Source organism: Camelus bactrianus, chromosome 23, assembly GCF_048773025.1.
Source record: "Camelus bactrianus isolate YW-2024 breed Bactrian camel chromosome 23, ASM4877302v1, whole genome shotgun sequence".
NCBI classification, from domain to species: domain Eukaryota; kingdom Metazoa; phylum Chordata; class Mammalia; order Artiodactyla; family Camelidae; genus Camelus; species Camelus bactrianus.
Genome location: NC_133561.1, coordinates 32,078,109 through 32,282,580, shown reverse-complemented (window position 1 = coordinate 32,282,580; position 204,472 = coordinate 32,078,109). Strand labels below are relative to the sequence as shown.

General features: G+C 50.3%; 4 protein-coding genes, 1 long non-coding RNA gene and 1 other non-coding gene across 30 annotated transcripts; 1 reads left to right on the top strand and 5 right to left on the bottom strand.

Annotated features, from left to right (window-relative positions):
* Positions 1-1,694: 1,694 nt before the first annotated feature.
* On the bottom strand, positions 1,695-1,767 carry TRNAT-AGU (transfer RNA threonine (anticodon AGU)). Its single transcript has one exon. It is a non-coding gene; the product is annotated as a tRNA-Thr (tRNA).
* A 6,920-nt stretch (positions 1,768-8,687) lies between these two features.
* KISS1 (KiSS-1 metastasis suppressor) lies at positions 8,688-12,304 on the bottom strand. Its single transcript, XM_074352108.1, has 2 exons — positions 11,158-12,304; positions 8,688-9,053 (listed from the first exon to the last, which is right to left on the bottom strand). Exons 1-2 carry the CDS (start codon positions 11,258-11,260, stop codon positions 8,740-8,742), a joined length of 417 nt encoding a protein of 138 aa, XP_074208209.1. The 5' UTR covers positions 11,261-12,304; the 3' UTR covers positions 8,688-8,739.
* Positions 12,305-15,870: 3,566 nt separating this feature from the next.
* Positions 15,871-30,100, bottom strand: GOLT1A (golgi transport 1A). Of its 2 annotated transcripts, none has more exons than XM_010966923.3 (5): positions 29,941-30,100; positions 20,415-20,506; positions 19,195-19,373; positions 16,857-16,920; positions 15,871-16,228 (listed from the first exon to the last, which is right to left on the bottom strand). In XM_010966923.3, exons 1-5 carry the CDS (start codon positions 29,963-29,965, stop codon positions 16,190-16,192), a joined length of 399 nt encoding a protein of 132 aa, XP_010965225.1. In that variant the 5' UTR covers positions 29,966-30,100; the 3' UTR covers positions 15,871-16,189. The 2 variants fall into 2 exon arrangements, with proteins under 2 accessions (XP_010965225.1, XP_045380585.1); XM_045524629.2 differs by having other exon boundaries at positions 19,195-19,307.
* Positions 30,101-34,620: 4,520 nt separating this feature from the next.
* On the bottom strand, positions 34,621-174,226 carry PLEKHA6 (pleckstrin homology domain containing A6). Of its 23 annotated transcripts, none has more exons than XM_045523470.2 (29): positions 173,404-174,226; positions 168,361-168,437; positions 164,996-165,053; positions 77,484-77,564; positions 76,671-76,785; positions 71,395-71,499; positions 70,666-70,738; positions 68,047-68,147; positions 64,480-64,682; positions 62,502-63,053; positions 60,809-61,325; positions 60,243-60,329; positions 59,135-59,188; positions 55,185-55,265; positions 54,243-54,311; positions 52,896-52,976; positions 52,458-52,607; positions 51,616-51,711; positions 49,943-50,054; positions 49,184-49,323; positions 48,119-48,268; positions 46,744-46,873; positions 46,426-46,532; positions 45,546-45,719; positions 44,360-44,539; positions 44,148-44,281; positions 43,501-43,646; positions 39,166-39,289; positions 34,621-38,473 (listed from the first exon to the last, which is right to left on the bottom strand). In XM_045523470.2, exons 1-28 carry the CDS (start codon positions 173,484-173,486, stop codon positions 39,174-39,176), a joined length of 3,972 nt encoding a protein of 1,323 aa, XP_045379426.1. In that variant the 5' UTR covers positions 173,487-174,226; the 3' UTR covers positions 34,621-38,473; positions 39,166-39,173. The 23 variants fall into 23 exon arrangements, with proteins under 23 accessions (XP_045379426.1, XP_045379359.1, XP_045379571.1 ...); XM_045523403.2 differs by having other exon boundaries at positions 45,546-45,722; positions 173,404-174,221; XM_045523615.2 differs by having other exon boundaries at positions 45,546-45,722; positions 64,480-64,622; positions 173,404-174,220.
* On the top strand, positions 90,266-102,747 carry LOC123619765 (uncharacterized). The gene is made up of 3 exons (XR_006728422.2): positions 90,266-91,555; positions 91,863-91,988; positions 102,048-102,747. It is a non-coding gene; the product is annotated as an uncharacterized LOC123619765 (long non-coding RNA).
* Positions 174,227-191,651: 17,425 nt separating the features above from the next.
* PPP1R15B (protein phosphatase 1 regulatory subunit 15B) lies at positions 191,652-199,713 on the bottom strand. Of its 2 annotated transcripts, none has more exons than XM_045523339.2 (2): positions 197,153-199,712; positions 191,652-194,327 (listed from the first exon to the last, which is right to left on the bottom strand). In XM_045523339.2, the coding sequence occupies exons 1-2, from the start codon at positions 199,076-199,078 to the stop codon at positions 194,097-194,099; spliced, it is 2,157 nt and encodes a 718-aa protein (XP_045379295.2). In that variant the 5' UTR covers positions 199,079-199,712; the 3' UTR covers positions 191,652-194,096. The 2 variants fall into 2 exon arrangements, with proteins under 2 accessions (XP_045379295.2, XP_074208104.1); XM_074352003.1 differs by having other exon boundaries at positions 194,163-194,327; positions 197,740-199,713.
* Between the last annotated feature and the right edge of the window lie 4,759 nt (positions 199,714-204,472).

Genomic DNA, 204,472 nt, shown 5'->3' with positions numbered 1-204,472 from the left:
CCTGTATTCCAGGTCAGGACTCAAGACTCTCCTGTGGTGGGGGGAGGGTACAGCTCAGTGGTAAAGTGTGTACTTAGCATGCGCGAGGTCCTGGGTTCCGTCCCCAGTACTTCCATTAAATAAATAAATAAACCAAATTATCTCTCCCCCCCCACCCCCAAAAAAAAGACCCTCCTGTGGCAAAGGCAGAGCCAGGGACCTAGCCAGCCGGTCAGGCCCTCTGCGGCCTCAGGCGCTCTCCAGCCCCAGACGTCCCTCCTGCCCATAGCCCTGCCTCCTGCCACTGTGTGCAGCACACGTGTGTGCTGGCCCTGGGACCAGCAGCGGGGACAAGTGTGAATAAGAGTGAGTCACCTCGCCAGGAGACACACAGCACCATGCGGCCCCTTTCAGACGGTACAAGAGCGTTGCAGGGACCAGAGGAGAGACAAGGAAACCAACTTCTGAGATGGTGATGGGGCCCGGAAATGACAGTCTCCTGTTTCTCCTGGTCGCTCTAGCTCAGAGGCTGGGGGCTGAAGACGTCCTTTGTCCTCAGGGCTCCTCTCAGTCCACTTCCCCCCTCAAGTCCCATGGGCCTGAGATCCTAAGACCAGAAACCGGGTACCACATCTAAGCAAGACTGGGAATGAGTGAGGATCCTGAAAGCAAGACCTGAAGGCCCGTAGAGGATTCGGTGTGTCCTGACTGCCTGCAGGTGGCCTGGCCTGTTCCTGCCCCGTTTCCGCTGTCGGGCGGGAATGATCTGGAAGGTGGTTGGATTGGCCATGAGAGTCTCCCTCTCTGAACTTAGGCCTTCCAATGCCCGGGGCTGTAGGGGGGAAGGAGTGTGGGTAGGGACCCTTCTGGGTTATCTCCCAGGCCCCATCAGCCCGGGGTCCAGTGTTTCTCACAGAAGCCCCCAGGGATCCCACGTCTAGGCCCCAGGCTGCGTCACCTCGGGGTCAGGGAAGCAGAGCTGGCCGAGGCAGAGAGAAGGGTTGGGTCGCACCTGCCCTTTCCCCTGGGGCAGGCCCATGACGTGAGAACCATGAGAACCAGTCCGGAGAGGCATAAATCGCGTCGGAGCCAGGCCCTCTCCTCTGTCTTCAGATCCCACGGCTGGGTGTGCAGAGGGGGCGGGCAGGGGCTTCCAGATGGGGGGGTGGTGCTCTGGGAAGCTCAGGAGATGAGTGGTGCTCAGGGCTTCTTTCTTCTTCTTCTTCTCATTATTATTATCATTATCATTATCATTATTATTTAAATTATAATCCCATTTTTTAATACACATGCATGAAAAAGATCTAGAAGGACATATATAAAAAAGTTAACTGATATCTCTGGGTAAGACTATGCATGTTTTTTATTTTCTGCTCTCCTAAATTTTCCAAAATTTTTATAGTGACTACACAGTATTTTTATTTTCATTGTCTACATCATTCAACAGAAAAAAGTATAAGCCAATTTAGTAAATAAGTAAGATGGTTAAAAAAAAAAAATTACAGTTTATGCCCAGACACAAATATGCAAACACACACACACACACACACACACACACATATATAAACATTTATGTGTGAAACATAAAATGTTATAGCTGTCAGTGGTGATAGCTGTTTATCAAGTGACTACTACTGAATATGTGATTAAGTCTTTTTATCAGTTTTGAGTTAAAATAAGTGTGTTTCAGGAAAGCCATTATCATTATTATTAAATGGAGGTGCTGGGGGTTGAACCCAGGACCTCGTGCATACTAAGCACGCACTCTACCACTGAGCTATACCCTCCTCACCTCAGGGTTTCTTTAAAAATGGCCCCAAACCCACTTTGCTCCATGCTAATGATCTTAAGGAGATTTGGGTATTATGACCAAGGCTGAGAGAGGCCAAAGGAGGTGAAGGGAGAGAAGGCTGATGGCACGAAGGGCCTGATTTTTGCTGCTTTGAAAGGAGCATGGATTTATGCCCGGCCAGCAGTCGCTGAGTGGAAAGCTCTCGCCATGGCCACTGCCCTGGGGAAGAGGGCAAAGGGGGTAGACTTAGAGTTGGGAAGTTAAATATCTTTGGGCCAGTCCTGCTTCTGTTCATAAAAAAATGAACAGGGAAGCAGGAGAAAAGATAGAAAAGCAGACACGTCTTTCCTCTGCCTGTCTTCCTCTCCACGTCACGCTTAGCTCCCTGTCCTTGGAGGGCCCCAGCTTGCATCTAGGAGGAATTTTTTCAATCAGATGGAGGCACTGAGCTTGCAGAGAGGAGCAGCTGGGGCCTTGAGAGAGAAAAAAGACCCAGAATGGAGTTTAATAACCAGCCAGGGCTGCCTTGTGTGGGTGGACCCTCCAGAGGGATTAATTACTTAGAAGGCATCGGGGTTGGGACCAGGAGCCCCTTGGAGTGAGGGGTCGGGGGGACCTGCTGAGAACCAAGCGTCTTTAGCTGTTTGTTCTGGGGACCTTGGAGGAACAGGAATTTAGCTACAGGGTTGGGGTGATCCCAGCCTGAGGCCTGCTCAAGTGGTGACCCAGGAAAATTGAAGGCAGGTGACGCAGGTCTTGGGAGCTGCAGGGGTCTGGAGGGGGGACAGGATTACAAGGGGGCAGAGGTCTTGGTGGGAGAGCTGGTCGAAGGAACGTTCCTGACATGAGATGCACCCATGTAGTGGGTCCAGACACCGTATCCTGAGGCATGAAAGCTTTTCCCCAAATGGCACTGGGGGTCTGTTTCATTATCAAAAGAGGCTTAAACTGGAAGGTCCTTTCTCCAGAGGTGGGGTGATGGTGGAGCAGCTCGGAGGAGGGTGTGTGTTTGTGTGTTGGAGGGGGGAGTGGTGATGCAGGGTCGGTGGTTCTGATGGGAGGGTGCTGGGGGGATGTGTGCTCAAACGTCACCAGCAGAAGGATAGTGGGGGTAGAGGGGGGCTGTTAGGGAGGTGGGTGCATCCCGAGGATGTTTCCAGAAAATGGACCCCTTCTCTCCTTCCCTCCTCCCTTCCCTCCTCCCTTCCCTCCATTCTTCCCTCTCCCCCTCTCTTTTTTTTAAAATGAGAAAAAGAAATGCTCTAGTTTTAAAATCCACCAGAACTAAAAGGCTTTTAAGGAGAACCAGCAGTCTCCAGTCCTGCCCCCAGTCCCCATGCCCAGCCCTGTTCTACAGAGGCGACATCTTCAACCCTCTCCACCATTTCTCTCTCCTTGGTCGTCCATATTCCTAAAGGTTATGCTTAAATTGCCATTTCTTAATATTTCAATTTTATTCATTATTTTCTCTTCTTCTTTTATGGCAGATAAGGATTTTTCTTTCTTATACTCTGGCCCTCCAATCTTGGCAAAATCAAAAGCACCAGTATTTACATCATTATAATTAAATTAACGTTCACTGTGTATTGTGATGACATTTCCTTGTGTAATTTTTTGCTTTTCATTAAGTTCATCATTGCCCCCCTCCTCTTTCCCACTCTTTGTTTTTCTAAGATCCTGTGAATTCTGCTCAGATGCTCCACACCCCCCTCCACCTGGTGTGATGTCCGGGTAAAGCACCGGTGGGATTTCTCCTGGGAGCTCCTGGATCTGCTGTACATCACTGTCTGGGGGCTCTCTTTGCCGTTCTCCTCTGTGGCTTTCTGTGCCCGGGCTGTGGGGGTGTTCCTCTTTCTCACTTGACACTGGTGTTTAAGTGGAACGTGTATTTTAAAGCTTACTGAGAAAGGATGCAGGAAAAGTAAGCACTTTCAGGCCTGGCATGTCTAGAAATGCTTCCGTTCAACCCTTCCTCTTTATAGCTTGGGTGTGAATAGAATTCTAGGTTGGAATTTATTTTCCCTGTGAAATTGGAAATTGTTTTTTCCAATAGCTTCTGAGTTTAACAAATCTGGTGCCACTCTGCTTCCAGACTCTTCTACAGTTTGATCTCTAGGGGATTTCACCACCTTTCCTTACCCCTGGTGTGGCTTTTTTCCCATGTGTGTACCGAGCACTCAGTGGATGCCCTCAACCTGGAAATCTGTGTCCTTCTGTTCCTGGAAACCGTCCTACATTAATTCTTTGGTAATTGCTTCCCTCCCATTTTCTCCTTTCTCTCTTCTGGAACTCAGTAGGATATTGCAACTTCTTTTTTGTTTTCTAAGTTTCTTATATTTTATCTCCTGATTTCTTTTTGTTCCACCTTCTACGAGATTTCCTTAACTTGATGTCCCAACTCTTTTATTTCTTAAAAATATTTTTCTCCTATACTTTTAACTTCCAAAACTTCCCTTTCTCATTCCGTGACTATTCCTATGTTTATCGCATCCACTACTTGTTTTATAGGCGCAAAGTTTTCTCTTATGGCCTCTGAGAATATTAATGAAGACTAATTTTTTTCGTGGTGTCTCTAATTTCTGTTGTTTGTTTGCTTTAGTCTCCTCTTTCAAGCTGGTGGTTCTTTTCAAGTTCCTGGGACTCCTTGGCTCCCCATTCATGATTAAGAGGGACAGGTGGAGGGGCCTAGAAGCTCAGTGTGCAGGGGCAAGTCTCACTCTAGATGGAGGCTATAAGCAGGCTTTTCCCTGGGGCACTGCCATAGACTGAATGTGTCCCCCAAAATCATTTGTTGAAATCCTAACCCCTCAGTGTGATGGTATTAGGAGGTGGGGCCTTCGGTGAGGTGTTTCGGTCATGAGGGTGGAGCCTTCATGAATGAGGTTCGTGCCCGTATAAAGGAGACCCTGAGCGCTCCCTCCTCCTCTCTGCCGTGTGAGGGCACAGCACAAGCACAGCCATTTCTGAACCAGGAAGCATGCACTGGATCTGGGGCCCCTTGATCTTGGACTTCTCCAGCCTCCAGAACTGTGAGGAATAAATTGCTGTTGTTTACAAACCACTCAGTCTGTGGTACTTAGTTAAAGCAGCCACGTGGATTAAGGCAGTTACCCTCCATTGTCAGTATCAGCCTGCTACGTGACCTTGGGCATACCACTTAACCTCTCCATTGTCATTTTCTGGGGCTTTCTGTCTCCCATTTGGGGAGGTGGTCCTTGTTGTCTGCATTCTGGGAGGAGTCTGGGACAGGGCTAGGGGCTCACCCAGCCAGGCTCTCACACTGTCTCTCCCTTTTCAGCCACTCTCTTTATCCCCATCCTCACTGGGCTTGTGACCCCAAGACTGGAGGTCTCTACTGAGCCTTCAAGAGAGGAAGGCCCTAGCTTCTTCCCAGTGGGGTGGCGGGATAGCCTGGCTGTGTTGGATGGAGAGAAGGGACTCGGGAAATATTTCTTCTGCACATAAAGATTTCCAGCCAGTCCCCTGCTCTCAGTCTAGAATTTGTCCCAGACACCTCCAAGTACAGAGACTTGATCCTGGGGGTAAATCATTTATGCCCTTCGGTAACCCTCTTTTGCTGGCTTTGATGTTGTAGCTTCCTTCATTCTGCCAAGTCCTCCATAGAATTTCCATCTTTAACATCTGGTTGTCATTTCTCATCTGCTGTGGTTTCCTCTCCCTTCTCTTTGTCCTTGGGAGTTTATTCTTCCCTTGTTCCTGTGCTGTCTTTTAAGGGGCTTAGGGAGGCACGTTGAAGAGACAGTTGGTCAGATAATAGAGAAAACATAGGCGAGCAAAACCTGAGAAGGGGATGAAACTGGGGGCTCTTTGTTATTCCTGGGTCTCCCAACAACCCAAACCAGCCCTGCCTCCAGGCTCCCTCCTGGGCTGAGCACAGAAGCCCACTGGGCTCTGATGTCTTTAAAAGGGAAGAAGGCACTGAAGGCAAGGAAGGGCGTGCTGGCTCCCCTCAGATGGGACGTGATGTCCTTCACCTCCCTGTGAGCGAGTCTGGACCTAGGGAAGCTGCTTCTAGAGAAAGAAGGAGCCAGACAGGGGCAAAATTCAGACGCCTGGCCCTGGTAGGAGGTTTGAGGCGGGGAGGCCTGCTCTGGGGACTGGTGACCTCACCTCTGTTGTCACTGAAGAAGTCTAGCGAGGGATCACGATAGAGTTGCACTGGCTGCCAGAGACCTGCTCCCAAGACAGATCGTTCGAGGAAAAGTTTAGCTCTGCCACACAGCGGGGACCAAGAGAAAGGAAAGGCTTCAGTGAGGAGGAAGATTGTGTCATTTGGAATCAGAATATGAGAGTCTGACCCTGGGCTCCATAACTGGCCAGCTCTGTGACCTTGGCTACACCACTTAACCTCTCCAATAATGCTGCCGACCTCATGCAGCTGCTGTGAGGCTGAAATGGGGTAGCCCCGGGCTTGGTATGCATAGGTACTGAAAAACTGCTTATTAACAGGTTGAGTGACACTGAAGGCAGAAATACCCCTGCATCCCCCCACCCCCACTCCCCACATTCCTTTGCTTAGGGGCAGGAGACCGGCTCCCTAGTAGTGAAACAGACTTACCAAAAGGGGTGGAGCATGGAAAGAGGCCTCCCACTTCCCCTTCCCCCAGGGAAGGGTGCCCAGGTCCTCCTGGTCCCTTGCCCCTTGGGGATTGTCCAAAGATCCCAGGAAAGAGTGGCTTTGAGAGCCCCTAAAGCAGCCCTACCTCCAAGTCTTTGGGCTCTGGTGCCCCATCTGTCTGAGGCCACCCAGAAAGTCTCAGGAGGTGGAAGGGTGTCCCTGGGGCCCCTCATAGCCTCCGATGTGCCCTGTACCTTCCCTCCAACCCATTCAGAGTCAGGCTGGGGGCCTCATGAAGTCAAAGATGCATTCATCTCATGGAGATGCCCATCACTTCACGAGACATGGGGCCAAGAACTCCGAAGCCCAGAATCTCACAGGCACAGCCCTGGGCAAGAAGCACAGGACAGGCGGACCCAGCTCTCCCCCCCCACCTGCTGACACAGCTAGAACAGAGATCCTGGAGGGCACTCGGGTTGCAGTGGGAGCCGATAAGGCCTGAAATGTAGTTAGAGGGGCCACACCACACACAGGCTCACACAGACACATGTATGTTTCTCACGTTTACCCCCTTACACATACCTGCTCCGACACAGGCTTGCTTTTTATACCAGAGGAACACATTTCACTCTCCTACTTCTGAAGCAACACGCACACACTCTCACACACACACACCCCGCCCTGCCTCCTATCTGCCTAAACTTAAGGCCATGAGGAAGGGTTACAAGGGATCACAGAGAATTTTGTAAGATTAGGCTGGCTAAGAGCAGATTTTAGAGACCCACTGGTCTTTTCCTACCCACAGACTTCATCAGAGAAAGAACTGGTCCAGGGACTCGGAGAAGAACTCACTTAACAGGATAGGTATTTAGTTTATGATTCTCTCCCAGTGGTACAGAGACACACCTGAAAGTGTTTAGGGATGAAATACCAACAGCATCACCCTGGCATCCCATGCTGGGACACGAGCTCACAGCAGTAAAAATAATTTGAGAGATCCTGGAGGACAGTTTCGGGGGGAGGGTTGGGCAAGTTGTCATAGCAGCCTATCTCATTGCCATAGCAACACTGTTCTGCCTCCATTCTATGACGTCCTGGTTTCTGTAATGGGTGGAACACTGGTGTTTCACAGAATGGTGGTGGACTCCGCAATCTTTCTGGGAAAAACATTTCTGTTCTAGATCAAGCAGGGAAGGGGTCACCCAAGGCTGTCAAATAGGGCTGGGTTTTCTTGGGGGCAGAAGCGTAGGTTTCCTGGAGTTTCCCTAATGACAAACTCTACTCTGTCCTACAGCAATTCAAACTCCCCAGCTATTGCGGCCCCTCAGGAATGTCCCCACAAGGCAGACTAACCTTTCCTGGTGTCCGTCACAGCTGACTGGCATGGTCACCCTGTCATGTCGGAGAGGCATAACAGTGCAATGGGGAAGCCAGAGTCTAGCGTCAGGAGCCTGAAAGCGCTTGCCACTCATTGTTTGCGTGCCTTGAGCAAGTTATTGAAATTTCTGAACCTCGGGTTTCTCACTTGTGAAAATGGGGCTAATACATGCTCAGCCCCCTCAAATGGTTCTGAGGATGCAGAGAGTGATGCATGTAAACCACTGGACCCATTCAGGGTTTCCTGGGGTCGAGAGAGAGTGGCAGATGCATGGCCCAGTCCGCTGCTGACACTCTTCCCACGTGGAGTGGGGCTTCAGAGCCTTGTGGCCAAGCACCCCAGCAGAGGTCTGACTGTGGGGCTGGGGTGATATTTAAGCCTACGTATGATGGGACAGTGGCTGGCACCCTCTTCCAGATCAAGCTGTCCAACTGGCTAAAAACTTTCCTGGGAAAAGGGAAGGTACTTAAGCCATCCTCCTTCCCCTGGCCTAGAAATTTTTATAGAAATTTGATATTGCTGGAACATCCAAGGAGCATCCAATTTGGGCTTCTTTTTAGTTATTCTTATTTTTTTCAGTCCGAGCCGCGGATGCAGTGTGTGTGTGTGTGTGTGTGTTTAAAAGTACTGAGAGAGTGTGTGTGTGTGTGGTGTGTGTTTAAAAGTACTGATCTGCCCCGGAATGGGGAAAAAAAATCAACCCGGTCCCTCACCACCTCTAGTTTGAGAAGTACTGACCTTGGTAACACTAAAGCCATCTTAAAACCGGCTAAAGAGCCAATGGAGAGAGAGAAGGCAAACGATCCCATCGGCGCCGCTGGCAAAAATTAGGCACAAATCTGGCGGATGAGTGGGCAGCATTTCCTTTACTGCTTCAGGACAGAAACCCCTGGCCCAGGCCCGGCCCCGCCCGCAGCCCCACCCCCAGCCCCGCCCCAGCCCCGCCCCCAGCCCCGCCAGCACTCTCGGACTACGTCCCGGGTTGGAAGGTCAAGGCCGGCATCTCAGCGCTCAGCCCCGCCCAGCGCCTCGGCCGCGGCTCCCGGGCGGCGCCGCCTGCCTCTTGCCGTAGCGCAGGCCGAAGGAGTTCCAGTTGTAGGCGGACGGGTCCTTCTCCCGCTGCACCAGCACCGCGCCCCGCGGGGCGGGGATCAGGCGGCTGCCGGGAGCGCACGGGCCCGGCCCCTGGGGCCCCGCGGAGCTTTCGGGAGGCGGGCACAGCGACGCCCCCCGACGGCCCGGCCCGGCCTCGGCGGGCTTGGTCTCCTCACACCGCCGGCTCTGCTCCCAGGGGGCCCGGAGCGCTGGGGGTCCGGGCCGCGGGCCTAGGACAGAGTCACAGGGAGAGGCTGCCGGGAGGCCGGAGCCCAGGAAAGAGGGCTTTGGAACACTTACTCGCATCCCCATCCTCGCCTTCTCTTTTATCCCTCGACCCCTGGGAAGCTCAGAGCTCCGTTCCGGGCACCACCAGCATCTTAGCATGGGTGGTTAGGCCATTTGCTCCTCCCGCCTTCAACACAAGTTCAATTTCAAATGTTTTCTGGAATTATCTTAAATGGCTTTTATATTTAATTACATTCTTTTAGGAAGCAAATAGGGTAGAGCTTGGAAATAAAGAAAACTAAGCATTTGCTGGACACTCAGCCTTTCTCCTCTCCTTGGATCGCTGGCTGGCCCTTTGCTCCGGCTTTGCATCGGGCTCCCACTAGACTGTGAGTTCCTTGAGGCGACTGGGGCCGTGTTTAGTCATCTCAGAGTCCCTCAGAGTCTTGTAAACAGTGCCTCACACATAGTAGGGCCTCAAGAATGCTTGTTAAGGGGGTGGAGGGTATAGAGCAGTGGTAGAGTGCATGCCTAGACTATACAAGGTCCTGGGTTCAATCCCCAGTACCTCCATTTAAAATAAATAAACCTCCCCACCAACAAAAGCTAAATAAATACTGAAATTTTTTAAAATGCTTGTTAAATATATAAAAACTAATGAAAGGCTTGTAGTTACAGAAATCAAGAAAGTGCAGCTAAGACCATTGTGCCCTGACACCCCCAACAAGTGTGACCTCTAATAAGCTATATGAAAAATGGGAAATTATCTGGGTCACCTTAACCAGCTCACCGCCCCTACTCTGGGTATAATCTCTCCCCTTCATCCTGAGGGTTAATGAGGCTAATTTGGAAGGCACTTCACATGCAAGGCTCATTAAGTTCACTATAATTTTTAGCAGGAAAATAATGCCAACTAGCTCTGAGTAGACAATGACCCCAGCCAATTGTGGCAAAAGATGAGTGGAAATGAGGTTTGGAGTGTGAGTGGGTGTGTGTTGTGGGGGCAGTTGGCTTTGAGCCCTGCTCTTCAGTGCCCTGGCACACTTTGAAGAAGAGGAGCTGGGGCATGGTCCAGAGTTAGTGATAATCTTCCTAGCAGGGCCCTCCTGCCTTGCCTAGGGCCTGGCTGAGGTGGGAGGGACCGCAGCTCCCTTTCCAGCTACAGCCACCATCTCATCAGCAGGATGCGTAGACTTTTGCTTTCAGTCTCACCTAAAACCTTTTGCCAAAAAGAGCCAAGAGCTCAATGTGCCCAGGGCAGTGGTGAGGGTCTCTTCTGGGGGAGCCTCCTTCCCCCAGAAAGAACACCCGATCTGAGCAGAGAAGAGACTCTTGTCAAAGGAGGGCTGGGTTCCCAGGGCTGTGTTCTTTCTGCTTTGGAATAATATCTTCTGGGCACAGTGATGTGGCGTGTGTAGAGGGAATGCTCCAAGTCCCACAGCTGGAGGAACTGAGGTCCCAAGAGGCTAAGCTCCAGTTCTAGTTTGCCCAGAAAGCTGACCACCCAGCAGTATTAAACCCGGACTCCTGACTTGGGGACGAGCGCCATCCCAGCTCATGCCCCACGGAGGGCACTCTTGGGAAGATCAGTTCCTGCTGAGTTCCTGCAGCATTGGATCGAGTGACTTTGGGGGAGGTTTCTTTACCTCTTTGGGCCTCAGTTTCTCCAGGACATCTGTTCCACAATGAACACATAAGGTTGACAGGTATTAAAGATCTGTCCTTTTTGTGTAGACTTTTACCCCCCCAAATGCGCCATAAAGGAACTAAGGTCACTGATAAAAGAAACTTGCAGAGTAAATTTCCTTCCCAGCAGATCTGCACAGAGAGGTGGTTGGCGTAGAGCAGAAAAAAGCACGAAGGAGCTTGGTGGTTAACAAGCACCTGAACCTGGGTGAGCCTCCTGACGTCCACAACAGCGGCAAGCTGGCCCTTGCTTGCAAGGTTAGTGGGGCCCCTAAATGTGTTGCGTGTGCTAGTCTTAGGTTTCCATTAAATACAGAGTTAAATTCCCATTAACAGACTAGCCAGAGCTGAAAAATATGGTAACTCATTTTGCGACAGCTCACTTGCCCCCACCCGCCCTCCCTCCCAGTCAGCACATACCTGTGGTTCTAGGGTGCTCCATGGGTGCCACCTTTTCAAATGTCTCCCTGAAGGAGGTGGCACAAAGGAAAAGCATTAGTTGCCAGGAAACCAGTGAGTTCATCCTGGTGAGAAGATGCAGGTCCTGGAACTACCCTGATGTCAAGACAGAAAGACGGAGAAGGGACTAGGTCAGGTGCGACATCGGGGCTGGGTGCTGGGGCAGATCCCAGTGCAAAGAGGGGAGCCCTGGAAGGGAGGAGACAGCCCTGCCCTGGGAGGCCCCCAGTGGAGGAATGAGTCTGAACAGACACAGCATGGAAAATGGGACTGAGGCCACTTGCACAGTAGAGTCCAAGCTGAACTCATGCTGTGTAGGGATCATCAGGGAGGGCTTCCTGCAAGAGGGGAGGCCAGTAAGGTTATCAAGGAAGGAGGGAAGGGAAGACGGAATGGAGGGAGGAAGGATCCATATGGGTGGAAGGGGCAGGACTGCTCAGGTTGGAAAATGGCCAGGATTCTGAATCTCAGGTTTGCTTGGGAGGAATGCTGGAGAGACGAAGAGATACAGTGTGGCACTGAGCAGGGAGGGGTGACCTGAAGTAGGTCCAGGAGTTCCACTGAGTGGCAAACGCTGAGGTCCAAACGTTGTCTCTGGAGCCTGGGAGCAGGCACTTCTCTCTGTGCTGGGCTCTGCATTAATCCACAACTTTCTGTGTTCCACTCTCCCCATTAGAATGTGCCTTCCTGAACCTGGCTCAGTTCCCTCTTGCTTTAATAGGAACTTTTTTGTTTGTTTTGGGGGGGAGGTAATTAGGTTTATCTATTTTGTATTATTATTATTTTTAATGGAGGTGCTAAGGATTGAACCCAGGACCTCATGCTAAGCACACCCTTTACTACTGAGCTATACCTTCCCCTACCTTTGTAATAGGAACTTAATGGTTTTCCTTTTTCAAGAAAAAAGAAAGAGAGTCAATCATCTGGCTTGCTCTCATAACCCTTCATGGCCTTGAAGACCATCATTAAATGGTCTTATTGCCTGTAATTCAGGAAAGAGAAAAACCTTTCCCCGGTGTATCAGGTCAATTGTCTCCATGTTCTAGTCTCCGTGAGCCCTGGGAAGATAGCAATTTAATTGATTGCATTATTTTGGCTTTTGAGGTGGGAGCTGTTGTACCTGACCCCCCCTACACCCCCTTCCCATTTCATCCCGCACTCCACCGCCACCTGCCTGCCCCTGCAAGCTCTTCCAGCTTCCAAGTCTGATTGCTCTTTGAAAAAGTCATCAGGCACTTTGAGATTGTCCAACAAACATGATTAAAGACAGACTGATGGGGAGCCAGGCAGCCCTGCAGGCTAAGCAGAAAGTGTGTGGGTGCCAGATCTAAAGGCTGAAGCCTCTCTGTGGTCGAGGGGCAAGTGTGTGTGCGTGTGTGTGTGCGTGGGTGTGTGTGTGTGTGTTGGGAGAGATTATCATTTGTGCCCATTAGCTCCTAATGGTTGCTCAGCCCCGTCCATCCTCTGTCTTGCCCCCACTCCCCATTCGTCTCCCTGTTCTCCCTCCAGAACCCAGGCATAGGGCAGAGTAAGAGTGGGACCCAATCTGGCCCCAGCTCTGCCTGCCCTCCCTGTGAGATGTGAGATGTGAGACCAAAGCAAGTCGCCCCCAATCTCTGGGCCTTATTGCTCCACATGTAAAATAAGATCATTGGCTCAGACTGGCCACCGACTGTCCCCTCAGATGGTCACTTATCCTTGCAGACTTGATTCTATGACACCCTGAAATGCAGACCACGGCTTTCTGCACTAGCCTTAAGGCCTGGGGTGGGGAGTGGAAGCAGGATCAATCCATTCGAGAGAACAGTGTAAAACCATTTCTTTTGTGGCTTCAGACCAGGAGGCACAGGGTCCAGGTTAGTTCAGACATCATTCCTCATCACAGCATCCACTTGTGCTGCGCAGGGCGCTACCGGTGCTCAGACACAGGGTTGCTTCCCCCAGGCCCTCCCCTGAGATCTAGCACAAGAAACTGAGTCTTAAGCAGACCATCTCAAAATAACATGGTAAACGGTACGCTGGAGGCATGTGGGTACCTGGTGGGGGCAGTGGGGGACAGGTGGGAGCCTGTGGGAGCCTGATCTGGGGGTACACGCAGGTTTTCTGCAAGGGGTGGCCCCTGAGCTGAGTTTTTGAGCAGGAGTCAGCAAGATGAACAAAGATCTGCCCAAGGCAGTCCCAGCAGGGAAGCTGGAGCTGGGTGTGGAGGGAGGGGAGTGCACCCTCCTGCCTGCCCTGGAGGGTGGAGATTCGCTGGAGAGCGAGAGAGCCCTGAGGCTGGGGAAGAGGCCACGCAGGAGCGGTGTGAGCCAGAGAGGAATGTGTGTAGACTGCTTTTCAGACGGAGCATTCAGGCTGCTCTCCAGAAGCAGGATGGTGAGTGAGGAAAGGGGGAGTAGGCAGGCTGTGTGGTTAGAGGGTAGTGTTCCTTCCTCCAGTGCCTCTCACCCGTATTGCATCCTCCCCAACCCATTATAGGTAGCATTTACCATGGGTGCCATGTGAGAATTTTGGTTTTCCCCACTACTTGTCCCCAGTACACACACACACACACACACACACACACACACACACACACACACACACACACATTCACTCCCTCTCTCTCCTCCAAGTCTTGATTCACTGCCCAGCACAGGAATGTTTAACACATGTGGCAGAACTGAATTTGGAAGAGAACCACCAGCTTCCAAGGGACCATGAGTGGCTGCCCTGCTGTGGGCATTTTTGTGGTCCCCCTGCTGCAGGGTTTTGGACCTAGTGAGTAACAAATTCCAGGCTTAGTCAGAAAGCGTTTGCAGTGGGGCAGCTCCCTTCCTGGGTGACCCCCATCTCTTGGCAGTCAGGGGGCTGGCAGGGCACACAGGGGCTCTTTGGTTAGGTCTGTGTTTCCCATCCACACGTCGGGGGGGGGGGCGGTGCAGGGAAACTGCTCAGAGAAGTCCCGTTGAGCACGTGAGCCCCAGGAGTTCCCCAGCTCCCTCCAAAAGCTTCTGCAGTCTCTCATCGCAGCCACAGAGTTCATTTGCTGCTCTTACTCCTTCCACAGAAAGGAATCCCCAAGGTCCTGATTTCATAAAGTGCAGGTCAGTGTGTTTACCCAGACCCCCCAGAATAATCTGGCCAACCCAGTAAAAAGAACAGTGCCTCCTCTGCCTGCCTGGGACACACCTGTCAGTCTTGGAGCTGAACTTCTGCTCCCACCTCTGGAGCCTCCCCGGGTCCGGCCAGACCCCTCCCCAGGTGTGCACTGCACAGCGCACCTACCTTGCCTTGGCTCTGTCCTGGTGCAGTGGGAGATCCGCGGGGTCTCTGAGGCGGTGATGTTAATGCTTGGGAGGGTGAACACCCGGAGGGAGGGGGAGCTGGGCTCCTGCACTCACTCTTACCAGCCCCCTGATCACGTCTCTTTTATAAAGCCTGAGTGACGTGGCCAGGGACAGGCCCACCTCTGCCTCCCGCTCCCTCCTCCTCAGACCCCCTCAGAGGGCACAGTGCTCCCCAGGGCTGCCTCCCGCCTCCTGGTTCTCATGACTGAAATTAGCCTCTTCTTCCCACCCCAGCAGCCTTCCAGGTCTGGCTTTCTTAGCCCCACAAGTGCTTTTCATCCCCCTCACTCCCTATTCCCCAGACCCACACAGAGACCTGTCCTGCCCCCCAAAACATGGAAATGGACTGAGAGGAGGGGGTGAGCATGTGATGATCCCCCTCCAGACAAGAGCCACGACACAGCCAGTGTGACGTGAGCAGGACGCGGGGGCGGGAGGGAGAGGACACGGCACAGTCTGCCCAGGGGCTGTTTGATCCCCGTGTGCTCCCAGCTCTGGCAGCTCAGCCTGGGACTCAGACCAGGGGGCAGCTCCGGGGCTGGGATCTGGGACTGGGTGGGGGACTGTCTCTTTTTCTTCCTTCCCTCATCCCTTCTTTCCCCAAACAATTAGTGAGCACGTGTTCAGCACAGGGTTTGGAGATGAATATGCCATGGTCAGATGGCGGCCACAGGTATGTGAGCAGCCGGCCAAGAAAGCAGCAAAAAACGGTAGTTCTAGAAGGTGGACGTACCTGGGGGATGCTCAGGGAACGCGGAGGAGTGACCTCCATGTGCGGTGTGTCCAGATGCTGTTCCTGGGGTCCCACCGCCACGTCTGGGGTTGGGATCACACTGTTTTGTAATTGCTGTGACCCTCACTTTGAAGGCAGGGCAGGTTTGCTTCCCTTTGCACCTCCAACCCCTGCTCCTTGCTCGGTACACACAGAGGGGGCCCTCACAGAGATTTACTAAATGTACCCACAGCAGGGGCCTCCTGTCTCTTTCTTGAGCCTGTAAAGAATGCACTTCACCCTCGGACGGAGACTGGGGCCCTCGGAAGGTTGGGGCTACGTCTCTACCCTCAGGGGCTGGGTCTCTACCCCAGCGCAGGATCTACCTGGATATATTTTAAATATATCCACCTAATTAATGGTTGAGAAGCACTTCCTGCCACTATGCGGGATTAATACCCATCACTTGTTTAATACCTACTGCTAACAGGGGCTTGCAAATATATCATCTCATTCATTAGGACTAGTTAACCCCAGGATAAAAATCACAGGGCATGAGAACAGTCGAATGTGTGTGTGTGGGTCGGCCTGCCCCGAGTCCGGAAATGAACTTACTGGGCTGGAGACACTGACTGTGAGTCTCAGGGACGCCCCCAGCTTGAGGATTTAATCCGTGCTTTTCCTCTGATAAATACAAGACAGGATGTGATACCCGCCCCAGTGCAGCTTCCATGGGGCCCTGGATCTCTGCTCCCAGCAGTGCTGACAGCCTCTTGAGTTCACTCTGGAATTAGAGGTCAGTCATTCGGCTCCGTCCTTCCTTCTGGACTTGGAGAAGTCCAGGTATGATGGGGAGATGAGTCAGTGCAGGGCGGGGGCCTGGGGGTGGCCCCCCTTTCCTTTCCAGCCCCCTCAACCAAAGATCCAAGTTCAAGGAGCTCATCTCTGCTGTTCAGACCATTGAGCTGGTGCCTTCAAGCCTCCGGAACAGCTGTGGGAGCCAAGAATCATTACTCCAGACAAAGCGTGGAGAGCAGACTCAATATCTAGGTTATTACGAAGCTGGCCTTGAGAGCCAGGAGCAGTGCGGAGCGTAGATGCGGAGACGGGGCTACGGGGATGTGCCCAGCTGGCTGGCATGTCAAGGTGCTGGCTTAGGGACCATCCCCCCCCCCCGGCTTCTCAGAGAGCTCGTATTTTGTCAGGTGCTTCAGAGAAAGGGAGGGGACCACTGCCCCATGCCTGCCCCAAGGAGAGGACAGTCTGCCATCTGCTTTTCCTGCTGTCACACGTCCTCTCCATGCCTGGCCCAGACTCAGCCAGCTCCCCAGAAACCTAGCACCTTCTGGCTGGGTCACCTGGAGTCCCCGAGCCTCTGTCTCTTTGGCTCTAATAAAGAGCTAGCGTCAGTTCTCTATGTCCATGCCTCAGGTTCAGCTGCTCACCCCTCATCTCATCTGCTCTTGTCAAATGGAGAACGTACAGGATGGGGAGGATGAGCTGAGGCTGGCCAACCTGGGGCGATGAGGAAGGGTCCACAGCACATCCAGTTTTACCAACGCCGTGTGCCCCACCCACCCCAGGGCAGCACCACCAAGCCACAGGAATAACCCACTTACCGCACTCAGGAAGGGGATGTTGGCGGAATTGCCCAGGAAGCCAAAGACGACAGGGAAAAAGCCCCTAAGAGCAGAGAGGTGGGGAGAGGGGTCAGTGATGGCCTGGGAGGGCAGGATGAGGGCAGTGAGGCTGAGGTCCCCCCAAAGGCTCCAGCTTTGTCTCCCAAGAGAGCGGGCCCCAGGGCACTGGGAGTGGGCGTGGTGCCGCAGCCCTGTTTTTTGAGAGGCAGCCAAGTGGAGTAGTTAAGAATAAGGCCCCGGGGATGTGAGGGCGATCTGGCTGCGACATCTGTCACCCTGTCCTTGTCATCTGTCATTGATCTCCAGGGTTGATTCGGCTGATCTGGCTGCCTAGGCGGGTGTCATCTTCCTGCCTCACAGCTTCATGTGCGTCCCTCCCTAAGCCGTATGCTTGGATGAAGAGGACCACCATCCCGATAGAGGAGGATTGTTCTGCTCGGCCAAGGGTGTAGGAGTAGCTGCGCTCCCCGCCAGCCCCTCCTGACAAGCTCTCAAGAATAGAGGCCCCGGGGGCAGGCTCCTTGGGTTCAGGTCCTGGCTCTGCCCATCACTGGCACTGGTCAACTTGGGCAAATCCCTTAACTTCTGAATCTCAGTTTCTCGCTGTAAAATGGGGTTAGTAATACTATTAATAATGGTATCTACATCATAAGGCCTTCCATGCTTGGGAAATATTTATTTTTACTAATGTTCCTGTCTTCCCCTCCCTGCACTGGTGTGTACCACCTGCCGCAGGTTTCCTGGCCTCCAGGCGGGACCGCTGTGCTGTTTATTCTCTCCCACGCCTCGGGCTCATCACACACACCCCGCGAGGATGGGTGACCCTCCAAACGGCTGGGAGGCACGGAGGCTGGCGTTGGAAGGGGCCCCTGCGTGCAGCAAAGGTGAGGGGAGTGGGAATCTGAATTCTGGCTGAGTTACTTACTTCCTCTCCTTGGGCCTGAAGTTCCCCTGCATCTCTGAGGGCTCTTACAGCTCTGAGCTACTGAATCTGCAGTGGCTCTACTTACACTTCTAAGCCCTCAACAAATGGTAACTATTTTCAGAGTTAGTTTGCCTTCCTTACGAAATTATAAGCTCCGCTGGAAGTTCCTCCTTGTTTAGCACTGTATCCCCACACCCAGCCCTGTATTTGGCACATAGTAGGTATTTTAAATATAACTGACTGTTTGAATCAATGACTATTTGTAAGTTGGGGTTTAAAATTTTTTTTCTTATTTTATTTTAATTTTAATGGAGGTAATAAGGACTGAACCCTAGGGCCTCGTGCCTGCTAAGCACGTGCTTTACCACTGAGCTATTCTCCACCCCCCAATAAATGACTGTTTGAATAATGATATATCTGAATGTTAAATAATGGACGGCAGGACACCTGTGAGAAAATTTCGTTCCTGAAGCCACACTACAGGGTGTCTCTGAGGTGTCGGGCATCTGGGTGGATCAGGGTGTTTTCAAGGCTGCACTGAGCAAGCTGAGGGCTCTGATGAGAATCCAGGGTTCCCGATCCCAGCTCCTTCCCATGAGTCCATAAGCCACAATTCTTCCAGCCCACATCATCCCCGTCCCACCCCTGTTCTCTCCTCAGTGCCCCAGAGATGGTCTTCCCCAATATCATCCTTTTCTTTCTTCTCCTTAAGCACCCTCCAGTCTTCTCGGAGACCCTACCCATCCAAGGCCTGTCTCTAGTCCTGCTTCCGCTGGGACACCTCCCTGGCCCTGATGGAGCCCACACATCTTCACTGAGCTCCCTGCCTTTCATCGGGCCCAGGCTGACACAGGACATGCCGAGGGATGTGGGAACATGAGCCAAAGACACCTGGGTCAAGTTCAGATCCTTTGCATACTGCTTGTGAGAACTTGGGCAGGGGCAGTCTCTCTAAGCATTGGTTTCCTTATCTGTAAAGCAGAGGACAGTCTTACCATGGGTTGTGGAGAGGGCAAAACGAGGGGATGATTGTGAGTGTGCTTGGTGCATTAGGGGACTAGCAAATGTCAGCTCACTGCCCCTCCTCTCTATCTAGATTGCTAGACTTGAGGGCAGGCCCTGTGTCTCTTCCCTGGTGACAAGCCCAGTAATGGGAACACAGCAGGTGCTCAATGTTTGCTGGTGGACTGGCCGATCCCTCCAACTTATCCTTCAACCTACGGTTGTAGTGTCTACCTGATACCCCTCCCCAATTTCAACTCTTCCGTGGCTCCCCTCTCCTGCAGGATAAAGTCCAGCTTCTGGATGCACTGCTGGTCACGCTGCCCAGACCTGATCTCAGCTGCTCAGAGGCCCTGGTGGCCCCTCCAGGGGAAAGGGACCCGCACTCACTTGAAGAGGTTAAAGAAGCCATAGGTTTCGAGGAGCATGCCCAGGAGGGGCCAGCGCAGGAGCACGATGGCCACACCCCCCAGGAAGAAGCTTGTTCCCTTCAGCTTGTGTCTCTGGAAGAAGAAGGAAGATGTCTTCCTCAGACCAATGATGAGGGAGAGGCCGGTCAGGAACAGCAGCTGCCAGGGAGGGAGAGCAGGGTGAGAACAAAGACACTGGCCCCCGCGGGAGTCAGGGCCAGGCCCGGAGTCACGCAGCAGGCACGGGGCAGGTCTTGCTAAATCTTCGAGGAGGGACCATATGGGAGAGGGTGACCCAGAAATGTGGAAAAATCCCAGAGCCCTGAGTAATTTGAACTGGTAGAAACAGGAGTTTCCAGGGGCAGGGTGGACAAGGAGAACTTGGAAAGTCTCTGGCTTCACACCCAGTTCAGCCCAATTTCTTGGATCCCAAGTATTTCATATATGACATCAGTTCTCATCACACCTTCCAAGTAAGAAGGGATAGTGAGATTCTGTCCATTTTACAGAGGTGAAGACTGAGGCCTAAATAGGTTTGGCAGCCATACCCAAAGGCACAGGGAACTGTCAGGGCTCCACTGCCTATGGAGTTAATAGTCCAGGCCTCTGCTCTGTGGCCTTGTCACCCTCTTCAGCTTGGCTAATGATCCCTTACAAATGCCCGGGCTCCTGTCAGACTTAACCCTTTGGCTGTCTTCCAGCATGTTCTGTGCTCTTCCTCTCCATCTCCCTACCTTTTCTCTTGCTGTTCCAGCTACCTGGAAGTGCTTTATCCACTCCCACACCCCTTTTTTCCCCAGATTCCTTTTCATCCTTCTCCCACAGGGCATGCTCTCTTTCCTCCAAGCACCTTGTTTCAGATTAGATGTGTTTATCTTCCAGTGACTTTATCACTGCCCCTGCCCTCCTCCCAGTCATCTACATTGATGTCACATTCCTGTCTCAAGGTGTGGGATTCCGCTGGTAGGGACAGTGTCTTATTCATCTTGGCACCCCCAGGGCCTCGCCCAGAGCTTGGCATGAGAATCCAGGTCCTCAGACTCTCCGTGCCCAGTAGACCTCACCGTCCATCCCCAGCCACCCTTGCCTGCCTGGGCTTGATAGAGCCTGACTCCTGGATGGGCAGGATCTGAACAAACTCAGGGCCGACCCACCCAGCAACGGAGACCTCGGGTAGGTTCACAGGGCTGGGGGACTCACGTTTCCGAAGGCCAGGAGCACCGAATCAAAGTACAGGAGCACTCCGAAGAGGATGAAGAAGATGCCGAAGCCAGTGACGCCCACGCCAATCTCTGCAGTGGGCAAGGAGGTAGTGGTGGGATGGGCTTCGGGGAGCAGGTGGGGGTGCTGGAACTTCCCCTCACTGCCCCTAGGCAGGTGTCCTCTGGGGGGGGGGGCGGCTCCATTTCCACCCAGGAATCTTGGCTTCCGTGCCCTCAGGGGATGACGAGATGCGAAGGGAAGGGCGGGATGGGCACGGATCTGCGTTTAGCACCTGGAAACTGCTGGTCATTTCTACAGATTCTGACCTCCTGGCCTCCCAACAGCTCTATGAAGCAGCTAGTGCTACCCTCATCTCTTGCTGTTTTCAGTTTCCTCTGTCTTCAAATGCTGCAGCATCTCGATCATCATCGGAGTTGGGTCCCTGGCTGAACACAACCCCCACCTACTCTGGTCCTGTCCTCTTGCAGAGGGGTACCACTGAAAACGCACAGCCGCCAGCCCCAGAGGGTCTCAGAACTGCCCAGCGGGTCTGCCCTAGTCAATGCTCAGGAGGCTTCACTGTCTCCTTTCTCCACGAAGCCACTCCTCTTCCCAGCCTCCCGATGATGACCTCTCATGATTGGGGAAGGGAAAGCATCAATCAGGAATGTGCTCATCACCTGGGAGTCTACACCCCAGCCAGCACCTTGGCCGCCCCCGCCACACGCCCCTCGGTGCCCTAGCTCCAGCCACAGTGGCCGGGCTGTTCTCTGCCAGGTGGGCCCCATCAGCAGCATGTCTTTTGTTCTATGCCAACTCATTCTCTGAACTGCAGGACCTGGCTCAGAGCCAGGGGGCACAGCACAGACGTGCAGACTGTTTAGGATATGAAGCTCCTTTTCTCCTCAACCCTCTCCATCACACAGAATCATTAATTTTACTTTACCTTTGCCACTCTGATAGTCTACAAATGACAATTCACCGTGTTGCTTCATTTTAAAATTCACATTGAAAATTTTAAATTATGATAAAATACACATAAAAGTGACCATCTTAACCATTTTGAGGAACATAGTTCAGTGGGGTTAGGCACCTTCACCATCTTGTGCTGTGGCCACCACCCACCTCCAGACTCATCTTGCAAAACTGAAACTCTCTACCCACTAAACAGCTCCCCGTTCCTCCCTCCCTCGGTAGCCACCATATCCTACTTTGGATTTCTGTGATTCTAACCACTCTAGGTACCTCGTATGATTGGAATCATACAGTGCTTGTCTTTGTGTGACTGGATTATTTCACTCAGCATAATGTCTTCAAGGCTTATCCACATTGTACCATGTGTTAGAATTTCCTTTTTTAAAGCTGAATAATATTCCATTGTATGTATACACCACATTTTGATTATCTATTCATCTTTGGATGGACACTTGGGTTGCTTCCACCTTTGGCTATTGTAAACAGGTGAGCAAATGTGTCTCTGAGACCCTGCTTTCACGTCTTTCGGGTATATACTCAGAGATGGAATTGTTGGCTCATTCAGTACTTCTATTTTTAGTTTTTTTGAGGAAACACCAGTTTCCCGCAGAAGTCGCACCATTTTACATTCCCACCAGCAGTGCACAAGGGCTCCAATTTCTCTACATCCTCACCAATGCTAGTTAGTTTTTGGGTTTTGCTTTGTTTTGGGTTTTTTTGCATCCGTCCTAATGGGTGTGAAGTGGTACCTCCTGAGGTTTTGATTTGCGTTTCCTTGATGATTAGTGACGTTGAGCGTCTTTTCATGTGCCTGTTGATCGTTTGTGTACTTTTGTTCTGAGAAGTGTCTATTCAAGTCTTCTGCCCATTTTAAAAAGCAGGCTGTTTGGGTTTTGTCGTTGTTGCTGTTGAGCTGTAGGAGTCCTTTGTGTACTCTGGATAGCAACCCCACAGCAGGTAAATGATTTGCAGGTATTTTCTCCTATTCTGTAGGTTGCCTTTTCACTCTGCTGACTGTGCCCTTTGATACACAGAAGGCTTAAATTTTGATATAAGCCAATTTATCAATTTTTTCATTAGTTGCCTGGGCTTTTGGTATCATACCCAAGAAATAACTGGGTTATTTCAAATCCAGCTTCATGAAGCTTTTCTCCTATGTTTTCGTCTAAGAGTTTGTTTTAGCTCTTACTTAGAGATAAAATGAACTGTGAGTTAATTTTTACATATGATGGAAGAGTCCAACTTCACTCGTTTGCCCACGGATATCCAGTTTCGCCAACAACATTTGTTGAAAAGGCTGTCCTTTCTCCATTGAGTGGTCTTGGCATCCTTGTTGAAAACCATGTGGCTATAGATGCCAGGGTTTATTTCTGGGCTCTCCATTCCATTGGCCTATATGTCTGTCTTCACACCAGTCCCACACTGTTTTGATTACTGTAGCTTTGTAATAAGCTTTTAAATCAGGAAGTGTGAAACCTCCAACTTTCTTCTTTTTCAAGATTGCTTTGGCTATTCAAGATCCCTTGTGATTCTATATGAATTTTTTCTGTGCTTTTTTAAAGAAAAATTTTTTGGGGGGTAATTTTGTTTGTTTGTTTAATTTTTTAAACAGAAGTGCTGGGGATTGAACCCAGGACCTCACGCATGCTAAGCATGTGCTCTACCATTTGAGCTATACACTGCCCCTCCATATGAATTTTAGGATGGCTTTTTCTATTCCTGAAAAAAAAAATGCTATTGGGATTTTGACAGGTATTGCATTAAATCTGTAGATTGCTTTGGGTAGTACTGACACTTTAACAATATAATTCTTCCAATCCATGAACATGGGATGTCTTTTTACCTATTTGCATCTTAAAATTTCCTTCAGCAACATTCTGTAGTTTTCAGGGTGCAAGCCTTCGGCCTCCTTGGTTGAGCTTATTCCTAAGTATCTTATTCTTTTTGATATTATTGTAAATGAAATTGTGTTGCTTCCTTTTAAAAAATTACTGATGAGGTGCAACTTTAAGTTTATACTGTACATAGTTTTGCAACTTGCTTTATTTACTTAATACAGCTAAAATGTCTTCTTTGGTAAATTATAGGGTGAATAGGGATACAGCAAGAGTGTCTTTTAAAGTTACAACGTGTATAACATTATTTAAAATGGCTTAATTTTAAAAAAGAAAATATATACGTAATTTTTAAAGAGAAAAATTTTTACTGGACTTGTTAACTAACTTCTTAGATTTGATCCTTACGATATCTATGACATTGACATTATTGCCAGGTTTCTACTGTGGCAAAAAGTTGTTAAAAGTCTGATTGTTAAGAGACAGAACTGTAAAAAACAAAACAAAACAAAAACAAAAATATTAAGACTAGGCTTACCAGCTAAATTATATTTACAACGGAAAGAAAATGAAACACAATTGTCTTTCAGGTAGCTAATCTTTCATAATCTGTGACCATACAGATCTTAAGAGGATTAGAATCAGTTCCAGTATAGAAATCAGGCCAAAGGGCTTCTTTAAAAGAATTACTAATAAGAGATGAGATTTATCCTTCAAGTTATGGGCTGAAAGTTTGCTCAACTCATACTTCAGAAAAATGCCAGTCCCAATAAGGGTCTCCCTTTCGGCACAGCTGGGTTTGTTACAACCAGTACAACATCATTTCTCTCAACACATCGCCCAGCTGCCCAGAATCCATCTTCTACTAATCCTCCTGTTTCTGACAAACTTCCTTGATCTATTCAGGCTCATTTCCTATTTCTGCCTCCTAGTAATGCCTGCCTGAATTAAATCTCTTAGAACCCAGGGCCCTGGGAAGAGCATAGCTCCCCTGATCATGATTGAAGTTGTAGTCTGCCTTTCCACGTTGCATGATTTTTCTATCCTCAGAGACAACAAGCTGTGCATTTAGAAGTACAGCTACTATGTCAGGATAATTCTATATGGACCAGGATGCTGTGGGGAAGACCACATCCATATTTCTTTCATTTGAATGACAAAGGTATTTTAAGATTTTACGTCTGTTATGAAAGTATCTCTTAGTAGCTTACACCCACCATGAAAATATGTCATTGATTTCAGCTCTGACAGTACACCCGTCCCCTCCAGCTCCCTTAGTAGGTGTATTTGGGTAGAAACATACCATGGACATTTTGTGGGGGATTCATTTTGTTTTGTTAATATACCCGTGTGCCCAGCCCGTGAGCACTTAAGTACAGCCTCTTTCTCATTTGGTAGGAAGAGTATATGGTTCTCAAATTCACACTTCACGCCTTCTCTCCTATGTTATACCTTTTTCTGCAGCAATGATTTGCAGGCTTACATAGCGATTACTTTTCCAACTTGTCCCACACTGCCCTTCAAGGACTGGCGTGTTTCCAGAATTTTCCTGTGATCGGGGACAGCCTTCTTTATGGGCCACACTTAGTGCTTCCAGCATTCAGTGGAGAAACTGCACCCCTGAACACAGCACCCCACAGAGAAGGGTCAGAGATGGTGTTTCTCACACACAAGCCGCAGACCATCCTCTGCCTCTCGCTGGTGGAGTAGCTAAGAGATTTCAGTCAAATGACGAGGCGAGCCGGGGGTTGTTCCTGAAGTTTTTTGGGGGCAGCCAGCATGGCAGAGAGGGTGGGGGATGGGGCACATCACCAGGAGGGACCGAAGTGCCCGCAGCCCACGGTCTCTGGGACCCAGACAGCTGGGGCAGTGCAACCCCTGCTGGAGGTCAGCCAGGGCTCCAGGCTACGGAGCGGAGCGGAGAACAGCTGGGAGGCTCAGGGAACTCTCCAGGGATGCCTGGCTCTCCAGGGTGCCACCTGGTGAGAAGGTGGGGTGCTCCCTAGACCTCAAGAATGACCATAGATGGCTGCCTGGATGCCCTGTTCGCCCCGGCCCTGCAGATCTGGAGCAGCTGCCAAGGAAAGCCCAGGGTCTGCAGCCAGCCTGCCCCGATGCCCCACTCTGTAGCTCACACTAACTGAAGCCAGGTTCATATTTCTTGCTCCAGAAAGCAGCCACGGCTCCAAGGAAAGCAGTATCCCCTGGAGCAGGCAGAGGGACGGGGCCTCCTGGCTTGAGGCTCTGCAAGGGAGCCTCAGACACCATTCATTTTCCCTCTCCTTTCCTCTTTGTAAAAATCAGTATTTGATTTTATAAGGTAGAGCTCAGTGGTAGAGCATGTGCTTAGCATGCACGAGGTCCTGGGCGTGATCCCCTGGCACCTCCACTGAGGTTAATAAAGTAAATAAAATAAATTAAATAAAATAAATAAATTAAATCAATAAATTAAATAAAAACTAAATACAATAAATAAATCAAATAAAAATAAAATAAATTACATTAAATAAAATTCAACAAAAGCCTAATTACTTCCCCCACCACCCCAAAAAAAGACTGACAGAAAAATAAATAAATAAAATTTTGAAAGAATGAAAAATAAAATAAAATCAATATCAAATGGACAGAACAGTTGCAAGTATGTACAAAGAATTTTGTTCCTGAACCATTTGGAAGCAGTTGCCACCAGCAATCTCATTACCCCTGAATCCTTGGCAGTGGCTTCCTTTATTCTCCAATACAACTGGGACCCAACCGTCAAAGTCAGGAGATTAACACGGATGATACATCACTACCATCCAAAGCTCAGACCCCACTCAGGTTTCATCCGTTGTCCCAGCGAAGAGATCCAGTTCAGAACCACATGTGGCATTTGGTTGCCCTGTCTCTGCAATCTGTTGTGTCTGGAACAGTTCCTCAGTCTTTCCCTGACATGACCTTGACACTTCTGAAGATTTGGGCGGTTATCCTGTAGCTGTCCGTCTATTTGGATTTGTGTGATGTTTCCTCAGGACTAGATTCAGATTTTGCAGAAATATCAACAAGATGTGATGCCGTGTTCTTCTCAGGTGATGCACAATTTCAGTTTGACCTGTAACTGGTGGTGTTTCTTTAAGCACTTCATCAAGATCGTGTCTGCAGGCCCCTCCATCATAAAGTTGCCCCTACCCTGTCCCTGCCAGGATGCCCTCCTGCCTCTGCCCTGGCACCAGGCCAACCCCACTGTGAACACCCTCCACCCGGCTGGGGCTCTGACACCTGCCTTGGGTACCGCCCTCGCCCCATCTCATGGCTTTAGGTCTGAATTGTTCAGGAAGAGGAAGGAGGGACATGAGAAGAGAAAGATCCTCGTCTGTCTTTTAAAAATTAACAGTAGTGATTAATATCAGTAACTGCTGACACTAAGAACACGTGGTGCCAGGCAGCCTGAGCAATTCTGTTATATTTTCATAACTGCCTATGAGGAAAGTATGCTGTTAGTCCCATTTCACAAGCAGAGCTGAAACGCTGAGAAGTTAGGTCAAGCGGCTTAACTTGTGCCCAGGCGTGCACAGCCAGCAGCCAGCAGAACCAGGGTTTGAACCTAGCAGTTTGGCTCTAGAAAAAGTGCCTTTCATCAACCCTGTCTGGTCCACTTCTGCCCTCACCCCCTCCACAGGCTTTGACCATCTGTGACGCCCATGCTCCCAAATCCGGAGGACAGATGTTGGTCCTCATCTGTTGGGGTGGCCACTCCCTTCTTGAAATATCCTCTCTCGGATTCCAGGACAACACATTCTTGACTTCTTCTTGCTGTGCTGACCGCTCTTCCCTAGTCTTCTTCGCCAGGTCCTACTTCCCTCTCTTCCCCTAGGGGTTTGGATTCCTCAGGGCTTCAGCCCCAGCTCACCTCTCATTCTCATTTCACATCTGTTTCTAGGTCTTCAAATGTCCCTTGTGTGCTGACAATGTCAATATCGACCTTTCCAGCCCACGCCTCTCTCGGAGCTTCCAGACTCATATACAGCTGCTGATGTGGCATATCTGCTTGGTGTTCTCTCTCCAAGGCATCTTGAGCTGAACAAGTCCAAACAGAGCTATTGAGCCTCCTTCCTCAAAGCTGTACCTTGCTCAGTTTTCCCCCGATGAAATAAAATGTCACCACCCCGCCACCAGCAGTTCAAGGCAGGAGCCCAAGAGCCATCACTGAGTCTCCCTCACTGCTCCTCCATCCCACCTCCCCTGTCCCATTCAACCAACTGCTGGGTTTTATTGCTTCCTCTTCCCAAATGTATGTTGAAAGCTGTCCACTTCTCTCCAAGCTCACCACTTAATTCCAAGCCGCCAGGAGCTCTTTCCTGGACTCTTGCAACATTTCCCAGTTAGTCTCCTGCTTCGTTCCTGCCACCCTCTTATCACTTCTCCACACAGAGTCAGGGATCTTAGAAAACATGTAATCCACTCATGTGCACTGCAGAGAATCTGTCATGGCTTAGAATGAAAGAGTCCTCCCGTTCACTCCCTGGCTTACAGGCCCTGCATGTTAGGGCTTACGCCTGCTTGACCAGCTTCATCTCCTGCCACTATTGCCCTTGCCTGTCACACTCCAACCACATCATTGTTTCCAGGATGAGCCTTCCTGCCTCAGGGCCTTTGCACATGCAGTCTCTTCCCATCTGTTACCTGCCTTCAGGTCTCCATGACAATGTCAGTTTCTCAGGGAAACTTGGTCCACTCTCTATTCCCCAACTTAGTCTGGTCCCCTCATTTCTCTCTCTCTCGCAGGACTTAGCACACTCTTCATAGGACTCAGCACATTTTGGCTTAATAAAATGTTAGTTTGCCACTGGCTTAGGCTTCAGCCATCTTTTCTCTATTTTCCTCCCCCTAGGTCAGTGGTTCTCAACTTAGAGGGGGCGTCCGGGGGAGAAGGGGATGGTGATTTTGTTCCTCAGGGGATATTGTGTTAGGTCTAGAGACGCTCTGATTGTTACAACTGGGAGTGAGAGTGTGCTACTGCCACCTAGTGGGTAGAGGCCAAGGATGCTGCTAAAATCCTACAATGAACAGGACAGACCCCACAACAAAGCATTACCCTGCCCCCAAATGTCAGCAGTGCGGAGGCTGAGAAACTGTGCCCCAGGTTATCTCCTGGTTTTAAATACCATCTATATGCTGGCGACTCCCAGCTTTCCCTCTCCATTCCAGAGTCATACACCTGACTATCTACTTTACGTCAAACTCAACACGTCTAAAACCCAACTCCTGCTTCCTCTGCGACTCAACCCTCCTAACTGCTCAGGTTAAGAATAGTGGGGGCATTCTTGACTTCTTTCTCTCACACCCCACATCCAGTCCATCAGCCAATCCCTTCAGCAATTTCCTCAGCGCAGACTCAGCATTGACCAGTTCCTACCAGTTTGTTGCTGCCACCTTGGTCTCCTCCACCACCTCTCACCTCAGAACTGGTCTCCCATGCACCATCTCTTGCCTCAGAACTCATCTCCATGTTGCTGACCCCACTTCTCTCTAGTCTATTCTCAATCCAGGATCCAGAGTGATCTTTTAAAAATATAAGCAGGTCACATTGCCCCTCTGCACAAAATTCTCCAATGGTTTCCCATCTTAAGGAGATAAAACCAAAATTCTTAATGCAGTCTGGCCTCTCAGTGACCTCCCTGATGAGCCTCCTGCTATTCTCCCCTTTTCTCACTTTGCTCCAGCCACACAAGCCTCCTGGGTCTTCAAACAACACATCAAGTATGCTAATGCCCCAGGGCCTTTGCACTGGCTGTCTCCGCTTCCTAGGATTTCCCCCTCCTGATAGCTGCATGGTTTTGTTTCCTCACTGCCTATGGGTCTCTGTACAAAAAGCACCTTCCCAGGGAAGCTTTTCCTGATCACTCTACATACAAAGCAGCAGCCCCTCTTACCCGGCACTCCTGGGCCTCCTTATACTGTTTTATTTTTGTCCAGAGGATGTATCACCATCTGACATACTGACTTCTTTATCTGTTAATTACCTGTATCCTCGTTCTGGAACGTAGGCAGGGAATATGTCTGTTCCATTCACTGTTGTATACTCTGTGCCCAACACAGAGCTTGGCACACAGAGGAGACAAATTTTCCAGTGAATGAATGAACAGTATCTTCAAGTTCACAGAGGAGACACTGGCTTTAAGTAATTCACCCAAATGAAACTCACAGAGCCACCATTCTCACCACTTCTCCCACATCTGGGGACTCCCTGCCCTCTCCCCTGAAGGGGAAAGGTATTTAAAAGGAGTGAAGACATGGTGATTGGGGAGGGGAGCTGAGTTGAATTTCTGCTAAGAAAGGACCCAAGAGACCCTCAGAGTTTGTGGGGGAAAGATGTGTGAACAGGCAGAGGCCTTTTGGGTCCGCCTTTGCAGTATCCCAGATCAAAGAGCCCTGTATGGGAAAGGGACCAGCTTGAGTGGTAAACTTACCAGTTCCCCCAGGCACCAGCCTCTGGCTACCTGGGGGTCCTGAGCAGCCCCCCACCCCCTGAAGGGCAGGGAGCCACACCCGGCCCTGCCTCCGCTGCCTGGAGGGTGCCAACACAGCAGCTCCCAGCCAACTGGCTCCAGAGGTCGCCTTGCCGGTTCCCCAGAGAAAGGTCCCGGCTGGGCGGGGCTGCATCTCCACCCACTCTCGCCTGGATACCCCGTTCCAGCCCAGCTCCCTCCACAGCACCGGTCCCTCACACTCACTCTGCCATTCTGTGATGGAGATCATGCTTCAGGCTGCCTGGGGGACCTTCCGGGTGGAAGCTGGCAAGGGGTGAGGAGCAAAGAGGACCGAACTTGTACATGCTCGAGGGAAGCTGACCCTTGGTAAGTTGTGAAACGAGCCTCTGGCAAATCATTAACTCCCCTACACACTCATACACACACATACTCACAGGGCTGCTTAAAGTCACGGGTTCTCTTCTCCGGGTTCTTCCCAGAGGGCACTGCTCCCGCCCACGTCCTCCGCCCACCGGGAGAAGGCCACGCCCATCCGAATCTTCTATTGCTCCGCCACCCCCATTCCCTGACGCCCTGAGGCTGAGTTCGGCTGTTTCCATCTCTTTCGCAAAACTTGGACTGCTTATGGGAAAACAGGGATTTGTGGGATACCTGGGTTCCTCACGTGGCTTGGTGAAAGGTGTGAAAGAAGTTGGGACCTGCTTCTCTTTGGAAGAGTACTTAAATGCATCTTGTAAGTAAGAGTTTGCCATTTTTGTGCTAGTACCCATGCTAGCCGCTAGGGGGCGACAAGGAACTGCGTGAAACCTGTTGCTGACAGCCTTACGCGAGAGCCGGATTCTGCTGAATCTAGGGCAAAAACGTCCCAAGGGAGTTAGACACGAAGGGCTTCGACCTCCTTTCTCCCAGCGGTGTCCCGCTTTGGGCTGTGAAGTTGAGCTCTGGAAAACGATAGGTGAATTTAGGCTTAGGGCTGGGTTGGGACAACGATTCAGAAAGCCTGGCTTTTGTCTACCCGCCAGCAGTGTAGACGTGACTGCATCCTTTCCTCCCTCTGTGGGCCTGAAAAAAGAGGGGCTGGACAGTGTCTAACATCCTTTCTCTCCTTGTAGAGCAGTGATTCCCATCCCCATGAGAGCCAGCACCTGCTTTGTAATGTCCCCTCTGTCCTTCAGTGCAACTCATATACATATATCATTTTTTAAAACCTCAAAGTTAATCATAATAAAGAAGAAAAAATATAATAAAACACAGTGTCTCTCAATATACAAATGTTCAGGCAAGACTTACCAGAAGACATAAATAAAGTAGGCAGATTTCTTGCATCTACCTGTAATAAGCTTGAATTTAACATAAATAGATGACTAGGCCATTATACACACCCACACATACACACCCCCAAAATCCAAATAACCCATCTCTCTATACATGAAAATGAAAGAGCGGTAGGGCGCTCCCTCACACTAGGATAAAAACTAATGTTAGGTGAGTCATAACAGACCAGCTGTACCTGCCTATAAAAACAGAAAGAGGGAAATAAGCTCCATTGAAGTACAGACTACACAGCAAAGCTGGTTAGCGATGGCAAGGTGGAGACAAGGAAGAAACACGATGTGAATGCAAACGCACTGGGCTTTCTGTGTGTTATTGAAATAACTCCCCGTGTCACTGCACAGAACGGGGTAGTGGTAACTCATCACAGACACACAGATCTGTGTTTTGAAACACCATCCTGGGTTGAGGTAAAATTCAGTCTGTGGGATCTTAAAAGTCTTTGGAGATCATACATTTCCAATAAGCAAAGGGTAATGGAGGCTGGACTGGAGAGAGAAGTGGTTATATAAAGCTGTTTAGAGCAATTGAATGTGGAGCCCGGGGACTGTCAGAGAAAAATAGAAAAACAACAGGCAAATCCCCCAAACATTTCCATGTATAATTATTACAACACAGGTGTTCATCCTTGGGCTGTAAAAACTTAAAAAAAAAAAACCATAAAGGAGGAAATAATATGAAAGAATTTCGAAAGAATTTTCTTAAGGAGATCCAAGAAGATCCCTTGCATTTTAAATATCTTTGCTTTAATGATGTCTGCCTCGCTCAGATCTCCTCTGTCAACTCTTTGCAGTCGGTCTTTTTGCTTATTCAGCGAGACAGACTCTGCTGCCCTGGGACCAAATACACAGTAGTTGAAATGTTGCAATACATTGTGTAGACAATGCATGGAGTGGGTTATTCCACAATTTTGAGACATTGTCTTTATTCCATTTAAGTGCTTTCTCCATAATAACCACCTCCTAACTTGCTGTTATTCATAAAACCTATTTTTAAAAAATTAAGACGCTTATAAAAATTTTCTAGGACTATTATGAATTGCAGTATGAATGACTTATACTGGTAATCGGTTTAGTCCAGTTGTATATTTTAAAGTCATGCAGAACAAAGGACAATGATTTATTTTGGAAACCTGCCCTGTGCCTTGCAGCCACTAAATGCCAGTATAAGAGTTTTGCCCCCTTAGCATTGAGACAACTTAAGCTCCCTTGAAATTTTCCAAATTTACCCTTAGGGGGCAGTATCATCCCCATTGAAACCTTCGGTAGATTAAGAACTCAGACTCTGAAGTCAGAGTGCCCAGGACTTTATCCTAGCTCCATGAGACCTTAAATATTTTGTTTACCCTTTCTGTGCCTCAATTTCTTGGATAATAATAGTACCTCTCATATAGAAATATAATGAGAATTAGTGAGTCAATACACGTGAAATGCATAGAACCAGGTACCTGGCACAATAAATACTTAGTGAACCAATGTTTTCACTATTCCAGTGGAGTTATGATAATTTCTATTTATACTATTAATACTATTAATAGTTATTAATATTACTGGCATAATCTACTGTTAAATGCTGTTATATGAAAGGCTTCTGATCTCATCTTAATCGCGGTTTTAGACTGCGCCCACGGGTGTATACAATGGCTGCTGGGAATGCCTGTTCCCCCATCCCCCGCTCCTGGTCCCGGCCCCGGAGCCCACCTGTGAGCTCAGAACTGAACTCTCCTGAAACTGGGCCCTCTTGGCCTGATTCTCAGGTGACAGCACCGGGTCCCAGAGTTTGGCCCTGAGGGGCTTGTCTCTAGCCCGTTGTCCTGGAGAGGGGCCCCCTCAGGGAGAAAGACATAGACCCTGGAAAGCCTGTCCTGGCCACCACGGGGGGTGCTGAGACAGTGCAGCTACTCCTGGGCTGGAGGAATGGACGCGGGTGGGGGAAGGACACCTCAGAGGGCTGAATGGCAGGGGCCCTGGGGATGTCCTCCAGTAAAGCCTGTGGGGCCAGCAAGGGGGACCTTGGCAAACAGTCTCCCTCTCCCCTTATCACGCCCCTAAAGGCAGCCATGGGGCCTACACAGTGTCATCACCACCTCTTCACATCTGTAAGTGAATTTGAGTTTTCAAAGTGTTTCTCATCCATTTTTCCACTTGACTTTCTTTAGAGCTCCATAAGACGGTAGATATTACCCCCATTTTGCAGATGAGGAAACTGAGACTCAAGAGTTTTAGTGTCTTGTCCAAATCTTCACTCAGCTAGCGATGAGCGGGGCCGGGGGTTGAGCCCAACACACTGCCTTCTCTCCCATCAGCCTCAGCAACACGGTGAGCCAGTTCCACACTGGAGGCCTGGGGCAGAGGGGGCGGCGTGGCCCCAGGTTCCTGGCAGCAGCAGGGTCTGAAGCCTGGCTGCCTGCCTGACCCCTCAAAGGGCATTCTGCTGCTTGCTTTTCACTTACCGTTCCTGACTACCGCCCACTTCTGCAAGCCCAGCCGGGCTTGATCAAAGAGCTGATCTGGGCCCGAGGGCGGGGCAGGCCGGCACCTGCAGTATCATCCTTGGAGAGCAGCCTGCCTTTGTTCGTGGGCACAGCGACACCCAGCGGTGCCCTGTGTCCTCACATTGCACTTCCTTTCCAAGCCTCTGGCTATACACATATACATGTGTTGTGTGTATGTGTGTGTGTGTGTGTGTGTGTGTAATAATATACACTCTGCTAGCCCTTTAGGGGTGAGAACAGGTGTCCAGCATTCAAAATCAGCCATTAGAACCAGACTGAGGCTAATCAGGAATTATAAGAACTTGCCTTTCTCTCTCCTTTCTCAATTTTCTTCTCTTCCTTGAGTCCTTATTGCCTCCGTCTCTCCGTAGACATCCTGCAGAAGCCCAGTGAAGCCTGCCGCTGTCCTGGGCTCTCTTTCCTCTCCCTACTCCCTGCCCCATAGAATTCATGAGGCTTCCTGACTCTGACTCCTCACAGACAGATGTCAAATTGAGCAGCTCCAGTAAAGGCCTTCACACTGAGTGTCCATAAGGGATAACCACTGAGTACCTGCCAAGAGAAACAAGCCACGAGCACTGAGGCTGGATGGAAAGAATTCTGGCGGCCTTCCTGATCCAGCCCCTGCCCCGACCCCGGCCCGGGTCATACACCTTCCTAAACCCTAAAGCAGAAATACAGGGCAGTGTGTATCAACAAGAAAGGCCAAGACTTCATTTTCTTCTTCTGTGCTCTTCCCCTCAGTCTCAGAGATGATTCAGTGGAAGATTCCAGGGCCTGAAGCATCTGATACTTCCACTGTACAGGACCTTGGGACAAGCTTTAATCTAGGGGCACCTGGACCAAAATGATGAGTGTGGTGCTGGCAACAAACCGTCATTCTGAGAACCCTGGGGTTCCTTCCGGGGAGGGAGGCCACGATGTGCAGCCCGAGGCAGGGAGCAAGCAGTGCATATGCTTTGAACCCAGTGCTCTTAGTCAGGGAAGGCCTGGCCCCAGACCGCCCCCCTCCCCTTTTCCACCAAGCCCATACATTGCCACGGACCCTGAGGCCAGCCACAGGCAGACACGGACACAGAGTGCCGGAGACACACCACTTGTACAAACCATTTATTTCCTGTATTGGGTTTTTACAAACTTGCAAGATAAGAACGCAGAGCGCACTGGGTGCTTCAGTGCCTGTATCTAAAAAGAATGCTGCTGAGAGGGAAGCAAGCTCTCACCTGTCAGTCCAGTCGCCTCCTCCCTGCGGGGGGGGGGGGGCTCGTCGGCTAGAAGGATGCTAAGGGGCTGCTACGCTGTTTGGTCCCCTGACAGAGATGCCTTCTATTTATCTAAACTTAACTCTTCTTCTAAGGTCACTTTTATACTAAATAAAGACACTGAGATCATAAAGTTCCTTGGATGGTTTATTGTCTAATACTAGCAAATCAAATTGGCCCCATATGTGCATAAATAGATACATGTATATATATGTATATTTCATATTTTCCTTAGTTTTAAGAGCTGCCAGGTTGGGTGGTGCGTAAAGGGGACAGGAATTCATTCTGTCTTGCTATAGTCAGCCCTGCTTCAAGAACGTGCCTCTCTCCAAGACAGGAGAGCACGTGTGTACAGCTTGCGACCTCAGAAAAATCTTTTAAAGTGACAGTATTCGTGTTTGATGACAGATGAATGATCAGGGAGGTAATGGGCTAATTGGGAAGGCCCTAGATTAATAATCAGGGCCATCCCCAGGTGGGTTACTCAGCCCTGGGCCTCCATCTAGGCTCCCTTCATTCATAGCAAGATGGTCTAGGCTGGGAATAGGGTGCCGGTGTCAAAGCTGGGAAGCCAGGCTTCAAATGCTGCCCCGGAGCTCTGTGCTAGATTCCAAAACCCTTGATTCCAGATCCGGACAAAAGACTTGCATTCTGCCCAAATCCCTGCAAGGCAAGAGCCCCCTGCCCACCTCGACAGTCGACACGCAGTTTGGAAGGCTGAGCTGGCTTTGTTCAGGGGCCCAGCAGCAGGGAAGTCCTTGGCAAGGCTGAGATGCACCTTGTCCGTGGGACCCTCTGGGCTGAAACCTCACAGTCTGGATGCCAGACTGGGGTATCATCCCGTTAACAATGGCCCCCCAGAAGAAAGGTCACAGGGGTAACAGAGATGCCATAGATGTGACCCAGACCAGAGAGGGGTCAAGTGTAAAGGAGTGTGCGGAGTCCCAGGAACTTGAATGAGTCTGCACCGGAAGACCAGTGATCCCAAACCATTTCCTTTGGCCATTGCAATGTATCCTGGGTCCATCAAATAATGGGCTGACATTCTCAGTGCTGTCTGGCATAGGCTGCCATTTAACTGTCTGCCCCTTCAGGCAGAGTGATGAAGGAGGGGGTCCAGGAGCACATCTTGGGGGGCTGTGTGCCTGCCAGGGTGCACTTTTGTGCACACATCTGTAAACATTTTCTTCCACAGGGTTCACATCCAATAACCCTAGAGGGTCACCAAGAGTTGACAGTGTAATCAAATCCTTAGACCAGGACTTGCAAGAGAATGTCCTGCCCTGGTGAGCCACTCTCCGGGTGAACTCTGGGGACCAGCCCTTTGCAGACTGGGGGAGGGGAGGAAGGAACGGCTGGGCAGGAGGCAAGGGCGGAGGGTTGGACCTACAGGCAGCCACCCCAGTCTCTTTCTATCATTTGCCAATACCATTCGGACATTGCACGTTCTGAAAATAGATTTGCTTTTATAACAAAAGCGTAAAATAGATCTGTCTTAAAATAAGTCTTTCCTCTCCCCTTCTTTGGATCAAAAGGCATGGGGTATGGCCACAATATGCGAGGAATGGTGTGGTAAGTAAAGGAGAGAAAAGGGGGTGGGGCTGGGCAGGAGTTCAGGGAAAGGATCCGACCTCCAAACAAATATATATATATATTACATATACATCTGTAATATGTATAATCTTCACAAAACATATATTAAGGCATGTAAAGCAACATAAAGAGCCAGCTTTATGAAATAAGAGGTGAGAGAGAGGTGGCAGAGGAGTGGACATTAATCCTTGGTATTTCACATGTATTTCAAAAAATAATCACTTTAAAAAAAAAAAAAAAGAGACAGACCAAAAAGGGGAAGGCATGGGAAGCCCCAAAACATCTGTTTCTTATGGATGGAGAAGATGCGAGAGATGGAGAAGGGAGAGAGGGTTACCTGGGAGCCAACCCCACCTTCCGGTCTGTGGGGGAGAAAGGGCAAGTTTGGGGGGCTTGAACTGTGCTAAAGATGGGAGATGCAGCCAAGGGTCATGTTCAAAAAACCTGCCAGAAATGAAGGTAAGTGGAATCCCCTCCATCTGGAATCCCTCAGAAGCATGAGACTATCCTCAGCACCTAGAACAGCGCCTGGTACATAAAAGGTGCTCAATAAATACTTGTTGAATGACGTGTCATCTTTACTTGCATATGAACCAGTAACTGTCCCAGTCATGGAGGAGTGGAGGGGAACTGGTGGAAGATAAAGTAGTCGTTCTTGGGGCCGCTGGAGGTCGAGCTGAAGTCTCTGGGCAGCAACTCTGGCAAAGAGAAGGCCTAGGAGCCGAGGCTGTTCAGCTTCATTCTCATCCATCCTCTCTGGCTACATTCCTCTCGAGGTGGGCGGGGCCAAGAAGAATGGGCTTTGCTTCTGTCTCTCCACCACTGGCCCTCTGGTGGGGGTGGGCTGTGAGAGCGCCACGCTAGAAGGGACACCTGCCTTACAGCCTCAGTTTGTCCTCATCTGGGATTCCTGGGATGCAGGGGAGGGCCCCAGAAACTGGCCACATTCCCTTTCCCCGGGACCCACTCCCAGCTGGCCCACAGCACATTCCAGGGGGAAGGAGACAAGATAATGTCACAGAAATGGTTAGGAAAGGCCCCAAGGCTGACCACATCCTCCTTAAGACAGGTCCTTCGCTCTGCTCCTGACCCTGGGATGGGGAGGCCGGCATCAGGCCCAGACCTAGAAAGAGCCGTCTCCCAGGCTGCTGCCCCCAGCCCCTCAGCTCACACCTCCATCCCCGCGGCACTGTGGGGTCCTCCTGCTGGCAGCCCCGCTGATCCTGGGGACGAGGTGGGAGGAGCAGAGCTGACAGCCTAGCACTGTACTCGGTACCAGCCTAAGGCTCCATCCTGGGAAAACCAGTCCCATGCCCCTTCTCATCTCCATCCTTATCCTCCTCCTCCTCCTCCTCCTCCTTCTCCTCCTCCTCCTCGTGCATGCGTCCTGCTGCCTCCCTTTCCTCCCACTTTCCTGAGATCTCGCCCTCTCGCTCTGCTCCCTCTTCTCAACCTGCCCTCAGACACTGCACAGACCTGCCGCTCTCTCTCCACAGCCAGCACTGTCCTCTGGGAGCCCAGGAGCCTCTCCCCATCTCTCATCATCTTGTCTTTGGCTCAGGCAAGGTGGTCAGTCTCCACTGGACCCCAAAGGAGCACCCGTCAGCAGAGATGCGCCAAGACCCTGGGGACAGCTGGGGCAGCAGGGCGGGTTGACGGGGGCGGGGATGATGGCAGGTGCTGTCCTCAGCGTCGGGAGGAGTCCTAACCTAAGAGAGCCCAGGGTCTGTTCCCCATCAGAGCATCTCCTCCATCAGGGAATGTTCCAGCAGGGCCATCACAACCACAGCCAGAGGCAGGCCTGGGCTCCCTGTGCCGTGGGCATCAGACAGGATGGCGCTGCTCACCCCGCCATCTCACGCCCTGGCCGAGGACCACCGTCTGAGTAGCGAGGGCTTCGGGCCGGGCACCGTGGGTGTGTGGGCACTGAGGTGCCCGTGCTCCTAGCCTGGCTCCCTGCGGCACTCCCATGGGAGCGCAGGGGCAGGGAGGCCGGGGGGCCAGGGTGCGGAGCCAGGACCTCAGGTGGGCAGAGGTGGGCTTCAGAACGTGGCTCTGTGGAGCTTCATGGCGTTGGCCTCAGCCAGGGCTTGCACTGGAGAAGAAAGATACTGGTGAGAGGCGCTGCACAGAGTAGGGGAGAGGCTCCGGCCCATCCTCCCTGAGAGAAGCTTCGTCCTGCCAACACCTTGTGGAAACCGCCCACCCCCTCGACCCTGAGAGAGGGGCGCAAACAAATAGGAGTCAATTCTTGGTCACTTGCCTGAGGGCGAGAGGCTGCTTGCTACGGGTGAAGGGACACAGCCTCGGCCTAGAGCTGTCCAACGCTATTTTAACTTATGCTAAAAGCTGGGCGTGATCTGGGAGAAATCAGATCTGGGAGAAGCTGCTTCTGGGGGCTTCTGAGGCAGGACTGCTGTGTGTCTCAACAGACAGAAGGCTTGTTGGCCGACAGGAGGTGCAGGGGCGGGGTGTTGGGAGACCCTCCGGCAGCAGGCAGGAGAGGCCTCAGCTCTGCTCCCTGTCTGCTTCTGGAGAAGCAAAGCCCACGGGCATTGCAGCATCCAAGAAGCGGCCCTGCCAGCGGGCTCTAGCCCAGCACTGCATGGGGATGCTGGCGGGCTCAAGCAGACGGATGGAAGGGGAAGAGCAGCAAGGGGCGCTGGGGGAGAAGCAATGCCGGACAGAATGAGAGGGTGCACGTGGCTCGACGGGGGTGAGTGAGGGAAGGGGTCCCGTTCCCTAGGGTTCCCTGGGGTGGATGAAGTACAGTAGAAGAGTGCTTACGTCAGAGCTCAGACCCGCATGGCATGGCTGCTGTCGGCGCCCCGTGGGGATTCAGACGATAGGGGGTTGGCTGGTGGAGCCGGGGAGGCAGGGGAGGTGGGAGGGCTTGGGGTGGCACATTGCACTGGAAACAGAAATGAACAGGGAAGTGAATAGGGGCGGTGGGGGCGGGAGGAGGGAGGAGGCTGGGCGCCCAGAGCAAGCGAGGCCCTCCTCCGTGTGCGCGGGGAGCCAGGCGGGAGGCAAGCAGAGAGGAGAGCTGAGCTTGGGAACTTGCTCAAGCTGAAGCTGGTTTCGGGGGCGCCATGGAGGAGAGCATGGGCCCCAGGGGAGACCTGGCCGAATCCAGGCTCTGCTGAGAACCAGTGTGACTGTGGGCGAGGCCGGGCCCCTCTGAGCCTAGGGCTCCCCTTCCAACCGTGTGACGGGGAGGGGCACATCCCTCTCCGCTACTGTGGGAGAGGGTGAGGGATGGCGCTACAGACAGTGATACTGCCAATGGTAATGATGAATAGTGCAGTAAAATCACACACATCCAAGTCATTGGGCCCCCCCTTCAGTGACTCATTCCAAGTGAAGTGATCACCGTGTTGATCAATTCCATGGCAAAGGAGGCTTCTGACAGGCTTGCAGCCAGTCGGTTAACTTAGGCTGGAGAGTTCAGAAACAGTTCCCCACTGCCACTTGAGACCTCTTTTCATCAATCCAGGAAAGGCAAACTTCAGTCTGCCCCGAAACATCGTTATAAGCCTTAAGGTGGTGACATTCGAATGAATGAGATTTTACTCTGTCATCATTATTATTCCATGTTGAGAACAGCAAAGTGAAGGGCGATGAAAGGGGGAGGGGTGTCTCCAGGGGCAGCTCTGCACAGTTCTCCGGACGCTCGTGCGCCCGTGGGGCAGCTGAGAGAGAACGTCCTCACGCGGGCTCAGAGCAGAACCAGGCCTCAGCCAGCGTCACACTGCGTTTCCTCCAAGACAGGAGTCCTGGCATTGACCTTCCCAGTCCCTTGCTTCCCACCTTACCCCGGACCTCATCCTCATCACCTTCCCTGGCCTCTGCGCAAGAGAAAGGGCAGGTGCAGCTCCTGTTGCATGTCTAAGCACATCCGCAGACGTACATAAGACACGCAGCGCTCTCCCCGACAGGACAAGACCCATGGTCTGTGCGCGGGACCTGGCAACACCGCACCTTTACGCTGCACACGACTCGGATCCGTGTGCATATGGGCACTTCTGAACCTGTGCCCTGGCACACGACTCAACGCATTTGTCACTACCCATACAAGCACATCCACAAATGCTTTCAGAACACACATTCATGTGCCTGTCCGTCTGACAGATTCAATGGTTAATTGTCTGGCAATTTCAGCTTCTAAAACAGCCCCCAAATCAAAACCTAAGGAAGGAATAGCTCAAGGAAGCTAAGTAGGTGTTACAACGTAGATGAGTAATTCCAATTACTCTTCCAGTTCATTCATAGAAGAGCTCCATGGAGTCCAGTTACTCTTATTTATACACAATTCTAATAGGTGCCAACTTGTCGGGTTTCTAGCCCAGAAGAGCTGAGAAACAGGAAAATGAGGAGAGAGAGAGAGGAATTGAGAGACCCACTGACATTTGAAAGAGGCACAACTGAAGAGAGAAAATCTTTTGTGAAGAGTAGACACAATAATTTTAAACGTTTGAGAGCATTTAGAAGGGCCACAAACAGACCAGGTGCCGATTACAGCCCCCGAGGGCGTCCCTTCCACAGAGGTCAGCAAAATAAGGAAGTTTATTACGATACTATGTGAGCGAGAGCCAGAAAGATTATGCTAAATACAGCCTCTTTAGGAAGGTAGAAAAATACTAAATCCACACGAGGAACATATCCATCAAAATATGCACTCACACGTGCAGCAGACAGGTATGGACAGGTGTGGCATTACAGCTGTGTGTTCACAAGCATCAGCGCATCTGCATGCGTACATAGTCGGTCACAACAAACGTGCAATACGTACATTCCACACAGCATACACACAAATATGTCAAATCATTCCCCACACTACAAAGAAACCCAATCACACGTATGTCCGTGCATTCATAAGCACTGCCTCCACCCACACACACACAGATCTACACCCCAGCAGCTCCCTAGACACCACCTGCACTCACGAATGGGTCTCCACACAACACCCGTAGACATTTTGCACACGCTTATGTTTATACATACTTGCTTCCAAATTTGTACTCAGACATTCCCTCCACTCACACACCACACACATGAACACACACACACGCGCGCGTACCTATAACCAGTATCACTGCACATGACGTCACACCACACAAACTTAAAGCGGCCGCATTTTCCCACATACCACACACACCAGGTATACAACCCTGTCCCCGACCGCAGCATCCGGGCCACACCCCCACACCTGGGCACCACAGGGTGTCCGTGCCCGCGGCACCCGCACACGCGCGCACACACACAGGGCCCAGGCCCACCTGCGTGAGCCCGGGAACAATGCTTGCTGTGCCTGGCGGAGCTGTGGCTCTGGGAATCTGGGCCACAGGCCAGGGGCGGTCAGGACAGTGGGCGAAGTCCGAGGTCTAGCCCTGCCACAGTCATTTTTTAAATAGTTGGGGTTTTGGCAAAAGCAAGGTGACCGTTTGCTTTCAGCACACAGACCCTGAAATGTAAGCCCGTGTATATCGAGGCGGGGAACTCTGATAAGCTGGGGGGGGTTTTGTTTTCGCGGCACCTTTGGTGGGGGAGCTGCAGCAGAGAGCCAGGGGCTAGGGCAAGGGCAGAGGGGAGTTCTAACAGTGCTGTAAGCTCTAACTCTTAAAACAGGAAGTTGCCTTTTGCCCAGGGCATGTGGAATTTGATCTTTGGACGGTTCATTTTGCAGCCAAACTACAGGATGGTTGACAGAGGCCTCCTTGCAGCCAAACTGGTTCTGCTGCCTTTTGGCTGCAGGATGGGGCTCCCTGAAGCCCATCCCTTCTCGTGCCCTCAACTCCAGCTCAACTGACAGCCTGTTTCTGATCCATCTCCAAGGGATTTCCCTGGCCACCCGTTCCAACATCCACGCCACCTTAACTGCTACGAGTTTCTTCCTTAAGGCTTACTTAACTCCCCTTTGTTGTAGCCTGAAACCCTCTGGTTTCTGGAAATATCCATATTTCAAATAGCTAGAAAATCCACCAAAGGTTCCTGTTTCTCCTTCAGCTGTTGCTGTTTCAACTAGTTCTACCACCAGCACCAGCATCACTGCCACTCCTTCTACAGGACTAGCAGTTCCTGAGCAGTTCCTGGCGCCCGGTACGGTGCTAGGTGCTTAGCACGCGCTGTTTCTGATGCTCGCACCACCAGACAGATATTTTGATTCAAATTTGACAGGTGAGGGAATAGAACCTCAGAGAGCCAGAATTCAACAACTCCCCCCCTACCCCAAGTCACCAGCGTGAAACGCCATTCCCTGCACCGTGCGCCCAGCCACCACCCTAATCTGCTCGCTGCCTGATCTGGGTCCAGGCTACCATCACTGTGACCAGCACAACCGACCTCTGCCCCGCTCGACCCTCAGCGCCTTCCAGGCTGAGGAGGAGGGAGTGTTCTGTCTCCCAGGCTTCAGACTTAATCGCTGTCCTTCCTCCACCTCGACCCTCCCGTTTACTCAGTCTCTTCCATTCTCCCCCGTCACACATTCTCCTCTACTCCGGGGTGCTTCCCCTCAGGCTGGGGGGGGGGTAAGTTAATCCGCTTGACTGCAGCCCCGTAGTGTCTACTCAGATCCACTAGCCTTGGTATCAGTGTGAAGTCGGTTCCTCATACTCATCCTGCTTAGCAGAAAAGTGGGTGTGGGTCAGTAGCCAAGGTGGTGACTGGCTGCCCGTTTCATTTTCCCTTTTTAGTATCTCTTATTTGCATTCCCAAGAATGGGAAGTGGAAGAAAACCCTGGCATAGCTGGCCCTCACCCCCCACGGGCAAATACTTCTGTCTTTCCCAGTCGAGTTCGGTTATCACCTTTTCTCTGGGCCCCTCCTGGACCTGCCCGGGTAGGATGGCTCCCTGAGCTCCCCACATGGCCTCTGGCCACTCCTCCATAAAACAGTTAGACGGGTCATCACGGCTCTGAGCTCCTGGGTGCCAGCAACTCTGGCCCCTTTGCACCCCCCTGAGCCTCGCACAGTGCCTGGTGCTCAGTAAATGCTCAGCCTGCCCTGGAGGAACATCTCTCTGGCCCTGCACCTCTCTGGTCCCGGCCCCCTTGCCACGCTGGGCCTCCTCCCTACACCTGGCCAGCCGGTCTCCCTGGCGGAGCGAGGCCCAGCCCCTCTCACCAGACAGCATGCGGCCCCGGCGGGAGGCCTCGGTCGCCAGGGCACAGGAGATTTCAATCCGCTTCTCCTGCTCCTGCAGCTGGCTCTCTGAGTCCTGGGGCACGTCCACAAGGTCCCCCTCGCCGATGGGCACCACGTTCTGCATACTGAAGAGGCACAGACACACAGACATGGAGTGGCGACAGGATGGTCCGACAGGCTCGGGGGGCCTGCAGACTGAGGTTGGCGGAGGGGCCAGGGCCCTGTGAATGTGTAGACTCCAGGTCCCAGCAAGGCTGTCCCCAGGGGTGAGTGGGACCCTGGCAGAACACATGTTGGGACCCTACCTGCAACATTTTAAAATGAATTAGAAAGTTCAAGTGAACATTTAGGGCAGCCTTGCAGGGGGAAAGAAGGCCCCAGAGAGCAGCCCGTCGGTGTGTGCTGGTGACAGCTGTGCTCCAGCCAGTAGGTCTTTTTAGCACCGACGGCTGGGTCCCTGGCCCTGCCGTGTGCCTGGGCCCAGTCCGCTGCCTGGAGCCGCTGTTTCCTGTTGCTCTCTGCTGGGGAGGCTCAGGGCCCCCAAGCACACGGGTCCGGGTGCTGGACTCAGTGGCACTGGGTGCCAAGGTGGGCAGAGGAAGTGGAGGTTCACCAAGGAATGTTACCTGGACTTGGCAATGAGCGTCTTGATCCTCTCCACCTTCTTCTGCTTCTCCTTCAGCTCCTCTGGGCTCAGGGGAGTGTCAGGCTCCAGGTCGATGTACCGTTCAGGGATGAGGACTTTGTCGGGGGTGGAGAGCTGCGGAGGGACCAGGGTCACCGCCTGCATCCCCTCCCAGGGTCTCTCCCCCCCCTGCCCCTCCTGGACCCCACTCACCTCCTTACTGATGTCCACATCATAGTGCTGGGGCTCCAGCTCCATTTTGCGAAGCCGGGCAATTTCCTCCCGCGGTGTCTCGTAGGCCTGCCCGCCAGGCTCCTCTGCCCGCAGAGCTGCCTCCAGGTTGGAGATGTCCACCTCATGGATGCTGCGGTGACGGCGCACCTGGGGGCGGGCCTGTCATGACCACGCAGGGCCTTTGTCCCACTGCCAGCAGCACCTCCACTGTTCCCCATGCCTCCAGGCAACCCTTACCACACCTGGGTCCTCCATGTCCCTGCCCAGCACGCCTGACCTGGACAGCATCCACTGTCCCCACTGCCCCCGCCGCAGACCTATTCCTTCCACGCTGCTTGTCCAAAGCCTGCTCACCTACTGGGGCCCGGGGGTGAGCTCCCCTCAATCTCCCACTCGGCACTCCCCTCCCTGCTGTGCCCGTGTTCACACTCGGTGCCACAGATTTTGGGCAGTTGAACCAGTATGTCTTACACTGATGTCTAATCTTTCCATATGATAGAAATTCCAGTCCACCAACTAGAACGTAACCTGCTTGAAGGCAGGACTTACGGGTTGTAACTTTTCTGTATTGCTGAAATTTAGTGGAAAGAAAAACTAGGCAGATGCCTTGGGTATCTGCATTCAATAGCTTTGTGGCCCAGAATGCGCTTAATTTCTCATGACTTTGTTTCCCTATCTCTAAAATAGGGAGAATACTTCCTAACCCAGCATCCTTGAAAGACCAAACGGGAGAATGTGACAGGGACTGTGAATGGTACTGCGCCACGTGATGGTGAGATTACGGTCACCTTCGGTAACCCAGCCCAGCGCTAGGCACATAGAAAATGCTCTAGAAACATGTACAAGTGAAGGCTACTTCTGGTGGTAGACTTTGCACTGTCTTCTATTAACTGAATTTTGTATAACTCATTTCAACCAAAATAATCAAGGCATTCCTTTTAGCGAGTTATTATTCTTGAAACACAAAAAAGGAAACACTTGTTGCAGGTGTCTCTTCCCGTCAGCGGGGAGAAGCCTCCCCCAGGTCTCCCAGGTTCCCAGCTTGGGTCCTCCCCAGCCCCTCCCTCCCAAAGACCTCTTCCCTCCCCGCCACCCCTCCCAGGCTGGCCACACCCCGGGAGCCTGCAGAAGCCGGGCATGCCTGTGGGGGCTGGGAGGACGTTACCACTTTGTAGGCGGGCCGGGTGCTGGGGTCGGGGGCCGGGCTGGCTGGGAGCTGCAGGCTCCTCCGTTTATCCTTCATGGAGCCGCTCTGGTGCCTCCGCATGCGGTCGATCTGCTCCTCCACACTCATCTTGACCTTGCCCTCGCCAGGAAACACAGCACTCTTGGGGCGCTCCTGCTGCAGCGGGAGAACGGGGCTCTACTGGGTGCCTCAGCCCCCACACCCAGCTTTTCATCAGCCCTCATCCCTTAACATTGCCCTTCTCTGGGAAGCCTGCCTGTGATGGGCTGAAGAGTGGACCCCAAAAGGTACGCCCAAGTCCTAACCGCAGTACCTGTGAATGTGACCTTTGGAAATAGGGTCTTTGCAGACGGAGTTAAGTTAAGGATCCCAAGATAAGATCATCCTGAATTAGGGTGAGCCCTAAAGTGAATGATGGGGGTCCTTATACGAAACAGAAAAAAAAGAAGACACGTAAGAGTAGAAGGTGATGTCTGGATCTGGACTTTGGCCTCCACACCGGTGAGCCAATAACCTTCTGTTGTTTTAAGTCACCAAGTCTGCGATGTTTCGTTAACTTCCTAGCAACCCCAGGAAACCACCCCAGTGCCTCGGGTCAGCACGTTTGACTCCGACCACTGACTTTTGCGTTTGTATTTCATCACCAGCACATTATCATCATTTTGTTAAATATTCTCGAACCTTTATTATGTGTATCTTCCTTGTCCCTGGACATGTCTCCTTGAAGGAGAACTCCTTCACTTGTCCCACCTGCCTCCACCAGCCCTGGGATTCTTGAACAGTGACAGATGGGTGGACACACAGAGGCCCCCGGGCTCCCAGCCCAGCTGGGGCTCTCGGGCCCGCGGGCTGCACTCACCCGGGAGGAGAGTCCATTGGTGAGCATGTTGGTGGTCCTCCTCACCACCCTTGACGGGGTCACCTCTTCATCCGAGGGTGACTTTGTCCGGGGGGGCACAATGCCAACTGCAGGGAGACACAGTAGCCAGCGGGCCTCACAAAGAGCAGGAAGTCAGGGACACGGGGGCGCCTGCTTCTCGGAGAGGCTCAGTCCCACCCAGCGTGGAGGTGGAAGACCTCAGGTGGGGAAGCCCCTCTTCGGACGTGAATGAGCACCTCTCTGGGCTCCTCTCTGAGCCTTAGCCTCATGTCTAGGGGAGGACGGGATGGGAGGTACCTTTGTTGAGAGCTGCCTGCTTCTCTGCCTCCACCTCTTGCCTGGTGGGCACAAGGCTGATGTCTTTAGTGGTGTCCAGGGGTGATGTCTGGTGGGGGTCTTTCTTGCTTGGCTCATAGCTTGCCTTGGGCTGGGAAGAAAGAATGAGAGGATGAGTGACGCTAGCACGACCACTGAGAATTTGGCCCCCGTGGTGTTTCTTTTGCAGTGGCTGGAGAGCAAACCCTTATAAAAACACGGGGCGGGGAAACTGCATGCCAGTTGGGGAGTGGGCACTGGAGCCTCCCGCCATGCCACCTGAAGACTGGTGGAAGTGGGGCCATCTGGAGGAATGAGGACTTGGGGGCCCCAGGGAGCCCCTCAGCTGAGGCCCATTGGAGACATCCCTCAGCTTGACCAGCCCTCCTGGCAAACACCAGAAGCACAGATTGTGAGCCAGAGGAGGAATGGCCAGAGGAGGGGGCTACAAGGATCTCTGAAAATTCTGTTGGGACCTCACTTAAGACTGGAGCAAAGGAACCAGATGAGCTTTGGGGGAAGGAAAGGGGCATTTAGGTTGTAGGTTCACAGGATCATGTGACCAGAAAGGGACCTCAGACATCATCTGAACCATCCTCTCCTGCAGCTGAAGAATCTGAGTCTCAGTGAGGGGAACACAGAGAGAAGACAAGGCCAGAGGTCAGAATCTTCAGCTCCAGCCCAACTACAGATCATCGGTAAGTCCTACCACCTTTCTCTGTCTGTACAACTGAGGTGACGGTACCTGCCTGCTCTGCGCACCTCAGTGGGCAGGCCCTCAAGGGTTGTGCATGTTACCAGTGGCTGAGCTTGGATGACAGTACGGGTTTTCCAATTTTAGCCCTCTTTCTACTCACCATGCAACCTCTTCCAAGCCTAACTGCGCATTTCTCCTGGATCTTACCCAGGGATCCAGGTGAGAGAAGGAGACAGAAGTGGGGAGCAAAGGGTCTCTATCCTTACACTCAGAGGATGTAGACAAGGCAGAGACATAGACAAGGGGAGAGAGAGAGCAGGAGGTCTGGGGTCTGAGGTGGACAAGAGCAGGAAGGGACTGGATGTCACGGGAGGGGCTTGGGGGAGTGGTCACTGGATTTTCCATCATCAGGTAGGGGGTGGGGCGCAACCCACCACCCACAGCCGTGGGCTGCCACGTGGCCACTGTCCACAGGAAGCCAAAAAGGGGGAAAAGGGGACAGTATGAGGGTCTTAATCATCCCTTTCCTCATCCCAGAGTCCAACTGGACAGAGGGCCAGTAGAAGCTGTGGGGACAGTGGAATGGGGACAGTGATTCGGTCCCCTGCCTGGCCCTGTTCCCTCCGTCCCTGCCCTCCAGGACCCAAGGGTGCTGGGTACCTGACCCCTGGCTGTCTCGCCACCGCGGTGCCAGGAAGGGGAGGTGGGGTATGGCCAGAGGCGGCTCTCGCTAGGGAGTGGAGGCACGGTGGGAGGAGACTCCAAGGGGACGTAGGCTTTGGGGAGGGGAGGCCGCGGTGGGCCGGGCTCCTGAGGCAGAGAGAAGCCAGAGCGTTAGGAGAGCAAGAGCAGCCGCTGTGAGAGCAGAAGAAAAGAGCATTAGCAGGAGGCAGACGACGACGTGGCTGGAGACAGGGGTGGCCCCCACACCACCGGACCCCCACCCCTGGGCCTGGATGGAGCACCAGCTCCAGAGCCAACCCTGCCTGGCCTCCAAGGCCCTCCCCTGCTGAGCCCCCACCTGTGCACCGGTCCCCAGTTTTTCTCCAGAGCTCTCTCCTCATCGCCTCCCTGTGACCAGTGGGCACATCCCAGCCCCGCACCTTCGCTCTGCCATTTCTCCTGCCTGTAATGCCCTTTCCCTGGTTCCTCCACCCGTCCCAATGCTTAAGGAACATCAGAGCATTTACAATCTGAACCACATGGCTCAATATTGAGAAATTAGGCCACCATGTTCCAGAGGAGGGCTATTCACTGTGAATCGGTCTTGGTCCCCATTGGACGCTGGGTGGGGTCAAGGCCCTCGGGCATCTTTCTAAGAGGGCCTTACACCATGCCTTGCCCAGAGTATAGCCTTGGAAAACACTTGCTGACTGACTAGGAAAATGCTCCCCACACTGACCCGCAACCTTCCCCCAACTCTGAACAAATCTAGGCTTAAATTCCTGTTAAGTGTTTGGTCTCTTTGCTAACCAGCCTGGTACCCAGGAGATTTCCCTGAAAGGCAACCAAAGATGACGGCTGGAGACGAGAGCAGGTAAAGGAGAAAGCTGGAGGGAAGGCCACCAGACTGGGAGTGAGAATGGCCACCTTAGGCTGGGAGACAAAGCCCTAGGAGTGGAGGCCTCCGGGGAAGAGATGGGCACAGAATTTGCGTAGTTTCAGGCAAATGAGGACCTGGTCCTCCCTCCCCCACCTACCTTCTACTCCATCATCTCCGCTTACCTCACTGGATCCAGGCTTGGTGGGGGACCCCTGAGAGCCAGACACCAGCGAAAAGGGGCTCAAGGGGCTGGTGAGGCTGGCAGAGCTGAGAGGGCTGGCGGGGCTGTTGGAGCTGTAGGTGGCTGAGGGGCCAAGTCCTCCTTGGGGGAAGCAGAAGAGGAGACAGGTGAGGCAAAGGGAAGTGGTGTGGCCTGGAGTGTGGCTGGGCTCTGCAGGTGGGGGAGGCTGGGGAGGACTTCGTGTCTCAGGGCCACCTGGGTCTGCTGAAGGAACTTAAGACAGGGGCTGGGTGGCAGGCTGGCTGTTGAGAGGTGAGCTGGGCAGGGGAAGATGACAGATGTAAATGACCCTACTGCCTCCAGGTGTCACCGAAAGCCAGCCCAGGGTCCCAGGGCTGAAGGAAGATACTCAGGTAGTGGTCTCACATCACCAATGGGCCCCCGGGCTCAGGGCCTGGTGAGCTGCAGATGCTCTTTGACCTGTTCTGGGAAGGAGTCTAGACTCAGGATGACAGCATCTCTGATCGGTATATTCTGGGACGGGGCGGGGGGGTTGTAGACCAGGGAGCCCTACCTGCCTACCATCCCAGGGCCCTGGGGAGAATTCTGGAGCCCCGAGAAGGCCCCGACTGGCTCTGAGTACAGTGCGAGGGCCTGGAGGGAGAGGTGTGAGTTGGCAGGTGTGGGATGAAGGCCGGAGATGCCTGGAGTTTTTCTGGTGAGGAGAGAAGCCCAGGAGGCTGGTGGAGGGAGCACTCACCTCTGTGCTTGGCCGTGTCTGTGCCCCGGGAGGGGTTGTTCTTCCTCAGCCCCTCCATCACATCCTGGATCCTCCAGATCTCCTTCTGGATTTGGCGGCTGAGCACCTCATTCTGAAACAGCCACAGAGCAGGTCAAAGGAAGTGACTGCTAAGGAGCGCCCCAGCCTTCTCCCCCATCTGTTTGGACCAGCGGTAGGTAGGAGCCTGCGCGCACACACACACCCTGCCCCACTGGTTCCTCCAACACATTTATCTTTCTCGGGGGCAGCCTCTGCCTCTTCAGCGTCTACGAAGCAGAGCTCTGGAATTGCCCGAGAACAGGGCTTTGTCATCACAGTAAAAAGCCCGTCTGGGTAAACATGCGGTTTCAGAATCAAGAGCGTGAGGACCTGCCCCTCTGATTCCGTGCCCCACCCCTCAAGGGGGGCTCAGGGTGGTCTTGGAGTGAGTGCCCCTCTGGGTTGACACTTGATGGTGACCTATTTTCCAGGGGCGAGAGCTTCTAGTTATTGTCTTTTTTTTCCATCCAAATAGCCCTTTTGTAATACCTACACTCAACCTACGCACATGAATTCTATTCAGTTACAGTGTCCACTCTTTGAAAAATTACAGCTACGTTTTATGTAGCATCTCCCCACCGCACACCTGTGCTGAGTGCCCTGCAGACACGAGCTCACTGCGGCTGCCACACTGCACACGTCTCCGAGGCAAGGGCAGCGGCTGGCCCCCCTTCAGAGGTGCAGAGGCTCACACCCTGGGCTGTCTGTTAGTAAGCAGTGCGACCACCATCTGATTCGGGGTCTGTTTGGCTCAAGAGCTGGTGCTCTTCACCACAACACTATCCTGCCTCCTAAAATGTGCATGTTGACAGTGAGGCTTGCCCATGGACGTAGGTGGCATTTGGGGTCCCTGGATCAGAGGCCCTTCTCCCCACCCACCTAACCAGATGCCAGGTTGGTGGTGGGTTTTGTTACCAGGACGGAAACAGGAAGAAAATGGGGGAAACCAGGGTGTTAACTGCATCAGAGAGACAGAGCTTGCCAAGGGAGCTGGAGAAAGGGCAGAGCCCAGGGAGAGAAGACAGAGGGAGGAAAAGATGAAGAATGCCCCCAGAATGTCCATCTTCCTGCCTCCAAGCAGAGTGTTTCTGACCCACCTCCGAAAGGAGGGCCTCTGTCCCATCTAAAACCCCCCCAGTGGATCGTCCCCACACTGTGATCTCTTCTGATGTCACCAGGGAGATTTGTATTTATATTTCTACCTGGGGTCTGGCAGGTCTGGGGAGGAGGACACAGAGGGAAGGGAGAGGAGGGCACGGGGCGGAAACACTCTGATGACAGCACAGGCCTCCTAGGAGGCACAGCAGCCCATCCCGCTGTTAAATCCTTTCAGTCATAAAGCACCTTACTTCTAGTCTCCCATGCCATGACTTTCCCTCTTCCCCCGTGATCTGACGGAACCAAAGGGGAATCCCACACTATCTTCACCCTGGAACTCAAAGAGTCTATTTTAAGAGGCCCTAGCCTTGTCTTTTGTCTTGGGACCAACTCCTTGTCTCAAGTCTCTGAAAGCTCTAAAGCAAGAAAGCAAGCCCCTTTGGTCCCTTTGGGCCAAAAGGACAAAGGAGGGCCCGCGGCCCCCAGCAGCCCCCCTGCCTGGGGGCCCTCTTCACCTGGAGGTCCAAGCTGAGCTGCTCCCAGAGCTCGTCATGCAGGGCGGAGACCTCCGACTCCAGGCCCTCGTATTCCACGGTGCTGTTCGCCAGGGCCTGCGGGGTGTGGGGGTGTGGGGGATGCTCACTGAGAAGCTGCAAGTGCCAAACCAGCTCCTCGTCCTGCCTCGGGGCCTGGGGCCCGGGTACCTGGGGTCTGGCCGGTCTGGGGAGGAGGACACAGAGGTACGGGAGAGGGCACGGGGCGGAGACAGTCTGATGACAGCAAAACACTGGCCTTCTAGGAGACACAACAGCCCATCCCCCTGCACGCTAAAGAGAGGAAACAGAAGACTCTCCATGCTGCAGGCAGGAAAGAGCCAGATGTGGCTGCTCTTGGGAGGTTAGAGACCTTCCTCCTCTCTGCGCCACGTTTTCCTGCGGCCTTTGCTGCTGCCCCCAGAGCTATTCCCCAGGTAGTCTGTGCTGGGGGCTCTGCCCTGCGCGCGCTGGGAGGTAACCGGGCAGCATGTTGCCGGTGCCCTGGTTCCCCAGGAGAGAAGAGGAGGTGGGCAGCAGAGCTGTCAGAGCAGCCAAGGAAGTAGGTGCCCCTCAACTTTGCACTGTGCTGAACGAGTCCCGTTGCAGGGACGGCTTTTGGGAAACGAGCTAGTCTCCCAGGGACAAGTAGGCCAGCGTGTTTGCTGCCCCTTTGCAAGGCAGCGTTAAGTGTCACACCGCTCCCAGAGAGGCACCCTGCCCGTGCCCTCCGAGGAGAATCGGGGTTAGGAGAGCACAGCCTGGGAGGGGTGGCTGCCCGCCAGCGCCGACCGGGGCTGGGGGCACAGAGCCGGCCCCGGTACCGTAGTGGCCTGCGACAGCTCCACCCGGATGTTGATCAGCTGGTTCTGCAGAGACTCCTTCTTGTGCAGCAGCTTCTCCGGGTAGGCGGGCTGGCTTCCAAACATCTCCAGCTCCTGGTGGGTCCCCATCAAGGCACTTTCCAGGCTCTCCTGAAGAACAGCAGGGAGATGGCTGTGAGCAGCCCTGATATCTCCTCTCGGGGACTTGGAGCACCTGAGGCCTGAGCCTTAGGGGTTCCGCCAGGCAGCTTAGTGGAGGTGGTCCTCACACTAGCTCAGGTCCCCAGAGGACCTTCAGCACTTCCAACTAAGGGCAGGACAGAAGCTTAAGAAAGGACAAAGCTTCGTCAGCTTAGTCAGGATGGAGACAGCAACCCGCACGTTCTCCGGGCCAGTCCCCTTACGTGCCCCCATTCACGGCCACCTCACAGATCTCACCTTCTCAGCTCGGAGCTGCTGCACCAGCCGGTCCTGCTCCCTCACCACCTTGTTCTGCTCACACAACTTGCCCAGCAGCTTCTGGGGTCCCAAGGGGGTGGGGGGAAGGGAGGGAGAGAGAAGGGGTGAAGGACATGGTTTGATGGGGACCCGGGAACTGGGTCAGCAGGGCCGTGCCTCTGGATACCACCTCCTCACCCGTGCCGAGTGAGGAACCCCGGGCCTCCACCTTGACCTTGGAGGCTCCTGGAAACAGGAAGATGGTCTTCACCTTGAGAGACTCCCCAAAGACCCACTGGGAGAGAAGACATGCTTATGCTCTGAGGAAGTGAGTCAGCTTGAGAGAGGAGAGGCCTAAGAGCCAGGTATTAAGATCCTACACTCCCATCCTCCAGAGGTTCCAGCTCACAAGGGGCTGAGAAGACAACATGGCCTTGCTTCCTAGGCCTCTAGGTGGGTGTGGATGGGAGAGGTAGGCTGGGTTTCTGAACAGCAGTCTTAGAAAACCTAGTGAATGATGTAAACTGGCCCCCCAGTCCCACAGGCCCCTGTGCTCCCCTCCCACCTCCAGAGTCTCAGGATGGCTGATGCTGGGGTCCCTCTGAGGTGTGGACCTTGCCTGGATGGAGCCTCCCCCATGCCTGTTGGACAGATCTGCTACCCAGGCCAGGCCAGTGGGAAGAGGCAGGTTAGGCCAAACTTCTGGGAAGACCTGTGCTTTCCTGAGTCCACATCTTTATTCAGGCCACTCCTCAAATACCCACTTAGCTCCTTTCTATTGAGCCAAGTCTTGTCCTCTGGAGCTTTTACTTCAAGGCCCAGCTCACATACCACCTGCTTTGTCCTGGCCCACCAGCCCACAGGTCGCACTGCCCTGCACTCCTGCAGACCCTATTGCTGTTTGCTCAGCATACGAACCACCTGATGCTGCCGGCCTCTCCGGCTACCCAGCAACTCCCTGAGGGCCGGGCAGGGCCCTACTCTGCTTTCCAGGGCCCCAGAGACCACACCAGGCTGGGCACCGAGCAGACTGCTCTACCTCCTGACAAAGCTTTGCATTCCGGTTACCAGCAGACACCAGGGCTGTGGCTAAGAGGGCCTCGAGGTCAGTGGAGACACACACGGCCATCGTGGGAGGCAGGGGTGAGTGGTGAGGAGAAGAGGGGCATGAGGAGGGACACGCAGAATGTTGTCTTTGCGGCGAGAGAGGACATGAATCAAATGTACGAAGGGCCACAGGAGGAAGAGAGATGGACAGAGGAAAGGCTCCCCCAGCAGAGCGTGAGGAGGCGGCGGCAGCGGGAGGGGCTGGAGTGGGCAGAGGGGGAGCAGGAGAGCTGCTCTTACATCTGTGTCTTGCTCGTTTAACTTGTAGGTGTGGAGGCTGTCCCGGAACACTTCTGGGTACGGAGGGACCTGCAGGAACAGGAGGCGGGTTACTGCAGCCGGGGACGGACAGGGGCGTGTGGTGAGGGAGAGTTCACCACCCTGGCTCCACTCCTGCCGCAGACCACCGTTCATCCCTTCAGGCAGCGTATGTTCGGGGACCTGAGCTGAGCTAGTTCTCTGTCCCCTGGCTGGAAAGTGGGACCACCGAGCCTAAGCTCCATCCCAACCATCCTGGGCTGATTCTGACGGTAGAGACGCCGTGTAAATCGTGTTTTGTATCTTCTCCCGACTGAGCCCTAGGGTCTCCTGCCGGGAGGGACGCCCGGGCTGTGGCTCCCAGATGGCTTACTGGTAACAAGCGTGAGAACACCAGTTAAGTCCCTGCGTTCCTGAGGGGAGGACCTGGGAAGACGCAACGCGCATTGGAAGCGTTTGAGAACTGCCCTGGTGCACCGAGCGCCAGTCACAGGGCTGGTGCCTAAACCAGGAGGGCCTCTCGGTCCAGCCAAGGCGGCCTGCCCTTGGTGACACATGCAGCAACCACAGCACATTCTACACACCCTTGCCACAGGATGGTTCCACACACACCCCTCATGCCCTGAACCAAACACGAGACAGGAGTCCTGGACATTAAAGCAGACTGGCAGTCCCCGGCGCGGCATGAGATGTCAGTGCTGGCTGTTTGGATGGTTTGGGAAATGGGCCTTGGGTTCACTCATGAACGTGAAGAATGGAGGAGACACAGTGGAATTAAAGGAGGGCGACCAGGCTGAGGCTGGGAGATGAGGCCTGGCGGGTGAGCAGGCGGGCGGAGCAAGCCCCGTCCCCGAGGGATGACCCGACCATGCAGGAGCAGCTGAAATGGTGTGGACGGGACCGCGCTGCCGGCGGAGGTCTTACTTGCATGAAGAGCTGGGCCCTGGGGGAGGAGTTTTCCACCATGTGGTTCACCATACTGATGAGAGTCTCACTCTCACTCATCTGCGGCAGAGGAAGGAACGGACGACTCAAACTCAGCCTCAAACTCAGCCCCACAGAGAGCCGGCTCCCCCACGCGCGCCTCTGCTCTGCTTTCCAGGAGACAGGAAAGGGCCGCTCCTGCTGAGGCCTCCAGCACCCTCTGCCTGGCCCCGCCCGCCACTCACCGCGTGTGAACTCCATCTCGGAAGCTGCCCTTGAGGAAAGGCCACAGAAGGGAGCTGCAAGGTTACTGTGTTCTGGCTCTCTGCTCCGAAGAGGCCCCCGGCTCAGTGACACTTCCCCAGGGTGCCTGAGTGTGGTGGGCCTCAGCCCCTTGGCCCAGCTCTAATTTCTCACACTGATTTGGTCAAAGACCACACAAGGCAGTTGAAAAGGCTGATTGCCCCAAATCTGAACTAAATGAAACGGCTTAAAAAGGAAACCTGGGGCCTGCGCTTTGGACGGGCTTTCACAATGGGTGGTGGCAGGTCTCTGTCCCTGCCCCCTGCCCCTCCTCTGCTCTAGAGTAGAAAGGATCGCTAAACACGGTTTCCAGAGCTGGGCTGGTAGCATCCAGGCTGATCTTGGATGGCGCCGGGTAGCAAATAAGGAAGCCAAAACAAGCAAGCCGTGTTAAAGGGACACCAGATACTGGGACACTGCTCTCCCAACCGGTTATCTTTGTGCTTCAAGGATCATTAGGAACATGGAGGGGGAAACACTATTTGCCAAATGAAAAAAGAGTGAGAAGGAAGAGGGAGGGAGGGGGAGGGGGAGGGAGGGAGGACGACCCAACCCAGCCAACCAGAAATGCCATCGTTCCCCCCCCTCCCCGGGTTCCAGTGAGACAGCCTCAGACATAAATGTAGTACGGAGTGTCCTTGGCTATGTCCCTTTAACTCAGTTGATCTCCAGGAGAAGGCAGCAGAAGACAGAAGGGAGCCGTGCAGGAGAAGCTTCTTGGGGAGGGGAAGTGAGTAAGGGAAGGGAGGGGGCCACCTTAGGGCAGATCTTCTGGGGTCACAGTTCAGTGGTCTCCATGTTTTCTGCCCTTGTCTTCCCAGTCCTTCTTGGACCCACATACATTTTCCTCTTACCCCGTTTGGTCGGCAGCTCCCAGGCAGCCTGGCCTCTGCGTGCCGTGGACAGGGTCGGGCGGTCACCACCCACCCCCATTCACAGGGCTACAGCATATTAAAACGTTTTCCTCGGATCTGCTTTTTCTACTTCTTTAGCCCAGTTGGAAGTGTTTTTCCAAGATGTAAAGTGTGATTTAAAAGGCTTTCAAAAGAGCAACAATACTACGAGGTTGAGTCTTCGTAAAAATGGCTAAAAGTCAGCAGGCCGTCGACATTTTCTTGTAAGGGTCTGAAGTCAAGTCAGTCTCTGTCTTCTCAGAGCCCATACATGTGTGTGTGTGTGACTGAGATTGTGTTTATTGTATGTGGGGTGTGCCTGTGTGGTGTAGGTGTGATTGCATGTGGTATGTGTGTCTGTGTGTGTCCACGTCTGCTGCCTGTGTGTCACGCCCGTGTCCTGTGTGTGGCGTGTGCATGCGTGTGTGTGTGCATGTGTGTGCATGTGTGTGTGTGTGTGTGTGTGTGTGTGTGTGTAGGAAAAGGCAGATCTACCAACAATCAGGATTTGAGAGGGCAAGGGATGCCCAGGGGCTCCCTGGTCACGCACAGAGCCCATTCCTTCCCCAGCCAATGGCTCTAAAGCAATGAAGGAAGCCGGAACATTCTCCCCCGGCCCGCTGCCTCCCATGCTGGGGACCTGTCAGCCCACGGAGGCCTTGTCTCTGGGAGGGTTCCTGTGTGCCACCTTCTGTCTCTCCAAAACGTTAGAGAAATTTTGTGAAAAAGCACTGAACCCGGAGCCTGATACATAGCAAGGGTGGTCTACTAATATTTTTGAGTTTTTCGGAAAAAAGAACAATAAAATAATCACCTCAGCCATTGCCCCCCCCCCCCCCGCCTGGGTGCGTGACAAAGGGCACTCACAGAAAGCCTCACTCAGCCTCCCAGTAACTCTGTGAGGCAGAAAGGGCAGGTTCTCCAATGTCCGTTTCATGACTGAGAAAACAAAGACCCGGAGAGACCAAGTGACATTTCCAAGGTTAAAAAAAAAAAATCGCTGTAAATGGCACAGCTGGAATTAGAGCACAGTGTCTGACCGCGTTCCGGACTCTTCTTATCATACAAAAATGCCTTTTAAAAGATATTATCCTTTGCCTAGGAGGAGGTCCCCTGAAAGGTTACTTCTGAAGCCCCCAGGCTAAGGGCAGAGGCCCCCAGGAAGGGGCCCTGCTGTCTACACTGAATGCTGGGACAGCCAGCAGTGTGGACGGGCCGCAGGGAGGCAGGCCCGCCCGGGAGCCCTGCTCCTCCCCACCCAGCCACTGTGTACCCTGCGTCCTGCCCATGCTTCCCAGCCCCGCTCAGCTCGGCACCCGGGGACTCACCCCCACGTGGACTGGAGCGTTCACGGTGGGGACACCACGCACTCCTCATGGGACCAAGATGCAACGCCGCTGAGGGCCGGGAGCCATCACTGCTGATTAAAGTGTGGATACCCGTGTTTCCCGACGCCCAGGGTCTTCTATGAGGGTGACCTCCCCGAGACACGAAGACCCCGTGGGAGGAGGGCCACATGGCTTGTGACTAGAGTCACCAGCAGTAGCAGCCATGTTCTCGGATATCAAGTGACGGCTCTCTCTGCGCCGCTAAGAGGCACAGAACCGTCCTGATGGCCTTGCACCCCAGCCTCTTCCTATGGCAGCTGTAAACTGGGTCAAAAGCTCAGAGTCATGCCCAAGCGCTGCATCCACAGGTGTGTGCAGACACACTTGGCGTATTACTTGATCTCTCTGGGCTTTAGTTTCATCAGCTGTAAGATGAAAATAATACCAACGCCTACTTTGCAGAGTTATAAAGAGTAAATGAATTAGGGCCTGTGAAGTGCTTAGAATGGTGTGTGGCACAGAGGAAGCACCCAATTATGGTATCTGCTGCTGCTATTATTATTATTATTTCTACTGTCATGAGCATTTCCACCACCCCAGGCTGCCTCCACAGGACAACGGTGTGCACGTCCAAGTCCCCCATGCTTCGTAGCCCAGATCCGAGCATGAGCGTGTGCTCATATAAATGCCCGGCGTAGTGACCCTTGGCATGTCTAAACCCAGTGGGCATCACGGCCTCCTTATCCTCAAAAGGCCAGGCAGCCAAAGGCGGGAGCCCAGGAGCCCACTGCTTCTATCACACAGGGACACTCACTGCCTCTTCAGGATGCTCGCCTGTAAAGCGGGGCTGATAACACTCCCTCTGTCTGCAGCACTGAATTCTCAGGAAAACATGAGCCGTGCATCCCCAAAAACTTTGCGGAGCACTAACAAATACTGAATTCACATGATTTAAAAAAAATCACCCGAGGGCAGGCCTGCCGTCCTTAGTTTACAAATTATGGAGTTTAACCACAACCTGTGGAACAGGAAAGGATAATTTCCCAGATTCAGGCTAAACTAAACCCCTAGCCTCTTAGGCCTGAGCCCAGAGTCCCTCCCTGTCTCTGCAACTCTCTCCGGCAAATATGCAAATTCCCACCTGCCCCCTGGGGGCAGTTCCATCTGGGCTAAACAAACAGGAGTTGGCATTAATTATTCATGTGGTCATTTATTATTCTCCTGTCCCCAGGAAACTCCCAGCTGCCCTAAAGGGCTTTGAGGAGAAGGGGGTGTGAAGGTGCAAACCAAAATATAAGCCACTTTGTTGTGTCCTGGTTGTCCCAACAAAGGTTGTCAAATGGATGGAGGATGAGGAGGTGGGGCGGAGCAGGGAGAGGTGATGGGAAGGCAGGGGGATGGCGAAGGGGGCACCAGCTCTGCCTACCTGCTGATCCAAATACTCTAGGTTTCTTTGCAATTGAAGGTCTAAAAGTTCATCCTACCCGGGAGCCCGAGGCCCAACGGGAACACAAACAAACAGGAACACGACAGAAGAAAACAATAAAAAGGAAGCAAAGCGGTTAAGAGTTAGCTGGGCAGCGACAAAGGCCTCTCTGACCTTGAGGAGCTCTGGGGAAGGGAAGGGATGAGGATGCGGGCAGCCACAGAGGCCGCCTGCTGGACGCACCCAGCGAGAGGAGGGACATACCCTCGTGGCTCCCGGGTGGGCCTGGCCCTCCTGGGAAAGGAAAGCACCATTGCGTCCATCTAGCCAGCACTTCCTAGCAGCTCTCTCTGACTTCTCTGGAAAATTCCATTGTTTTGGGAAGGGTGCATTTGCCGGGTGTCAAGGCTACAGAGTTTGGACACTGGCAGGGGAGAGTCAGAGGGAGCGGGGTCGGTCAGCCACAGGTCTCTGGGGACAGGGATGTGCCGGGTGGCTCACTGGTTCTCCCCAACCGTTCAAGTGGAACATCTGTGTCTAGTTCTCCGAGTGGACAGAAAATTTCTCAGGAGAACAAATTCCAGGAAGAAACATAAGTAGAAAGGGGAGAGAAAGTAGGAGGAGACACAATATGGGAAATTTTTTTCCTCAGTCCCATCTCTCGTCTCCTTCCCCAAAAGTGGCATTCAAGGCAAGGACAAGCTGGAAGCAAGTAGGCTTCGTGGGGAGACTAGAAGATTGTGCCTGTTTTGGGAGCTCTAGCCTGGCTTTTCTTCCCAGCCCATAACCTAAGCTCCCTTAGGAGAGGAGGTCCAAGCCCCCTGCATGCTGGAGAGGGGGACTGTTCTGAGGTCGAGATGATGGGGACATTTCACATTTCCAGATCTCGTCCCTGCTCCTCTACCGTGTCACAGAGGAGGAGGGGTAACAGGCAGCAAACTCCAAATCAGAGTCAGAGCCCAGGCCAGGTGGGAGGCGGTATCCAGAGGCTGCCCAAAACCAGAGGAGCCAGGAATTGGGCATGGAGCGTCCCTGCGTCTGCCCTAGCTTGGCCCCGCCCTGGGAGGAGAGGTCTTGAGGGGAGGTGGGCTGGGAGGAGAGGACATACCATCTTATCGTGGACCGTGGGGGACGGTGGGTAGTTGTAGGGGAACAGCCCTGCAGGGACTGGCCGCCTGTCTCCCAGGTAATCATACTGGAAGAGAAAGGGGAGTGGAGAGGTGAGGGGGTCTGGCTGGGACAAGGACTTCCCCACCAACTGAAGTTCAAGGTTAGGGATGTTTGTATCTTGTCCCAGAGCAGATTTCAAACTAAAATGGACAGCATTTATGCACTGCAATATCTTTGCAATGATCTGTCCAGGTCCTCGAGATTTGACAAGATAGAACCTCTCTGCCCTCTTATATAGATTTAGGGTTCCTGGCAGAGCCTGGGGACAGGCACAGAGAGCAGTGTTCCTACTCAGGGGCAAAGCAAAAACCCCAAGGCAGCTCTCCTATGGACAGAACCACAGGGCTAATGGCTCCCCGGGGGCCGCATTGCTGGTCCTGCTGACACGGCCCGGTGACTCCACATCCCCAGATGCCCTTGCATCTCCACTTCTTCTCAGCAAATGGACTTAGGCCTCTGGGGGACCTCAGGGGATGAGGAAGGAAGGGAAGGCTGGTGGCTCACCTTGGGGGAGCTGATGGATCGCCTCATCACATAGGCAGCAGGGTCAGCATAGATGTCCTCACTGCGAGGTGGCAGCCGCTCAAAACGGGCACTGGGTGAGCGGACGGGGGAGTAAATGCGGGCGCGGCTGTAGGAGCCCTGGCTGGGCGAGCGGGGCACGGAGTGGGATCGGGGCTGCAAGGACAGGCGGCGCAGGGAGCCGGAGGCAGCATCCAGTTCATCATAATAGACGGGCTGCCGGGAGGGGCTGGGGATCCAGACGGTGCCGTCCTGCCGCCCATAGCCAGCAGGCTCCTTCCACTCACGCAGCTGGAAGGCGGGGCCGCCTCCGTTCCGGAAGGAGTGACGCTTGTCCTCCAGCGCCCAGGGCGGGCTGATCCGATCGTAGGCCGGCATCGAGCAGATGCTGTCGGGCCGCACGCCTGGCGGGTAGTGCTGGTAGTCATCAGGGTACTGGGAGGAGTAGGGGTTGTAATACTCAGGGACCCTACGGGACACGGGGTAGAACCTGGAGGGACTGAGAGACAGAGAACACTGTAAGTAAGCCAGACAACATGGGCACGTCCCCAGCCACCTGCCTGTGCCCCGGCCCCACCTCCATGTCATCCAGCCTAGAGCAGATCTGACTAGGTGGTGGAGACCCGGGCTGACCCTCAGAGCCCAGGCACTGAGTCCTGTTTGCAAAGGTGCAAGGGAAGGCCCACCCCCAAAGCCCCCTCCCTTAACCAGCTCCTTGAGGACAGAAATTTCACCATTTAAAGCTTCCATCTTTGTCTCTTTAAAATGAAATACCCCTGGGGAGAAACTTGAAGCCTTGTTAGCCATCTCTATCTCAGCGTGAACCAACTTATCAGATCCTTTCCAGAGAGGCAAATAGCAGAAGGAGTACAAAAGCACCAGACACCCGGAGCTGAGCAGCAGACCAGCACAAAAGGGAGGCTTCCCTGATTTTATGATCTTGTCAAGGACGGAACCAGTAGGTTCTTGGGACTTAACCCAAGTGAGGCGCTCTCCTCAGGGCAGGCCAGCCCAGCAGCCGTGAGCTGCCCTCCTGAGGCTGCTACCTGCAGCCCCTGGAGCTGCCCAGACCCCCAGGGAAGGCGTGGCAGCCCCGCTTGCCCTGATGATGAATGCAATCAGATCCAATAAATGTCTTCAAATCTCTGAAAGCCAGTCACTAGATAAAGAAGATCTAGAGGGCAGAACTAGGACCAATGAGTGGCAACATTTTGTTTCTGTTTTTAAAACTGCATATAAATAATGGTTTTCAAACAATTAGAGCCATTCAAAAACGGAGCGAGTTGGCTTGGCGGTTAGTTAAGTCTTGTGCTGGTAGAAACTCAGGAACAGAGGATGTGGTACAAGGGATGGAAGTAGGGACGGTGTCTGCCTGGAACAGCTTTAAAGCCTGATGCTATGACTGCCTGCATGTTTCAGGCCACCCAGCGTCCTGGCAGAGGCCCTGGGTGCCCTGTCCCTTCCTCTGAAGGAGGTAGGCAGAGAGATCAAGAATCAGGGGCAGAGGCAAACCCTACAGATAGACCATGGGGCAGGAAAGAACTCGGGCAAGCGAGAAATCCTGGGGTTTTCTTAGTTTCTTCCCAACTCAGCCTGGCTCCCAGCAGGTTTCCAATGGAGGGTACCTCCATGTCACTCCCCTAGCCCGGGCTCCCTGCCGGAACACCAGCCTCACCTCCGAAGGTCTTCAGGAGGGGGCACCCCTCGGCGCAGGTTCACCCACTGCTGAAGCTGGTTCATGGAGCTCTTGCGCTGGGCGATTTTGTCGGGGTTGACTCGTGGCGGGAAGCTCTGCCGGTGCCCCCCACTCTCTGAGTCCTGAGGCGGGAAGGCTGTGCTCCCTGGCCGGCTGGGGGAGCTGTACTGCCAGCCGTTGGGCTGGGTGGGCCGCTCCCCACCCCCGGGGACCCTTGGGCCCTCGGGGTAAGGGCTGCCGGGCTCCGAGCCTGGTCCTGGGCCGGTGTGGACGCCATTGGCTTTCACCAGGGGCTCGCTCTTGACTTCAGGCCTCTCGGGCCTCCGCTCCGCCTTCTCGCAGCCTCGGCCATCACCCTCCCCTCGAGTCTTGGCCTCCGGTTCAGACTTGGGGAGGCTGTTGTGAGGCGGCTGGTGGTGGTGTTTGCTGGGTGGGATGTTCTCCGAATCTGGCTTCTCGTGGCTGCGGGATGCCAAGGGAGATGTTGTCAGGGACTCCAGCCCAGCATGGAGTTGGGTGGTGGTGGGGAGACTGGGAAGGAGAAATGGAGTAGAGACAGATGGGAAGGGAGACAGCAATGGAAACAGGATTCAATGAATTATAATTCTGTTTCCTAAATCCTACCATTTTATCTTCTTGCTCCAGCCTGGACAACTGTAAAACACAATTCCAGCTTGCCTGTGCATATGTGCCTGCCCTGGTCCTCTTGGTCCACTCCACCGGCCACTCTCCACTCCCTTCTGCTGACCCACCTGGAGTCCAGCCTTCAAGCTGTGGTCAAGACTAACCTCACCCATACCAGGTCTCCCCTGCAGTCTGTCCCTGAGCCAGGCCCCAGACTTGATATGCACTGCACACTACACATGACAGGAACCTCTCTGATGTCTCAGCCGCAGAGGCTGGTCACAGGTCAGAAAGTTCCTTAACCTCCACGAGTCTCGGGCCCCTCACTGGCAGGATGGATAAGATGGTACCTCCCCTCATAGGACTGTGAGATCAAACAAAGCAGGCACGTCAGGGGCTGAAGCTGTTGCCCCAAACGTCACAGGCATAGAGACATGCGAGTTCCCTGCCTCCAGAACAAACTTCCTCCAGGCCTGACGTTCCGTTAGAGTTTAAGCTCCGTGAGGTAGGACCACATCAGACTCTCCTCCCTTGCTTTCCTAGCACCCTACATGGTGCCTTACACATTTCTACTTCCAATAAACATTTATGAAACGAATGAGTACGCCCCTTGGTTGAAGCGAAGATAGCAGCTCATGACAACGTCCTCCCTACACCCTCCCAAATTCAACATATGCCAGCATCCTTGTTGAGACACCGCTTGGTAAACATTTCCAAGTCATGTAGGTAGACTTGAAGTCTACACTGTCAAACCTCCTTCTGCTGGATCCTTGATCACATCTCACTCAAGACTCCACACCCAGTTCAAGCAGAGACAGGCGCTGAGGCTCCGGGTGACGGTGGGATGAGGTGACGACGGGAGCACTCAGATGCTGAGTGCTTACTTTACATACACTACCCAGTCCTCACAGCAACCCCCGAGGTCGGGTTATCATTCTTGTCTTTGAGGTTCAAAGGTCAAGAAGCTTACACCGAGGTCACACAGTGGGAAAGCAACCAAGTTGGGATTCGAACCCGATTCCCCCTTCCCACAGAGGCTGTGTGCTTATCAAAACAAGCAAATGACCCTGGCCTTTGGCTCCTGGCCAGGCCCTGATGGAACCTGGCTTCTCTCTTGGCCTCCACCAGCTCAGAGAGAACAGGAGAAGCGGGTCAGGGGAAGGAGGCTGCAGGCTCTGAAATCACCTAGCCAGGTACCCTGCTGGGAGGCAAGGAGCCAGTTCACACGTTCCCAGGGGTTCAAGCCCATACGCTGGGTTCAGCCGTGGCATAGAGGTGATGCTCCTTCACTCCTCCTCTCTCTAGCACTCCCCACGCCCCCTGCCGCACTCACTTGTGGCGCGCAGCTTGGGGCACCGACTTCTGGGCTGGAGGGATCTGTACCCGGGCAGCCTCCCCCATGGCCTGGATCCAGGCCTCCTGCTCCTCGGGGCTCTCGGCACTGAAGAAGTAGGTACGGACCCCAGCATGCTCAGCCTGTGGGGAGAGGCAGTGCGTGGAACTGGCCCCGGCCTCGTCCAGCCAGCACACAGTCACCTGCGGGGAGAAGACACCCCCACCCACAGAATGGGTGGTCAGGCAGGCCGTTCCCATGACCTGTAGCTCTCTGCCCCGCGTGGAGCTCAGGGCAAGGCGAGGGGGCCCACAGGTGTCCCAGGTGCTCCAGCTGGCGCCCAGGTATCTGCCTTGATTAGCTCTCTGGACACCACTAGGCAGCCCAGTAGACAGGTAAGCTGACCTGCCCCAATGGAGATGATTATAAGCAGGGGGGACAATTACCACACCCGCTCTCCCATCAGGTTCCGTCTGAGATTTGATGGACAATGACCTCACATGTGGGAGAGATGCCCCCAACCCCAAGCACACGCCCGTCTTGGCCCCCGTTTGGCCTCTGAGGAGTCAGCACTGTCCCTTCTGTGCAGAGGGACAGCCGTGGGCACACGGGGGGACACACACAGACAGTCGGAGCACGCTACCTAGTTGGCGGCCACAAGCGGGCGCGGCAGGCGGGAACCCAGGAGAGAGCTCCTGTCCAGAGGAGGGGTCCTCACGCGGCCAGAAGGAGGAGAAGCAGAGAACAGGTCAACCGAACACCAGAGGGAGAGACAGGAGATGACGGGACAGGGATGTTGAGGAGCAGAGGGAAGTGGGGAGCTATTCAGACCAGCCCCTTCTACTCAATGGCACCGTTGGGACCACAGCACCCAGCAAGGCCCAGTTCAGCCCACCAGGAGCAGGGGTGGAGAGCTGGCACCGGGCAATCTGGGCTGGTGGTGGAGAGAAGGCAGGGCACCCCGGTACTAACTCTAGCTCTGCAATTGCAGACCACTCGTGGTTTCGCTCTGGCCTTCACTGATACATCTGTTTGATGCGGGGGGGGGGGGGGCACCCAGTGAAATTTCAGGCTCTGAGGCCTCAGGGAAAAGATGCTCCAGGGCGAGATTCCTTCTGGGAACTCCAAATACTCCCCAGGTGAGACCCTCAATCTCCCAAAAGCAGCAGCTGGCTTTGTGCATCCCACTCAACACAAGAGATCCCGATGTGACTATGCGTCTCAGACGTGAACCTCACTTTGGCCCTGACCCTCCGGAGGCTAAGTCCTGGGGGTAGGAAGGAGAGAAGGGCTCCTCTGACCAAGGACCAGGCTCTCCTAAGTAGCAACGTCAAGTCCACACCCTCCAAGAGCTTTCCCAGCCAGACTTCATCTACCTCGGTGCCTTCCCCAACACACTTCCTTCCCCAGGAGCCATGGCCCAGTGAGGGAGCATCTAACTCCTCTAGGTCCTGCCAGTCCCCACCCTCCAGCGGCAGGGCCCACCGTGTGGGCAGAGGCAGGGAGATGCTGACAAAAAGCCAGTGAAGTTGTAAGGAGGCATCTGGGGTTGAAACTGCACAGGGACATGGAGAGCAGGGGTGCAGACAAGCCCTCCAAAGTGGAGAACACAGGGTTATTGTGGAGGAGAGAGACACACAGAGGGGACTAGCGGGTGTGTCCTGGGCTGGCAGGAGTGGGCTGCAAAAAACTAATTTGCCAAGTGTCTAGCGACTGTCCTGTGTGTGCAGAGCTCTGCTCTGGGCACCGGTCACCAGGAAAGCAAAGACATGCTCTCTGCACTTGAAGAGCTCATGATCAAGCCGGAGGACAAAGCATGCCCATGGAAAAACAAGAAGCGAGCAAAGCATGGGAACAACAGCTTGTGACAGGGGAAGGCAGAGGGCCTGGGAAAAGACAGGACAATCGATGGGGCGCCAGGAGGGGACACCAGCCTGGAAGTGCGAAAGGGGACCAGAGAATTGAGGGAGGTGCCCCCATGGGGCGAGGCCACAGAGCCTCCATGGAGCTGTGTTAGGGAGAGGTTAAGGCATTGAGCAGCCAGCTGGGTGGGAACCGTGATGGCTCGTTACTGGCCAGCCGAGGGCTTCTCTTGGTGGCCGCAGCAGGACAAGCCTCCCATCTGTCTCATCTCCCCTCCCTTCCCTGGGGAAAGGCCACTGAATGGCCACAATTGGAACCCTTTGTGGGTCACAGAGCACAGCCCTGAGAGTTGGGTTTTAAAGAGGCAGCGCACTCCTCAGGGAAACGGGAGGGAGGGGAGGAGCTGATGGGCGCAGAGGCCCGGGGCTTGTGGAGGTGGAGTGTGCCAGTCACTCCAGACGGTGATCTGCCGTGGGCTGCCGGCAGAGCTCCGGGCGCCAGCGTGCGCGTGTCTGTGCACAGGTCTGGAGGGGAGGGTGAGACAGCCCGTCTGACTGTGTGGGTGTGTGTGTGTGTCTGTGGATGGCAGGACTGTTTGTTGTTGGTTAAACAGCCTGTTTCTACTTCCCCAGCTACAACCCAGCTCCCGGGAGCCAGAGTGTTCATCTGCAGACAGGACCCTGGGAGGCTGGAAACTAACTATGTGCCAAAGTCTCTCCCGGTTCCCCCGAGCGGCACCTGTGCTTCTGTCCACCTGTATTCTGCGGCCAGGGGACCAGAGCTGAAGGACAGAAAGGGGCAGCATCTCTGGGACCCCAGGAGCTCAGACACTGCCCTGGAGTGACCTGCGGGTTTTCAGGGTCTTAGGCAGCAATTCCCAACTAGGGGAGAGAGGGCTTTGTGCTAAGAAAATGCACAATGGTTGATGTCATAACTTTATATTTGGAAAATGAGAAAGAACCTATGATCTTTCGCATCATAAAATACAGAAAAGGGCATGGAATATTTTTTATCGTTTTTAGTGGGCCGTGAATTTTTAAATGTGGAAAAATACTGGTCTAGGATGAGCTGCAGCAGCTCAGTTTTGATGGGTAGATCCCTGCACCCAGGGGTCCCAAGAGTTGTGCTCAACAGGCAGGTGAGGGCCATCTCCCTGGGCCCTTATTCCCCCCAAACTGTGCCTCAGTGAAGCTTGTAGCTCTTGATTATAATAAAACTCAATTCCTAATTTTCTCTGAAGATTGAAAATTGAGTAAGTTTGACTAGGCGTCTAGTTCCCTAGGCACATGGTGGAGTGGAAGACTTTCCAGAATGAATCTCAGAACTATGCCAGCCCACAGCTCCTGCCTCCGCTGGATTTCCCAGGTGCCACTGGGCAGAGGGTCCATGGGCTCAGGACGTAGCCATTTCTCTCCCAGGAAAGACTGTGGGACCAGCGAAGCACACCTCTACAGGCTCCCGCTGGGGAGGATTACCCGCCCGATCCCTGAGAGAGGAGGAGGGTGGCCCGTCCCGGCTCCCGTAAGCCTCACAACAGCCAGCACTGAGTTCAGGGACCACTGCCTGCTCCCTCCCCCACCGCCGCCACCGCCACCACTCGGGGTTTCCTAAAGGAGGTGGTTCTTGATCCTGCTCCAGGCCCTCAGGCTCTAGAGGGGCGGGCCTCCCTGCGCCCCCTGGCCTGGGAGAGGAAGGCCAACTGACCTTAAAGGTGTGTTTCCGGCTGATGTTGTCCGAGGGCTGCACCGCGGCCACCCGGAAGCTCAGGAGGGGGATGCTGCCCAGAACGCTCTCCTCCTTCTCGTCTGTTGCAAAAAGAGGCTCAGTGAGGCGCGTGTGTGCACGCGCGCAGCGGGGAGGGGAGCGGAGGCGCGAACCAGCCCTGCTGCGACATCCCCAAATACTCGCTGCTCATTTACTGTGTGTCAGGCACTCGGGGCCACCACACGACCACACAGGGCATGGTCTGCACAGCACCAAAGGGCACGCTCCCTGCAGCTGGGGAACCGGGGAGCGTGGCCACTGTGCAGACACTGTTCTGGACACGAGGACTTAGAGGTGAATGCGAGAGGGGTGGCGCCCACACTCAGGGAGCTTACATTCCAGCACACGAGCGCACACGCACGTAATGGCCGACACTGTGGAGCGCTTGCTGTGTGTCAGGCGCCGCCCCACGTTAAAGCCTTAGCGGATTTAAGCCGCTCAACAACCCTACGAATGGGTACTGTTGTGACCTCCACTTTCTAGGTAAGGAGGCTGTGACACAGAAAGGTTATGTAATTCGTCCAAGGTTACTTAAGTGGAAAGTGGTGGATGGGTCTTTAGCCCATGAAGTCTGATTTCTGAGCTAGCATGCTCCCTTCCGCAGTACCTCTCCCCATAAGATAATCCCAGCAGCGCTGCCGGACAGGACAGCGATGGGAGGGCACAGTAGAGTGGACACTTGCTTCTTTGGCTCTGGCTCCTCTGGGTAGCTGTCTCTGAGGTTCTCCCAGCAGCTGGCTTTGTCCTCTCCTGACAAAGTCCCTTTACAGTCCCCAAGTCTGCTCGGGAAGACATGCCCCTGCATGGCCTCCCGGGCCTGCTGGTCCCCGGGATCAGGCTAACAATTCAGGCTGTTGCATAATTCATCCTGGATCTCTGAAGGAGCCTGATGGATTAGCTAGCCGGGCCCCAGCTGTCAGGAGGAGACCAGAAAGAGCAGGGGGTAGGGGGGTGCTGTGTGGGAACTCTGAGCTAGGGGCCAACTGGAAGGCCATGGCAAGACCCTCCCCACTTCCCTGGGATGGCTCTTTATTCCCAGGGGCTGGAGACCCTCTAAAACCCTCAACTAGGGTTCAGGAGAAATCTCTTAGGGGTACAGACTCCACTGGCCCCCTCTTCGCTCTTATTCATCACCTGTACAAGCTTCTCTGCCGGCGGTCCAGATTCCTGTGCAGACCCCAGCTTGGGACCCAGAGGAAGGGCTAAGCTGAAGGAAGAGGAGGAGCTCAAGGCTGGGAACCCAGAGCTTCTTCAGGAAAGCAGAGGCTGTCATTCCCAGGAGGAGATGGGCCCCCTGCCTGCGTGAGTCCAGTGTTTAGGGGGTGTCCTGAGAGCTCTCAGTGGATAGTGACCCTCCCATCGCCATGCCCCATGATATCAGAGCTTTTTAAGGTTCTGTCCTCACGCCAGGCCCGGAGTGTCTCCTCTGCAGAGGACCCCCCACCCCTCCTCCAGCTTCGGTCACACTCTGGCTCCAGAGTGGCCCCATGTCCTGGGGCCTAGCCTGAGCAGATTCTTCTCCCTCAATCTCAGGGTTCCCTCTGGGTAGAACCTGCACATGCAGCCCCCACCTGATCTCTCTCCCCAGGGTTCAGGTGGCAGTGACTCAGGGCACAGGGACAGCAGCGCTGTGGGGGGTCACCGGGTACAAGCTTTGTTTGCCAAAGTTAATGATTCACTGAATTGCACCCAGGAGGCTGAAGAAATCGGGGCTCTGCCTTTCCCAGGGCATGGAGGAAAAGGACACAGCCACTCCTGCTGCAAAATCATTTCACCCTCTCTCCTCCTGGTACCCAAGTCGGTCTCCTCGTGCTGCATCAGTGTGATGGGACCATCGCTGTCATCAGCCCTCACTAGTTCCCTCTCTGCCCTCCTTTACACATTGTTGCTGTTCGTATTTTAAAAATAACTTCCTAGAGGCTGCTGCACCAGTTATTAGATCTTTGCCCTCCTTTTTTTTTTTTTTTTTTTTTCAGACTGGGGAGGGTAGGCAGTGAGCACTGGGGCAGCACAGAGGGCAGAAGCTGGGGGATATTCATTGATTCCACATTGCCTGAGCACCTACTATGTGCCATGTGCTGTTCTGGGTGCTGTGGATACAGCAGTGAACTAAAGTGACCAGGACCTCCTGCCCGCACAGATAGGATCCTACATTCCAGTGGGACAGGAGGCTGATCAACATACAAGCTCCAATTAGCAGGTTATCTACTAGTGGTGTCTAGACTAAACCTTCCTCTTCTTCGTCCTCTTCCTCTCCTTCCCATCCCCTCCCCTGGACTTTACCATCTGTCATAAGAATGTCTTGTTCATCCACTGCATCACCAATCAGAACCTAGAGCTCTGCGTGAATCCTAGTAAGTACTTGGTAAATATCGCTGAATGTGAAAAGGGCAAGGGAGCTTTGTCTCTATCCCACTGTCACGCCCGCTGGTGCTGGAGACCACAGTGGGGATACCTGCCCCGGCGCCTCCCAGAAGTGTGCATCCGAAACAGAGCCCAGTGACAGGGCGGGATGAGAAAGGCTCTCCGCAGCCCCGGCCCGACCAGGGGCCAGCTCACCTTTGTAGTAGAAGAGGCAGCGGTCCACCAGGACGAACCAGCGCTTGTTCCACTGCTTAACCCCGGAGCTGGCCTGCAGGACACATGGAGACAGACAGGAGGGTCTGTGAGCTGGGCGTGCAGTGGAAGGACAGCGGCCCTGTTGTAAGGACAGCCTGCCTCGGGTTGCAGCTCTGCCACTGACAAGTGGCAGCAACCCCCTAGAGCCCTCAGAGGCGGGGACGATGTGACATTACTGCCTGTGACCTTCCAGCCCTGTCATTCCAGGCCTCAGTGCCTCCCCCAGGGAAGACAAACAGGGCAGTGATGAGCCAGAAGGAGTGAGCAGAAGGGCGGGCAGGGGTAGCGGCAAGGTCAACGGGCAGAACTGCAGGGCCCCTAGACTTACAGGGGACACCCTCGTCCCTTTAGAGCAAGACTGACTGAGCCAGCACTGCTCCGACAAGGCTGGTGTCCTCACACGTTTTAAAGTCATTGCGTCTGCCTGTCAGGAAACCTGGCTGGACTCCCAACTATGACATTAATTTCTCTGTGTGATAAGGGGAAGATACTCAACTTCTCTGAGCCTTTATAAAATCAGGAGATTTGTTCACAGGGATACACCACTATAGGTTCATGGGAGGACAACACGGGAAAATATACTCGGATCATTGTAACTACAGAGGAATTACGGCGCTCTGAGGACAAAGCTGGAGGTCACGGTGGGCAGAGTGGCAGAGGAGGCCTCACCTGCTTGGAGAGCCAGCCTGCCTTGGTGACAGGAGCATTGGGGTTCCGCTTCATGGAGTGGGAGCGCTTGCCGAAGGCGATGGCCTTGCGGGATGTCCGGGTCGCCTGGGGCAGCAGAGAGAGAAGCCACCTTAACTTACTCGCCTCCTTCCTGCTCCGACTGTGACTGCGAGGCGACCACCCTTGGTGGGAGCTGCATCGCTGCAGATGGGGGCCGTCACGGGAAGAGGCCCAGGTGAGAATCTTCGATCTGTTACTGATTCAAGGGCACGGACTTTCAATCCTTTGGCTCTTTTCTTACTGCTAAGATGGGGCTCAAAATAATAGTCCCACCTGTCTCACAGCGGTGAGGGTTTTGTTTTTTGGGTTTTGTTGGTTTTTCTTGAGGAGAAAACAAGATTTTTTCATGTCGCTCCTGTCCTGTCCTGCTAACCTCACCCCTCACACGCTCACAGCGCTTTCTCAGAGCCGCTCAAGTGCAAGTGCACACCGACATCGTCCTCCTTCAGTCCTGTTCATTCTATTTTTAAGGGGGAATTTTTTTTTCTTTTTTACTTTTTTTTTTCTGTTTTGGGGTTTTTTTCCTTTCTGAGTTACAGTCAGTTTACAATGTTGTGTCAGTTTCTGCTGTACAGCACGATTTTTCAGTCACACATGAATATACATATATTCATTTTCATACTCTTTTTCACCATGATTACTTTTTCTAAAATAAGGGTTTTTTTTAATTAGTTTAGTTTTTCTTTTTCTTTTTCTTTTTCTTTTTTTTTTTTTGCGGGAAAGGGGTTGGAGGTGATTAGGTTCATTTAATTATTTTTTTAATGGAGGCACTGGGGATTGAATCCAGGGCCTCGCGCGTGCTAAGCGTGCCCTCTACCACTGAGCTCTACTCTCCCCCGTCCTGTTCACTCCTGAAGGTCCAACACACCACAGAGTAGGGAGGATGCACGGGCCTTCTTGTAGCTCTTTATTGCCACAGGGACACCACCATTCCTCCCCACCTTCTGGCAACAATCTCTCTCTCTCGAAGCACCGCTGATCTTTCTCTGTTTAGCCCTTCTCCCCACGATCAGCTTCTGGATCGTTCTTTCAGTGTCTAAGGATCTGGATATCCATCATCCCCTTCATTCTAACTCTTGCCATCACTGTCGACAATTTTATTGTTCCACAACGAAAGAAGAGGATGACCCACCCAGTGGTCTAACTTTCAACTACCCTGATGTCCTCAACAACCAAATCCTCCACCTCCACCCCAGCAGCTCCCCCTACAGCTACACCCTAGACCTGGCCAGCCCTCAAGCCCCTTCCCCACTCACATCATCGGTTTTCGTACCCCATCTTCGGCTGTCTCGTTCCATCACTCAACCACAGCAGCTTTTCTACTCCACTGCTACTCCCAGCTCCTCAATCCTTCCCCTTTTTTCCGGGACTCATCAGCTACCTCCTGGTGTTAGTTATTTCCCTACAAAGCCTAGACCCCCTGACGGACTAGATTGACTGCACCCTCAAACACCCCATCCACTGACTTTCTGCCTGATCCTCTCTGAAACCCCAAATCCCAGATTAGCCAAATTATCCCCCGTCCCTGCACTCACAGCCAGACTATGGTGCTGCTGAAGAAAAATCACACCATGGTGCAGGGGAGGCCACCGTGGCCCACCCCAATCCCAGCCAGGCTCAGCCCCACACAGCAGCTCCAATGTACACCCTCTCCATTCTCCCAAGCCTTGTGACACCCCACCTCTGCCTCCCCGACAGTGGCCTGGATCCTCCCCCTCAAAAAAATTGAGATAATCAGACACGTACTTCCTCAATTTCACACCCGTTTACCTAGAAAATTACTGCCCTTAGCACTACCCTTGTCTCTTTCCATTCAATGTCAAAAGAAGAGGCGTCCTTCGCCTTCCCAAGGCTAACGTGTCCCGCCCGCTGTCTCCTCTGGGGCTCTGCTTCACTGATAATCTCTCTAGCCTGTCTTCATTTATTCCTCCTCCACTGGCTTCTTCTCCTCAGCAAACGCGCCCAGGTCTCTCCATCTTAAAGCACCTCTCTGCCTCTCTCTCCCTCTCCTCGCGCTCTCTGTCACACACTCACAAACACCTGGTGGCCCCTTCGCCCTACACCCACTGTCCACCGTCAGGTAACACCTCCCTCCCTTCTCTCTCTTTCTCTCCAGAGACAGGCTACAGAGAAAAGCCCTGACTTCCTCTCCTCCCTTTATTCCTAACCCCGCCCCCCCCACCACCTCTCTTCTGAAATGGTTCCTGCAACGTCACTGAACTCAGGTCACTCGGTCCCTGATCATGAACCTTTCCGTCCTTCCTGAAACCCTTCTAGTGGCTTCCATGACAGTACTCTTTCCTGTCCATCTGTAGCCCGTCCTCCTCAGTCTCCACCTCTCCTCAAAGCGCTGGTGGTCCTCAAGCTTATTCTTTTATTCCCACCATGCACCACACCTGTATAATCTCACGCATACCCCTTGCCTCAGATATTAGCCATGGGCTGCAAACTCCTAATCTATAGCTAAGACCACTCTCCCAATCCCAGTCCATTGGATAACCAGTTGTCCAACCAGGGTTGAATAAACTCCAAAACCAAACTCATCCTCTTTCTAACCAAATGTGTTCTTCTGTATTTCTCATCTGGGTGAGTGGCCCAAACCAGAACTCTGACCCACTGCCGCCGTCCCCTCCTCCCCGCAACTCCTTTACACAAACAGGTCTATGGGGCCGATGAGTCCACCTTCTTCAGGCTTCTCAAGCCTGTTCTTTCCCCCCAAATGCCACCGCCGTTGCCTTGCAGGTCCCCTCTTCTTGCTGTCTACCCTCTGTAACAAAGTAAGGTTTTCTTTCTGAGACACAATATTAATCACATTACTCTCCTGCTTAAAATGTCTCACTACCTCTCATCATTAAGAAAAGAACTCAGATCCTCAGCACAGCACACAAGGTCAGTTCGGTAAGATCTGGCTGGGCTGTCACCCACCTTTGGCCACTGCACCTGACAAGGCCCCACCTCTGGTCACACCAAACTCCACTGGTTCTCCCCCATCCCCCTAGGGTTCTGCTCACCTTGCTCCCACGTCCACTATCAAATCCCAATTCATCCTATAAAGCCCAGTGCAGGTCCCCCTGCTCCACAAAACCTCCCTGTTCCCCAGAGTACTCAGAGGCTCCCTCTTCTCAGTACATTGTCGGAGTCTGAAGCTTGGCGCACCGCAACGGAGCTGTGAGTCTTCCATCTCCCTCCCTAGTCTGCATTCCTTGTAGAATCTTTGTTTTGCTCATCACTTTGTCACCAAAGCCTAGCAAGGTGTCCAGCTAAAAATAAGCACTTAGTAAATACTTGTAGAAGGAAGGAAAGAAGAAATTGGGGTTTATTGCAAAATACCTCCAAAACGGGGGAATGAAATGACTTTCTGCAGTTTACTAGTTAGAAAAGTCAACATATAATGGTGGAGATCAACTATCTGAAGAAGTCATCACCACACAGAGAACAGGCGAGCCCCTCAACCTTCCCGTTCTCTCAGTCCATCATCTGGCATGGTGTCACCTGCTCTCGGCAGCCTGCACGCTGCTCCCAGGAGTTCACTGCTTCAGCCAGTCTCCTGCCAACCTCTCAGCACCCTCACCTCCTCATCTTTCTGCCACAGCTTCCCAGCAACCCTCAACCTTAGGTCAAGCCAACCACCTGCCGGGCAAAGCACACTGCTGGAGGCAAACCACACACACCTGTGGACGGGAGCCGCCAATTCGGTCCAGGACCTCAGATGATTCTTCAATACTATCAGGCAACATTCCAAACATCCCTTGTTGATCGCTGATCCCTGGACATATTCTCCACCCACCCTACTCTTCTCGGCAGAAAACCCTACCTCCTGCTTCCCTGCGCAAGTTGGAAACATCAGGTCGGAATGTCTTTAACTTCCTAGAACCCCACCCCCAGCTGCGTGTAACTTCTACACGCAGCCTCAGGAAGAGGGTGCCTCCCCGCTCTGGGCTGACAGCACCTCTGGGTCTGACTCCTCTCTCCAGAGATACATGACTCATTGGCTGTGCCCTTTCTCCTGAAACTATCTACTGGGTCATTCCCCTCCTGCCCTGAACATCTTACAACAAAACGAACAAAGAACACCTCCCTCCATCTCAAGGATCTCCAAGCTCCCGCTCTCCACCCCATTTCCCTTGGCAGCTGAGTTTCTTTAAAAATATCTTTTTGGAAATATTTCAAACATTTCAGAAAAGCTGGGACTGAATCACCATTTGTGCTGTTGTTTTTTTCCCTCTAATAAAATATGACAAACAGAGCTGAACCGCCCTTGGGGCCCCTCCCCGATCTCATTACCTTTTCTTCCTCCCTAGAGGCAAGCACTGACCCAAAATCCACATGCCTGCCCAGGGAGATGCGCTCGTCCTGCAAGTTCATCTATAAAAATGTAGTCTTGCTTTTCCTGTTTGTACATTTTACATAAATGGTATCATACTTTTCATAGGCTACAACTTGCTTTTTACTCAACAATATGTTCTCAAGATTCATCTTCATTGCACACCTAGCTCCAGTCCATTTTTGCTTTTGGAAGAGCCCTCCATCTGATGACTATACCACCATTTATTGTCCAGTTTCTTAGAAGAGCAGTTTCTACTCTTCAGCGTTCCTGCATCTGCCCTCCCATTTGCCCTCTCCAGTTTGTCTTTGTCTTCTGCCCTCCTTGCACCGCTGGAACTGCTCTTGTCAGGGTCTCCCGTTACCACGATGTTGCTAAACTCCAGGGATGCTGTCAGCCCCTATCTTCCTGGACCTCTTTGCAACATTCTTCTCTGCTTACTTCTTCCTCCCTCCTCCCTTTCTGAACTTCAAGTTGACGGGTCCTCCTTTTGCTCTTCTCCAAGATCAGAGGTTCTCGGTGCGGGTGGGGCAATTTTGTCCCACAGGGGACATCTGACAATGTCCAGAGGGACATTTTTGGTTTCACAGGACAGGTGTCACTGGCGTCTAGTGGGTAGAGGCCAGGGATGCTGCTCAACGTCCTGCAGTGAAAGGCTAGTCCCACAGCACAAAGAATTATCCAGCCCAACATGCTAACAGTGCTGAGGACCCCGGTTCAGACGTCGGTCTTCTCTAAGGTTCTGGTGTGAGCCCTCCTCCCCTCCCGCTCTCCACAACCCCTGCCTCACCTCCACCTGCTCTTCGGAGCCTGCAGAAACAGAGAGGTAGGCCAATACCCAGCCGCTTCCTAGGGTTCCTGCCCCACGGCCTGCCTTGGGGGCCAGACTCACCCGGACACTGGGCCGCTCCGGAGGGACCTCGGACACCATGTTGTGGTTGGACAGGTCACTGTTGTTGGTAGCCGGGCGCTTCCCACCTGCTTTATTGGACATGTCCAAGGCCGATCTGATTCCAAGTTGACCAGATAAGAAAGAGACTAGTGAGAACCAAGAAACAATGGAAGCCACCCAGCCCTTTCGCCAACCCTGCCACTCACTGCCCCCGCATCAGCACAAAATTAGGTCCCCTATGTGCTTCTCGGGGCTCATCTCAGCTTCTGCCACTGCTCCTCTGAGATTATATGCCAGTAACCCTGGATAATCTCCTTTTTCTTTCCCACAAATTTATTTAAAAAACCTAGAGTCTAGGACTCTGGAACTCTGTTTCTTTTTAATTTAAAAGACCCAGTGGCCCAGTGGACTATGAGAAACATTTAATTATTTTTTTCCCTCTCATTTACTGAGGTCCACAGTGAGGAGAATTAGCATTGGGTCCTTGATTATATCCCATCCTCACACTACTGCCCTCAGAGGCCCCTGGGTGACGGATATGCCAACCTTAGGTCTGCCCCACTTGTTTAACTCAGCCCATGGGATGCACTGACCTGAGCTCTGCAAGATTCCAGGAAAAGTGAATGAGAGTTCAAGGCAGATGGGTCTCAGAAGTTTCTAGTACTCAGAACTGCGGTGAGCGATCCTAAATCCCTCCCGCTCTCCTTTCTGTCCCCACTTCCCCGTCCCTCCCTCTTCCCAGCTGCACAACAGCAGCAGGGTGATGGTGGTTAAGGAGGAAAAGGCGAAGCAGCAAGTCGGGGGCAAACGTACGTTTTCAAGTCAAATTTTTTGTTTTCTTCTGGGACCTGGCCAGTCAGTGGGTGTAGAAATGTGTTCCGTCTTTCATTATGGCTGTAGAGGCAAAAAAAGAGAGCGAGAAGTTGTGGTCAAGACGAAGAAGTCAGAGACACAGGCCAGAGGGTGGACAGTCCCTGGGCAGTGGCAGGGAAGATGACCCCACAGGAGATTGTCTTTCTGTCCTCCAGCAGGACCGTGAGTGGCAAGAGGGAGGGCTGACCTATGGAAGCAGCAGCTGCAGGGGGTCTGGCTGGGGAGGACACCTTTTCCCGACAGGCAGCATCAGTTACTTACTGGAGATCCCCAGCCTGGAAAGAAGCCCCACTTAACCCTTTCAGTGGCCATCCTGGGCATGTCTGGGCGGAGGGGGGAGGGGCTCCAATAATCAAGACTGCGCATGGCTGGTTCCCTCCCAGGGGCTCCACACAAAAACTGCTCACTCATTACTTGCTGAAAGAATTCTCTTGTGACCTTGGACTCCTTCCTCTCCTGCTTTATGTCCCATCTCTTTCTTTCAGTGAAATGAGAGATTCAGAAATTCCACCCTTGAGCTTAGGCTGGGCCCCACGCCCACTCCAAATCCTGGGCCTCCCCGTTGAGGGGCTGAGCCATGTAGCTGAGACCTCAGGAGCTATCTGGTATGGAGGTTAGGGCTGGCTCAACAGTCAGATCTAATTAAGGGACACTATGGCCAGGGAGTGGGGTGCTATGGGGACAGTCTGCTGGACGGCAGCGGGGGACACGGACCAGGGGCGGGGTCTGTGCAGAGGCAGATGGGAGCAGTACTGTGGAGGACCTCCTCTGGGAGGTCCTGCTGTGGCTCTTCTGGCCATCAGGCTAGTTCCCTGGCGGCTCTGCAGGGAGACCGTGGAGGAAGGGCAACAGACAGAGCTTAGAGAGGGGCTGGTGCAGAGGGTCTAAGTCGTAAATGGCAGCCATTTGAGATGGATTCTGCAAGCAGAGGACCACCTGGCAGGAAAGCTGTAGGAGATTCAAGCACGCAGCCAGTGGGGGGCTGGAAGAGTTTTAAGGTCTCCGTCACCCACCCACTCCCCTTGAGAGATACTGTGAGAGCCCAGAGCATGCTCAGTCCACCCCCAGAAGCAGGCGCTTGGATGGAGCCTGCCGAGGCTGCACCGAGGCTCCTAACACGGGGCCACCAGGCACTTCCACAGCGAAGGGCCAGCACTCTGCTTGGCAAGTGGCAGGTCAGCTAGCACCAGGGGAAAGAGACCTCTGTGTGGTCCCTTCAGCTGCATCAGAGGTAAAATAACCTCTGGAGAGCCCGTTTCCTTAGCCCAGGACACGTCCCAGCCCTTAGGCTATCTGCTGAAATTAAAGATAATATCAAAGGGTTTTTTTTTTTTCAGCGTCCAAACCAGTCATATTCAGATTGAATCCAAAGACACGTACTAGACAGAGAAGAACAGTGGGCAGTGGCTACAGCCTATGTGGAAATCCCGGTTTTGCATCCTGGACTTGCCGGCCAGGACCCTAAACCTGGCCAGTATCCACTCGGCCTGGGTTCTAACTCTAGCACATTGATAACCTGCTCCCTGCTTCTCAAACTCTACTCCTCCCTCCTCCCCAGGTCCAATAAGGATGCTCTTCTCAACTCAGCCACAGGGAACCTTTGCAAGGAAGAATAGTTACTTTCAGTCACCCTCATCCCTGGCTCTGCCCCATCTAGGGGTAGTGGGGCAGGCAGGCAGTCTGTGACCAGTAAGACCCTTGAGGCACCAAGGTCTCTTGTTTTCCAATGGCACAGATCATCTGCCCCCCTGACACCACCAGTCCCCTTTGGCCCATTCTGCTCTGCATGTTCCCCATGCTAACTCTGCTGGAAACTTTCCTGCAGGCACTGGTACAGACAGACAGACGAACAGACAAACAGACACACACACAGAGGCACACACACAGTCTGCTGTCAGCCGGCACAAGTCTTACAGGGGACACTAAATTGCTCCCTGCCCCAGACTTTCCAACCCAGCAACCCCTACCAATGACATCCTCACTCCATCCCAGCGCTACCAATTTCAAAATAGCTTCCCCTTCACAAGCACTGCAATGCAGCATCCATTGACCTAACTACTGTTCCTTCTCCAGGTCACGTCAGGCCAGCCCCTCACTCTGAAGCCCCCGGATCCGATGAGCTGCCAGCTCAGTTCTCACTTAACTTGACTCACGGTTCACTGAAGAAATCCCTACCTGACCCGTCGATCAGCTCGAAACTTCAACATCTTTTTGGCAGCTTTGTCCCCTGTTTGGCAGCCTCAGAGGACCCGCCAGCCACCCTGCTCGGAACCATCCCTCTGAGAAGTAAGTCCTCGGTCCCGCTCCTAGTTCCGTGGCCGAGCTCCAGGCGCGCAGCAGCTGGCACTGCTGGTTCCCCTCCTCCTGGCTCCGGTGCTGGGGAGGGGGAGGGCCTCTCCCTGGGTGGTGGTAGGGGTGCCCAGGTGCCCTAGGGGGCCTGTGGCTTCCCAGCACTCAGCCGGAGTGCTGCCCGGCAGAGTCCTGGAGGCAGAATAAGCGAGCAGGGCACAGCATCCTCTCAGCTCAGGTCCCCGAGGAGCAAACGCAAACACGGAGAAACAGATGCTCGCGGAGCAGGTGTACAACTTCCAGGTAGTCCGACCTCGCTGAGCTAAGGACACGGAGTAGCTGGGCGGGCGGAGGCATCTGAAGCTGCCTCCCTGTCTGCACGGCGCAAACCCATGCCAGCCCCACCTGCAGGAAGACAGCCCCCCCTGCCTCCCCAACTCCTAGCCCAGAACACAGGCCCCGGGGCTGAAATCCACCTGCTTCAGAGAGACCCTTCCCATCCCGTGGGCACAAGGGTTAAAGGAAGCTCCAGATTCACGGGCTGCTACTGCCTGTTGTCGCCGACGCCGAGCAGCTGAGACTGACCGACCGAGTCTCCTCTCTCTCCTCTCAGCCTGCCCAGCCTTCTGTACAGACGGGAGCAGAATGAATGAGGCTTCTCTGCAGCGTCCCCCTGCACGCTCCCTTTACACATGGCCCCAGGTTGCCTGTCCTCTGCGTGGGGCAGCCCAGTGGGTGAGGAGCAGGCGGGCGTGGGTGTCGTGGAGCTGGGGCTGGTGGCGAGAACTAGCTTCTTTGCTAGCTTGAAATGGAAGGAAAGCTTCTTCCCAGAGCTTATGAGGAAAAGGGTAGCAAATGGGGCTCAGAGGGGGTCACCATGTGTTTATTTCTGAAAATCTTCCCAGATGCCATATGATAAATTCCAGCTGGAGACTGTCAGATCTGCTCAGGCAAGGAGGTTTGCATTGTCACTAGCCACTCTGAACTCTCCAGAGACTGAAGATGGCCACATCTCCCCTTTCACAATGTCCTCCGTGTCCTAGGGTGCAAGGGCCCTCCATGCAGGGGCCTTCTGAAGCTCATCTCTTCCATGCCCCTGCCTCCAGGCAGGTCCGCTCTCCAATCAGTCTCACTGAGTGCCTTGGTTGTCTGAGAAGGGTTCCAGCAAAGGAGGCTCCAGACCCACAGTCACCTTATACTGCCAAGATTTTTGTTTTTGATATCAAATTTCAGTTCCTCTGACTTTTGATATTTTTCCAGTTTTGTCTTCGGATGACAGAATCCTGTCTGACCAGCGTGGTTCTTGTCAGCAGCACCAGGCACTCTGTTGACGTCATAGTCTGTTGTTATAGCAATTCTGTGATGTCAACAGACACTGAAAAGGAGGAGCTAATCTGATTTTTGAGGTTGAGGACAGAACTCAGTCAGAGAAAAATGCAATGAGTGACTCGTAAAGGACAACATTTTTATTTAACCCATGATGAGACAAACTGGTCAAATATAGCTGGGGGTCAACAGCTGCTGATTTTTAAGCAACGGATCCTAAATCCAAAAGGTCAATATGTTCAGCTATTTAGTGGTACTTCTGCAGATGCTTTATCCTGGTGACAAGAGGCTTGAACCTTCCAGATCCTACCTCTCCCTGTCCCTAATCCAGCTACTAGAGCCCTGCTATGGTTATGGAGAGCTGGGCCCTCTCCTGATGCCTGCTTAGGACCTCTGCCTGTGCACAGTAGGCGCCCAATAGATATTTGGTGAATGAATGAATGAATGAATGAATGAACGAACAAAAGAAAGTCCCTGTGATCTGATTTAGTTTCTAGCCACCTACCTTTGGAGCTTGACATTCTATTACCAAGGGCTTCCCTATCTCTGCTCTCTCTTAAAAGTAATTACTTCCTCTCCATGAAAGCAGCTCTGTTTCTGCCCCCTCACCCCTTCACTCAGCTCCCCTGCCTGGCTCCCCCTTGAATATATAGCTTGGCTTTGATCCATCTTCATTAGGAGGGGAAGAAAATTAAGCTCATCTGCACAGGAGGAAGGGGCAGAGGTGCACTGGGAAATGAGTTTTCTTCCTGTAGATGGCAAAAATATCCTCTTTCCCTTCAAGTTGAGCTCAGGGGCCTCCCACAGCCTTTGCTTAACTTGCAAGTTAAATTACATCTCCCATGCCTGGTGAAGATAGCGTGAGGGAGGAGGGGTTGAAGGCTCAAGGGTTTCCCATGCTTGCTGAGAGCTCTGAAATCCTCAGGATTAAGTGAGCACACAGAATGCCTGGCTGGAGTGCTTTTCCTTTGCTACTAAACTGCACAGATGACGGGTTTTCATTAGGTTAGACATCGAGAAGAACTTACCAGGTGTGGAACATTAAAAAAAAAAGGGAAATAGGGACAGGTGATCAATTTTTTCTCTCCTCTTCCCTTTCTTTTGGGATGTCAAAGGCCTCCGTTTCTCAAGGGCAAATGATTATGAATCCACGTCCAAATGGACCTCTCAGATTCCACCCAAGGGAGGGGAGAACCTCAAGCAGTAACGGAGATTTTGCAATGGAGGCAGGAGCATCTATAAACTCCCAGGCTGCCCACTAGGTAGTCACCTCATCCACTGTACCTACGAAGGTGGTCCCAATGGCAGTGCCATCCATGGAAAGAGAATTTGGCAGGACCAGGTTTTCAGTCCAAGGTCCAATGTGACCTGAATTCTTTGGCCCTTAGTTTTCTCATGTGCAAATGAGGTACCTTCTAATTCTATGCAATAATAGATGTAAACTTTCAAACGCGAAATGTTTTATGCACAAGAGATAATGGCTATGATCATCCTGATCATTTTGCTTAAAAACAAACCAAGAAATATGCCAGGTGTCAAAGCTAGAAAAAGCACAAAATCTCAGGCGTAACGTGGCTATGGATGGCACAGGGGCTGGGCATGCGGGGACTGGCGTTCCAGAGGTGCCCAAAACAATAAATTATAAAGAAAACAGCTAGATGCGCTCCATTTTCTAAGCATTTGTCCCTCCATCTAGTTAGGGATTTTCTACAGTTCAAGAGACATTGTAGCCTCTAAGGACAGGCACTAGGGACAGCCTCACTACAGAGCGAACTGTGTCCTGATTCATCTCCAAACATCCTCGCAACAAAATCAACCTGGGTCTTCCTGACCCTTTGCAGGCATGAATGTTTGCACACGCGTGCACACACGTGCACATACACACACCCAGGCTGGATGCCCAGAGCTTCCACGGAGATAAATATTGAACAACGAGAGAGATACATTCATCTCCATCCACCCTGGGCCCCTGTTGGTTATCTACAGTACACCAAGCTGCTTCATCCCCATAGCTCCCAAGAATCAGCCAACAGAGAATGAGCCTAGCCAGACAACGCTTTGGCTTGTGGCATCACAGCTCATTAGGTAGAGAGAAGACTGAGTGGGATGGAGGGCTGCCTATGGTCCATCCCTCCCACTTCCATCCCCGCAACCTGCCTCCCGCTTGCAAATTCCAAGCTGAGACTGTCTACACTACAGGGAGGATTCCTGCTGCCAACAAAGGAGGGGAAGGTGGGGAAAGTTTTGGCTCCCGCTCTCCACCTCCCCTCTGGATCCCATCATTATTTTCAAGGAGCTTTATGTGCTCCACCTTTCTGTCCCAATTAAAACCAACTCAGTTTACATTTCCAACCATCCTGATAGGACTGATTCCTGAGGCTCCTCCCATCACTCAAGGGAAAAGATACACTTCCCTAACTGGGTTCTTCCCACCAGAATCCTTCTGTTCTCCTGCCTGTTGCAACCACACAAAGAGGCCGGAGGGGGTCAGGCTTAGAGGCACCTCTAGGTATTTGTAAGGGGGAAGAGCCCCTCGACAGGACACGGTCTCCTTCCCGTGTGCTGGCGGCAGATGGAGGTACCAGTGCTGCAGGCTCTGCGGACACAGCTGTCAGCCTTGCCCTCACACGTGCTCTCTTCTCTCCTCCCTGCCCTTGCTGCATCCCTCCTCCTACACAGCATTTTCCAAAATGGCAATGAGAGAGCGTATTTCCCCAAGCAGTTTAGAACATCTGAAAATGCTGGCTACCGGGCTGAGTGTCTAGGAGATAAGACCTGGGCTGCCCCCTTTCCAGCTTACCTCTGCCTACCCTCACAACCCCCTCCCTGCCCCAGAGGGTCAGAGCGCCTCTATGAGGACCAGTCAAGGAACACTGCGGGGAATTTCACCCTGAGCTCGGCCCCCACCTCGGGGAGAAAGCAGAAAAGCTGGCTCAGCAGCCAAGGAATGGAAATTACAAATCAGGGGTCCAGACCCAGGTTTCCTCCCTTCCATCATATGTGGGTGCCCACCCCCAGTCTCTCACTGTATAATCACCTAGCCCTGCCCTGGGCCTGGACATTCCTTTTATTCCAAAAATAGGAAAAAGTAAAGCCTCTGACTGCAGGACAAGGGTAGGAGGGCCTTGTACACTATTTATGAGGGCAAAGCTACATTGTGTGTGTGTGTGTCTGTGTGTGTCTGTGTGTGCACATGTATATGTGTCTATGGGTGTGTATGCATGTGTCTACATGTGTACATTTGTGTGTATGTCTGTGGGTGTGTGTGTATGGGGTGGAGGGGAACATACATACCCCTCCGGGGAAATTCGTGGGGAATCCTCATGCTGATCTTCTACCCTAACTTGGATTCTCTTATCTTCAAAGTGATTGCTTTACTTTATAGAATTCCATTTGTCAGTCCACCAACACTGAATCAAGAAGAAATAGATAATGTGTATGTGCAGTTGAACTGTAATGATTCTATTTAATAAAACTGAAAAAGGAGGGAAAAGAAAAGAAATAGATAACTTGAACAGACTGGTTACTAGAAGTGAAATAGAATCTGTAACAATAACAAAAAAAAAAAAAAACCCAAAAAACTCCCTACAAACAAAAGTCCAGAACCAAACGGCTTTACTGGGGAAGTCTACCCAACATACAAAGAAGCAGTTATACTGATCCCTCTCAAACTCTTCCAAAAGACTGACGAGGAGGGAACCCTCCCAAGCTCATTCTGTGAAGCCACCATCACCCTGATGCCAAAACCAGACAAAGAAATTACCAAAAAAGAAAAGTACAAGCCAGTATCTTTGATGAACATAGATGCAAAAATTCTCAACAAAATATTAGCAAACCGAATCCAACAACACATAAAACAGATTATACACTATGATCAAGTCAGATTCATCCCAGGATAACAAAGATGGCTCAGCATAAGTGAATCAATCATTATGACGCATCACATCAACAAAGGAAAGGACAAAAATCACATGATCATCTCAATACATGCAGAAAAAGCACTTGATAAAATTCAACATCCATTCATGATTAAATATTCTTACCAAACTGGGTATAGAAGGAACATATCTCAACACAATAAAAGCTATTTATGACAAACCCATAGCCAACATAATACTCAATGGTAAAAATTTGAATGCTTTCCCACCAAAATGTGGAATAAGACAAGGATGCCCACTCCCACCACTTCTACTCAACATAGTATTGGAAGTCCAAGCCATAACAATCAGACAAGAAAAAGAAATAAAAGGGATCCAAACTGGAAGAGAAGAGATAAAAGTGTCACTCTATGCAAACGACATGAAACTATATATAGAAAACCCTAAAGACTCCATACAAAAACTACTAGAGTTGACAAACAAATTCAGCAAGGTAGCAGGATGCAAGATTAACATACAGAAATCAGTTGCATTTCTTTACACTGAAAATGAAATATCAGAAAAGGAAATTTTTTTAAAAATCCCTTTTAAAATCGCATCAAAAAATAAAATACTTAGGAATAAACCTGACCAAGGAGGTGAAAGACTTACACACAGAGAACTACAAAACAATGATTAAGGAAATTAAAAATGATTTAAAGAAATGTAAAGATATCTCATGCTCTTGGATTGGAAGAATTAATATTGTTAAAATGGCCATACTACCCAAAGCAATCTATGGATTCAATGAGATCTCTATCAAATTACCCAGGACATTTTTCACAGAGCTATAACAAATAATCCTAAAATTTATATGGAATCACAAAAGACCCAGAATTGCCAAAGCAATACTGAAGAAAAAGAACAAAGCTAGAGGAATAACCCTCCCAGATTTCATACAATACTACAGAGCTATGTCATCAAAACAGCATGGTATTGGAACAAAAACAGACATATGGATCAATGGAACAGAATAGGCAGCCCAGAAATAAACCCACACACTTACAGTCAGCTAATCTTCAACAAGATTATACAAGAATGCAAGAATAGACAATGGGGAAAAGACAGTCTCTTTGACAAGCGATGTTGGGAAAGCTGGACAGCCACATGTAAATCAGTGAAGTTAGAACACTCCCTCACACCACACACAAAAATAAACTCAAAATGACTTAAAGATTTAAACATAAGACAAGACACCATAAATCTCCTAGAAGAGAATATAGGCAAAACATTCTCTGACATAAATCATAGCAATGTTCTCCTAGAGCAGTCTACCCAGGCAATAGAAATAAAAGCAAAAATAAACAAATGGGACCTAATTAAACTTATAAGCTTTTGCACAGCAAAGGAAATTATAAACAAAAACAAAAAGACAACCTACAGAATGGGAGAAAATATTTGCAAATGATGCAGCTGATGAGGGCTTAATTTCCAGAATATATAAACAGCTCATACAACTGTTTAGCAAAATAAACAATTCAATTTAAAAAAATGGGCAGAAGACCTAAACAAACATTTCTCCAATGAAGATGTAAAAATGACCAATAGGCACGTGAAAAAATGCTCCATATCACTAATTATGATAGAAATACAAATCAAAACTACAATGAGGTATCACCTCACACCAGTCAGAATGGCCATCATTAAATAGTCCACAAACGGTAAATGCTGGAGAGGGTGTAGAGAAAAGGGGACCCTCCTACACTGTTGGTGGGAGTGTAGTTTGGTGCAGCCATTATGGAAAACAGTATGGAGATTCCTCAAAAGACTAAAAGTAAACTTACCATATGATCCAGCAATCCCACTCCTGGGCATATATCCTAAGGAAATTCTAATTTGAAAAGATACATGCACCCCAATGTTCATAGCAGCACTATTTACAATAGCCAAGATATGGAAGCAACCTAAATGTCCATCAACAGAGCACTGGATAAAGAAGAAGTGGTATATATATATATATATATATATATATATATATATATATATATATATATACACATACACACATATACATACATACATACATACACACACACACACACACAATGGAATACTACTCAGCTATAAAAAAGAATAAAATAATGCCATTTGCAGCAATATGGATGGACCTAGTGATTATCATACTAAGTGAAGTAAGTCAGAGAAAGATAAGTATCATATGATATCATTTATATGTGGAATCTGAAAAAAAATGGCACAAATGAACTTGTTTATAAAACAGAAACAGACTCAGACAGAGAAAAAACTTATGGTTACTAGGGGAGAAAGGAAAGGGGGTGAGGAGGGATAATTCGGGCATTCTGGATTTGCAGATACTAACTACTACATATAAAAAAGATAAACAACAAGGTCCTACTGTACAGCATGGGGAACTATATTCAATGCCTTGTAATAACCTATACTGAAAAAGAATTTGAGAAGGAATATATATATATACACACATACATATGTACTGAATCGCTTTGCTGTGCACCAGAAATGAACACATTGTAAATCGACTATACTTCAATTAAAAAAAGAATGAAATAATGTCATATGCAGCAAAATGAATGGACCTAGAGATTATCACACTAAGTGAAGTAAGTCAGACAAGGAAAGACAATGATATCACTTATATGTGGAATCTAAAAAAAAAACGACACAAAAATCTTGTTTACAAAACAGAAACAGACTCACAGACATAGAAAGCTAACTTATAGTTACCAGAGGGGACGCGAGGGGAAGGGATAAATTAGGAGTTTGAGATTAGCAGATACACACTACTACATAGAGAACAGATAAACAACAAGGTCCTACTGTACAGCCCAGGGAACTATATTTAACAGCTTGTAATAACTTATAAGGAGAAAAAATATATATATACGTATATATGTGAGTGTGTGTGTACAACTGAATCACTATGCTGTTCCCCAGAAACCAACACAACATTTTAAATCAATTATACTTCAGTTTTAAAAAAGTCCATTTGTCTTCTGAAAACGAAGATAAGCAGGGTGGGTATTCACATAAACCACGCCAGTTATTAAAACACTGAAATCCTTCCCTATTGGTAGGTAGAGAGCTACTCCGCCAGCCCCCCGAGTGCCCCACCCCGCCTCCCGCCTGCGCAGGGCCCTCCCTGCTCTCTGTGACCCGGAGACACCACAGAGCCGCCCAGGACTCCAGGCCAGCGTCCCTTGGTTGATAAAGGACTGAATGTCATTGCCGGGATGGCCCTTCCTTAACTGTCTGAACACCGATGGCCCTTCCAGGTGTTCAGAACTGTGACTCTGGGGGCAGAGCCGTCATAGGCAGGATGGGAGGCCTCTTCCCCATCACACCCTGACCCGACTTGGAGAATGGGGGCATCTCGGCCCCCCAGGGCTCCTCATGTTCCCTGTCCGCGTGTGTTTGTGCGCGGTTCCTTGCAAAGGGGGAAAGGAAGTGAGAGGAGGAAAAAAGGAGCTGCCTGGGCTCCAGCTCCACATTTTCCTCACTCGACCTTCCCCTGAGTGGGCTCCAGCTAAGCCAGACAGAAGCAGAGGAAGAAGGGCTCCTGTCCCCTCCCCTCAGCCTCCAAGATTCCTTCTCCGGACAGTCAGCAGCCTGGAAAAAGTCCCAAGGGGTAACGGGCAGGGCAAACATTAATTACCCCTCCTCCCTGCAGCTTTGAGCCGGACCCTTCAGAGACTGAGGCAGCCCAGCTGGCTGCTTCTGGGCCTATGGACGGTCATGGAACCAGCCCTCCTCATCCTAGCTCAGCAGATTTGGTCCTGGCGTCCCACAGAGAGCAGTCACCCCCCCACCCACCCAGGGGGAGGAACTTTACAAAGTATTTGGAAAATACTGCAGCTGGGCCAACGCCCCTCCTTCCACACCCTCAAAAGCTACCAATGCCTTCTTGGTGCCCCATCCAGCAATCGGTGAGGGTCAAGCTGTTTCGTGCCTCAGTTTCCTTGTTTTAAGAATGAAACAATGGTAATAAGAGATGACCTGGTTAGGAGACAACACAAATTTCCCACCAGACTAGACAGCAGAGGAAGAGGGGACGATGCTTGAAGAGGGTAGAATACAGAGAAATCGTTAAACTCATGCGGTGTCTGGTCCTCACACCGGGAGGAAGGTAAGGCCCATTCCAGAGCCGGAGGCCTGAGGTCCATCGCCCCAGCTATGGTGACAGGAGAGACAAGACAAAGTTCCCATCTCCCTGGTTGTCCCCAGTCCCTGCTACCTCTCCAACCTGAGCGCCTCGTCTCCAGGAGAGAAGAGGGAGAGCCCCCCGATTCAGGAGGGAGCCCCCAGCTCCACAAGGCCTATTGCAAGAACACAGGGATGAAAGCCACAAAGCCCTTCACTGCTAACCCTTGTGGGTTATAGGTCTGGGGACTGCGTGTGATGTTGAGTGAAGGGCACCCAAAAATGTTAGTCTGGCAGCACCTGCCTAGGTGCAGAGGTGTGGAGGGACAGCCACATACAAACTGCCTACAGCCTAGGCTTTCTTTGTCTCTGTGCCCTGGCCACGCACAGGAACCGAGTGGCTGTCTGACGGAGTGGGAGGAGGGGACGTGTGCTACTCTGCTCTGGGATGTTGAATTGTGAGCGAAAGGCAGCAGAGCTCAGGCTCAAATCCTCTCGCCAGGGGATCTGAAGAGTGGGTTCCATCTGCTCTGGCCCCTCCTCTCCCTCCCCCTCCCTACTGGCCAGCCGGACTCTGATAAGATTCTACTGAGCAGAGGCTTTGTCTGGGGGAGCAGAGGGCAACAAATCAATGGCAGGGGGAGGGCAAGAGCCTAGGGACTGCTTCGGGAGGATGGAGGCCCCCACCTCGCAGGGCTGCACGGGGTGAGGGTGCCAAGCCACGTGGGATGGCAGCAAAGCTCTAGCATGAGCACTGCCCTTCACCCGACCCCCAGATGGGTCAGCTGCTCACCTCTCCTAGACTGGCAGTAACGGGCAAGTGGGGACACGGGTGGGTTGTGGGTTGTGGGGAATTTTGAATACCTCCTCCTGCCAGGAGTGAGGAATCTGGAACTTCCCATGTATTCTGGGCTCTTGCTAAAGGCCCAGAGGGTGGAAGACTCTCCCTGGATTGCTGTCTGCTATCGGGAAGATCCAAAAAGATCCTAGGGACGAGGGCCACCAGTGGAACCAGCCAGAAAAAAGCTGTGCCTATGGAGAGTCACTGCTGCCTCCCCTTCTGTGGGCTGAGGGCAATCATCGTGAGCCCCCTGACATCCCGGAGAGGAACAGTGAGATCTGGAAGGGAAAGGACTTGGAGAACTTTTGAAAAGAGCTGTCACATGAAAACAAAGAATGGCTGGTGCATGGCGGCGGCTGACCAGTACTGAGCTCTTTACTTTTCTGGGCCTCAGTTTCCTCATTTGTACCATGGAGTAATACCAGAATTGCTGGGAAGATTAAAGAAGATCACATATTTAAAGCACCTAGAAGCATGCTTGGCACATAATAGTTGCTCAGTTAGTGGCTGTTATAATTATTAATAAGATAAAGGAATAAAATAAAACAAGGAGCCCAGTATCCCATATCTGTACCATCCAATTTAGTAGCCACTAGACCTATATGGCCATTTACATTTTAATTAATTAAAATTAAATAAGATGAACATTTCAGCTCCTCAGTCATGCTAGGCACATTTGCTGTGGCTCAACAGCCACCCTGGCTAGTGGATACCGTACTGGACAAGACAGCTGAAGCTCGTTCCACCGCGGTTCCGTCAGGCAGCGCTGGGCAAGATGCCCCCTCAGCCACCTTCTAGTTCTAGTATTTTTGGATTCTGTGAAACACTTAACTCCAAGCCAGTTTCTTCTTCCACCAGCTAATATGTGCTCAGTGTCCTCAGGGAATGCAAGTTCTCCTATAGTCCTCAGCTAAACCGAAAAAAAAAGAAGAAGAGAGAGAGAGGAAATCTGCTACCAACAACAATAACAAAAAGTTAAAAATCTAAAATCAGGGAGGGAATAGCTCAGTGGTAGAGTGTGTGCTTAGCATGCCAGAGGTCCTGGGTTCAATCCCTAGTGCTTCTATTTAAATAAATAAATGAACAAGCAAACAAATAAACCTAATTACTTCTGCCCCCCCCCAAGAAATTAATTAAAAAATAAATACAATCAAACAATACATTCCAAAGTCCAATCAAAATTAATTTGGATAAGCCATCATTTTAAAGTATATGCATTAAGACTCCCCTCCAGGATTTGAAAATATTGTTACTAACAACCCTACTGGGGTCAGACCCTGGGGGAGGCACTTGGGAGAAGTTACAGAGTGATTTGAAGGAGGCTGGAAAGGGGGAAAGACCAGGGAAACTGTTCCTCCCTCCTGCCTCCTTTTCCTTCTCAGATCGGCCAACTTCCGGTGAGGTTGGAGGAGGAAGGGGAGAGAAGTCATCTGCCTGGTCTGCAGGGTCCTTTGGTCCAGAGCCGGAGGAGCCAGCACAGAGAGGGAAGAGACGGAGGAGCTGCCACTGAGGACCGCAGGCTCGTGAGTCTTCCTTCCCTTGCACCTCTCCTGTCCCCACCCAGCCTGGAGTCTGTGGTAATCACAGAGATACAGTCTCGTCCTAAACAAAAAGCATATGAAGCAGGTGCCGGAGTGTGCCCACCGATAACCGTGGCTTAGAGAGGGGCGGGAAGGAGACCTCAGAGGAACAGAAGAGGCGATCCCAGCCCTAGACCCCGCCTGGGGCTCAGATAAGAGAAGGAGGGGCCTGGGACGAAGGGGCAAGGGGGAGGAGGGGGTGAGCGGGTAAGGGACACCACTGCCCCCTCTCCCTCCCCCTGCCACGCAGTAGCCATGAAGGAAGACTAGGCAGGGCCGCTGTGACAAGGAGGAACAGAAGCTTTGGGAGGAGAGCTGAGAGGAAGAAAGGGAGAGGGATGCCACGCTGGTTCCAGCCAGGACAGAGCCAGTCATGGTAAGTGACACCTGAGTAACAGGTGAGTCTGCCTGCGCCTCCTGGAGCCCATGAACACCATCCTGCTGCTGCAGCTTGTGGCTGGCCTGGGAACAGCGCTGGCTGTAAAATTTGCAGGGGCCGGTGCAAAATAAAAACGCAGGGCCCCTTGTTCAAAAATTAAGAAGTTCAGTATGGCGACGGGAGAGCATTAAACCGAGCCCTCCTGAGGATGCAGGGCGGCTGCGCGGGCTTCCCTCCCAGTTCCCCTGTGCTGCTTCCCCCAGGAGCGTGAGGACGGAGGCCAGTCACTTCTGTGCTGTCTCCTCATACAAGGTGGAACATGAAAAGCGGCCCTGCGCCTCTCCCAGGCTCACTTCCCCCTCTCCCTTGGCTCATGTGCCCAGAAATGTGGCTGCTTCTGCTCCTGCCCTGCTGGGGCCAGTGGCTGGCACCTCCCCCTTATCGTGCCTGGTTTCCGTTGGCCTGTGGGCAGCTTAGCGGGAGGAAGAACCACAGCCCAAAGCCACGGGGGTGGGTCTGCCTTATCTCCCAAACCTGCCTTCAAGACTGGCACGGGAAGCACTGGGTTCCTACCCGACGGGCCCCTCCAGGGCCGCCTAACATTACCATTATGTCATCGAACTTTTCCTCCCAAGAAGGAGGCAGGGGGACAAAAGGGCTCCCAGCTAGGAGGGGGTAAAGTCAACATTTCTGCTTTGGAAGACAAATCAGGCTTTCATTTTTTTGTGCACCCATGAGTACACACACACACACGCACACACACACGCACACACGCACACACTCAGCTGAGAAAAGTCCGTCTTATTCACCTCCTCTAACAAAGCCAAGAAACTCTTGTCCACACGCCCTGTGCGAGTCTGATCTGTCATGAGAAAGTGCCCGGGTCCAAGAGCACAGATGCTCAGAGGGAATGAGGGTCCTGAACGGGCAGTTGAAGGAAAGGGGACAACAGACATCTAACTGGTTCTCTCTCTTCCTGGATTTGTTTTGCTCCCAAATGACAAACTTTGTCTTCTAAAGAGTTGAGTCCCCTGCCAACTGTCTGCTCCACCCCCACCCCTTGCCCCCCAGCCTCTCCACACCTGACTTTAAGTAAAGAGGATGAAAGGCAGGACACAGCCCTCCGGTCCCCTGTGGCTGTGCGCTCTCTGCCTTCCTCGGGCCGTCCCAGGAAATCGCTATGAAGAGGCCGATGGCGCTTCTGCCCAGAGCGCCCGAGCCCTCTCCGGAGACAATGGCTCTGGGAGGGACAGGAGCAGGGCTCCAGCTTTGTGTGCGGGGTGGCCTCACAGAACCATTGTCTCCGCATCAGGACAAACAATGGTTTGTATTTCCGGCTTCTGTGCCAAATAGTTCACCCCTTTGGACTAAGACGATCCTGAAGATGCCCTTCTAATAAATAGGAGTGGTACGGAAATCTGGCCCCAAGCTGAGAATCTGTGCCCTGCTGTAACAAAAGCCCACCCCAGCTGATGAGCAGGAGTGTCTGTGTCCCCTTACCTGTTCCAGAGCCCCCCCAGACACACACACAGCCGACAGGGAACCACTCACTCACCGCTCTTCTCTGCGGTCTCCTCTGCTCTTGCCTTCACTCCCTTCACACTCAGCAACAGGGAAAAGGTTTTCCTTTAACACTCACCAGGTCCCTGGTGGGTAGCAATCATTAACAGCCACACGTGCTGACTGGCCTTAACCCCCTCGTGCTGGCTGCCTCCAGCTGGCTGGCTGGCTGCTGGACAGCCCTGTTGCCTCTTCCCAGCCCTGGGAAAGCAGCAGCTCCCACCTTGATGCCATCCACCTGAGTAATGCCGCTGCTGCCCATGTGGGAACAGGAGCCCGCTAGTCCCACCCAGGCCGCCCCGCCTGATTGGAGCACACTGGCAACCTGAGGCGCCCGGCTCTGGCACAGGGCCCAATTGGATGAGCCCACATTATGAAATATTTGCCTAGCAGGCCAATAGAGGAGCTGGGATCTGGGGGAGGGGAAGATATTTTTATTTATTCCTGGAGGAGGGAGAACAGACAAAGGTAGTCGTAGCATCCCTAGCCCTGGGCCGGGAGCAGCGGGAAGGCGGGTCTTCAGGTCAGTGGAAGCGCCTCGAGCCTCTCTGTCCAGGTACAGAGCGCAATCCTGGAAGGCTTCTATGCAACTTCAGCTCCCGGCTGTTTAGCTAGAGGGTTTCTTTGCCTCAATAATTCCCTGACTCACCCAGGAGTTTGGAGCTAGGACTTGTAATAGAAACGAAGAAGGAAAACCCCTTGACAGGCAAAGGATCGCTCGTGTCTGCACAAACTGTGGCACTGGGGGTCTTCCTTCTATTTCAAAGTGGCACAACTCATTTTTGCATCTTTGGAGGATGCAGACACCAAGGTGGGCAGGAACCAGTAGAGACAAATCACCTCTTTATCAGTTTAAAAATAGGCAGCCGATTCTGGGAAATCTAAATCCATCATAAAAGTATCTCCATGTAGGACACATGCAAATCTATGCAGATATGTGCAAATGAGCAACTCCAGGCTTCTCAGAGTAAATCCCTGCCAGGAATTTTCTAGTTTGAGCAAGAAATCAGGTAGCCTCCAAACCCTCTCACAGAGCATCTCTGTGTCTCACTAGAGCATACAGATGTCAGGAGAGGGAACATACAGAGCCAATAAACATATTTATGGTACATTTACTATACATAAAGCCTTGAAGTGCAGTCTAGCAGGGTTTAAAAACCACGATCGTAAACATGATGGGATACACAGGAGAACGCAAGTGCCCTCTCTCTCCACACCCACAGTTAATGCCCTCTTCTCCTTTTAGGCTCCAGTGGGTGGTCTGGCTGCTCCATTCTCGCCAGCCTGGGTCCAGTAGCTGCACCTTCTCTCATCACCCCTGGTTCCTGTTTGTCTGTCAGTGGTCCAGTTACTGTGGCTCAAGACCCTGGCTTAAAACAGCCCGGGGTGGGGGGAGGGCTGCTTATCTTATCTCCTGGGCTGCCTTCCCAGCGGCCCCGGATGGCTGGTTGGCCCTGGTCTCTTAAAGGGGCTGCACTGCATTCCCACCTGCTCCATTCATCCTCAAGAGTACCCCAGAAATCTAGGGGTGCGCTGCCTATGGAGGGTCAGGTTCACCATACCACTTCCTCCTCTCATGCCCTTTACAGCCACAGCCGGCTGCAGGGCTGCTACAGAATGATTTATTATAAACAATTAAAGCGAGGAACCTGCTGTTTTAAATGCTCATCGTATCGTGCAAACGCCTGCACCTTAGTATTTCCAGGTTCCTGCTCTGTGAGCTTTAGAAGTTGTGGGAGGGGCTTAGGATACAAAGCCAACATAGAAAAATCAGTTGTATATATACTAACAGCAAACAATGAAAGATTGAAATTTTAAAACCCCTGCTTACAATAGGCTAAGAAAATATGAAATATTTAGGAATAAATCTGACAAAAGATGTGCCAGACCTATACACTGAAAACTATAAAACATTGCTGAGAGAAAATAAATAAAATCTAAATAAAAGGAGATACACTGTTAGCATGGCAAAGAAAACTCAGTATTGTTAAGATATCAATTCTCCCCTATTTTTCTATAGATTTAACACAATCCCAATAGTTTCTTTGTAAAAGCTGACAAACTGATTCTGAAATTCATATAGAAATTAAAAGAACCTATAATAGCACAAAAAATTAAAAAAGAAGAATAAAATTAGAAGCCTTAGACTATCTGACTTCAGGACTATAAATCTACAATAATCAAGGCAATGTGGTGTTGGAATTAAGATATATGTATAGAAAAATGGTGCAGAAGTCAGAGTCTACGAATAATAAACCCTTGCAGATATGGTTAGCTGCTTTTCCACAAAGGTATAAAGGCAATTCAGCCTTTTCAGTACATGGTACGAGAAAAACTATAGATCCACATACCAAAAGCAAAACAGAACCCTTGACCCTACCGTTAAAACGTTACCTAAAATGTAAGAGCTAAAACTGTAAGATTTCTAGAAGAAAACATAGGGGAAAAATGTTAGTGATTTCTGCTTTGGCAAATTTCTTAAATAAGACACAAAACCCACCAACTTTAAACAAAATATCAATAAACTGAACTTCACTGAAATTTAAAAAAAAATGTTGCTCTTCAAAAGATGTTGTTATAAAAATGAAAAGATCCGCCATAAACTGAGGGAAAATATTTGCAAAACAGGTAGGTGACATCGTTTGTCTGGAATATAGAAAGAACTCTTAAAACTAAATATTAAGATGGTAAACAATACAAATTTTAAAAAACGTGAGGAAAAGATTTAAACAGACACTCCACCAAAGAGGATATATGATGTCAAATAAAGTACATGAAAACATGCTCAGCATTAGTCACTAGGGAAATGCAAATTGAATCCAGAATGGATAACACAATACACACCCACCAGAATTGCTAAAATTAAGACTAATCATACCAAATGTTGACCAAAATGTAGATGAACTGGAATTCATACCCCACCGATGAGACTGTAAATGGTATGTCCCGTTTGTTTAACTTTTTAAGGAACTGCCAAACTTTTCCATACAGTTTAACGTACAACCCATTGATTCTTAGGTATTTACTTGAAAGAAATGAAAGAACATGTCCACTCAAAGACAGGTACACAAATGTTTGTAGCAGCTTGTTTATAAGAGCTGCAAACTGCAACAAACCCAAATGTCCATGAGCAGGTGAATACCATTCGTGTTGCATTCACGCAATGCAATATGACTCAGCAATAAAAAGAAATGAATCATTGATATACATTATGACTTGGATGCATCTCAAAATAATTGTGTTGAGTGAAAGAAGACAGACTCACTCCCACACAAATAAAAAATGTAGACTGTATGATTCCATTACACAAAACCCTAACAAATGTAAACTAATTTACAGTGACAGAAAGCAGATCAGAAGTTGTATGGGGATGGGGTAGATGGAAGGATTTCAAAGAGGCAGGAAGAAACTTTGGAGGGTGATGGATATGTGTGCGTTATCTTAACTGTAGTTATGGTTTCGAAAACACATCAGATTTTACCTTTTAAATATATGCAGTTTATCATAAATCAGTTATACCTCTATAAAGCTATAAAAAAGAAAAGTCTTCAGTTGAGACATTTATAAAAAAACAGACCAACACCCAGTCCTGGGCCTCACCCATTATGTTTTATACTGTGAAGGAATGTAGGCAAATGGGGGTGGGGGTGGGGGAGTAGGTGGGGATTCCAGCTTTTTCTAGTGACCTGCTGGTTAAAAATAGGGATCGACTTGGGCCCTGAATCAGCCCGGACTCCTTTCCCAGATTTAGGTCAAATAATGTGGCAGACTTGAATATGGTCTTTATAAACATAATTATTTGTTTTACGACAGAAGGAAAAATATCAAGTAAACACCTCTATGGTTCACAAAGCCATCATTCTCACTTGATTCTTTTATGGTCCTATGAGGTAGGCAGAAAAATATTAACTCTCATCTTACCAAAGAAAAATCCCTGAGGCTCAAAGAGGTAAAGGCTGACTAGATAACCCACCTCCTACATGGGCGGCAAGGCTAAACCCAGAGTTTTAACCTCACTCAGCCCGGGCTCTTTCCTGTTAACACGCGAGTTGCTCACAGCCTGGCTGCCGCCCCCGCCTGCCCCTGGCCCTGGCGCCACTCCCAGAGCAGTGGAACACGGACCAGCATCGCGGTGCTCACCCTGCACTGAGCAGATGTTCTTGTACAGCGCAAGTGACAGACCCCGAAGGGGTCCCAGGATGGATGAAAACAGGGGCAGATCCAGGGCCAGAATAGGATCAACTAAGGGAAACCATGCTGTGTCCGGACAGGGGAGACTGGGAGAGATGAGGGGATCTAAGGATCTAATCAGATCATACAACTGATGAGAAAAGACGAGGGAAACCAACCAAACGCCACTCCCAAGGCAGGAAGTCTGGTGGGTGTGGAAGCAGCTGGAAGCTGTTAGAGGGCTCCAGGCTTCTGTCCCCCTCCCCTCCCTCCTCTTCTGTCCCCCACCCTCCCTCCTCCCCCGCTCTGGCCAGGGCACAGGAACAGTGGCTGGCTGGGCGCCCCACCTCCCTCTCCCCTTGTTCTGAGGGCGAGATGACAGGAGGGAGGAAACCTGCAGGGGAGGGGACCACAAAACGTAAGAGGCATCTAAAGACTCAGTGATCAAGATGGGTAATATTTTAATGTAACATATTTTGAAATAAAAATTAATGCAAAAAATCTACAATGAATGAAATACCATTTTTAAAAAAGACTGGATCAGCATTATTCAATTTCCCTTTTGCCTGAGGCTCCAGCATGGCTTGGGGTGGCACTGTTACTGATCCTGTTTTTATTAAAAATGTTAATATTTTGTTCTTCATGAAATTTTTGCACTGATTTTGATTTTTTAAAATACTGCATTAAATGCTATTTATCTTGATTACTGTGGGGTTTTTTTTGGCGCCTTCTTATATTTTATGTCTAAGGAGAGTGCCACACCCACCTCCCCCTCGTCAGCCCTCCTCAGGGATGAGGCTTTGGGTACTGGGAGGAAGATGGTGAGACTGGACATGGCCCTGCTGGGGGGCCAGAAAACATCAGAAAGCATGAGAAACAAAGAAAGGCTGAGGGATTATTCCAGATTAAAGAGTAGAGACACCATCCTGGATTAGATTCCAACGATGTTATATTAGGGCAACTGGTGAAATTGCACGTGGAGCATATATTAGATAATAGCATCGTGTTTATGTTAAGTTTCCTGAATTTGTTAATTGTACTGTGTTTATGCAAGAGAATATCCTTGTCTTTAAAAAGGAAAAAAAATTAATGAAGTTATAAGGGCCAGAGGGTGACAGCTGCCTGAGAGCTATGTCAAACCAAACGCCCGTCTCTCTCCAGCCTTTCTTGCCTACAACTTCTCACAGTCCCAAGAGGGACCAGCAGGACATGGTGATGGCAGGAAGTCTTGTCTGGAAGACTGAGTATTGGAGGACTGGTTGGACATTTTCTTCCCAAAACAAGAATTAACTTTGAATTCCCTCACCCTCCCTAGGAAGACTTGACAATTGGCACAGGAAAGAAAGGAAATTAACATCTCTACTCAAGCCATGACCCTAGCAAACGCTCTGCTTAACCTCCTGAGCTAGGTGTTGCTGTTCTGCACCCATGGAGGGGGAACCTGAGAGGTCAGGTAGGCAGCCCAAAGCTACACAGTTAGGAGGCAGGAAAACTGGGATCAGAGCCCAGGACACAGCACAAAGCCAGCTCTCTTCCCACTTCATGTTCGTTGTGCAACTTGAAATTCCCTTCTCATACATCATCCTACAAGCTAATCCTTTAGTTTGTTTTTTGCTGGGTTGAATCTGCATTGGCCTTGAGATTTTTTGGCTCTAGAGTCAGACCGCCCCAGTTCCAATCCTGACTCCACCAGTTACTACGTAAGGGGCTTTCAGTGAGCAACTCAGCCTCTTGGCGGTTTCATTCACCCATCTGCAAACAGGGGTAATATAAACACCGACCTCATGGGTTTGTCAAAGGATTAAATGAAATTATACAAGCAGAGAATTTAAGAGAGATCCTGGCACCTAGCAACATTCAGTAAATGCCGGTAATCATTATCTGTCTGCCTCTGCCTCAGACTGGACGGCTCACTCCCAGGAAGCAATGGCCTAATTTTGACCATAAAACCCCTCAGCACTTTGACACATGAAGATGGATGCTTAATAATTGGTCCTCAAGAAGTTATCCATCAAGACGGCACTTAGATGTTCCCAAGTCCAGCCTGTAACGCCTTTAGGCCACCACCCACCTCAACTCAAGTGATCATCTGAGGCAGACCCCTACCCTTAGGAGCCAGATCAATCAACACCTGAGAATCTCGGATAAGAGGGTGGTCCGCCCCACCATACTCTGAAAAAGGAGGGGGATTTTTTTTTTTCTGTGTCACACCACACTTTGGAAGTTAAAAAGCAAGTCGATTCCAGGGGCTACATCCCTGGGCAAAAGGAGTTGGCTGAGAAGACCCCAGTTCTAGTGCTGGCCCTGGACCAGTCCAGCTGTGTAACGCGGACAAGGGCTCGCGCCTGGGGGCCCACTCGACGTGAGACAGAGGATCACCTTGCTCATAGAGTCAATGAGAGTCCTGAGCGTTTCAGTTTCTTCGAGAAAGCCCCTCTCTAAGGCTAATTTCCCCTCTGGAGGCCTCTCCCTATTTTAGGATTTTGGTCCAGCTGGGCAGGACTCACAGCATAAGAAGGAAAACAAACCAACAGATGATCCATCTAGGGGGCTGAGGAGGGACAGGTCAAGGGCAGGGTGCCCGAAAGGCATGCAGCGGTCAGATTTCGCCAAGATGGTCCTTCTGTGACAAAGCCAGAGCTGGAGCAGGGCAATTTTCTAACTATAAACAGAAACTCAAGAAGCCCCAAACCACACACAGGCATGTGTGAGGATGAGGGTGAAGCACGGAGGACACCGGCGGAGCGTGTGTAGAAGGAAGGGCTGGTGAAGTGGCAGCAAGGGAAGGAAGCGGGGAGCAGACGCTGGTGCGTGAGGATGCTGGTAGGGGAGACTGAAGCTAAGCTGCATCGCCTCCGAGTAAACTTGCCCCCACGGCTGTCCGTCTGTCTGGACGATGGCACAGCTCACCAAGCTATGTTTGTCTGAGCCTCCTGGCCCCTGCCTCGGCACTGTTTCTCTTTCCCTTCACACAGCGCTTTGCCTGACCTGATTTTTTTTTTTTTTCCTTTCATGGCAGAGAGCACTAGAACAGAGCCCCCACACCCTGGAATTAAATTCCACCCCACCTCAGTGCAATGGGTATTTGGAATTTGTGCCACTCCCCAAACCCCCTCCAATGCACTACACCATCACCATTGTCAGTGTCCCTCCCCACCCCATGTGCTTCGCTATGGGTAGCCCCACCTTCCCCAAAGGGCAAGGCAGGGGCCCTCCAGGCTGCCAAGAGGGGTGAAACCGCAGCTCCCCCCGCCGCCTGGCCCCTGCATTCCAGCCCTGCGCCCAGAGTTTGACCTTCTCTGCGGCTGCTGCAGACGTATTCTGTGTTACAGAAATAGCTCAGCTCCTGGGCCCCTGTGGGCCCTCCCTCTCCTTCAGCCAGAGACACCCCCACCTCACAGGCTCCAGGGGAGTCAGGCAAGAGCAGAGGGGAGGGCTCAGTTCTCCCCTGCCCTCCCACAAACCCCTCCCGGAGCATAGCCAAGTGTGGCTGCCTCCTCTCCCCTCCTCCGTCCAGCCCCAGCACTTCTGGCCGCATCTGCCAGTACAGTGGCTGGAGGTGAGAGGTTTGGCAGATCCAGGCATGAAGGCGGGATCGCACCAAGAAAAGCTTAGACAGCTTGACCCCTCAATGTGTTTCTCTTCTCTTCTCTTGAGTTCACTTGGATGGAGGGCAGCAGCCAGGTAGAAAGGGTTCCAAATTCCATATACCCTGGCCCAGAGCCCTGTGTTCTCATGCAAGGGGATGATCTCATAGTCACTGCTCCACCTAACCTAACCAAGATGGCGGGCATTGGTCCTCCTCACAAGCCCAAGACAGAACGAGGGACAATGGACTCAGTGACATTATGAAAGACTGAATTTAGAAACAGTGACAAAAGCTTTTAGATGTGAAGCTTTTAGATCTTGACTCCCTACTGTCCAAATGGAACAGTACAATCTTTCATGAAGGACTTTACCAAAAGGATAGGGTGTTACCTCTGGGCAGGGTGGGGGCCCGGATGGCCTTCAAGATTCAGGTTCCAAGCCTTTTCCGCCCATGGGGAATGGCGGCCACTCCACAGCCATGCCCTGGCTCCTTCAGGCCTACTGCTGTTCTACCTACAAGGCCCGGCCAGCCCCATGGTCAGGCGGGAACAGGGAAGTCAGGGGTGTGTAAACTCTCCCAGCCAAACTCCTCTAGGCTGGGAGGTGCCAGGAAGACGGTTAATGGTGATATAAAGTACACATCCCTTTCTAGGAACTGCCCCCCTCCCCTGACTCTGATACTCACATAGTTGCAGTGGTCATAGCCATGTTCCTAAAACCTGACTCTCTTTGTAACAGGTGGCCACCTGATCCCAGCTCAGCCAAAACCCCTTTCAAAGGATAGGGATGGGAATCAAGAGAAAAAAGATCAGCCCTTCGCCGGGTGATGTGCACACGAGGGAGCTGCTGGAGGCCGTCTTTTCTACCCTGTAGACTGACCACAAAGCCAAGAGGCCTCTGCAGCAAGAGAAGACTGAAGCCAGTGCACAGAGAGGGGAAAAGCACAAGAACACACTTGCAGCCTTCAGCTCCTTGGTTCTAGTTTGTTCCTGTGGTCTAGCCATTTCTCTGGCCCTTACAATAAAATCCCCTTTGGGGCTTAAGCTGCTTTGAGTGGTTCCAGTAACATGCACTCAGAAGTCCTAACTAATACCAGGGAGAGGGACAAGATGACTTCTGGAGGACCCAACATCTCGACTCTCCGTACGTGGCTGGCAAGAGGAGAGAGCAGACACCAGAGCCTTCCTGGCACCGACTGCATGAGCTAATGGTCCCTTTAAGAATATCTTCCCCTCTCTGTTCTCCAGTTGACTGGAGCAGATGCTCCTTGTTCCTATGGCAACAAGCCTACCACCCTTCCTAATGGGTAGCTTCCCCGTGAAGGACACACAGCACAGGCCGCTCCCCCACCTAGAGTGCTTCTTAGGGCTCACTGATGGCTGGCTCCTCACAGCACAGGACTCCATGGACTCCTGCGAGCCTGGACATTAAGAGTTCAAACCTTACCCGACCCAGAGATGATCCAGAAATGGCAGTTGCCATCTAACAGCACGCAGAAGGCAGGGGGAGGGAGGTTATCTACGTCGTTGCCCAGACAGCAGACCAATGTCCATCCTTCCCATGAAGTGTTAAAAAGGCACGTGGTGGATCTTCAGCAGATTGAATTAGCTCTTCCTTTGACCCTTTTTTCCTCATCACTGATGAAGACCAGTGAGACCCCCTAATTGAATTCTCCTTATTTTAAGCTGCACACCACTCTCACCCTCATCTGGGGTTCAGGATCCTTCTCTCAAGACCCATCCCTCCTCAAGGCAGGCCTTCTTCAGCCAGGCGGTGGGTGGGAAAGCAGGAAGCACTGCGCATTCCACTGGTTCTGCACGGGGTTGTTTCCACAGCAGATGACGCTTCTCTCACTAAACCCAACTTGACCCCATTTGTTCTTGGCGCTCACAGCCTCCACGAAGCCAGCTGGATTCTTCTTGCAAGCCACAAAGTTGACTGAACGTTAGCTTCCTCTCTTCTGAGCCTTTAGCTTACTGGGATCCCAGAAGTCCATGTATAAATAAGAACAAGCCAATAAATGGTTCCTATCAGATGTGCAGGGAGTGCCTCCCTCATCAGGGAAGATGCCAAAACCAGAGCTCCCCACCCCCGCCCTCAACTCCTGGTCTTCTTAAAGGTAAAGACACTTCTAAAGGTAAGGCTTGCGATACCTGGGAGGAAAAGGCCTGGCTCTGGAGGCGGGGCTGGACAGGCCCGGGTCGTAATCACAGCTCAGCTCTGTGACTGGAATCTTAGTGGCTGAATGCCATTAGGCAAATCACTGATGCTGATCTCTAGCTTCCCCATCTGTAAAATGGGAGCGCTAATTCCACCTCATAGGATTACACGAGGCAGTACAGAACTGCAGTGCCTTAAACACATACCCAAATCCAGAAAGATCCAAAAATTGAAAGTTTTTTTTTCCCTGACTTGACTGGTGGCAGAGCCCAACCTGACTTGAACCTAGTTAGCTGCAAAGCATGACCTGAACTGGCATGAGCCTCTTTATAGCCTTTATTTCTCCCACTTGTGTGACTCTTTAGATAAATCTTGTGGCAGAAATATTAGTATGTTTGATTTTGGAGCTGCTCCAGACCCTGCGGGAGGTTTTTATGTACTACGCAGTGTGTGCATCATGTTACCATTCTGAAATCCACAGGCGCCAGGCACTTCAGAGGATGAGCTATGGAGCCATCCGTGCTGCTCCTCCAGTCCCTGAAGGCAGCGGTTTCAGGAGCGCAACCAGAGTTATTTAGACTAAGTATGTTGACAGCCATTTCAGGCATTTGCCTCATCACTAGGTGGATCTCTCCTGGGTCCCTGGGTACCTGCAGCCTGAAGCCAGTTCCATGAAACACGGGTTGGCATGGGGCAGGGGAGGGGATCCAAAGACCAGCCCATCAGCCCATAGGAATCTGCTGCTTTTCCACCTGAACAGAGCTGGCAGAGGCAGTGTGTTGTTATTTGACTGGACTTCAGGTACAGACATGCCTGAACATCCCAAACATGCTTCCAACTCTGTGCCTTACCGGGCTTGCAGCCCTCTCTCCACCCTACCAGCACCCACAGCTTCATCTCTGCTCCCTACGAGTATTCCCAGAGGAATAAACGATGGGGCCTTAGGGAATGCAAGGGAGAGAGGAGCCAAAGTGTGTGGGGAGATGGGCTAGAGGAAGGGAGAGATGCTGAGTACGAGGGAGGCGATGAAGATGGACGTTCCAGGTGAGAAAAAAATATTTGACACACAGCGGAACAGGTTTGGCATGTTTCTCCTGGTGCTGTTTCATGGCCCCAGGAGGCTTTAAAAATGGGAAACCAACCCTGGCCAATAGCTGTGAGCAATATTGAGCAATTGCTAGTCTCAGCCCCCTTGGCTCTCCCCCGCCATTCCAGGGACTTACTGATCACTGGGAGGGACGTGACCTGTCCCAAGGCACAAGTGGGCATCTCAGTTCTGACCCTGGATCTGCTGTCTCATCCTGCCACCTGGAGCTGCTTTCCAATGGACATGCAACTGCTGGACAGCAGACCTGCAGCTCGGAGAGCGGCAGGAGACTCTCCTCTTGGAGTGATACAGATTGCCTGTCTATCAAGTGGAGAGCTGAGGGATCTGAGTTAAAGAGGAGGGTCACAGTCAAATGTAGCCCCCTCATGTCACAGATGAGCAATCTGAGGCCCAGAGAGGGCCTGAACTGCCCAAGACCACGTAGCCCATTGAAGACAAAGGTGGCCCCGGAGTCCAAAAACTGCTTCCATCACGTCACCGTGACAAGGGTGGGGACATCCTTGAGGTCCCAGTCACATTCTTGTTAACCTTCACAGTCGGAAAAAGGCACACTGAATGATTCATATCCTCTGCCCTTTGGGCTTGAACATTTCAGAAGAGATCTTAATCTCCAAGAACTTGGCTATGCTCCTTGACTCTGAGTCCCAAACTACCCAAAGTCAGGACAAAATGCTCATTAAAGCCCCCTTGGGGAAAGCCATCATTGCTGGTGACCAGAGATGGGCCAAGAGCACCACTGTCTTGCCACCATCATTCACCTGCCCCGAAGCTACGTGGAGCCATCAAGGAACTGCGGAGCGGTGGCCTGTGCACGAGCTCCTTAGGTGGCAGGGGTCTTTAACCTGCACTTCTTGGGTCCTTTTTCATTTTGTCTTTTCCCCTCTGCTGAGATCTGTGGTGTCTGCCACCAGTCACAAGTTCAGGCCTTTCCAGAGCACCGTTCTGAGGAGCCATGCTGCTCTACTGACCCACCACCACCCAGAACCTTCTACAGGGACAATTTCCTGCACCCAGGCTTGGTCTTCCTGCTCAGAGCCGAATGCTCCCTGTTTCCTTTAGCATTTGGTCCTACTTCTCTCTCTGCCCCAGGAAAGCTTGAGATGAGAACCTGCTACCCACTTCCCAGACTTAACACCCTCAGTCGGACCTCCACTGCTTTCCGAGGGTAGGAGAGCTCTTGTTTCAGAATATAAAAATGGGGGAGAAAAATCAGAAAAGTCTCTCTTATGAAGAAGTCCTGTGCTTTCAGAAAAAAATGGGTCCTAGAACAAATCTCTAAAAGAGCATCTAGCTCCGATTTCCAGGGTGATTTCAAACTGATCTTCTCCTAAACGCTTTCTCGCCGACAAGTCTGCACACATGTGCACACCCAACCACGTGTCCCCGTCTGGCAGCTGGGGCTGCCTGGGGATTCCCACATATTTGCTGCTATTCTAGGCCTCCAGAAGGTAGAAGACTCAGACACTCTGATGCCTCCAGGAGCCTCCAGATTTAGAAAAGTTCCAGCTGATAGTCTTGAGTGCCCAAGAAGATCCACCATTTCAAAAAGTGATAGCAAGATTTTTTTTAAATACCCTTGACCATATAGTTAAAAAGGTGTTTCCAAATGATTAACACTGGACACCAAGGCCTCAAGTTGTAAAATATACCTCATGCTGCTCCCATCATCCAATCTAGAAATCCTCTTTTCCTAAAGCATCAGAGATGACTTCCATCATTTCCAAGAGATGACTATAGGAATAGGACCCAGCAAGGCCTGATCCCAGAACCCGTCAGAGAAGGGAGGGTCTTGGACTCTCTGACAAAGGGAAAGAGGAAGTTAGAACACATGCCTCTCCCAGAGACCTTGTCCTGGAGGTAGGAACCTCCCACAATATTAAAAGGAGGAAACCAAGACTTCAAGGGAGTTCCTCATGGTCCAAGGACCCACAGGGAACGAACAGTGGTGATAAGATCAGCATCCAAGTTTTGGGAAACTTACCCCAAAGAGCCCTTATCAGGGAGACAGGTTCTCATTTGTTTGAAGAAGATCTTGCCCAGAGGCAAGATTCTTTGATTTCATGGACCGGTTAAATTTCAAAAAATGAAATTTAAGGAACCACTATAAGATTGCCAACTTTTTATTTTGCCAAATAAGGAATTTTTTAAAGCCCAACTACCATCTACTCTCACCATCAGCTCAGGAAAAGAATAAGCAAGCCATAACCTCAGAATAAATATCTGAGTACATCTCCTGCCCCCAAAAGAAATCCTTTAAACTGAATATATTTTGCTTTCCGGAAAAAAATTCAGTGTGCTTCCCGTTTTTCTTATTTCACCTCAGACTAACGAAAGCTCTGTCACAGACAAAAATTTGATAATCACCGGGACAGATGACCTCTCTATGTCCCTTTTAGCTTAAGCCTAAAAGTGAAGAGAACAATCCTAAGCTTTGGCAGTTTGGACTTTCCCAGGAAACCTGAGCTGGACGAACGTGGATGGAGGAGGAAATCAACAAGCATACTGGACTTTGCTCAAGTGAACGCGCTGTCAACTCGAAGAACTAAACAAATGTTGACTATTTTGTAAATCCAGCGTTCAGTGAGCGTCTACCTCCGTGTGGAGCCTCCTAGTTTTCCATGAGCCCCTGAATGTTATGCTCCCCTTGCCTGTTCAGATTACCTAGGGAGAAGAGGGAGGAAGACAACCTGCCCCAAGTCAAGAGATAAAGGCGGCCTCTGGTGAGTGGCAGAGAGCAGAGTACCAGATCAGAAAAGTAAAGTACATGCGAACTCACTGATGCCATTTCAGTTGCACAAGTGGGATGGCATAGAGGACTGACTCCATTCCAGGGAGCAGTCTTCCACGCTGCCTTCCACAGATTATTGCTTCTTGCTCATGCCCCTGATGGAGATGAGACAGGAGGGAAGGGGGCAGGGCACAGCCATTCAAGGAGCAACAGCAATTAACACCAAAATGGTGGACGATTCAACTCCCAGTAGGATTTAAGGATTAAGATGGCAGGAGGTTTGACTTCTAGTAGACCTTGAGCTTCATTATATGCTCATTGTAACAGCGTGATAAATAACATGCCCACAGGCGCCATGACAGTCCCAAGGCTGACCACAAAAGGTCAAAGAGTGGGGTGGTGGCCCAATTTCTGGGAATCCCAGCCCCCTCCCCAGGGTAGTTGGAATAGTCCTCCTGCTTGTAGGCGTGGGAAGCTACCAAGCCCATAAAAACTGGCAACACCACGCCTCATGGCCTCCTCTTCGGAGATGGCCCGCACTCTGTCTGTGGAGTGTGTACCTGCTTTTACTTTAACCTGAGCACCCACCTTCCACACCTTGTGGCCTTTCTCTTGCCTTGTGAAACAGCCTGCACTCTATGGAGTATGTATCTCTCGAAATAAATCTACCTTTACTCAACTGTGGCTCGCTGTTGAATTCTTTCCTGCGTGAAGCCAAGGACCCATACTGGCGGGGCACATCCCAGGGGCTCCACCGAGACCTGGGACATGGCCCTTCTCATGCCCCACACCTGTTTTTCCTGCATCAGAGACAGTACAAGAGAGAAGAGGTAGAGGGAAGTAGACGCAGCTCTGTGGTGTACAGGGACAACAGGTAAAAAAAAAAAGTGCTGGATTAGGAGCTGACTCTTGATCCTAATCCTTGTCCTGCTGACTGACCATGCATCGCATCCTTCAGCATCTTTCAGCTCCAGTTTCCTCATCTCTACTGTAGGAACAATATTCCCTCTGTCTTCCTTATAGGACCACAGTTAGACTGTGTGATCCTTGAGGACAGAACCAGGTCTTTTCCGCGTCTATCTACCCGGTCTCTAACCCAGTACCTAGGGGATGACAGGAGTAGGTAAACGTCTACTGAACTGAGCCAGAATGCGTGTCTCTGAAAGCACACTCCAAGCTGGAAAGTACCACACGACTGAATAAGAGGAAGGGTTATTATTATCTGTTGGCCAAAATGATGCATCACTCCAAGTACCAAACATACGAAGACACTGGAATTCTACTTGGAAGTAGCTGGTGACATAAGTAAAAAAATAACTTTTTAAAATGCCCATAGTTTCAAAAATAACCAGACTATACAAACTATTAATTATATTGCCTACTAAACAGCAATAGTGTTATTGCCTCCCAGATTCAACACTGCCATCTAATTTCCTGGGCTGAAAACACGGTTTTACTGTACTTGGTCCAGCCCACGTCACTTCCCACCCCTCTATCTCATTATATTCAGAAATCAGTAGGCAAACCCTGCTTCTCTCACTGACTTTGGGTTACATCTATGTTGAGAGCCAAGGTCCCTGGCTGGCAGCGGCCTTGGAATGTACCACAGCCTAAGACTCGATGGTTCCCTCTCCTTGGTCCTTTCTGTCCACTCCATGCTCTGCCTCCAGCTGACTCCATCTCCTTTTCCAATGCTCATCTCACTACCCCCAATCTGCTTTTCAAAAGCCACCTCTAGCAGGGAGGGTATAGATCAGTGGTAGACAGCCTGCTTAGCATGCATGAGGTCCTGGGTTCAAACCCCAGTACCTTCATTAAAAATAATTTTTAAATAAATAAATAAATAAACCTAATTGCCCCCCCAAAACCCCAAAAAACAAAAAAACAAATAAGAAAACCAAAAGCCACCTCTAGCGGGGAGGGTATAGCTCAATGCTAGACAGCCTGCTTAGCATGCACAAGGTCCTGGGTTCAATCCCCAGTACCTTCATTAAAAATAATTTTTAAATAAATAAATCGATAAACCTAATTGCCTCCTTCCCCCCCACAAAAAAAAAACAAACAAAAACAAATAGACAGCAACAAAAACTAAAGCCACGTCCAGCCTCTTGCCAGTCACATTTGGCCTGGCCCACCCACCATTCCCGCCGGACCTTGCCCCAGAGCAAGCGCTGCTCACTGGGCATGACTGAACAAACAGGTCTTGGCAGCCAGGACAGGCTGCCCGCCCACCAGCCCCTGTACCAGGTAGGTCTCTGATCTTTGCTCCTGGCCACTGAGAAACACCACACAAACCCTGGGAAGACAGAGCTGCATTTAGCTAGCCTGACTCACCAATCACCTCCCCTTCCGAATTTGTGTTTTCAGGAAGAGTGCCAAGCCCCCACCCCAGGCATTGGCCTCTGTCCTGCCCAGTTCTGAGGCTGTGAGAGGAAAGTGCTTCTGCCACTTGTCTCTCATAGCTTTGATCTCGTTCAGTTGGTTCAAGTCAATTCCACGTGGAGACGGTGCTGAAATCCACGCTGGTTGCAGCTTCCCGCCACACAGACTTACAGTGAGCTTTATCAGGAGTGTTTCCAAGTGCCTGCAAAGGCCAGGGCTGGCTCTAGGGACGTTAGTCCTCTGGACACATATCTCCATGTCCTTAAGTTCCCTCTGCAGCCCCCTACCTCCAAGAGAGGAAATATTCACATTCGAGAAGTCAGAAATCTTCTCTGACTTTTTGATGAGACACCCTCAAGGAAGATGAACATTCATGGGACATTCTTATTTGTTAGGAGAGAAAGAGAGGATAAATAAAGAGAAAGTAAAAGGAGATTTGCTTTCCAAATACAATAGAAGTGCCCTCAGCACACGGACGTACACACACTCTCTCTCCCTCCCTCCCCCTCTCCCTCTCACCTCTCTCCTCTCTCTCCCCCCTCCCTCTCACAGTGAATTACTCCTCTTTGTCCAACATGTGCATCCCCCCCCATCTTCTCCACTAAAACTTTGGGTAGCCACAGCCCTTCCTACCACAGGTCCCTGGGACCCCAGATATTACCTTCCATGCTGAAAGTCAGGACCCAGCTGGAAGACGCAGACTGCTGATGGGGAAGAAATTCTAACAATACTCCAGACCGAGACAGTTACCAAGGGTGGCTGATGCAGACCCCATGAGAAGGAATAAGACAGGCTGAGGGCCCAGGAACCCAGAATTTCCCCCAGCCTTCCAGGAAGGCTCTGGTGTCAGCTCTCTCCCGGCTCCAGCCTTGACTGAAAACCAGGGGAAATTCTCCCGATAAAACGGAGCCTGAAATCTGAGACTGCAGGTTGGCTGAGCCCTATATAAATACACTCACACCCCCAGCTCCTCGGGTCTGATGGCTCACCCGCCCGCGCGTTCTCCTCCCTCCCCACCCAGGCTGCAACTTGGTAACATCAGACAGCCCTCTAGCTGCAGCTCCTCCAGAAATATCCAGCAGAGAGAAGAGCGGGGCCGGAGCTGAGCAGGCTCAGGGAGACCTGTCAGGCGCTGTCCACCGTCTCTCCCAGCCCCAACCACCCCCAGCAGTTCAAGTCCGGGTGCTTAAGCGGCACTCAGGGTCATGGCAGTGAGGGTGATGGGTAAATTCCCAGTTTAGGAGCAAAGATTTCTAGACTCTTCCTCCCTATCAAGGAATAATATTCTCCTAAGGATCAGCTTCCAGATAACTGGTCTGGCTGAGCAATATACTAATTGCTAAACTCACCTTCCTCTCCTCTCCCAAGTTCCTGCATCTGGCTCTTACAGAGCCACGCCTTCCCTTATGTTTCACCTGTAATAGGATCAGGCCAGGTGAGAGCAGGAAGGGAAATCTGGTGACAACTGCCTCATTTTGCAGATGAAATGGCTTGTCAAAGCTAGGCAGTGTCTCCCAGCCAGATTTGGCATCTTGGGTAGTAGAGCAGAGAGAAGGCTTTAAAAGTCAGATGAAATCATACTTTAATACAACTGGAAGTTCACTTGAACCACTGACTGTGAGGAAAATCACTTAACCTCTCTAAGCCTCAGTTTCCTTACTTGTAAAATGAGGCAAAATATTCTCCCTGAGAGAGTAACTATTACTTGAGTTAACAGGTATAAAGCAGCTGGCACACAGTAGGCATGCCATGCCGTTAAGACCCACTGAGCACTCCTCAGTCCATGACCGCACGCTAGCTTTTATTAGCTTACTTCTAACTCAAGGTTAACTCTAAATTGCCTTTAATGCCTACTGTTCCTCCAGGTGTTGGTTTAATGTTTCTAGTTCATTGTCTTTATGTCAATCCAGCTATGAACATTCAGAGTTTACTTTGAACAGTGCTCAGAATGCAAGGCTTCACTTCTGTAAAAGGAAATCTTTGATCTACAGGCCAAGGTCATAGATTCGCGTGGAAGACCCCCCTGAAGATCTCTCTCACATCTCTACTTCCAGGCTCCAAACTTCAGTCCCACTAACCCAACCGCCCATTGAGCATTTCCCCAAGGGTAACTGTTCTTTGCCTTAAACTCACATATCTAACATCAAATTAAGATTCACCACCCACTGACTATATTATAGTATTGATATGGAACCGTCTCCAAGATATAGTAAATGAAGATACAGAGGGACAGAGGGAGTAACTTAGCATGCTGCCATTCGGGTTAAGAAATGTTTTTTAACTATCTGTATGATTATATTTGCCTAGAGCAGAGGTCAGCAATTTTTTACGTCAAGAGTTAGAGAGTGAGACTCTTAGGTCAGACATAGAACACAAACTTGTGGTGGCCAGGGGGAGAGGGGTGGGAAGGGACAGACTGGGAGTTCAAGATTTGTAGATACTGACAGGTACATACAGAATAGATAAACAAGTTTATACTGTGTAGCACAGGAAAATATAGTCAAGATCTTGTATTAGCTCATGGTGAAAAAGAATATGAAAATGAATATATGTATATTCAGGTACGACTAAAAAAATGTGCTCTACACCAGAAATTGACACAACATTGTAAACTGACTATAACTCAATAAAATAAAATAAAATAGAATAAGGCCCAAAGAGGGGGAAAAAAAGTTAGGGAATAAATCTTTTCAGCTTCATGTGTCACATAATCTCTTGCAAATTCTCAGTTCTGCCTCTGTAGTATAAAAGCAGGCACGGACAACACATAAACAAACTTGCATAAATGAATGAGCAGGGCTGTGTTTCAAGAAAACTATACTTGTGGCCACGAAAACTGAGATTTCATAAAACTTTCATGTATCACAAACCACTATTCTTCCTTTTGGTTTTTTTTTTCAACCATTTAAAATATAAACAGCATTGTTGGCTGGCAGTCATACAAAATTAGGTGGGGGGACCAGATTTGGCCCTCGGGTCACAGCTTTGAGTGGCTTAGAGAATTTCAGGACACACTAGATACTGGTAACAGTGATGACCTCCAAGGAGGGAGCTGGGGCTAAATCTGAGAGGGGGCAAGAGAGATATATTTCACTGAATGGTGCAATATTCTGTACCGCTTGAATATTGTAACCTATGCATATTAAAAACAGTCAACTATGGGGGAGGGAGGGGACAACTCAGTGGCAGAGTGGATGCCTAGCATGCACGAGGTCCTGGGTTCAATCCCTTGGACCTCCACTGAAAAAAAAAAAAACCAGTCAATTACTAATGGGTTCCCCATCCAAGTTCTCTTACTTCTGTCAATGTCAACATTAACTGTCCCAGTCAAACAGGTTTATTACTACAAGCTTTGACTCTCTCCCACCCCAGTAATCAGTGTCCAAAATCCACTGGCCCAGTTCACCAAGCGCCTCAGCTGACTACTAGTTATTTATTTATTTATTCATTGATTTATTTTTGATTAATAGACTTTATTTCTTAGAGCGGTTTCAGGTTCACCACAGAATTGAGCAAAAAATATATCCGAGTTCGCACACAGCCCTCTCCATCGACACGTATATGCTCCCCCACCCTCAGCATCCCTCATCAGTGTGGCGTATTTGGTACAATCAATGAACCAGCGTGGGCACATTATCATCAACCAAAGTCCGTAGTTTACACTAGGGTTCACTCTTGATGTTGGACATTCTGTGAGCTTTGACAAATGCATAATGACGTGTAGCCACCACTATGGTATCACACAGAATAACTTCATTGCCCTAAAAGTCCTTTGTGCTCCATCTATTCATCCCTCCCTCCCTCCTTCTCCCCAAACCCCTGGAAACCACGACCTTTTTATTGTTTCTGCAGCTGTGCCTTTTCCAGAATATCGACTGCTAGTAATTTATCACTCTTCCACGCACTCCTGCTGTCATTACAGACAGCCCTGTAACCTTAACTGGCTTTTTACTTGTGTAAAACTTATTTCCAAGAGAAAGGCTGAAGCTTTTCAAGGACTAGGACTGTTCATTACAATCCCTTGCCTCTCCCCATAGCTCCTACAGCAGCACCTCGCACCTAGTAGGAAGGAACCATAAATGGTTGCCTGATTGTCCATCTCCCATCCCACAAGAGTTGGTTTGGAACACAGGGAAAAGACCCACCCAGAACAGAAGCTGGTTCTCAGACATGCAGCAGGGCAAGCATGCACACAAGCGCAAAGCCTTTGATGGTAGTAAACAACATTTAGGGAGGGGAAAGATGTTAGAGTCAAGGCTTGGTCCAAGTGAAAGGAGCTGTGCTTTGGAGAAGGCAGCCAGGGAGCCCCAGGGGAATTTTGCCCCAATTGCAATCTCTCCTGCATTCGCCTAGTGGGCTAGGGAAACCATGCTCAGCTGGGGAATTTTGGTGATCTAAGAATCAGCGCTTCCCACGTAGAGGAGCTATCTCAGCACTAAGCTGTCTGCCCTCCCCTCACCCCCCAACTCGCCGGCCCCCCACCCCCGCCTCCCCAATGCAGGAAAAGCTCTCTCCGCACCTGGGGAAGACACACACGCCACCTGAACTCCTGCAGAGATGAGGTGCTCACTACCTTTGAAGGTGGCCTCTTCTACTGACAAATGCTATCAGCATGCTTTCTGCTTCCACCCACTAAACAGTTCTGAACTAAACAGTTAAAGACTTCCTGAGTAGGTTAAAAAAAAAAAAGGGGGTATAGATCGGTGGTAGAGTGCCATGCATCAAGGTCCTGGGTTCAATCCCCAGTACCTCCACTAAAAAATAAACAGACCTAATTACCCGCCCCCAGAAATCATTTTTAAAAAAAGAAGAAGGCAAACAGAAAACTACCGATAACTGCCAAATATAACAGGGTTTTCAAATATTTCTTCCTTCCAACATGTTCAAAGGGTTTTGAATGACACAAAATCATTGACTCTTTGGAACTGTGGAACTGGAAATACCTTTGCTCGAAAATGTTTATTGAATGAAATTGAATATTGTTCCTGCTTCCCAATGCAAAAGCATACAGATTATGCTGTAAAAGGGATTCTTTTATTTCTTTATGAAAGAAAATGACACAATCACCCATGGTTATGTGGGTCCTAAAATCCCATTTTAGGCCACAAGGGTTTCATGGTTATAGGAATCAGCTAACTTGCCCCAAGACACACAGCTAGTAAGTGGTAAAGTCAAAATTCAAAGCTAGGTCTGCTTGGCTTCAAAATTCAGTCTTTTCTCTACAGTCCAGGGTTTCCATGACAGTAGATCCTCTTTGCCAACCTCACTCTGTGTCTGAAATGGGTAAGATTTCCATCATCACCAGCAGAAGCATACAGCAGTCCTGCAGCCTCTCGTCCAATTCCATCCTCCTGAAGGCCGTCCTGGGATGGAGGAACCCAAAGCCAGGATGCCAGTGTCCCAGAGACACCCAGAGGCAGAGTGACATCTCCCTGGCTCACACACGGTGCACAGCCACCGTGTAGGCACTCCTGTGAGGCAAACTGGACTTTGATTACAGCGAGAAAGATTTGAGTTAGACACCAAGAAGCACTTGGGATGAGTGATAAGAGGAAGTTTAGGACTCTGTCTTTGTGCTTTAAGTATACAGCCAATTTCCCCTCTGTTGGGTATGGTTCAGTGCCTGTAGGCTGGCTTCCCTACAGCCAGCCTTCGCAGGGACCTGCCTCAGGACTCCCAACAGGGCTGTGGCATTCGGGAGCCCATGAAGCATGGCATTGTTTGGGCAGCACAAACACAACATTTACCTGGATCCTGGCACCTTTCCTCTGCAGCCTGGCTTTTCGTAAATATCTGGCTGACTCATCCAGAAGAGGGCTGGGGCCTCTTTGCCCTACATCCCAACAACCACAGTTCTAGGAAGATGAGCTGGAGAGGACTGGGGACATTGAAGAAAGATCACAAACACTTAGGTCCAGCCAGTCCCCCAGTCATCAGAGAAAAGAAAAGCACCAGGAACAGCTTGCCTCCAGCACACCCTCTGAGCAGCTCTGAAACATTTGCAGCGAGGCTCTTAGCCCATAATCGAAACTCAACTCCAACCCCAGAATGGTTCTGATTGTCTGGCTGGAGTTCACAAGGCTCAGTGATGCCCTTCTCCATGCAGTCATCTGAGCTCCCCACCTGGCTCTCCTTCCAGCCTGAGGATGCCTGGAAAAAACACCTGGTGGCTCTCCAGCTCAGAGCACCTACCTCCAAAAACACACACATGCCTGGGCTCATCTGGCCTCAGTGACTACCTGAGGACACTGGAGAAGACCCTCCCCATTTCTCAGGAGGGCGAACCACAGCCAGGAAGGAGTCTGGAGTCCACACAGGATGTTAATATTGGAGACAGAAACAGGCCCTGAGTCCTCTTCTCGGTCCCTGAAGAGAAAACACCCACTCTCTTTGATATTTTCTAGTCTGTCCTGGCCCAAGGAACTGCCAGGATGCTCTACCTCCTTGGCCCCCATCCTCAGCTGGCTATCCTCGAGACTGTCACCTGGCCTCTGAAGCCACCCACCCTTTTATCTGTCATCTCCCTGGGAGACACGGCCATTAGCAGAGAGCACTATGTAGGTGTCTAATTAAGCAATCAGCGGCAAGCGCGGAAACCTGTTTAAGCGTCCACCCGGGGATCCTCTTACAGGCAGCTCCCTCCCCCGAGCTTCCTGGAAGGGCCCTATTGTTTGCCCAGAACACAGAAAAGTGTCCAATTTTGCCCTCCTCCTTATCTGCTGGCACTGACTGCCTGGCCTTGGCACACCCCCGGCGGGTGCCATTCACATGAAGCACAGTGTGAGTGGTGCCCCCAGAACTGTGGGACACAATGTCCCCAGATGGGAGGCACAGGGTCTTCTGGGAGGATGTCTGCCTACCTGGCCTCTTTAGGTGTCCCAGAGCCATATTCTGCCATGCTGACATTTTTGGGGTCAGGGCTCAGGAAGCAAAGGGCCCTCAGGCAGTGTGGCGGGAAGGTGGCTGAGGGGGAGGTGGGCGGCGTGAGTGGCTCAGCGGCACTCCCCCACCTGTGTCTCTGAGTCCGCTCTTCTGCACTGTACATACACTCACCTGTTCCTGTCTCACCCTTTAAATGGAACGTTCCACTTGCCCTAGAGCCTGGGGGTGGGAGTGGGGGATACTCTGCTCAAGAAGAGCTTTCTCTTTTAGAGACTGGAGTCTCTGGGATGCCATCAGATACTTTTGGACAGGACAGATGGAGGAAGGGGACCAAGGACAAGAGCAGAGGAGGACCCTTGGAGGGACAAGACAGACTCAAACTCGTGCCCACTCCCCCGAGCCTGGGCTTGGTCTGAGCTGGAGACTAGAAGGGACCGGACACCACTGCCCTCCTGGCTCCTGGAAGATCCTCCTCTCAGGTGGCACTGGGCACCCCAACAAGCTGGGGTGAAAACAGTGAGAGCCCCCCCGCCAGCCTCTTCTCCTGGGCCCCTCTCTGAATCATGCCTTGTTCTTTTTCTACGCCCTTATCTCCAGCTCAGAGGCCTTTATCAGCTTCATCTCTTTGGAACAGGAGAGTAGAGAGGCCTGTCTTGATACCAAGCTTTTCCAAGGGACAGTGTATATGCCAGGACTCGGGGTGGGGAGGGGAAGCAGCACCAAAAGACAAATCCAGGGCTTCTAATCCCATGGGGGTTTCGATGACCCCCCCCCAAACCCACACCCTGGAGGTGGGCACCTGTATCAGTGCAAGCCAAGCGCCCGCGGGTGCCCCAGGGCCCTGCCGACTTGGCCCGGAACTCGGGCACACACAACTGTTCCACCAAGATATGTGGGTTCTCTCTGACCGAAATGGGAGAATGACTTTCCTTTCTGTCCAGGTGTTTTCCAACTCCCATGAGACAAATCAGACTTTGATTACAGCATGAAAGATTTAGGTTAGACACCAAGAAGCACTTGGAATGAGTGATAAAAGGAAGTTTAGGGCTCTGTGCTTAAAAAATACAACCATTTCCCCTCTGTAGAGTACGCTTTAGTGCCTGTTTTCATCATGTTACTTTCTTGCTCAGAAATTTCCAGTGGTTGGCCCCTCCCCTGCCTGTTAGATAAAGGTCTAGCTCCTTGTCCCAGCATCCAAGGCCCACCGCAATGCATCCCCATTCATCTTTCAAACATCTTATTCTACTGCTCAGTGTATAAATTTTCTCAATATTTCCCCAAAAGGCCTTTGGCATCTCTGCTTTTGGCTATCACCCCCGCCCGCAACCGTCTCCACCGAGATGCCCCGCTCCTCTCCAGCCACCAGACCAAGCCAACCTTTAAGGTCACAGATCTCAGCCAAACTGATGATCTGATAACCCAAGGAACTTCTCAAAAAAACCGATTCCCAGATTCCACCCCAGAAGCCTCTTGAATCCAAATCTCTTGGGAAAGGCAGGTGGACACCGCTTTAAGGCTGAACTCAAATGCCACCGTCTCCAGAATGCCTCTGTCAAATACCCCCAGCGCCCAGCAGGCCCCCTCCCCCATGCAGGCACGGGCAAGTACTGGCCATTCATCCCATGGACATCCTGTGCATCCACAGAGCTGGGGACTGAGATGAGATGCTGTCCCTATGCAATCCAGGAACCCCAGTCTAGTCCTGGACACAAGAAAAACCAAGCCCACAAAACTGCCCTCCTCTCAGAGGCAGTCCCTGAGAAGGATGGCACGAGGCAGAGGTGGGGATGGGCAGGGAGGCAGCTGCGTGGACACAGCAGCCCCTGAGAGACCGAGGGCGGGCATCCCAGAGAGCGAGCTGCAGAAAGAAAGAGGTGGGAGAAACCGGCCCCGTGGCCAGGTCCGGGTCATGCTGGGAGCTAAGATAATCACAGGAACACTTACTGTGTTCACTATTGGAACCGCTCCACATTTACGGCCTTGTTTATCCCTCATAACTAATCGGAGCCGGAGGAGTGCTGCGGCTGGGCTGCGGGGCCCGCCAGGCACCGAGTGGCCAGGCTGCTCGATAAATACGTTCTCACTGATCAATGGGTAAAACTATCTTTGAGGGCTGGCTCCCCGCGGCAGGAAGCCGGGCTCCTTCGGGAGCAACTACAACCCTCAAAAATGTTGTCCTTACTTTTTAAACTACTAAAAGCAACACCAGGACTGCTGAGGGGCAGGGAGGCCCTGGCTGGGTGACACCCTGGCTTTCCTGACACAGGATGCAGACGTGGGCGTGAGAGCACTCCTTGTCCCCGGGCCTGGGGAGACAGCTGCCCTGAAAGACAGCTGTGGGTGCCTCAGTACAGGGACCCAGGAGAAGTGTTCCCAGAGGGCTGGCCGAGTGGCCCCGAGCTGCCCCCGCTGTCCCTTGTCCCAGTGCCAGTGCAGGACCTGCGGGGCAGGGCTGCCTCAGCACACCGCAGAGCTGGCAGGACATCCTGAGCTGGTCTCATCCTTCCTCCTGCTCCAGAAGGCAGAGCCTCTGCACACCCACTCCAGAGAGATGGAGGTCATGGCTGAAAGGTCACAGCTTCCCCCAGCTTCCACCTTCTCTAGCCTTCTAGTCTTTGGGTAACCTTTGTCTGCCTGGCTGGAATTTAAACCATTCCACAACTGGGGGAGTCAATGCAGATCTCAAACTCAGCCCTAATAAGAACAACCCCACAAGGCAGACAGGAGCCACGCATGGCCCGTTCCTCATGCCTCTGGCCTGTGCCCTAGGATGTCCCAGGGCGGGGGTCCCTCTGCGATACTGAACCAGGGGGCAACCGGGGCTGAAGCACAGAGGAGCCAGATAGAGAACCCCAGACAGGTGAAGTGGCCTCTGTGTATCCCACTTCCTAAACATCTCCATGGCTAATACACAGTCACACGATGGACTGTGTAATAGGCAGCTGAGATCACTGGAACTGACAGCCAGGAGCCTCAGCTTCCCCGAGCCCGGGCGGAACCATTAACCTCTCTGCGCTTCTTTTCCTTCATCTATGCACTGGAGTGGAACCCACACTCCCCTCATTCAGCTCGTGTCAGTGTAAAATAACCTGATAAATATGAGTGTTTCAAAAGCTAAACCCATTTGAAAAGATACATGCACCCCAATGTTCGTAACGGCACTATTTACAACAGCCAAGACTTGGAAGCAACCTACGTGCCCATCAACAGAGGACTGGATAAAGATGTGGGGTATATACACACAGTGGAATGCTACTCAGCCACAAAGAAGGATGAAATAATGCCATTTACTGCAACATGGATGGACCTAGCGATTGTCATACTAAGTGAAGGAAGCCAGGAGACAAAGACAAATATCATGATATCACTTATATATGTGGAATCTAAAAAAGTGATACAAATGAACTTATTTACAAAACAGAAACAGACTCATAGACATAGAAAACAAACTTATGGTTACCAAAGGGGACAGGGGACAGGGGAGGGATAAATTAGGAGTTTGGGATTAACAGATACACACTACTGTACATAAAATAAACAACAAGGACCTACTGTACAGCACAAGAAGCTATATTTAGTATCTTATAATAATAATGGAAAAGAATCTGAAAAAGAATATATTATGTATATATACATAAAATGGAATTGCTTTGCTGTACGCATGACACTAACACAGCATTGTAAATCAACTACGCGGCGATGAAAAAAATTTTAATTAAAAAAACAAACAGCTTTTTCAATTTGAGGGGGAAAAGTTAGATCTAAAAGCAAAACATAGGGTACTGCTGATAGAGCACCAGTCAGCTCATGAAGAGGCCTGGGTGCCTCCAGCCCTCAGCCATCAGGCCCCCATCTCGGGCTTGCGCGGGGGCTCCGGGTCAGGACGCCTTGCCGTGGTCTGAGTCTGGGAGCGGGAAAGACAACAAGCAGCGATACCCCGGCAGCCAGGTCTCCGGAACTGGAGCCTGAGCCCAGCCACAGCCACAGCCACAGCCACAGCCACGCACGGTGACTTTCACGCTGTAAGTTTTGACTTACTAGTGGGCTGTGAAATCAATTTAGTAAATCAAGTTCAGCCTTTTAAAATTTTAACGGAACAGAATATCAGTGTGCACTTTACTCGGTGAGAGTAAACACTATTTTTCGATACTTTTCAAACTCATAAAACACACCCGCCGTGTTAGGATCTTGACTCACTTGTCTCAAGGTCACTTGTCTTTCTACATTTCAGCGTCTTCATTTTGAAAATAGGGACCCTGACAGCGTCCACCTCACAGGGCTGTTGTGAGCATTATATTGGTTAATATACATAAAGCATTTGGAAAGGTGCTTGGCACAAGTGCTATATAAAAGTGTCATTTCTGTATTTACACACACGTAAGTATGTGTGTGTGTGCACGCGCGTTTACATGGTAAATATCTTTCTGTCGTGTGGAGGAAAAAACTGAAATCCACTGCTGTGGGAGAAGCTAAGAAGTGCTTCTCCAAAGACAACATACGCTCAGAATCAGATTCCCAAGTCTCAGAAGTTCGTGAGTGTTTGTTCACATAGCTTCAGGGAAAGAGGCTCAGGTAACTGGAGGAACACGGGGCTGGGCAGAGCGAGCATGAGCATCTGAGAGCCTGTGCTAAGTGCCTTCTGAATTAACTCATTTAATTCAATACAAGCCTATGCGGTAGATACTATTACTCCCATTTCACAAGTGAGGAAACTGAGCACAGAGAGGTTAACCTGCCACACAGCTCAGCAGTACTGGAGCCAGGATTTGAACTCTGCCTCCCAGGTGTGGACTTTTTACCCATTACACTACACTGTCTGCTCCACTTTGATGCCACCTTCTCCCATGTGAGAGGAAAGCCAAATCCAAGACGGTTCTGCCACCAAGGAGGTGGCCCTGTTCGTGAGAAGGGTGCTTCCTTTGCGCTCTCCTCAAAGCCGAGCATTTCATTCTCCAATGGCTTGAATTCAGGAAACGGCACCCCCAGGGTCCCATCAGAGTCCAGAGAGTTCTGTCTACTACAATAGTTGGGGGCAATGAACTTGGTTAACAGGGTTCGTAACCATGTAATGGGTTCAGGACTCAATCCGAGCAGTATAAATTTGGCTGGAAGATACTAAATTCTCCACATCCTTTACTCTAGAAGACCCAGAGTCTTTCTAATCATGTCTTACTTCATCTTCTCTGAGACCCAGAGATGCCAGGAGGGGCGAGTCTCCCAATTTCCAGCCTTGTCCAAGGTCGCTCTGAGTGAGCGCCCAGTGAAGAATGGGAAGGTTTCTGGTAGACGGGAAAAGGGGGAGTCGGGTCCCCTCTGTCACAAAGTGCCTTGTGGCACACGGCTGTCCCAGTCTGCGTCTGTCTGCCTCCTACCTTGACAGCTACGCAAATTCCCCCTGACACGAGGTACTCAGTTCATCTCTGGCCCCAACCATGGGCTTCGTCAAACCCAGCTGATACTTCTGTGGGTAGAAAAGAGGACAGAAGGAAGGACCACGGCCTTAATTGTGGACGAAGCCTCCTCTCCCCCAGGGCCACCCACGGTCCTCCGTTTGCTGAAGGAAGAGCACAGAGCAAGAGGAGGGGCAGCCCTTTCTCTCCCACCAGCTTTACGGACCATTTTTTTCAGAATCCCCAGCATCCTTACTCACTGTCCTCTCCAATTCGAGTTGGCTAAGATTGTCTCATACTAGGCAAAGCCCATGATTTTCTTCGTATCTTTTCATTCTTAGTAAGTCTCAAACACTCAAAAAAAAAAAAAAAAAAGTAGGGGAGCTGAGCTCCAGAGAGATTGAGGGCTTGCTCCTGGTCACAAACTCTGTGAATATGCGTACAAGTGAGGGCAGTTCCCAGCAAGGCCAGGCTCCTTTTGGAGCCGGTAGGAACTTCTCCTCCATCGAAGCCCCATCCGCGCCGACAGAAGTGACCGCTCCCTCCCCTGCACAGGTATTTCTGAGCCACGCCACCATCCCGAATTGCAACGACGTGTTTATACATCTGCCTCCTCCTCCCCACGTAGTACTCTGAGTTCCTCAAGGGCAGTGACCATGACTTACTCATCTTTGCCTTCGTGGTATCTGGCAAACAGTGATTTCTCAGGGAACGTTTGGGGAAGAAAGGGCAGGACGGCAGGGAAAGTGGGATGGATCAAGAGGCAGAAGAGAGGAGAGAAATGCGAGGGGAGGGAGGGCTGAGGGGGAGAGAGGGAAAGGGAGGGGTGAGCAGGACGGCAGGCAGGCGCGAGGGGGGAAAGGTGGGTTAGCAGGTACCAGGAGACAATGGTCATCTCAAGGCAATGGGACTGGACCGCGGCGCGAGGCCCCGTGCTGATCTCAGTCCCACTGGGACGCGTGGACACAGGCTGCGCCCCGAGCCCGTCCAGGACACGATTCAGAAACACTGGTAAGGGGGTGGCCTTTCAGCCACCAGGGAGGCCTGCCAGTTTCCCAGCACCCCACTGTCCTTCGTTCGGTCCTTCCCCGCCTCTGGGAAGTGAGCAGAGCCCCCCACCCCTCCTGCTGCCTCTTCTCAGGTCCTACCAGGCGGCACTGCAGCCCCCACCCAGGGCCTTGTTGTTCCCACCTATCAAATGGAGGCACATCTCTGTCCTGGCTGACGGGGATGGATTTAGGGGGATGGGGAGCCCCCCCTCCCCTGGATGCCCAGCTCCAGAGGTGGGGTGCATTTCTTAGGGGGTGCTTCTCAGGTGAGGAGCTCAGGAAGCCATGTCCTCCAGCTGGATTCCCCACAAACCCCCGGCCGGCCTCCCTGAGGCTGGAGGGAGAAGTGGCTTCTACAGGAGGGGACTCCTGAGCAGGCTAGGCCCCTGCATGACTCTGACTCAGGAAACAACTGGAAACCACAGCTTAAGAAGCTGGCCTCGCCCTGAAATTCCCCTGAGGTGAGGAGATAAGGAGACTTTCCTTTCCGTTCAGCCTGAACCCCGGTGAGGACTCCGCTGCACCTCCACTTCTTCTGGAAAGCACTTCCCAGGTGGCCCACTGCTCACTCTCAGGTGTTTGTGGAGACCCTCATCTGCACAGCATGCAGGCCCTGGGGGCCAACTCCGGGGACCAGCTCTCTGGCCTGATGAGGTGAGGGATGAGAGAACAGAGGGGGTTCTTGGCCTTCTCAAAAAACTCCAGAATAACAACACCATTACGCTCTGCAAATCCTGCCCTACCTCTTTTGCAAAACAAGTCCTCAAGCCAGATCTGGCACATGCCAGGCAGCCAGGCACCTGGAAATGAAGCAGGAAACTACTCCAGGGTGTCTTGTGGCTTCTTCTTTGTGCCAAAGAACTGGGGGGGGGGGGGTGTCCAGGCTCAATTTTACTGGGCGCTCTGAATGGATAAGGTGGTTATTGCGGGCAGAGTGAGGGATAGAGTTAGCCAGGCCACAGGTACCCCGATGACCCTGGAGACGATCCACAAGGACAGTCCACTGCCTAAAGCATCAGTTAGTGGAAGCCAAGGGCACTGAGCTCTCGTTCTGACCCTGCAGCTAATGTGCTGTGTGCTCTCAGGCAGGCCACAAGCCTCTCTGATCCTCAGATGACTGATCTGCTCAGGGCCATAAGGACGGGGACAAGGAGAAAAGAGGAAGCAAACTGTGTCCCACGCCTGCATAAACCCTTAAAAGATTAAATCCACTCTCCTGTGTAGAGCTGTCAAATCTCTTCACAAGCCAGTCCACCTTCCAGCTTCCCCACTGAGACCCCTGACGTGTTCTCTGAGCTTCAGCCCCTGGCCAGGCGGGTGTATTTCCAGTTTCCACGCTGCCTCATGCATCTCAGCCTCTGGGCGTGCTGTTCCTTCTGCTTGAGCTGCAGCCCTTCCACCCCCTCACCCATACTTTTGAGATCGAGCCCAAACCTGTCCCCTACAGCTGCACCTGACGTCCACCCAGGTCGCCTTCCTCCCTCTGTTTGCAAAGCACGCTGTGCATTTCATCTTATTTTTCTTAATTCTTTGTTTACAAGTCTATCTCCCCTGCTAGACTGTGAACTTTGCAAGATCATGTCAGAAGGTAGGGGTATATATAGCTCAGTGGTAGAGGGTGTGCTTAACATGCATGAAGTCCTGGGTTCAATAACCAGTACCTCCATTAAATAGGTAGGTAGGTAGATAGATAGATAGATAGATAAAACCATGTGAAATTCATCTTCTATTCAACAAACATTTAGTAAGTGTCTGCTCCATGCCAGGCACTGTGAGGTCCCAGGATACAGAGGAGAGAAAGGCAGGCTCACGTCGGGTGTCCCCAGTGCATAGGACAGTGTGGGCACAGAGCCCAGCCTACGACAGTCAGGAAAAGCAGGTGCCAAGGGCTGCCCTAGGGCTCTGCTGCGCATGCTTTGCCCCCTCTCCCTTAGCAGGAGATGAAAGGATATTGGGAAGAAGAAACTGAAAACATAAACCATGACCACTTCCTGAGAACTTTACTTCATACTATGTCGGCACCGTTGTCAGTGCTTTAGACACGCAACTTTTTTTTTTTCATTCTCAAATTAACTCTTTGACAAAGGCCTTTGTGGATAAGTGGTGCCCAGAGAGGTTAAGAAACCTGCTCAAGGTCACACAGCAGGACAGCAGGCAGCAGAGCTCAGACCGGACCTCAGGTCTGTCTGACCGTCCCATGCCCTTAGTCTCATGCCGCCCTGGTTAAATATGAGAGCAAATGAGCACCTGTGTGTGCCCAGACTTCTTTTTTTAAAAGAGGAAATAATGATGCATTAAAACTCAAGGCTCCAAACTGTAGGACTTTAGTCCTTTCTGCCCAGGTGGCCTTCTGGAAATTCTCTGTTCCCTTCCTCTCCCATTGCAACAACAGTTCCCGAAATTCTAATGAGCCAGGCCAGCTCTCCACCCTGCCTGGGGAAGCCAGGGATGCCATCCAGCTTTTGTCATCTTCGAAGTGTCATTAGTAGCTGCTTGGCAGGTGGTCCCAGGCCCCTGCAGGCTAAACCACTGCCCCTATTATCCAGAGCTAGCAACCACTGGGATTCTGCCCTTAATGGGGAAACAGCAGATAACGGGCCTCCTGTGGTCTGCTCCTGCACCAGCCACAATCAGCTTCTCAACATGCTCCTCCACATTCCCCTGCCAAGCATTTTTCTCTCTCAAAACCCAGCTGTGGCCACTGCCCACGTAAACTCCCCTGCCTGGGCTTCAAGGCTCTTTCCCAACATCCGTTATTCCCTTCACTCCTTTCCTCTGTGACCCCTTCCCCCACGACTCCAACCAAGCTAACTAGCCCTGAGGATTTTACAAATGCCCTTCCTATCCCATGGAATGTCGTTTTACTGATGCAAGTTCCCCTTCTTTCCATCCTAAATCTGTCACCTCTTCCAGGAAGTCCTCCCTGATAGACCATGCCCAACACTGATCTTGCCTTCGCTTTGCCTTTTCTCAGAACTTAATACCCTCTCCGCAGCTACGTTGGTTGGAGCCACTTGTTATAGTCATTCATCTGACAAACATTTACTAAGGATCTACAACTATGTGCCAGATATTTATTGTGTGTCTCCTATGTGCCAAGCACTCTGCTAGGTACTGGACATTCAGTGTCCCCAAGGAGCTTCTTGCTCTCATGTTAGTCACCTTCAGGCCCTTTCCTGGGGGAGGCCCACCTCTGCACTTCGGTAGGGAGCTCTCTGGGGTCTGTCGCCTCTTTGTCATCCTTGTGCCTGTCATTTACAAAGGACTATGACTTTTGCAAGGTGCTTTTGCATCCATTAGCTCATTTTATCTGCTCAGCACTGGTACAAGGCAGAATGCAAGAAGTTATTAGTCCATTTGAAAGATGGGGACACTGAGGCCCAAAATGATGAAGTGACCCGTCCAAGGACACTTGGATGATATGACCTGGTTACCAGTCAAGCCGCCAACAGAAGCCAGGTCCTTTGACTCCCAAGGTGAATGGGCTTTGCCTGAACGCTGCCCCACATCACGCAGACTCGGGTCATTGGGAGCTAAGTGGGACCTGAGTGATAGCCCATTTCTCAACCTCTGCTCCTGCCAACGGATCTTGAGGAAGAAAGATTAGGGGGCCTTAAAACATGCTCATGGAATGGGAAACTTTGGACAAGTTTATCCTTGCATTCCTGGTACATACATAACAGGCACTCGATCCATATTTGTCAAATGAATGAACAACTTACTAGAGAGGCAAATGGCAGGAGGTCTGAGCTAGCAGATAAGAAGAGCTATTCGAGTACATGCTCTGTGTCAGGCATAATTTGAAACACAACGCATTTCATCGTCACACCAATCTTTTGAGATGGCGATTATCATCTCCCTTTTACAGATGAGACAAAATGAGGTCAAACACCCAGAGCCGCAGGACTCGGTGGAACCTGGGCAGACTGACTCCGGAGCTGTGCTCTTGACCACGTAAGCCCAGCACGGGCCATACGCTCCTGCCATCCGTGAGAAGCACTCAGCTCCCACGACAAGCACACTGAATGAGCATTCTGATGAGTACTGAGTGACGACTGAAGTCACACTTCTGCCCTGGGCCCTGGGTTCTGCGTGAATCTGCATGAGCCACCCCCGGCCGTAATGAAACACAAGAAAAATCCAGCCAGGGGCAGCCGGGGTGGGGTGGGCGCTGCGGTTCAGCTGCACAAGGACTTCCTGCGTCCTCTCCAGTGTCTGCATTCCAAAGTCCTGCCGTGACCCACGGGCCTGTCCCCCAAAGAGCAGGTCACCTCTCTGACTTGATTACCACACAGGCCTGGTAAGAGTCAGGGTTATGAATCGCAAAGAGCAGAGGATAGAAGGAAATTTCTAGCATCTCAACCAAGGCTGAAGTAGGGGGCAGGGTTAAGGAGGGTAAAGTAGTGTTTGTCACTGGGACAAAGAGAAGCTGAAAAGACTTATAAATAGGCTAAAGAGAGTGACCTCGGTGAATAGCCCCTTTATGGGAAGGGACGGGAAGGACGAGGCTGGGCCACTCCAGCTCTGGCTATTTGGGGCCCCCATCAGAAAGGAGGCTGACACCTAGGAAAAGTCTCACCACCAACAAGACAGGGATGGGGACCAAAGAAAGAGAATGTAGAAATAATCTTCCCCAAGGTCAGGTTTCTCTGACAAAATCTTAACTAGGAGGATGTGGAAGAAGTGAGTTGAAGCAGGAGCGAGGATCCCAGAAATCACCAGAGCTGAAGGTTTGTGCCTAAAGGTTCCAGATTAGAAGTTGATTCTGATCTTAGTGTCTCTGTATGATCTTGGGCCAAAAGCTTAACTAAACCTTCCACAGACATCAGCTTCTCCATAGCCATCTGCACATGTCTTCATCCTCTGGCACAGGGACCATGTTAGGGTCCAGGAGACCAGAGACCAGATAATGCTTGGAGTTACTGAGAGGAGAGAAGATGCAGAAATGTGAGATCTGGTCAGAACTCTCGGCGACAGACAGGCAGGAGCCACCTCCAGGCTGGGCTTCGGTTGCCCCAATTGCAGGCAGAGAGGAGCAACTATTTTGATTGTCTCGAAGCTCCTGAGAGATGGGGAAGACATGCCTCACGCACCTTGGGCAGGTGACACCTCTGCCCAGTTATCTGTGCGTTCAGATCTCTAGGGTCAGCCCCTAGAAGCCGAATGGCGGGAAGAAGCGTTCCGCGTGGTTTAAGCACCACAGAGAAACGCACGCCGGGGTTGCGGTGCTGGCAGAGGGAACCCCCAGGCCAGAGGTTCCAGCTTGCCCAGCAATGAGGGAGTCCTCGGAAGGCGGGACTTTCGGTGCTAAACCAGGGAGAGTCCCAGGAAAAGTGGGACAAGTGAGTCACCCCACTGAAGGACTCGCATGTTTAAAAAGCCTCTGGTTTGGCAGAGAACCCCTGGCACCACCTGGAATCCTCATGCCCAGAAATACTGAGAGTTCAGATCCCAGGACCGAGGGGCCAGGTGCCCAGATGCCTGTCCTGGTGAGCCTCTGGACTCATCCCAGCCTCACTGGGACTTGATTCCTCCAGGAGGTCTGACTAAGTCTGCCTTCCCAGTTGGAGGCCAAAATACCATTAGAGGATGACTGAGGTTGCTCGGAACCCTGAGCCCTGAAAAAGTTCCTTCTTGTGGATTTCTTGGAGTGGCCTGTAAGCAAACCCAGGAGGAGGCCTTAGGGCAGGACTCTGCTTCCTGGCTTTCCCCAGAGGTCACCTCATCCTGCAGAGGTCTCAGTGGCCAAGGCAAACAAGGGGTTGAAGGATGGCCATGGCAAGAGGCAATAAAAGCCATTTCCAGGCTGCCAATGTTGAGGGCGTCTGAGCTGCCATTAACTTACAGGCTGGACAGAGCACAAAGTGGCCAGAGCCCCCTCTCCTCACCCTGCCCAGCGCCCTCCCCACTGAGTCCAGTGCACTGAGCTGAGCGTCCCCTGGCTTGAATCCATTTAATTTTCTCCTAAGCTGCTTTGCGGGGCCAGCTGCTGGGTGCTTGACGTGTCCAGTCCTGCTGTGGCAGACTTTCTCCGTGGCCCAGGGCAGGCTCCGGTTCCGTGCCCCTCCTGCCCAGCCGAAACAGAGGCCAGGCTCAAACTTGGCCCCTGAGTTCACAGAGATCAGAGGGCGGGATTGGAGAGTCAGCTCCTCTGGCCCTTGAAGGCAGTCTGCCCCATTCTTTAGGGCCAGGAAGAAGGAACCTCCTAAGAAGTCAGGATGGAGAAAGCGTCTCCCTCCTGCCTCTGCCAAGCTTCATCATTTCTTAATTCAGCAAATGGTCTATCAGTGCCACCTATGTGCAAAGCCCTGAGAAAGTAGCAGGCGATTAAGATCCAGGCTCAGATCCCAAGGAGGGACAGAGGGAGCTGGAAGCTACAGATTCTCCCCAACTCTCTAAGGTTCTATGTACAGCTGCCCCACTCGGTGTCCCCACATACCCTACCCAAGTGAGCACATGCAGAAATGTGGAGATAAGAGGGAAAGAAGAGAAGCCGAAATCCTGGTTAATTCACAAAGCAAACAACCTAAATGTCCATCAACAGATGGATGGATAAAGAAGATGTGGTGCGTGTGTATATATATATGTGTGTATATATATATATATATTCAGCCATAAAAAAGAATGAAATAATGCCATTTGCAGCAACATGAATGGACCTAGAGATTATCCCACTGAGTGAAGTAAGTCAGACAGAGAGAGACAAATATATGCTATCACTTACATGTGGAATCTAAAAAAAAAATCTAAAAAAAAAAAAAAGATACAAATTCTATTTACAAACCTGAAACAGACTCACAGACATAGAAAACAAACGATGGTTACCAAAGGGGAAAGGGCAGGCAGGGATGAACTGGGGGCTGGGGAATGAACAGACATACATTACTATATATAAAATAGATAAACAGCAAGGACCTACTGCATGGCACAGGAAACTATACGCAATTTCTTATAATAACATATAATGGAAAAGCATCTGAAAAGAAAAAATATATATGTATGTATGTATGTATATGTGTAACTGAATCACTTTGCTGTACACCTGAAACTAACATTGTAAATCAACTATACTTCAATAAAAAAAGATTTTTTTTAATTCACGAAGTAGTGCTCTGTGGGATAGATAATCAAGTTTTACCTCAATTTACAACACATTCTTAACAAAGTCCAAACCCTAAGGATCAAGCTAAAGAATTTTTAAAGGGTCTAAGGAGAAATGTGGTCAAATCCTTTATCCTTCTCCTTGTCTGGTTCATTCATCCATCCATCCATCCATCCATCCATCCATTCAATTCATATTTCATGAGTGCCTTCTGTGTGCCAGCTCAGAGAAAGGCATGAGGGCTCAGGGAAAGTTGAATCCGCCCTCAGTGCAGTGTCCACTGGCCCCCATCACCCCCACTCCGGCTATATGATCCAAATGTTCATGGTTCTGCGCCCTTTAACTCTGCTTACTGCCCAAATCCTGGGGCCCTCTGCTTGGAATTAGTCCCGGCAGAAGCCTGCTCCAAAAAGCAGCTTCTGTGTCTGAAATTATGGACAAAGCAGCTCCTCGGGTTTCTGCCTTGCCCCAGTCTCTCCCCTTCCCCCTTTCTCCTCAGCCTGGGGTGGAAACTCTGCCACTCTCTGCTCACATGCTCAAGTCACAAGGCTGAGCTCCCGGCAGAAGGAATAGCTCAAGGATGTAACAGGTGGGAGCCACTGAAACAGAAATACAACGTTTAATTTTGCTCATTAAGTACCAGTCTTCCTTTCTGGATGCCAAAGAAAGCAATGTAGTGCTGACTGTGTGCCTGGCCCTCGCACCTCCCCTTCCCACCTGGAACTGAGGCTTCACTCCGCATTCATCCTCAGCTCCGTTCCTTTCTTTGTCTCCCTCAAGGCCCACAAATGGCGTCCTGCTGTCTACGCTGCCCAGCGCTTGAAGAGTTATGGGACCCGGCAGTGATAAGGAGCTCACACAGAGCAGAGGAGCCTGGTGCCTGCCAGTCTCCCTCCTCCCTCCCTCCCCCACCCCCAGCCCCATCACCAGAGCCCTTCTCGGCCTGGAGTCTCTGGCCCACTTCGGCCAAGGAGAGCGCTGGGAGTCCCGTGCTTGACTGGCACCTCAGAAACAGGCTTCCTCCTCTGCCCAGGCAGGTTGTGGTGTCTAATTGTCTAACTTCAGATTTCCATCTCTGATCTGCATGGGCAGATGGGCAAGCAGCTGTGCCAGGCCCCAGGGGACCACAGGCTCCCGGGGAGGAGGAGCGTCCACCTGGCTCTCTAGGCCCAAGGCCTCAGGGGACCTCCTCAAGGGCAAGAAACAGCCAGGCCTCCAACAGGGAAAAATACAGGAGTAAGTCTAAGCCAAACCCTGAGGACTTAGTCCTCCACTCCCTCACTGCTTGCTCCCGCTCCTGAGGAAGGGACAGAGCAGGTATCGGGGAGCCAGGGTGGCCAGATTTCCTTTCCCACTTTAGGCACGTCTTCTGACTTGCTGAGTTTCTGAGAGCGAGTTCTCTGACTTCTCTGGACACAACCCCATCATCCTTCACATTTGGGCTGAATTGGCCTGGCTGCTTTCTGATGACTCTGGTTAAGGTGCAAAGAAACGAAACTGCTGTCAGATGCTGCCTGCGTCCATATTAATGGGTCCTGGAAGAGCCAGCATACAACCCTACGTCTGTGACACATGGTCAGCTTCCAACTGTCTGCTGTCACCCTGCCCTTGGGCAGTACCTGCAGGTTCTCCCAGCTAGACACTGGATTGCTGTGAGCAGATCATTCAAAATAACAACAGCTAACACTCACTGAGCACCCACTGTGTGTCAGGCACTGTGCCAAGCTTTTTGTTTACATTATCACATTTACTATCCATAACTACCCTGTAAGGTAGGTGGAGACACTGATGCAGAGAGAAGTTAGCCCAAGGCCAAGCAACTAAAAAGTTGGATCAAAATCCACCCTCAAGCAAGCTGACCTCGACGCTTCCTCTTAACATCTCAAGCGTACGTGTGCTGTACAAACTATAAACTATTATACAAACGGAAAGAGTTATTATCATGTCACTGATAGTGCGAGCCAGGGCGTGGGTACAGAGGATAGTCAGGGAAGGTTTGTGCCTGAGCATTACTCTGACTAAATATGGCTGAACTATATTTCAGAGTGAATTAGAAAAGTTATTTGGACCTCTGACTCCATCAGCACAAAGGCTTGAAATTTGACTGAACCGTGCAGAGTGTTCAGGACTCTTTACAAGACTCCCAACCTGGCATTTTTAAGATACCTGCCTTACTGATCCACAGAGACACCAGAGGGGGTGGGGGTGAGCCACCCCGTTGCCATGTGGTCTCAGCCTCCACAGCAACACCTCCCGGAGAAGGAGGCTTCTCTCCAAAGTAAGAGATCACTTACTGTGCGATGAGAAAGGCAGCATCCAAACAGAGAGTCATTAATGGGCAATTAGCCTGTAATGACTGGATGGATCCAGGCAATGACCATCGAGGCTGCTAACATCACAAAAGGAGACACAACCAGACATTGTGTGCCTCCTGATAGATGTACACACCACGACCAAGGGGTTCCTACCCCTCCAGTAAATAAATTAAAGGAACCTGAGTTTGAGCGAGCCCTAAATCTAACTACATGAGCAGGAAATACATGGGCAGTGGAACATGGTGAATGACCTGGTGAGGATGCAGTCGGCCAAGCCCAGAATGGGAAAAACCCTACAAGGCAAACGACCCCGTGTCTTCAGCAAAACATCGCAAGGGAAAGAAAGAGGAAGAACGCCTCTAAGTTAAGAGCGACGTGAGCGCTGTAACAACCCACCACAAGGCGCGGACTTACTTGGATCCAAATTACAAAGAAAACTAGAAAATAAATTTTATAATAATCAGAGAAGGATAAGTACGAACTGGAATTTGATTATATTGAGGAATTGTTCATTCTGCCTAAGTGTGACAATGACTTTTTTTAAAGAGCTCCTATCTTTATTTTGGGTTGGGGTGGGGGGGTCGTTTATTTATATATTCATTTTAATGGCAGGACTGGGGATTGAACCCAGGACCTCGTGCATGCTAAGCACACGCTCTACCACTGAGCTACACCCTACCCCTTGAGTCCCTGTCTTTAGAGATGAAATGATAAGCCGTCTAGAATTGCTTCAAAATAATCAGAAGATAGAAAGGACTGGGAGTTCACCTACAAGACTGGCCATGACTTGACTTCAAAAGTCCTGACATTTGGGTGCAGGAGGACTACTACACCCTTCTCTCTACTTTCGTCTATGGCTGCAGTTTCCTACAATGAAGAAGTTTTTTTTAAGTAAAACTCAGACTCCGTGATCATCCCTGCGGTGACATAAGCGCAGGGCAATGAACGCCTCCCAGCTGGCCGGGCCATGGGCTCCGGCCTCTGCTCTCCTGCCCGTGAGAACGTGCTGGGAGAGGACCCCCCCACCCCAGGCTGCCTTTCCCTGTCTGGTAGTCGCGCTCCAACAACTTCCACCTCACTTTCTACGGCTAGATCCCCTTGGGGCCTTTGGCAGAGGTAGGCCCAGGACTGCGGAAGAGAAGGCAACATCCCAGGTCCCACCACGAGACAGAGGTGGAGCCTCACTAAATCTCTGGAGGCGCAATGCCACACTCGGGCTTTTCCTCGGACTAACCTGGCTCAGAGCTGAAAACTAAGAGCTTTCGCAGCCCCATGTTGAAGGTAGCCTTTCACTACCCTGTTGTCTGGGAAAGAATTAGCATCCCCGCGAAGCAGCGTCTGCGGTGACTGGATCAGAGGCTGCGTTGCCTTTCCAGCTCCACTAGGTACCATGGCGGGGAAGCCGAGGAGGGAGGAGGAGGAGGAAGGTGTTGGGGACAGGCTGCAGAAGAGCCGAGCGCCCAAGCCTACGCTCAGCCCAGCCCAGGGGCCCAGGCCTGGCCAACCCCACCCTGGGCAAACAGCTGACACCACCCAGGTTGGTCTATCCCCAGCACTTCCTGGAGCTGCGCCTCACAGAGCCCTGGGAGACGAGACAAGACTGACGGAGAAGGGGACGACGGAGAATTCAGAGGGGAAGGGGACAGGATGGGGTACGGGAGGAAGTAGAGGGGTGAGTACCAGACTTAGCACATTCCAGAGCTCAAATCTGTGGAGGAAATAACTGAGTCAAAGGGAAGGAAGAAAAAGAGAGAAGAAGGGAGAAAGAGAGCCACAGTGAGGAGTGAGGGGAGAGGGACGGGGAGGGGAAGGTTCCAGAGGCCCCCAGAAACACATAATCAGAGCCACAGGTCAGCCGATTGCCCACCCCACTCCCGCAGCCCCCGGCTCCGGGGCGCCAGCGGCCCCTCACAGCCCAGTTTGCTCAGAGAGAGCTCCCTGCCCTCACTGGCCCAGGCCGGGTGTGCAGGAGCAACTCCCAGACACACCTCAGGGCCCAGCGGCCTCTCTCCTACCTCCTAGCAGGCTGCTCCTGGAAGGGAGACAAGTGGACTGATCCACCTGCCTCCTGAGGGAAGGCGTGTCGGGAAGGAGGCTCCGCCCAGACCAAGCAGCCAATCAAGGACGCCTGCCCAGAGCCCGCCCTTTTGGGGCACCTTGCTGAAGGGGACACAGGATTAACTTAGCATTCATCCAAGGTGCCTGTTCCATATTCATGCCCATGCTGGGCTGTCACAAGGTGACCGCCTCCCACCTCCTCACTCTCACTGACCTGGAACCACAGGACGCAAGGTTACCCTGGAGTCAACCCCCACCAGGCCGGGGAGCAGGCACCCCTCCTCACCCTTTAGGCACTGAGGAAGTGGGCCACCAGGCCCCCGTGAGAGTCGAGGGACCTCAAGATTAACTCCAGAGGAACGGCTGACTCTGAAACTCAGATCCCGGCTCTGCCACTTGCTGGCGGCCACCTAAGGCAGGTCACTGAACAGCTGCAGGGTGATGGGAGCGGGCATGGAAGGAAAAGGGCTCGGGGCTTGCAGAAGAAGCTACGCTCTGCAAATGCGAGGTATCATTACCATAAACAAAGTTCTGGCCCCACCTAGGAAGGAGAAGTCAGGTTTCTGTCAGGCTCTGCAGGGCCATCCTCAATAAGGATAAGGGGAACCCAAGACAAACCAAACCAGAGACCACCAACACCCCCGGCCTCAGTGCCCCGCGCAGGAGAACCAGAGCCCCGCCCCCGCCCCCCAGCTCCATCAGAGGGAAAATGCAGGCACAGAAGATTCAGGAAGGAGGGCAAGCCAGGGACTGGGCAGGAAAGCATGATCTGGCCTTGGGTCTGTATTTGTGGGTTGACCTGGATTTCTCTAACCATCAGGCTTGGGCCAAAGCCGGGAGGCTTGGAAGAGCAGACAGTTCACACCCGAGGGGCTGCCTCTCCTTTACTCCCCCAGGGAAGAAGCTGTGGGCTGCAGGAACTTCACAGGGAGTTAGGGCTTAAACCCAGGACTCCAAGAGTTCCCTGACTCTCCTAAGAATAATGCTATAAATAATCTCTGACGTTTGCACACCGCTCTTTATACACGAAGACTGTTTTCCATTGCAGCTTCGCAGAACCCAAAGGAGGGAAGCCTTATGTTGCTACCCCTATCCCGCATCTGGTTTAACAGCTGGGGCTCAGAGGGGACAGTGAGTGATCAGAAGTCACACATCTTAGGCATGTGCCACAGCCAGGATGGGAACCCATCTCTGATGCTCAAAACCTGTTTCTCTCTCCTCCAGCCCAGGGCCTGGCCCTCAAGGGGCAGGATAAACACCAAACACGGAGGCCAGGTCCTGCTCCTCAGCTGCTCTGGGAAGAGCCCCCTCGCAGGGCTACCTTGACCAATTGTTAGCAACCTAATTCCAGATCAGGTAGGTTCAGGGGCCTCAGGAATTAAAGGCAGGTGGCTTGATGCAAGCGCAAGGATTTCGCCATCAATAAATTCTCCCCAAAACTTAAGAAGTGTCCACTCATCTTGCTCCTGGTTGACAACAAATTCATACTCAGGCTATTCGAAATTGCAATGTCCCTCTGAGGTTGTGAGTTTTGAGAGGTCCAGACTTGGGCTATTTCTCTCCAGGACTTGAACACAAATGGCCAGGAGTAATATGATGCTAATCGTGGCTGGGGTGGAGGGGGAAGAGACTCTCCTGTCTCTAGGACCTTCCCTGGGAGCAGGCCTGGGATGGAGTGGAGCAGGCAGTGTGGACTGACATGCTTCAGCCCAGGTGCGAGGAATAGTGCCCGGGAGGCAACCACGCTTCTGGGCAGGGGAACAAGGCAAGCAGCAGGGCTGATACAGCCCCCACCTCAGAGGGAGGAGCCAAGTGGGGGAGGCGGCAAGGTGGGTTGGAAGCAAAGTCCTCTTGGCATCTTGTTCAATGAAACCTTAAATCTTGGTTCCAAAAGGAGTCAAAGATCCCGACCAGCCAAACCACCATCCTAATTATCCGTGAAATAAACCTGCCCTCCCACAAGAGCGCCATCGGAGGAGGGCTCTGGGTCTGCCGCTCTAGACTTGGTCTGACGAGGCCACGTAACTAGGAAACGGACAGAGACACTTTCCTACTGGACTCCTTCATTCCCCTTGGCCTCCCAAGGGTTAACCAACAGACAACCCCCCAGGTCCCACCTCCTTCCCAGCCAGGCCAGGAAAGTGGGATGGCTGGGGGCCGCTGGGGGAGGGGGCTGTTTAGCTTGGCCTCAGCCCAGCACTGCAGACAGCTCCACTCAATGTATAGAAACCCAGGCCAGGCCCCTTGGACCAAGTTCCTCCCTTCCTTCCCCACCAGAGAAAGGCTCTAGAGAAGGCCCCTCTTGGGGGAAGAAGTGGGGAGAGGGAGGCTGCTTTTGAGGATCAGAGTCCGAAGGAGGATTCCATCTTTCAAATGCATCTTTGCACCCTTCTCTGCTTTCTGCTGGGGCAACTGGATTAAGGCAAGAAAATGTTCAGGAGACACCGGGCAGCTCCAGCCCTGGGGAAAGCAGTGCCAGAGAGATGGCGCCAGTTTTGATGAGAAGAAACAAAAGTGATCTTGGAAGAGAGCACAGACAAGGAGCCATGTCATTCCCCACTTCTCCTTTTCTGTACGGGTAGGAAGGGCTAAGCCCCTGGGGGGATGGAAAAGCCAGCTGTTCTGGGCCATGCAAGGCGTATCTGCAACTTCTTTTCCACCTCCCACACCCCCAAGCCACTGCTCTGCCATAGTCCCCCGTCACCTTGCCTCAACTATTTTGATGACCAGCAAACAACTCTGTTGGGTCACTTTAAGAGCTGCCTCTAAGGTGCTCCGGGGGACACCCGAGCCCTCCTCTGAGAGCTCACCTTCCCTGATCCCTGCTGCTTTACCAAGCCACTAGTGCCTGGAGCACAGGGCAAAAGCCTCCACGTGTGGGCTTACCTCTCTGGTGTCAGAGAAGCTTTCCAAGAGGTTCTAATCCCCTATCTGGTCCCCTACACCCTAACCCTGACCTTAACCCTAACCTTCCTGCCTCCAGTCACCAATTCAACTTTACCCTAAGGCTTGGATTTCCAACTTCACCCACCTAAGCCCCTAAAATACCTCTGTGTGTTATTAGAAACCCCCATCGCGACCAGTCTCCCCCGTCCACGATGTGGTCTTCAGCGTACAGACTAAACGTGACCCAGGAACCCACCGGAACCACGTAATCCCCAGCCCCACTGCCCTGGAGATGAGAGGGTGTCCCTGAATCTGGTCCCTTCTGCTCTCTTCAAATGACAATTCGGTCATGCCCTGGCTCATAAGCCTTCAATGTATCTCTACTGCCTACTGGGTAGAGGCTAAACTTTTTAGTTTGAAACACGAGGCTTTCTATAATTTAGCACAAATGTGTCCAATATGGTTTTCTACTACCAGCCTACAACTAAAAGCATGGATTTCCTGTAAGAAATTAATAATCAGTGCTGGACCAGCCTGTAACCTGTTTTGCCCTCCTCCTCTTCCCTTCACCCCACCATGGGTTTGTAAGCATAAAGGACACATATTTGCAAATCCGTGTGGGTGCAGGGAATGCTTTTTCTGCACTTGAAGATTTGTCAAACTCCAGGCATCCAGGAACAGAATCGGACTGGAACAGAATCACAAAAGCTAGCAACTGCCTGTGACGGGCCTCCGGCTAATGCTGGACCAGAGTGGTAAAGAGAGCAGGGTCCGGGACACCTCCTCCCTCTCTCCTGCAGGGCGGTTTGTTAGCGGGGATTCCGTTTCACTTCCCCTGAGCCCCGCGGCTCTACCAAATGACCAGCACCAGGAGGAAAGAAGAAACTGAGGCAGGAAGGGAAGAATTTTAAGAAACTCCCATCATTCTGGACTCCCGGGCTTTTCAGTTTGAGCCTTTGGAGGGAAAGGTGTGAGAAGAGTTAAGGGGAAAAAAAATCCAAACTCCTTTGCTTTCTGTGATTCTGGCAACTCCATGCTACATATCGGTGGCCAGGCAGAGGAGTGGGAGGTGAAACTCAGCTTGGAATGAAAGGACAGAGGACCAGAGCAGACTGGTGGGCGCCTAGACTAGCCAGCTCCTCCCTTCCCAGGCAGCGTCTCAAGCCAGAGAATGATGAGGCCTGAGCCAAAGCAATACGAGGGAAGGGCATCAGGGAAGGAAGGACATAAATTATCGCTGTCCCCAGCTCTACTAAGGAAACCCTGTAATGGTCCTGCAGTCTCCTTTCAAGTCCAGATCATCACTCACCCAGTGAAACATCACCACTGATCATTTAGCATCATCCTAAATGGGGTACTTGGACCTGACAAGACAGAGACCAAAAGCTGGAATCAAGGCCGAGAGGTGAAGAGGACACGTGAGCATGAGGACGAGGACAAAGAAAGAGAACTAATGAGCTCTTGTTGGAATTAACTCTCAAAGAGCAAACAAAAGCAACTAACGTGGGGGAGTGGAACCCCCGGGCTCAGCTGCTCGAGGGGAAGCCGCCTGGGTGACTGGAGCCCTGGCTGTCGGCACTGTGTTTACAGAGAAGGTGGGAGATGGCTCTGCAGAGGAAAATCCAGGGCAAATGACTCCTGAGTGCTGGGAGGGGAGGGAAGGAGGCACTGGGAAGCATGTTGCAGAGCAGTTGCGTGGGTGCTGGTGAACAGTGCTCACACCCAAAGTTGTTAACGGGGCAGTTCCATCAACCACACCACGAGCCGCAAAAGCATCCCAAATGTGCAGGGTGCCCGTCAAACCCTCGCAAACAAAAAGTCATGTCATGATAGGCAGTAAGAAAGCCTTCTCCACGCCAGCGCTGGGTGTTTTGCGTGTCTTATTTCCTTCCATCCAAACATGAAGTAAGTGTTATACTCCCCATTTGAGAGGGAAAGAAGTTGAGAGGTTAGGTGTACGGGAGAGAACGTTTGCCCTAAGTTCCCAAAGATCTAGGCTCTACAGTTTTCTAACCACATAACCCAGTGATGTCCCCTTGGACATGCTATTTAACATTTCTGAACCTCAGCTTTATCATCTGTAAAATAGGGGTAGAACTGCACACGTGCCAGTTGTAAAAATTAAATAAGATAACTTACGTAAAGCTCCACATACTAAGTGTTCAGTGAATGTTTGTTCTCTTCCCCCATCCCCCTTTTATTAAGATAATTTACTCATTCATTCAACAGACAGTGGAGTGTCCGATGAGGAGGGGGAAGGGAATGACATTTTGGATGCTTTCTTTCATGCCAGGGACTTGACTTTGTCTGTACGGTAGGGCGTGGGGGGTGAAGAAGAGTGGGGCAGAGTCCCTGCCTTCAAGCAGGAGTTTACAACCTAACAAGCCAAGCCCATAAATAACCGACTGCTGTGATGTGTGATAAGAGCTGTTTACGACAAGGGTGGACAAACATATAGGGCCATGGGAGTCTGGAAAGGGAAGAGAGGAGGATGCGGGAAGAGAGTTAAGACTCCTTTGGGGCCACCAGGGAAGGTGCTGAGAAGAGATCACGTGACTTCCAAGCTGCAAGAATGGGCAGAGTGTGGAAATGAAGGCGTGGACTCTCTCCCACGGCATCTCGGAAGGCAGAAGCTAACAGGAGTCACAGGATACCAATCAGTACCTGCTTTCCTCCTTCCAGGGTAGAGATCAAAGATGGTTGCATGGGAGGCGGGGAGGGTATAGCTCAAGTGGCAGAGCGCATGCTTAGCATGCATGAGGTCCTGGGTTCAATCCCCAGCACCTCCTCTAAGAATAAATAAATGAATAAACCTAAGTACCTTCCCCTGCAAAAAAAGAACAATTAAAAAATCTTAAACTTCATAGTGCAGGGAACTATATCCAATATCTTGTAGTAACTTGTGGTGAAAAAGAATATGAAAATGAATGTATGTATGTTCCTATATGACTGAAGCATCGTGCTGTACCCCAGAAATTGACACAACATTGTAAACTGACTCTACTTCAATAGAAATACATAAAACATACACACACACACAAAGATGGCTGCAAATTCTTGGCTACTCCTGCTGTTGAGAGGTAGTTTCCCCTTGCATCTAGGGGGGCCTATGACTCAGTTTGACCAGCGGAATGTTAACCAAAGTGACACTAGAGAATGAGAAGCCTTAAACTCTCCACTTGGGTCCCCCAGAATACTCTGTCTTGAGACATTCCTCTGGGAACCAACTGCCACACCGAGGGAAGCCCAGGCCACATGGAGAGACCACAGGTAGGCACTCAGGTTGATGGCCCCAGCTGAGCCCCCGGATGACAGCCATGTGAGGCGTCACTTTGGCTGCCTGGCTCGGTCCCGCCTTCAGATGACTGCCAGGACAGAAGACAAGCCGAGCAAGCTGAGCCCAGGGAACCCAGAGAACCCCGAGAGGGAGCAGCACATGGGCGGGCTGAGCCACCCCACTTTGGGGCGGTCTAGCCTGCAGCAGTGGACAGCCAGCACACCGAGTGTCTACGTCACGAACTTGGGTTGTCACTAGACACGACGGAGCGGGCATCCTCCTAGCAAGGGACGGGAAGGGAGGTGAGAAGGGAAGGAACCACGCATTGGGAGACGGAGGGGAGGGAATTGGTTAAAGTCTCCCAGTAGCCTCCAGCTCCCCACGCCCCTCAGCTCTTCCCAACATGATGCCAGATCAATATAACTCATAATTCAATTCACCCCGTGGGAAATAACTGGGAGAAAAACCAGTAACACAGAAAGATGTTTATAGCAGAGCTATTCATGATAGCAACGAATTGGAAACAGCCCAGATTCCCAGTAATAAGAGAAAAGCAATACAGTAATGGAGCAACAAGACAGAATTATTTATGGCTATTAAAAATGAAAAATTTATGGACCACTGGCATACCTGGAAGTGTTTGTATAAATTTTTTTAAGTGCATGGCACAGGACAACAGCCACACACTTACTACAACTACGTAAAAATATTAACAAAGAGCAGAAGGACCCACGGAAGAAAGCACACAGTTTAGTATTTACTTACCCAGGTTTTAAGCAAAGGTGATTAAGTACTACTTTCTAAAAAGCACCGATTCAACTTACAAATCCTAAAAATGGGGTCATGACTGCGTGATGATGGGAGATGATATGTTGGAAGATGTCACCCAGGGGGTGTGGTAAACCCTGGGGAGGGGCATGCAGATGACAGGAATGGAGCCTGTGGGATGGGCTGTGGCATCTCCTCGGCAGGGGGACTGAATGTTAGGAAACAAACCCTCGGTGTTTGCTGACACAGTGCAAGGAGAAGGACTCACACAAAAGCCACCCATTATCCCATAATTATTGTCTCTCTTGTGCCTGCAATTAACGGCTGTCTGAGAGGCGGCTGCCGTGGTAAATAAACGTTCGCCTGCATTAGAGTCAATCAGCCAGCTGAAGCGCCAATTAACAAGCCCACTGCAGAGACACTCGGGTACCCAGCAGCTACTGCGGGGAGGAAGGGGATGGGACAAGATAGCACGGACCTTGGGCACACTCCTGCCCCAGAAGCAGGGAAAGGATGCTCAAAGGATGAGCAGGGTAGAGGTGAGTCTTGCCCCAGGTGAGCCAAGCTGGGCAGGTAGGTGCTTTGAGCCCTCAGAGCCAAGTCAGAGGACACGGCATGTATTCACGTGTCACCAGCAAGGGTCCTGGCAGCTGCCACAGCTCCAGCATAGGGCACCCCTTGGCCTGTGGGAGGCCAGGAAGGGAAAGACATGCAAGAGAAGGCCTCAGAGGTGCTGTCACCTCCTGAGCGACGTGGGGACAGACACAGAGGGTAAAGAGGGGAACCAGACAGGGAGCCATCTTGTCCGATGCTGAAACTGACTTACACTGGCTTTTGGCTGTTTTTCTTAAACGGCAAGCTCGGAAACACGGAAAAGCAGCCCATTTCAGAGAAGTCGAAGGTGCTCCTTTTGTCCAGAGGAGAAAGGCGGGAGAGCACACGGCTGAGAGGGCGGCATCCCGAGTCCTCTCCCAGAGGCTTGGAGAAGGAAGGGGTGCCCTGCGGCTCTGCGTGGACTGCCCGGTGCCTGGCCACCGCGCCGCCCCGGCCAGCCGGGCCCTCTCCCCTCCCACAGACCCCGCCAGTGTCGCTCAGGCTGCGGGACCAGAGGCCCCAGAAGATGCCTATCGGGCTGCCAGGGAGCCTCTGAGGCCAGAGCAGCAGATAGTGCGTCTTAGAGATGATCTGGTCCAGGGGTTCTCGATCCTGGCTTCACACAAGAATCACCTAGAGAGCTTCTGAGCAATACTAATACCTGGGTACCACCGCAGACCAGCTGAATCAGGATCTCTGGGGGAGTGGGAGGGACGCCCAGCACACACACTTCTTTGGTGCATCCCAGGGGATCCTGACAACTACCCCCATTTCCTCAATTACAGATGAAGAAGCAGGAGTCTGGGGTGATAATACCTTGTCAAAGGTGACAAAGGCCGCAGGGAGCAGGCGCAGAGCTGGAGCCAGCTCATCGGGCTGCAGGGACGCAGCTCGGTGCTCAGCATGGCTGGCTGGAAGAACGAATGAGCACCACGGGGGGCCGGGCAGGATCCTGCTGTGCTCCTCGGCTTCATCCATGATTTGCATAAAGACTCAGAAAACAAGGCTACCAGATTTGCTCCTGAGAAGGCCAGGAGGGATGGCTCACACACTTTTGACAGAATCAGGATTCCATGTACTAAAATAATGGCCTAATTTTGAGAAAATGAAATGTATCATAAAGATAACACCCTGCATTTAACATTTAAGAGATTCCAGTTGTACGTCTAGTTCAAAGCTTTGAAATACGCTCAAGAGCTTATTACTAATAACATGGGAAATCTCAAGCACAATCTAGATTTTTTGAAAAAATGCATGGAGGTTTATAAAAACCCTATTATTGGCAGTTCAAGAAGCAAACAAGGCTGTGGGCAGTTAGTGATCAAGTATCCTGGAAATAGTTCTTTCTGTCCCTAGGAGACTCATCAATTGGACTGATTTCAGAGCTTGGAAAATAGAATTCTCCCCGTCTCAGCCTCATTCCTACCCCAAGTTGAATAAAGCAGAGCGGTACCTCTCAAATTTTAACATGCATATGAGTCTCCTAGGGGATCCTGTTAAATTCAGATTTCTGATTCTTTAGGTCAGGAGTGAGGCCTGAGATTCTGAATTTCTAACAAGCTCCCAGGCCAGTGAAGAGCAAGGATTTAGAGAGTCTCAGAGGATTACCTGGGGTGGCGGGGGTGTAGCTCTGCCTCAGTGGCAGAGCACATGCTTAGCACGCATGAGGTCCTGGGTTCAATCCCCAGCACCTCCACAGACAAAAATTTTAAAAAAAAGAGAAAGAAGATTTACTTGTGAAACCAAGCCCTCTGAATATGCTTGGGGCATCCGTGTTTCTTCCGCGATAGCCTGGGAACTCTGCGAATTGGAGGAGCTGAATTTGGAGGCTAGGAAAGTCCCCACAGCACTGGCTCAGCTCACTCGATGAGCAAGTGCAGCGGATGCACAGAGAAGGACGAAAGAGACCCGCACGTGGGGCGAGGGCAGGGTTTTATTTCAGGCCAGTGTGAGTCAAGGGGTTTTCCAAATAGAACACAGATGCAGAGTAGCATTATTTATAAAAACGACCAGACTGCATCAGTGAGGGATCACGTGTGTTTGGAACTAACGTGAAGGGACGCTCTGGGCTCCCCTTGACACTGACCTTCCCTCTAAAGCAGATCACACCCTCCATGTCAGAGAGGGGAGGATCTAAACCTAACAGCTGTCCGGGGGGAATAACCAGAGGATTTCAGCACAATGAGCACAATGTTTAGACGGCAGTGACTTGCAAACCGATTCTGACATAATAGAAAGAGATGGTCACACAGAGGGCATCAGAGTCCCGCTGAATGGACCACATCTGGAATACTGTGTTCAATTCTAGACAGCTTATGTTAAGAGAAGCTAAAACACTACCATGCATGGAGTGGCTTGTAGTTGCCCGGCCCTGTTCTAAGCCTTTTACACATGCTAACTGATTTAGCCCTCTCAGCAACCTGTGAGGTTTGTACGACATTTTACAGATGGATGAACTGAGGCTCAGAGGGGTTAAGGATTATAACCAGGGTCACACAGCTGACGAGTGTGAAGCCAGGTACAAACATGGGCAGATGAAACCTGGAGCTTCAATTTTTCCCACTGTGTCATATTGTCTCTTAACCTGGTCTGACTCTCAAAATGTGACAAACAAGTGAGCTCAGAAAAGAATGTCAGGATGGCCACGATGCTGAACTCAAACGAAAGGGTGGATGGTAGAAGAAAAGTCTGAGTTCGACATCAAGGAACACTATGAGCTGAAGGTGTCCAACAATGCAGAAAGCTGCTGCACAGAGCAGCGCTCCTGGTCACCGGGGGTTCAAGGGGTCCCGGCTGATCACGTGTCTGGGGCGCTGGAAAAGGGACTGCTATTTGGGAGGAAGGCTGGACCATCTGAAAGGTGGCTTCCAAGGGTAAGAGTCTAGGTCTTTCCATCTGGGAAAACAGGCTCTGACACCTGAGCACAGTGTTTATAACGAGCTACCTTTAGCCAGGACTGCCAACAGATTCTGGTGTATGTGATGGAGAGAAAGTGACAGCTGTGCCCAGACTACAACTTGCCCAGGACGCCTGGAAAATGAGCCGAAGGAAGGACTGTGGGAAATATGCAAATAAACTTCTGCCGATACCTCCCTCCCCTGACCTGCTATCTCATGAGGTTCTTGTGGGAGCGATAAACTCCTTTAAACTGGCTAAAAGCAGACTGCTCCCTCTCAAAGAGATATTAAAAATATGGGGTCATCATAAAAAAAGTATGAAAGAGGTTCAGAGCTTCCTCACCCAAATGATACTATGGGCCAGCACCTTATCTACATAATCTGTGTACCCTAGAAGTCAGTGACAAAGCCACATCTCCAAGGAGAAAGGCAGAGAAGGATGGACAACATATGATCAACAATCCACCCTGCAAATCCTTTGGCCAATAACTGGCTCTGAACCAGAAGGTTGGGAAATCAACTGCAACCTCGACCCGCGACAGGACTTGGACTGAGAGCAGGTTCACATCTTACTCTCTTGCGTGTTGCCCCACCCCAAGCACGACGCCCAGGGAAGGTGGGGGGAGGGACGTGTCAAGCACCAACTATTTCAAGGCACTATGCTAATTACTATGAGGAGATACCAACTTTTCAGAAAGACATATGTGAAAGAAAATGCTTCAGAGCAACTTCTATTTCCAGCGGGCTGTTTCAGCCAATGAAAGGACGCTTTAAAAAATATAACTGAATAAGTCTAAGTGTCGATGGCGGCTTGGCCGTGGTTCCGACATCAGCAGATCTGGAAGATGCTGCATCTGATTGGGACACTTTCCGTTTAGACTCAAGAAAGTCCTTTCTGGGGTCTAGACACTCTCGAAGTCTCTGAGCCCTTCCACTCTGCCCTCAGAACAGCTGACCAGAGGCAGCCCATCAAAAGGCATCCAAGGGGAGGGTGTAGCTCAAGTGGCAGAGCACATGCTTAGCATGCACGAGGTCCTGGGTTCGATCCCCAGTACCTCCTCTTAACAATAACTAAGTAAATAAATAAATAAACCTAATTACCTTCCATCTCAAAAAATATATATATTAAAAAAGAAAAAGGCATCTGCGTCTGGCCCTGTCCATGCTGACCCCAGCTTCCATTTTCAGAGCCTCAGCCCCCTTCCCTTTACGGCTTCCCTCCATGGAGAACCCTCGCCACACTCCCCATCTCCACCGTGCTGCTCCTCCAGAGGCCTCGGTTTCTTTTCTCCCTCATCTTCTTGCTTTCTTCACATAGGGGATCTGTGGGATCTCCATCTTTCTCCCCCTCAGAGCCCATGTGCACGCTGCCTTGGGTACAACGCTACCCACAGCACAAGTCCGAGACAGCTGGTGGCTGTGGCTGGTTTGACAAGCATCACCCCGAACGGGATGGCAGGATCAACCATCACACCTCCTGTTCCCTCTCCTCCCACCCTATGCTCTGCTCCCTGCACCTGTGGCAGGCGCCCCACTCCCACAAAAGCCCCTGGAGCAAACCCTCCTTTCTCTGCTGAGTCACTTGACCTTAATAGTGGGATCAGAGACACTGGGGAATGTTAGCTCACCCGACGTCCCTTGTCTCTCTCCACACTCACATCCACACACACACACACACACACACACACACACACACACACACACGCAGGGGAAGTGACTACAGTGATGGGGATGCTGGGAGAAGAGCAGCGGCAAATGGGAGCGGAGCACAGGGGAAAGAGGAAAATCAGTTAAGCCTGCCCCACCGGCTGCCACAAGAGGGTTAAGCTGGTTTCAATGAGGACATTGGTTTCTGGATTCAGAGGAGGCCTGAGCTGCAAAAGGAGGCTATGGCTCCTGGAGGAGCTGCTGCCTGGCTAAACACCCAACTCCTCCAGCGCGATGTGGGCCCAGGGAGCCGTAAGGACCGGCAGGCACTGCATATGCTCCCTGATTCCTCCTGCAGTTCAGCTCTGCCTCCAAGCCTTCGCCCTAGCGTCTCTGTGACTTTTTTCTACAGGTCTGAGGGACCCCTTGATTAAACCAAGCGCAGCTGACGGCCCCTGCCTACAGGCACGTGAACCTGCCCGTAACACACGCACACACCCTCACATTTGCCACCTGCCTCTCCCAGGACACAGGGTCTGGGCACCTGGGGAGAGGCCAGTGGGTCAGCCCTCAGAGGTGGAAAATGAGGCGCGACTGTTGGGGGTATCGTGACAAAGAGGAGGTAAATAAATAATCACATCCTCCCCTATCTCCCGCCACCCCCATTATCTCACTGGCTAATATGCAAACATTCAAACTTGGGTCACACGAGGGGCAGAAAACATGGGAACATCCATAAATCTCAATCCTGATCCCTCCCCACCTCTCAATGTGGGCCTGGGGGAGCGGCCTGCCATCTCAGAAACAGATTCTTCATGAGTAAAAGCAGGTAATCAAGTCACCCTGGACAAGCCGGAGGGAAGACAGCACAGAGCAGACCGGGCACACGCAGAATGCATGGATGCAGAGATAAGGGGTTCCCACGAGACAGATGTTCATCCAATTCCCGTGTGAATCGGTTCATCCTCCTATGATCTTAAGACATCGATTCTCCTCATTGGAAACTGACCATCTCCCAGCCTCTAGTCACCCAGCCTCAGACAGAAACGCCACCCCGACTCGAGTCCCAGCAGAATTCCTAGTCCTACACCCACCGCCCAGGCCCGATGTGTTTCAAAGGCAGCAGCCTGGCGGAGGGGGGTTGGGTTGGTTGATGCTCATGTGGGTGGGGGCCGAGTCAGTTAGCAAGAGGCCTAGAGAGACCAGGACCCAGGCTTGAAGCTGGCCCTCCCCTCCCACGGCCTCAGTGCCCCCACTGCTCCCCGGGCCTCCCCTCAGTCTGGGCAGCAAGGGCCGCATAGATGGTGGGTGCAGAGAACACACCCAAACAACGGAAAGGGGCCGCCTCAGCTCTGAGCGCCCTGCTCACAATCTTCTGTTTGCAAAGGGCAAAGTCCACGCGGGGAGGGAAGGACTGGCGGCCCCAGGCCTGGAGAACCGGGTGCTGAGAGACTGAAAAACAGGCACATTCTCACAGCACGGCTCAAAGTGGAACTGAGCACTGTGATCACCTCCGTGTTCTCTGCTTCTTGCTTCCGGCCTGACCTGGAATCTGTCACAAGTCTTCACAGGGGCAGCGCTCTGCCTGGGCCCAGCCCACCTCCCCCTGCGGAACCTACTCCTCACAGTCAAGGCCACACCTGCCCCGCCTCCTGCTATCACTTCCGTCATTGTCATCGCCCTGGAGATAGACAATTAAAAACTGGCTTCTCCCAGGACGGGTTCAGGCTTCCCTGTCAGAAAACTCCCAAGACCCCGCCACAGGCTCATCGCATCTGGGAAAGCGGGCAGGGCGAAGGCTTCAGCACAGACAGGACCACCCCTCTGCTCCCTCACAGACCCGGAGGGAGCAGCCAGGCCGCTCAGGCCCAGCCCAGCGCTTCACAGCATCCTCTGCACCCAGCCTCCCAGGCCCTGCCACAGCAGACAAGAGGGGCCCTGGCCTGGGCCCCACTCCAGGACCTGATTCTCAGAGGCCCAGAACACATCCACTGGGATCTTTAGAGCCTGGTTTCTCTGTCTGTAAGAAGAATCCCCCACTTCCTCTTGTAGCAAGAATGAAAATGAGTGAGAGATTCCGTACACTCAGCACACCATGAACTTGAGCAAGACAGACCCCCTCCCCAACCAAGCCCTGGCTCCGCGACCCTGGGCCAGTCATGACCTCCAAGCCCCAGCTACCTTCCAGACTGTAGTTGTGAGGACCCACCCAGATGACCTCACACGTGGAAGGCTTCAGAGGAGCCCAAGGCCCTGTACACCCCTGAGGAGCTTGGGTAGAATTCTCTCTCAGTGTGTCTCAGACTGAAGACAGCGACCCACAGGTGGGTATGAAGTCACGCCGAAGGGTCAAGATATCTGTTTTTTTTTTCTTTTAAAAGACCAGAGTAGATTCCAATATAACGTGAACCGTGCACCACACACACTAAGGGTATCGCACACGCATTTGCTGGATTGTGATAAAAAAATGTCCTTCTACTGGTTGCAAAGATTTCAATTAGGTCCTACTTTGAAAACTTTCTTGCAGGTGGTCCCACCTGTATAAACTTGCTTCCTGCCCTCAGCAGATTGGGATGGTAAACTCCTTGAGGCTGAGAGCCACGTCTCTGGGTTCCCAAGAATTCCAACCCTCCCGCCCCCTTCCCGCACCACTGAGCTGGGCTTGGACCAGGGTAGGCCTCCAAGACAAACTGTTCACTGGCTGGAAAGCATCCACTGAATAGAAAATCAGCGTGGAAGGTGAGGAGGAGACGCAGGCACTGTCCCAACAATGTCCCTGGAGGGCCGTGTTAGTACCTCCGTTTTACAGATGAGGAAACTAGAGTTCAAAGAGGTTAAGTCGTCTGGGGGTAGGGCGACCAGGGTGGGCACCCAGGTTGGAACAGTCCATGGCTCCCTCTCCGGACCTCCCTGCCTTTGTCACTGCCGGAGAGAGCCCCTGCACCGCCCTATCAAATCTTCCAAACAGTGCATTGTCCAAGACGACTCACGCCACAGAACACACACACACACACACACACACACACACACACACACACACACACACACACATAGGCGAGGAAACAACACAACATCCTTTCCTACCTGCCTTTCTCTGGTTTTACCAGTCCCTTGAGGGAGAGAGGACAGAGCTATGCTGGGGGCATCTGGGATTTGTCTTCCTCTTGCTTCCATCCTTGTCCTCCTCTGCCTCTTTTAAGGCTGATTCCCCCCCAGCTCACCATCCCCCTCCCCCACTACCAGCTAACTGGTTACCCGGGCAACCCAGCTGGGAGGCTGCCAGTTACCACGGCAACCCAGCATGGCCGCCAGGCTGCCTTGCTTAGGAAGGTCAGGGGACCAGCCGGGCGACAGAGCCACGAGGATGTTGCCGGCAGCACTGGCCCAGGCCGGGGCCTACATGCCTCAGGGAATTAAGTTCCTGCTGTCAGAGGGCTACCTCTGAGTTTCCCATGAGGCAGGCTTCCCCAGCTTGGGGCAGGAGCCACAGCCAGCCTCCTCAGTTCTGTCACTCAAGCCTGGTCTCTCCAACCTTCCCAACAGAATCCTGGTCACCTCACCTCGAGGAAGGTTTCTGAGAATGGGCAGCAACTGGCTGTCACCCAGCCCAACCCTGGGCCCTCCCCACCCTCCCCCCCTTCTGAGCACATCTGGGAGTCAGCATGCACACATGTGTGTGTCTGCGTGGAGATACAGCCTCTCCATGAAATCTGTTGGTAGCGATCACAAGCAGCTATGCTTTTATAGTACTTACTATGTGCCACGTGTGTTCTAGGTACCTTGCCTGAAGTGTCTCCGCTGATCCGCACAACAAACTCTGTAGACATAGCAGCTGAGACTCAGAGAAGTTAAGGAACCTGTTCTAGGTCACACAGGCATTCACTCGCAGAGCTAAGATGACGTGCGCAGCAACTTCTGAAGTTCCGTGAGCTCCTGGCTAGCATGCCCCTCCTTGACCAACCAAGCACTGGTTTGGCTTCAAGAAAACATTTTTAACATTTATTAAAAGATTATCATGGGGTCAGGGGGTGGATATAGCTCATTTGTAGAGCGAATGCTTAGCATGCACGGTCCTGGGTTCAATCCCCAGTACCTGCATTTAAAAACAAGGATTATTGGGCACCAGATGTTTTATTTATATTATTCTATTTCATTTCATCCTTACCTCCGTGAAACAGGCTTTAGTCTCCTCACACGATAGCTTAGGAAACTGAGACCCAAGAAAGTTATGCAATTTTCCCAGATGAGACCCAGTTTCAGGTCCTTCCTTGGGAATCCTTCCCTGACTCTCCCGGGAGAGTCTGTCACGCTGTCTTGGCCACCACCAAATGCAACATATGTCTCTATCATACATAGGACAATCGTTTGCTCACACATCTGCTCCCTCACCAGACTGTGAATTTAAAAATTCATTTTTGCAACCCTGTACCTGGTACATACTGCACCTACAGTAAACGTTTGCCAAAAGAAAGCAGAGGGGCCAGGATTCCAAGTCCTATTCACCTGACTCTCAATTCCAGGCTCTCTCTACCACACTGCCCTGTGTCACTCACTCACTCAGTCAGTTGAAAAGCAGTCATCAAACAGCCGCTATGTGCCTGGCCCTGTGTGGAACATCACAAAGACAAAAATGAATATGACTCTCTCCTGCCTTGAAGCAGCCCAGTCCAGTGGAGTGGGACACAAGGCTGAGGAGGACAGGAAATAAATGTCCCCTACCACTGCCATCAAAGCCTTTCTCATGACTGTTCCTCCACACCTGTTCCTTGGGCCAAACATTCCAGTGCAAGTCTTCGTATGTGCAACCAGCACTCACTGAGCACAGCTATGTGCTAACGCCTTCCTCTCACCACGGTCTAGGGGACAGTGAACGGGACAGGAAGACAGTGGAACCAGGAATTACCGGACAGCGTGAGAAGTGGCTGATAGGTACAGGGGCCCAGGAACTAGTGTCCAGGGACACTGGGACCACCTGTCTAATTCTCAAGAACTTTCCCATTTGACACGAGAGAGCAATTTCATGTTGCATTGCTTTACATTCACACCCACTTCCAACATTAACTCATTTGAACCTCAGTGATGCAGGCAGCGCAGAAATTATTGCTCCCATTTTAGAGATGAGGAAACAGGCTCAGAAGGGGAAGGGCATTGAATTAGAAGGAAGGAACCTGTGTTCTAGATCTCACTTGTGGTTGCAAAAAGTCTACCTATGCCTCCATCGGCACACTCCCACCTCCATCCCCCCTCACCAAAAGCAGCTTTTCCTTCCCTTCTATGACCTCTTCAAGTCTCCAGCTAGGCAGCCGTACTTTCAGGCAAGGCAAGCAGGCTGACCTGCAGTGTCTGGACAGCCCACTGACACTAATGAGGACCCAGGAACCAAGCAAAATCAGAAAAATGACCTCACCACCAGGGGCCAAGTTGAATTTAACAAGCTAATTGCCAGCATTTGGCTAATTAAAAGCAAATTGGCACCGGCAATTATAGACTCTGGTTCTCAGGTAATAACAAGCCAGACTGGGAGGACGTGATGATGTCAGAGCTAAGGAGGGAACTCGCCTCCCCGAAGAAGGGGGTCCACGGCCCTGCGGAAGTAATCCATACATGTTTATCAGATCAGCGCTGACTTGCCCAGCCCCATTTCCTGAATTCACACAATAGGAACCAACCCTTTACAGACACTAAGTGACCTGGGAGGATTTGACGGTCGCCCTGGACACCATCTGCCCCAACCATATTTCCTACGGACCCCCTTGGCACCTGTCTGGCCTTTCAGTTAAAGCGTTGCCTTCAGATATACATTGTTCAAATATCCATGTCTATTATAACCGACATTTGTGTAATTACTTGCAGTTTACAAATTACTTTCATAAATATTACTCATCTAGCTATCAGCTAGCTAAGCGGGCAGTGACGCTAACCCCATTTTTCAGACCAGGAAACAACAGCTCAGAGAGATTAAGCAACTTGCTACAAATCACACAGCTGCTCATTTGGACCAGGATTTGAATCCTCATCTTCAAACTCCAGATGGGTATTCTTTCTACATCCCGGCAGACTGGGCACCAACTCTCTCTTATTAACCCATGGACCAGAATTAGTTTATCAGATTAGTTGGTGCTACTTTGGAAAATGCAAAGAGGGCTCAAAAGAATGGGGAACACTCTGGTAGGTCTGACAAAGAGGGGTCAAGAAAGGATGCACGCGTGGCAGTGTGTGTGGGTTGGGCAGGGGGACTGGGTGGTGGGAGGAAGGGACTCCAGGGGAGAGTCCTGTTAGCCAGAAGACACTAGAGGATCCGAATTCTCTTGTCCAGCCGCCAGAAGTGTGACCTTCCAGGGAACTATTCTGGGAATAGGGAGTGGCTACCTCACCAAGAGACCAAACCCAGTGTGAGGCACCAGGAGAGCATGAGGAGGGAGCAGGGAGCGGGGGCCACTGGAGGAACAGGGGCCTCAAACAAGGAGACTTGGGGGATTTGGAGAAAGGGAAATCTTGTTACCGGCTTCAGATATCTGTGTTTCTCATGCAAATCAACAACAGTAAGATAATAATACCAAACACATTTATCACTCTGCTTAGCATGATTCTACATGCTTCATGTATACATACGTGATCTCATTTACCTTCACAGGAAGTCTATGAGATAAAGTCACATTATTATCTTCATTTTAAGGATGGAGAAACTAAGGCACAGAGAGATTAAGTCACGGTCTAGTTCATATACTTGGTGAGTGGTAGAGCCCAGATTCAACCTGAGTTTGGTCCTATAACTGCAATCTTGACAATTGCACTAAACTGTCTTTTAAGAAAAGTCAGAGACTCAGGGGTGAGGGCGCTTAGCTCACTGGTTAGAGCCCGTGCTTGGCGTGGACGAGGTCCTGGGTTCAACCTCCAGTATCTCCACTAAAGAAAAAACAATTTTTTTTTAAACCGGAGACTCAAACAAATGACAACAGTTTCGTACTCTAAAACCTCTTTTTAAAATTTTAAATCTCGATGCTCCTGGAGAATGTCATTCTAAGTGAAGTAAGCCAGAAAGAGAAAAAAAAAATACCATATGAGATCGCTCATATGTGGAATCTAAAAAACAAACAAACAAACAAACAAAGCATAAATACAGAACAGAAATAGACTCATAGACACAGAATACAGACTTGTGGTTGCCAAGGGGGTGGGGAGTGGAAAGAGATAGACTGGGATTTCAAAATTGTAGAACAGATAAACAAGATTATACTATATAGCACAGGGAAATATATACAAGATCTTATGGTAGCTCACAGAAAAAGGAATGTGACAATGAATATATATATATGTTCATGTATAATTGAAAAATTGTGCTGTACACTGGAATTTGACACAACATTGTAAAATGATTATAAATCAATAAAAAATGTTACAAAATAAAATAAAATTTTAAATCTCACTACTAATCAAACGGATTAAAACAATGAAGAAACAATGAATTAAAACAATGAGAAAAGTTATAGTACTCATTGCCGATGCTCATGCAACGAAATGCATTCTTATACACAGCTGCTGGGAATGTAAATTAGTACTTCTTACTTCTAACAAGGAATTTGGCAAAATATATCAAAATACTTAAAAACAGAGGAATTCCACTTCTAGAAATATAACCTAAGGAAAAGCATCATTGACATGTGTAAAGGTTCAGATGTTTATATGTTCACTGTAGCATTGTTTATAAAAGTGAAAAATTGAAACACACAGTTTAACATAGGGGCCAGTTAAAGAAACAGAATAGGTATATAATGAAATACTAGGCAGTTGCTTTAAAATAATGTTGTAAAAGAATAGTTAATGACATGGAAAATGTTATTTAAGTAACGAAACTATATACTTGATCCAAAATTTTAACAGTATATATGTGTATTTTGATAATAAATATAGTCATATGCCTGTGCATGAATTCATAAAGACATATATACACCAAAATGTTAAAATTATATACTAAATCTCTGAGAGAGTTACACGTAATTTTAATCTTTTCTTCATGGGTTTTTCTACATTTTTAATGACTATGTATTACTTTGACCCTCACAGAATAGTAATTTTTTAAATGTGTGCCCTCCACCACATTAATTCTATGCTTTAGGATTTATCCTAAGAAAATAATCCAAAATATAGGAAAAGCCTCATGCACAAAAATGATCATGCTGTGTTATTTGTAAAAGGAAAATTAGGGTACCCACCTAAATGTCCAGTACAAAGACGGCTACATAAAATACCGTATGTCCAAACACTGACTATTACACACTATTTTAATGTGAAGAAAAACGTCTATCACTGTGGGAAAGAGAGCTGACTTGCTCTGTGCTGCTTCAAAGAATCAAAACCAAAACTTGTAAGTGGACAGATTTTGATTTCATATAACAGAATGTTCTAACCTTGGAGCAGGCTGCCTGGTGAGGTAATGAGCTCCCCGTTGCTGGAATTATCCAGGCGAGGAGGGTGCTCCCCTCAGGGAGGCTGCAGAGGGCTGGTCTGGGCTTGGAGGGAGGCTGGACTAGACCGTCTCTGGGGGCATCTGGAGCTGTGGGTGGGAGCAGCAGCCCACCTTGGCTGAGCGATCGCCAAAGAAAGGGTCCCACTCAGCCTACCCTCAAAGCCGCTTCCTCTCTGCTCACCATTTATTCTAAATGTTTCCCAAAGTGTGTTCCTTCCTCTCTAAATTTTTTTTTTTAACTGGTTGGAGGCTAGCCTGCCAAAGTCATCTCACTAATGCACTGACATCCAGGAAGCCTCAGCCCAGAGCCAGCCCACCGTGCAAAACCTCTCAAACCCGGGACCCATTGCTACAGCTGCAGTCCCTGCACTCAGAAAGCTCTCCCGGGCTTCACCGGGCTTCAACCTTCCTCCTGCCCCTCCTCTGGGGTGCCCACAGGCTCAGTGCCAAGGGCCCCAGGGAACCCACAAGGGGCAAGGGAGAAAGAAGAAACAGGCTCAGAGAGAATGGCTGACACCCCACTTTTCCACCCAGGCTGGGCCTGCTCTCAGCTTCTCCATGAGCCCCCTCCCCTGAGCCCCAGGCCCCGGGCAAGTGGGGGTGACTCGGGCCCTTCAGGCGCATGTCAGCCCCAGCCAGGCGGCTGCCTGCTCACTGACTTCCTCGGTAATTACTTCATTTACATGGAGCAGGAAGAATCCAACTCAATCATCTAGGCAGGCACGTTAAAAGTAATTATCTGTGTAATGCGTCCTGCACCATCACCTTCCTGTGAAAAACCCAGGGAAAAAAAAAAAAAAAGCCCTCGTTGTCTCCAGCCTGTGTGGCAGCCCCACGATTAATTATACAGCCGTGCTCACACGTTTAGCACCTCGCCGCTGATTGGAAAAGTGAGGGCTTTTAATAATTCATATCTGCAGCCCAGCACCCTGCGCCGGGTGAGGACACAGAGGGCCCTTGTTCTCTGCAAGGCGAGCCCCGCGGCAGTGCCAGGCTCGCCCCGTGGCCGCCCCACCTGGAGATGGCTCCAGCCCCGGGCCACTGTCTGGCTCCTCCAAGGAGCCAGCGCCACTGTGCTGTGCGGGAGAGGGGCCATGCCTCTGTGGGGCTTCCCTCCCACCTCCTCTTCACCAGCGGGATCTGCTCATCTCCTGCCAGAGCTCAGATGCAGCTCACAGAAGCGCCCCCCCGCCTCCTCCAGCACTGGGCTCCTCCAGAGGGGCCTGGAAGCCAAGATTTGGGGGATTTGGAAGACAGGTGCCTGTGATGTCCCTGCAGCCATCTGGACAGCAGGCTCAGGCAGAGATATGCCCACCGCGTCTCCCACCCCCTGGTGCAGGAGGCCCTAAGGGGAGCCAAACTGCGGGTGAGGGGTCTATAGGGATCGGAGAAGAACAGGCAAGCCCCGAAGCCCGGGACCCCCTTTGACTCTGAGCCCATCCACTCCCACCACCTTGCCCCCTGCAGCTCGGCCTCCCCAGCCCTGCACCCCACAGCTGGCTCCCTCCATCCTGGCTCTCCCGTCTCTGGCCTCCCAGGCTCCAGCCCCCTCTCTCTTCCTTTTCCCTGCTTGCCTGTGGTCACAAGGAGCATCTCTCGCAGCCTCTCCTCCCTTCTCCTCCTCCTTCCTTTCCTGTCTGACTCTCCCCCTCACCCCCCACCCTAGCTATCATCACATCACCCTCCCTGCAGCTTCCCCAACCTTTGCCCAGAACCTCACACAATAAGCCTGAAGCTCTGCTAGCTGCAGCCTGGCCCCACCATCACAAACCCATCCCCCCGCCCTCCATGGCCGCGTATCAGGCTCCAGCTCCTTCAGGTGCTCCCCACTAAATCTGCGACCCACAGGTCAGATGCCTCCCAGAAATTCAAGAGCCTCAGCAGCTCTGGGCCCCAAACTGTGACCTATAAAAGACACACCCTGACCCCTCCCACACTGAGGAAGGTGGGTCCCCGGGGCTGACCTGAGCCTGACGCCCCAGGCCTCCCCTCCATCTCTCCTTCCTGCTGGCCTGAAACTCACTCCTCTGGCAAGATTAGAGACAGGGTGGGGCTGGCCTCTTTGCTCTAGCCAGGCTGGGGGCTCCAACTGGACCCTAGGAAGCTGGCAGCCCCAAAGCTGGCCTGACTCAGGAGATGCAATTCAAATGTAATAAATTCAGACAACATCAGCCCAGAATCGGGGATTCTGGAGGTGGGGGTGGGGGCACCGAGAAGGCTATAATTAGCATTCTCAGCATCCATGATCCCCAAGTATCGCTGCCAAGAATGAGGGATGGAGAAGGCAGTGGCACCGCAGTGCCAACAGCCCAGACTCACACGGCGGCAGGCGGCTGCCAGCCCTGACCAGAGCCCAGCCTTCCTCCTCCCACCTCATCTATATGATGCATCAAAACAGACTCACCGGCTTCTGAGGTGTGAGCCCCGCGCTGAAAAGCTATCGCTGAGCCCCCAGGCACCCCTCCCCCCAGCTCGGGCCAGCTGGGGTCCTCCCGCCCCTGGGGCCCCCTCCTGAAGAGCAGGCTCAGGATCTGCTCTGGTCTAATCAGTCATCTCTCCGGCTGGCAGGTCCCTGGCGCGGGGAGAGGATGCTGTTGTGGTGACTGCAGGATCCAGCATGTTTCCCAGGCAGAAGCAGCTGGGCATGCTCCATAGGCTCCGAGGGGATTTCAGGGCCACGTGATGCTCCCTCCCCAAGCTGTCACTTAAGATCAGGAGTAAATAGTCCCTGGAAAGGTTTAACTCCATCCACACCAGTGACAAGCTGCTAACCACCCATGCTGCCTGCCTCTGCGAGAACGGAGAACCCCAGCACAGCCTTCCTGGCTTCCACCACCGGAATGGGGCTGCTCCCCAAAGGGGATCCGGGCCACCATCTGCGAGGCTGCACTTTGCAGTCCTCACACCAGAGTGCAGGGAGCCAGAAGGTGTCTGGGGTCTGTATCTGGAGTCTCATCAGGCCTGCCTGTGGTGGCCTTTCGCCTCCATGGCTGTCCACCCAAGAGATGGGCATGTCTCTGGGTGTCAGGAGGGCTTGGCTGGAGCCCCAGTGCCTTGACATCCCCCCACCCCAGCACAGTGAATTTAAAGAAATAACATTTGGAGCTGCTTGGAGCCCATTACGAGATGCCAGGACATTGTGGGTCCTCAGCCCAAACCGGTCTTCAGTGACCCTGGGCAAGGACACTAGCTGAGCCACGGGTTGCATACCTGTGAGTTGCATAATTGAGGGTCAGAGGCAAGAGGGAGGGCTTCAGACAATAGGATTTCTGCCCTGATTCTGCTGTAGAAAAGCCCCATTCAGATCTCTCTCTCTCTCTCTTTCTCTCTCTCTCACTGCCTCAGCTTCCTTCTCTTCACATTTCTGTGGATGCTGGGAAAAGGTTCTCTGTGACAGTAAGTTAAGTGTAATAGAAACACTGAGTTTCATAACCAGGATCAGAAGGACAGAAAGAAAATGGAGTATTCCCCCCTGAACTTCCAGGCAGGCTCGCTGGGTTTCAATCCCACCTGTGCCTGAGACCCAGAAGCTGGAGCCCCCAGATGAGTTCCGGGGGTCGCTCCTGAATATAGAAGTATTTCAGTTAGCAGAGGCCGATGAAGGGTAGCTGCCAGCACCCGCCCACATGCTTATTACATCTTTTCTGAATGTTCATTTCAATGAACTTGATTTACAACAATAAGCCCCTCTTCACTTAAACACAACTATTTACCTTCTCTGTGGGTCTCTTAGTGTGATCTGAGTATAAGCATTCTTTTTACCAGCTGAAGCCTTTATCTTTAAAAAGAATCTACCATGGAAGGTGCAGGTGCAAGACTTCCTCCGAGGGTCCGGGAGGAGCTCCTTTCATGGCAGGGGGTGGGGGGGATGTTAAGGGGTCTGATCCACAGCCAGCTCCCACACACCCCAGAGAGAGCGATGGGAAGGGCGGTCCTTCCCACCCCAGAGCAGGCCAGGCTGGGGCTAGGGAATCCCAGCCGAGAGTAGCAGGCATCTGCCTGCAGCTGCAGTACTGAGGGGGATCACTGGATCACCCCCCACCACAGCTGGGATGCTGAGTTCATCGGCTACAGGGGAGCCACTCAGCTGAAGGGGCAGAGAAGTCCTGGATGCAGGCCCAGTGCCAGGCAGTACCGACTAAGCCCATCCCACCTGCCCTGGATCTCCAGGACTTGGCAAGGCTGCCCAGCACAGGCAGGGGAAGAGCCGGCTTCCAGCCAGACAAAGATGAGGGGCTCTGTGGGGGTCTCTGGCCTCGAGGAGCTACGGGAGCAAAGTAGGGTTTAGGCCAGAGATTACAGCATCCGGGAGGGCCTGAGAAGGTGGGAAAGGGGACAGAGCCCCCAGCCTCCATTCCACAAAACCCCCCGACAGCTGGAAAGGACAGGAGACAGACAGACGGGCCTGCTGGGAGGGTTTCTCTCTGGCAGACGGAGAGCAAGGGCTGCAGACAAGCCCGTGGATCCTCCAAGAGACCTGAGCCAGAAGTGGTGATGCTTCTGGGAGATCTGGGTGGCTTTGCGGGCCTGGGAGGCCAAAGGCAGGATTGCTGCAGGGAGCGGGGCCTTTGCTTTGGGGAGCAAGGAGAGGGAGATATTGCAGCAGGACCGTCCCTGAGGTGAGGAGGGGGTGAGGGGGAGGTGTGCCTCTGTGATTCCGTCCATCCTCTGCTCTGGAATCCACGGCCCGCAGCACCCAGGGGAGAAAGTCCAAAACTCTCGGTCATGAATTTCATAGTCTCTAAATATTCAGACGCTCCCTGCATTTCAAGTCTCATCACCACTCCCCACCACAGTCTTGGTGGCCTCTAAATTGCTTGATTCATTGCCCCTTTCCTCACCTGGCCACATCCACGTGGGTCCCTCCCTCCCAGGACGTACCAACTTGGGAGCAGGAAATGGAGCCCCACACCGTGAAATATCTCTCAGGACCCACCTGAGTCCAAGTCCTACCTCCATCCCTTATCAACCAAGGGACTTTGAACAAGTTGCCCAATTGCTGAGCCTCAGTCTTCCTCATCTGCAAATGGGGTTTCTCTCCCCTGAGCCCGATACCATTCACCACCGTTCTCCTGGTCTATCTCATTCTTTACAGTTCTGGGGTATTATTTGCCTTTCTGAGAACAGAGCTAGTCCAGTCACTAATCAGCAGATTTGCTCCCCTGCGATCTCTCTCTGTCCTGTCTGCCCTCCAGAGACAACAGGGTGGCTCTTGAGGCTCCACCGTACTTCCTGGGGTGCTGCCTCCTCTGGGGCCCCAAAGATTGACATCTCTGTTGACGGCTCGCGTTGACCCAGCCCTGGGCAGCGTGGAGCAGCTCCGGAGCCCCGGGCACGAGGGGAGACACTGCCCGCTCCGGCCCCTTCTTGGAGGAAGTGTTCAGACCAGAACAAGGAAGTGGGGGAGGCTGGGCGGGGCTCCCTGGGCTGGAGGAGGTGCCGGGCCAGCCTGGCATGGCCCACGGAGCCCCCCCCCCCCCCCCGCACCAACTGAAGAGAGACGAAATTAGCAAGCTCCGCAGCTGTAGCAGAAAGCGGGGGAAGGAGTCAGGGGCCAGAGAAAATCGGGGTTAGGTGTTACACAGCCAGATCTTTATGCACCGTAAAGAAGTCTACCAGGGGGAGGGTACAGCTCGGAGGTTGGTGGTAGAGTGCATGCTTAGCGTGAGGTCCTAGGTTCAATTCCCAGTACCTCCATTAAAATTAATGAATACCTTATTACCCCCACCCCCACCCCAAAAAAAACCATAGTAGGGAAAAAAAGAAGTCTACCAGACCCATAGTGGTTGAGATGGGGCAGAGGAAGGTCAAAACAGCCCTATCAGCTCAGGGAGGACCCACCCTAACAGCCTGAGGCTTGACTCTGTGGGTCACCACTGAGCCAACCCTTGAAAGGCTTTAGCAGGGCCGGTCATGTGTGCTTTGGTGCCCTCTTGTGGATTTATGTGGTACATGCATACAGGTTTGAAATGGGTTTTACCCACATTTTAACCGTTTGCTCTTTCTCTTTTCCCTGCACCACCCTTTCTGGTAAATGACATCTTCAAAACTGCAGGCATGCTTGAGCAATGACATCACTTGTGGATACCATGAGAATCACCTCCCAAGCACCGTGAAGGAAATGGTTTATTGACACACAGTTATCATATTTTGTCTGATCCTGGGCAAACAGTATTTGCTTATTGAAATTTGACTCAATCACACTAGAAGAAGGAAGAAAATAAAACAGATTCCCCAACTTAAATGTCCATTGACAAATGAATAGATAAAGAAGATGTGGTATAATATATGCAATGGAATATTACTCAGCCATTAAAAAGAATGAAATAATGCCATTTGCAGCAACACGGATGAACCTAAAGATTATCATACTAAGTGAAGTATATCAGACAGAGAAAGACAAATATCATATGATAGCACTGTTATGTGAAATCTAAAAAAATGATACAAAGAAACTTATTTACAAAACAGAAATAGACTCACAGACATAGAAAACAAACTTATTGTTACCCAAGGGGAAAGAGTTGGGGGGATAAAGCAGGAGTTTGGGATTAGCAGATACAAACTACTATATATAAAATCAATAAACAAGTTTCTACTGTACAGCACAAGGAACTACATTCAATATTTGTAATAACCTATAATGCAAAAGAATATATATGTACAACTGAATCACTTTGCTGTACACCTGTAACTAACACATTGTGAATCAAATATGCTTCAATTTTTTTAATGCTTTAAAAAAAAACTGCTTCCCAAGTTACTTGTATATCTGACTTTTATTACTACCTCTTGAGATCCATGTCTGGGGTCCTCGGTTTCTAACTTACCCACCAATCAAATGTCATGAACCTTTGTAGGAATTTTATTGTTCTGGGAACTGAAAACAAGAAGAATGGGCCAGAGTCATTCATTCACTCACTCACTCATTCATTCAGTTAGGGTTTATTGATACCTCCCTTGTCCAAAGCAAGGCACCAGGGATGCCGGTAGCAGCCATGGCATTGTGCTAAGAGCCCAGCCTATGAAATCAGGCAGACAGGGGCCTGAATCCCAGCTCTGCTTCCCACAAGCTTCATGACATTGAAGAAGTTTGAAGTTTCAGTGTTCTCCTTATTTTCTCAAACAGTTGGAGATGACAGAATACTTGCCTCATGAAGCTGCCATGAGAACTGAATGAGTTGTCAATGCAGTAAAGCCCTCAGCTTAGAGTGGGCGTGGCTGCTCCTGCTGCAGGGAGTGGCCACCGAGTCTGGGAAGAGACGCAATTGCCTAATAGATGGATTCTTGACATTTCGCGACAATACACAATGAAATCATGTTGTCTACGTTTCCAGACTTGATGGCCACCCTGTGTCACCCCTGCCCTCGGGGGGTTTTCACTAGACCAGTGGTCCTCCAAGTGCGGTCCCCAGACCAGCAGGATCAGCACCACAGGGGAACCTGTTAGCAATGCAAATTCTTGGACCCTGTGGATCAGAAACTGGAGAGGTGAGCTGAGGGCTGGTTTAATAAGCACACAGGGTGATTCTGATGCACACTCAAGCTGTGAGCCACTGACCCAGGGAGCACAACACGCGTGTAAACCAACAGTAACAACACAGGCGGGCTCTCCAGAAGAAGTGACACAATGAGCAGGGTCTTGAAGGAAGGGCAAGTGTTCACAGGCGGACGCAAGCCACGTTAGAGGAGGGATTCGCACTTGCAAAGGCTGGGGGCACAGAAGGGAGGTGTGTGTTGAGGGACCCACAAGTGATGTAGTCTGGCAAGATGGGGTGTGTGAGGGGAGGCTGGAAAAGTGGGGCAGGGGCAGATTGCAAGTGCCTGAGTAAAGAGTTTAGATTTTACCCTATAACTAATGGGGAGCATGAAGGGTTTCTAATGGAGAAAGATATGACCAAATTTGCATTGTAGAAAAAAAAAAGCACTCTCGCAGCAGTATGGCCTGGAGGCAGGACGATGCTAGAATGATCCAGGTGAGAGCCCATGTGGGCATGAACTTGGGTGGTGGCCATGGGGATGATGAGGTGCGTGGGTTGAGAGGTATTTAGGAGGAGAATGGACAGGACCTATGAGGGGGAACCTGAGGGTTCTGCCTTGGTGGCTTCTGACAAAGATGGAATAGGTGTTGGCGATGGGAAGGCAATGAAATCAGGACGGGACATACTGAACTGGGGGCGCTCAAAAGAATGCTCTGGGCTGGTAGCCAAGGCAGGAGTCAATTATGCCTCTATGGTTTGTCTCCCAACAGTTTTCATTCATTCTTTGATTTCATCGAGTATTGGGTTCCTACCCTGTGCCAGAAAGGTTCTAGGACAAAGTGGACACAAAATAACTAGAATCTGCTCTCAGGGCTGACCCGGCAATGGGAGACACCAACAATCAAGTAAGGAGACAAGTCTGGGAGGGTCTAGCTCAACTGGTAGAGTGTGAGCTCAGCATGCATGAGGTCCTAGGTTCAATCCCCAGCACCACCATTAAAATAAATAAACCTAATTACCTTCCCCCCAAAAAACAAAAACAATTCCCAGGAAACAAAAATAGAATAATAAAATAAAGTCTAACCTTTAAAAAAAAAGTAAGAGGAACTACGGAGGCGCAGGAGGGAACTTCAGATAGAACCCTCAGGAGAGGCTCAGGAGAGGCTCGCAGAGAAGACATCTGAGCTAAGGGACAAGTAAGAAGCCAGATGTGCAAAAATAGGAGGAAGGTGCTCCCAGGCACAGGGCACAGCAGCTGCAAAGGTCCTGAGGTAGGAGGACCCAGCTGTGGGAGGTGAGGTCGAGGCCAGGCCACAGCAGGCGGGGAGCTGTGGGTGAGATGAGGTGATACTCATGACAGTTTTGTAAACTATCTCAAGAGCCAGGTGTCCATAAAGGAATACCAAGGTAGTGTCTTCAAGAAGAAAAGAAGAAATGTCTTAACTGAAGCAAAAAAGGATTTTGGCTCAATTTCAGGAAAAGCTCAGGCTCGAAGAGCCATGTCATATCAGAACAATTTCCAAAACAGATAATTTATTCATTTTGTGGTTGTTGTTTTTGTTTAAGAATAGGATTAACAGCCAAACTGATGTAAGTGCTGGCTGGTCTCGAGCTGGGAGCTGGAAAGAGGACCTCTCAGAGCACAGACATAAAGAGGGAGGAAGATGAGGAAGAGCGGGGAGGAGAGGAGGGGAGGAGACGGTTCTCCCTCGCCACCAACCCTGCAGGCCTGAGCACGCCCGCCCCACCCATGGGAACGGAGCCAGGACCCAGCCCGGCGGAGAGGCGGAGAGACCCCGGCCAAGGCAGAGGGAAAGGAGTCCAGCTGGGCAGGTGCGGACCACCCCAGCCTGGAGAGCTGTCTTCTGCTTCCAATGTTACACCTGGGCAGCTTTCCCGGGCGCACCTTCGGTTGCTGAGAACACGAGCCACCCCATCCGACAGAGGGTCTGACCACCCTCTAGGGGAAAACGGAGCACCAGACACACAGACACACAGATCGCGAGCGCCCCCGTCCGGGAGGGCGAGAGTGAGGTGGCCCGCCTTGCCACCACCTGACCTGCCTGTGTGTGCATCGAGCTCACGCCTCGCCTCCAACTGGCTCTACTTCTGGCCTCTCAGGGCACCCTGTGCTCCATCTCCTTCCTCTAAACCTTTGTCCCTTTGTCTCGAGAACACCCTCTTCCCTCTGCTTTATTGAGCCACGTCCCTCCCACCTGTACAGCCCAGCCCAGCGCTCCACTCACCCCACCCCGCCCCACCCTAGAAAAATTCCCATGATTGACACTGGCTCTCTCAGGCCAACATACACATGGAGAGACACCCACACCCTGGGCTTTATCTGCAGCACTCACTTGGAAGCCTCCTGGCCATTCACAGGTCCCAGCAAGTCCTCCAGCAAGACCCTTTATCTGCGTCCCCTCCCGAGGAGGCATCAGGTACAAGGACAAAAGTAGGACCAAGAGCAAGACCAGAATAAACTCCATCTTACTCACTTGATGAAATACACAGCTCCCTCCTGGGTGGAATCCATCTCCCAGCCCTTAGGCAAACCTGTGAGGAAGCAGAATCACAAAATCACCCTCTCTTCCATAAGCCAGATCTGCACTCAGGAGGGATGGGGGCCAGAAGAACCGGGAAAATCCACAGATAAGCCAACAGTGTTCAAACCAACAATTTCATCCTTTTCCGTTCACTATTCTTATCAGTCTGTGTTTTCAGCAAATAATAAGAGAGACGGCAGTGGATGGGACTCCCCCATCAATGAGCAGTGACATGACCAAGTGAATCATTGCCTCGCTCATTCATTCAACAAACTTTTATTAAGCGCCTGTGCCAGCCCCCAGGGATGCAGCAGTGAATACAGGGATGGTTATCCCGGAGGGGGTTCTTAGGATCATCCCTCCATCTATCACAGAAGCAGCAGATGGAGCCAAGAGTGGGTCAGTTGCCCCAGACCTCACAGATAATTAGCACCCAAGATCAGACCAGGACTCAAGTCTTCAAAGCTCAGGCCAGTGTTATTACTTCCAGATTCTGCTGCTTCTGGACAAGACACTGAGGACCTGGAAAATCAGTCCCAGAAAAAAATGGAGAGTTTTTTTTTTTAATTTAATAGCACCTCTGAAAAAAATTATCCATGAAAACGCTTGGAATGGAGACTTGCTGACTTGCAGAATGAGAGAGAACTGAATGGCTGAAGAAGCTGACCTTGGCTGAGAGGAGCCCAGGCAGTCCTCCAGGGGGACGCAGCCCCTGCTGGACAGCTCCAGAGAGACACCGCGTCTCTGTCTCCAACGAGCACTCTGTTAGCCTCTGTCTCTGCCCACCCTCCCAGAACAGCCACCTTGGCAGTGTTCTGCCTCCCTGGCAAACAGGATGCCTCCAACCCAAGGCAGAATAGGAGGAGTCTTCTGGGAAACCAGAGCGAATGCACTGTCAGAGGTGGGGACAGGCAGGGCACTGGCAGAGATCATTCCTTTGCAGGTGCAAGAGTCCTGCGGCAGGTGCATTCGAAAACAGGTGCAGATTCCCTCAACAGACAATCACTTCCACTTTTGTGGTCAGTTCAAACACCTGCCTCGTCGACGCAGTTTTATAAAATACAGCTATTCACCGCTGGTCTGAGTCTCTCCCGCCATATTATCAGCTGCCTTAGGGTACAAGCTGCTGGAGAGCAGAGCCTGGGTTCTACAGAGGGATGGGCCCAGTTTTTGTTCATTCATTTTACTCATTCCTATGTGTCAAGGGTCTATATTTCCACGGTTGCTGCTTCAGTGAAGCGGGGCAGTCAGCTGGCCCGCCTCCCCTCTCAGGACCTGGTCCACAGAAACAGTAACACCAGCTGCCACCTGATGAGAGCATCCTTCCGCTCAGCTGTGCAGTTTTACCACTACTAGCACGTCTAACCAGCACAGCAACATTATGTAATAGGCATCACCCCAAACGTTTTTACAGATGAGGAAACGGAGGCCCAGAGAAGGTAATCAACTCGCTTAAGGTCACACAGGAAGTGTCTGGGCCAGGATGTGAGTCTGGTCTGCTGCCTCCAAAGCTCACATTCTCTCCTCTGTGCTGCCCCATAAATGCTACTTGTTCCCCCTCTGTCCCTGCGGGAGGATGTGCCCATTCAGAAGGGCGTGGGTTGGCAGTCTCCCCAAGACGAGGGATCCCCATTGGGTCAGAATCATAAATAATCCTGCCACTGTGATGTGCCTGGGAAAGAGGCCAGCGTGGATTATGTCCCCTGCCTTTTCCAGCAACTTCCCTCCACACTGCCCTCTCTGCCCGGGCAACACCAAGAGTGCTTATATTCCCGTCCAGGCGGAGTGCCCGCTAAGGCAGCTGCCCTTCCAGCAGGCTTCGGGGGCATCTTAACCCCTTCCCAGCCTTGGACAACCAGTTGGCTGCAGCCAAAAATGAAAGAATTGGCCCACGGTCTTTTATTCCTCCTCCAGTCTTACCTACAGTCATGGTGAGATGGACAGACTCAAACTGCCAACAGCCAAAACACGGAAGGTGGCAACACCAACCCAGCAGAAGAAGCCCTCAGCTTTGGGGTCAGGAGGCTTCGCTTCAAGTCGAAAATACAGTAGGGACAGTAACCACAGTGTTCACCTCCACTGACCGTGACTGTCTCACGTGATCTTTGCTACAACCTGTTGACGTTCATAATCCAATCCCTGTTCCACCGACGAGATGCTAAATCCCAGAAGGATGAAACTGCTTGCTCAAGACCACACTAATAGAAAGTCAAGCCAAGATGTGAGCTCCAGTCTCTCTGCGTCTAGAACTTACGCATTGCGCCCCAGTGCTGCTCTGCTTACTGGCTGCGTGGCCTTGAGCCAGGCACTTCCTCTCTGCTCTCCAACTTCCCTGCCTTTAAAATGGAGGAGCTGGACGCCATGATCCCCAAAGTCCCTCCCACAGTGATTGCAGCCCCGAATCTAAAAGAAAGAAGGCGAGTCAACACCTCGACCCTGTGTGTCCAGCAGGGTCGCTGTGCCCCGCAAGTGACCAGGAACCGGTGTGGTGGGGTGAAGGGCTGGAAGGCCAGTGGGGCTGGGGGGGTTGGTGCCAGCACTGTCGCTCACACCCCACCTCACTGGTCTATGTAGCATCCTGACTGAAGAGGATGATGGCTTGTTCACGTGAAGTTCCCCAGGCCTTCGGACCCTCAGTGTCTGTCTCCACCTCTTCAATTTAGAATGAAATCATCTTTGCCCAGATGTGGCCCCTCTTTCCCACCGAGCCTGGGAGGTCCCTGAAGGCTAGTCATGGAGTCTTCTCTATGGCAGGTGATCACTGCTGGCCAGGTCCCCTTTTCTTTCATGTTCCCCGCAGTGTGAAGAAACTCCTACTAGTCATGTGGGGCTATTTAAATTTTAACTTAATTTAATTTAAGTAAAAAGTTCATCTCCCAGGTCAGACTGATCACGTTTCAATCACTCAGCAGCCACACGTGGCCATTGGCGAATGTGCTGAGCATCACAGAGAGGGCGTTCCCATCATGGCACGAAGTTCTGTGGCACAGCCCGGGGGGGGGGGGGGCTGGGGCTCCGCCCCGCCCAGGAGCTCTCAACACGGAGGGATTTTGTGACTGGGAGCGGAGTGAGATCTTTGTCCTCAAGGGTCAGCCCCAGACACTAATCATAGAGCTGGAAGCTTGAAAAGACCTTGAGGCGAGCATCAACCCTCCTGCAACCCCCCTCCCCAGACGGTGGTCCAAATGCTCAGCTGAGTCCATCCACGGAGAAAGGAAAAAGTCAGAAGAAAGAAAGTCAGGGCAGGGGGTTCCTACAGCCACCTCAAGCCATGGCCTCCCCGTGGATTGCAAAGGAGGGATAGACAAGACCCTTACCTGGGCTGGAGGAGTGTCCACTCTGGATGGGTGATTCCGTACCGGGGTGCACCCAGCTGGTCGACTTCTCCTCATCACTACAGAAGACCAAAAAGAACACGTCAGGGCGAGGGTATCGCTCAGAGATGGAGCCTTTGCTTAGCATGCACGAGGTCCTGCCTTCAATCCCCAGCACCTCTACTAAGAACACTTTTTAAAAATAAATAAATAAATAAACCTAATTACCTCCCACCAAAAGCAACAATAACAAAAAAGAACGTGTCAGATGCAAGAGAGGCTTCTGAGCAGGACACCTATCTCCACATTCACATCAATACTGCCTGTCTGATCCCATACACCTGGCGTGAGGGCACCCCAGCTGCCTTCATTCATTCACACTCACTGAGCATTCACTGAGCAGACTCTGAGGATTCAGACACGAATAATCCTGGACTCCTGACCTCGAAGAAGTTACTACCCACCGAGGAAACAGACATGTAAAAAGATCTCTGGAATTTGACGTGATAGAAACTCTAATCCCTACCACAGCCAGGCAGAGGGAGCATGACACCATCAGAGAAGAGAGCTCCCTGGATGAAGTTCGGGGAGGGGGACAGCCAGGAAGGCTTCACGAAGGAGGTGACATCTGAGGTGACTGATGAAATGGCATGGGAAACACATGGAAGGGCCTTAACTGGCAGCTTCCCAGTGGATAAGAGAGGAGGAGGCTGGGTGAATCGACAGTCCCTGAGTGTCTACAATGTCATGTACTTTCATTTGCAACGCTCCCTCATGTTAGGAATTTTACAGATTACGAAGCTGAGGTTGAGAGAGGTTAAGTCATTTGCCCAAAGGCACACAGTCATCAAATGATAAAGTCAGGATTCAGACCTAGATCTGGCCCCCTTAAAACCCAAGCTGTTTCTAACATCTCACTCCCAGCAAGGTGGGCGCCCCAACAGTGCAGATCCATCAACCTTTCTCATCCCCACGCCAGCCAAGGACACCAATTCCTGAGCCAGACGTATGTGGAGGAGAGGACTCCCAGACCACCTGCATCACCCAGGCTTTAGGTGGGGCCTTGGGGCCCAAGACAGGACTCCACCCAATAATTAATACCTTAATTAATATAATAAACTCCACTAAGAAGGGTGCCACTAAATTTTTACTAAGGTAAGATATACAATAAACTGTACATATGTCAAGGGTACAATTTAATGTTTTGACATACGTGTACTCCAGTGAAATGGTCACCAAAATCAAAGCATGACCCCCCCAGACCTTCTCTGGGTGCCTTTGTAATTCCTTCCCCCTGGGGCCAGCTCTGGCCACCCGCCCCGCCCCCCTCACCAGCAGCAGCAACTGATCTGTTTCCTGTTACTATAGATTTGTTTGCACTTTCATAGAGTTTCCAGTTTCATATACGTGCAATCCTACAAACTAGACTTCTGTGTGTGACTTCTTTCCTTCTTTTCTTTCTTCCATGCATTACTGAGTGGTCCATCCCGTCACCTGCTGATGGACATTTGGGTTGGTTTTGGTTTGGGCCATTACAAATAAAGCTGCTGTGATCATTCGTGTCCAAGTTTTTGGACCTCTGCTTTCTTTTCTCTTGCCACCTCTAACTTTCTTCTGAGTTTGAACACTTACTGCAGGAAGAGCGTTCCCAGCTGACCCAGCCCTCTGATGCAGAGAGAAGGAACAAAGTCACTGGGCTGATGGGGAAATTGAGGAACCAGGAGGACTGGTGTCATTGCAAATCCCCCAGCTAGAATCTTCTTTGGGGGTCCCAATCAGTTGCCATTTGTGGAGTGTGCTAAGGCTTTCCTACCAACCTCAAGTCCCACATAGGCCTCTCCTCCCCTCCCCCCATCTCAATAGATAATCTTATCTCTTAACTCAAGAGAAACAGAAACCTTTAGGAAGGAGTTTCCACAGTACTCCCAACCACCACACCCCCAAAACTTATCCACATTCCCACTCATCCTATAGTACTTGTCTCCACATTGGAGAAAAGGTGGTCTTCTCCATTTAAGGCTAATCCTTCTGCATGGGTCACAGTCCTGATCATCTCCCATCTTTTCTAGAACCTAATTCTACTGAGCATCACAGACATGCATCTGTAACTTCTCTCTCACTCTCAGGTCCATCACTTTGGCCCCAGCTCCTGTTCGTGTCTTCCAGGGTGAATCCCCTGCCTCCCTCTCAGTGCCACCTCCCCTTCCAGCTTCCTGGCTCCTCTTCTTACTGACCAAACATCCCTCTTGGAAACTAGTGCTTTCTAACCATTCTCACTGCCTGGCCTCCCATCCACCAGTCCCCTGCAGTCTGGTTTCTGTTCCCAAGGCTCCCCTGAAAACACTTTCCTAAAGGTCATTAAAGACCCCCTAGTTCCTCAATCCAGTCAACTCTTTCCAGTCTTAAGCTCTTTTGGCTTTTACACAGTTGGCCATTCCTTCCTTCTAAACCTCTCTCTTCCTCGCTATCTGGGGCAGCACACTGCCCTGGCCGTGGTGCTGCCCGCTTCTGCAACCCCTGGGTCTCCTCCATCCCCACCTGTCTTCCTCTATCCTTTCCCTAAATGTGCTGCTGCTGGGGGACCCTCCTGTCCTCTCCTGCACACACTCATGGGTGGTCCCAGCTCTGTATGATGACATCCAGTACTCTCTTTCTAGCCCAGGACTCTTCTCTTCAACCTCTGTCCTGTACATCCAGCTGCCTGCGGGCCATCACTCCCTGAAGGTCCCGTGGGGACCTCAAAGTCGATCTTTCCCTGTTGAATCTGTACTTTCCCTAAAATCCTTTCCTCTTCCCTGACTCCTAATTTCTGTCAAACTCAAGTTAACCATTCTGAGATTTATCTTCGGTTCTTCCTTTTCTCCTGGTTCCCCAACATTCAGGCAGTAAATAGACACTCTCATTTCTACACCTGAAGACTTTCCTCACTTCTCCCTCCCCTTCCCACCTGTTCTCCCAGCTTTAATTCAAGTCCCCATCAGCTGGCTCTTGGACTTTGCTCTCCAGACCTCATGTTTCTCCCCTCGCCTCCTCACTCAGCCCTCAATTCATCGTCCATGCAGCTGCTGGAGAGATCCTTCAAAAACACTGATCTCACTGTGTCACTCCCCTGTTTAAAATCTCCTTTGGCTTCCCACCATCACAGGTTCAAGTTCAAACCCCTTAGCCTAACACACAAGGCCTCCATGAAGCTGCCCCCTTCCCACCTATGTTGCTACTTCTTCTGCAGCACGCTGGCTGCCCCCACTCCACCCCTACTGAACCTCTCAGAGTGTTCTAGATAAGCTGGGTGCCCTCCTTCCCACAGGCTTCTGCTTCAAGGCCCCCTTCACTGGAGCCTCTCTCCCCCAGAATCAGCTCAAATGTGTCCTCCTCCGGGAGGCCCTCCCTCAACTCCTCAGAGAGAGTTAGTTCTTCCTTCCTTCTTTTCCTAGAGTATCATGCAAACATCCTGGGAGTGTATCCTTTTATTCCTTAAGTCTTTATTTAGCATTTTCTCCCTTCGGGAAAAGCCTGTTTACTATTTTTTATCTTAGTGTCTAACCTTGCAGCAAAGTACTGGATACTCAAGAAATATTGTGGAATGAACAATGAAAAGAAGCTGGAAGGCCAGCAAGAGACTGGGAAGAAAGACAAGAAAAGCTAACTAAGCATTTCATCAGAATCCCCAAGGAGCTTGTGGAAATCCAGGTTCCAAGGCCCCACCCCAGGTCTTCCGACATGGATGGACTCTTTGGAGGCAGGGCTCGGGACGGGAGGCAGCCTTAGTTTACTAAGTTCTTTGGGTAATTCCTATGGATCTAAAGTCTCAAACCACTGACCAGAGGGACTCCAGTTTTAACACTGGAGAAAGCTGTGTTATTTAAGAATCTGACCTTGGGTCAAGAACTTTAATGGAGTTAATTCCTAAGATAGTGTAATTACAACATCAATTTTGATCACGATGATGATAATTACAGAAGAAAGGCCTACAGCAAATGCGGAAGCAGCATCACCAAGAAGAAACCACCAGCTGCCTGAGCTCCTCCAGAGGCAGTTTGGCACGCGGCGGGGGTGGGGGGAAGCAGTGCAGCAAATTCAGTGGGTCCCGGACCGAGTGCGGGCTCTGATTAACAAGTGGTTTTATCTCAGACAAGCACTTTCAATCTCCGCGTCCCATCTGACACATAAGGGGATTGCATCCAAGCTTCCCCCTCAGCTCTGATTCTGTGAGTGGCTATCTTGAGGAAGGGAAAACCTTTCACGTGTGGGTAACAGTTCAGAATGCTGTGCTATATTATCGGAAATTTTCTATCCTGGCAAAAGATGACTATTGGAGGAGCAGGCCAAAACAGCACCAGCGGGGCCACTCTGTTATAATGAGATCATGCCAGGGCCACTTTGGTTTATGAAATTAATATAACAGTGCTAACATATTACTGAGAGCAGCAAAGCCTCCCTCCCTCTTAAGAATGCCAGATGTGCTGTGGTCAACAGCCCCATGAAGAAGCAGGAAGGGAGAGGGGCTGTCTAGGGAACCCTGAGTCCTGGGGTGAGGGAATGCAGGGAACTTGGTGGCAGGGGCAGTCTCCTGGTGTACTGTCACTTAGCCCAAGTCTTCCGACAGGAAGGGGTGTGTGGGCACAAGAAAAAAGGAATTCATCCCTGGCCCTTTCACTGGCCGAAGCTGTCTTTCCCAACGGCAGGCTGGGCACTCGGTCTAGCCATCCTCCTCGGGTCCCCATTCTGTCTGTAACCAGGGGAGAGGGGAATGCCCTGCCCTGCCCGTCCTGCCTGCCCTGCCCGTCCTGCCTGCCCTGCCTGCCTTTCCAGATGCAGGGAATGCCGAGCCTCTGCTGGACTTTGACCCACCGAGGAAAAGGCGGGAGATGCATTCAAACAGATATGGTGATAACCTTATTAGTCACGCCTGCTGTTCCAGCCACCGCTTCTCCCCACCTCTCCTGCCACCCCCTAGCCCTGCTGCTGCCTTTCAAGTTGGACAATTTTAAAGTAAAAAAAAAAAAAAAGAAAATGAGAGAGAAAATGAAACAGAGACCCACATACTTGATGAAGAAGACTCTCCCACCGCGGTCCACTCCGTAGGTCCACCGGCCGGGTAAGTCCAGCCAGTCAATCTCATCGGCCATCTCGGTGTCCCGCGGCCCCTCGCGCTCTCTGCCCACCCAGGCGCTGGGTTGCGGGGAGGGGGCTACCGCGCACCCCCTCCCTTTCTGCTCCTCCTCTAGGCGGTGATGGGGGAGGGGGTCCGATGCGGTCCAGCCCGGCCCGCGGCGTACCTCCCGGGTCCCTGGCAGGGACGCTGGCCTCTCACTGAAGGCAGCTGGCCGCCAGCCGGGCAGCAGGGAGCAGATGACTTAACCCTGGCCGGGCCGAGCCGAGCCCGGCGGCGCGCGCGGCGGGGCCGGCCCCAGACACCTCCTGCCTCCTGGAGTCTGAGCTCCTCTCCGGACGTGTCCTTAACTTAATGACGGGCAATTAGCGCGTGAGTAATTCTGACGCTCCTCTCGCCGGGACTGCTAACGGCAGCGCCGAGGGCTCGGTCCGCTCTGCGCCCGCTCGGCGGCCGGCCGGGCAGCTGGCGGGGCCGGGCAGCTGGCGGGGCCGCGCCGGCCGGGGAGGCGCCCTCCGCGAAGGGAGCAGGTTGCCGTGCGTGCGCGAGGGTGTCACCTCCGCGCTCCCAGCTCAAGCCCGCACTCGAACCGCCGGCCGGGCGAGCGGAAGGCGGAGCCCAGCGGCCGCTCCGAGGGTAACGCACAAGCCAAGAGGACTCGCCGCAGCCCGACGGGCCCCCAGGTCCCGGAGCCGGGCGCGGGGAACCAGTTTGGCGGAAAGCGCTTTGAATCACGAACCTGAGGGACATGTCCAGCCACTGATTGGAAAAGAGGAAGTGATCAAACTTGGTTCCATTTGGCGGGAGGTGAGTAGAGGAACAAAGGTCAAATGCGGGGAAGGGTGGAACGGGTTGAACAGCAAGGGGCCCTCGCAGTCTCTTCTTGGTAAGATGTCAGCCTGATTAGTCAAGCCAGTCCTTAGCTTTCTTTCTGAGCACTTCCTCCAAGAAGCCTGCCATGACTAAGGAGAATGAGAGTGAGACCTTAGAAACGCACTCAGAAACCAACAGCTTTTAAGTCCCTTCCGCCTAATTTACACCGCAAAAGCAAAAGGAAAAAGGAAAGGAAAAAAGAGAGATAAAGAGGAGGGAATACACGTGTTGTGAGTACAGAATACAGGTTGCAAGCATTCAATACTGGCATATCAAAAATGGTAGTACTGGAGCCCACAGCTCTGCTGTCTCTGGGCTCCAGCCAGCTTTCTCAGCTTACTCAGGACCTACCTCTGGGGCTCCCACTAGGTGCACACTGTTCTGTCCATGTGTCAGATCCAAGGGATTAATTAGACAATGGGGGTCTCTTGTCTCACCATCTTTAGAGGAAGCAATGTGTCGTATGGCAGTTGGCAAGTATTTGTTGAGTGAGCATACTTATTGGATGCCTGTTCCACCTAGTTAATTCCTACTCATCCCTTCAGTGTCCACCCATGTGTCACCTCCTCCAGGAAGCCATTCTTGATTCCACCCCAGGCAGATTTATATATCCATCCTGTATATGCCATGGACCCTTATTAATAACCCTATAGCGGAACTTACCTCTGTAATGCAGTCCTTGATTGACTTATCTGTCTCCTCCATTGGGTTGTGTGCCCTTCAGGGCAGGGGCTCCATTTTATTCATCTTTATAGCCCCAGCACCTACCTGGGGTACCCAACTAATATCTGATGAATGGCTGATACTGTCATAACTAGGAATGCTTCTTAACTCTAACCACAGCCTCATACTTTTGGGTGTTATTTAGGGTCCTGATAATTATAACCAGCAGCAACATCAGGGTGTGTATGGGAAGAGCTTTCTGGAAAAAAGAAACAACCAGTGAGCCTTCGCAGGTACCCCAGATGCTCAGCCTAGAAGGTGTAATAAGTGTCTGTCTGATAGATGTGGAGCCAGAAGATGCTACAGAGACCATCTCATCCAATCATCTTGTTTTAAATATGGGAAACAGAAGAGCAAAGAAGGGAAGGGAAGGGAAGGGAAGGGAAGGGAAGGGAAGTTCACTGAGCAAGGATCCAGTGTCCAGACCAGAGCTCTTTCCTTTACATCATTCTACCTCCAACACTGGAAACTCACGCTGCCAGCATATGCTGATTCCTGGTGCCAGGTTTAAACTGAGTCTATTCTCCAGGTGCAAAGTGAACCAAAACCCCATAATACCTAACCTTTCTCAGATCCTACATAAAGAAAGCTGCATTTGACAATGAAGCAGAGCAGCACCTGCGAAGCGTAGAGGAAGATCTGCGCCCCTTGTAGTTTCTGAATCAGGGAGTGTGGGAGGCTCAAGGGGTCAGACTCCTTGCCAGTCCCCAGTCCCCAGCCTTGTGATACACCTGTAAGACTCTTTGATAAAGCACAGAGCCACCTGCCCTTCCCTCTGATACCAGAGGACCCAAACGGCCAGAATTGCTGCCAAGATGCCTCCAGGGAAAATACCAGCCACCAGTACACTCCCAGTCCAACCTGAGCAACCAGTAAGGGCAGCTTCTTGGGCTGAATGTGGGTGGAAATAGAGGACAAAATGACGTATTTTTGAAAACATGCATTACAGTAACCGCTGTCTTCTTTGAGTGGAAGGAGCTCCCGCTGATTTCCTCGCAAGATATTTGTCTTGTTTTATCTCTAATCTAGCCTGGGGTTCCTTGGAACATTTACCTGGACCAAAAAAAAAAAAAAAAAAAAAAAAGCCAGTTGTTGAAATCTTGAATGTTTTTTACTCATTTGAAATAAGAAATTAGGTTTGAAAATGCTTTTCTAACTGTGGTGTAGTCTTGCCAGTGGCTTTTTACATTCTAGTTCTCATTTATCAATTATGATCAGGATTAATACTGCTAATAAAGACATTTTAGCAAGGAAACTAAAGACAGGGCAGCAAACCCAAATAAAAACAGCTATTGGATCAACAGTTACCAGGAAGAGGGCAGGAGGGTAATATGCTGAAATGAAAATTAATGCTTTGCAGTCAAGTCAGAAATATAGTTGTTTGTTATTTCCTGAGAGCAAATTTTATCTCTTTTTTTTTAAGTGGATAAAATATATCAGTAATATTTAGAAATACTTCTGACTGTCTCATACATTCTGAGACCTTAGATTAGTCACTTGAATTTAGTAGGCTTCTGGTTTGGTTCCAGCCATAGGCTGAAAAACAGCCCCATAAAAGCTGTCCACATCAAATCCTTGGAACCCCTGAATGTGACCTTATTTGGATGCAGTTAAGATAAGGATCTGGAGATGAAGAGATTATCCTTGATTATACTGGTGGGACCCAGATTCAATGATGCAAAAGAAAGGCAGGGGGAGATTTGAGACAGACAGAAGAGAAGAGAGAAACGTGACCACAGAGACAGAGGTTGAAATGATGCTGTCACAAATCAAGGAATGTCGACAGTCACCAGAAGCTGGACAAGGCAAAGAAGGAATTCTCCCTCAGCGCCCTCGATTTCAGACTTCTGGACTCTAGAACTGTGAGAGAATAAATGTTTACTGTTTTAAGCCACCCAATTTGACATAATTTGTTATAGCAGCCATGGGAAATAACACAGTGCCTGTAAGAAAATCATAAGTTAATGAGGACGGAAATAAATGTCTATTATTTTTACCTATTCAATATCCAGTCTCCCTTGTTCTGTTAATAACCCCTGTGTTTCCTTTTGGCATCTACCCGTCTGTCACTGTCAGTCCATATGGGTTGGGTGGGCTGGACTCACCCCACCCCAGATCCATTGGTTCCAGAAAGGACTCAGGCCAGACCAATGAGATTCAGTTTTGAGGCGATCCCAGAATTCTCAGGAAGAAGCTCTTTTTCTCTTGGATTTGCAGCTGGCAGGTATCATTTTGGTGCTGCTGGGTCCTCATATAGGGAGAGCCTGCTGAATGTGAGGCCAGTATAGGAGAAAGTGGAGCCAGAAGATGAAGAGAGACGAGGTCCTCACATCCCATGAGCCCTAGGACCCAGCTTGCCAGAAAGCTCTACTCCTGGAATTTCAGCTCACTGTAGGTGCCAATAAACACCTTTATTTGCTTCAGCCAGTGGGAGTTGGGTTTCTGCCCCCAACAACTGAAAAAGTCCTGATCAGTACAAAGGTCACAGTGTCTTGTGTCCTTGTTTCTTTGTTGTAACCAATGTTTCTTTGGTAAAGCCAATGAGATAACCACCTGCTTTTCTAGAGACTTAAGAATGTGGACTCTTCTTTTTCAAGAAAGCCACAATTTTAGATCAAGAAAAGCTTTTAGTGACCTTCTAATCAAAGCCCACATTTTTCCCCTAGAGGGTACTGGAGGACTCAGGGAAAGTACCCAGATTTGTAGCAATTCTTCAGGAGAGCTGGGACCATGACTCAGGTCTCCTACAAACCGTACAGAGAGAAAGCTGCATTTCAAGATATTTACTTCCTCATTTAAACATATTTGGCCAAGAGACTCACATAGTTACAAGAAGACTATACCAGATTCCTCTGCTTCATAAAAGAATACCGACAACAGTAATGTTTATTGGGTGCTGGTGTTTAATAGTGACGTTCACCAGCAGGCTGGGTCACCAGCCACTGTTGATTATTTTATAGGAACCAGGAAGCAAAGGCTAGAAGGCAAAGGTGTCTCCGTTGGGACTAGATATACAATTGTGTGAAAGCGCAGGAGCCCAGACAAACTAGTTGCCTGATTAAAAGTCGTGACTCCACAAGGGCTTGGGGGAGGCGGGCTTGGTTACGGAAACGGCTGTGCTGGTGCTGGCAACCAAAGGTGTGCAGAGTCCTGAAGTTTCCCCACAGTCCGCTGAATTGAATTGCATTTGTTCCATAGAAATTTATTGAGTACCTTCTCTGAGCCCAGTACTCTTCTAGGCACAGGGGATCCGGGAGTGAATGAAACAGAAAGTCCCTGCTTGCATTTAATAAATACACAGTCTCAGAGGATGATGAGTCTATGGAGAAAAATTGAAAGAGTAAAAGGATAGGAGATGAGTGGATGCTGCTCTCTTACATTCCATGGGTTTCATGTAGGATTGGCAGGAAAGGCCTCACTGAGAAGACTGACATTTGAACCAAGACTTGAAGGAAGTGAGACAGCAAACTGTGTGACACTGGGGAAACATGTGCCAGGCAGAGGAAACAGTAAGTGCAAAGGCCCTGAGGCAGGAATATTTGTGAAATAATAAGGAGGTCAGGCATATATCCAGAGGGAACTTTAATTTGAAAAGATACATGCACTCCAATGTTCATAGCAGCACTATTTACAATAGCCAAGACATGGAAACAACCTAAATGTCCACTGACAGATGACTGGATAAGTAAGTTGTGGTATATTTATACAATGGAATAAGACTCAGCCATAAAAAAGAATAAAATAATGCCATTGCAACAACATTGATGGACCTGGGGATTGTCATTCTAAATAAGCCAGAAAGAGAAAGAAAAATACCAAATGATATCACTTATATGTGAAATCTAAAAAAAAAAAAAAAGACAAATGAACTATTTACAAAATGGAAACAGACTCACAGGCATAGAAAACAAACTTATCATTACCAGGGGCGGAAGTGGGTGGGAAGGGATAAATTGGGAATTTTAGATTTGCAGATACTAACTACTATACATAAATAGATAAACAACAAGTTTATACTGTATAGCACAGGGAACTATATTCGATATCTTGTAGTAACCTATGATGAAAAAGAATACTGAAAAAAAAAAAAGGAGGCGAGCATGGCTGAAGCAGAGCACGTGAGGGAGAGAACAGTAGGAGATGAGGGCTGGGGAGCATGCGAGGCCAGGTCACTCCAGGCCATTGTAAGGAGATTTGCTGCTATTCTAAGTGAGATGGGAAGCCATTGGAGGGTATGACCCTCATGACTCCATGATTCTTTTAGGGGACCATCCTGGCTGCTATCAAGAATAGGATAGAAACAGATTCCAGTTAGGAGGCTACAGCAATAATCCAAGCAAGACACGATGACGGCTCGGTTCACGGTGCTGTAGGGTGGAAGCAGTGAGAAATGGTCAGATTTGGGGTATCTTTTGAAGGTAGAATGCATAGGATTTGCCTGTAGACTGTAACTGGGCTGTGAGAGAAAGAGAACACAAGCGCAACTTGTACCTTCCTTCTTGTGAGTGACGCTGCTGACCGAGATGGGAGTAGCCTGCAGGAGGGGCAGGCGTGGCAGGGGAGAGCGGAGAGACAAGTTCAGATCTGAGCATGTCAAGCTGGAGATGCCTAGGAGATACCCAAGTAGACATACCAAGGAGGTGACTGGGTATATGAGATTAGAGTCCGTCGCAGGAGTAGAGATAGATATTTGGTATTTTTCAGTGAGTAGATGGTGTTAATGTCACAAGGCTGGCTGAGATCACAAAGGGGATGAGTGTAGGTAGGGAGGAGGCGGACATCAAGGGCTGAGAACCAGGACATTCCAGCCTCCAGAGATCATGTTAATGAGAAGGAACCTGCACAGAAGACTGAATAACAAGTGGCTAGTGAAGCAGGAGGCAAACAAGAGCAAATAGTGTCCTGGACATGAGCCTTCAGTATTCACATCCCTCACAAGGAGGAGGAATGTGCAGGTGGTGCTTATGTTCTAGAAGGGCTGAGGTTAGGGTGGGTTCTGCCTGAGCAGGAAGAGACTTGCACTCCTGTGGGAGAGGGAGGAGAGACAGCTCAGGTTATTTTTAAGCTGGTCTGAGAATGGCCCTGGGAAGATGATCATTTTAGCTAATGAGCCCTTGCTCACTGTAGAAAGTGTGCCTGAAGCATGCTTCCTTCCACTCCATCCCTCAAAGACTCTGCTCTGGCTTCTCCCGGGAATGAGGCCAGCCCAAGATGGCTGTCTGACTTTTCCTGCCAGGACTGTGTCATGGAGCAAAGAACTGGCCCTGGCAGCTTCCCAGAGCGGGAGGGGTGGAATGAAATAGTCATGAGCTCAAGACAAGATGTGGGCTGGGTGGAGCCTGCAGAAATGGCCCAGTAGTCAATCTGCTGATATCTCTTCTCTGAGTCTCTTCCTTTCTTTTCTCCTCAGTGTTGAGAGTGTTAGCTTAATTATCTTTTTTTCAAATTGAAGTATAGTCAGTTACAATGTGTCAATTTCTGGTATACAGCATAATGTTTTAGTTATACATATACATACATATATTCAATTTCATATCCCTTTTCATTACAGGTTACTACAAGATATTGAATGTAGTTCCCTGTGCTGTACAGAAGAAATGTTTTATCTATTTTTATATAGTAGTTAATGTTTGTAAATTTCAAGCTCCCCGTTTATCCCTTCCCACCCACTTTCTCCTCAGTAACCATAAGTTTGTTTACTATGTCTGTGAGTTCATTTCTGTTTTATAGACAAGATCATTAGTGTCTTTTCTTTTTTGTTTTTTAGATTCCATATATAGGTGATATCATATGGTATTTTTCTTTCTCTTTCTGGCTTACTTTACTTAGAATGATGCTACACAGATCCATCCATGTTGCTGCAAAAGGCATTATTTTATTCTTTTTTATGGCTAAGTAGTATTCCATTGTATAAATATATCACAACTTCTTTATCCAGTCCTCTGTCAATGGACATTTAGCTTATTTCTATGTCTTGGCTATTGTATATAGTGCTGCTATGAACATTGGGGTGCATGTATCTTTTCAAGTTAGAGTTCCCTCCAGATGTATGCCCAGGAGTGGGATTTCTGGATCATTTATAAGTCTATGTTTAGTTTTTTGAAGACTCTCCAAACCATTTTCCATAATGGCTGCACCAAACTACATTTCTGAATCTCACCTTGAATCTACAGCTTAGGCAATGCTCTTTCTGCACTGACTTTAACATCTGATCTGGCGTTTTCCTAGAAAATGACAGCAAGGGCTGACCTTGGCATTTCCTGGAATTAACACAGCACTTCAGTTCAGTTTAGTTCAATAAACTTATAAGGCACCATTATGCTTCTGTCTCTAAAACTGTTCCAGCCTTTAGCTAACGAGTTTCTTCTCCTCCTGTCTCTGCCACCACCAACCTACTGGTCAGTCCTCTACACTGGCTTTCGGTTCAGCATCTTCCTCTCTATGCCTATCTCCCCCTCACTCCGGGTAATTTCAGTGCTATGTGAGTAAAGTATCCCAACTTCACAATACTTCAGTCTCCACAACTCCAGAGACATTGTCCTCCACTCCAGTAAGTTACTCACATCCAAGGTGGTTCCTTAGGCCTTCCCACCACTCAGATTCACTCCAACTTGGAAAACAAATAGTCTCCTTTCTCACCACAGTTTTGGTCCTTTTAATACCCTCCCTCCTATCTTCCCTTTACACCTGTTCCTTCCAGGACCTTTAGCCTCTTGAGTTTCCTCCTAATCGTCCAGTGAAAGCCTTGTCTCACTTCCTGCACTGTTCAGCCCAAACTCATGGCCGCCCTACCCAGTACCCTAGCCCACTTGTCCTCAGCTGCACCCACACTGAAAACCCCACTCTGGATTAATCTGCCCACCTTTTTCTGCTCCTATGCCCAGAAAAAATATCATACCAAGCCATTGTGGAAATTAAATAAATTGATGTCCCTGTCATTCACCCTCTCCAGACCTCCATGGTCGTCTTCCTGGGTCTATAGTCCTTCTCAGCAGCAGGACCATCATTATTCCAAGAGAGCATAAAGGCAGTTAGAAAGGCACAGCCTTAACCTAGAGCTTCACTTCAGTCTCCCTATGCCCACTGGCACAACCTTATCTTTATTTCTGCCCACGTGCCTCTCTTTCCTCCTGTCCAAAGCTCAACTTTCTACCTGTTCTCATCCTTACCAAGTGCCCATCCTACACCTGCTCCTCAGAAATCTGACTCCACCAATTACCTCCTCTCCCCTATATTTTCAAGCTTTCCCTCTCTTCCACTTTCTTCCCTCAAGCCTATAACAAAGTTCAAGATTTCTGTTGTAAAATATTAATAATAATAATACGCAGCAATACCCAGCCCCACGCCCACACCCATCCCTACTGCCTTGTCACCCACTCCCTCCTTCCTTTCACTTCAGGTTTTGAAGGGAGTGACCTATGTGCTTGGTGTGTCTGGCTCCTTGCTTCCCAGTTACAATCTCGTTCCTGTCCCCACAGCTCCCTGAAAATGGCTAGAACTTTCCTGGCAAAGATAAACACTTCCAGGTTGCCACATCCAACAGACACCTTCCAGTCTCCTCTCAGGTGCCCCTTCTGATGTGTTTGACGGCTCTGGTCCTCCCTCCTCCCTGCACGGGGTGCCCCCGTTTGGTTCACCCCTCTATGCCCCAGCCACCCTGAAACCCCTGCAGCTGACTGTCCTTTGTGCCTGTGGCCCTCTCGGCCTGAAGAACCCATCACTGCTTCCTTCTTGTTTTTCAAGTCTCCTTCAGAACGCAGCCCAGGTAGGAGCCCTCTGCACGCGCCGAGTGTGCTGCGTTTACCGCTGTTGCCGCACTCGTCAGTGTGTGGGGGTTCACTTCCCTGTCTCTCTAGAGACTCAGACTCCCTGGGAGCAGGGACTCTTTTCCATCTACTTTTTGTCTTCATTTTTCTTAGCAGCACTTGACTGGGTTGGCCACTCCCACCTTCCTGAAGCTTTTTTTTTTTTTCCCCTCCATGCCTTCACGACACCACATTCCCTTCAGTTATCTCCTACTTCACTGGCTAGTCCTTCTTGACCTCTTGGGTAACTGCTTCTCCTCTGCTTAACCTCAAAATGTTGGTGCATCCAAACTCCAGCCCAGCCTGCTTCTGCACGCTGTGTACATTCTCTCCCTAGGCAATCCTCTCCATTGTCCTGGCTACCATCTGCACGCTGCTGGCTCCCACATTCCTGTCTGAATCTGACCTCTCCCTTGGGCTTCAGATACACAGATCCAACTGCCTATTCCTTCTCCACATGGATGTTTAATAAGCATCTCAAACTTATTGTGGCCAAAATAGAACTCTTGATTTACACCTTCAAATCAGTTTTCCCTGAGTTCTCTTTATCTCAGAATATGGTGCAATCAACAATCACCCCATTGAGGGGAGAGCTCAGGGGTAGAGCGCATGCTTAGCGTACATGAGGTCCTGGATTCTAGCCCCAGTACCTCCGTTAAAAATAAATAAATAATTCTAATTACACCCCCTCCTCCGAAAAAACAAGCAAACAAACAAAAAAAAAAAACCCAAAATTCAAAACAAAACAAAACAATCACCCCATTGATTGGACCCAAAACCCTAGGAGTAGTGTGACCAACTGTCCTGGTTTGCCTGGGACTTGACCTGATTTTAGTTTTGAAAAACCCCATGTCCCAGGAAACTCCTCAGTCTCAGGCAAACTGAGATGGCTGGTCACCCCAAACTAGAAGTCACCCTAGATTTCCTTCTGGTCCTCACATTCCACATCCAATCAGTTGGACCTGCCTCCAGATACACCGTCTTTCCACCTCCGCTGCCACCTGGTCCAAGCCTCCATCATGTCCCACCTCCTCCATCCTTTTCCTATGGTTGTATCATCTCATCTCAATTCCTCTTCAAAGAGCCTCCTCCCTCGCTTGGCCCACTGTATTTTTCACACAATAGCCAGAGGACCTTTTCAAAGCAAATGGCTGATTGTAGCACTACACCCCCCTACCAGTTAAAGCCCTCCAATTACACTTAACAATAAACCGAAATTTCTTTTCTGGAGGCTCCACGTGATCGAGCCCTTGCTCACCCACTCACTGTCATCGCACACTGCCCTCCCCCAACTTTCTGCTCCTGCTCTCCCCTGATCCTCCCATGACTCACTTCCTCCTACCATTCAAGTGTAAGGTCAAAGTTCCCCTCCTCAGAGACACCATCCCCAATCCCCGTACCCAAAGTCATTCCCCAGTTTCTCCCTATCATGTCACTCTCTTCTGTTATCTTCACAGCATGTATCACCCACCACCTGAAGCTAGCTCATGATCTTTTGTTTGTTTATTCTTGTTTATTGACTCCCCTGTCTAAGATGTAAGCTCCTTAAGAGCAGAGACCTTGCCAGTCTTGTTTTCATCTGTTTTTCTCAGCGCTTGGCCTGGCACACAGTAAGTGCTCAATAAATATTTGCTAAATGATTGAATAAATAATATTTGAATAAATGATTTGTTTGTTTTTTAGGAGGAGGGAGGGAATTCGGTTTTTACTTATTTTATTTTTAGTGGAGTTACGGGGAATTGAACCCAGGACCTTGTGCATGCTAGGCACACACTCTACCACTGAGCTATACCCTCCCCCCTCTGAACAAATGAATATTCAGCACATAGTACAGGGTCTCTCCTCATCCAATAAATGACAGATTAATAACAGTTAACCAAGCTCTATGCTAGGCACTGGGCCCACCTTAAAAACAGATGGTTCTTTAGGAGTCTGTAGTTCACTGAGAAATGGAACTATAAACCAAACTTTTACACTAAATAATCATAACAATTATGAATATGCTGGGGAGTGAGAAATACCATAGTCTTTTATTTTCTTAAACGTGATGTGCACCCCATCCCAAAGGGTTGGCAGGAGCTTCAGTCCCCATCATTGCAGAGCCCCTCCTCCAGCCTCTACAGTCCTAAGGAGCTCCCAGGAGTCCAAGGATCAGGCAGGGCCCTTTCATCTCCGGTCCACCCTGGCCACCTCCCAGGTACACCTCCCACACCCATATGAAGGCTCGAGTCTTTATAATTCCTTGAAGGGTCAGCTGCTTCTCGTCCAAGCTTGCACATAAGGGGAAGGACAGGAAAGCAGGCTGAGGTGGGGTTTTGTGGGAACAAAGTGCTGAAATAAGCTACTCACAGGACCTCCCTGAACCCCCATGCCAATTTCAGCTCAGAGAGATTGTTCCAAACCTGCTTGGTCTATGAATTCCACCTTTCTTCGCCCAGACCCTTATTTCCCTCCCTGCTTGGATCTGTTCTGCAAAGTCTCCCTTAGCTGGCGCAACTTGCTGCTTCCTGTAGATAGAGAAGATGGTAACAATGGTCCGTTATCCATTTAAGGCAGAGTTCTTACATCTTCCTCCACAAACCTGCTCCTTTTTCAGAATTCCCTAGCTCAATTTATAACATCACCTTCCTCCTTGTCATCAAGGATAGTAAAGCTGACCCAGCAGTCATTTCCCCTTCTCCTTCATCTGATCAGCCACTGAGTCCTGTCAATCAGTACCTTCATGACTCCCCTTTTCAGTCTACCCATCTCTCTGGTCGACCTCTTTATTTCATACCTATACTTGTGCAAGACCATTCTACTTTATCTCTCTATTCTAGTTTCTACTCAGTCCAATCCATCCACCAAATAAATGACCCCAAGAGCTATTCCAAAAGAACCAGTCTGACCATGTCACTGTCTTGATGGCCTCACTCTTTATGTAGAATGAAACAGTATCTCCGTTTAAAACAATGATTTTAAAAAGCATGAAACAGACTGAATTTCTTATCATTTAGACCCTACATAACAAGTCTTATACTCCATCCACAGAACCTACACCAAGTTTGACCAGCCTATTAGTCATTTCCCCAACATACTTCCTATATTCTTCTATTTCTACCTTTTCTCTGAAGTTATTTTTTCTACCTAAAATGTCCTTTGCCTCCCTATTCTTTAACTTCCCCCTTTTCCCAACATTCACCCACTCGAGGGTACTTATTTTTCAAAGCCCAACCGTATTTCCATTAATATTTACTGAGAGAATGATTGAAGCATTAAAGGCATGGGCTCTGGAGCCAGTGTGGGCTTCCCTCCCAGTTCTCTGCCGTCCCCTAGCTGTATAATCTTAGGTAGGTTACTGTGCCAGATCCCTTATCTGTAAATTGGGAGATACAGATATATGTATCACGTAATCACACTATGTGAGTGTTATTATTATTATGTGTCAAATGGGGAACTAAGAACTTTTCATACAGTATCTAATTTGGTTCTCCCAGATGCTGTGGGAGATAGTATTATTCAAAATTGACGTGTGATCCCCTAAAATTCAAGTAAGTTTACTCAAAGGCACACAGCTGGTGGAAGTGGAAAACTGGAATTCAAGTCCAAGTCTGTTGGACCTAGGTTCTCTTCATAGCACTGGGAAGAGCCCTGGGAAGGAAACCAGAGAGGACTGGACTTTCAAACTTCCTCTTAGATGGAGAAGGCAAGTAGGCAAAGGATGCACGCTCTGGGAGGGAGTACAGAGAAACATGGAATCATGAGAATCAGAGTCAAAGTCACATAATAAACCAGCAAGTAACCCCTCAAGTAAAACGAAATGACCAGAAACATGACATACAGTTGTGAAGCCAACAGCAACGTCAGGTTATGTTCCGAGTAGCAATGTCAGAATTGTTACCCGGAAAAACTAAAACGAAACTGTTAACTTGAGGAGATAAATTCTACGCCCAACCCTTTAACTCTAAGGGACCGAGCACAAAATTAGGGACTCAAAGAGTGTAAGAGCTGGACGAACAATGGAGTGACATCTTTAAAGTATGGAAAGGAAAAAAATATATTATCCTAGAATTCTACAGCTACTGAAAATACCTTCCAAAAATGAAGGGAAGCAAAGACTGTTTCAGAGACAAAAATCTGAGGGAAATCACCATCAGCAAATCTGCATGATAAATGTTAGAGATGCTCTCAGACAGAAGGAAGATGATAGTTGGTAGAAATGCGTATCTACACAAAGCATTGGAAATGGTAAATATGCAGTAAATAAAAGGACTTTTTTTCCAATTTTCAATCTCCTTGAAAGATGACTGACGCTTTAAAGCAAAAATAATAGCAATGCATTGTAGGTTTATAACGTTCGTGTAAGTTGGAGGTACCACAACAGCAGCACAAGGGGCGGGGAGATGAAGCCTGATCATGGAAGATAACGCTCCTCCCCAGACCCTGGGAGTTGGGGAGGGAGGTCTATGCTGAATGAGAGGGATAAGAAGGGACGTTGGAAAGAGTGACATTTTGCCATTTGTGATAACCTGGATGGGCCTCGAGGGCATTAAGCTAAATGAAATAAGTCAGACAAATACCATATGCTTTCTCTTATATGTGAAATCTAAAAAATACAAATCTCAAACAAAAACCAAGCTCAGACATACAGATAACAGACTGGTGATGACAGAGGCAGGGCAGGGGTTGGGGAGGAAATGGGTGAACTGTTGTTGGTTTTTGTTTTGTTTTATTCATTTAAATAAATTTTAAAAAATTTTAATGACTGAATGAAAGGGAAAAAATAAGGTCCATTGGCTAATGTAACTGTCATGCCATTTGAACAACCTGAGAAATGATTACTTGTAAGAACACGCACCTGCTTCAACCCTTTGACTTCCCAGCAGGACTTTTCTTCTGTAATTCAATATTCCTCTAAAAGTGTTGCCATCTCTCAGGGCAGTAGCAGGTTACATCCCCCAGGGCCAATCACGCTGTGACTTTCAGCAGGGTGTCCTGGGGCAGGGGATCATTTCAGAGGTGGATTCCTAGAAAACAGTCAATGAGAAGTAAAAAGCACACAAAAAACTTCCGTGTAAATTTCTGAAGGTACAAAAACACCCCTACCCTCCTTACTTAGTCAAATCAAGCAGAAATAAAAGAAAGGGAAAGCCCAGTATTACAGTGACTCAGTCACTGCGGGCCCAGGAAAATTGTATGCAAACATATAATGGCCTTCCATTCTGCACACCCAGAAGTAGATCAGGGGGCAGCCCCTTGGAGCCAATACCAAACCTCCCAAAGAGCAGTCCTGGGTATCCACCCAGCCTTGGCTACTGGCTCTAAGAGGGAAACAGGTAACACCAGCACGAAACCTCAGCCCCATAATTCTTGAGGCTCTTCTCCTCCCCCTGGGCCAGTTGCATGTACAAGTCTGTAATCAGGTACAGGGAGTCTCCATGCCCCAAGCACCCTCTCTCTTCTCATTGAGAATGACTGCCCTGACGCACAGGAATGCAATAGAAAATGGAATGTTCAGCAAATAGTTAAGTGAGATAAAACCCTAACTGGAAAAACCCTAGTAATACAAAACCCCAACAAATATCCATACATCTCACCTCGTATATCTCACCTCCGGTCTCTTAAATCATCATATTCATTTGTTTGTGTTCAAAAAAAAATCTTGGTTCTCCCACAAGGAACAGTTCCCACTTCTGGGTAGTTACCACAAAAAGGTGGACTCACAATGGTCCAGGCAGGCCTAGAATGGGCAGGGCAGGGCGGTTTGCCAGCTTGTAAATACACCAGTGGGGGCCGGGGTGGGGTGACCTCCAAGCAAACAACAGCCATTAGATTCGAAATAACAGGGATCCATCAGACACTCTGAGGTTGGCAAGTCACGCCACCTGGTGGAATCAACAGAGCATTTCTAGAAACCCAAAGCCAATCTTTCGCCAAAAACTAGAACTGACTGAAACCTCTGGTGTGGTGGGAAAAATACTTTGGGATTCCAGTACAAAATGTTAATTCTAGGAAAGAAAGGTCTCAGCTGATTTGCTCACATATTAACTTCATAAATTAACATGCACCTTGTTAATGACACTCAAATTAATTGATGTGGTATCCCTCACACAAAATTCATTACAATTGAAATTTGTAATTACAGTCTACAGATTTAGAGCTCAATACAGCTTCTCTCTAAGGACCTTTCAGTTCTATGATTCTGTAGCTACGGCTGAGGCACATTTGATTCTAATCAGCATTGATGACATCTCAGTAAGGGTGACTTTAAAGGTTATTAACACATTCAACAAGTATCTGTCAACTGTAATGTGCCAGGCACAGTCCTAGGCTCTGTGCTCATTCAGTAGCACAAGTAAGACACACAACAAGATGCCTGCCCTCATAGAAAACTCTAGTTTTCTAGACTAGTGAGAGTGAGGCAGACAGGAAACAAGTCAAAATGTTAAGCAGATGAGGTCAGAGTGAATATAATTTTAAAAGGGAAAGGGAAAGGAGGGTTTGGAGGATAGGGTGGCCCGAGGTCTCTTGGAGATGGTATTTGAGATCCAAAGAGGAGAGTCTTCCCATGATGAAATTTGGTTTTTAGAAGCCACCATTCCAGAACACACATTCAGATGAGCCTTTTTCAAAACTCTTTGGGGAAACCTCTCTGGTTTTTGCCTTCAAAGCCAATGTATCAACTCCACTGAGGAAAACGGGTTTACCTTAAAGCAAAATAATCCAGCTTTACAGTATCACCTTTCTATGAGCCTGAACATCTTTGGGATATTTCTAAAAGTTAATCCAGTCTCAAAATGCATATTATTAACCTAACAATTTGGTGGGGAAATGTGCAGAGAGCTCTGGAGAGAGTTAACTCTGAAGGCCTCTCATCTTCTTGATAGACAGTATCTCTAACAAACACACGGGTATCTGCTATTCTTTTGCTATGAAGGACTTCATCTGTCGTCTGTGTAAAACCTTATAAAACAGTAGCAAAAATAAAATGTTCAGCAAACAAAGATGGGAGGAAACAAGAAGAAAAGGATAGTACTGAGACAAAGGAAGGGTGATGGCTTAAAGAACAAAACCTGAAAAATCGCTCCAAACAGTCTTCCCTTACAGTTCAGCTTTCCAGGTTTGCACAGACGTCTGGGGTCGCCTCTCTATGGTCAAGCAACCCACTTTCCATAAATCTAACATTTCCTAGCTTTTCCTGGTAAGATTAAGGAGTCTGACGATGGTAAAACACTGATGTAACTCAAGATTGTTACACAGCAATACACATCCCCACCCCCTCCCAGTTCTCCATTGCACTTGTAAAGTGATTGAAGTTCCCTGATGTTAACCCTGTCACTAAAGCGTGTGAACTGAAAGCATTGCAGGTCTTGTATGAATCCTCAAGGTGAGCAGGGTTAGATCTATATATCCTATTTATTACACCTACTGTTACCAGATCTTCATACCCTGCTGCCTTTGTATTTTAAAGTCATGATTGCCTGACACAAACTTTGTCTCAACAGAGCAGATCCAGGGAGAGAAAGACTGGTGTTTCGTATTGACCAAAGCATTTCAATTAAGTCCACAAGGAAAGACTCCTAATTACTAATGTATGAATATTCCAAGCAACTAGCATTTGTGTCATGATGGAAGAAATACCAAACCCTCTTTATACACCTAAAAGGAAATTAAGTCTCTCAGCTGAAGGAGGCACCCTGGGCATCATGCTTCCTGTTTAGAATGTACCACGGATGTCTTTGTGTATCTTCGTATTAGATACTTTTATAAATACCATGTGTAAAAAAGATTTCCATTTTTATTTATTTTTAAAAGGTACAAAGAGGAAGGTCCAAAGGAAGTCTCCAAAAGAGACCACCAAATCCCCAAATCTGTGTGAAACGCTCCAAATTTCTGAGGTCAGCAATTCAATATTTGCTTTGAACTTTCTATTAAAATAGAACCAAAAAAGTAGTACAACTTCTGTGGCGATGTCAGGACAGTCATAACAATAAAACTGGCTCAGTGTGAAGATGACCATCTTCATATACCTTCCTGGGGAGACAGCCAAAAATGTTTCAATTAACCCCAATGTGGTAATTAAAGTATAACCTGGATCCTCAATTCAATTTGTACTAAACACTGATTTATCTGCAACTAAACGTTAGCTTCTTTCCTTTCAGTTCAGAAATAACACCTTTAGTCATTTTGCATTAGCCAGGAAGACCCAAACGCCTAAGAACGCTGTTACGCCTTTAAGCCATTGACAGGCTTGCTGTAACCCAAATGTGTCTGTTTTTCAGGGTAAGAAGTTTGTTTTTTCTGATGTTATCACATTTACTCAATATTATAAACGGGAGAACATCATGATTTAAAATACCATGGTTATCATTAAAAATAATGCATAAAATAAAGCAGACCTCCCTGCTGTGTAGGAGCAGCACGACGGTAATCCCAGCACGTGAATGTGCTGCTTCTGTGAATATTGTTTATTGTCTTGTTTTCTTTGCAGAAATGCACAGCTGGGGCCAATTTTAGAATCAAATCCCAGTCTCTAAAAAGGGTATTTCGCACTCTAAGAACTAAATTCTCTTTTCTACTTCCAAAATGTGGTTTGCAATTGTGGTATTTATTCCCTTACTATTCCTCCCCTTCAGTTAGCTGAGGTGCAATTTACATGTCACATAACCTTTTTAAACCACAGAAATTTGTGCAGCACCTTTAAGTTTATCATGCTTCTACAAACACCTGATTTAATCCAGAAGATCCTGCTCAGTAATTCCAAAAACAATGTAAAATACAATACAAAGTTGAGCCCAAAATATCATAGTAACATTTAATAATTGCAAATATATTTATTACAATGTACAGATTAGTTAAGTTATATACACAAATATAATTTTAGCTATAAAGTCCCAACAAACTGGTTACATTTAAATCACTGAATCTGTAGAAGCCAATTCAGAAGTCTTCTAGTCCCCTAACTTCACCTTCCTTAAATTATAAAAAAATAAAATCTGACAGTTCTGACTTCAAGTTAAAGATGAAGAGATGGTGTTATCACATTTCAGCACTCAGAAAAGGAAATTTTACTTGTCTGTACAAAGCCTTTCTTTCATATGCTACATTGATACTTAAAGCACCATTGCAAGACTTTAAATTGTGTAAAATGTTCAATTAAAACTTCCAAGGATTTTTCTTTTTAAGATTGTAAAGGTTTAACTTTGTTCTAACAACCAGGATTGGGATGAAATAGAATTGTTTTTCTCCTTGTCCAACTTTAAAATGGTCCCTTTTGTCCCTCTCATCACCATCTGATCACTTCTTTTAAAAGAGGGTAGTAAACAGGAGAATTCTTAATCAAGCTTTTACTTATTTGGTAGTGAGGTTGGAATGCCAAGGGAACAGTTTTCCAAAATGCAGTAAATGTAAATATATCCCATTCTTTTCACATACGCAGAGGTGCAAGATCTGAGAACCACAAAACACAACCTAAGTCTCTGAAATAGTATACTTCAGCCTGGTTTTTAAAGAATGCCTGCACATTTTCAACATTTTTTTTTTCAAGGCAAATGATACCTTCTTTCCAACTTGACACAGCTGGTGCTGTGTCTGAAAAGTAGCCTGTTTTCATGGTGTTACACCAGACTCTGCAGAGGCATTCTCTATGGTTACCTAACATGGAGGTGCACAAAACGCATTAAGGACTCGGCAAAAATCTGACCAAACTTCATATTGTTGTTGTATATAATATATATGTATATATATTAACACTAGAGAGTTTTTAGAGCAAACCAAATGGAAATAAAATCATGACCAGGTAGATTATAAACTGAGGTAGTAACCCTGCAAGCACTTCTGATGAAAACTTTGTCCCCACTCTGAACAAGTTCAAAATTAAGAGGTCTACTGTTTTCCATTACCTGTGACAGGAGCCACATGAAGTAAAAACAGACCATAAAGGAGCTGGTTGACATCCCCTCACCCTAACAAAGCACATCACACAGAGCTAAATAAACCAAGCACAACCAGTCACTGCAAGAACTTCGATCCAGAAGTAAACTCTGGGTTAAAGATAATAAGATTTTCTATTTGTTAAATCCATAGTTCGATCCTTCTCTTAATGTACAGGCCTTGCCATTACTTTTCTCATTATTAAAACAGGAGAACCCAGTAAACTTAGATATTGACTGAAGTCTACATTTTACATTTCAAACTAGAAATTCAAAACTGCCCATTTCCAAGTTCACAGTGCCACCCTGACAGGTATGAAAAGTGACCGTGCTGAGGCATGTCAGTAACACTGGTTTTCTGCTGAGAGCATATTCAACAAAACCAAATTGCTCCGAGATGGGTTCCATCTTCTTCCTAGGAAAATTCCGAGCTTTTAAATTTAAAAAATAAATGACTATGATGCAATTATTACTTTCTGGAGTCTTTTACAGTTTCTACCTGTTAAAGACACAAAGAACCACTCAAGTGGGAACTACAATAACATATACAGAACCCTCTCCAAAAGACAGTTTGCACAGAAATTAAATACATCAGATGTTAAAATTTGGCAGAAAGATGCAGCTTTCCCAAAGTAGCGGAAAGTACTGCACATGTAGGTTTTGTGGCAGTCCTTGGAAATATCTCAGGTAGAGCTTAACCTAGAAATAAAAATTCACCATACATTTTCAACCAAAATCATTTTTAGAAGGAAAAAAAAAACAGTGATACAAGATAATGTACTTTAAGTTGGTAGTATATACAAGACTATTTTCTTGGTCTTAAGGTAGAAGGGCCAAATTACTGAAATAAAAAAATATGGAGAAAACATAAAAGCCCATTAATTTCAGAATACTGGGGGTGGGAGGAGACGAGCCCAAAGTTTTTAGACAGGTACACATCATTTAAATTAGAATGGAAAACAGGCTTTGAACCTTATAAATATTGTTTCCCAAGAAAATAAGTATCAAAAGTGCAAAATTACACCTTAAGAGGTCCCCTTTTCACTTCAGCAAGCAAACAACATTTAAAAACACATCCAACTAAATCAAAAAAGGGAGGATTAGAAATCACATCACCTCATCCTTCATTATCAGGGATCCACTTCAAACCTGGATATTTCTGAGTGGGATATGTTGCAAAAAAATATTAAACTAGGTCATTGGATCCAAGTTGCATATCCTCTTAAAAAAAAAAAGTCAAAGGACAGCTGCCAATTCTTGTTTTTAGAAGAAACCTCTCATGTAAGAGGTAGTGTATGCTAGGGCAAAAGGCTGTCAATCATTGTAACGTTGCTCGAAAACAGTAAGTCCTTTGAAGCATGTTTCCTGGAGTCTATTAAACATTCTTTCTCTGTGCTCAAATGTCAAGCAGTACCCAATTGCATCTTCTGTTTCCTGAATTCGTTTCTGGAACCTGCATCCATCCCGTGCAAATTCTTCCCATGGTCCTTTTCGATCCTCATCACCACTTATATAATACTCAGTGACTTCTTCAAGGAAGGTTACCTACAAAGACATAGACTAATTTTAATCTCAAATATAACAAGTAAAAAAAAAAGAGTTTCTAACTGACTAGATGGCATCTGAATCAAACAGCAGGCAAATGCTACTTTCACACACACACACATGGTCCCATTCCCTCAGCCACCATCCTGCCAACCCCACCTACCCCCTCCTGGCTTTGGTGTTAATATCATGAATCTAGATGGGGAACTGAAGCTTTCCTGATGTTATTATTCCTTACTTTTTTTTAATCCCTAGGGAAATCAGTTTTGTGATACTCTTCCAAAAAGCACAAATGTTTCCAAACAAAATATTTCAGAAATATTCAGGAATCTGAAGTCAGTGCTTTTATTACAGCACAAAAGCTTTAACAAGATCTTCACTTACTCCTATTCTTCCTTCTTCCAAAAAAATTTCACTTTTTGATCCTTTCCAATTTTTGAATCATGAAACATGTAGTATTATTCTTATTACTTTTGTAATCAGAATACAGAAGAGTAATTTAGTAAACAAGGTGCAGCAAAATTAACGTATCTTTTAAGATTATGTTACTATGCGAAACTTTAGTTAAGACAAAACCCTCTTTGTATTCCTTCTCAATATGCCATCACTATATATACATGAAACTGTGAATTTTAAAATGTACATGATCATATGTATAAGTGACAGTCCCTTTTAATCCCTACTTAGTCTCTAATATAGAAGTTTCTTTCTAAAATATCACAATTCAAAAGTAAATACTTGTTTTAAAGTATATTCAATAGTTACATCAGCTCATCCCACTGTGGCCTACGACTTTCATTCCCTTTACATCAGGCCCAGAAATGCCCCCGAGGACAATTAGCACGGAGGTAACACCTTACTAGGTATTACATTCTAGCGTTACTCATTCACGGGGTCACCGAGATAAACAACAACAACAAACATTTATACAGTGGTTACCATATGCCAGGCTCTTTTCGAAGTACCTAATAATTTTTATCTCACTTAATCCTCGTTATCAACCCTATAGGGTCCATATTATCCTCATCTCCACTGTAAAGATTAAGGAAACCAAGGTAGACAGGTTAACTGACTTGTTCAAATCACACAGCTTCCATGGGGAACAATCAGGATTCAAACCCTGAGTGTGGCTCCACAAACCTGCACCATGTCACATGCCATGACACAGCATGTTAAACTCCCAGATCTGAAAGCCTCATTCTGAGAATTAGGCACTATTCATTATTCCCATATACCTGAAGGATGGCATGGAGCCAAGGACTGCTAAACAATTTTATCATATTTTAGATACAGTCTTTCATAAATGTTGCTTCTAGTTCATGGTAATATTCTCACACCTACTTGACTCATCTCACTTCTATATGTGAGACATGAGACTGGCCTGAGGTCCTGGAACAGCAGGAGCTACCATTTCAAGGCAAATGATTATGAGCTGTATGCTCACCTCATTTAAATTGTGCACTAATTCACACAGTAGTTGTTATGATTATTATTATTACCTTCAGATAAGTAAGTGAGTCAAAGCTATGAGAGGTCAAGTTACTGTCTTCCCAAAGCTCTTGGCCCTAACCACTCAGGAGTAGGGGGACACAGGTCTCCAGGGGCCAAGTGCTCATTCCAGTGTCCCTCTTTGTTTCTTATCTATTCACTAAATAGGTCATTTTGTCAGGAAGCTTTGAAAAATAGAGGAAAAACTCTTTTATGATAGCATTTACAATAGTAGGAACTAAAATTTAATTTCTAATATGACTTATTCTGCTTCTACAGGTAAGACAAGATTACCACCATTTAGGGACACTTTCTACCCCAAGAAGAGTTTCAAAGTATTAAACTGGCCACTTGGAGCTAATGGATTATGGTGCTGTCCACTGGAAACTTTGATGCTGCAGATTCTGAGGTCAATAATTTACCCACTCCTTTCTCTTTCCAAATAAAGGTACAGGAAACTAAAGAAACTTTCCTTCCACAATAAAAGAGATCTTGTGTGTTTGGGGGGATTTCTCTCCAATCAATAACTTTAGCTGAATAAACAATAGAGAAAAAAATTAAGCAATTCAAAAAGACTCCCAAAATAAGGCTAACTTGATAATGTGTCAGAAGAGTAAGATAAAATGCTCCATGAAGTTCTAAGACTAGCCTGGGAATAGGAAGCAATTACTCAAGATAAACCAAATAAGTGACCGTCACTGTTAGAAATGTCGTTGGCCAATGACAACTAGTACTGCGTTCTTAAGAAAAGGCAATACTATTTTCTGTACTGTTTTTGACTGTCAAGTCAAAATCCCAGATGTCCAAAAGTTGTTAATACTGAAATTAGTATTTTCTTTCATGGCAAACAATCAGACAAATTTGACTTGGCTACTTGGCACCCTCATCCCTTCAGACTTTAATAGAAAGGAGTGAAGACACTGTTATCATGTTATGTAAACGCAACAGTGTCTGCAAACAACGCAAAACGTTTAATACCACTTAAAAACTCTATGGCTATAATAGGACCTCTCGATCTCTAGAATTAAATCATACATACGTAAAGTTTAATTTTTCTTTTCCTTAAAAAAAGTGAAGTGGAAGCTTGGAGGAAAACAGTCCAGAGCTGCCAACCCAAAAGAAAACAGCACTTTCCAGCTAAAACCTACACACTGGGGTCTTCGATTCAGACAGAAACAACACTCTATGGGTGGGAAAAGGGGGGGGGTCATCTCTCAACGCAAGTACAAGGGCTCAGAGTCCTTCCTCACAAATACGCACTACGACGTCCCATGCTGCGACACTTAACGCACCAGAACAGGCAACACACATGATCGTGTTAAAGGAAAGAAACCAACCTTTTTTCTCTGGATTTGTGTGTGTCTTTCTCCAGAAAGAACCCCACCCTGCACCGAGTCTGGACATTGACTTTCTCGGCTCCCTACCAGTTGCACCTTACAGGAAAGTAAGGTGTGACAGTCAGAAATGGCCACAATGGACTCAGATGGCCTCTCTGAGTCACGATAGCCTGTCCAATTTTTCCCTGATGTTTGAAAAGGAGCCTTAAAGTTTAGAAGGTTGTAGGGGTCATCGGAATTACAGAAAGAATTCCACAGTTTGAGATTCTCTGCTTCATCTGCACTAGATTCCCAGTCATCGTCCTCCCCAGAATTACGGTCGGGAGACTCAGGAAGGCTTCCAGTCTGGGGAGAACTTTCTAGATCAGGCTTGTCAGACAAATCCTTCTCTGAGTCAGAAGGGTCTCCGGGAAGAGTTCTGGCAGCAGTCTGAATGGCTGCTGTGAAGTTTTGGGGATTATAAGGATCTACACTGTAGAAAGAGTTCCAGAGGTGGAGCCCTTCTGAATCCTGTTCAAGGTCTGATTCTGAGAGTGAGCTATCACTATCGAAACCATCATCCTCGGCTTCTTCATCCCAGTCCTCACCTTCGGAATCAGAACTTGTCTCCAGGTCACTGACTGCACCTCCCAAAATGTAATCTATCAGTCTGTTAGTACAGACTGGTCTGGTAGACGTGGGGAGGTCATCTTCTATGTCTGAGGAGTCAACTACACTTGTTTGGTCCTCTCCAGGCTCCTGTTCCGTAGGAACCTCACAAGATGGACAGCTTTCCAAGGGGCCTTGTCTTTCCAAAGCAAGTGGAACCTCTTTAGTCAACAAATCTATTTTTTCCCCAGCGAGTTCCTGGGCGGTTCCAGGAACGGCTCCAGCAGCGGGAACACACTGTGGCGGGCAATCTCCGCGGTGCTTCGGATCCAGCCGGAGAAGACTGTGCTCCTCCTCCAGGCTGTGGTAGCCGTGATCTTGGTCGGGGGAGGGTAACGCTTCGTGGCCCTTGCTGGCCTGCTGAAGGAATTCCAGCCGCTTCATGCGGAGATGGTGGATTTCTGGCAGGCCTTCTCTAGAGAGAGGCGGACATCCCTGCCAAGAGGCGCGAGCGACTTCCGCGTTCAGCGGCTGGGGATGAGACGGGGCCTCACCCAGGCAGCCGCTCTCCGGAGTCAGCGTCTGGAAATCGACCAGCTCGCCACTTCCAACGCTGCTCTGATAGCTAAGCTCGACCCGGGACAGGCAGTCCAGAGAAGAGGGGTTCAGCAAACAGGACACGACGTTGACATTGCTTAAGCGTTGGACGCTGAGAGGCCCGGAAGGCGAAAGGCCAAGTTCCATGTCCGAGAACAGACGGGCTTGAAGGTTACTGGGCAGCAGCTCCACTCCCCACAGCTGCTGCTCCAGGAGAAAAGCGTGGGCTTGGGAGTCCAACCCTCTTCTCTTGGCTTTAAGTTCCAATTCTACATCTGGGGGCGAGCACTGCCAGTGGATGCCCTCCTCCAGCCAATCAAGGGGACTGGCAGCCGCGCCGTCCGACGGGTCGAGCCGCAGCGAATTCAGGGATTTCTGCGCCGTAGGGGCGGCGGGTTCCTCCCGTACCCTCAAGGCTCTCAGGGCGCCGTAGCCTGCTGCAAAATCTAGCCATCGGGTGGGAATCATCCCACCGAAAAGCTGGCTCCAGATGAGAAGCTTCTGAAGCAAGCCGGGGAGCGGCGCGAAGAGCTGGGAGAGCAGATTCACCCAGGAGCTGCTCCGAGCCTCGGGCGCGGGAGAGAAAGCCAGTTTGGGGTCCCCGGGGTGCTCCGGGGCAGGAGGGGCGGGGAACTTGGAAGGGCCTGCTTGCGAGCGCCGAGGAAGGAAAAAGGGCAGCCGGAACCAGGAGTCCGCCGGAGCGGCGGCGCGTGCCCGCGGGCCGTCGGCTGCCGGCTCCATCTCCGCGTTCTCGGCCGGCTCTCAGGGAGGGACGCGGGGCTCCGCGGCGGGAGGCCGGGCGGGACTCCAAGAGGCCTAAACAGTCTCGGCCTTGCCCAGCGGCGGGGTTGGCGCCCCAGGCCGAGCCCCAGGCCAGCAGAAGAGCCACAGAGGAGAGCGGCTTCGGCAGCGGGCGGCAGACCACAGTCCGGAACGGCAGGCGCAGGCCGCGGAGGCTGAGGCGACGTCCATCCTGGCGGAAAGGCGGTGTCCTAGTCCGCTCGAGGACTCTCCACCATAGATAAGGGCCCTCCCGCGGCAGCGGCGGCGACTTGCCGGCAGAGACGGACCGTTGAAAAGCTCCTCGAGCAGCGCGACCCCGGAAGGGATGAGCGGGTAGGAGGGCGGGTAGGCGGGCGGGCGCGGGTGGAAGCGGAGCCCAAAATGGCCGCAGGGCCAGCGCCGAGGCAAGACACCCCCAAGCAAGCGGACGAGACGAAGGATGGCGACCGGCTACGCCACCAGCCCAGCGCCGCCGAACGTCACTCGCAGGGCCCGGCGGGCGGGTCTCTCCGCACTCTTCCGTGTGGCCGCTGATTGGCCTCGCCCCGCGTCCCTGCCGGCTTCCTTATTCTCGGAAGACCCAGCTCGCGCACAGGAGGTTGCATCAGCCGAGCTTAGGCTCTACGCATGCGCACTTGCTGCTCGGCCGTCGCCTAGGAGACCGCCCGCCCCAACCCCCTCCCCCGCCCTCAGGGGGAAAGGGAGCGGCTTGGGGAGGTGCTAGCGTTTCCAGATAACCTGAGAATTCCCTGGAACTCTTGTAATGGTCTGATACACACCCAAGTGTATACATTTATCCTAGACTTGCATATCGGGGTTCCAGTATTGCTGAGTGCTAAGGAGATCATCAGCTTAGGGTCTTAGTATAGTGAAAGTCGAGCAATGCTATGTAAATACATGTCCAGTGTTAAAAACACTAATAACGTAGGGTGAGTAATACTAGGAGTGAAAAGTCTTGAGTGAAAAATAATTTATTCTTATGCATTCCTGTCTTCGGTTTTAGGGTTTCTAAATCACTATTTAGCTTTACCTAGGATCTAGCTTTGAGGTCCAACATGCATCTCCTAACGACAATGTGAACTCATGTTTGTCAGGTGGTGTCCGTGTTAATGGGGCAAACTGAAGTCACAGAGGAAGGAGGAAGTGTAGCCCCCGGAACTGTTTACTGTCATTTATACTTCCCAGCAGGCAGTATATTCAAGTCATATCTGTATCCTGAGCTTTTAGAGCCACAGGATAACAACACTCAAAGAAGGAAATACAGACCATTATCCTTTGAAAATACTGTATCTGATCATCTTAGTTGCTGTATTTGATTCTCTCATGTGAGTTTGGTCTTAGTTCTTGTCTTTATTTCTGCTAAAACTTTTTAATTGACACTCCTAAGTCAAGTATCTGTTACAGAGGGAGTGTAGCAGTGGAGCACTGGGGACAGCAGAAAGATGTTTTGGGAGCCAGGAGGAAGCCGGCTGCTCCTCCTGCTTTGTTAGGACTGTTCAAAGAACAGCCACCTCTTTCTAGGCAATTAAGAGGTCCTCAGTTTCTATGGTTTACCCCTTATCTTATTATCCACATCTCCTCTTCAATCCTAAGAACTTCAGAAAAAAAATGTATTAATAACAGGAGTCGGTTTAATAATAGACAAGAGAACGAAGTATGCAAATTAAATCATCAAAGCCTCAGTTTCTTGGTTGTAAAGTTAGGCTTATAATTCCTCCTTTAATGGGTTGGTGAGGGAACTAAATTTCCAATATCCTGCCTACTTTACCCAGTATCCAATATCCTGCTGTCCCTAGAGTAGGGACACAAGCTTCAGCTACTGTTTGTTACGTATCAGCTAACAGTTGTTTCCCATCACCTACAGAATAAAGGCTCTGTACAGTCAGTCCTCCCACTGTATTCTTCCAGCCTTCCCATCATGCAGGTTATAATCCCCGAATATTGGATTTGTTTCATGCCTCTATTCATGCTGTTTCTCAACCAAGAAAGCCCTCACCTCCTCTGTTATAGACCTACTCAAGGTCCTTCACTTGTCAACACCTTCTTGAAGTCTTTGCTGACCTCCCCCATCAGAATTATATTATTATACTCTGTTAGAGCACTCAGCACATTACACTATATACCCCTGTAAATGTTCTTCTCTCCTGCTGGTCTCTGCTACTCAAGGGCTGCATGCCAGTACTCAGCACAGTGGTTCCCAAAGTACAGTCTGGGCACCCCTGGGATCCCATTTTGCAACCCGAGGGTCGTCAAATTCAAATATATTTTCATAATAATACTGCTATTTTCCTTTTTAACTCTTATTTTCTCAAGAGTGTATGGACATGTATCTTCTAGAGGATTCATGATACTTGACCTGGCAACAGACTGAATGCAAAAGCAGATATGAGATCCCAGATGCCCTCTTTTAAGCCAGATAGTCAAGACATTTGGAAGAAAAAAAACATAATACCATTCTTCTTGCTGAGCTTTTTTGTTTTGAAAAATAATATTTCATTAGAAGTGTTATTCATGTTAACATGTAATGGGCTTATTGTTTTTTTAATTAATATTTTTAAATTAATCTGTTTTGAGTTCTAAAATAATTCGATACAAATTTTAAAAAATTAAAATAAAAAATAAATTAAATAAATATAAAAATTAAGTAAAATGAAAATTAAAAGTTAAAATAGACAGAATTCACATAAACAAAAGTTCTTTCAGGTCCGCAACAATTCTTAAGAGTATGAGAGGAAAGGGTCCTGACACCAAAAAGTTTAGGAACCACTGACTTAGCATATTGACTGGTGCATAATAGGTGACTAATAAATGTTTGTTGAATGAGTGGAAGGGTAATACTACTTTAAAATAATAGCACCTTCCTTATGGCCAAGCCTCTTACATTCCACTCTTACCTTTGTCACCAACACTGCGTGACCATCCCCCCAACCCTGCTAAAAATAATTCCTTAAAAATTCTTGAATGGGCCTTCCCTTCCCCATCTGGCCATTGGATACATAATTTTTATTTTCCTTACCTTGGAAGTTGTTCTAAAGGGGAAAAATGCAATCATAAGTACTGGGAAGTGGTAAGAAGATGTGACTTGGCCTTTTCAGTCTGGGCAGGAAAATAAAGTGTGAAACATCCTACACAAGCCTGCTATCAACAAGGCTATGGAGCGAGGGCAGCTCTGTACACAGAGATAACACTGGGTTGCCAGGGCTGTATGCCTTCTGGGGAAGACAAGAAGTCTTTGGACCGCCAAGCTGTCTAGCATTTTGGCGGAAGATACTTTAAACCTCAGCTAATTATGTTTATTTTTAAATTGTATTTATTTATTTTTAATTATGTTTAACAGGTTTTGTAGGGCCTGAGGTATATAGCTTTTCACTTGATCTTTCAGAGTCAGTACCACCTCCAAAATTTTCTTTCTATGTATCCTACGCCCTCGAAACCACCTCCTATCTTTCCAATTCTCTGCCTTGGAATCCCCAGTCAGCGACTTATCAACCCCGAGAAACCTCCAAGCCATTGCCACTACCACCTTTTTTGTGATTCATCACCCTCCTTCACATCCCTCCTTACCTACTGCGAATTCCATGGTCCGCTATTAAAATTACCCCCTTGCAACGCCCCTTCATCCTCTTGCTCTTCTCAGACTCCATTATTTTTCTCTGGTAAAATTCCAACCCTAGTTAAGCCCTGCTGTCCACTGACCCTGAGCCTACACCCTTGCAGTTAGTCACTGCCAGAGAAAAGCATTCAAACATGGCCACTGACTCACTTCATATTTGTGATGACAAATTTCATCCACAGCACACACTCCTAGACAGCTCCTTAGCAGCTTTGCATCTGCTACACTGAGACTGCCTCATGATGTTTCTTTATTCAAATTTCCTGCATGCCTGTAAACATTCTCAGCTGATGGTCATACCTCATACTTCACTGAGAAGCTAGATGCAGTTGGTCATAAACAACTTTATCTTTTCACCACCAAATCCACCAATCGACCTGCATCTGGACCCACCTACTTTGTAATGATCCCATTAGAAGCAAAGAAGCCTACTGGATCCTACACCTTCAAGTCTATTCAAGGAATTCTGGCCTCCCTTGTCCCCGTTCTGTAACGTACAGTTTTCTCTCTTAGGCTACTGGAGTATTCACATTAACTGGTTAATATCACCTATCTTAAAAATTACAAACTTCCTAGGTAGGTGGCCCTCCAAGTTTCTGTACCACTACCGCAAAATTACTCCAGACTTGTCCACACACTTTCTCTGCACCTGTTCTGTTCTCAAGCTACTCCAATGTGGTTTCCATCCCCAACACGTATTCAAACAGCTCTTATCAAGATCACCAAGAACATTTTGCCAAATCCAGTTCTCTGACTTGTGAGTTGATGTGTGCTCCCCTAAAAGATCTTCAACCGCCCAGAACCTGTGAATGTGACCTTATTTGGAAATACAGTCTTTGTAAGTTAAGATGAGGTCTTCAGGGTTGCCCCTAATCCAGTATGACTGTGTTCTTATACAAAGGGGAAATCTAGACACAGACACACGCACACACGCATAGGGAGAACACCATGCGAACCTGAAGGCGGAGCCTGGGGTGATGTATCTACAAGCCAAGGAATGCGAAAGATGGCCAGCAAACCACCAGAAGCCAGGAAAAGGCATGGAACAGATTTGCCTTCTCAACACTCAGAAGGAACCAACCCTGCTGACACCTTGACCTTGGGCTTCTGGCATCCAGAACTATGAGAAAATTAATTCCTTTTGTTTAAGCCGCCCAGCCTGTGGGCCTTTGTTAGAGCAGCCCTAAGATACTGACCGTCCTTCTCGTTAGCCGCCCACGACACCACGCCCTCGGTTTCCCTACAGTCTCACGGCTCCTCCTCCTCCTCTAAATGTGGGCCTGCATCAGAGCTCAGTCACCTGTCTTTTCTTCCTTAGCCTCTCCAGTCTAGGTGAGCTCATCCAGCTGCACAGCATTCAATGCCAGCTAAAGCTGATGACTCCACATCTAAACTCCAGACTGGCCCCCACCCAGGGCTTTGGACTCCGTTCTCCTGCTTCTCCACTCAGCTGTCCAGACACCTCAAATTTATCATGATCCAAACAGAACTCTTAATTCTGATCCACCAAGCTCACCTTTCCCGTCCCTTAAGGCTCCCATGGTCCTCTTTACCCAGCTGCCAAGGCTCTAAACTTAGGAGTCACCTTCAGCCCCTCTTTTCCTCAACCCTGTACCCAATGCATCAGCAAACCCTGTCCGCCCTACTCAGCTACTTTTCACCAATACTGCCATCATGTCCCTCCTAGCCCACTGCTTCCATTCTTGCTTCAAACAGCAGCTAGAAAGAGCTTTCAAAAT

Excerpts from the sequence above, each read along its gene's own strand:
- GOLT1A (XM_010966923.3), bottom strand. The coding sequence starts at position 29,965 with ATGATCTCCATCACAGAATGGCAGA. Across the intron at positions 20,507-29,940 it reads CTCCATCACAGAATGGCAGA|AGATTGGCGTGGGCGTCACT; the intron begins GTGAGTGTGAGG and ends TGCCCACTGCAG. Across the intron at positions 16,229-16,856 it reads ACATCCCCTTCCTGAGTGCG|CTGTTCCGGAGGCTTGAAGG; the intron begins GTAAGTGGGTTA and ends TGGCTCCCACAG.
- PPP1R15B (XM_045523339.2), bottom strand. The coding sequence starts at position 199,078 with ATGGAGCCGGCAGCCGACGGCCCGCGGGCACGCGCCGCCGCTCCGGCG. Across the intron at positions 194,328-197,152 it reads CACAAATCCAGAGAAAAAAG|GTAACCTTCCTTGAAGAAGT; the intron begins GTTGGTTTCTTT and ends ATGTCTTTGTAG.
- PLEKHA6 (XM_045523403.2), bottom strand. The coding sequence starts at position 173,486 with ATGGCCGATGAGATTGACTGGCTGGACTTACCCGGCCGGTGGACCTAC. Across the intron at positions 54,312-55,184 it reads GGGCCCAGCTCTTCATGCAA|GTCCCTCCGTACCCAGAAGT; the intron begins GTAAGACCTCCG and ends CTGTTCCTGCAG. Across the intron at positions 46,874-48,118 it reads GCGAGACAGCCAGGGGTCAG|CCCAAGGCAAGCTATGAGCC; the intron begins GTACCCAGCACC and ends CTTTCTTCCCAG.
- KISS1 (XM_074352108.1), bottom strand. The coding sequence starts at position 11,260 with ATGAACTCACTGGTTTCCTGGCAACTAATGCTTTTCCTTTGTGCCACC. Across the intron at positions 9,054-11,157 it reads GGAGCACCCTAGAACCACAG|GCCCGCGGCCCGGACCCCCA; the intron begins GTATGTGCTGAC and ends ACTCTGTCCTAG.